At 44.4% G+C, this 253,196-nt stretch overlaps 12 protein-coding genes, 1 long non-coding RNA gene and 1 other non-coding gene across 29 annotated transcripts; 8 read left to right on the plus strand and 6 right to left on the minus strand.

Moving 5' to 3' along the window:
• Positions 1 to 1,990: 1,990 nt before the first annotated feature.
• LOC131664969 (ubiquitin-associated domain-containing protein 1) lies at positions 1,991 to 38,254 on the plus strand. Of its 5 annotated transcripts, none has more exons than XM_058936504.1 (9): positions 1,991 to 2,070; positions 35,464 to 35,627; positions 35,717 to 35,910; positions 35,996 to 36,156; positions 36,231 to 36,442; positions 36,551 to 36,738; positions 36,817 to 37,007; positions 37,095 to 37,233; positions 37,308 to 38,254. In XM_058936504.1, the coding sequence occupies exons 2-9, from the start codon at positions 35,473 to 35,475 to the stop codon at positions 37,451 to 37,453; spliced, it is 1,386 nt and encodes a 461-aa protein (XP_058792487.1). In that variant the 5' UTR covers positions 1,991 to 2,070; positions 35,464 to 35,472; the 3' UTR covers positions 37,454 to 38,254. The 5 variants fall into 5 exon arrangements, with proteins under 5 accessions (XP_058792487.1, XP_058792488.1, XP_058792486.1 ...); XM_058936505.1 differs by lacking the exon at positions 1,991 to 2,070 and adding an exon at positions 35,039 to 35,085; XM_058936503.1 differs by lacking the exon at positions 1,991 to 2,070 and adding an exon at positions 35,051 to 35,167.
• LOC131664970 (uncharacterized) lies at positions 20,232 to 26,261 on the plus strand. 2 transcript variants are annotated; one of them, XM_058936509.1, is made up of 5 exons: positions 20,232 to 20,260; positions 23,950 to 23,963; positions 24,035 to 24,275; positions 24,591 to 24,851; positions 24,941 to 26,261. In XM_058936509.1, the coding sequence occupies exons 3-5, from the start codon at positions 24,060 to 24,062 to the stop codon at positions 25,346 to 25,348; spliced, it is 885 nt and encodes a 294-aa protein (XP_058792492.1). In that variant the 5' UTR covers positions 20,232 to 20,260; positions 23,950 to 23,963; positions 24,035 to 24,059; the 3' UTR covers positions 25,349 to 26,261. The 2 variants fall into 2 exon arrangements, with proteins under 2 accessions (XP_058792492.1, XP_058792491.1); XM_058936508.1 differs by lacking the exon at positions 20,232 to 20,260 and adding an exon at positions 20,471 to 20,952 and having other exon boundaries at positions 23,950 to 24,275.
• Positions 27,145 to 28,420, plus strand: LOC131664972 (uncharacterized). Its single transcript, XM_058936513.1, has 2 exons — positions 27,145 to 27,602; positions 27,930 to 28,420. Exons 1-2 carry the CDS (start codon positions 27,240 to 27,242, stop codon positions 28,254 to 28,256), a joined length of 690 nt encoding a protein of 229 aa, XP_058792496.1. The 5' UTR covers positions 27,145 to 27,239; the 3' UTR covers positions 28,257 to 28,420.
• LOC131664971 (coiled-coil domain-containing protein 28B) lies at positions 33,282 to 34,981 on the minus strand. 3 transcript variants are annotated; one of them, XM_058936511.1, is made up of 5 exons: positions 34,843 to 34,981; positions 34,401 to 34,585; positions 34,110 to 34,329; positions 33,818 to 33,937; positions 33,282 to 33,735 (listed from the first exon to the last, which is right to left on the minus strand). In XM_058936511.1, the coding sequence occupies exons 2-5, from the start codon at positions 34,557 to 34,559 to the stop codon at positions 33,536 to 33,538; spliced, it is 699 nt and encodes a 232-aa protein (XP_058792494.1). In that variant the 5' UTR covers positions 34,560 to 34,585; positions 34,843 to 34,981; the 3' UTR covers positions 33,282 to 33,535. The 3 variants fall into 3 exon arrangements, with proteins under 3 accessions (XP_058792494.1, XP_058792495.1, XP_058792493.1); XM_058936512.1 differs by having other exon boundaries at positions 33,818 to 33,898; positions 34,110 to 34,332; XM_058936510.1 differs by having other exon boundaries at positions 34,110 to 34,332.
• A 171-nt stretch (positions 38,255 to 38,425) lies between the features above and the next one.
• LOC131665042 (uncharacterized) lies at positions 38,426 to 41,633 on the minus strand. Of its 3 annotated transcripts, XR_009301989.1 has the most exons (4): positions 40,891 to 41,633; positions 40,022 to 40,819; positions 39,163 to 39,410; positions 38,426 to 39,090 (listed from the first exon to the last, which is right to left on the minus strand). It is a non-coding gene; the product is annotated as an uncharacterized LOC131665042 (long non-coding RNA). The 3 variants fall into 3 exon arrangements; XR_009301988.1 differs by having other exon boundaries at positions 38,426 to 39,410; XR_009301990.1 differs by having other exon boundaries at positions 38,426 to 39,410; positions 39,986 to 40,819.
• A 104-nt stretch (positions 41,634 to 41,737) lies between these two features.
• Positions 41,738 to 48,118, plus strand: LOC131664958 (YTH domain-containing protein 1). Of its 5 annotated transcripts, none has more exons than XM_058936459.1 (6): positions 41,738 to 42,618; positions 43,034 to 43,548; positions 43,629 to 43,845; positions 43,939 to 44,143; positions 44,219 to 44,480; positions 44,748 to 48,118. In XM_058936459.1, exons 2-6 carry the CDS (start codon positions 43,145 to 43,147, stop codon positions 45,106 to 45,108), a joined length of 1,449 nt encoding a protein of 482 aa, XP_058792442.1. In that variant the 5' UTR covers positions 41,738 to 42,618; positions 43,034 to 43,144; the 3' UTR covers positions 45,109 to 48,118. The 5 variants fall into 5 exon arrangements, with proteins under 5 accessions (XP_058792442.1, XP_058792443.1, XP_058792445.1 ...); XM_058936460.1 differs by having other exon boundaries at positions 41,738 to 42,190; XM_058936462.1 differs by having other exon boundaries at positions 41,738 to 42,006.
• Positions 48,119 to 49,326: 1,208 nt separating this feature from the next.
• Positions 49,327 to 50,673, plus strand: LOC131665005 (carbohydrate sulfotransferase 11-like). Its single transcript, XM_058936573.1, has 5 exons — positions 49,327 to 49,572; positions 49,641 to 49,816; positions 49,880 to 49,999; positions 50,075 to 50,218; positions 50,287 to 50,673. The coding sequence occupies exons 1-5, from the start codon at positions 49,330 to 49,332 to the stop codon at positions 50,663 to 50,665; spliced, it is 1,062 nt and encodes a 353-aa protein (XP_058792556.1). The 5' UTR covers positions 49,327 to 49,329; the 3' UTR covers positions 50,666 to 50,673.
• Positions 50,674 to 50,704: 31 nt separating this feature from the next.
• Positions 50,705 to 53,633, minus strand: LOC131665004 (SUMO-activating enzyme subunit 2). Its single transcript, XM_058936572.1, has 8 exons — positions 53,480 to 53,633; positions 53,104 to 53,258; positions 52,735 to 53,022; positions 52,592 to 52,662; positions 52,293 to 52,511; positions 51,980 to 52,231; positions 51,319 to 51,911; positions 50,705 to 51,239 (listed from the first exon to the last, which is right to left on the minus strand). The coding sequence occupies exons 1-8, from the start codon at positions 53,621 to 53,623 to the stop codon at positions 50,946 to 50,948; spliced, it is 2,016 nt and encodes a 671-aa protein (XP_058792555.1). The 5' UTR covers positions 53,624 to 53,633; the 3' UTR covers positions 50,705 to 50,945.
• Positions 53,634 to 53,915: 282 nt separating this feature from the next.
• Positions 53,916 to 55,747, minus strand: LOC131665040 (phosducin-like protein). Its single transcript, XM_058936637.1, has 3 exons — positions 55,183 to 55,747; positions 54,680 to 55,094; positions 53,916 to 54,605 (listed from the first exon to the last, which is right to left on the minus strand). The coding sequence occupies exons 1-3, from the start codon at positions 55,384 to 55,386 to the stop codon at positions 54,373 to 54,375; spliced, it is 852 nt and encodes a 283-aa protein (XP_058792620.1). The 5' UTR covers positions 55,387 to 55,747; the 3' UTR covers positions 53,916 to 54,372.
• Positions 55,748 to 62,756: 7,009 nt separating this feature from the next.
• Positions 62,757 to 68,336, plus strand: LOC131665182 (purine nucleoside phosphorylase-like). The gene is made up of 6 exons (XM_058936890.1): positions 62,757 to 62,969; positions 65,519 to 65,613; positions 65,695 to 65,873; positions 66,119 to 66,294; positions 66,842 to 67,032; positions 67,111 to 68,336. Exons 1-6 carry the CDS (start codon positions 62,863 to 62,865, stop codon positions 67,332 to 67,334), a joined length of 972 nt encoding a protein of 323 aa, XP_058792873.1. The 5' UTR covers positions 62,757 to 62,862; the 3' UTR covers positions 67,335 to 68,336.
• A 724-nt stretch (positions 68,337 to 69,060) lies between these two features.
• LOC131665183 (uncharacterized) lies at positions 69,061 to 70,421 on the plus strand. Its single transcript, XM_058936891.1, has 2 exons — positions 69,061 to 69,482; positions 69,563 to 70,421. The coding sequence occupies exons 1-2, from the start codon at positions 69,162 to 69,164 to the stop codon at positions 70,151 to 70,153; spliced, it is 912 nt and encodes a 303-aa protein (XP_058792874.1). The 5' UTR covers positions 69,061 to 69,161; the 3' UTR covers positions 70,154 to 70,421.
• A 2,459-nt stretch (positions 70,422 to 72,880) lies between these two features.
• LOC131665181 (beta-1-syntrophin) lies at positions 72,881 to 212,929 on the plus strand. Of its 3 annotated transcripts, none has more exons than XM_058936887.1 (8): positions 72,881 to 73,071; positions 79,484 to 80,102; positions 167,450 to 167,638; positions 195,969 to 196,177; positions 204,021 to 204,220; positions 207,496 to 207,710; positions 207,824 to 208,041; positions 210,020 to 212,929. In XM_058936887.1, the coding sequence occupies exons 2-8, from the start codon at positions 79,505 to 79,507 to the stop codon at positions 210,110 to 210,112; spliced, it is 1,722 nt and encodes a 573-aa protein (XP_058792870.1). In that variant the 5' UTR covers positions 72,881 to 73,071; positions 79,484 to 79,504; the 3' UTR covers positions 210,113 to 212,929. The 3 variants fall into 3 exon arrangements, with proteins under 3 accessions (XP_058792870.1, XP_058792871.1, XP_058792869.1); XM_058936888.1 differs by having other exon boundaries at positions 73,059 to 73,162; XM_058936886.1 differs by lacking the exon at positions 72,881 to 73,071 and adding an exon at positions 73,293 to 73,421.
• Positions 212,930 to 216,206: 3,277 nt separating this feature from the next.
• Positions 216,207 to 233,550, minus strand: LOC131664978 (unconventional myosin-IXb). The gene is made up of 15 exons (XM_058936520.1): positions 233,460 to 233,550; positions 225,079 to 225,423; positions 224,286 to 224,620; positions 222,736 to 222,907; positions 222,121 to 222,293; positions 221,774 to 222,050; positions 221,464 to 221,699; positions 221,210 to 221,399; positions 220,595 to 220,872; positions 220,293 to 220,482; positions 220,024 to 220,195; positions 219,360 to 219,834; positions 218,983 to 219,276; positions 218,816 to 218,915; positions 216,207 to 218,528 (listed from the first exon to the last, which is right to left on the minus strand). The coding sequence occupies exons 1-15, from the start codon at positions 233,548 to 233,550 to the stop codon at positions 218,371 to 218,373; spliced, it is 3,486 nt and encodes a 1,161-aa protein (XP_058792503.1). The 3' UTR covers positions 216,207 to 218,370.
• A 7,630-nt stretch (positions 233,551 to 241,180) lies between these two features.
• Trnag-ccc (transfer RNA glycine (anticodon CCC)) lies at positions 241,181 to 241,251 on the minus strand. Its single transcript has one exon. It is a non-coding gene; the product is annotated as a tRNA-Gly (tRNA).
• Between the last annotated feature and the right edge of the window lie 11,945 nt (positions 241,252 to 253,196).

The following is a 253,196-nucleotide window of genomic DNA, read 5'->3' on the forward strand; positions in this document are numbered from 1 at the left end:
CCCTATGCCTAAATACACATAAAGAAAAAAATGGAGGTCTTGTTGTAATTAGGACAGTATACCCGCATATTGCATCCATCCGCATTCTTTTTCTATGTCTTTTTCTTTTTTTTTCCATTTTTTGCTGTTGTAGGCAGAAAGAGAAAAGGAAGGGGGAGAGAGGGGAGAGACAGCAAAGACTTGGCTACATTCTTTCTAGTGACCCTCGAGACAACTTCCAATAAATGCGAGACAAAAGATGAAAGAAAGAGAGCGAGAAAAAGAGAGTGAGAGCAAGTTTCAACGTGCTACCAAATAGCCACAAACATTTCTTGAATGAGAATGCCAGCAGATCTGAAATCCAAGGTGCTGCTTCCTCTTGCTTTTCTTTTCTTCGCTGCTTCTACTTTATTTTTTGTCATCTTCCCCTAGCTTCGGTGCCGATTGTCGACTTAGGCGACTGCTTCGATGACGATAAGTAACCTTTCAAATTTGCCCAATATCATATTAAAGTATTACGCTTAGTTACATCAGTTATAACAGTGATAATTTGGCTTCCTTGAAGAGGAAGCTTTGTTTTTATAGACGTCATTTTATCAAATTTTAATATTAACTACATGCTCAAATCATAATGCATCGCTGATACCTGTGTGTATATATATACAGTGTCAATATTTTTCTTCATTTTTCATTTTGCAGATCCGATCTCATCATATTGTCGGAATGTAGCTCAGAACTATCCCTGGCACATATCCCCATATGTGTTTATTGGTAAAGATACTTTCAATATACGTTAAATTTCTCATTAATGTGCATTTGTGTGTACGCGCGTGCGTACGCGTATATATATTGGTTGCATGATTTTTAAATATGTGAAAGAAAACGTACGTTTTTTCATAGCCATGGATACTAATTGACTATAGCAGAAATATCCAGAATTCATTGATAACGTTGGCAAATATTTGTCGTGATCCCCTGGCAAATAAATTGACAGTTCTGCTCAAAGAAATACTGTTGTGTTATTGTAGAGTTCCGACAATTGTATCTTCAATGATTTGAGCTCAATTTTAATTATCAAAACACAATTTTTGTTCATTGATTATATTTCTTCTGACAAACAATAATATTATTTTAATATTAAAAAAAAGCATTTTAATTTTCAAGTTAATTAGAAAGAATATATTATATTTTATTAAATTGAAGCGGTAACCTTTTTAATTATTTTAAATAAATTATCTTGAAGATATTAGCACGTTACAGGGTAACTCAGTTTAAATTACTTTTCAAAGAGCGTATAGACTGGAACGGGTGGTTCGGCCAGCCACTCAAAAGTTGGTCGTTGACCACCGCTGCTCTCTCTCTCTCTCTCTCTCTCTCTCTCTCTCTCTCTCTCTCTAAGCTCGTCCACAGCTCATAATTGCGCCTGAGTGCGTTATTGACTGATTCAATAGTAAATTTCGTTTATTTCTCAGCACAATCTTGCGAGTTTTAGGAACACACTCAGCTAAATAACCATCACCACTAAGTTAAGAAGATGTCAACAAGTGTATGAGCAATGAAGGTCGCTACTTACTTATACTAAGCTAGATCTACGACACACACTTACACGCATACACCTGTCCCGGCCTACTCCGATACACGAAAAGCAAAAGGAGATGAGGGGCGGCATCAAAACAATTGCCAATGAAATTAACTCGGGCAGAGAGTTTCCAGTCGTGGTCGAATACGGACGTCTTTGCCCGTGCCACAAATTTGTGTTTTCTCCGATTGTTTCATTGAATTATAATTGATTTACGCGCGTCGCATAGTGTGTTGCTGCAATTATGCAATATAAATTAATGACAAATGCAACTGAGAGTGTTATTTCCGATTACTGTCGGAGTAGAGTAGCGCGGTTTTTCGGTCATTGAACGTTTATGTGAGTAGATAACTTGTATAAAGTTCTATATTCACGACCACGAAGCTGGACTACGGATTTGCAAAAATTGTGTTAGGACGACTGTGCTGAATTGACTGAATGTGCTTATGTTATAACGTACGTTGTGGTTCTTCTTTTGAACAGTATTTGGAGATTTTTATTGAAAAAAGCAGGTAAAGTACAAAAATATATTTTTCGAATTGTGTATTGCCTGTGTGTGCGCGCATGCGCGTATATATATTCGTTGCATGATTTTTAAATACGTAAAAGAAAACGTTTTTTGACAGATGTGGACACTAATTGAGCAGAAATGTATCAGAATTCATTAATAACGTTTACAAATATTTGTCGTGATTCCCTAGCAAATAAATTGACGGTTCTGCCTAAAGAAATACTGTTGTGTTACATTAGAGTTCCGACAATTGTATCTTCAATGCTTTGAGCTCAATTTTAATTATCAAAACACAGCTTTTGTTAATTGATTATAATATTTCTTCTGAAAAACAATATTATTAAAAAAGTATTTTAAGTTTCAAGTTTATTATTATTTACAATGACACTTTCTGTATGCACATACATTGTTTATATCACGCGGCGGGAAGTACTTTCCTAATTCATAAATACACATGAACACAACGTATGTACATTTATATATAGAAATTTTATGATTTGCATTGCCACCATTAGTGACTTGTCCTGGAGTGGTAAAATTCCATGAAGGCTTACTTTTTTTTCAAAACGTTGTTGTTTTGTCAATTTTTATTAGATAGATCTGACACTGATAAAATGTTGTCATTTAATTTCCACTTGAATAATTATAACTACAGTTATTAATAATTGTATTGCCAATACATTTATCAACAGTAGACTGTATTAAATTTACAAGTTCATTGTTTTAAATTTGTCATAAATTGTACATAAATTAAGCAATCAATATTAAATTTATTTGATAAGAAATATGAGAACTCCGTTATTAAATGATTAACCATAAGAATACAATTTTTTATCATTATTCCGGTCTAAAATTGCATTCGAAACAATAATCACCAGACTGCAGCTTTGAGCGCTTGCGGACTAGTGTATTCACCACGGTTATACGTCATGGGGTGTCTATACTATAATGTAGCGGCGCCGCTTTCGGGCGCAGAGCAGCGACGTACTATGTGTGTGTATGTGTGTGTGTGTATGTGTGCACATATATAGAGCAACAGAATCAGAGTTTTCTGTTGCTTGTACTCTTTTCTTTTGTCGGCCGTATGATGGTATTCCAAAAGAAAAACCTAAACGCGATTCTTTAGTTCGACAGTCGACAGTATGTAAATTAAGGGTGACCATGGTGGTCACGATGTCGCGACCTCAGTATTATCTGCCCTTCTGTCTACGACTCTTTCGCTCTTTCACTTTCTTTCTCCCTCATTCCTCCCACCATCTTACCCACCTACTATCTCCCTCTCTTCTGCTTTCGCTTCTTCTCTTTCTCTTACACAAACGACTTTCCGTTCCTACGTAAGACGACTACCTTAGTATCTTTTTTTGCAAAATAAGAGGCTTGCATTACTCGCCATCAATTCTTGCTGTTATGAGTTCCATCAGTGAACGTGATAGCAATAGATAAATTCATTTTTAAAGTAGTGGTAGTATTTTTTTTTGTAAAATTAGATGTATTTCAGAACAAAGTTACAATAGTAAGGTTAGAATGAGTTAAATTGACTTGCTGAGCTCAATCCGCTGTGAAAGTATTTTTTTTGTTGATTATAAATTTGTTATTACCAGACTTATTCAAAACTGCTATAATTTAAAATATAATAGTATAACTTTTTCAAATTCCAATTCTTGCGCAATAAGAAAAAGAATCGTCCATTTCATGTATCTTCAATTCACTTGTTTAGTATTTATTTCTTTTCCAGGCAAGAATGATTTTTTTCTGTTTCAATTCTATTAATTATTAATCTATACTGTAAACAATATTTTTTCCAAAGCATAAAATATTGTATTTTAATCTAATCGTCTAATTATAATCATATGCAACTTCACTGATATAGAACATGCAAAATTCAATCATTGATATAAAACTACAGATATAATTTATTGAAGCCAAATTTTTATATCGATTATGGACTAGTTTGATCATTTATATATTGTAATTTAGTGACAAATAATTTTGTAATACATTAGCTCAAGGTCTGTAGTCATGTTAAGCCTATGCGAGCGCGACTTACTATCGTGTCCTTGACAAAACGCGCTAGCGCAAAAGGAGGAGCTAAACCGCGTCACGTCGGTGCGGATGAAACGGGATCACCCGCACGTGGGAAAGTGCGAGGAACCCTGGGGGGTCTCCCTCACACCAACTCCTCGTTTACTTCTCGCTCGCTTACCTCCTTCCTTCTTTCTTTTTTGCCATTCTTTTTCTTCGTCTATTCTTAGCTTCTTCTCATTTTATTTGTACCTGTCTCGTACCTTTTTAGAAGTGTCTTTCTTCTTCCTTAGTCTTTTGTCTTACAAATTTTTAATAACAAGTTTAGCCATTTATTTACAGCGCATTATAAAAAGTACATCTTAAGAATGATTTTGCCCTAGTAGCATTATTTTGTTTTGAACAATGATAAATGTGTTGTATGAATGGTTTGATTAGCTTTTTTTATTTTAATGGTAAATACTCTATGCCCGTTATGAAAAGGGCTAAAACAGCAAATTCAAGTAAACTATATAAAACTGAAGATAAAAAGTTTTTATGGTTATTTCAATTTCAGATGAATTCCACTATAAAACTTTTAGTAACAATTGCAGACTTTTTTTTAATTACGGGAAATAAGCCTTTGAAACATTTGGAATAGAGGCTTGAAAAAAGCTTTAATGTGCTTATAGAATGAGTTTGAAAAATTGTAAAGAGAATTTGTATATAGTCAGTCTCAGAATACCAAATATGAAAATAGAAAAATAGAATTTTTACCAGAAATCCATCTTAGACTGTTTGTTATTTAATAAATTAGAATAGAAACAGTTTCATTGAATAATTTTGCCTGCAGTCATTGTTAAATCAAGAAAAAATGCGCAAAAAATTATTTGAAAAAATCTGAAAATAAGAAGTAAAATGTCCACATTAAATATTTCAAAGGACTTTATTGCTTTTTATCTTGATGAGTCATAACTTTACTTCATCTTCAAAGAAAGAACAACTTCAAGTTTCGTGTACGTACCCCGTCGGCAGTATTGTACTTTTAAAATGAAAAAATAAATATTGTATCCCCTTATAATAAATGACGGTCGTGGAAACGTAAACCAATTTAAGAACATGTCACGCTGTCAATTCTAGATGGAAATTGTCATTTAAAATTTGTATGGTAATTTGATCGTAACTAATTTCTTGCAAGATATTGCAATTGTATGTGGTTATTGGTCCGTTCACTCAATAACTGAAACTAAAAGAGCTATGAATTTTAAGATTATTTGAAGTTAGCTTCAATAATTTTAATAACAAAATAACCAAGGGTAGTATTCTCAGTGGCGAAGAAAATATAATGTAAACTAATATATATGTGTGTGACGGTTCAGTTCTTTTTTGATTTTATTAATTTCAGTTTATTAACATTAGCGAAAATTTAATCTTCTCTACGTTCTAGATGATTATGTATATTTAAATCTTACATTTGAATATTATTTTTCAAGTCTGCATGATTAAGAACTCGAACAGGAAGTTTTGAATAAACCATAATAATAAAAATAATGTTGATATTTTTATTGGTATTAAAATTAGTTTTATGTGTATTAAAATTATTACCAAGTCATACATTTATTCTACATACAGACAGCACTGTATACAGTTTTTTTCATCGAAATGTCAAAGATATGAGTAGGAGTCTCCCTCCTACGGAAACGTACAATACAACTTTTTTTTTTATTTGTCTCGCTTCATCGGCAAGGCAGTTCCCTCCCGTTAATTAAGTTATGAAAAATTTTCTAATGTCCTGCAATTTACTTATATAATAATATTTTTTCCCTTAACTATCCTAAAATATATTAAATAACAAGTCTAAATAAGTAACTTCTGAGTGAGCGGCTCAAACTTGGGATTAGTATCTACCATAAATATATCACTTTAGAAAAAATCTATAAAATATCTGTTATAGGTGTGATAATTCTTGACTACGATGCACAAGTTAGTTAATTAAAATGCGGAGGCAAGTAGTCCGCATTATTTTATACCAGAAAATTATTAAATCGATTTTTTGATTTGGCTATGTTTGATTATATGTGTCAATCTCAGGACTGCTAGCAAGATCGATATTAATTGTAATATAACATTTTACTTATGAAGCATAGTTAGCTTAAAAATGATATGTAATCTGAGTCATTTTCATTGCGGGAATCCACAGAGGGAAAATAAGTGGTTTGTACTTTTGATAAAATACACTTATTTACATTTAATGTTATGGATTGAATTTCCATACACCCCCACATTTTTTTTCCTTTTTTTAAGGAAAGCCTTCATTTAACCCAATAGTATATAGATAAATTCAGCTTTGAAAGCATAACATTAATTATGTGCAGGAATATTGAGTGTATACAACCTCAAATTTGGATTTAGTCTATCAAAATACATGTAGATAGGTGTGTTGTCTGCATAAGATTGAATGATACGTTGAGAACAATATCCAACTATACCAAAACTTTTTTACGTGGATACGAATATTGTAAGAGTACACTTCAAATATACATGAACAATTGATTTACGAAAACTTTACTTGTTTTCTGATTGAAAATAAATAGTATCTAATTCTTTTGTAAAATGTATTTTGTAGTACCAAGAATAGCTACACCGGCAAAATTGGTATAAAGCGCTGACGTTCAATACAATGAACTGATGTTACAGTCGCCGCGTATTTCAGTTGTTTATACGGGAAACGTTGCAAACATATAATATTAAGGATACAGTAAAATATTTAAAAATGATTCATTATACTAAATACAGTGTTTTCTACAAAAGCCTCGTTTCACCATCCGCGATTGTCGCGAGAATCTAAATTGAATAACGTGTTTAATATTTTTATTTGTCACAAAAATTGTCATAGTCGCATTAAGAAAAATTATTTTTCAAATATTACATCATTCTCTCAAGACAACGGTTTTCAACTTTTATAGATATTTTAGTATGATGTATAACATCGGTTGTATAATTTTACAAAACCCTTGAAGATTTAATTTACGTTAAATATATAACTCTTATTTAAAATTTTGAGACTTTTTAGAAGAAATAGATTCATAAAAGTTGTATTATTTTAAGTACACATCAGTATATTTCTATAATAAATATTAAAATATTGTGTTAATGTATTAATAATTGTAATGAAGCTGTGTAATCATAAATGTATCACTTTATTTGTCGATCTTATTTACTTGTTCAATTTTTTTAAATCTCATAATTCACTTTTTTCAATATCAATTTTACCGTCCGTAAATATCAAACTAAAGTCTGCTGAAAAAATCCCATGCAATGTAAAAAATTATGCAAAAAGAGGGGCGTGCCGCATCTTCATATCTTGATGAAATCTTAAGATTCACTATGATAAAGTCAGCTAAAAATCTGGCGGTGGCGGAGCAATTATAAATTATTACTGATGGTATTTTTTGTTTCTTCTAAAATTTTTATAAATTTTAAAAGGAACAAAAAATACTATCAGTAATAATTAGTAATATAATTGCTTATACAATTTATGAAAATTGTAGAATACAAGAATAAAAAATGGTAAATACGAAAGAATTTCAAAGATGGGAACGAATTCAAAAAACATTTTCTGGTGCAATTGTGAAATATTGACGAATTTTGTTATATTTCATTACATTAAAATGAGTATGTATATGATCTTTTCGATGAAATTTGTAATTACAAATTAAAAAGATACTTTTTTCTGTATTAGTATCGTAAGATGTTTATTAGAACTTGGCTTTACAATAGCAGTTTTTGTAATTGTTATCTTAATAATATGCTTTTTCTTAGTCACATACACATAAACACACATACGTGAAAATTTAGCACTTTTTCGATAATTCAAATCCAGGAATTTCTAATATTTTCCAACGTGAGATTGCTCGTTTGATCGTTACCACCCATACTTTAAAGTAAGCATATATCGCATTTATAAACAAAATATAATGTCGATCCTTAATATATCTAATGATCACTAGGTTGAGAAAATATTGAAGTTCTGATTCACAACCTCATAATTGCAATTTCTTTGGAAAAAAATTAGTTCGTTCTCTTTCTCTTACTATAATCTTACAACTTTTGAAGTCTTTCTAATACCAATTTTATTGTAATGGTCACATTAAGAAATATTATTTAAATACTACATCGTTCTCTTAAGACAACAGTTTTAAAATGTTATGTACATCCTAGTATGATGTACAATATCAGCTCTATAATTTTACAAACCTATTAAAGATTTAGTTTACATTAAACATATAACTATTATTTAAAACTTTATAGAAGAAATTGACTAACAAAGTTGTATTATTAAAACATTTGATCTCTTCTTCAATTTAGTTTCTAGGCTATGATTAAATGCATTGTTTTTTATATTTTGTAAGATATTTATTGGGTTATTATTTATCCAAATTGCATTCCACTCATCGTTGATTTTTTTTATTCGTAAAATCTTATAATCTTCTTTATTGAATTGAATGATTGTTGCTAGAGAAGTTTAATTTGACGGCTAGATCTTCATCTTCTCCAAGTTCTTTGATGATTAATTCTCAGAATACCACAATGGTGATCAAAATATTGTCAGTGTTTGAAATTTGCATGATATTATTAACCCTTGCTCTTTTACTTTTATTTGACTCTATTTTTTCAATTAGTTGAATGTTGTCCATCGGTATAACATATTTAGTATTGCTGTTGTATTAACTCTTAATAGTTTTGTGTATTAGAATTTCTAATGATGCTAGATATCAATATGTGTTAGTAGCGTAGGTATCATGTTTTTAATTCAGATAATGATTATCTGTCACTTATCACAAATTTATTATTCCTTGCATCACAGGGCTTTTCAATATTAATTATATGTATGACTAACGGCTTACATTGATTTTGAGATGTGTAGTTGTTCGATAAATTTCTTGTTAGTAGGTGAGTCTTTCTTATTACTATAACTGTATGCTTGATTGCTTGTGTTGATTTAAATCCTAACTACATAATTTATAGCTAGTTGTTTTCTCCTTAATCAGAGTGGGATCGCGTTGCTTTCCCTTAGTGTACTTATTATTGGGCTTGTTCTGTACACTTTTGCAGTGATTCTCAAACTCGTGTTTAGAATAAACTAACTTTTTTAAATATATTTTATGTTGCTGAGCCATATGCGATACAACCAGTCAGTTCTCCTGGATCTAATTAACTCACAGAATCAGCCGTTTTCCCGTCTTATAACTTTATATGTAGTAATCAAGGTACTTTGATTTGCTCCCCAGTTTTTTGGCTGCCGAAACTTTAAAAATATTAATTCTTTGGACAGATTCAGATTTGAGTTATATAATGTGCAATTTTCAGAATTTACTATCGAATATAATATTTAAAATATTGATTTCCTTAACTATTTTTTTCTGTGATTGCTAATATTTAGTGGTAATTGGTCGCAATTTCTGCTGCAATTTTCAAAAATAATAGCTTTAGTTTTATTTATGAAAATTTAAAATCCTGTTATATTGAATATATTTATAATAATATTATATTTATAATATTATTTTTGTTGTATTAAGATTTTATTCATCTTGATATTTTTATATTTGACAAAAATAGTCTAATCATCAATTAAGGCCGTACATGAAATTGAAGGTCGAATGCATTTTATTTTAGGTTGTTTATTATAATTAAAACTATTACTTAGGAAGTTTTCAATGAAACGATATACATTTCCTGTGAGTTTAAGTTGAATAATAATGTCCAGAACCTTATATCCTTAAATTAATCCTTAAATTAAATCATGTACTTTTTTTATACCGCTGGCAATTGCTTCTACTTCTTTGTTCGTTATTTAGGATTTCACATATGTTTGCTTCCAATACACCTAAACAATCAGTAGGTAAACCTCCTTACTCTGAACCCACTTTGAAGTTATGTGACAATTTTATTTTCTTTTTTCTAAATAGTGGTAGTAATTAAAAATTTTTTCAAGTAATTTACAGTATCAACGAGTGAATGCTATTCGTCTCTAATTTTCTTTATCAAGTTTATCTTTTTTTGGTTTTAATACTGGTTCTACATTTACTTGCTGCCATTTAGTTGAGAATACTTTTTTTGCCAAATCATATTACATATTTTCATAATATATTCGTTTGCTTCATGTGGCAATAATTGTTTTATGAGTATGTTCGGAATATTATCTAGTCCAAGACTTATATTTTTATGCTCACGAAATTCCATAGTTATTATCACTAGAATTCCTTGCAAATATTACAAGAAAAAGATTGGTCAGTTGGATTCATTATTATGTTGTCGGCTTATATACTATTATTAGATACTATTTTTTTACAGTACCTATAATTATCACTTCGAGTTTGGTAATTATTTAATTGATATGAATGTGAATAGATTTAATATATGTATCTATATAAAAATTTGTTTGTCTGATATTTTAAGAATTTAGATTTTCGTATTGTTCATAGATTTATGAAATTTATATGTAAATTTGTGTGGTTTATTTTATTCATTACATTACATAATGTTCATTTCAATTGAGAAGTGATCACTGTCGTATGTGTAATCTAGGACTAATCAGTTAAGGTTTGTTGTTAGATTTACACTACATAAACTGAGATAAATCACACTGGTTTCACCGTCATACAGGTAAACTGAGTTGATGACAGGTCGTTTAGAGATACTGTATCTCTTTTAGTTTATTAACACAACTATTGTTAGACCTTTAGAGGCAGTTTTATAAGATTCCCATGTAGTATAGTGGCTCTTAAAATTATCGACAAGAAGAAAAATTGTAGGGAGTTAGTCTCCCTACGCCTATTTAGGTTTTCCATATTTATACGTTAATTAATGTTCTATATATTTATATTTTTATTATTTATTATTATTTTATACGTTATTGCTTCTATGTAGTATGTATTTAGTTGGTTTTCTTGGATAAACATTTTATTTTTAACCAATATAGCTACATCACCGCTGGCAGCCTAACAATCAGTTCTATTATTTAAAACAGTGACATCCATCATCTGGACTATTTGATTGTTTTTGAGATTTGTTTCATTGTGTACATATTATATCAATAGCGTACTGAGCTATTAGTTAGATTATAATATCACGTCGATTATTTAGTTGAGTTAAAATTACTATTCTTGTTTAGTTAAAGTCAGATTCAGTTAGTATTTCTTGTTGTTATTGTCAGTTCATACATCATTTCTATAAGTTTTTTAGTGTTCTTTTTATTTATGCCAGCGTTGCCACTGGAAAAAAAATTTTTTTTTTGGGTCCTTAAACTTATTGCATTGTATTAAATAGGATAATTTCTAGGTATCCTATGTTTTGAATGTATTTTTATGTTACTAATATTATCACACTGATTACACTTGGAGTGACTCGTAAACATGTCTAAACATTATGAGTCGTAAATCCAAATTGGACTTGTCTTTGATTATGTTTGAATTGATATTTTTCAATATTTTAAAGTATTATTTTGGCAATTTTCAGAACTTTTTAATAAATAGCATGGTTATACGTTTTTAAATATTTAATTTATTTATCTGATTCTTTTTAAGCAAATGATTTTATCGTTGAAAAAATACCAGACCTCTAAAGTTGAGCATGTAACGAAAATTGTTGAAAATCCATGTATTAATTCACATTATATTTTATTAAATGTTGATTAACTATTTGAATGAGATACAACGAAGCTTGTTACATTATCAAATTGATAATTTTTGTAGAGCCACGTAAGTTATATTACTTCCATGGTGGCACTGTCCTTGAAATAGCAACTACATTTTCTGAGTCACGAATTTGCTGAAAATTGGTTGAAAAAGAATCGATATTGTTTTCATATTCAAAAACAGTTGTTCAAACAAGTCTTTCTGGCTTAAAGATGACATCTATTTAATTATAAGGCCTATATCTATAAAAAAGCCACTCGTCAAGATTAAGAAAAATTCATGATCTTTTTCAACTAATAGAACTTAAAAAGTAAATTATATAAATGTTAAACTTATTACTAACTTATATTCTGATCAACATTTTAGACGGGGGTACATGTAAATGATAAAATATAAACTCGTTTTTACACAATCCGACAGAAAAAAAACCAATAAATTAAAAACTATTCAATGAATCGTTTTACAATTTTCAGTATATATTACTTACATTTTAAACAATTGAAAATTATATTTGACTTTAATGGTAGCAAAGCAATTAAATGTTTTATCGCAAAATTTCAGTGATTGATGAAATTTTGTTTGTTGAAAAACGATTGTTGAAATTAACTTAATTTTAAAAGTAATAAGTTTAATCTCTAAGTATTTACTTCATTTGGTTATTTGTAAATTAAAGAATTAATCGATCAAACAGTTTTCATGCAACGTGCCTGCCACAGTTGGAAAAATTTCGATGACCAAGATGGCAGCAAAACGCTGGAAATTACCGAAATTTAAGTGGAAAAAAACATCAAATTGACGCTAATTTTGTTGTGAGGGGATTTTTCAGGTCGCTGATTTCGAGTCCGAAATCGTAGTTGAAGAATTCAAGATGTTGTAGTAAATTGTCAACAGTCAAACCATTGTATCTCACGTTTTTATTATTTTTTAAGTATATCCTATCAAAAGCTCTCTGCATTTTATAAATTTAAGACTGCCTTCTGTATATAAAGTCCGCATTATAAAAGTGAATTTTCTGAGCCATTGATATTAATTGTTTTAAAATCAAGTTTTGATTTACAAAAATATGAAACTATTCTTTCAATCATTATTTCTTCACATTTATTTGGATATAATTATCATCACTAAAAATGTCTTGAAAATGAGTTTATGTAACAAACAAAAAGAAGAAGGAAAAAAATCATACGTAGGATCTTTATCCGTCCTGTAATTTAGTTCGAAAACTGACTCATCAAGTGTCATTAGTACAAATTATAAATTCATTATTTCGCAAGTAATAAGTGAAATAACAGGCTTTTGATTTGTTGAAATTTGCTTTCATTTTCTGCTTTAAGTTTTTTTTTTCTTTTTCTGTGTGCCTGAAACTTTCAGAATTTCAAAAATCTATACTAACAAATAACACTTATAGCTAATTATTGCTAAAAAAATCAATGGGCTGTTAGGAAGAGAATCGCATAATTTACTATAGTGAACAATGTATCCATAAAGGACAAGAATCACAGAATTTACTACAGTGAACAACGCATGCATGTGTTCGTAGGTCATGGACAATCAATAATTAAAATAAAATGTTAGCACATTTCTGGAGAACGGCAACACATTTATTGGAGATTATTTTTGTCAAACAAACAAGTTCAACGTTAATAAGAAAAGTGTATTTCGAAAAAAAGTGATCGGTTCGATAGCTCGTGAGTTTATTGGAACCAGATGTTATGACTTATACGTAGCTCGACTAAAACATATTTGAGGAATTTGAATACAAGCGGAGATCATAAAGAAAATATGAAATCGCAATAATTATTATTTGGGTATATAAATATAACTCATATAAACTCAAAGAAGAATGTGTATGTAACCGATGGCTGGATCTTATGCCGTTATTGCTATTGTATTACCCTTTTCTCAGCATTCAGTAACTAGCTATGATTTAAAAAGTTGTTGCATTGAAAAAACCTAATTATGTATGTTAGAAAAAGCATATAGCGTTCTGATTTTTCAAAAGAGAAAATCCTAGATAATTATTATTTATGTTCGTCTGGGCAATGAAAACTTGTTGATTTTTATAAAAATTACTGGGCAAAGCAATTATATTTAAGAACATGATAGAGGAAATGTGACAGTACTTATTATTTCAATTAGTACGTGTAACGATGACGCGCAGATGATATTTCTCTCCCTTCATTTGCGATTCCAATTTGTGATCTATTAGTAAATGAGCTTCTGCATAGGAGCACATTTTCTCATTTCTATAGCTATTAGCAAAACTTGCTACCCATCGTGCAAAAACTAGTCTTGAAACATATAGTGTCGCGGAGATATCAAGAAAATAAGATCTCATTACATGACACTCGCGTAGCAATAAGCAAGAGTCCTCTTGTTTCACAACAATCTACTTCTGATGGGAACTTTACAAATTAGCCGAGCTTTGCTCATAGCACGCGATGGAGTAAGTACTAATAACTGCTTGTTAATAGTAGTGGAGTAATCATACTTTATTTGCAATGCAGTGATATGTAAATAATTAGTTGAGAGACATTTGGTTGCTGACTTTTAAGAATCTCTAATGCTAACAATGCTTATATTTCGACTTTATGGACTGCAAGGCTTCGTTCGAAGCAGTCAAATAAGCATTCGATAATTATGCACTGTAATGAATAGATATTCGTTAAGGCGCGCACGCAATGGAAAATAGCGAGCGCGAACGTGAGAGAGACCGGCCGAAAATTCGGGAACATCGAAGAGAAGCATGTGTGCGCGCAGTGGTAGGAGGAGAGCTGCACACGACTAAGAACAGAAGTATTGCTTTGATCGGTAAACTAGAGAGCACCGATTTTTCTGGATGTCGGTCGTTGTTTTTAGCCGCTCGTTGCTCTCACCGGGAAGACTGTTTATTGGTGCGCTTTAATTCGTGAGTGTTGATACGGATGACGGTGAGGTGAGTAGTCGATTTGATGTGCGTTCGTGGAGAGCTGGACGCCCGGCGGCGCTGCGAATAATAAGGGTCTCGCCAACCAGGTCGTCGTTCTCCGGACGCCACGAATAGAAGTTCGAACTCGGCAGTTCACCCAGCATCGCCCGACTGCCTTCGCACGCCCTCCAGACCACCTCAGCATTGTTATAGGCAAGAATTATTTGCGTCACAAGCGCGACGAGTTGGTAACCTGCGATTACCGTTGCTCTCTCTCTCTCTCTCTCTCTCTCTCTCTCTCTCTCTCTCTCTCTCTCTCTCTCTCTCTCTCTCTCACTCGCCAACAGGATCATGCGTCATTACGTGCATGAAAACTCCTCGACCAAAAGGTGCGTAAGAGATTGGTCTGTCTAACGCTTTATGCTCGCCCGTTTAACATCTTATTAACCCTTTTCCTCCTTCCTTATTAACTTTCATCCTCATATCTTTTAATGAAAAAATCGTATGAAAAATTTATCAAGCATCATATCTTGTAGATTTTGACCTCCTCTTTTGAATGCCGTTGACAAAATTTACCTAAATTGTAAGCCGGAAACGTTATAGGCCGGTTTTTCGGAAAATTCACAAATTTTTCGCGTTTTTTTTCTAAAAAAAGTATATTTTGAAATGGAAAAACTTTGCACACACCATTGGAAACACTGTTATCGGTGTTATAGATGTCTTTTCTTTCAAATGCCGTTGGATTTTTTCCGAAATTCAAAATGGCGAACACAAAATGGCGTTCGAAAGGACAAATTTTTTGTTTAAACTTGACGAATTTTTTCCTCCAAAACTATCAAGTTTAGTGAAAAATTTCTAAGAACAAAAATGTTTTAAAATTAGTCAAGAAATACTCTCAAATTTTTTCAGATTTTTTTACAGCCAATTTGGAAATTTCGATTTTCCGATTTTCCACGAATTCGAAAATTAACTCGGAAAATTCTGAAAAAAATTGAGAGTACTCCTTGGTAAATTTTAAGACTCTTTTGTTATTATGTATTATTTTATTGTGTCAATAGTTTTTGAGTAAAAAATTAATCAATTTTATTCCTAGTATACATTTTTTTCAAATTGGTTTCACAAAATATTAAAAAATTTCAAGTCTAACAATTATTTTTTTTTGCTACCCTCGCTAAAAGTCGATTTTCCTGATCGCGACGCGATAGGACTTTAGGCGAGAGAGTTAATTTTCGAATTCGTGGAAAATCGAAATTTCCAAATTGGCTGTAAAAAAATCTGAAAAAATTTGAGAGTATTTCTTGACTAATTTTAAGACATTTTTGTTCTTAGAAATTTTTCACTAAACTTGATAGTTTTGGAGAAAAAATTCGTCAAGTTTAAAAAAAAATTTTTCCTTTCAAACGCCATTTTGTGTTCGCCATTTTGAATTTTGGAAAAAATCCAACGGCATTTGAAAGAAAAGACATCTATAACACCGATAACAGTGTTTCCAATAGTGTGTGCAAAGTTTTTCCATTTCAAAATATACTTTTTTTAGAAAAAAAACGCGAAAAATTTGTGAATTTTCCGAAAAACCGGCCTATAACGTTTCCGGCTTACAATTTAGGTAAATTTTGTCAACGGCATTCAAAAGAGGAGGTCAAAATCTACAAGATATGATGCTTGATAAATTTTTCATACGATTTTTTCATTAAAAGATATGAGGATGAAAGTTAAGAAAAAATTTGTGTTATTTGGGAGGAAAAGGGTTAATCCACGCTCGCAGTAGAGAACCTAAACCAATTGTATTAATCTATGAATTTGATTCGTGCTTTTGCGCTCGTTTTCAACCGCGCGAAGCGCACTAACACTGAGCATACTAGGAGTGGATCGAGGCAGCGGTTAACCTCGCATCGAGGGATGAAACATTTTTAACAGTGTTAAATAGATTCTATTTATTTAACCAATCGTAACAAAACATCAGAGACATCGGAGGAACAGAATCGAATTCGACTAAAGTTGCCGCATCGAATTAACAATAAATTGTAACTTTGCTACGTGTATGTTGAATTCGATAGGGTATTTATGAAATAATTATCCGTTAGAATGACAAACTGCAGAGATGAGAAAGCAACGTTGAATTCAAATATATACACATGTTTTAAAATTTTTGAAGCAAGTCACGATAGCATTACTAAAAAATCAATATGTTATCAAATATATAGAAAGATATAACGTACATAATTTTTCTGCAGAAAAGGCATCGTGATAGTGCAAATAAAGCAGGATACTAGTTTGTTTGGCACAATAGAATCTCAATACGAGTGCAATATTATGTGCAAAGTTATCGACCAGCTGTACGCGTAGACTCGATATCTTTCTATATACATTCTCTCTCCATTCCACCTCTGGTTTCCAGTTCTCCTCTATAAACCTCGCAAGAAGAAATATTGAAAGCTACATTTCATATATCGCGTCGTATGTCAATAAATCGTGTGATACCAAAACCAAACAAATTATCGTATTTGGCTGAAGTATAATTGGTTTACCAGTAAAAGAATATCTACAATAGCATGCAATAAAGGTATAACAAGTTATAAGTATATTCAAAAAAAATTACTGTAGTACTTATGTGATGTAGATTATTTAAAAATTCAATTTTATAATTAAAATTGAGCACATTTCAAAAGTTAACGTTCAGAGAAAATTTCAAAATTTATTTTATAATATGAAAGAAATATAAATTGTTCTATCAATAAAAGTCAATTTCTCGTTGCGTAATACTACTTTAAAAATGCTATTGACAACTGTGTTGCCGCGCCGATGGCGATTGCCTGAGAACGGTAGGGGAGGGCTGCCAACAGAAAACGCCCACTAGCTCTACTCACTGTCTATAATGGTATACTGCACTTTATACTTTGGTGAATGTGTATGTTCTGCACCACTACAGAATCCATTGGAACGTACTTTCTAGGTATTTCCTCGAGATTTACACGCAGTTATTCGTCGTCAAGTGGAACGTTGGAAATTTTACATAGTGACAAACTTTTTACACAACAGTACACATAGTGTCAATTAATTCAAGGTAAAAATAAAAAAAAAACATTGAAATAAAATAACATTACGTACATATCAAATTGCTGGTGAAGCTTTTTCGTCATATAGAACGCTACAATCGCGGCAAGAAATTCTTTCGTCAATACCGTATCACTAATAGCGTAGTTTAGCGTGTTAGTGTATGTGTGCACATATAATAATGTACTCTATTCATACTTAAATACCATTCATTTTTATTCATTGACACTTTTGGCCGCCTATCTTGTTAGTTAATACAAGTGATCCGTCACTGCACTTTTTTTCTTTTAAGATGAAAAAGGCGTACATCTTGAGCACGCTATCAAATTTCTCGAGACATTAACATATTATAACGGAGCGAGAAAGCCAAGGTGAAACTCTATACTTTTCTTGAACGCGCCAACTTCTGCTCGCACGTAGACCCTTATCACTTATAATATTGTGACTCATATATACTGCACTGGCGCTTGTGCTCTTGCAAATCCTGAGCATAATCCAGTCCGAAACGCGATCACGTATTGATCTTTGCGCTTTCGAGGTATAAAGGATGAGCCGGATGTCATTTTGCAGTTTCAAACACTATTCGTGATCACCGTATGTTCTATTAGTACTGAAAATGACACCAGTTAGCAATGACATGTACTAAAATTGTTGTTTGCAATTATTAAAACCACTATATGACCTAATTAACCTGCGTTGCGTTCAGAAACTGATTGTAAAGGACAGACAGTGACCCTTCAGTTACAAGAACTAACTTTTTTTTCTTAGTAAAAATCAAGTCACATGTATATTTTCTCAATTGAAACACCTTATCTCATCCAATGTCATACTGCTGCTTTAAGAAAGGTGACACAATTTATTTTGCGGAATATTGCAACAAACGAATTTTCCAATAACCTTTTTCAGAAAGTTATTCTTTTTAACCATTTGATCGAATTTTGGAATATAACAATCTCTAAAGATATTTTATTTCATGATGCACTTTATGAATTTCATAGAATAATTGAAGATTATAGTATTGTTACGATAAACGCAATGCATCACGGTATATTTTTTTGGTATTTAACGATAAAACAATTGCTATTTATCTATTGAGACTTTATATTATATATTTATTTATAAGACTGAAATATCTCAGGAAGATCTGACTTCTTGGTTAAATCTTTCGAAAATCAATGATTATTCTAGCTTAAAAAATTGTATGCCATAGCTATATTTCTTGTATACTTAACATATTTTTTCTTTCTTAGTACTCGAAATATTTTTTCAACCTATTTCACAGTTCTTTTTGAAACATTTTTTTTTACTTGAACGCAGCTCCTGGCTAACATAACATTCTGTCTAATGTACTTTCAAAACCTCAAAAATTTTGTATTTTAATTATAATATATTATTCACATAGGGGGTGAAAGTGGAGATTTAGCAAAGCTAATGTCTGATCAATTTATCGTTGCCTGTCTAATTCGGGGCAGATACTGTTTTGTCCACTATTTACCTTTATGTTAAAATGTTTCGAAGTCGGTAAAACATCTGTCACCAATTATATGCCAATTATATGAATATTTGTTAATAAAAATTAGTCTTTCGCGAACTTTATTGCCAAGGATAAAGGCATTTTACTCGCACGCGTTGTGAAAAATAATTTTTTTTTAATATTATATTTGACTAGTAGAAGGTAAAAAATAAAAAGGCTCCGTGCCAAACAAATTAGAATATAAGAAACTGGAGTAAAAACAATAAAAACCAAGTTTCCGTTTCAATAATTTTTATATGCATCGACGACGCAGTGCTGGTACTTCAGTGTTATCTTGTAATTTCTCAATGTGTCATCACGCAAGATTGAAAATATCGATTTTCCCAACTATTACAGAGTAGTTACAGTTACGTTGCGTAGCAAGCTTAACAAAGCAGGCCACCTTCGGGAAAGACAAATCGAGTGCAACAGCAAGCTGGAATTTTTTAGTGAGCTCATGAAGCATTTAAAATAATTATTTGCAAGGAATAGCAATTAACTGAAAAATTTACTGGAATCGTTACGTAAAAGAAAAAATAAACACCGTTTAAAAAATACGAGTCTCGTTTAAATTTTTCTGACCTTAATGAGAAAAATGATGCCAAATTAAAAGAAACTGCTAATTAGAAATGCATCAGGTACACGAATAAATGGCCCATGAAATACTGTTTACAAGTTTTGATATTTCAAACAACTTTTGCAACTTTTATTATCTTTATTTTCTTTGTATATCAACATATTTACTTTGAATATTCATTCATCATATAGCCAATATTTATAATGTTTTATTTTATTCTCACTTCTTGAGCAAATCTCTTTGTAAAAACTTTGTTATTCTATAACTTGAAAAAAAGACCTAATCCCATTTGGTAAATCATTTGTTGATGCATTATTTATGAATAATATTTTGGAATATACAGGAGGTGGAGAACGAGGAGGAGGAAGAGGAGGAGGAGGAGGAGGAGGAGGAAATCTCATTCTCGGCGCGTTTGCTGGTATCCCCACTATATAATAAAAACTGGTAAGGTGGAGGTGAGGGTGTAGAGGGGCTGTTAGTAGTAGAGGGGGCTTTTGAGACAAGGGACTTGGATCGCAGAGTAGAAGGGAGAGACGGCTTGGGAGTAGGTGGGACCGCGAGTAAGCTGTGAGTCTGAACAACGAATGAGTAACCGTGCGCTCTCCGCAAAAGGCTTATGCGATCTTTCAGTTAGCACGAGATCGGCAAGCCGAATGGTCGAACTGTCTTTTACGCTGGGTATAGCTTTGATTGTCGTTTTAGATATTCTGTTAACGCTATCTCTTTATCTTTATCATGCTCTGATTAATAAAGATGAATCATACTAAGCAATGCATGTATTTGAGGAAATGCTGACTGTCCAATGAATCAAAAATCAGTGAATTGAGTGTCGTTCAAATGTAAAAATGTGGAACAGATTTCTACCAACTATTCTGTACTTATTTCGTAATTCTACCTTGGGCAGTAGTTGGACTACCGATAGTTTCTCAATAAATCATTTATTTATTAAAAAATTATCTCAATCGATAGATGCATTCGAAAAGTGAAATTTAAGCAAATTACTAGTTTTACCGTACTGTTACTTCGACGCTGCCGCTCTGTTTCGGAGGGCTGTGACAACAACAAAGTGAGGAAACAAGAAATGATCTTCGAGCTGTTGCTGGCTGGAGCTTTTAGCTATGCCACGTTAAGGCGGTGTGTGTATATTGTTAAATTATTTCAGATTATTTATATCCAATGCTCAAACTAACCAAGTACTCTTAGAAAATTGAGAAATAAAGGACAAAAGAACAATGAACATATGTTTAACCGGTTTTAAATACATTTTTTTTTTGCATTGACGGATGTTTTTATTTAAAGGAAACTAGGACCGAAGTTAATAGTTATTAATTATACAATGCGCTATCCATTATGTTCATGTTGCGCGTGCTAATAATTTTTATAACTAATTGCTAGGAATGACAAGGGTAAGCTCCGGTGATAAATTTAATGCTTATGCGATCATACAATAATACTTTGGTAAAAATATTGATGATCCGATCCAACAGTTGCATGATTTTATCCATAATATTAAATACGCGTAATCTTCTTGTGCGATGATCATCAATAACGTGCATAAAGCATTTTAAAACATTTCTTTAAGATCGAAGGACAAGAACTGCAAGGTTTTTATAAGCAGTAATCAGGCATTGAAAATATTAGATTGATATGTGTATCGAATTTGCATTATTTTTCAAACCTACCATGAGAAAATTTTTTAATTTTTTAATTTTACATTTTATTGAATGTTGATGAAACTAGAAAGACATTATAGTGTATAACAATACTAGTGTAATAAGTGACGCCAAGTGTCACTTATGGAGTATCGTCCAGTATTCTATGTGACTGCGTGACATAAATTCGCACTTATGCAATTCATATCCGTGACATAAGTAGTTCATAATAACACCGTACCTATAGCCCTCGCTAGCGCTCAGATCATAACCTCATGGTGCTACTTTGAACTATTTAAGTCACGTATAAATGAGCCGTAAGTGTGGATTTCAGGGCAGTGGTCTAAATTAACGAATTGTAACAGTTTTACCAATAATGTGTCGCTTGTAGTACTAGTATCGTTATATATTATTAGTGTTATTGGTGTGTAAAAATGGCACTGTGAGGTTATGGTTTAAGCCCCAGCAAGTATTACGAATTACTAATGTCGTGGATAGACGTTGCACAAGCGCGTATTTAAGCGGCGCATTGTCATAAAAATGTCTGTCGTCTTTGCTTGCAGTGAAATCAATAATTTAGACTGGACTACGTTAGTCCTATGCACGCCAGAGCCATCGTATTTACTTTAGCTTAGTACACTCGAGGCATTTTTACAGTACGTGACACATGCTCATATGCTTGCACACTTAAAAGACAAAAACGCAACAAAAATAAGGTAAACACATTGAAAAGAATACTAGAAAACGAATAGTCTAACTAGTTTTTAAATGTACTATAGCTTAAAAGCTTAAAATTTTGTTGCAAGTCTTATTCGTTACTTCTTTTTCCTACAGCAATACATTTCATGTAACAGCAATTTGAAAATATTTATTCAAACCGGTGTTTCTTCTTATAGTTCGTATCAGACGAAAAATATATTAATGTGCCTACACGATTGATTATACGTGCTATTTGTGACACAGAAAATCTTTATGAACTAGACAGTAATTGATATAATTCCTGTGTTTTTCTTATTTTATTATGCCGTAAAGTGAATAGTTACCTTTGTAAGTATCGGCTTCTAAGGTCATCCTAATTATATTTTGTTGTTATTTTATATTAGGTTTAAATTATATAAATTTGATTCACTGCTGTGAAGAATATTTCAATATTCTGTACCGACCAAAAATTACAGTAATAGTTATTATATAATATAATAGAAAATCGAACCAATTATAGAGTAGTCAATTATCATAAAGTATTAGTTAATTAAAAAATAGATGAAAATAAGTATAATTTTGAACTATTCCAATTTCGCCAAATTTACTATAAACGAGTAACAGTGAAAATTTCGAAATAACAAAATACAGTATAATTCACTTATTGTTAACAACTTATAAAAGTAACCAATCTGACTATTATCTGCCAGTATTTATTATCGTTTACTGTATTTTATTTACCGTGCTATAAAGTAAAATTAAATGCGTAAGCATATAAAATAAAAGATGCAGAAATAGTCGATAAATCGACAAATACATGCATGAGTCAAGTACGCAAATACTTCGGCACGGTACTGTTCAAATTATCACGCTTATCTAATTTTTGTGTAACAGCTTCCCTATCAATTCATTTCTAAGTGCATAATGTTATAGAGCGCTGCTAATTTTTCAATTTCCAAAAGAACTGTGTGGGGCGATTAACGACGACGAGTCGTTAGGGTCATATTGTGGTTAAAATTGAAGAAAATAGACTGAATAAATAATATTTTTATTGTAGTACGACATTGATAAAGCAATAAAATAACATAAGATAAAATAAACAAAGTTCTTCGAACAATTATTCTAAAATATTATCTGTCGTATTATATTACATTGAAGTTCAGTCACAAGCCTGTATACATTATACCAGTTTGTATCACACAACACTGACAGGCCGAGACGCAAATGATGAACGACATCAGGTTCTAGGCATGTGACATCAGCGATTCATATCTACGCGATGCAAATGCACATTGAATACCTGTAGATAACCTTTGCTTCTAAATTTTGATCGTTAATATTATTATTATTATTATTAACTGCAGATAATTTGGATTTGGATTAATTTTTATTATGGTAGTAAGAATAGTAAATAAAATGTATTAACGATAGGCGGCTCCTTTTTGCATTCGTTGGGTTATTTTCTTTTTAAATTCTGATTGCACGATAAATCTTTATACTCTCCAATTCACAATCTATTTCCTCCTTTGCGGAGGAGGACAATTTCTCAGCGCATGCAGCTTGAATTAGTGCGTAGGTGCTAGAGTATGAACTGGCGCACCTACTACAGTATATAAATGTATAGTGCACGTATATCCATCGGAGGATAATTTTTACTATGCCTAATATGATAACTTTAACTTGGTTTCACGACAACAAAGTCAACTCAAATGTTCCATCTACCATGAACGAAGATTTAATATAATTGAAAGACTAATGGCTTATTCAATTGTTTAATTACAGCAACTTCATTGGCGGTACATATAGAAACGTTAACAGGGTTTCTTTTTTTCCTAATCTTTGGCCTCGGCATCTTGTTAAAGTGTAGCAGTACGAGTGCTACACCGTATAATATGAGATCTACGTACCATCTGGAATTAATAGATGTTGAACCCTGGCTCGAGCCATGCGGAACACCTATTGCAGCAGCAGCAGCAGCAGCAGCACTTGGAAAGTTTCCACAGCGACACAGCGTGCATCGAGCTCTTAAACGTGTCAAGACACAGCTCAGAGTCGCTCAAAATCATTTTCGAGCAGATCTAAAAGATATTCATGACATTTATTCAAAAGTAAATATAATCTCTTTTAAATAAACGAATCGCAAGAAATTCCGGATATGCAAATATTTCTTTTGAAAGAGTCTCATGTATCTATCATGATGATAAGTACGACCACCTACTTGCACAGACGAAACATTCGTATCAACTGTCATCTATAGTTTCATAAGACACATGTGCTCAATGTTTTTCTTCAACAAGTCAAATCATTTTTGCATACGTCAGACAGTTTACATGTGCTGATGCTTGCATGGGAAAAAGTCATAGTATACAACTTAACAACTTTCTTTATTATCTATATTTATAATAGCAATTCTTTATATTTAGGTTTATAAAGTTCTCAAGGAGCAGTACCGAATGAGTTGGCTTCCGGATAAACAACTAGAATGGTATCATCGTGAAATTTGGTGTTTGGACAAAAATAAGAAAGCCGAACTCGCATTGCCGAGGTTGCACGACGCACTGCAACGATTTGCCATCACTTTTCATCACCTGCGAATGTTTAGATTAAAGTCAAACATTAACGCAGATTTTACGCTAATTAGACGTAACAATATTGTCGATGGCATGAAAAGTGAAATATTAAGAGTGAGTAAAATAAATTTATTCGTATAACTCTCGCATATTATAGATTCCATGAATTTTACTCACAATTTTGTTACTTTCATTGTTCGAAGATGCTCTGCGAAGTAGAGACTGCGATTCTGAATTTGGGTCTGCAACTACCTACAACTCATAAATCAATACTTGTCACTGAAAGTCCAAGTTGGGCTCGAGAAGGTGATTTAACTCTCATGCTTATTCAAGACTCTGGAGTTTTGCGCCTGTACCAAACTTTTTTGAACGATTGGATGCGCGCACTGCGCAATGCTACTGCAATAGGATCCGGTACTTGTGATCCAACCAAATTACGTCCTCTATCAAGTAGCTTTAAATCCAAAAAACTTCAAAAACTTCAAAAACAGAAGAAACGAAAAAAAATGAAAAAAACAAAGAGTAAATTGCACAACTTGCAAAGAACAAAATTGTTTTCACAGAGCCGAAGACGAATGAGTAATAAACGGAAAATTTTAATTTCGAATTAAATTATATAGATAAATTAAAGTACATATTTACCCTATGTTTGTTAAATACTCGTTACAATCGCGCATGAAAAGTATTATGATTACCAAGAAATTTTTACAATAAGTCACGCAGTATTAAGAATATTTACTTTTTATTTCAATGGCAAGCAGTATTATACAGTGTGTCTTTTTCTGTAGTTTAATCAAAGATGTCATAATTTTAGCGGTTTTAAAAGTGATGTCGCACGACTGGTAAATCAGATCATACATCGAGTAATTTAGTGCTAATTTCAATTCAATTCTTTTATTAAAAGACCTCTAATGTTTTTTTAATAAAACCATGCAATTGAAATTTCATTGTCTTTAACTTTATAGTCGAAACTTTGATTTATAATTCATGTTCATATTTTGACGCACCAATAATATAAATCTTTCAGTGTTGTGCTGTGATATGTAAAAGAATGAAGCAACGTACAAGAAAGTATTTAAGTTAATCTTGAGTTGTCTCCATATAAAAATTGAAAATGTATTAAATAGTGGTGCTCCGCAAATAGAGCGTTTTATTATTGTATTTTTTGTCAACAAAAGAAAGAAAAGTAAAAGAAAAAAAAAAGAAAAAGAAAAAGAAAAAGAAAAAGAAAAAGATAAAGAAAGAAAAATCCAATAAATTAAAAAATAAATCATTTGAAAAATTTACCACGTGATTATTTATTGCTCTTCTTTGAACATTATAATGAGGTGAAATAAGCTCGAGCGTTGTTATAATTGATCCGCGCATGGATCGACGTCATAGTTCTGAACGCCGCTGACCGTTAATGGTCCGATGCTCTCGCACACACCGCGCAAGTAAACTTACATTTGGACGATTCACTTGCTGCTCGAGGCTTTCCCGCACTTGAATCACAAAGTAAACACCAATACTTTGCGTCTGTTGGCGGCGTGCGCGCGTTAGTCCCCCCGGTAATGATACTATTATTACAACTAGACTCAGCTTCGTTTTCATTACGACAAAAGCGCGCAGCGGTTATTCCGTGCCACAATTGGCAATGAGTTTCCATCTTTGTTGAATGCATTTGCAATAATCGCGAGAGAAAGTGCGATCGAAGAATAGGAATAGAAGCCAGCTGAAGCCTGAGGGAAAGAGGAAGGGAGGGGGGAGGGTGAAGACATACCACTGGCTGACTGGGCTGAGCGAAGCATCACGTCATTATGTTAAATCTGGAGATGTATGTATATGCTTTAGTTATAGTCTTGCGCTGCAGCACAACTGTAAAAAGACGCGACTCATGAGGCTGTCTGACGTAGGTGAGTTGTGAATTCCAGCAAAAGTTGGAAAACGAGTCGGTCATTTGAACGAACGAAAAAATAAATAATAAAATCACTCGAATGAAAATTTGATGCTTCATTGTATGTATGAAACTGTTGAGCACCTGAAATGAAACTGATATAATACGTGACGCATTAGAGGAGTACCTGCCGATTGATATCTAGCATTGCCGATAAATTAAATGTTTTCACAAAAGTTTTTCTCATGATAAAACAGAAGTACTCACAATCAATGTCGCTACGGACGTCAAAGCTTTCATTTGCTTGCTAACCAATGAGAATGGGGTGATTCGAAAAAATGTAACATGCCCAAGCAAAACTCCCTTGCTACGAGGACGGCAGTGCGTAACGTGTAAAATAAGAAAGACGAAACCTGGCGAGTTACGTCGAACTTGCGCTTGCCCGCTCGAACGCGCGCGCGTGTGCGTACGCAAGCCGCAATTGTTTACATTATCGAATATATAAAAGTGGAAGCTCTAGAGTTTGACAATCTCAGTTGTACTAGGGTACGCGATCACGCGCTCGCACTTGTGCGCCTCATCAAATTCGACAAAGTGAAAACGACGTTTCAAGTACACGGCGAAATATGGAGCTCGTTTTTTATCTGACCGGTGCAGTTTTAGTAACGTGTGTTGTGGCGGCTGCGGTCCCGGTAAATCTTGCAATGAGCAGGACTGCCGTACCGTATTGGCATGTACCTTGCGGTAGTCTTGAAGATTACGAACAGCTGATTGATACGAGAAACGTCGACGAAGAAATGAGTTCAAGTCTAAAAAATCTAAGGATTCAGCACGAACTCTTGATGAATGATTATCTGAGTAAAGATTATGAATTTCTGTACGAAAGAGTTAGAATTGGTGTACACGAACATCAGTACATACCCAATTGGTTACCCGGCAAAAAGGACGTGCACGTTATTAAACGGTTGAAACACTTTAAGCCACGAATGGTCAGTATCCACTTCTGTTCATTCCACACAATTAACACAACTTCCGCAAGCTAGTTTAGCAGCCGCGTAGTGTTAAAGTTTAATTATACGATCGATTGCTATCTGATTACGATTTTTTAACGTTTACCAAATATAAGTTGTATAAAAAGTGTTTCCTCGCGCTGACGCATGTCGCTATCTCAGCCGAATGAAAAAAACAAATGATAACCAGGCTCGCATAGAATTGACGGTCAAATGCAATAGATAGAAATATAGAACAAATTCCAATAGGCCACGTAACTTTATTGCTGACTAATCAATTAGACTTGACGTATTTTCTACTTTCAGATTATTAATCATCTGCCAAAGTTACATTCGGATCTTCAGAAATTCGCAGTGGCTTTAGAAGAAATGGTCGAAGATGAAACTTGGACGCCAAAGGTTCAAGATGCTTTGAAGACAACACAATCATATTTGAAAATGATGCTTTGTGAAGTAGAAAGTAGTATAATTTTACTACCCGGTATTCAACTGCCAGGGCGCATTGAACGAGGTATCATGAGTGAGACAGAGCGGGAACCCGTTGACGATACTCGGAGACTGGTACGAGATTGGGGAATATTATTGAAATACAAAGACTATTTGCATGCTTGGCGGCACGTCTTTGATTATTGATAAGGCTTATCGCGATTTAGATCAATTGTAAATAATTTCACTAGTATTTATTTATTTATTATCTATCATTTTACTTAAAGTGAAAGTTGGGCTTTATTATTTATGATGAACTATATTTTTTATAATGATTTTTTCCATTGTCAAGATTATACGCAGTATTATGTCATGAGTGCATTGTCATGCAACTGTTCCTATGATTTTAATTATTGTTAGATTTATAAATTTTGTATCTAATTTTGTACGATATTTCGGAATATAAGACTGTTTTGATAAAAAAAAAGTGTTTTTTAATCAACCAAAAAAAAAATACATCTCAAATTCATAGAGAGAGAGAGAGAGAGAGAGAGTGCTAAGAGATAGAGAGTGGCTGTCGTTGAAGTGATTTATATTCAGTTGTTTAGCAATTCAAACTTATTCATTATCCCCTACCTAATAACTATTTAAAATTGAATAGAGCGTTCGAAATAAATTAATCGCACCAACTATTGCAATTTGAAATCTTAATGGCTAGCTATCCCTATCGAAAGGGCTTATTAAAGTTTGAGTAACTACAAATAAGATCTACCAAAAATAATAAAACAATACGATACAATCAATAAAATATCAAAACAATAATGTAGGTATTCTTCGTTATGCTCCGGCAACTCTGTTGGTTTATTTTGCACCTCAAATCTTTTGATAAAACTAAAACATTACCAAAACATAACAAGTGAGCATAATTTTAATATAAGTTGATTTATTTTTCTGTATTATCGTCTTACAATATTAAATATAATAAAATGCTATCGATTGTGACAGAATTTTCTTTTAGGAAACTATCAGTGTTTGCAAAATTTTATTTTAACGTAATATACAACAAATATAAATGGTGTGTGTGTGTGTGTGTGTATGTGTGTAGAAGTTTTTTTATCACGAAGTATGAGCTTAATAAATGCCTGCAATTAAGCTTTTTCAGAATGGGATCTTCAAGTGCGTTATCTCGTGAAGCATTCTGCAGGGGCTTATTGTGCAATGCATTGTGCGTGTTTTGTCACAGAAACATTATTTAGGAAATTTTTAAATACAATCTCGTAAAATATAATCTATAAATATAAAATAAGAATTTCAAGTTGATATTTTAAATATTTCATTTCTATACTTTATTATTTCAAATATTTAGCCACATTTTTCAGTTTTAAAACTAATTTTATGTTATAAAAGTGTATATCATTAGATATAACAATGCTCATTAAAAGTGGTATTGGCATAAAATGATTACAGAAATTTTTTTAAATATCTTATTGGTTAGAAATTTTACTTGTTATTAGATTTATGTATAAAATTATATTTGCACAAGTTTATAACTTATTACGATTAAAAAAAATAATAATAATATCAACACTAGCGTTTCTAATCTTCAAATTGTGCACTCTGCAAATATTTTCATTGGGTAGAGCAAATAAATTATATTTTGTTACAGATGTTGCCTTGTCATTAAATACGACTTATTATTACATTCCTCCGATCAACAATAATATATATAAAAAAATATATCAACAATTTTATTATCAGTTGGCCATTATATAAGTTAAAATTTACAAAGAGGCTTATAAGTTAAAGTGCAAATTTTAAGTTTAACGGAATAAGCAGAAATTTTTGATAATAATAAAGAAAACTCAAAAAATAATTAGAGTAGTAAATAATTTTTAATTAAACTCGAACAACAAATTTGCTATTTCAAATTTTTATCGAAAAATGCAGACTAAAGGAATTCCAACGTTGTGACAGCTAATTAAATATCTTCAGCTCAAATGTTTGTACAATATATTTGTATTTCTGAAAATAATAACATCAAATATCTAATTCTAACTGAATACATTTTTGGCTTTTCTTGGGGTGAAATGAACGCGTATATAGCGTCTGTAGATCTAACAAAGTTATACCAAGTCAATGAGTATGATAGTTTAGCTTTTAAAAAAATTCATATCACTCCGAAAAGAGTCAAAAAATTATTAGGGTAGTAACACTACCCAATTAGTAAGATAATTTAGAATTTTTTAAATATGTTAGCTATCTCTCTTCAACTTCAGCAGTGGAATTTCTTTGTGGATTTCGTTACTACGAAAAATAAATAAAAGTTTCATACAACTAGTGAAAGTTCTTTCAAAATATTTTATACATATACCAATAATAAGTAAGGGCTATATTTGATATAAAAAATGATATAATTAAATCACGAGTCAAACCAATACCCTATAGGGAACAAATAAAGCTTACTACGTTCACGACGTTGGTTTGTACTTTGTGAGTAACGCTAAAAGTAAGAATAAGAGCAGAAGTAAATTTGTTTTTTAATAAAACTGCTTCGAAATGACTTTCTCATTTGATATTAGTGTCAAAATGGTCAGTTATTAGCCCCTTAGTCTTATAAGTTCTTAAGAATTCGAAAAAATAGATTCTGGATGATTTTTCCATATTTCATTTTGATTTAACCTTTTTAAGATCACTAAAAATTTTGAAACTATCATTGTGGACATACAATTTTCCGCTCTTTCTGAATTCGGCGTGAAAAATAGGATATCTTATTTTTTTAAATTCCTTCGACTATAAAACGACTTTGAAAATTGACGCCTAAAACTATTATTTAATACGTTTAATAATAACAATTTTTTTTAAATAATCATCTTTAAATCAGCTAATTATTAATTTTAACAAAAATTAATAATTTCATAAAACGCACCACAAAATGCACCACATTGCAGGAATCTAATTTTAACGAATAATCGAAATCGCTTGAAAATAAAAATTTATTTCATGAATATTTTTATTATTTACAAATGGTCATTTATTAACACATACATAGAATTTAGTATAAGTAAGTTATTTAATCAATTTCCATTTTTCGTTAACATTAGATTTCTGCTGTGTTGTATTCTTTAACATTTCGTACCGAAAAAACGTGTTATTTAATATAATTTATTTAAACTTGATCATATTTTCGATTTGCTAAATAGTATTTTTGTTATTACTATTATCAATTTGTTTGAATTAACATTGGTTTCGCAACAGAAACGATCGACACTGCGCAAGGTCCATGTACGTATGATTAAAATAATAACGAGACTCCCCATCAGTTGCGAGGTCTGGTGTATTCAGTCTGCTACCTTCGTATTATCATCGTCATATCAGTATCATCAAAACGAACAGTAATAATAGTACAGTTACTACTGTCATTACAGTTATTAAGCCAATTCAAGCCTTAAATTGTAACCAGACCTCTAAACAGCGCATTGTCTTTATTACTACGACATAGCAATATTTATTTGAGCAGGATTATACTTTTCAGTAAGTTTTACCGATCATGCAGGCAAATTCACCTCTCTGAGAGCCTCTAGTTGGTAATTTCGATTTTACAAAGCGATCGTTGTTACAGTCAGACGCTACCTTATTGCCATTCGATATCAAAAAACTATTTTATCATTTTATGAGTATGAATAAAAATAAACCAGCTTTCAACGTCAAGTTCGACGATTCAATTTTACACAAAAAACAATGTTCTGCGTGATTTTTATAAGTGTAAGTTATTTAAATATAAAATAATTAAGAAACTTCTGTCCGCCTATCGGCTTGTGCAGATAGGCATAGTCGTCGGCACTCGGCAATGATCGGCTCGGCAGCCGAACTCGAGCCATGTTCTTTTCAGCGACTGCTTATTCCTTGATCGCTTAGAGGTACAGCTTTGAGGTTCCCCTTTACGGCTCTGTATGATACTTCTCTTTATTTCCATACACTATTCACTACATGCATGCAAGGCGAGCCAAAATATGAATTTGTGCTTACTAAATAGGCACACCTGCAAGAAATTTTGTTTTTAGATGGGGCATCATTTTTTTTATTGGCACAAATTTAGCAATACTTTATAATGTTTAAAGCTGATAGAAAATCGGAAAACACTTAAAAAATATATTTTTACGTAACTGATTGTAGTTTCCGCGAAAAACAAATTCAAATGAGTATTCATATTATTTTGTTATTTAGTTCATATCAAGTGTAATGCTGTGCGTTACAAAGGCTTTGCCGGAGAGCGCTGTACTATTTGCAGCACCTCGGGAGAGCCAACCCCATCCCTTACCGCCCCGTAACCAGCCGAATAATTATGCCCTACCTGCGCCCTAACGAAAACATCCTTTTCTTTTCAACTGCTAACAAATGCCCACCCACACTCGAGAAAATGACGCAACAAGTTAATGATTCCGTCGCGATCCGACGGAAGGCGCAAGATGAAAAAAGTAGCCGTCACGAGAGATAAAAGAAAAGGAAGCGCACGACGAAAAAATTGGAGAGCACGCATACACACACACACACGCTCGACCACGCGTTGCCGATAGAAGGAAAAACGCGGAAAAACAATGGGAAAAATGCACCGAGGATACACGCAAATGAAACCACGGGCGCGTTACACACTTGGGTATCATCAAAAACACTCAGAGGAAGCTAGCACACTTGGGGCGACCAAGAAATCGAAGATGAAGCGGCAGCCGGCAATCAGCTGTGCCAGGCTGCAGCACATCATCAACGGTATCCTAAGCGTTTATTATTATAAACTTGGGATGTAAATTAATAAATCGCGATCCCAAAAGCTCGAGACATGAACATGAACTTGACAGCTCAAGACATTTGATAATTTTGGAAAAAAGAAATTCACAGTTTTATTTGAACAATGTTGAATAATTTGTATTTATGTTGAAATTAATCGTAATACTGATATCTAAAAATCTATATTTTGATGAATTGTACAAATAAAATTCTTGTTAGATTAAGCTAACCGAAAAAAAATAGTATGAAAAAAATTTATAAATTACTTGTGATGCACTTTCCATATATAAAGAAAATATATAAAAGTTTTAAAAATATTCCATGGTCATTTAAAATGTAACTTTTCAAAGTAAAGTTACTTTTATTAACAACACTATAGTGTTAACTTAATTAAATTGTAGAAATAATAAGTCAACAAATATAATTCAAATATATTTTATGTATCTTCAATATTCCTATATTAACATAATATTGAGTAATTATAAGTCATATCAATCTTTACATTATTTCAATTTTTTGAATTTAGTATCAGAAAGAATCGACAATAAAACAGTAGAATATAATTGTGATATAAACTATTATAAACACTACAACATTATAAAAAGTCAGTTTCAATGTCAGGTCTTAATTATATACATATACCAAAATAAGTTTAATAGAGAAGTATATTACAAACTGAACTTAAATCTCATCATGAAATTTAATTATTTGCTGTGTAATTTTTCAATGCAGACACTTAATTGTTCAAGTCGTTGAAGTAAATTGCGCATATTTGCATTTGATTGTCTAAATCCGGATTGGTTAGTTCCATGATCTTGACGTTGGCCCATTTCAAAATGAAGTTTGGCAAGTTTCTCTTGCTGCTCTCTTATTTCAGTCATTTGTTCCATACTACAATCTTTACCTGTAGTTTGAAAAATTAGATATGTTAAAACTTACAACTATTGCTGTAATACGAAAATAATTCAGTTGCTTAAAATAATTACCAAATGCTTGTAAGTTGCCACTATGAAAGTCTTCGAGCAATTGCAGGAGTGCTTTCTCCATATGTCTAACATCGGGTACCTCTGTTAAAAATGAATGATGCTTGCAAGGTGCTGTGTTTACTACATTAGAATAGTAAAACAAAAGAAACAAACTTAAAAGAACAAAAATAAAAATACATAACGTGATTAAAATAAATATTAAATAGTGCAATTAAAGTAATAAATTAGTAGGTGCAATGAAACCATATACTTAAAAAAATTATTTAAAAATTTTATACACGATGTGGTATACCTTTGGGCTGTTTGTTAACTCGTGGAGGCTCTGGTCTTGGTGGCTTTACCTTTTCTTTTTCATTGAGATACATTAAACGCGATTGATTACCCGTATAAGAAGAATTAGTTGCTACTCTTCCTGACATAGACCCTTGACTAGTTGTTGCTTGACTGGAAGATCCTTTGCTAATTATTGATGATGCTTGAATACTGTTATCTTTATTTTCCCATACAAGTTGCTGCTAAAAGAACAGTTTGAAACAGGTGGAAATGTTAATTATATTAAAATAATATTAAAATAAATATTTACCAGTGGATGGGAATTGTGATCTCTTTCTTCTTTAGGTTTTCTATGAGGCCTAGCTGGTGTAGATGGTGGTGTTGCTTCACCACCTCTGATCAAAGGTTCCTCATTTTCTTCTTCCTGCACCAATTGTGTCAATTCCCCACAAGTTGAATTTTCATTCATATTGACTGCTTACTCCTTGATCAGCTCTAGAATTTTCAATCAATTGACGATGCAAATGTTTGTTATTTTTTCATTTGTAGGAAAATTTAACCTTAAATATATTTGCTGTATTCCGCGTAAAGGATTTTTATAGTCGACAATAAAGTGTTGTATAAATAGATTCAATTTTAGAATATCTTTCTCATTATATCACTAATAGGAATAAAAAAAGGCCAGTGAAGCTGAAATAGCTATTTTCAAGCCATAATCGATAAAATGTAAACAAATACATCGTCATATCTACCTCGATCAAATTAACTGGTATCTCCCATATTTGTATGTCAAGCCGAGTTTTACAGAATATGTCGGTACATAAGTACAGATGTAGACAATTTATTGTTTCGAACATTCAATGAAAAAATACACGAATTTACATAAACTATACTGTAAACTGTCAACTGGATGCCGGATGCACCAACACATTACACTGATATAAGATGTGATACTCATGACGACACACGACTGCGTTGCTGTCTGATTTTTCGAGGTATATACCACATGCAAACATGATAGAAGCAGCTGTGGCACGAGAATAAATTTAAGTGTTTTCATTCTAGTTAATATAAAAGGTATAATTTTCTACGAAATTCGTCGTATCTACCATTCTCGAATGTTAAAAGACATTTGATTCATTAATCGATAACGCATGATATTTGTGTTATAATGCAATTTAAAATAACCTATAATATTGTTTTTATTCGTCTAAAGTTAAATTTTCTATTACAAGTGCCTTGTAAATAGACCATTTATCCCACAACCAAGAACAAAGATTGTATTTTAAATCGTTTATTTATATCAATAATTAATTGCTCCATCTAACTTGATGACTGATATCTGTTTAGATTAATCTAAGTATTATTTGTAGATTTAATTCATGTTTCCATGGATGAAGGAGCAACTAACAGAGGCCTGGAATAGTAGGAAGAGTTCAAGGAGTTCTAAGAAACACTCCTTAAATGGCTCTTCTGAAGATTCCGGAGGAATGACATCCTCCACTGCTGCTGAAAGCTTTCTCATCAATGTCATCAGGTATTTAATACTTCAATATTTTGTCAACGTCAATAGTCTACTGAGCTCTGTCACATATTGCTTAAACAAATTTATGTTTAAACTGTTAGCTTGGATGGAGGAGTATTATACGTTGCAGTGACAATGGAATATACTATAGAAAAAGTCAAATCTATAGCTATAGAGCATTTTTATGGTCATGACAAAAGTAAAACACCTTCACAATACAGACTAGTCCATGGAACTTTATTAAAGGCACTTACTGATGAAATGAGTTTAAATCAAGAAGAAATTTCTGAGTCAGGTGAGTAATTATTGCATTGCACTTTAACTTTCATACTAAATTGATTTACACTTTGTATAATGAATATGAGGTATTGTATTTTTAGATGAGTTATTATTAGTAGAAATTAGGCCTGCTTCAGAAAAAGAAAATTTAACGAAAGATGTTTTGAAAGGTCCAACAGATGAGGAAATAATGAATGCCACCAGTCATCTGACAATTAAAAATCCTCCAAAGCCAGCAATAGACTCTGAATGTCCAGTAGATGTAAATTTTGATTTTTATGAATCATAATATTATATTGTTATTTGAGATTTAAAATGATTTACTTTTTTATGCAGTACCAGAGTGAAATCAGAAAAATATTAGTTACACTTGTCCAAGCATCAGCGAAAATTCTTATGTTCAGTCCAGATGCTGTGAAATTTTATGAATTTATTCGAGAAAAACTCGAAGCTCAACTGAGACCACCAACAGACCCGAAGGCTGTAAAGTATTTAGTAGAAATGGGGTTCCCAGAAAGTAAAGTATTAAAAGCATTGCGTCTTAGAAAGTAAGTTTTTGAAAAAAATTATTGTGTTGCAGTGCTGGTATTCTCTTACATGTTCAATAAATTATAGTTTTAATTTTTTTATTGCTTCTTATTATGGTCTTTTCAAAGAATGAATACATCAGAAGCATTAGAATGGCTTTTAGAACATCAAGATGATCCTGACGAAGAAGACAATTTAGAACTTCCAGATCTCGATGAAATATTAGCAAAAGAAGCGGGTCCTAGTACGTCAGGTGCGTTAAAAGGTGCAAGAAGAAGTTCTTTTAAAGAGTCTCTCGTAAAGCTCTTTAAAAAAAGTAATTCCATATTGGGCTGCACCTTATCATTAGTCTTTACAGTTGGTGGTGATTTTTTAAAATTTATTTTGTTTACAGATCAGGGGTCAACTAAAAAGGAGCCAAATTTGGTTCACATAGTGAATGTCCTTTTAGATAGCTATAGACAATATCAAAAGTTCAACTTCAAACCTAGCCCAAGCCTAGTAGATTCTCTAGAAGCAATGGGATTTGAAAAAGAAAATATACTGGAAGCCCTCAAAATTACTGGAAACAATCAAGCAAATGCTGTAAGTGTCGTTAGTTTAATAATTATTATTAATTTATGTTGAAAAGTATTAATTTATATTAATTTTTTGCATACATAACTTTTCTAGTGCGCATGGTTATTAGGTGAGAGAAGACCTAGCTTGCAAAATTTGTATGAGGGTATGGATCCAGATGGACCAATTTACAATGCTATAATGAATAACCCACAAATTCAACTCAGTCTCACAAATCCTAAAATGCTATTAGGTACGACTAGCTAACAGTAATAAGCTTTTATTTATTGTATATAAAATGGTACAATTAACAGTTACAATTTTCAGCATATTTATCTATGTTGGAAACACCTTTAGCGACAAACGCGTGGATGAAAGATCCAGAAGTTTCACCAGTTCTCACTCAAATCTTCAAAATTTACCATGCTGAAAAGCATGCAATCCACGTCAATCGTTATGATGATTCTAGCTAGCGTTGCCTAATGACTTATTACTCCAATATGTATCTATTTTTCATATGAAACTAATAAGAGCTTGAGTTAAAGGCTTTCCATTGAGTTAATTGATTATTGTAGTTCTAGTCATGGAAAAAATGACAGAATAGATTACTTGAAATCAATATTAATGAATAATTAGTAGTAACAAATGAAAGTAACCAAGACTTTAATTGCAAAATTATTTTATTCACATTTGATTGACTCTGATTTAATAAACAATGAAAATGAATTTTGTTGTAAATAAAAATGACATAGCTTTACTCAAATTTTAATTATGAGCAGCTTCGGTTTTGCCTGTTACGAAAATTATGTTTTGTACATTAACTAAATAGAACCGCATTGACGGTTTCCAAATTGTATACTTGATTAAACTAGTTTTAAGAAAAGCTGAATTGTTAAAAATTAAGTAAAGTACTTACATTTAAGTGCTGAGTTGATACATATTATTATCAATGTAATTTCTGAAGTAGTCCGATCGTATAAGTTTTCAATTTCGTCAGTGCACAATTGTTATTCCTCAACATGTATAATAATTCAAATTTCGGACATTTACCCAATATTAGGAGCATTTTGTGATCAACTACTATCGGAAGAGTAGTGGTTATAATTCTCACGAAAAGTTATGAATATATTATTTTCTACTGATGTTGTCAATTATTATTTTACCATTAAAATTTCTTCAAATTTTGAGCAACTTAAGTAGTTTTTATTTGTTCAAAAACATGCTTGTAGCCGTCTTTCATTTTTCAACACTGTAGTGGTACCGTTAAAATCTTTTTATAAAATTTTGTTGATTATTTTGTTATCTATATATTTTCCAAAGTTGCTGATTATTTGGTTACTTCTTAAGAATAACTAAATATAATCTTAACTTTATGAAAGGATTCTTTATTGTAATAATTTACTGCAAATGAATGAAGTATTTTTTTATATTTATCGCTTATTTTAAGAAAGTAGAAAAATACAAATGTCTATTAACAAGTAAAATATATAAGTATCTATGCATACATACAATTACATAAAAGCTTAATTCAGCCTTTGAATATTTTTATCTCACAAATTATTCGCAATAGTATTTGGAATAACGTAATTTCCATGATAATTCATTCTCATAATTCTACTAATAATAAGAGCAGCTCGCTCTTTCACCCGTACTTTTACTGTTGCCTTAGTAAGGTGCTTCCGCAGAGTATTGACGTAATAAGATTTTCTTTTATATGTCTTATTGATACGTTTCGATCAATGTCAAAATGAAGGACCACCAAAGAAAAAAAGCGCAGTTTTATCTGCCTTATCTCTAATATTTACGTTTGCGTTGTATTCGCGACCAATTCTGAAAACGTTCTACCACTCTTTAACAACTGAAAATGTTCTTCAAATCTCTGTGAAAGCTTTTCCTTATTTTCAGGATTTTCAACATTTACATCTAGATTGTATTTTTCTAGTAATGTTTTCGTAGGTTCTACATTTCTCATGAGTACAACGTGATACAATGAAAGATTAAATTCAAATAATTTCTTTGCTGCGTCTGCGATATTAACAGCACAATTACTATTCAAATGAAAAAACAATTCAATAATTGCTGTCAGCGTGTTTTTTGTATCCAGGGCCATCTGCAATACATTTTTGTCATCTTAATTTACCAGAAACACGTGCTAGCGTCAAATTGCAGAGAAGTATTATACTTTTGTAATCTTTATTTTCTACAGTTAACATTTATTTTGAACATCGACCTTCGTTGCTTTATTTATTAAATACTTTGATATACCTATATTCCTATAAAAAACTGCACGGTGTAATAATAACGTTGACCCGTAACTGTTAACGATGTTACACACGTCCACGTTCGAAAGTTTTAAAATCTTCTTGACTAGATTAACAATAGGATATGGGTTATCATGTTAAAGTATTATTTGCCATCTTCAATTCGGACCTGAAACAAACAAAAATCGTGTTTACTTTTTAGAAAACATTGTGATAACTCATAAAAATGCAAAAAAACTGAAATTTATAAAATGGAAAACGATTTTTTATAATAAAAAAGTATTTCCAAAGTCAATTTATTCGATCAGTAGCAAATTTTGTATTTATTTGTAATCATTTGCTTTAAAATGGAAAGTAAAATTTTATGTATAACGTTATATGGAAGATTAAAAACTAATTTCATTTTCAGTAGAATTTTTGAATTTTATTTGTCGTGATGTAGCTTGTATTAATACTGATTAATGGATTATGAAAAAAATGTCTTAAACTTAATAGCTATATTATTACAAAAATGTTATCAGCAATATAAAGATATTGCAATATGATAATCATTGAATTAATTTGCCGCCGTTCAAATGATCAAGTGGCTAAAGATCATAGTGCTTATGGCCAGTAGGAAACCATCACGAGAGTGACTTGACTAATACTAAAATGGAAAATGACCTATTCTATAAGCGCCCGCAAAATTAATGTTATAGCATTAATAATACAGACGACACAACATATTAAAAAAGAACATTTAACTTTTAACAAATTCTTTGAGATAAGTTGGAACTTAACATGTTCTTGTTAAATGTCGAGGAACTGAATCTTTTTAAACTTGCGGCTCATTCGCTTGTGATGGCTCATTTATTTGAAGTGGTATATTGATCGCCTGATGTAGTTGTCATAATAGTGACCCCTTTTGAATTGTGGCGCATCGGAGTCCTCAGGTACCCACAGCCATTAAAATGAAACGAAACGAAACGACTCATGATAAATAATTTCTGGTGTAACTTGCTGCTGAACTTGTTGATTTTGAACTTCTGATGAGAATGTTATTAAGTCTGCTATTGTTTTTGAACTATGCTCATGCTGACAATTATTCTGTTGATTTGATTGATTTAATTTCATTGATGATTAATTTTTTTGTTTTATACCAGTCTTGATTAATTGATCAATGTGACGTTTAAAGGTGTATAGCTTCCATTGTGTTTTATTGGCAGAATATATCTTGCTTATACACGCTCTCCCACGCTTAATTGTCGAGCTATTTTTTCATAAACTTGACTTTTTAAGAACTTAGTAGGTTTAATCACGTCTATAATTAAATTCTTAATTGACGATTCAGATATAATTCTGCAGACGACTTCCTATCTTTTAAAAGTATTGCTCAATATCTAAAAAGTATGTCTCGAATTTTTTCTTTCATTGAAGACTGTTCATTTGATATAGCTAAAAGTCGTTTTTTCAGTGTTTGTACATTTCTTTCAACCAATCCATTTGTAGAAGGATGTCCTGGGGCAATCAAGTCTTGAAAAAGACCAATTTCACTGCAGAATATTTTAAATTCATCGATGGTAAAAATCGTTGCATTATCTGAAACCATTACGTCCGTTTCAAGCAAAAACAATTTTAAGTATTTCAATGGTTGAGTTTGATATAAGTACTGAAATGCTGAAACCAATTTTTGCCAATTTCGATTTCGCATCATTATTACAAGAAAATGATGTCTTTGATAAGGCCGTGCATCATTGATATGTATACGCTACCAATTTTCCTCTAGTATGTCCCGCGGATGAAGTGGAGCTTTTGTTGGACTGTTCTTGTAAGGTATGTAAGCTTCGCATACCTGTTTCTTCATCGTTATTGCTTTGTTATCGTCGCGTGTATCGTCGCTTAAGTTCGCTGAAAAATAAAACTTGAACTTGTAAGGTTATGGTGATCACGTTGGGCGCGCTCGCTTGAAATTTCCGTGTGATTTGTCTTTTTTCTTTCTTGTAGTGAAAAAAAAACGATTCTTTACCTCACCACCAATTTGTTATAGCACTAATAATATAGACGACACTATATCAATAAAGAACATTTATTAATATTATCAATATGAAGACGAAAATCAATAATCTGAATGTATAAATGATAATTAAAATAAATAAATATACTATAACTAACACAGTGACTTTTTTATATAAGGTAACATTATAAAATATAACTAAACATATTAGTGAGTTTTACGTATCTGAACGCGCTGGAACGTGCCGGAACGCGCCGGAACGTGTCTAAACGTGTCTGAACGCGTCTGAACACGTCGGAACACGTCTGAATGCGTTTGAATACGTCTGAACACGCATATGAGGTCGTATTTTTATAAATTCCTATAAAACTAGCCTGCACAGAGATATAATAAGTGAACAGTTTTCATGCCTTGGCTTGAACTCTGTCCTACTCGACTCTAGCATCTAGTTAAGCGTCATAACAGCGCATGCGTTAGAGTCGTGCGAGTTAACTACACTATACTATAGCTTAATCTCGGTATTCTCGGGAAACGGCTTTGTCCGCTTTGTTGTAAGAAAATCGTAAAGCCCTAGTGCGAGAGAAATAAAGAGAAAAAATTTTCCATATAGAAAAAGCATAATCAAGCGTCACGGAGATCACCGAGCTGGATCATCATCATCGTCGACGACACCGGTCGACGAAACAAGCATCGAGTAATGGAACCTCATGGCTACTACGACTGCTGTTGATCACTGTAATTGTGCAAGTGCCACGAACTACAGAATAGTGGTGTACGCGCGTTATAATTCCGCAAGGACATAATTCTTCTCGGGTGGCTTGTTCGATATATTATTAAGTAATATATATATCTAGGGAGAACGAGAGAGAGAGAGAGAGAGAGAGATGGACTTAGTTCGTTTCTTGATACAATCACACGAACTTTACTGCGTGTTGTCATGTTTCTCTTTATGTGAGGTGATCAAGTGATAGGACTTTACTCCTTTATCCTCTTCATGGACTTTGCCTATACGTATTATATGTATACCTATACGTGTGCTTTGCCCTTTATTCGCTCTCCTACTTATGCTTCATCGTACACTCTTCAAATGAATTTATAGGACTTGAAAAAATCAGTTCAGATTCTCCCAGACGTCAAGTGATATATATTGTGTGGGATTGTTAAAGCATTAGACTTGACTTGAAAATTTACATGATATATATTGTACACCTATATAGTACACTTTTTGTTGTAATACATTATCAAAAATAATAATGACTCTCAATTGTACTAGGGAGCATTTCATAGAATATATTAACAAAATGGATGTTCAACTTTTGTTTGTAAAAGACAGAAATTTTCAACTCAATAAATCTGTCACAGAACTTTATTATTGCATCCCGAGGTTAGGTTTTTTTAATTTTTGTTTGTGTCATATATTATCATGTAATAACTAATAATTCAAATTCGTATTTTCGTGATAAATGAAGCTTTGCAGGGTATTGTTTAATTAATAAAACATCTACAAAGCTTATTTATTGGTTGTTTATATGACAAAGGGTATGAGATAGCGTACTCCAAGGATTTAAAAAAATAATAATCTAGGTTGAAAAAAAATTGAAAAAAGAAATAGCTTAAGCATAATTATATATTACATTGAAATTCAAGTAAATTACTAAAAACATTTTACTTAAAGATTTATGAATATAATAACAACCACCATGTTGAAACATTTTAATCATATAATAATGATCATCATAATAACATTGTTGGTTCTGTAAGAGAACCCCTAATATGTCAATTTTTCATTTTTCTTTCAGAAAGGGTATACGGTCATTGGTGTGTTACAATCAATTGACAAGCTTTAATAAGGATATCTATCCAGGGTGACATTGTATTTAATTGTAAGCCAATTAGGGAAATTTATAACAATGGACAAAGAAGCCGATGGTGACAATTTAAACGTAGATTGCATTGAGAATGATATTGGGGATGAGTTGAAAATTGGAGCTGATGAAACGTATGACACAAGGAGCGAGGTTTCTTCTAGTAGCTCAGAAACAGAGGATGATGACGAGGATGACGAGGATGATGAGGATGATGATTCCAGCCAAGATGATGATGCCAGTTCACAGTCTTCAAAATCTTCAAATCAAGATACTAAGAGAAATAATAAAAGTACAGGCAAAAGAAGATGCAACAGAGATTCATCATCTTCCAGTCCAGAACCTAAGAGAGCAAAATTGAAAGAATCAAAGACTAAAACACCTAACTCATCTTCCAGTAAAACCTATGACTATACTACGAAATTGAATTATTTATTTAGAGATACAAGGTCTGATTTTTTCATTCTAGATTATCTTTACTTTCTTTATAATTTAAGTAGTGATAAATAATTTCAAATTCTTTCAATAGGTTTTTCATAATTAAATCAAATAATGCAGAAAATGTAACATTGTCAAAAGCAAAAGGTGTCTGGAGTACTCTTCCACAGAATGAAGCAAATCTCAACCAAGCATTCAAAGAGTCTAGAAATGTGTTGTTGATATTTTCTGTTAAAGAATCTGGAAAGTTTGCTGGATTTGCTAGACTTGCAACAGAGTCCAAGAGAGATGGAAATTCGATATCTTGGGTATACACAATAAATAGATATGAATAAATTAACAATTGAGTAATAAATTAATCATTTAAATTTAATAAAAATATTGTAATATATAAACTTCAGGTCTTACCTCCTGGTTTGTCTGCTAAAGCTTTAGGAGGCGTTTTTAAAGTAGACTGGATTTGTAGAAAAGAGTTGCCTTTCACATCAACGCTTCATCTGTATAACCCATGGAATGATGGTAAGCAAGTAAAAATTGGACGTGATGGACAAGAAATCGAACCACGAGTAGCGGAAGAGTTATGCAGACTATTCCCTGAAGATGATGGTAAGATAATCTTCTGAAATATTGTAAAATATTTCAATACTTCTGTTTCATGTTGTTTTCGATTTATGATTACAGGGATAGAGATGACTCCTATTTTACGTAAATCAAAAGAGGCTTCTAAGAATGTGGTGAAGTCTATAAACAGAAATCACCGCGATACCAGATCTGTGATAACATCGAGGTTTATCCGTACGCGAGGTAGAGGACGCCGGTTATTCCTTACATCGAGATCGCGACTGGCATCACTGGCAAGAGGTGGACATTTGCCAAATGATCGTAGAAATTCTAGGGACCATCATCGCTACACTGGCTGGTTCAACCGAGGAGATTATTCAAAGTAACTTGCATTTTTTATATTTATATATACGTGAGATGGAATTGTCGCATTGGATAATGTACGGGATATTGTAGGTATCAATCGATTATCTATAAAAAGAAATTCACACCAACAATAGGAAATATAGAATCAATATTAGTGATAATATTATTTATATTAATTTTATACAAGTGATTGAATTTTTAATTGAGAAAATTACAGAAGAAATTTTTCTGAATGCATTATACCTTCTTGTCGCTTTTCACTACCAAACAATTCTATTTCTAGGGGCTATGGCACAACTTTAGGAGTTGCAGCAGCTGCCGAAGCCTACGTAGCTGATTACATGCGAACAATGCAACATCAACTTCCACCTCTACCCCCATATGTAAGTTCTCTGCCATATGACACCTTACCACCGCCACCACCACCACCACCTCCAAGATACTACGAGGGTCTGCCATTGCCACCGGATTATGGTGCGGCGGCAGTTGCGGCAGCGGCTGCAGTAGGAAGTTTGGAGAAACGCAGTTATGAGCGTAGCGTGGATGAATTCCTTTGGCGTACTTCAAGTAGTGGACGTCACGGACGACATGAACATCGATCTTCGCGTGATCATCATCATCATCGGTACCGTGAGCGCAGATAGATTCGATGTCGTGTGAAGGTTTAATTAATATTTCTTATAGTTTTGGTTCTCGAGGAGTACTAGCTACAATTATCCGAATATTTCTTTTTTGAGCGTTAACTATTCGTCGAGACAATGCTGTGAAATGTGTTCCAGAGAACGTCGAGCGCGACGTACTTCTGTTACGGAGCTTTTTCTTTGTGCATACAAAAATTTTACTTTCCTAGTAAATATACTCGATTTAAATATTCAATTAATTCGCTGTCTTTGTAATTTCTTTAGTGGGTTATTTTTATAGCGACTTATTCTACTCAGATTTGAGTTAAGCTAATAAAAAGCTTATAAATTTTGTTATTCATGTTTCAACTGTATCCTTAAAACCGAATTGAAAATGTTAAAAACATTTTCAATTTAGACTCAGAGATCCAATCAGGTATTTCCGAAGGGTTTTAGTGCGCTGAATCCAAATTTGAGCTCAGAATTACTCCATCACTCTCAGTTTTCAAGATAAACTAATCTAAAAGTGTCAAAAACACGGTTTTTTGCTGTTTTCCAACCTTTGTAATTTTGTAAAGAATTTTTTTTTTTTTTTTGCAAATTTGACGATGGCATCTTCGAGAGCAACTTCAAAACGTAATCCTCATTTTTTCTAACAGAAATATACATTGAAGTGTGATCAATTGGCATTTTTGTAAATGTCATTTAAACACAGAAAAGTTTCGCTTTAAGATAATCTTCGCTGGAAAATAAAATAATATCCCAAGTATCTTGACCAAAGAATCCTGTACCCTGCTAGGCAATAACCTCAGCTTGCTACATTTCAACTACCTGAACCCAAGATCCCTCTACTCTGCAATAATCTCCGACCGCTACATCCCAAGTTTCTGAAATCACTAACCCTGTACCCTGCCAGGTTTACCACTATTATCTTTCAGCGACACTTTCCTCTGCTTAAACGACATTTGCGAAAATGCAAATTATACTTCATATATGGTCCCGGTGTGCCATTACCTGTAAATACTGATTCATCCACATAGTTAATGAGCACCGCACGTGTTGAACGTAATCCTTGACGCGTTTCGCTACTCGATTGCAGCAGATGCACTTTATACACGTTTGCGAGTATTCGAGTTGTGGATTAACGAAAGGTTGTTCTCCGTTTCCATTGGTACCGTTCGCATGCCTCGTTTCTTAACTTGAACAATCTAGATGTGATCTCATACACGGTTAATCTGGCCCGAACGTAAGCAATTGCTAAATACGCCCTCGGGCTACGGACAATCGTCGAATAACTTTGCACGTTGATAGTAGTATTTAGCTGAATTTTAGCTCTCGCCTTCTCGTCGCTATCCAAACTCCATGTCAGTGTTTCGAAATCCATAATTTGGCTGTCAGTCAAATTTGGATGAAGTGCGATTGGATAGTGTCTAGTACTAATCACATACAAAATGCTAAGAGGATGTTCAGCCTGATAGTATGACCGATAATTAGGGTCAACATATTCGTATGTTTGCACGCATTCGCAAATTATTGGCACGGGGAATTCATGCAATAACTCAATGTCGTTAAGATAGTGATTCAGTAGTTGATTCATTACCTGTTTTATGCTAAGTAGATTGAATTCTAGGTACACTTGCTTGAGCCATCTTAAGGCGTTGTATATGACCTCAGAAAGGGGCCTATTCTTTGTGAATACCTGAGTTTAGTTAGGGTAACTATCTGGTGTCTGTAAGACATAGTGCTTATAAACGTATACGTTCAATACGACCGGTGCCTATTAACCGTGTGGATGAATTAGTATCTACAAGTAATGGTACGGTGAGACTATATCTTCGAAACCCTATCTATTGGAATCAAGAACATCAAACGTTACAAACTGAGAGTGATGGAGCAATTCGCATAAAATCTCTTCGGATATACCTTGTTTGGTCTTTGGGTCCGAAATTTTTTCAAATTTTGTCGATCTGTGAAATCTAACACTCGATTCTTTGAAATAAAGAAGTATTATTGGTCTTATTAGTAAAAGAGCTTCGAGCATAATTTTGCCTAAATCTTTATTCCCAATAAACAAATTTAAATGGTAACTTTTCATTTCTTGTAAGCATCGATTTCGAAATATGTGTGTGATATGTAATGAATTTTAGGTAACCTATAATTATTTTCATGCACTTTTCCATTTTGAAATTAAACGCAACTAGATTAGTATTTTTAAAATAACAAGTGGTTTCACTTTGAGTCAGTTTGAAAAGCAATATTAATTTATAATCTTTATTAATATACGTTGAATTGAAGTATAAAGTTATATGAAGTATAAACAGGCCTCAATATGTAATTGCTGTATGACGAAAAACTAATTCCGAATGAAAGAAAAATTATTATTTACTATTTTCATGCTATGAATATTTTTACTTTTTGATGTGAAATTTCTCGTGTACGTTAATAAACTCTTCATATATCGTCTGTACGTAAAGATATGTTGCTTTTTACAATGATTCTGTTCAGTCCTTCATATCTTGTCATAGTTTGACATATGTAAGTCAACCAACCAATGTATTACGAAGATTAACTAGAAACTAAATCAGTTTGCAATTTAGTTGATGTAGATAGTTGATAAACAGCGGCCAGATTTAAGCATAGTTTTTTATGTATATAAAAAGTAAATATCTATATTTCTCTGATCGTTTTTGACGCTTTATCAAAATAGTTTACACCCTATACTTCGTTACAAAAAAATGTACATCTTATGCAACAATGATAAATAGTGAAGTTGAGTAAATATGTGATCCGAAGAACAAGCTACTTTATAAATCAATATGAATATTTTTTTTTAAATACATTTATAACTTATATCTCAGACACATAGTTTGTCACTACAGCAACAGACAAAGAAAACATTTTTTTCTAACTAAAATGTTATGCTGTATACGACTTTTTATACTAAACAATACGTAGCCACCACTTGAAACTTTTGTGAAAAATGATTTTTAAGCAAATAAAGTGGCTTGCAGTGTACTGAAATCCCGAGTTTGTAATTCGCACGTCCTTTGCACGAACGAACAGATAAAACATAAAATTTATTGGTGTACGAACGTGGTTAAGTCCATACAGAAGCCATTGTCTCTTCATTAATTACTCAGAACAATGACCAGTGCATTTGTTTTTCTTGTTCCACGTATACATTTATCCTTGCAGGTCAATCTGCCGTACTGAATACGCTACTATCTAATCTGCCGTACTGAAAAAAGCTGAATACGCTAGTTTGATACGCTAGCATGATAGCATCTGTTATGCATGTCGTCCCGCATTTTGCAGATAGCAAAGCACGAAAAGCTAGATTTCAACATTTTTTAAAGTATCGTGGGCATTTCATATATGTGGAGAATCTATAGAGCTTAGCTTAAGTTTGACTACGTACTATGGTCATTCGCCGCGCTGAACTTTTGCAGAAGCCTAATAAATTATGGTTCCAGTAATGTTCACATACGTTGTCGTAAGTTTCGATGGAGATGACGAAAACTTATTTATTCGCGTCATCTCACAAGGTATTACACATCGTGCTATCATAATAAAGAACATTTGACGTCAATTCTTGTTCCAATTATACCAAGAGGAAAATTATTAGTATTTCGTGAACAAACAGTATATAGATTTGTATGAGTGGATAGCCGGCAAGCATTGTTTACGAATAAACTTGATTTGAATCAATAATTTGTTGAGCTTATGTGAACATCACGTAGAAATGTATGTTTTCACCTCTTTACGATCAGTGATATTAATCCACAGGAAAGTAACACTTCCAAATGAAGATTGATTGCTGGTAAAATTCTTCGTGCATTTCGGTATTGATTTTCACTGAACCATAAACTTTTACATCGGTTTTACCTTCACCACATTATGTTTTCTTCAGTCATTTGTTTGTTTACAAATGCAATGTTACTAACTTTCTCTTAGCCAGGTGCAATGCTAATATTTAAATATTGTCAAGTTACTACGCGTAGGCTTAAGATATTTGAGGATACGATAGTTACACACTTTAAGACTGGCGAGTAAGGACTTTGCGCTCAAACAGAAATTGCCGAACAATATATTAAAGTTCCAAAGCTGTCGCTCGCACGTCCTTAACGCGAAAATAAGGAGCCTGAAAGATAAAGATTTATCGCTCCACGAGCATCCACGCCTACAACATATGTGCGCGTTTCGAGCGGAAGCTGTTGTTTCGTCGTCAGTCCAAGATTTGGAGCTATGTTGCTAAGACCGCAGTACACTTGCTTTTTAATAGCTTTCGTCGCTTGCATCGGCGTTAATTTACTCATCATTCGAATCCAAAGTTCTTACGTGCCCAGCAGCGTTTTAGCTTCTCTGCAAGCCTACAACTCGGATTTGTCGAGAGAGCTGTTCGATACAAGTATTGTTAATGTAGAACGGGACAAAATCACTGCTTTACCATCGCTAAGAGCTGATCGGAATCTTTCGACTCATTCAAAGGTAAATATGCAAATAGTGTATTCGCCTCGAAGCGAACTCTCTTTCAGGATAACGATAAAACGTTGCAGCAAGTTTTGGATATCTGCGCAGAGAACAATTTGAGAACAGCGGTCACGAGGAGAAATTTTTTGTACAGCTCTGAAAATCATGGCTTGTATTGTTGGATCAGGAAAGCCGGCTCGACGAGCTTTACTAAATTATTCACTGATATGAAGCACCGAAGGCGCTCGGGAAATTATTACAGGTAAAATGCCGATCAACGTGCGTCTACTTGTTAAAGAAAACTGTTTTCAGAATTTCATTTTAGAGAAATTCCGTTTCTGTCTCCAAAAATACAACTTTCGTTGAAAAGTCTGATAAAAAATCCGCGAATATTTAAGCTGCTGGTAGTGAGACATCCATTCGAGAGAATAGTTTCCGCATACAGGTATTCTTAATAATTTTACGATTTATAAAGTTACCTAGCTCTAATTAACGGAGGAAAATTTTTTCGACATAATAGAGATCGAATAGAAGACAATAGCAAGTACACAGCTCAGTCCTGGATTCACGTTCCAAAAATATTTCACCTAACGAGACCTGATTTATTTGTCACTGTTGGTATGTTTGACCGATCATTATCGAGAATATTCCACGAAGACAAGAGGTATATTTATCGTCATTCATGATTAGCCTCGTAAATCGTTTGCTGACTGCAAATTTCCTTTCTTGCAGACTAAAATTAGTGCCAACTTTTCAAGAATTCATAACGTGGCTGCTACTGCAGGATTCAACTAAAGATGATCCACATTGGAATCAGTATTTCAGGCACTGTTCACTTTGCTCGGTGCGTTTTGATTATGTTCTCAAGCTGGATAACTACACCAAAAAAGAAGTCGATTATATCTTTGACAAATTACATTTGAATAATCAGTTGAGCTATTTACCAAAGTTAGAACAGTCAAGGAAAGGAATAACAAATTTCGACGTAGCTTGCAATTATTTTAAGAATCTATCTAAGGAAGCAGTTGTCAATTTATATGAAAAATATAGAATCGATTTTGAAATGTTTAATTATGAGTTTAGCAAGTACTTCGAATGCACAGGAGACTAAATAAACATCAACTTCATTTTTTTACAATTTTCATATGTTTCTATTCACAAAATGATATCTCATCAAAGAATGAGTGTGCAAAATATACTTTTCGTATGAAAAAACAGAAACAATGCTGTCGATTTACATTCATTAGATTCATAAATAAGTTTAAGGTTCTAATCTACGTTTGTTTCTATCAGCACGTAACGAAAGAAAAAATTCATTATCCAAATACAAGGAACAAGAAAAAAAAGAGAATTATTAGTTTACAATTAGTTAAACAAAAAAAATTGAAATATTAAATCTGGTTAGTAATCACATGGCCATCGATATTCTCGTCATCGTCGACGATATAGCAGTCGTCATCGTCATCTGTTGGAGCGACCGTTTTGTGTTTGGACGTTACCGACGAGGATGATGACGAGGATGACCCACTAAACGAATTGGAATCCTGTTCTACTATGCATATGTCGTCGTCACTGTCGTTTGAGCTGTGATTTGCTTCGACTCTTGGTTTTTTGGTTAGTGTATCCGATACCATCTCATTGGTCTTACGCTTTCTAGCAATCGGTGAGACTTCCATGGGAGTGGACTGAAAAATCGATATTTTCGACATTAAAATAGTATAGTCTAAATTGTAGAATTTTACAAATTTTAAAAGTAATATTTACTTGTCCATTCGAGGTAGACGGTTTCTCAGCAACATTGTTCTCCTCTGCTTTAGGCTTCAGATCTTCAGCATCAGCAGTGATGACAAACTCGGGTTCGGTACTGTTGGGGGCCGGCTTATCCCGATGAACAACAGTAACTTTGAGCGAATAGTTTTGCAGAAAATCATCGACGCTGAGAATTACTCCATCAACAATTCCAACCTCCTCGAGAACTTTGTCGTTATTCTCCTCAGTCTCTCCTTCCTCACTGCTGATAACTACAATACCTTTGCCATCGATCAAAACGTCTGGAGCAATCATGTTCATGCCGGCTTTCAATACTGTGTCCTCCAATTGTTTCACAGTCATTTTTTTCACGTCGGTAGCGAGGGCAGCTGTTGGCATGCTGGCACACACGTAGCATTTAGGATTCGGTGCGTTGATACACTTTTCCGGTACGAGCAGTTGATTCTTGTGGTTCATTTTGGGACGGAGGTAAACGGACTTGCAGTCTTCCAGTTTGTTCAACAACACACGGAAAGCATGGAGAACAACAACTCCAGCTATTATCGCATTTGTCGTTGCTATGGCTGGAATGATGTTTCCCGCCATTGCTGAAAGAAATAAACGAAACATAAGACACTGTTCTAAATAATTTCTTCTCACACTTTTGAGTACTTACATTTGATCTCGAAGCGTGTCTTCTGTGGAATGCCAAAAATATATGACCTGATGTTGGCGCACGCAGCAACAAAGTCCATGGCAGTTGAGTCATCTTTGTCCCAGACTAAATTATCGGTCGCTGATTTTTGTCGGCAAGCGTAGAATGCTTCGCTTAAATTCTTAATAGACTCCGAGAAAATCGTTGCACATTGCGCTATACTCCACTGCTGCTGATCCCGCAAAGTTGATTCTTCTGTACTGTTCTTGGTAACTAAAGAATTTTTATTAGACTTAAAATTCAATATTATACGTTTAATGTTGAAGTATCTTACCTTCACATGGCAGATTATTCCAGTCTAAAGGAACAGGTGGTCTACGTTTCTTCCATAAGTTATCCATGCTCAAAAGATATCTGATATCTTCATTAAACAACTTAGTAAACAACTTTTCAGGATTATAGCTTGTAGATTGTGCCCATGTTCTAGTCGATACTCGATCAACATTCCCTTGGTTATTAGCCTCAGTTTGCAGAGCATCTTTTCCAGCAGTATCTAAATATTTGTAAAAAATAAATGAAAAATACACATCAAAATACAAGCATATATGAAAATTATTTCAAAGAAAAACATACCTCCAGCGGCTTCAGGATCGGCTGTATCAGGTGAAACATCTTGATCTGGATCTTCTTCTCCAAACAGTTGACTAAAAAGTTAACATAATTATTTTCAAAAAACTGTTTTATATTTTAAAGTTGAATTAAAGTTTGAAACCTACTTAAACAAATGCTTAGCCCAAACTATGCAATGAATAGGCTCGCTTGGTGTATTACGAATGGTACATCCAGGGAATGTCTTTTGTGCTACTTTAGGAGTACACTCATAACATTGAGTGAGTCCTTTCTTAATTAGTTCTACCTGACCATCGTAACCTGCAGTTCCTGATTCAATCAAAGGTATATCTGCTGCTAAGCACATGCGATTAACATGATTCCTTGCAGCCCTATTGTCCAGTGCATTCATAACAAATGTGAACTGCTTAAAGTAGTTGACTCCATATTGTGAACTAAAATAGCAGAAATATTTATATTAATAATAGTAAACGTGTGATTTAATAATCTAGTCATTCTTGTCTTTGTTTACTTACGTTGTAATGCTATCATGGTGATATACTATTTTGACATCTGGATTGAAAGTCAACGCAGTTTCTCGAGCCACAGCAGCTTTTGATTTTCCGACGTGTTGTTTTTGAAATAAAAATTGTCGGTTCAAATTGCTCACGTCAATTGTGTCGAGATCAATCTGAAAAAATCAAACAACACGGTCGAATGATATTACTCACTTAAAATGCTGTTATAAATATTTATTCCATCATTGTCATCGATTTAAGTTATTCAAAAAAAATATTTCAAGTACATAACAAGTGTTTATAAAACTCAATAATTCCAAAACCGCGGTGTTTAGAACAATAAAGTGAGGTTATATTACGATGGTGTTTTCGTTGAAAGGCCGATCCAACTTACTATTTCGATATCAGGAAATCCAGATAATACTAGATTTTTTAAGATCTCACAGCCGATTCCTCCAGCACCGACCACCAGCACTTTACTCTTTAGAATTGCATTTTGTAGATCTTCGTTAAAGACACCTTCCACTGACGCTGCCATTTTCGGCTTTTCGCGCTGACTGGATTGAACTCACTGAACGCTGCGCGGGGTGAACAAGAAGCCGGCTTCTCTAAAGGTACGCGAACGCGTTGGCTATAATGCTATGCCCGTGATCGTGGTGGATTATGAAGCGGCACGAGTCAAGAGAGTGAGGCCAGTTAGCCTGCGATAACTCACAAATATACCATTTTTTTTTACAGACAAATCTATTCGATATTGGTATATATTTGATGATTTTTTTTCAGGAAATGGTTTTTTACTAGAAAACAAGAAAGAAAAATTAATTTTGTCGAAGTAAATGATATATTTTTGTTAGAATCGTGAAATGTTCGGTACACTTTTGAAGATGTTTAATAAATACGTGAATAGTGAATAGAAGTACATATAAAAATTGCACTGGCACTTCAATGTAAATTATCAAAATTTCCAATACTAATAATTCAAATAAGAGTTCCATACTAAAGCATTAAAAACTAATGGAATACATAAAATCATATGAAATTATATACATTTATTATTTTTAAATTATTTCGAAAGCATATTTTTGAATATGTAAGTCATATGAGTTTGTTGTATGTGTGTGTATGTGTATCTGTATGTGTGTATGTATGTGTATGTGTATGTATATATGGGGTATGGTAATAATTCTGTTGTTAAAAAGATAGCAGTTTGACAAAAGTGTACAGTGGTTGTCGATTGCTATTAGTGTAGCAGTCTTCTTCTACATTATATCTGTACTGAAAGATCCTTTAGTCGCTGTCATCAGAATCATCTTGTGAGCTTTGTATGATTGATGGAATACAGGATTTATCACGAAGTATACCGTGTTCAATGAGGAAAATCTCTACATCTGAAGCATAGAAATCATCTCCAAGTTCATTGGAGAGATTAACAAAGTTTTCAATCATATGGCAATTTTTATATGCTAGTAAGGCAGGTACCCCTTCCTCTTTGAAGTGTTTGCTAACACCAACAGCAGATGCTAAAATAAAATACAAATTCATGTAAAAAAATTGGACAAATTTGAGCCACAAAGGTATAGGGCATGCGACTCACCTAGTATTTTACAAAATTTAACAAATGGATATTCCTGAGCAAGAATTGTTAAACAGCCATTCATAGCTTCGCAACTAAGAATATTTTTTTGGTAAATGTGAACAATTATTGTGACAGATTTGTCCTCTTCATCGATGGCTTTTAGAAATTGTTCGGCATCATCCAAGTGGTAAAGGGTGCCAAAGCGTAACTTTTCAGCTTTGGCAAGCATTTCTTGCATTCTCTGTTTCTGATAAGACAAGAGGAATTCATCAGCCATGAATTCAGCAAATTCTGGATCAGTCTTGAGCATCTTTTCTCTTTCTTCGTCTAGAGCGCTACGACAGGACAAACTAAGATGTTTCATAAGCTCCAATCTTGTCCTTTCTGCCTCTGCTCTCTTCTCGGTTTCTAATTGATTAAAACGTTGCCAGTCCTGCAATAGGAAATAACAAAAACATTGATTATTAAGAAAAGTGTTTGAATGAATCCGCACAGAATACATGTGAATAAAAACATAATACCCTGATGACACCCTTAGGACCAGTATTGCTAGAAGTCCCATCCCACTCGGAAAAGTCCATTGACGGTTGCTTATCCGGCATATCCGAAATCTTAGATCCGTTCTCTTCTCTGTCAGAGTCGCCCGAATCGTTCTCATCGTCGCTGGAACTACTGCAGTAATACTGCATCTTTTCGCCTAGAATTTTATCTTCGAGCGTTGCCATGATTATTATTGATCAACTGCTGTAGGTACACGGTAGGCCTTGATGAACGTCAGAATAATGAACTAGGTTAAATTGTTTATAATTGCTGAGTACTGAGTATTTTCTTTTACGACTTCTTCGGAACTTGCGGGTACATCTTGTCGATCGAAGCCATAAAGGGTGTGTATCAGCGAATGATTCCTTGATGTAGATTCAACAGTTTTCGCGCACTTAAATCATTGTTTCATTCACACTTGCACAAAAACTATTTAGAGTCTGAACAATTTAATTGAGTACTTTATTTGTGTTTGTATTGTTGTAGCGCAGCAGAAGCAGAAGATGCGTCGACTAAATATGCATAACACACACAACATGCATACGCAATGAGTTATGAATCATCTTTATCGACTGAGAAAGTTGGGTGTGGATATGTAGATTGTGGTATTTATTGGATTTAATAGGTGGTGGTAGCACTGCGAGCGATTTCCGCGGGATTTCTTTTCGAATGAGAAATGATTTTCTATTTATAGGTATTTGTTTTCCACGTCAACTTTACAAATATTCCTCTATAAGAAAAAATATTTGAAGCTATTTACTATGTGCATTATAATTTATTAAAGATGAAACAAATTGTCATTTGAAATCTTAACTAGCGAATATATTATTCGATAGAGAGGCATTTTTCATTTGATTGTATGTTTCTCACGTTCTTTAAATTTTCAAGGTTGAAATAAGATTAATTTTTCATGGATTATTGCAATTACTGTATCGTAAGCGTTGTAAGATAACACCCGGAAGTTCAGTTTAACAATGCGAAAAGGGGATTGATTGAATTTCGCAATCTTGTTGAGAAATATCTTATAATTTGTAGAATGCTAACTTCTAAAATAGTTAATTTCATCAAATATTGACGTTACATGAAGAAGATAAAATTGCACTGTTGAGATTTAAAAAAATGTATGTCACAGAAATGTTCATAATCGTGACGATCGTTTTTCCGTCGTGTCGATAGCTAATTATTTTACTTTTATAATAACAGTTTTAGCACTGTTATAATTATTAAGTTTTACTACTCCCACTGCATCATTTACTGCGACTTGGTGCTCAAAAATTTTATTTAAAAATAATGAGTTTTAGATTTTAATAATGTTTTTAGCAAAGTTTTATTGATTGGCATTGTAGATAAAAATTGAAAGAAAAAATACCACATATCTATATCTCGTGTTGGAAATATTGATAAGTTAAGCGCGCAAACTTTCCATTCTAAAATAAACTTACGCTTATGCAAACCTGAACTTGTTTAAGAATAAAACGAGCAAGCATCCGAAGCTTTGAGCGATATTAAAAAAAATTTGTAATTTGTCGTTTATAACCGCTAAGATAGCAATCGAGCAAATAATTGTAAACGCGTGTTATGCTGCATTACGTTCAGGAAATGGGATAAGATCGCGTCAAATGAACTTTTCGAAGCAAAGTATAGTTGGTCGCGTCACACGAGAAAGCTCGAGAAGCTCGTTAGTTTCGGTTGCGCGAGACTGGAGAGCGACGAGTCAAAAGGTCGAGCGACTGATAAGTAGAGGATCCCCAGCGGATCTCCCCCGTACGGTCGACGCTTTATTACGCTCTCGCACTTTGATTACTTCTCAACGACTGTCAAACTATTTGCTTGTTGCCTGTATGACGTCTGCTTCTATACGTAGTTTTCTATTCGCCTTTGGTCAACATATATCGCGCAGATGATTGCTTGAGCTTTGAACGCCGGCTTCGTCAGTTTTGACTTGCTGCGTCGACTTTTCTTGCTTCAACTTGCAGTATCATCGAATAATTGCATTTCAACTTCAACTATTTTCATTCGTGCGATTGCGTAGTCAGCTCGGCCAATAACGGCAATAGCTACCTGCCACGAGATCCTTCTATCTTGGCAATATTTGATCGTAGAGCTCAAGGTTTGCCGCATCGTGCGATTAGTTCGCTTCAATGCGAGTCATCGGAGAAAAAGTAAAACTCGCCGCATATTTTTAATGGCTGGCTGCTCGTCAGCGCCAAGCCAAGCGTATAGGTGTGACGCTAAATTGGAAAAACAAGTTGGCTTTGAGCGGACATGACATAAGGCGACAAGTCGCATAAAACCGATACAGTTCTGATCGCAACGCCTTGGAGATTGGCCATTGGGGCCTATTCGATCGCGATCTCTGCGCGGTAGTCAATTCCTTGCTTTCCTTCGTACTTCAGGCAGTCAACACGAGCGAGCTTCCGTCGTTGAAAGTAGTACGTCCACGAACAGATATGATATTACACTAATGTCTAATGTCGATCGTGACCATGATGCGTTACTTTAACTCACAACTAGAACACCACACACTTGGTTAGGTAACCAACGTGTTTTTCGACGTGTTTTTTCATCTTCGCCTCGCTCTTAAAGGTCGACGGTAAAAAAGATAGCCAATTAAGGCGCGAGCGGCGAGCCTCTTCTCATTCGGCGCGCGCGCCATGAATATTCACAAGATAGGCGACCGAGGCGAAAATTAGGGGCTCGACTACTACATTGTTCGACTACTCGCACTACTCGCTCGCGGCTTTTAATTATGACCGAGCGAGTTCAACCAACCGATATCGCGGCGCTTATTTAATCCAATTCGCCCTCTTCAGCCGAATCCTCTCTTGCGGCGCGCTTGTTTATGGCAGATAATCGCTCGGCGAGAGAGAAGCTAGATGATAAGCGACGAGTGCCCTGCGCTGAATTTCAATGCGCTTCAATTTTTCTCTTGCTCGCGGCTCGCCACATTTCACATGGCAAAAGTGGAATGCGATAGCCAATTTACTTCACCCCACTGATAGCAAAGTTCACGCAACTTCTTTGTGTTGTTTTCCATCTCCTCGATGAAAATATCGTCGCTGGCGCGGCAGATTTCGTATTGCGTCGCTCGGAAGTTGTGCGTCACTCGATGAAGAGCGACCGATTCAATAAGCCGGCAGGCGATTGCGCGTTTCAAGTGCAAACACCAGCCAGCCAGCAAGGCTCATTACCGCCAATTGGCATTCCGGCTGAAGAGAGTTCCGAACAGTCTTTTAACCATGCAACAGTGCATTCGCGTGTTTTATTAATCTCAGAGTCCTACCGCTTGCGTCTCTCTTTGTACTCGCTTAGCGAGCGCAGAATAATCTGTATTCGTCCTCACACTTCCTTCAAGTTCGGCTCTCAAGCCTTTCAGTCATCCCAATTATAATGGTTGTCGTGCACACTTTATTCCAGTTTGTTCTTCATTAATCCGCGAGTCTTTGGATGTTTAAGTAATGGTAGACTGAAACGGCAAAGCTACGAAGATGCACGTATTAATCTTAGTCATACGTGTAAAGTCGGATAATTGCCGAATTGATGAAATTCAACAAGAAGTCGTTTTGGCTCCAAGCGCCGCGGGCCAGTACGCGGCATGGGGAGGATGTTTGTAGCGCGGGATAGTACAAGGCCGAGGCAGCGAGCTTCGCGTAGCGTGCAAAAAAATGTTATAATCTTGCCATTCAAGTGATAAACAGTACGGTACTTTTATTGATTTTACAGCACATCGCGCAACGTCACATCCGCGGCCTCGACGCGGCTCCGTGTGTGACGGGGCCGTATCTTTTGGTCCCAGAACGCTCAATCTACGTTACGACGCGGATCTCCTTTCGCGGCTGTGCAGATTATTAGTTTACAGCCTAGCAGATCAGCGGCCAGGATAGGGCATGCCTGGGAGAATCACTCGTTCGCGCTCCTTGCTCGCTCTTCAAAAGCGTTTAGAAGCACCACGGCCGGGAGATGTTGGCGGATGCTCGTGGTGCGGGATGGCATAAGGCCGAGTTGGCCGACACAGCTACACAAATGTATACAATACAACAATGAGTGCTTCAAGTTCATTAGCCTCCTCGCGGCTATACCACCTATTTACCGATCGAGGAGCGCGCTCTGCACCTATATTAACTCCAATACGTCCGCTTAGGCTACCAAGGCAATTTATTACGCATAACTAATGCAACCAATCCTTACGATTCATTAAAAATAATAAGTCAAGATAACATGACCGCCGATCGATTTTAGAAAAAGCAACCCTAGCTTCAAACGGCGCGCCGCGCGCCGCACGGCACATGGCAATTGTTCCCACCAGGAGCGTAAGCGTAGCGTCGAGTCTCCCCATTTGCCAGCTGCGATTCTAGGTCAATGTCGTCTATACGCTGTGGATCCACTTTCACTGGACTAGCTGTATAGTCCGCGATTGTGGAGTAGCAGCTAGCAGGGGCTCGACTGCGTCGACGATAACAGTGTGGATTTTTCGGCAGCGCGCTCGCCACAAGTCGCTGCGTGCAGTCGCGTATCCGTTCGAATCGCTAGTGTGCCTCGCGCGCCAGAGTGTGTGCACGGGCTAGCGGCTATGGGGGACTCTGGCAACGTCACTGCGGCGCTCGATGAAATCGATGTCAAGTGTGTTTGCAAAGGATGCTTCGAAAAGTAAGCACTGGCGTTTCATCGTTTCATTTTTCACTGCGCGCTCTTCTCGTCGGTCGCTTCGCCCGACTCACCTGACCCGCGAGCGGTTTCGCAGCAGTGGCTGGCATCGATCGATCGTTCATTCGAGCGCTCTCAACCACGCCAATAGCGCCAATAGCGCCAATAGCGCTCGAGCCTAGCGGAAGAAAACGCCATTCGCTGCAAACGGGAAAAAAACAATTTGAAGAACTTACGCAAATGGCGAGTATTTGAGAAATACTTGACCGATTACGATGCGGCATTGCCGAACGAGGATAAGGAAAAGCGAAAGTGCGATAGACGGATAAAACAAATCGGTAGCTTGCGAAGAGACAAGATTTCATGACGTCACAAAAACTAAATGGTATCAATTGCTATGACTGTTGAATTCGCCTGACCGGGATTCGCTGGATAATTGCTGATAATTTTGTCGCGTGGAAAAAACCAAAAAAAAATTATATTGCACACTGGCCTACTGCAATAGGTTGTATAATTATCATTAGAATGTCATGTTATCCGTTTGCAAGTGATCTTTCGCTTTGTTCGTTAACTATATAAGTAACATCGATGACAATATTGTTCTTAAAATCGCCGCACGAATGACATTGATAATTTAAAATCAGGTAGTTAGTTGAAAGCAGCATCGAACAGTGAATTTCGTAATCAGCTCCGCCTCTGGTGCCGTTATCAGATAAGTCGTTCGAGCCTCTAGTCCGAACCACGTGACCGTAAATCACCCACGGCTTGTGACAATGAGAAAGGTTAAAAAGAACATTGTTCGCCACTTGTTCGCTGGTATCCATCGTGCAGTAGGAAAATTCTTTTCCCCACGCAAGCGTAAAAAAAGAGCAAACTTTTCGCGAGCGATAAACGTGGAGATTCTCTCTGTTTTTATGACAACGTCAACACAATCGGTACTTTTAACGCGTGGATATCTCGGCGTATACTTACAAACACTTTACCGTTGAAAGCAGCCGAGATAGTGGCGTTCTGCTGTGACTTTTCTTTTAGTTGCCCCTCTCCCATGTATAAGTATGAGAGCAATTATTCTTCCGTTCTATCGCTTTCCACGCGTATGCCTCCACGAACGTCGGATTGTCTATATTTTCAAGTGACCTCGCACGAACATTTTATTGTTCTGTTTTTGTGCGTACATTTTGCTCTAAATTGTCCTCCTGCTTTCGTCACTCTTTTTGGCTTTTTTTATAAACGCGCCAGCAAATTTTCTTTTCTTGTTTGACCCAGTTGCAAGAAAAGACAGTGGCTAAACAAGACTATGACGGTTCTTAAGAAATTGTTAGTTTCAAATAGGCAATTATTGTTTGATCATAGCTTTGTGTGATTAATGCTTTATTTTATTATGTAAGGTCAGATTATATATACATATATACTGGCTGCGAGATGTCTTCCATCTGATAAAATAACAAGGCACTGAATTTCAGATAGTGCACGCCGATTGAGTTATTAAAAGCCGCAAGATCGACCAACGAGCTCTATTGTCGCATTAATAAATAATACAATTAAATGTTATTTAAAGATAATAGTTCACTCAGTTCAGATACGTTCGTGTATTGATAAAGTTTGATTTTTTTCATCAATGTCATTATTTGCTGTATTTTTTTGCCAAAAATATGCAGTCATGCGTTTGAGTCGATACACGTGATTTGATAGTGGTAAATCGATACTTAGAATTGTCCTTACTTACAGATCGGCTTTGCGGGAAAACCAAACTATATACTTTTTCAACAAACGATCAAGTGACAATATTTTGAAAAGGCGACAATTCTATAAAAATAACAATAAATCGTTGGAACGAATCGGTCAGATCATCTCAGACATGTACATAAAATTATAAAATAACTTGACGTCGAGTAACAAAGTTTTAATTTCAATATTTGAATGTTCATTTTGTTTTTGTGCATCCATTTACAAACTTGCTATCACGAAATTGAATAATAATTTATTTGTTATGTTATAGTGAAAGCCAAGCTAATCATAGAACTATTTATAGACGCGTGGCGCTTCCATTATAAAAAAAATAAAATAAACTTCAATTTCGAGAAACAATGTAAGCTTGGAAATATCGTTATTTATTATTATTACATGAATAGCTATTAAAGTACGCCTGATCATCTTTCACAAATATAGTTAGTATCATCGTTTATTTTATTAAAAATATATGGTATAAACTGTTTGTTCTACAAAGACGATTTTTGGACGCCGACAGTCCTCAAAAGTTACCAAATGGAAGATAATGTAGATACGATGACGCGTTTCAATGATATTGATTTTGCGTAAGCGTGCCGATTATTTTCGTTACTTTTGACGCAACCAATGGTAACAATGAACTTGCTTGAAAAATGCATGCAGTTTTGTGTAACAATTTGAGGTCGTTGAATCATTTAAGAAACCGTCACCGTTATCGTTAATCGTTCTTTTCAGACGATCAATGGCTTTCGCTGCAACGTAATAAGCGAAATATTTTACCACGAGCAAGATACAATGGTCAAACGAATGGTCCATTGCGCAATTATATCGACGCCGAAGAGAAACGATAATTGATTGAATAAAGTAATTGAAAAAAAAAATGATCAGTTTCTTAATGCGTTTCTTTATGACGTTTCTTAATGGCAATGAAGCCCGAAAAACAAATTGAGTAATAAGAAAACCGCGCACGCGCCACGAAATATGCACATCTACCGTGCGTTTCGCGTGTCGTCGGCGCACTAACACCAACAAGAAACTGGAAAAGTTGAGGATTGAGAGAGAAAGAGAGAATCGCAGCATCCGTCTTATCGCGTGACGAGCCTCGTAAGCCAAGGGGGTGCTCCCCCCTCCCCCAGCCACTTATAAAACTCGAAGCGTTCAGTCAGCTATAAAACCGGCGGTCAGACGGCATCGCCATACAGACGCCGAAGGCTTATCAGTCGCTCGAGACGTTCGCTGCAGCAGTTGTCAATTTTCCCTCGCGCTCTTGGCCAAATAAAGTGTTGAAGATGCCCATGGTCGAGAGCAAGAACGAACATCCGAAACACATCAAGAGACCCAGCGAGAATGATTTCTTGCACACTCAGGTCAAACACGCGCCACAGAGTCAGCCGCAGTAAGTTGCTTTTCAAACATGCGATCGTGATTTTTGAAAGTGCGAAGGTTTAAGTACGGCAGTGATTTATGAAACTTGATGACCATTAGCTCGGTGAGCAATCGGCTCCGTTTTATCTTGGTTAATATTGATTTCACGCGTTCTTTGGATCATCATTTTTTCGGGCTGTGTTGTTTAACGATCGATTGACATTCGATCGGGAAGTTATTCTTATCGCTCTGGCCGACTCAATTGCTAATAGCCAGAGCAGCTGTGCGACTAGTCGCTTATCTCTCGAATGGTAGAAAGAAAAACGTCATTCTTGAAATTGACCCGGAACCAGGCAAAATACCAGGCAAAAAACAAAGATGAAAAAACGAAAAATGTTGATCGCATTCAGATCCAAGTGTCACAATCGCGGACAAGATTTCGTCAGATATGCAATACAGTCTTCGTGAAATGACCGGTGCGCTCCCACCCGCTAACAGGTCATCAAATTAACTTATCGCTTGTTATGCATTCGACGGCGGGCTTACAAATGATATTCTATGCCGCTTGTCGAAGATATCGGCACGTGAGTCGATTCTACCACGCGATCGGAATACGCATCGGCCGAGTGTCTTGAACTCGTCGCAAACAGCTGTCGGCTCGCGCGCTTCTAACTCTGCTGAACTTGCGATAAAGTTGACGGCGTGTGCTCAGGACGCTGCGTATTTGCATTCCTTTTGCCTTATTATACTGTCGGGCGTCGAGCGATGAAACATTTCCATGCTCGTGCAAGGTCCTGTCATTGCAACGAACCAGTTGTCGACAGCCCAACCTGCTGGACCGTTTGCGTCGAATTCAAGGATTCAAATGACGGTACAATCGCAAAACACCTTTAAGACCTCAGCGAGTACATTGCACGTGTGATTCGTGAATAAGCAAGCGGTCGTGTGGTCTAGGTTGCATCAGCGGACCGGTCGCAGACTAATTACTTTCCCTAGCTCGCTCTCGATGCCTGATAAATATTCAGGATTAGCCTTGTTCATGTAAAAATGAATGTACTTGTGGTTGGAATCAAGTGACGTAATTAGTTCAGACACTAATTTTACGATTGGAGCAACGTTTCATTTTCCATTATGTAAACTGTCGTCTTCCTTTCGTCGGTTTGCCTTTTTTGCTTTTATAGGAAACGAGAAAGCGGCGTTTCCATACGTGGCGGTCCTAAGATTTGCTTTACGTTAAGATATTTTCCGTAAGAGTGCAAGTTTATCCTCGTGTGAGATTGGGGCTACTCCCTCGCTTGTAAAACTTTTTCAATCGTAGTTCTTCAAACAAGATCGATTCTATCCGTAAAGGAGTATATTCGATTATCTTGAGTCACTATTTATCGACGCGTCGATGAATAGTGCAAGTTTAGCTCCACGCGATTACCATTGCTCACCGATAAAGTAAAGTAAAGAACGATAAGAGGAATGCAGGTTGCGTTTTAAGCTTCGAACGAGGAACGCAGAATCGCAGAATCGCAGAGGCTCCCTTTACACTGCAGCGCCAAGTCAATAAATTAGACGTTGCTAATAGAGAAACTACGCACGCGCGTAGCCGCCGATCACCGATTAAGCTAATTGTCATCGTGCCACGTTGCGTGCGATTTAATTTTAAAATGTGCACAGCCACAATTTATACTGATTATACAACCCCCTTGCTCTCGCGCATACTCGAGCGAATTACCGTGACGACTGCTCATGCTAATCATAGCCGATTCGGCTCTTGTACTTGATGTAATTACGTTGCACTGCGAACCTTGACATTTGAATCACACGGCTCAATGTGTTCTCAATTGGAAAGTTATACACACGCGTATTCGCTCGGTGTTACGTGTCAAAGGCTGTCTCCATACTCAGCTCTGTCCCTTTGGACCTTCGTGAGAATTATGCTGATTATTCCAATTAGTCTCTGCGACGCGGAGCTCCATTGATTTGCGCTCTTTGATCCGTCGCTCGTGGCTATCAATATCGTTGCGGCATTCGCGTGCCCTCCTCTCCTCCCCTCCCCCCTGCCCCGCGAACAGCGAGGATACAGTTCACTGAAAATTGCTCGTTTTACCTGCCGTGTTAATGCCGCTTACGGCTGGAAAGCGACGGTTGAGAAAATACGAGGATGCAGAATGTACGGCAGGGCGTCGGTTCGCATTTATCACGTCTACATCATGCGTAAGTTAACATTGGCGCGCGCTCAAGTCTGCCCCCGCATACGGCTCTGCTGGTGGCTTCTATTCGGATACTTTCGCGAGATAATTTAATCGTTCCGCGACAAGCGAGCGAGATAAGTTCTGTGCACCGTTATCTCGGGAAAATTTGCTCCGCGGCTTAAAAACTTACTTTAATCGCGTAATCGCGCGATACGGACTTTATCGTCTCTGCAATTTTTGAGTTGTTCACTCGATTGAGCATCCAATGGATCGATCGACGATGCCTTGTCCTATATTCTACTTCTGCCATTTGTCGATTAACTAATCTTGAGCCTATATTAATTAAATTTTCGCCTGCTTTTGCTTTATTATTTTTCCTTTGTTCCGCGTCTTACAGATTCAGCTACGAAGCTCTTCAGGAAAGTGCTCAATATTTACTCGATCGCACCACCATCCGACCAAGGATCGGAATTATTTGCGGTTCTGGATTGGGTAAGTTCAACTCGCTGATTTCAAATTCAAATGCAATCGCTGAATACTGACGCGCGCGTGGTTTTTTTGAACTTTCCGTAGGTCCGATCGTCGACACCTTAACTCAAAAACAAGTTTTCCCTTATGAAGAAATTCCACATTTTCCAAGCTCCACTGTCAAGGGCCACGTCGGCCAAATGGTCTTTGGTTACCTTCAAGGTGTACCGGTTATGTGTATGCAGGGACGGTTCCACTATTACGAAGGATATCCGCTTTGGAAGGTTTGTTTCACTGCTTTTCTTTGGCTAATTACACGGCGGTTATAGCTCTTGGTATGCTCCAATTTTATATTTTATGCGTGCTACAAGACGAAATCGACATTCAACAGATCAACCTTTAAAAGAAGCGCTGATAACATTATAATAGAATATTCAGTTGTTTAATAATACACAGCAATAACACAAAACACATAGTGGTTTGTTATAGATGGACGTTTTACCGGACAAATTGATGTTTATGTTTTCAGTGCGCGATGCCAGTGAGGGTGATGAAGTTGGTTGGTGCGACTCACCTGATAGTGACGAACGCCGCCGGAGGCATCAATCCCAATTTCAAAGTCGGTGATATTATGCTCATGAAGGACCACGTCAACATGATGGGCTTCGCCGGTAACAGTCCTCTTCAAGGACCCAACGACGACAGGTCAATTTTTTAATCACTTTTCAACGATCAGTGCCCGTCTGGAATGTGATTTATGATTATAGCAGTGGTTAACGAGAACCAGTTGGACGATTGTTATCGTACCTAACAGATAAAAAGTGAATTATTGCGCGACGATAACATACCGTTCTCCTTCTCAATTCATTTGATGAACTATTTGCACGGGGAATCGAGCTGAAAAATGAAGAGAAACGAATTGATTGGCGTATTTACCCAAGGAACTCTCGGTACAGCTGAGAGAGAAAGAAAGACTATTCGTATGTTCGTCTTTTATTTTCGTCGGCTTCTCGTTGATTTACGCGTCGAGAGAAATCAGTTTAATTTTTTTTTCAAACAATGGCGACTGTTTGATTGGATTTATCAGATGCATCACTGAACTTAACATTCTTTTGAGAAAGAAAATGAACAAAATGTTTCGTATCTTCATTCATTTTCGATTTAATGTCCTTTTAATTGACACATATTTTCCACTCGCATGTAACAGCTACTCATCAATGAATCAATTAAAAATCTATCAATTGCATTTCAGATTTGGACCAAGATTCCCACCCATGAATCAAGCTTACGATAAGCAACTCTTGGCGATAGCCGACAAAGTCGTAGCCGAAATGGGCATTCAAAATATCGTACGCAGAGGAGTATACACGTGTATTGGCGGTCCTAATTACGAGACCGTTGCTGAATTCAAGATTCTCCAGATTCTTGGCATCGACGCCGTCGGTTAGTGTTCGTCATTTCCAGACAAAAATCAAGAATAACATGATAGAAGCGACATTCCAATAATTTTACTTTTTGCAGGCATGTCCACGGTCCACGAAGTCATCACGGCTCGCCACTGCAACATGAAAGTGTTCGCGTTTAGTTTAATCACAAACATGGCCACGTCCAATTATGAAGATCACACCGAGGCCGACCATAAGGAAGTTATGGAGATAGGCAAACGCATGGAAGGTCTTCTCAAAGAATTTGTTTCCAGAATGATCGCGCACATCAAGGATACTTTTGACGATGTAGCCAAATAACTGAACGATACAGCATAAAGGAGAATGAAACAATGACAACTATGTATATTCATCGATATCAAAAGAATAGGCTCTGCTGTATTTATTTTTCGAGATAGCTAATACTTCATCCAGTGCGTGATTGTCCTTCTCGTTCTAAAATTTCTTAGAATGATAATCGTTCAATGTAGATTTTGCGACTATTCATTAGCGTTGACTGACAAAGAGTTTTAAGCACGTGGAATATTAAATGTCTTTTAAACACGATTACTGACGTATTCTCCGTAAATAGTTCAAGTATTGCAAGAAGATTGGACGAGAGGACACTAAGTTCTCATTTCGCACACTCTGGAATCATTGTAGAAAACCTTAGTTTTACATGATGCATCGCTTAGTTTTAAGAATTATATATTTGTACGTAAATTTCGTAATTTTAATTTAACCATTTCAGTAAAATAACATCATTTTATAATAAAAATTGACTTATTTGATTTGAATAAGCATCCTTGATAATTACTGAGTTATCTCTTAGATTTCATGTTAAACGCAAGACATAATAATGTTTTTCTCCTGTGTCTTACAATACGTATAATCCTTTGGTGAAATTAATGATAAATGAAAAAAATAGTAGCTTGAAGTTAATAAGCAGTTAAGTTTGGTTGAACAACATGTTAACAAGTTTTTCCAATAACTTAATTCGTTTATTTGATTAAGTTAGATTTACTGTTTGTAGATACTCCCTCTAAATACGATAAATCTATCGTTTTGGAAAACGGTAAATTATTATATGATAATTATTTTTGGTTTTTAATTGATTTCGATAAAATCAAAAGACGAAAACTTTTAAATAAAAAATAATCATTGAATATCGTGTCTCATAGATCAGTACTTCTGTCTATGTTCGATAATCTGTGTGAAGTATAATTAGCAAAAACTTCCAAAAAGCTAAAAAACAAGTATATCAAATTAAAATTTGATTTGTAAACACTTAGAAATAAACAAAGTTCTTGATTGTATCAATATAGTGAATATCATTGAAAACAATGAAGAAAACCAGTTATTTCTACAAACTTCACTAGCTTTATAAAAATACTGACAATTGGATACTCCTCATAATTGCTTATGACGCAAAAGTTTAATTGTTTTACATTATCTAGATTACAGCAAATTTCGTAAGTAGATCGACAATGGAATGAATCGATATTATACTGATCGTTATGAAAATAATCTCCGGTTGAAACTCGTTAGGATTAAGATCTTTGAAAGCTGCTATGCCTACAAGGGTTTGAAATATTTATAAAGAATGTCATAAATCGTTGGGGAACTTTAGTGCATGTGTTATTGTTTTATAAAAGATGAATAAAATAAAGAAAAAAATGGGCAGGTGAATTGCCATTTTTAATGAGCAATGTATTCTTAAAATTTTTATAGCCGGTAAAATTTTTTCATCGATTTCTATAATTATCGATGGAATGTATGACTCGTAATAGCAATATGTACCTATTACGCGCACTAGCACTGGTAAATGAATTGAGCCAGACTTGAATATCTTTGGTAATATCCGGTGTACGAGCAGTGAGTTGAGTGACGTTTACTTGTTCACTTGAAATTAGAAAATTACCGAATGAGATTAATTGATAATCCGAGTAAGATGTTGGGACGACACTAAGCTCATTGAAAGATCTTAGATGAACGTTGATCCGATTGCAAAGGCTTGGGCTATCATTAAATCGGAAAGCAAATACCGGTTCCGAAATATTACAGAGGGATAGGTCAGTCAGTTAATCTCCCGGATCGACATACACAAGTCAACAGCCCTCAAATCGTCGCGTAATCAAAGCTGTTAATATGACCAACTGTTATAACTGTGCTTTTTATATGGTTAGTCTGAGCGAGAAACTACGAATGGTCAACGAGGGCTTCGATGAAGACTGTTTTCTGCAGGACGACATCGATCGGCTGATGATCGCGTTAGATAATCACGGACACGCAAGCAACATCGCGCACGTACTGCATCAGGATATCCAAGGCGCATCGGCTGTGCGTCTCATTCCATTGTTGCAGTGCGCCGTGAGAAGCGTGGTAAAGCTGCAAGGGGACATTCTGGCTTGCTTCGAGAACTGGCTGCCCGATAGCATGGAGGACGTTTTTGAGAATCTGTGCGACCAAGTAAGTGAGGCTTTTGCAGATTCGCCCGAAGAATGATTCGGCCGATGTTTCTCGTTCGTGTAATCCGCCATTCTCCTCAGAGAAAAGACGACACCAAGACTAGCTTGGTGTTCCTTCGAATCGGATGGCAGGATATCTTCTCGCGGGCGACGCTGAAGGAAATGGATACGCGTCTGCGTCGACTCGACGCCGATTGGCCGGTCTTCAAGATCAGCAAGAGAGCAAAGAAACTAACGGTGCCTGAGAAAGTCAGATGGATGCTGCCGCCGATAACGTACAAGTCGTTGGTTATGCCGCGCTCGCCACTGTTGCAATTGTCGTTGAACAGACTGCTGCCTCCACGCTCGCCGCTCGACAGACCATCGCTGACGCCCGCTACAGAAGAATCGCCACGGGCGAGAATCGCCGAGCCACCGCCACCTCAATCGCCGGATCCACTGACAGCGAAGGAAGCGTCGCCGAGAGTGGCCACGAGCGAAGACAGCGACAAGCGGTCGTCGCCGGCTCGATTCCAGCCGACGCAGTTTGCCAAACCGCCGAATGCCAGGCAATCGACCACCGAGACGAGACTTGGTCGATCGAGCGTTGGCAGTTACGGCTACAAGGGAACCGGTAGCCTGTATTTTTATCGACAAATTTATTGTCAAAACTTGGCATACAACGTCGCTTGACAACCTTGCTGCAACTACTCAAAGACCAAATAGTTCGGAGAAATAAGAGTGATCGGCCGATTCGTACATTCGCACTGCGAGCAAATTGCTGATGCAGTTGTATACGAATAATCTGATCTCATTTAATTCAGTTTTATGTTTGATGATAGACAGTGCCTTTTCAGTGAGTTGTATAAATGGTTATGTGTATAAGAATGTCATTTTAAGAATAATTCTCACGAATAAAACAAGCAACAAGTTGTTCTGTTGCCTCGCATTATTTTTAAAAGTTGTAGAGAAAAACAGTTGTTTCTCTTCTAGTACTTACAAAACATTCCGACGCGAGACATCAAATTTCTTGGATAAAGCTTTTTCAAGCGCAAATAAAGAAAAGTCAAAGTTCGCAGGGAAAAATGAAAGAAGAAGCAGCGCGTTAACAACGCTGGAAGCGGAGTAAAAGGATTTAAGAGGGAAACCATTGTCGCGAAGGGAAGTGCCGATAGGAATATAATTGAGGGCCAAGGACTTGCGTGTTTCTCTCTCTATCTCCCAATTGATTCGTTACTCGTGGATTCGAGGCGCGTAGTGGGAGATCTCAAGAGAGGAAGGGAACCCCCTAACGTTTCAGCGACGTTATTATGTGGCACATAACACAATGGGTTGACGTGAAGAGTAAGAGGAGAGAGAGAGAGAGAGAGAGAGAGAGAGAGAGAGAGAGAGAGAGAGAAAGAGAGAGGGAGAGACAGAACTTTCTGCTGCTTGTAATGAAGTAATTATAAATAATAAGGTGAATAGAAAGACTTTCGGAGGTAGTCCGAAAATTCTGATTTAAAGTGCATCTATGTAAAATATTCACGTTAAAATTTCGAGTATCAATGTTTATTTTAGTAAAATTTGTTTTTTTCGAATGCATTTTTTTTTTATTGAGATATACAGAAAGGTTATATGACTTATAATAGTTCTAAGAGTTGAGGATTAATCAAATTTATGTATATTTGTAGCTATTTGTTATAACTTAAACTTACATGTGCTTATCTTTTCAAAATTAATGATAGAGTGAAAGCTAATTTATTATTAGACTACTGGAAAATAGCTTTTCGTTCAATTTTTTTTTGTCGATAAATATGTTTTCGAAGAAGATTCAGTTTTTGACAAGATTGAATTAGTTATGCATAACTTCAAAACTGTAAGTCTCGATAGTGTATTTGTTCAAAATATTATATTTGATTTTCTAACGTGGGTGGGACTGAAAAAATATTTTCAAGACCTACGGCACCGGAACATTTCATGTTAAGATTTTTTAACTTATTCACTAGTTGAGAGTCATTCCCACCGGAAAAAATAACTGGAGCAATGGAAGGAAAAGCTTATCTTGTTGTTCATAAATGTTCCACGAATGCAAGTGTCCATACGTCTCTGTACGGCTGGTAAGGGACTACCGACTTTCCAAGGCAGATGTGACAACTGATGCACGCGTAACTCGTATATAGAAATCGGTACTTGTACTGACATACAAGCGTGAAGGAGCTCTACGGACTGACTTTGAAGCAACGGGCACGATGTCTTTTTGCCGTTCGGAGTCGAACGAGGGAGTCAATAGTCTCGTAACTTGGATTTACAGTTTGCAGAGCTGCGCACGGTATTCGCGAAACATTTAAAAAGAAGATCAGGAACGTAAAAGAACAACGGAAAAGTGTGGAAAATAGAGAGAACGGAGCGAGAAGCGTCGCTGGCAGATAATCAGGATAAGCAACGGCAGCGCGGGGCTGAGGCAATCAGGCGAGAAAATTTGCAAAAGGTTCGTCCTCCTCCGTCTTTCATAGCGCACTCACGGGCACTTTGCTTCGTTACTCTCTCGTCGCTAATGCATCGCCGACGTCTGTCCTCTCTGTCCTCGCTCCTGATCTCGTTGTCTTGTCTCGCCCGTCCTCTTTCCGGCATTATTGCGCCAACGAGATTACGGTGAACGATTTTCACGCGACTTTCCTGCCGACGAGACCTTAAATTTTGTTCGTGGAGAACGAAAAATCAAGTCCAAGAAATGTGCTTCGTAAATTGGATGGACGTACGGTATTCGTAACGCTGATTTCTTACAAATACTGGTCCTTCGATTAGTCGCGAGGGTAAGAGAGCTCGGTGCTACGTTTGATCGTTTTTTTCATTTTTGATGCTATAATTTAATTTCACAAGATGCAACTTGTATTTTGCATTTGTCGATAAATATCATTCTTTAAAGGGTCGCTGCGCTCCGGATCTTAACACAATTTATTTTTGAACAGTGGACAACTTTCATTTTTCAACATTACGTTAGATCGTACTATTTTTTCGAGGTACGTGTGCACAGACACATTCCATATTGCTATTGTAAAAACATTTCGAGATAATGTAATTTTAGTTAACCTATCGATCGATGCTCAATTATCGAAAATCATTAATTATATATCTCGAATAACGTACACTTACCTTCAGAGGCCAATGCCTGCAGTTCGGTCCACGAGACAGAGATGTCGCAGCGAACACCACAACAAAAATCTAGGACACCCGGTATACACATTCTCTCTCTCCTTCACCCACACATCCGCGTCGTTCATCTACTTCTCTCTCTCTCTCTCTCTCTCTCTATCTGTCTCTCTCTCTCTCTCTCTCTCTCTCTGTCTGTCTCTCTCTCTCGAGCGCGCGCATCGCCGGTTCGCGAGCAGCTGAACTTCGGTGAGCGCAAAAGAGTCACCTGTCAGTATCGGGCCGCGCGCGGCTACCGGCAGTCGTGTGTTCGCGAGTGCGTCGTAAGAGTTTCCGTTGCGTTGTTGATTCTGCGACTCGAAACAGTGCATTCAAACCAACGTGCTTATGCTCGTCGTCGATAACACACATCCTTGTATACATTCGTTTACATAAACAGAAGAGGCAGCTCTCTCGATTCAATGGCAAGCGATTGAGAGGTGAGAGTCCAAAAAAGAAAAATGTGTCATCGATATAAGTTGGTGATGGCCGAAGGGCTTTGCTGCAGTGTGGCTGGCCCATAGTGCATACGTGTGTATATATGAATATATATATATACATATACATATATATATAGTGTGTTGTACATTCTCTCGCACACGAGAGAGCGTGTGCGAGAGAGAGAGAGAGAGAGAGAGAAAGAAAGAGAGAGAAAGAAAAAAGAAGAAAGCGTCTAGCGCAGCGCGGAGTAGCAATACGTGTGTCGGTGTGTAGGTGTGCGCGAGTGAGAGAGAGAGAGAGAGAGAAAGAGCGAAACGGAAGTCATATGCCCGTACACACGCGCAAAACGGTAAATCACGATCTTTCCTCCTTGTATTGTGTATATATAATGTATGCATGCGGCGGCATAGCATTCTTCTTTAGCTGTGATATTTATATATGCGCACTTGGTTGTTTTCATTTGCTGCTGAATTGTTTTCTTTTCTTGTCGCTTGTAATATATAGCTACGTGCTCTTGCTCGCCGACTTTGGCCGATGTAAATCAAAATTGTTTTCCAAAAGAGATGATTTCCTTTGGCGTTGCGCAGATGGCAAATTCTCAATTTACTGCGTATTAATCACTCGGAAATAGAACAGATTGCATTTCTTCAGCGTGACAGGCCTAAAACGGCGGATTAAGCCATGCGGTCCGCACGCGACGCGTGCCATTGCCAGGTACATGCTGCTGCGTCGAGATAATTGCAGCAGCTCGTTGAGAGTAAACCGTATCATGAGGTTTCCAGGATATAGTCGGGCGACATTTTGCGGGCTGCTTTCGCTCAATTAAAAATTCAAATGGAAAGATCGACGTTTCTGGTTTTCCATCGTTTATGATTAAAAAGTGCGCGCAGTGCTTTGTTTCCCCGTATACGGTGCATCAAATACCTCCTGACAGAGCGGCTTCAAATTTTATAAACCACCATATCTCATATTAAATTTCTTTTCAAAGTAAAATCAAGCGAGCTGCTGCTGCGTGTCCGAGCAAAAACGCAATTCTCTCTCTCTCTCTCTGACTCGACTTTTCGAAGACTAGTGAGCTTTCGAGCTTACCAGTCTTTTAAGCTGGAGAATGTTATATTTTTCGACAGAGAGAGAGAGAGAGAGGGAGAGAAAATATGTCTTTTTAGACTATTATACGTTTCCACTTAAAAAAAAATTTACAGCGAATGTAAAGCTCGCGAGATTATCGTTTGCTCTGTATGCTAATGTTTCGGCGCGGAGCTCTAACGAAATTCTTCTGCGATATCGTTCGAAAAAAACATAACCCATGGCTCCATGAGGAACGACGCGAAAATCCCGAAGACCCTTATACGTCAAACACACTCCCACGCAGGTACATACACCTATCCAGAGGGAGTGGAAGCAGGGACTTAAATCAGCGATCGCTTCATATATAGTGATTTTTTCGGTGACCGGTTTGGTGTGTAAATATACAGAAAATGTGCTGCGCGTGGGATGCGACAGGAGGGCGATTCTTTTTTTTTGTTTTTTTTTTGTCGAGGAAAGTTGAAGCGCCTATCTACTTTGTCAATGTCGATTGGCGATAATCCACGCAAGTTGGTTATTAATCGCACTGCAGTGCGTGCGTTTGGAGACTGTGCAGCAGTTGGGAGCGAATGTCGGTCGAGAGCTGTAGAACGTCGGAATGCGAAAGCGAAAAAAAGCTTTTGGTGTCGAGTAATTGGCGCGCGGGAAAAATTGTCTCATAAATTGGTCACTTATGCCTAGGCCCGTTTCGTTTATTCTTTTGTTATTACCCGCTATTTCTTATTGTCTGGGAAAATTGCGTAATTATTCGTCGACATTACTGCATCAATCACCGAAAATGGTTTCCTTATTGAGAGGATTTTTCGTGATTAACATAATTTGAGAGACGAAAAGAATTGTGAAAAAGTAAAGTTTTTGATAATTTGCGATTAACAGTGAAGCTATTCTAATAGAATTCTCGTTAAATAATCGATCAATTAAACGATTCTGGAAGATTGGAGACTGTGAAAAGGTCATTACCAAAGATTTGTAGACAACTTTGATAAAGTGAAAAAAATGTGCATTAATATTCTTGCGGAATTTGAAGCACCATGCGTGCTATGTCTAAAATTCTCGTTTCACAGATTTATTGATATCGCGCTGATTGGATAAAAACAATTAAACATTTGTTCGCGAATTGGCACACCGTAATAATACTCGTGGAATGGATAGGCGAGCTGCACAATCAACTAATCTGTAAGAGAAAATCTGTACACAGCAACAAATGGCTTTTAAATGGCCGTCACACGTACACGTCAAACTCCAGCGGGAGTATTTGTCCGCATAAAGCGCTCGGAATTATACCGACAAAACTCGTTCTCGCTCTTGCGTCACCCTTCGAAATTATAAACACACGCTTAATCAAGATCTCCAAGCCAACATTGCTGCTTGTCAATAGCGCGTGTACGTGAGCCAAGCTCGTGAAAACCCACACATGCGCGAAATTCTTGCTGCCCTCCCTCTCTTTATTTGCGCGAGCGGCGCGCCTGCCGTTTTATTTCATAAAGCCAATTACGAGAGAGAGAGAGAGAGAGAGAGAGAGAGAGAGAGAGAGAGTTGTTTGCACTCGCCAGTTTCGATTATTTGTCCTCATTAGGCGAGCAGCGCGTAATTTCGTGAACGCCTACGCTCGAAATTGATAAAAGTGAGCTTTGTTTGGTCTGCTTTCCGTGGAAAGAGAGAGAGAGAGAGAGAGAGAGAGAGAGAGAGAGAGAGAGGGAGAGTAGCCCACGTCGCATTGGTTTTTACGTTTAATCGGATCCCCCTTTGCAAACTTGAAAATTGTTTCACGCGACTGCGCTGCGCGCGAGTTTCGCATCGAGTGCGCGCACTCGACAGTCCCGGTGGATGGCGGATCCAATAAAAGCCTACTTCTGAATATAAGCCAGTATTGCGCAGATTATGCAGATTGCTCGCTTTATTCGCTGAAATTGCCGAATTATACAGATGTTTACATAAGCGTGCCTTGCTTCTTTTCAGCCAATTGGGTAACGCGACGAAAGTTCAGTTTGCATTTCGTCGGTTAAACAAACTGACCAACTTGGCAAAACGATGAGCCTAGAAGCAAACTTGCCAGTGATTTTCGGAGTTGCCAGTGAGCCGCAGTCGACCTACGTGAAAAAATATATTGTTCGGGCCGGAGGCGCGCAGTTATTACAAGCGATGATGAAAATCACCGGAGAATAATAAAGTCGCGTGAATCATTGGCAACGGGCCGTACCGACTTTCATAAATCCAGCGGCCAAATTCGTGCATCACCGTATCCACGTTCGTCGTTTTGTCAGTCCGAAGCGGCTAACTCGTGAAATTTTCATTGCCTCGTCGTCCTTGCTACTGCAGCTCGCTTCTGTCGACCGTCCCCTGTGACTGTTGCACGATCGTTAGAGCTCCGTTTCAACCTACTTTCTGTCTTTCTTCTTTCAAGCAGCTTAATCTCGAGCACTACATCGGCAATGTCCATTTTCGTCGCTGTTGCGATAAACATTATTTTGCGCGTCAGACCGTCAACGTCGACCGTCAATGTGCGCGCGAACCAAAGTAGACAGGAGCGCTGGTCACTGTGCCGAGCATGAGCGAGGCGTCGAAAAGGGTCTTTTCTGCAATGATCATCGTAGACGGCCGTGACGTACGAGCAAGTACAAAAGCACAATGAAAGCCTGGGAAAATAACGAGGGACCAAGCTCGTCCAATCGCGAGCGGAAATATCCGGGAAATAGCATGACCATGGGCAGCTGCCAGGGATTAATTAACGACGCGGAAACGCAACATTGCAAGTAATAGCGGGGCGCCGTGCTCGCGTACACGTCGAACGTTGATCTTGTAGGCGAGCGAGCCCGAATGCCGCCGTTGCCAGGCTAAACGGCAAACGAAACAGCAGCCCGCCGGCGTTTTTCGGCGACTCCTCTCTATGAATCGCCAGAGATTCTCGATACGACAGGCTGCCTCGGGCCGCAACGAGTAGGCTCGAAAGCAACCATTTCCCAGAGATTATCGCGCAAACAACTGTGCGCCCCCGACTCTTTTCGCGAGAGAACGCGCAGGCTTCTGATTGAAAGAGCTTCCGAGCGCCCCCTTTTTTCATTTTTTCCATCGCGACGCCGAGTGCTGCTCTGGGCTTTGCCGGCAAATTGAAACTTAATTAAAAATATCTTTACTCAGGACTTTGAAGTGCTTTAAAATGCAATAACTGCAAGGCATTTCTTTTCCCGAGGCCAGTCCCAGAGGGACCAATTTAATTGGTTTTCGCGACCGGGCTACAGACGGAGATGCGAGCGAGCAGAGAGGCCCGATTCGGACCGATTTCAATCGGACCTGTCGTCTCTAATCTTGCCTATTCCGTTCGACTCTCGGACAAGCGTAGACGTCGCTGCCGTGAGGTCGAGCATTGAATTTCGCGCGCGTTAAAGTAGCAATGCGTGGCCTGGCCTGGCGTCCATTCGTTTTTCGTGCAATTTCACGGGCCGATTCGCGCGCCTGCGCTCCCCGCTTTTTTCGGCCTCCCCAAATTTATGTGCGAGCAGCCTCTAATTCAGCGCGCCGCGACCAAGTCTCGTCAGCTCTGTCTCTCCTTTTTTAATTGTCGTCGTAATTGATTGCGGGACGTGACCTCTCTGCCCGCTAGATAAACTCAAAATTCGATATATGCATGAAATATTCATTATCGCTGTCGACTCAATTATCTGTATAAACGCGGCCTGCTCGTCATTCGGCTGGCTTCCTGCCTACTATTCGACTGCTAAATGAGTTACGCTTGCAACGATCATTGATCGTGTTATCCGTATCAATGCCGAACTCGACCAATCTGTTTCGCTGCGCCGAGCGACGAACAATGACGAACGATGCAGGAAAAGGAACGACGAGAACGTGGCTTTGTATCTTGGAATCGCAGGTGTACGTACGACGTTGTAGCGCCCGTCGCATCTCAGTCCACTTAATTAGATGCGAAAATAGTTCGTATCGACTCCCACTTGAAGGCACTCGACTGAGTCCGTAGCGGTAACATTATAGTCCGCGATGACAGCTGAATCGAGGATGGCCTCGTCGTTCTCAAGTATAAGTGGGGAGTATTGCCGACAAAAAGCGAAGCGAGCGCACGTCATTGCGAGATCAGCGCGCCCGGCCGTTGCGACATCGGCGTATCGTGTGCGGCGGCCGCGAGAAACTCGGAGGCGATGCAGCGCTCGGGAATAATGGCGCGCGCTACTTGCGGTCTCACCGTCTAACCAGTCACCTGCGCCTTTCTGCGCGACGCGCTCGACAAGAGGGGATCGGCAGTCGGGGGTCGGGAATCGCTAATCACGCCGACGTTCCGCTGGAAATGCCATGCATCTCGCTCGAGAGTCGTGAGTCCGCTTCGACTGTGCGCGGTTGTCTTGGATCGTTCGCCTATTCGCGCCGTTGCACTGGCTAAAAATAGACGCGCCACGACCTCAGCGGCGATCCTGCTGTTGTTGCCTCTCTGCTCGCGAGACAGGCCGCGAATCTCCGGCCGCCGGTCGTTGACGATCGAACAAAGCTCGTCGACCGCGTAAATGACACCCGAGCCGCGCAAACGTACAGGCGACCAAGTGGTCCGTTGAAAGCAACGAAACGTGTCCAAATCGCCTTTGATGTACATCTCTGTCGGGTGAAATCTGCAGCACACGATGCGGCGCGCGGCGGTTCGATCAAGTTTCGCTCTTGCCCACGTTCATCCGTCTCTTTCTCTTCCGAACGGCCGCCTATTTATAGATTTCGACAGCGAGAGATGATGGAGCAAGCAGTCGGCGACGTGGATCGTTGGTTCTCGTGGACACGGTAAACGTTTCGATCGGTGGATTGGTGGTCGGTTAATGGGTCGCTGCTCCTTGCAAATCTGCAAACGCGCATTGTCATCCAACTAGTTCAATTGCTTACGGCAGCTGCAAACGAGTACACGGGCATGGCTATCGAATGAAATGCTTGGGCACGTAGCCACGGGTAGACCGGCTTTAGGTAACAATATATCAACAAGTCGTGGACGCCGCTGGCAGTGCGTATGCGTGCGCTCTTGTTGGCTCAACGTGCCTTTAACGGAATCGCAGATGCAATCGTAGTCCAGGTCGATTCAGGATCGGATTGTACCTTCGAACGCGACGAGAAATTGAGAAATTGAACTTTTTACGTTCCGCAAGCTGGCCGTTAGCTGTACGGGGTTAACCGTTGACGAGCAACGAGCGCACAACGAGGAAAGCGATCTGTCGAGTGTTTGATCTTTAGCGTAGCAGTAGCCAATTCGCGTGGTCAATAATTATTGTTAAGCACAAAATCGACGCAGCGAAATCGCGGCACTGACTGACGAGTATTTGTGCTTTGGTATGTCGACAGCGCGCCTGCGAAGAAATCGAAATGGTGGAGCTGAGCGCCGGCAGCAGCGGCCAAAACAGTCAACAGCAGCACCAGTCGCAGCACCAGCCAGCGGTCAATCCGTTGAGCATGATGACGGGCGCGACGTCGTCGTCCTCGACGTCCTCGGCGGCAACAGGCAGCTCCACGTCGTCGGTTTCGAGTAGAACTGGTCTCCTGGAAACGCAGGTCCGCGGGCAGTGGTACCGCGTGCTCGTCTCCTTGGAAGACGACTATTTGAGCATTTCGCTCGACGAGAGTTGCGAGGCGGCTGGCAATGGCCTCAATGGCAACGTCAACAACAACAATATAGACAGTCTGGGCGATCCCGACGTGCCGGACTCGGTGGCTAATCAGAAGAGGACCGTGCGAGTTGTCAAGAGCGACAATAATGGATTGGGCATCTCTATCAAAGGCGGCAAAGAGAACAAGATGCCCATTTTGATATCGAAAATCTTCAAAGGAATGGCTGCCGATGCTACGGAGCAATTATACGTTGGAGACGCTATTCTCGCCGTTAACGGTGAAGATTTGAGGGAAGCGACGCACGATGAAGCGGTTAAGGCGCTCAAGAGGGCTGGCAAAGTCGTCGAACTTGAAGGTTAGTGAGTCGCTGTTTTATAAGTGAGCCACAGTATTTACCTCTATTTAAGCAATCCTGTACAAATTTACGCTACAAAGATTTTATTGTACAATGCTCGCTTCTGAATCATTTTCAAATGTCACAAAATAGAGTTTGGCAATTGCATCGCGAGTAGCTACATTTTCAATAACACTGAAGCAGTGGTGCTTCCTTTTCTTTGCCACAAAGTGCTGTAATACAAGCTCCAAAGCGCCATCTTCGTTAGGATTAATCAAACACCTGGACAATTAGCCAGGGACACGAGACGTGGCGTCAAACGTCACGTAAGCCGAGCCCTGCAGAGCGGAATAAGAAGTAGCAGAGAGAGAGAGAGAGAGAGAGAGAGAGAGAGAGAGAGAGAGAGAGAGAGTCGAGTGCAAAGCAGTGGGACATTAACGGGGCTCTCTGCCCTCTGTCAGGCCAATTAGCCTTAAGTACGGCATGCATTTTCCAACGGCTCGTCACATCAGAAAACGTAATAAAGAAGAAACATAGGCAGAAAGTAAGCTTTTAGTCGGATTAATATAGCGCGACAGTCTCGCGGAAACTTTGTGTCGAAAACTTTGCTCGACGCCCCGAGGATTTGCAGTCAGGTAGAGGGACGGACAAGCTTCTTATTCTTGGCTTGTTAACGGTTTACAAATGTTTTCTTTCTTTTTCGCGCTGTTTTCAATTCCACCAATTTACATTTGGCAGTTTATGAATTTATTACAACATGCGCTCGCTCGACAAGAGAGTTCAATCAGAGCTGGATTACGGATCGATTTGACGGTTAATTGCCGAATCGTGTATACGAAGAGGACGACTTTTAATTTGAAAACGACACCTCGCGTGCACCGAGCTGCGAGGTATTAATGTATTTATAATTGGCGAGCGTTATTTTGTAATTTACAGATGTAAAATAGATTCGACCGTTGATTGCAATTAACGTTCGGCTATTGGGATTTGGTTTATTATTAGGGTTGTTAGCAAAGAAGTAAAGTTTCATATGCTGTTAAAAGTTATAACGTTGTCAGAGCTTTTCAAAACGTCCGAGCCCTGTCGCGAGCTTGTCGACTTGGTAAACGGTGAACAGCAGCGATCAGGCCCGAGCGTACACTCGCGTCACCTGTCGACGAGCAGTAAAAGCAGTGTACAGCTAAAAAAGAGCGACACTAACCGACGCGTGGAATCGCACGGGCCGTCGTTTCACGCGCCACAGGCATTCGATTAGGCTCTGCGAGAGCTTCCGAACAAACGTCATATCTCGGCGTATGAATACATTACAAGCGCTGAGGCTTTCTCACGCTGATGTGTCGTCTCGCTGCGCCGTCGCGAGTTTAGTTTGGCTGCGAGATGTTGAGATATTTTATTAGCCGACAGGACGAAAGATTCTCGAGCTCGGTCATGTGGGCGATGCGACAGCCCGCGAGTATCTGAGCCATGGGACTTTAGCGAAGATCGATTAATCTTTCGTATATCTTTAATTTCCATTCATTTAGTGATGATATATTTGATTTGCTCGGAAATGGCTGTTGATCGAATATTCATTTGCTGAACGAACCAGTGGATCACTGATTTTCAATGCGATCGACGTCCAACGTGGCCTTCGCTTGCCTTGTAGTTGCAACAACAAACGGCGATATTGTTATCGTAAAGTTGATAAACAGATGAAAAGGCTTGACGTCCGCTCGTAATGCTGTACAATAGAATTTATTAAGAGCAATAATTGATTTGGAGTGCGCGAAACGAGGAACGCGCTCGGCGGCTCGAGAAAGTCGATTGCCTTTCTTCGGGGGCTGAGCTGGTGGCGTAAAATAGATGCCTCGGAAAGAACAAAGGCATTACTCACGACCGACTTTTCATCGCGCGCTTTTTCTCATGTAATTATTTTTACATCGCGGCGAGTAAATGTTCCAAGCGCGCGCGAACGGAGATAAAAGGCTAAAGTTAGAGGAGGGAAAGCCGTAGGTGAACTTGTGTAAAATTTGAACTTGTAAAGATTTGACTAATGTGCCGAGGGCACACAGTTAGCTGGAGAACTGTGCTAACTTTGCCGTTTTATCATCTCGACTCGTTCTCCCTCCCTCTCCTTCTCAACTTGCAAGCGCGTTGATATTCATGCTTGACGTTCAGATTTCTGAGCTCTACGTGATTGTACATGCCGGGTGCCTTGACTCCGAACACTTTATGGATGACAGTCGGCTTTTCGCCAGCTATAACAATTTCTCGAGACGGCATATTCAAAGTTGTCGTTTGCGAGATGTTTATCGTTTTTCCCACTAGGCCCTCGGAACATTAACCTACGCGCAAATACAACACTAGCGTCGGATCGGATATGTCATCACGTATTTCTTCTTATCTAGACGGACGGGTTAAGCGGAAAAACGCACCTTTTTTCGTTGTTCCGCGTCGTTTGCGCACTGTATCTTTGAGGAAGCCGATGTTCGGAAGAAGGACTGGCCATTGTGGATTAGACGATTAGCGCGGCGCGCACGAGCGACGAGCTTCGGTTTGTCGATCGATGGCGGAATTATCGGGTTGAGCGATCGCGTGACTTTTGGCATGCGCATGCCAGCGGCGCCGGCCAATCTCCACGGCGCGATCTTTTCTCTCCGAAGGAATCCGAATGAAATATCGCGTGCCCGTGATTACGGATCTGTCGAGGTGGCGCGAGCGCAGGCCTCGCGTCGACATCTACTCTTTTTCCTCTTTCTCGCGGAACCCACGTCGTACGCGACTGCTTTCTACTTCTTTACGATTATTTCTGTTGCGCACGAGACGTACTGGACTACACTGGACACTGCCCCGCGCGAACCGGGGCTACTGCGACACTTGGGGTCGGATGTACGTTGGGAAACAACTTGCTCGGAGTTGCTTTTAATGGAATGACGCGAGTCACGCAGTCGAGCGCCGTCCGTCGTTGCTTTGGCAATTTTTTCTTTCGCGTACGACGTACCGGAGGCGCCAACGTTATTTTGTAATTGAACGACAACGGAAAGAAACGACACGGAAGAACACGCGTTTAGAAATGATCGAGGGCCCCCGCTGACGACAATCCGGGGCAGCAACGCATTTGCGCGCTTTCGAGCGATCCTGCAAAAACTTTTCACGGTAAAGCAGCGCGGTTGCGTTGAAAGCCACCGGTAGCAAGTCCATCTCGGCGGCCAATCCGAAGAAGACGGTGAAACAATTTAATGGTGTCATTCGTGATGCGCATTCGTGATGGCACACGGCAGTTCGAAGGCACATATTACTCACAAAGTTACGCACTTCGATTAGAAGATTAACCGCCGAAGAAGGCTGGATTGCCCAACTGCGTACAAGGGTATAAGGCGGAGCTCGAGCTGGACCACCTGTCATCGATGGCCAAAGTTGTTTAGCAGTCAAGCCTTTTTCAGAGAATTGTCCTGCGATCGGATAACCGCGCGGTGAAATCGGCAAATGAAAAAGCAGGAAGAACGTTAGGGAAGGCGCGTGCGTTCTATCGTGCGCGGCGATTTGCAGGGAGGCGCCGATCGCATAACGCGCACCCTCCCTGAATCACTGTGATGGATAACAACGTAGCTAGGTGTTATGCGCCCAAGAATCAATCAAGACATACGAGCTGCAACCGTTCAAAATGCCACTCGCCGATGATTCAAAGGTTCGCCTTTCGATGACGATTGCAGCTTCATTCGATAATGACCCGCGCAATGGCGGAGCACGTGCACGCGGGATGTTATTCGCGTTATTGGTGCAAGCCCGCGTGGAAAGACGGCGAGGAGGAGCCGCAACGAATAATCCAAAGCAAGGTCAATAATCCAGTTTGCGCGAAAGATGTACGTGCTCTCGCGAATGCAGATCGGTACGAAGCTCTCTCCCGGCCGTCGCTCTGTTCGCGCGCGCGAAATTAAGCAGCTCTCCGCCAGTGTCAATAATCCTGATTACCTCGTGCGAATGTTTCAGCGCATCGCGTACTTTCACCCTCCCGAACTCCAATTGGCTTCTTTTGCGAAGACGGAAAGTTGGCTGGTGGCGGCGACCGGCGCATGCCGCACTCTTTCGCGGACAAACCAAGTTGTGCCTTACTGCCACGATGACAAGCCGATGAAATCAACTTGGCGGCTAAGTCGCCAATAATAATAATCTCCTCGTTCCGTCATTCAGTCGGCAGATCTCGAAGGCGAGTTTGCGGATTCCGCAGCTAGCATTGTGCGATTTGCGTCCACCTATACGTTGTCGGATTCTCCGTCGCTCGCAAAGAAAAGCAGCGAAGGGTCAAGTTTGCTGCCGCGGAACAACTCGAATGATTCCTCGACGACACGTACGCGAGGCACGGAACAACGCGGAACAATCGGACGTGGCTCGCGTGGAGTGCGCCATCCGGTCCGCGGAATCCCAAGACTCGGCGAGTCTGATTAGCAATACGGCGAGCGAGAGAAGCGTCTCCGCAGACACTTGCGTGCTGTGCACCGTGGCGCAAAGCAGCGATGACGCTCGACAGGTCTTTGTTCGGGAACCCGCGGAAAATGGCACGTGCCAATTCGAATCACGGCCCTTCCCGGAATCCAGCGCGCGCTCGGTCGCTCGGCCGCCCGACCGCTCTGCCTCGATCGTCGATGCACGCAACGCTCTCGTGCGAACTATCGCTCAATCTTATGCAATTCCGGCGAGCACTCACGCCCAATGCGGAGCGCGCGATAACGGCCGGATCGTTATCTCGACGCGTGCACTCTGTCCGTGCGCCACAGACTTCGGCAATTTTTCGCATTTCCACGCGCACACCCATGCCAATCTTTTTTTCGAGAATTGCAAATGCAACTGCAGCTCGGACGCGGTTTACCGCGATTGCAAGCTGAGCAATGACGCTACGATGCGACGTGGCCAAGCTCCCTTGATTGAATATCGCTCGATATTCCGAAATTCCGACGGCAACAGTTTGGTAGGCAGCTGTTGCGCGATGCTGTACCAACCATTAATAGGCTTCCCACTTACAGCTTACATTTGCTTCCAGCGAGAGCGAAAGGAGCGCGCGACCAACCTCTTTCTCTCTGGCAGCTAATCATTTGCCTGTGTCTTGATTGCTCGAGCTTACAAACCTTCCAGTGTTTGGCCTCTGCCTCCCGTTGTTTCCTCGCGGTTCGATTCAATCACGTACGGTCAACAGTGATTTTTGAAGCTTTAATAACTTGCCGCGCGTGTATAACGCGTACCGGATCGCGAGCTTTTACATCGCTAACGAGACCTCAAATTTTGCAAATATTCTGTCGAACGCGAGGGCGCACGCACAGTCCCTTCGAAGTACGCAGGCCGTACGTTCGGCTGATTTCGATGGTGATGCTGATCATTCGTTCAGACAATATGCAATGCTGCATTACTGGTAAGCTCAGCCGGAATTCGCAGCTCAACGAACCGTCGAGTAAAACCGGAGGAAAAGCTGAAAAGCATGTGGATTTTGCATAGAAGAGCGCAAAGCGAAACAAGAGAGACGTTGTCGCAATGCTAAGAGGATGACAAGATGTGGTGCGTTTCTCGTGACGAGCCAACTCCTCGAGAGCTCGCGCTCATTGCGGTTAACGACAAATTGTTTAATTGCTTGCGACGCATGGAAGATGTACACGTGGCAGTTCACAAGTTGGAGTGCAACGTTACTGTTGCCGCTGCTACAACTACAGAGATAATCGGAGAGAGAGACTTGGCGCTGTCTGTACTTGCAACTTGGAAAATTGCGTTGATTGCGCGTCTTTGTTGTGCAATAAGATAGACCGCAAAAGACAAAATATTGACGTGCGCAAAATGCCAGCCACGTCAGCTCATTGAAATGATCGTGCTGACAGGTGTAACAGTCGGCAAAGCAAACGATAACCGGTGCAGCGATCAGTAATTACGTTTGGCAATAGCGTGCGGGCCTTTTGACGACAGTTTACGTGCGAAGATGCGATCGCTTTATGTGTTCGCCTTGACACGCTGCAATTATACAAACGCGAAGCTCATAAAGGTACGTTGACCGTACGCTTGAAATGTCTATTGCAGAGTCTCCGATATTTCTCTGTCGCGTAAGTTCCATTCGAGAAATAAATCGCAAGTGTCTTTCCAGGGGCGTCTAGTCATTTGTCGTCGTTTGCTCGATAACAACGAGAGAGAGAGAGAGAGAGAGAGAGAGAGCGGCCTTAATTCTATGCTGCTGGCCGACCGAGCATTGACTCCTACCACTTGATGGATCGGCGCTGTGGCTTGTGCTTTTGCCTTCTCTCTTCGCTTTCTCTCTTCGCTTTCTCCCTTCTCTTCTGTTACCTTGTTTTTCTTTCTTGACTGGTTATTTCTGACTTGGCTTTTTTCTTGCATCAAGTATGCTTTTTTTAACTCGCCAATTGTTAAAACTCTTAATATGAAGCTTTCCAGTATGATAAAGACTTTGAATAACAGAAATTATAATTAAATCGTGAATAATTATTGCAAAAAAGGATTTGTAAAATTAATTTAGCTTTTGTAAAGTTAAAAGCGGTTGCCATTGAGATGCAATTTCAAAGTAGAAATTTTCCATTATATATATTTCCGTGGATAGATTGGCGGTCGTTTAATAAATTTCGGTGTAATTGGTTTTTATGGGAAATTCCCGGAATTTTCATTCCACTGATTTACGTTTGACAGAACTTGGCATGACAGCTCAGATTTTTTACCAACGAAAGTAGTAGTGAGCACAATAAATAACTTAGTTTGAATGTAAAGTAAAAACTAAATGTTGTAGTAGCATTGCAAGCTCCCGAGAATCTCTAACCGTCCATCAACTCGTGACTGGTTGAAAAGCGTTTGCATGAGCGTAATTTTTCCTGAAGTAATGACAAAGCATTGCTTCCACGAAAAGCTGTCAAGAAAAGCAGAGAAAAAGAAACACTCGCAATAAATGACGGTAAATCGCGAGGTGCGCGCGCGCGCGCGCGAGACTGTATGCAGGCCGAACGAGCGCGCTGGTGAAATCACGGAAGCGCGACAAAGAGAAAAAGCAAGGAGCGAATTCTCCAAGCGCGAGCGGTGGCGGCGGCAGGAAGGAAGCGAGAGAGCGAGGGCTCTATTCATTTTTTATCTGCGACGGAAACAAAGAGCAGCTCATCTCGAGCTTCGCACCTCTCGATTATTATTATTCCTGGCTCGCGCCTTCTCGTTGATATTTCTCGTACGAAATCCGAAATGACGCGAGCTTTCAATTTTTATCGCGACTTGTGCGAGCTTTTCTCTCGCTCTCGCGCCCTCCCTTCTCTCTCTCTCTCTCTCTCTCTCTCTCTCTCTCTCTCTCTCTCTCTCTCTCTCTCTCTCTCTCTCTTTTGTCGCTGAGTTCTCTTGCTGTGCGTTTAAATGACGGAAGCTCAGGCGTGAACTTTCGCACGCACGCTTGTTACTGTATTTTTTCTCCTTTTTCGACGTTTTCGTGTGACACGTACATGCGGAGCTTGTAGACAGCTTATTCTTCTGGCAATGCTTTGGCATGCTTTCTGTGCTTTCTGTACGATAACGAGAGTTGAGAATAATGGATGGATTAAAATGCTCGGGTGGTTATGAAATTGCAATAAAAATAAGCCGACTTTCGAAACGAAAAATATAGCAAGCAGACTAGGAATAACTGACAATAGTGCTCGTAGGTGGAGAGCTCTCGGCTAAATTTCAAACGAACGTTCCGTTGGCTTACTCGCGATCTATTTAACCGTAAGCTGACGTCCTGAAAGAACGGAATTTTTGTTGAATTACTCGCCGGCAAAGGGGAAGCAATTAATTAGATTGAAAGAGCCAGCTCGGTTGTTCGCAACATTTTGCCGTCTTCAATGCTCGCAAGCATAATAGCCAGAGCAAGAATTGCTGCTTCGGCGTGTATGGAGGCGGCCGGAGCAGAGGAAAAACAAGCCCGCGCGCTCACACCAGAAATGAAATCTTTTCTGCGCTACGCTCTTTGCAAGCTTTTAATTAACAAACGTCACGTGCCTTCTCCCACTCGCATGCTAATTGCCATTTTGCCGAAACAAAGCGGTCCGTGTCTTGGTGTAGCCATACGCACAATTAGTTGTCCTCGAAACGAGACAGTCGCCCGCTTTCGATGGCGAGTCGACGCGTCGACTGCCAATGTATATTTGACAGGACGTTGACGATACGCGCGAATGCATAGGTCGTATAAATCGTACGAATATTGCCGTTGCCCTTGAATTAAAGTCTGGCCGAGTCGAGCACCAGTCAACGAAGCTCCCGTTGAAAGTCGGTCGATAAAGGTGCGCGATACGTGCGAATGGCGAACATCGCAAGCGATAATGGCGTAAGCACGAGAACGTAATTAGCTGTGGGCTGCATTGTTCGAGTCAATTTCCGCTTCCGGATAGAGCCGACTGCAATGCCGACTGCGGTTTCCGGGGGCGCAGTCAAAGGCAGGGCGCGCCAATCAATCGGATCGCTCGCGCGCGAGCCGCCAGTTCGTCGACGCGGAAAAGAGCGGAAAAGACGCGCGCGCCTCTCGTGCCAGATCTCCTATCGCGCGGCCCGCCAGGCTTATCTTCGCTCATTACTGTTGTCGTCTTGCCGTCGCTGGCCTGTCGGTGTATTTGGCGATCGTGCAACCATTAGCTTCACCGTTTCTTCGACGGCGTAAAATATGTAACTCGCACTTCGACTGCTGGCCCCTTCGCTTATTATTCAGAGCGAATCCAGACTACTACTGTCGAACAATATGAGGAATGCTCTTTTGGACGTCTCCATTTTTCACTCTCGTGCGCAATGTCAATAGGCTACGGCAACTATCGCGTCGGTGCACGTACGCAAAAAAATGGCCATTCTACAAAAGGCCAGCGAGCAAAGGCACGAAAAGCTGCCGGCAGCATCGATGTACTAATTACCTCGTGGGATGCCCAAATGGACGCGGGACAGGCAGAGAATTCCTCGCGTGGCCATTTTCAAGCTTGTAATTTGAGATGGTGCGCGGCGGCATATCTCCGATTCCCGGCAGACTCTCGCCCACTCCCTTTTCGTCTTTTGGCCCGAAATAGGAGCGCGAGGTAGCTAGCTTTTCCGGACAAAATGCGACGTTGACCAGGTCGCTCTTTATACCCTTTTTACGCTCGGCCCACTCCTTTCTTCGTCCTTCTCTCTCCGGAGACTCGAGTCCCGTTTCGTTGCGCTTCTTGCTCGCTACTCGATGATCTCCTTCGTATGTTTTCCAGTTTTATGCGTCTGCTTTCGTGCCGCGCGGGTACGCGGCGCTTTTTGCGCATTTCATTTTTTTAATGCGGCCCCGGCTGCTCGGCGTTCGATCAAATCATCGGAGACTCTCCGCGTACTCTCGCTTGACTTTACTCCGAAGTCAACGCTACATTGACGTCGCGCAAACACAATGCCGTGAACGCCTGACGCCGATTTCCGGTCATACTCCGGAGCCTTATTGTGGCGTGATCGGCGTGATCTCGCTTTGGAAAGTAGAAAACAGCGATCGGCGACTGAGACAAAAGAAAGGCACTCGGAAAAAATGGAAGAAAGCCTCGTGCAATACAGAATCGCACTTTGGGAAAATGAAAGCGCACAACTGAAAACTGCAACCCGGGTCAGAAGATTGGTTAATCGATGTGAAAAGCCCCTCCGAAGCGTTCCTACCGTTAGCACGTTACTCCATAGCTTTGCGTGTCGAGGCGTCAATAAGATTCTCACTGGACAATTAAAGCGGCTGGACGTTGTAGTTGGAATCAATTGCTTCTTTACGCTTTCGTTGAGATCATTAATTATTTGGCCTTTGACGTTCATTAAAATGGATTTATCGGTTTATCGATTGCCTCGCCGAGCCTTTTTTGGTAGAACCTTTCCGAGCTGTTGAATAGTTCATTAACCATTTCGAGTTATAGGTTATTACATGTTCATTTTCAATGAACTTCAAAGCGGTTTATTGACTTTTGAATTGCAGCGGCGCTGTGCAACTTGGATTGCTGGATTGCTTTTCATAGGACGCTGCGCACGAGGATTTTCGGGAATACCAATTAGAACGTCAGAGTTGGAAGTAGGTGAAATTTCGGTAATACTGGAGCAAATGTCAGTGAAAACATGATGCGCGCGCCACGTGCCATCGTCGCATTAATAATTAATCTATGCACATGATATTTTCATGCCCCGTGGAATCTCCGTTATGTCGATAGTCACTTGAACGCGTCAATAATGTGTCGGAACATAATCGGCTTGGATAGTATATCAATCAGGTAGACGCCGAGTATAATATCTGACGTGCAACATCTGCCAGTTAATTTCAGTGTCAATCAGTTTGCTTTCATCGTGAACAATGATGAATTAGGAAGAAAAGGAGGGAAGGGTAAGCAAGCTGAACACGGCAAAAATCCGATTGATCGCTCGCACACCAAACGCAGCCGCTGCTCAGTTTTCAATCAGCTCCCATAAATTCATTGCCAACCCGCTGCACCCCCGTCGCCCGCGGCCTTCCTCGACTATTGAGCATCGAGCGCGAGCGAGCGAATTTACAACGGCGGCTCCACTCGTCTGTGTGTTTTCGTGGTGCTTTGCGCGTTTCTGTTCCGAGCGGCCCTTCGGCGGCCTTCGAGGCTCTCTCCGAAGCCGCCTGGCAGTCGGCTCTGGCGTTTTGTCTGTCGCTTCTCTAGATTTTTAAGTATCGACCGAGGGATTCTGCTCGCCGCTCTAATTGGATGATGATCTGCGGCTATTGGAGCTTTCATTTTCGCGTTGCGCGCCGCAGCTTGCAATGCACGGCGGATCATCGTCTTTTCGGCTTTCCAACTGCCTTTCTGCCGCATGCTACGAGAGCGCTTGCATTCTTTCGCAACTTGCTATTCAAGTAACTCCATTGAAGTGTTACGTGAGTGCGCAAGTAAGAATAAAGATTTAAACTGACGCTATTTACTTTTTTTATGTTGCAGGTGAGTCAGGAATTGCGACCAATGCTAAAGTTGACGTAAAACAACTTGATCTCATATCTCTAAGTACAGTCGTATTTTCTTCGTTTGATGGCTCAAATTTCATTTGAATCGTCAAGTCAAAAGCCGAAACGACGAACGAGTCCACGCGAGCTACAGCAAAATACAGCGGAAGCGAGTGCCGTGTTCTTCATCGCTTAGCTAATGGAAGCAAATTCGTCAAAAAAGAAAGCGTTCGGTGAAAAATGAGACTCTCGCCTAGAAGCTGAAACTGAAAAATGATCGTACTCCGGTAATGACAAAAACTGATTGAACAGAGGCACGAGAAAAAGAAATTTTCCCCACATCTTGCATGCCGCACTCGCTCAGATTCCCAATCTCCGTGGAAAAGAAACCTCAATGAAATCTTGCTGAGAAATAGCATTTTCACCGCGCGACACTCAATCTCATCTTGCTCGTTCTCGCTCCTCCGTCGGTACTCTGGAAAAGAGAAAAAGGAAAGGAATCCCCACAATTTTGGATTATGAAATAGATAAAATATTCAAATCACGGCGGCGGCGGCGGCGGCGGCGGCGGCGGCGGCGGCGGCGGCGGCGACGGCAGATTCGACGTTTTTCCTTGAGCACGAGAGGAGGCGGAAGAGCGATGTACAGGCGGGACACGCATAATGTGGGTGTAGACGCTACCTGTTCCCGGCAGAATCTCTCCTCACACACACACAATGCCATTGTCCTGCAGGCCGCGTGCGCGTGCACGCGCGCGCGTGTGTGTGCAGCAAGGCGCTCATGAGTTATCGCTCCCCTTCGCAGACTGCTGTTGCTAGCGCGCCTCCACCTTTTCGCCTACACCCTCATAAATTCACAACACACTTCATACAAGCTTCCTTTCTCGCGGCCGAGAGGGCCCGCGGATAATGTTTCGTTACGAGAGCGCCGCGCCTTTGTATCGCCACGAGCTCTTCCCCGCCGATCTATCCAATGCTTTTCCAGCCTGCCTATTAATTGCACGAGCGTGAGTTTGCGCCTCGCGTGTGCCAACTCGAGCTTCTTTAGGATCTGACTGACAATGCAACGGCAGCCGTGTTATCGTCTTTCTGCCTGGGATTCGTATCGATCACAATCGATACGTGCTGCGAATTTTCGTCAACCTGTGAACCTGAGCCTCTGTCCGAGGTGCGCATTGTGGGCACGACTTGAATCGATTGGCCGTAACGCACGTTGACAATACGCTTGGCCGATCATTTGTATGGATGCTCGGCCTTGTCTAATTTTACATCGGAGAGCAAGTAACGGCGGTGATATCGTGACGCCCGAATCAGCCGAAGCAGAGAGCGTTCAAATATTCGTTGCTGCCCTCGAGAAAATGCAGCCGATGTTGAAGCGAAAGCGAAGCCTCCAGAAAGAATCTCGCCGCTCGCCCTCGAAAGGTCGTTTTGTTGTTTTTTATTGTCGGCGGGGAGAGGAGCTTCCGATGGCCCGATGGCCCGCAACTTTTCCGCGCGATTGCAAATTAATGACTCGACGAGTGCGTGCCTGCGCGCGACAAAGGGGCCAATTGGATTTACATTTGCAAACACCTGCGCGCGTCGTTACATCTAATTTTCCCCGGCCGTGCCTCTTTTTTACATCGCCACGGCATCGCAAACTGATTTTTACGACGACCTCTCATTTATTGCCTCGGGATAAATTTTAAAAGGGCTTTCGAGCACTGGAACAGCGGACCAGTTTTTTCGCAGCAACCTTTCAGGATTTACGAGATCTATCTATCTACCGTTTCGCAGAGTGATTGTTGTGAAACGACTGTTATTTAATTAATTTAAAACGTTACCATGCGCGAATGAAAAGTCTGCTGCGGCGATGGATGGATCTGCGCTATCCGTACGCTATCCGCGTAGGCGCTGTCCAGTCCAGCCAATCCTCAAAAATTCCATCTTAGCTCGGCATAAACGAAGGAGGCAAGTTGCTCGGTATCCTCCAAAAAAATTAATCGTTAGAGAGGCGCGCTCGCTCGCTAAAAATTCAAGGCGTTCTCTCTGTCTTCTCGCCACATCATCGCCTTATATAAATTCATATTCCTCGCGTCGACAACAAGGCCTTCGCGCAAGAGCGGAAGCAGCAGCCCTAGAGAGGCATTCGCCCGGAGCTTGAGTTAATCGTAACACTTGACGCTTGCCTGCGTAAATTGTAATCTTTACGATCGCGGCTGCATTTCCAAAGTGCAATTTTTGCTGTTTGCTGCTTATCACGCTCGCTTATGACAAGGAGATAACCTAATCTCGCGAGTGTTGAAGCTGATTTTTCCTGATTTTTTTCCACTGAAACGCTTGCGAGGGTGCGTTACAAAGCGAGTTCTGAACGATTTTTCTGGATCAATTAATGCTGATTTTTCTGGTGTGGTGGTTGCCGTGGTTGCCGGGGTCGAGACGCTTTATGGGATGAACTTTTACGGGGAAAAGTTACGGTTATTTATAATGGCCTTGCAGGTATAAATTCAACTTGTTTCAATTTTTAAAGGTTTTTATTGGATTCCGCGTTTTCATTCGTAGCGAGTTCGCTGCTGGCTATGAAAGTGATCTATAGCTCAGCTATTCATATGACAATAACGCTGTGATTATAAATGCTTGGCCATCATAAGCTAGACCTTACCTCGGGACGCATGTTAAGAATAGCAATTCTGAGAAGCAATATTTTATAACGCATAATTTGGTATCAAGTATGCGACTCAATGCCAATTCGATATCGTATACCGTGAGTGGCATAACAATGATGGCATTTGATCATAGGCACTCGTTTTCATTTCTCTTTCAGTGTCATCTGAAGCTCGGTGCAATTTTTTTTCTACCTTTTTGAAAAATGCATTACATTCTCCTCGCGAAGAAGTAGCTTGAAAATCAGCATGCACTGAACGTTCGGATAGAAAAAAAGGCTTCATGGACCTTTTCCTCGCGGCTACACACGTCCGTTCTATCTAGCGTATGTAGTGGCCGCGCAGAAATACAATTGGCAGGAAGCCAGTTTTGCTGGCGCGAGCCTTAAAACGTGAAAGATGCTCCGCCGATTGAATTTCTCTCGCGGGTGAGGGCCTCCTATCGCCCAGCGATTGATTGATTATAAATGGAGGGATATATCCGCGAACTTGCTTCCAACCGGATAGAGATGTCCTCTCTCGGGAGCGGAGCTGCACACGATTGGAGTGGCCTCTTTTATAGGCTTCTACCGTGTAAGTCATAAATGTAGCTCTCTCTCTCTCTCTCTCTCGCCGAAAAAAGTTTTTTACGATTTTCCAATGGACTTGTTCTTCTTCTCTTTCGATATTTCTTTTGCTGTGGACGACTTTTCGCCTGATAATTTGACGTTTCGGAGTCTGTTTTTACGCTGAGCGAAGCTCGAATGGCCGACGAATTGAAATTTGAGGATACTGCAGAAATGTTGTTGCAATTAAGGTCCTTGGAGTTGGCTTCGAAAGTCGCATTTTGCTGAGAGCCGTCGACGAAAAAAATCCCTTGGTCCAGTCGAAACCGGCTAGTCGCCATTCCGCCATTGCAAGACTTGTCTCTGAAAAAAGAGTAAGGAATGCCAATCTGGTCGATCGGTGGAGTATCAGCCAGTATAATCTTGGAATGGAGCGGCAATCTCAGGAGTGGAGCGTGAAAGTGGTGAATGCGTCAAAGGCGTCGCGGGCAAGGAAGTTTCGGCGGCGTCGAGTTGCTAACGAAGCTAGTTTGGCTAGCGGAGCCCAAGCCAAGTATAGTTGAGACGAGGAGGCCGTTACGCTGGCAGCTGCGTGCACGCGCGCGTGTATTGCTAGGGAGGAGCAAAGTGCGATTATGAGACGCAGAGGCGCGTGCGAGGTCGTGGAGGCTCGGGCTAACTGCGTCCATTAGGCCATTTATCGCGCTGCCGGCCGAGTGCAGTTTACTCGTTACATAGGAGTCGGGCGTAAAGTTGGCTCGCAGCGGTGGCTGGCGGGAGCGTTGAGATGACGGGATAATCGCATTTATTATACGCGCCGGGCTTTTGTTTGCAACTGCGGAATCGCCATGTCGCGTACGTTTGCTCGCCTCGCTTTCGTCGCTCAATGCTCGAATTCTCAATGCTCGCGGACAGCCAGCAGATGCGAGGATTTTTGTGAATGTTGCGCTGCTCGCTGGCAGCGTAATGGGGGCGGCGAGCTAACGAGCGCGCCGGCGATTCAATCGCTAATGCGCGCTCGTTCACTTCGCTCGCTGCTGCAGCCTCGGCTCGGTGCAGCTGCTCGAAAGATGATTCGAGCCTCCGGCCGACCTTCTCGCTGTAGCTTGCACGACGACGACGACGACGACGACGACGACGACGACGACGACTGTGCCGGCGCTTCCGCCGAGGAAATTTAGAACGGAATTTCGCAGAAAATTGATGTAATGGCCACTGATTTGAGGGATTTGTCGCTTGAAAGAGTCGGCTCTCCCTCTCGGTGAAGGAGCGAGCTTTTCCCTCGCTCTTCGCTCGCTGCGCTTGCTTGGCTTCGCTTTTTTTCAGTTTCATTGGTTTATTGGCTGCGCAGCCAGCCAGTCTCCAATTGAATCGCGCCAATCGCTTGCAATTCCGTCGGCTGACATTTGCATCGAGCTTTGCGCGGCTTTGCGCAGCTTTGTGCATCTAGGCGCAAGTGCAACTAACGCCAAGCAACTCTGGTCCGTCGCGGCACAAGGCGAGCAACAAAAGTCGCAGTCAGGAACGAGCGGCCATTAACTCGTCGCCGAGAAAAGCCACGCTCTTTCTCCTAGCTTCGCTAATTAGCCAAGCGAGCGACGTTTTCCACCAGATTTGGCCCTTTCAGGCGAGCCAACCGCGCGATCATTCTCGATCGCCTTTAATTCGAGCGACGCTGCCGCCGGCGGCTTGCATAGACTTACGAGCGCACCGAACTTGGCACGAGTCAACATGCGAGCTTCGAGCTAGTACGTGGACTTTGTTACAACTTCTGCGATGGATCATGCGTAGCAAACTGTTCTGTCCATGTTTATCTTGCGTGCAATTGCAACTGCTGGACGTCTGGCTGCGACAAATGACGTTCATGAGATCAAACCGATGAATTTGAATTGAGTCGTTTACTGCCACTTGGTATTTCCTCGTCTCAATGTTTGAGCACGGAATGAGTTTGATGGGCGCACGAACAGCGAAAAAACCACACAGACAGCAGAACATTACGTCGCTCGCTCGGACAAAAAGATAATCTGCCGTCGATGAAGAAACCCGACCCGTCGACCCGTCGACCCGTCGATCCACCGATGCATCTCGCGCGCCCGCACGGAGCCAACAAAGAAGACGGCCCTCCGCTTCAGCCGTCTCGCGCGAGTTCATTGTGCCGAAGCGCACAAAGAGGCCCAACCTCGCGTCGGACAGGCGGCAATGTCGGGAATAGTTTCATCCGGGCGGCGAGTTGCGCTGAGCCGGCGAGGTCTTGGGAGAAGCAGCCACGGCAGCGGCGCTGCGCTGGATGTGTGCGTGATTTGTGTGCCGTCGTCCCCACGGCGCGGTGCTTTTGCACCGGCTCCGATTGTTCGCCATGTAGGCCGGCGATTGTGCGCTCTCGCGCCGCGCCGATTCACTTTCCAATTTGTCATTCATGCGTTGCCACCTCTTGCTCTTTTGTTTGCCTTGCTCGTTGCCAATCGGCCAATCGGTTGTCGAGCAAGTGCGCACGAATAATGCCGTACGCTTTTACCTTCGATCCGTTCGGTTAACCCCGCGTTCTTAGCCGTACTCGCCATCGGTTGAACGCCGAGCCACTGATGGCTGGATAAAGAACGAAGTAACGAAGAACAGCCTGCACGTTGCAAAAGCCTGTCTGGCTCGGTCTGGCCATTGGAAAAGCTGATCGCGCACGAGAAGAAAGAGCAAAAAGTAAGGCGGGAACAGCCACATTTCGGAGCTGCTACCAGCAGCACACTAGCAGTCGACCGGCTAGACGCATAATTTTCAATCCGTCCGCGCGTTCCGCTTGCCAAAGAGCACTGGCGGCTAGCAGACGCGCGCGTTGTTTAAACAGCAATTACGCGACTTTAGGTACGTACGCGTAGACTCTGGAGAATGCACGGGCCCCTCCACACGCTGGAGGCTGCACACGCGGGTGCAACGGCTCTCTTTTTTTGCTTTTGCGCTCGCGCGTATAACCACTTGCTTTTAGAGAGCGAGAGGGCGAGAGCGCGCGTTTAGTTTTTCTCTTCCGAGCTGCCAGCGCGACTGTTGAAAGAGAGCGAGAATGGATCGCGTGGAAGAAAACAGCCGGGTTTTTGCTCGTTGTTTCGCCTCCTGTGCGTCGTTTTTTGCGCTCTCGCCTTTTGCCGCGAATGTGGGTTAGGCACGCGGAATAAGGATCGTCCAGACATTGCGCAGGATTGAATTTTTGCGCGAGACTGCAGCTTTTCTCCTCGAGCGAAAGATCGTCGATGGCGTCGCGCGGACCGAAACTCGAAAACAAAGTTAAAACTTGTTACTCTCCGAGGGAAGCATCGGCTCGGCCCCGCTAAACGAACAAAGTCCAGCTGTTGGACGAGCGTCGAAGAGTAGACCCGTAGCAGGAGGAAAGAGGGAAAGAGGGAAAGAGGGAAAGAAGACGAGCAGCTTAGCGGCCGAAGAGCTACGGTTCGCGAATTAGTCGCGCGCACACCCATCCGTCTATCGTCTTAATGGGCCAAGTTCCGTCCCAGAGACTTTTTCTTTGTCCTCTTCCGTGCGGGCTCGCCGCCCAGCTTTCTATCTCATTGCCCGACTCGGCCGCGAGACGTATCGCACTCTGCGAGCGAACCTTGGCCGTTTTGCGGCACGCTGCTGAATCGATGTCGATCGTAGGCTTCTCGACGGCGACGCGACCGTTGCTAGCCATTTGACGATTCAAGCGCTCGGCTACGTGTGTACCTACACGCACGCACGAGCGCACGAACAAGAAACCGCACGCTTCGCCGTATCCGAGGCTGTCGGGATGGAGCATGGGTAGAAAAACGGCTCGACTCGTCTAGCCACGAATAAGATCTTGCTGTTACGAACGAGACAAGGTTTAGCGTGCGAGCGTGAAAAATGCACCTCGTCACGCGCACAGTCGGCGCCCGCAAGTAGGCAATCTCCAACTTACTCGCTCGCTGTGCCTCCAAACTTTCGCATTATTTATTATTTCGTCGTTATTTGCCCGAAATTGCTGTTGTTGTTCGACGCGAGCTTCTTTATTTCGTAGCTATTGTCACACAGTGGCTCGAAAATTCATTTCACCACCAGGATATCGATGCTTGCGTCTAATTGTACAAACGCGTCGTGACGTAGTCGCTGTTGAACCTGAATGCCGTTGGATATGGTGTCCCAGCGACGGAGGCCGATTCGTATCGTTCGTTTTTTTTTTCTCGCGTTTTCTATGATAAAATATGATAAAGAAGAGCAGCGAGCATCGTAACGCTTATTGCACTCGTTTGCTCGATGATAGAGCTGGTGACGGCGAGAGCCAACGTGTGGCCGCGTGCAATTGGACGCTCGTCGAACGAACTTTCCAATTTCGTCTAATGTATCTCGCGGTTGTATACGTCGGCCAGGTTCCTTAATATGTGATTCTTGCCTTTCGTCGGTTGGGCCATTGAGCCCTGCATCATTCGGAATGATCGGGCAAATTACCATTCGTTTACAGTGATTCGCTGTAAGTGGCAGTCCGAGAACCTAACGAATGAACTGGGAAACGAGTGAATCACGCGGCAACCTGCAAAGTCTTAATTGTAGCGCTCGAGATAACAAACATAAATTAACAAGCAAACGCAATGCACAGCGGTAGTGCAAGCCCAAGTCAAGTCGGGCAGACAGAGAGCGCATAAATCATTAGCATTCATCCGGTGTGTGTGCGGCCCGCGAGCAAACTCTCAACTACGGCGTCGATGCGCGCAAACTCCTTATCGCAGCGCGAGGGGGCAGAAAAAAGTTGGAGTCATATAATGCATCTCAGTTAGTAGCGAATTTATCGCGGCATGTTGACTTGCTGGCATGAGTTTTTCAGCTATATTAATGCACTCCAACGAGGATTCCGCGCACGGCAGTTGACTCGGCGTTGTTGTACACCGCCAGGCGCAATTCGTTCTTGTCGCGCCCTTGTCGCGCCCTTAACGCGCTCAAAATGACTCTCACAAAAGAATTTTTGTCGAGATATTTTTTGGAATTGCCTCGCCTTGTCAGCCGCGCAGTTTAGAATTGTCGGCGCATTGTGAAAGAAAGAGGCTAGCGGGTTTGTCGTGTATAGGAGAGAGCGAGCGACATTAATTATTTTCGTGATGAATGGCGGCGCAAGGATGAGTTGTGCAAGAAATTCCGCGAGTGATATATTTCTTGATGTGGTGTATTTATCTTTTCGTTGAAGACCGACTTTATTCCAGCGAAGTACAAATGCAATTGTGTTTACGACGTTAATTAGTGTAGCTCGCTGAATGATTAACTCGTTGAATCGTAACGAGGAAGCCGCACACAGTTCGAAGTCTTTTTGGAAGTGTACTTATTTGCGAAGCGAAGGGCGACTCGTAGTAGCGGACCTGGTGGATCTGCGGCCATCTGGGAGGGAAAAAAGAACACGAAGCCGCGAGCTAGGAAAGCCGCGAGAGCATAAGAGCAAGAGGCAGCCCTCCGAAATCGCGCCTCGTCCTCGTGCCCGTATTTTTTCCCGCGGCTCGTTAAACTCGCCGCAGGCTGAATATCTAACGAGCTTGGCTTGCCACTTCTCTCCCCCTGCCCCAGCTCGCGATAATTATTACGCGATCGCGCTTATTTATATGCTCCCTCGCGCGGATGATTTAAGGAGTCGCCCTCGCTAAAAACTTTCCCTCTGCCTCTTGCTTTCCTCCTTTTTTCGCTCAACTTTTTGAGAACTCGCAATTAGATGTAATTAATTCGCTGCCAACTTTCGGCCGCTTTATTATAGCGAATTTGTCTTCGTTTTGAATTCGGCTAAAACGCAAATTTGTTATCGCCTGGAGCCTGTTGCCTCTGCTTAACTTGCGAACAATTGCGGCTTTGGCTAAAAGTTTCTTGAATGGGCCGCGCGATGGTTATTTTTCAATGGGTACGTGGCGTGGCAGAGCTTACGCGTTGCGATGCCCTTTTTCCGGCAGGCCCAACAGGCGAGAGCTGCGCCAGCGCGATAATGTTGATTTAGCTGCTTGTTCACGTGTTTGCCAGATGCATTGAATAGATAAACTTGCGCTTTTTCGAGAGGCAAACTTTTTGTATCCGCTACGCGTTGTTCCGCGTATCTTCGGGCTTTTATCGTCGAGTTACTATTTATGAAAAGTTTGCTCCAGGCGCCATTATTTAGTTGGCTCGTCCAGTGAATTGACGTATTCGTAACAAGATTTGATTATTGCGGGAGTCTGCGCGATCGTGCGGTCACGTCGAACAATTCAATGTTTTGCAGAGATTACGACTGTTGTTATTGACTATTGCGAAATAATGTAAATCGTTGGAAGCCGATTTGGAAAGGTCGCGCGAGGAAGTCGATAGACACAAATTTGCCGTTACGAGCTTGAATGTGGTTGCGCTCGCGACATCCGCAAAAGAAATAAGTAGCAATAGATAAACGCGGAATATTGATCGAGTGAAGCGCAATGAAGAGGAGCAGAGAAAATAAAGACTGAAAAGACCTTTCCGCGGGCGGAGCTTTCAGCGAGAGAGCAATTCTCGCAAGTCCGGCGTTACTTTTCATTTGCGCTTGCAGCGCTCATAAGGAGCTTTGCCGTGAATTCGATTCCCGCGGAGCTGCTTCAATAAATCCCCGCGCCCACTTCTCGTAGATAAGAGCAAAAAAAAGAGAAATAATCACATTAGCGAAGGAGCTAGGACCAAGAATTTACGGTGTCTCTTTGCTAAGCTTGGCCGGCTAAGAGTCTGAAATATTCGCCGCTGTCGCCGTCTGATGGTGATGAATTGAAACTATACAGCAGCTGTAGACTGTGTGCACAGGATAATACTTTGAGGGATGGACGGACGAGGGTGTCTTTGGTATTGTAGCTGTGTGTCGCCTGAGTGAGAGAGTGAAAAGTTGAGTACGAGTTAATATTTGCCAGCAGAGCGGGCTGCACGTAATGAAAATTGTTTGAAACTGCATGTCTCTGCCTCTTTTGTAAAATGTACTTTGACTTTGGGCGCGCGCTAACGAAATTCCATGTTAACGAGGAAATCCCGGCAATGCGCCGAGAGAGCATATTTGATTTAGTATTCCTGGGGATTTTGCGTGTAATTGAGGTCAGTGCGAAAACTTGGCTACGGCAATTTTTTTCTCCCGAAGCGCGTGATACATTTTCGTTTGCCGAACAATTAGCTGGACAGTCGAGTAACAAACTTGCAGCTCAACGCGACTTTTCACTTTTGACTGTTGACTTTTGATCACCAGATGTGTTCGCTGCTGCTTATTTTCTGGAATCGCAAAAAAGGAGAAGACAGAGCTTTTTTGCCTTTGGACGAAAACTTATTCCAGCAGCGTAAGCTTGCGGATGAGCAGCAACAGCTCTTTTTTATCAATTAAATTTTCGACCCGTTTCCTCTTTCCATCGACGGTCTGCGCCTTCCAATCGATTCCCGATTGTATTGCGGTTCATCAGCTGCGCGAGCACAAAAGCTCTCAAGTCGAGCGTGTCTCGCTCAGTCGAGTTAGTCTCTTATTCGTGGGGAAGTGCATCCATCGAAGAAAAGTCCGACGCGGTGCTTTTAGCGAGCAAAAAACACGGCGCAAAGTTCGGCTAATTGTCGCCAATGGCCGAATTGACTTGTTCTAAGCCTGAGCAGTTTGCCGAGCTGACTGTGCGCGCGGCATGCCTAATTCGCCTGTAAAACCTCGCTTCGTTGTTTCTTTTTTCAAGATTCGCGAGTCGCCAAACGAATTCTCGTCGCGCCCGAGTTCAGCTTGACTTGTACTACTTGCTCGCAGCTCTTCCTTTTTTTCTTCTTTTCTACTGTTCTCGAAGGTGCTTCGGGCACTTTCTCTAATTATTCGGCTGTGGACTGTTGAATGAAACAGTGCATGGTTGCTATGGTTCGGAGTCTCGCGAGGCTCGAACGCGATCAGTTGATAAGACAGAAATGAAAGTATTTTTGGATAAATAAGCAAACGAAGATTGCATTGACGTTGCTCATCGACAAGGATAACTAATAATAAACTACATAGCCCTCTGGCCAGCTGCGACTTGGATCGGTGTCTCAAACGAACGGTGTCAGCAGATTATTTCAACGCGAGATCCAGTAAACCGACTGGCAAAGGGAGCACGCGGGAGAGCAGCAGCCAAGAGAAAGGCAAGCAAGGGCCACTGCGCTCGGCCCCCCAGAGGCAAACAGTTTCGTTAGTCGTTATCACGGCGGTAGCGGGCAATAATCATTTCCGGCGAACGAGATAATCCTCGAGCTCGTCGTCGCCGGCAACAATCGCGCTTTGTATCATTAACGTACTGGCACATCTCGAGATTCGCGCGCGCTCAAAGAGCCAGTCGGAACCCGATTATCCAGGCGGAAAAGCGCGAAGACTGTGCGCGGGCCTTCCCGGGTGCAGAGTCAGAGCAGCTGGGGGGTAGAAAGGTCGTTGCTCGATCGGAGCTGACAGGCGATCCTCTGTCCACATCGCGGGGCTTGGCGATGATCCCTTACTGCGAGCCCCGCGGTGACACACGCCACCGACTCGACGCAGTTGGACTTGGATCGCGCGCGCTCCAGTTGCAGGTGACGGCAGCGATTATCAATGCACGCGCGTAAATGTACAGCGAGCTGTGCGATATTTGCACGGTGCTCGGTGCAGCGCGCGCATTTAATACAGAGAGCTGCAATCAATGATTCATGAGGCTGAGCGCGGCTGACGCAAGGCCATCATGCGCAAAACGATGCAGCTAGGCAGAGCCTTAATTTGCTCAGCGGAGGGCGCGAGTAAGAGGAGCGTGCAGAAGCCATCGGAAGAAAAATCCAAGCGCGCCAGCTAACTGCTGCGCGTCGACTCGTTAAGCGTGCTCGTCGACAATGGTCTATGCATATCCGGAGCCAGTAATGGGCTTGCGCGCGTGCAGCTGCCTCCGAATTTTCGGCAGGCGCGCACGGAGCGTGTCTCTCGAGAGCTGTGCCGTTGCCGCCAGCAGCAGCTATAATTGCGGCTTCTTGTCGATCCTTTGCTGCACGTGTGCGTTTCCTTGCCTTCCCTGCGGATGCCACTGCTATTAAGAATCTCTCTGGCGTCTGAGACGTTCGACGTTAGCTGTTTGTTCGAGCGTGGGGAACTAGCGCGCGAGTGGCGAGAGGCGAGAGGCGAGAGGCTGCTGCTTCATTATTTAGTTGGAGAGACAAGTGATTTCAACCGCCGGGTTGGGGGTTGGGGGGATGAGGCAGAGCAGCGGAATCGGCAGAATGCCTTTTATCGCGGCTTGTTGCTTCAGCGATCAAAGGCGAACGTTTGATTTGTGGAAAATAGACGCGACTCGAAAACGGAAACTATTGCAAGATTCATAGGGGTTTGATGTGACAGGCCAGTGCTTTCGGGGATTACCTTAGCTTGTGATTTTTCGCTGACGGGCCAATAGCCGCTCGACAATTCGATTCGCGGTTTTTTAACGGCAAGGAAAACCAGTTGTTTTTCCACTTTCAAGGCTCGTGCGGGACACGCGAATAGGGTGCGCCGGCTTCTAGGCTCCGATAGGCTCGGCTCGGTGCGACCGTGATGAATCGGCAAGTGTGGCACGCCAAGTGCTCCTTACTCGTACTTGCGGAAGTGTGAAATTGCTGCGAAAATAGAGACGGAGAACAAGGCCGTAACGCTGACTACAAAGCGAGTTTCCAACCCGATTACGCCCTCCTCGTTGACGTTATTCCGACATCGAGATTCGCTCACGCGACGACCAAACGAAAGCAGTCAGCACCTGGTGCGGCCGATTCACAAGTGGCGCCCGGTGACGCGCGCCGCATTCTTTCATACGAGAGCCGACGATGGGGCTCGGCCTTTTTCTCCATTTCGTCGAGGAGAGATATCGAGTTGGTTCGTGTAAACGCGAGCGCCGAGGCTTTTCACAGCCGCACGGCTTTGGAATTGATGCCTTTCAGCGACAGGCATTCTTTCGCGCGGAAATATTTTTGCGTCGTCGGCCCGGCGAGCGAGCCTCGGTTCGTTATTTTTCTCGCTGTTTGCCAGCCTCGAGTTAGGCCCGCCAGCGCCGCTAGCAAATTTGCGCGTGTGCGCTCTATTGGTTTTACATCGTAATTGCAAATTAGCCTCGCTAATGAAGTGTAAATCGATTTGGGGCGCGATGTCAACAAGATTCGGCACGCAAATTGACGAGCCGATAAATAAGAAGGGGCAAGCTACCGATGGGCAAATCGCAACGCGCAAAACAGTCTGGTGGGCCGCGCACGAAGGAGAGCACGGAAAAGTAGGAGGAAGATTGGAAAGTCGAAGGTGTTGGCAGTGTATACGGAACGCATTGCAGGCGCGCACGCGCGAATATAGTAATGGGTAACGGGGAAGCAGTGAGGGGTAGCGGATCTCGATAGGGCGACCAAATATTGAAACTCGAAATTGTATGTGCGAGAGGATTGGCCGGGGAAACGCGGAGAGCGGGAAAAAGCGAGCAGCTCGAGCGACTCGGCTCGAGCCAGGCAAAGCGGACTCGGGCACTGGAGGCGGGCGTTAATTGAAGTCTGCGGCTGTACGCAGCCGCCTATTAACGCTCCTGAAGTGTATTCCTGCCACCGCCAGGTCTCATTACATACTTACAATGCAGCTCTTTTCTCCCGGCTTCCTCGGTGGACGGTCACGTCAATACGCCGGTTTCTCCGTTTCCTCGCGATCGTTCAAGATCGTTCAAGATCGTACCCCGCCGCTCGGTGCAGACGGTGCAGACCATTTTGTAGCCGTGAAAATATCAACACAGATCTGACGCGAGCCTCCCGCGCTGAAAGAGCCTGACGGGGGGGGGGCGTTGATTGAAACGAGCAATTAGCTCGAGCCTGCTCCGACGCACGCTAATCAGGCCCAGAAACAGAGATGCACTTTACTTCTCTCTGCCTCTCTGCCTCTCTACCTCTCTGCCTTCGCTTATTCCTAAGCGTCTTTCCGCGAGGCGCGAATATGCTTTGATGAAAAGATCGACTCCCCTCTTGGTTTATTTGCGCAGTATGACTCTTGAAAGTCAGTTGCTGAATTTACTCGACGACTCCTCCTCCCTGGATGCGCTTATAATGAATGTACGTGAGCTGCTCGCCATATGTTTACCGTCGTCCTTTAGATATTGCGCTCGACTGTTTGTGGCAGAGAAGTGCACTTGTTCTTGCTGCTGCTGAATGAATCTTATTCCAGAGAAGTCGCCCAACGAAAGCAGGTTTCGCGTTCCGCGAAAACTGCTCTCGATCCTTTCTCCATCTCGTCAATGGATTTTATCTTATTTTTGCTGCTTTGGGAAAATGCCAACGGAAAATGACGCGCAGCTCAATCCGCGCTCTGACAGCCCTCGGTGACTCAATCCAGCAAAATAATTAACAGCGAGCCTATGCACAGCCAGACTTTAGACATTCGCAAAATTGCAAGTGGCTGTAAGCACCAACTTCTCGTAACAGATAAAGTAGTTTTCCGAAGCAATTTAAGTTTGTTACCCCTCCGCGAGTAAATTTCCCTCCGCCCCCAGTCCCCCTTCCTATTTTTGCCATTCTGTTTTAGTTGGCTGCCGTTGACGACAACTAACTTAAACATTTGCGCAGTCACCTTCTAACCGAGTTATTTTTTAGCCATCCGCCGTCTCCCCGGTTCTTCTCCTCCCTTCTATGTTTGTTATTCGATGTCGAACGTGTGCCTGAGCCCAACGTCATTCGCTGTGACAACGCTCGCTGTGAAAATTCGGTCAAGCGATCTTCACGGACATACGCGCCACAGCCAACGCTCCTGTCACGTAATTTGTACACCAATCGACATCTGCTAAGATACTCCACTGAAAATTCCATCTTTCACGCTGACGAAAAACAACCGAACGCCGCTCGTTCGCACATACGTACAACAGTTATCAACAAGGCCGTTACATACTCGTCAAGCATATAATCGTGCCCCGTTCAAACTTGGATCATCGTCGCCGCAGTGCAAAGTAACAAGCCGCCCGACAAGTTGTAAGGGTCCTAATTGAAACGGTCGTGGCGTCTCGTGTCGACAAGTCGAGTGGATCTGCCAAACGGAAGGAGTTCGAGTAAGGAAGGAAGGAAGGAGGACACGTGCAAGCTCGCGGCCCAAACGGGATGCAGATCGAAGCGTGTTCCACTTCCGCGTGATTTCCCAGTAGCGCCGCTGCCGCCGCCGACGCCGCCGCCACCGCTGCTGCTGCTGTCCCAGGCATCGAGGGAATCAAGACGTAGGCAAAGTTCGATGCACGCGCACACACACACACGCATGCAGTTTTGAGACGAGCTGCCTCCAACACGTAATTAATTTTCAGAAGTCGCACCGACGATTACGGCGAGGGAGAAAGCTTCCAAGTAATATCGAGTAATATCGAAGGTCTTCGCGCAAATAAGCTGCTCGTCTTTGATACCAGTCTTATTGCTTCCTTGGAAGTTTTCACGTGCACGTCCTGTCATCGAATTTTTCGATGACGCTTGTGCCGGTTTTTAGGTACGTCGCTGCTCACTACGATTCCATTTCTATTCCGCAGTTATCGCTTGCAAGTTTTGCGTACATATTGAAAAGTTGACCAACTCGGGATGCAATTGTTGTTTTGTAGGGGCAGACTGAAATTTGCTTTTTCGCAAAAAGCAAAAAGATATAAGCTATCGTTTCAAATAGAACTTGAAGGAAAAAGGATACGTTATCTTGGGAGCATCTCCTGTGCGTACGCGTGTGTTATTACATTCCACAGGTGCAAGCTCGTGATTATCTTGTCTCGCGACTGATTGCGCACGGAGAGCTTCAATTTGATTTCACCAAGCTCGCTGCTAATTGAAATGACTACTCATGAAATTCGCTGTCGAATGTAATGAGATTGGAATTAATTGGAAAGTGCATTGTCCTCCAATCTCCTCAGATATCTTCAAATGCCAAATGGTGCCAAGTACAGAAATAATTTTAATACGGAAGAAAAAGTTGCGAATCGTTGGCGATTTCCATAAAAACAGAGTCTCGCGGCAGCGGGGTCGGGGCTGCATATTTGTTTAGCCCATAGAGAGGGAGAGAGCGAAGATGTACGATGCAATCGTAGCTAGTGCCAAGTCCCGATGGCTGATAAAAGCAAGCCGTATCAGTTTTTATCGGACGCATCAACCGGGGGCCGACGCGTGCCATAAAAATCCGTATCGATAGTTTCCCCCCGCACCCTCCTCTCTCTCTCTCTCTCTCTCTCTCTCTCTCTCTCTCTCCTCTACCAGCACTGATTCAACCCGTAGATCAATTTTTCTCGCGCCAACGTTCATCGTTCCGGGAGATATTCAATAATTATATATAGACATACGCGAGAGCGCTAACTATAAAAGAATAATATTAAACTTGAGTTTTTTTCTTTTTTACAACGTCTTCTAATAGGAAGCTATCATCCATATCGTAAAAGAGAGAGAGAAAGAGAGACAGAACTGCATTCGCCCATTAAAAACGTTATTCGATTTCGGGTTTCTCGAGGAGTGAGAGGAGAAAGTGTGGTACATCTCTATATCCTCGAGTCCTCGGATATCGAAAGCTCTCTCCCGGAGGAGACACTCGCATAATATCTTCTCCTTCCATGGTGGCGCTGGCAAATCCCGATGCCGAAGAATCGCGCTGACTCGCACGGTATTTATAACCACGGTTTCAAATAAAAAGGAATTGCCCGCAAAATGCTTCCGATCTCCCGATAGGGACTTATACGACGCGGCTAGGCTACCGTGCTGACAGACCGAAAGTTTTCTCTCTCCGCGACGTGTTAGAATGTAGAGCTTGATAAGTGCTTGCTCATTGTTGTTTAGTGGGCTGCTCAGTGTTCTTTACTACCACCGAAACTCGATCTTTTTAGATCCTTCAGGTTTTGTCGGATTTGCTTTATGGACTCGTTGTCTTCCGTGTTAGAGTTGCTGATTCCTGATAACGATGCTTGATTAAATAAATCGCTCGTTGAAAATTATGCGCTAACGAAGATGTCGATGCGACGCGTGGCTAATAATAATTATTCAATTTACTAAAGCCAATGAAATGATGGGCTCGTGACTTTTGAGGTTACTTCAGCTGTGATACATTTGGAAACTATATTTACTCGTTTGAAATAAGTGTCGATACTACCATTAGAAGAGTTCGGCTGCTTCCTCTTGAACCAAGAGCTTAACGAAAGTTGTTGGTGTAGAATTACGTTATAGAGAGAAGAATCCAAACATACATTGGTGGCGTAAAGAATCATGGAAATCCCAAGGTACAGAAGCGTATTCTTGAAGCGCGCCGAAGTTTGCAGCCGACCGGTCGACTGATCGCAGCAGCAGCAGCAGCAGCACCGACACTGCTGCACGAAGGAAAGCCGAGTCGCACGCGCGGCTGTTAAAGGGCTTTATCAAAAAGCGATCTGGTAGCCTCTTCTCTTCGGGGCGTTTAAATCTGAATTAACCGGGGCGCCTTGGTCTAATCCATAAGCGCGGCGTTCTCTCTCGCTCCTTCATCGCTCCACAGTGGCTTAAGCTTTTTTCAATGAAATTTTACGCGGCAATCGGGGCAAAAGTCAGCTGGCCGGCGCTTTCGTGCGCTCGACCGTAGCACCGGCGCGTGTAAGTAAATGAGACGAGCGTAAGCGACCTTCTCGGGAAATGCCACCGCTATTAGCTTTCGCACTCGACGGGGAGAGAGGGAGAGAGTTTTGCCAGGATTAGGGGAATAGCACGGTTGATGGTTATTCTCTTTGCGGGATTCGCGGGATTATCGTCCGAGTTTTACCAGCTGAAACTTGATGACGATTTTCTTCCTCGCGAACATTCTCGATGCACCAGCATTCACTCGCGAGGTCGTTCCGCGGATTGAACGTGCCTTTTTTAATTAATCTAAAATTAGCCGCGGCAGCTATCCATTTATGCAGCCCTCGGCGCTCGTTGCTTTTAATTCGTAATGTGCTTCCTCCCCCTGACGCCCGTAGATGAAATATCGCGTAATAACTGCGCCGAATTAATGACTGGCGCGCGCGAACGCCATACTGCCGCTGGCGACGCTGGTCTTGGTGCGTCCAAATGCAAGATCACGCTGTTTGCCATCTCGATCTGCTTCCGATTTGGCGTTTGTGGAGCCGAGGCGGCGAGGCGTCTTTAAAACCAATCAGCAGCTAACTAGACATGCTGGCACATATCTGTACAGGCATCGGATAATTGGGCTGCAAGTACTTGGGAGAGAGAGAGAGAGAGAGAGAGAACGCGCGCGAAGGAAAAGTCGGGTAAACGCGCTACGGCTCTTGAACATATACTCCAGTCCTAGTTCCGAGAGGTCGTTCCAAGCACGCACACACGTTCGAGAAAACTCTAGATCAACACTCGCGCAATTAAAGGCCAAGCCCCGACAAGGAGGCCTGACGCTGCGCTGGCTTCTGCTCTCGCCGAAAGAAAAATTGGATTTGTCAAACAATCCTCGTCCGAGATAAGATACTATCTCGTACTTCCATCAAAGCCCCCGAGTCTTTTCAACTCTTTGAGCTCGTCCGGGAGGTTATTAGTTTGCGCTTATCTAACGTCAATAGACGTTCTTTCAATTGCTCGTTCGCTTCTGGCTTGTATTTTAATATTCCATTTCTGCGGGCGGGTTTGTCTGCCCCCTGCTGCTGATTGAACTCTTGCTTGCGAGCGCGCACCGAGCAACAGCAACACCGCCCGTTTCCTCCTTTCGATTTTAGCCCTGCGAACGAGCCGATCGCTGCTCCTCCTCGCCGCACTGACCTCATCTGGCTTTTGAATTACCGCGGCTGCTAGGCTGAAATTTATCGACTAATATCCCTGGGAAGAAGACGCAGAAGACGGGGGATCGACGCAAGCTCCGGAATGTTATTCCACTTGCGCGAACCAGAGGTCAATCTTGCCGAGACCTCGTAAAACGATGATCTATTCGGCTGCCAGGCAGAATTCGGGCACTTTGTCTACAGCTCCGAGGGCGCTGCCGACCTCTGACTTTCGTTTTTTCGGGAATTATTGAGAGGCGACGGCGGAATATATATTTTTACTTTTTCTCTATTTCCATGGGCGCACGTGTGAAAACAAGTTTTTTCTTTTTTGCATGAATATCTTGCTCGCCGTACGAAGCTTTTTGAAGGCGTACGCCGCTGTAGGAAGAAACCTGATAGTCTCTTATGACTTTTTTCTGTATATATATTAGCTTATGAAATTTCGCACGCATAATATCCGTTTGAATTTTCGCTCGTAGCTCGTCAATTACCTTGAAGCGCTATCGAAAGGCAATATCGTTCGTGCCACTACTTTTATCGGTACATCGGCCGCGGCAAAGTGCAACAATGTCATACGGAGAATTTTCGTAGATTCGTTATAAAAAATCAATGTCGAAAAATCTTTTTATATTTTTCGGTAGCTATATAGAACTCGCGAAAAATCTATTGCACGTCACGCACTTACGGAAAAAGCACTCTCGGAAATAAGAGACTTGGGAAGACGCATTAATTAAATGCACAATAAGCGAGGAAAGAAATGAGGTGGCTTTCTTTTTCATAAGTCTCTGCCGCTAGAGATTTCGCAGCCTCTATGAATTTAAAAATAAAGGATTCCTACACGTCAGTCGTCGTATCACGCGAGATTTTAAAGGACGTGCCCTTATTGAATTCCCTTCCATCTCTTTCTAAGTCCCTGCCACTCTCTCGCTCTCTCGTCGTCGAGAGTAGCAATATGCCAATGCTGCGTATGTAAAAGCTGGAAAGAGAAGTTGAATATGTCACGGGTCGTTAAGGTGGAGGGAGGCGGGTGGTTTCATAGAAGCAATGAAAACGCCTCATACTCGCTTCATTTCCAAACGAGACTTCCGAGAAAGAGCCTCCTTTTCAAGTACGTCGCACAGTTTGACTCTTGACTTATGTCCTGACAGCTTATTTCGTCCTTGAAAAAAACTTCCACGCCGCGTTCTTGATCGTGCGAGTTTTTCGTTTCGTTTTTTGCTCTACGTGTCAAAGGAATAAAGAACATTATTTCGCGGCACAGTCGTCAGGAAAGAATTGGATATTTCGTAATTTTGTCGGAAAAAAGTTTCTTTCAGAGGCAGCTCAATGGAGTAACCAGCGTATCGGGGAATAAATGAACTAGAGCGCAGAAAATTACGAGCCGCAAAATAGAGAGAAGCAGCTCATTCGTTTAATACAATAATTGGCCGCAGATGAGAAGCGATCTCAAACTTGAGTGAGAGAGAGAGAGAGAGAGAGAGAGAGAGAGAGACAGAGCTTTTCATCATCTCCCTTGGCGAATCGAATCTGCAATTAAAAAGTTTGCTGGTAACTAATTTCAATTTAATCGTCGTTGGGGCAGCCTTAAAAAAAAGAAAACTTTCCATCGCCGATCGTAAAACATTGGTAGCTTTTGGTTTTCCTTAGCATTGCAAAGTGGGGAGGGCCTGCAGATTGTAAAAAAGTAGCGTCAAGCGAACAAACACAAGGCCTTTGCGAGAAACTTCATATTCTAACCAGCTTGAAATTCATGCTGGCAATCGATGAGCTGGCGTCAAGTTAATTCTGAATTCACGACGATGAATTAGAGTGTTCCGCTGAAAATTTGAATTTCCCTCTCTTCTCTTTATTTCTCTGCATAATTCGAATTAAAAAAGTTGGCTCTTGTAGCAATTTGCATGTTCGCGTCATCCAACAATTGAAATTTGCTCGGTCCAGTGATACGATGGGGGGGGGGGGGGGGCGAGATCCAAAATGCAATTACGCTCGAGCGAAGATGAAATTGTTTGAGACTGCGCACGGGAAAATGCAGTCGATCGCAGAACGATAAGGGAGGGAATAATTTTACTTGAGAGAAGGAGAAAGGGGGAAAAACAGAGGGAAAGCGGTTGAGGATAGAGAGAAAATGGAGCTCTATAACTGTACACAGATAAGCGTCTGGGCTTTTGCAGACGCTTAAAAGATTACCGGTAACGAGGACGAAGGTAGATCCGCGCGCGCAGTAAGCGAGAGGAAGGGAGAAGGAGCGTGGACGTCCCCGAAGACGGTCTTAACAGTTTAGAACTCTGCCCATCTCGCAGCACGCCCTATCCCGGCGAGATCATAAAGGTCTTAGCGCTTCGGAAGATTATTGCTGCCGACGGTAGCTGACTTGTCTGAGGCTTGCACCTTGTCGCACTCGCACACATACCTTGCGATGCAATTAAATTTCGCTTGCCACTCTATAACAATATTACGTGTGGGATACGGATGATGGGACGTGGACGTTATTGGATCGCCTGAGTAGTGGTGATTTGCTGACCTACAACTTTTTCTCGTCTCCTGCGTTGTCTCGAAAGCTTCTTGTCGATTAGCAACGTCGCAAAGGTTCATCCGATAAAGGAAAAACTTTTCGCGGTTGAAAGGAGAAATGGGTATCCCACCTCTGCCACCAATTCAATATTCGTTCCCCGGTTGACGCATTACCGAGCAAGTCGACTTGCAACTCGAGGATGAACGGAAAATGGCGAGGAATTCCAGGCTCGGCAGCACCGCACAGCTTTGCCGCATCGCTCAACCGACTGACCAGTAGTGCGCGCACGAGGGCCACGAGGTCAGTCACACGAGCGGCAGCGGCAGCGGCAGCGGCAGCGGCAGTCGGCGCAGCGCCGAAAATTTATTCGCGCATCCGACAGCGAAAGAGTGAGTTACGGAAGAGCGTTGCATGCACCCGCGCGCGAACGTGTGCTTTGAAGGCTTTAAGTAAATAACGAGGCAGCGAACGTCGCGAGCGCTCGATCGATACTCGTCGATAGTGCGCCGTAGCTTGTTACCGCTTGTTGGAATGAGCAATCGACTCTCTGTCTTTCTGCCTGTCTGCCTGGCTGTCCGTCTGTCTCTCTCCCTCTCAGTCGCTCTCCCCGGTAGGTTATAAATTCCCTTTGTTCGCGCAACGACGAAATAAAAAACTCCGCACGCCGCTTGCTCCGCGCATTTATTAATCCGCCGACGAGCCGTGCCAAAGTGGGTTCGACGCGAAAGTTTGCCGCTTGGCGCTCAAATTGAATCGCTCCTGGGATGCGATATCTATTTTACTGAGTCATCGGCTTTGCGCGAACCTTCATTACGCATTGAGGACGATAACGAAGAATCCATTCAGGAATGCATTATCATTTGCGGCTTTGTAACGTTTGTAATGCGAGCAGTGTATAACAATAAAAAAAGAATCATCCGACGAATACGAAGCGCGTAAAGCAAGCGGCTCTGATTTACTAACAGCATCGACGCGTGACGCGTAACATTTTCAGCGGCATTGTTTTCTTCTTTGCTTTTTTCTGCCTCGTCATTTTTTTCTCGCAGTGCGCAGTCCCTCTATCGGGTTTGGTTTGTTTGCATCCAACTGCATCACCGTCCGAAAAAATAAAAAAACGTGTGTGGCCTCAGCCAGAAAAAAGAGAGTGCTTTATTCGAGTTACGACGTAGTTGGGGTGGGCGGAAAACTGCGAGCAGCAGAGCAGCGTTGTACGGGAGAAACGTTGATTGTTTGTCTTTGATTTGTTCGGATTGACAAGTATTAATTGAGGGATCCGACTGGAAGTACAAAGGAATTCGATGAGGCCGCCGACGACGAACCAACGATAAGCATCCTCATTTGTGGCCTGGAAGATGAAAGACCAGCATCCACAATCAGAGACAGATCACTTGTCATCTCTTGTGAACAGGCACAAGCAGCAGCAATGCCAAGTTTGTTAATTAGGTGCTGCTGCCGGTGCGTGCATAGACTGCCTTGTAGTTTTCTCGAGGGCTGGATGCCTCTCGGGAGGCTGCAAGTGTTCCCCCGTCGCGCTGCGCCGTCGCTATATACGAATTGGTCGGCATTTTAATCGGTGGCGAGTGATTTAAGGCCGCGCCGAGGCTACTGCCAGTGTTTTTCAAAGCAGCCTCGCACCCTCTCGAGGGTCATTTGGCTTGTTTGTATTGGGAACGGGCCATTCGTGCCTCGTTAATAGAGATTGATATGCTTCGCTGTTCGCCTGATTGTTTGCCTCGTATCGCTGCATCGTCAAATGCGTTGCGAGCAATCGCAAACTACTCTCGGATAATGGAGCTTAGCTTGGATTACGAAGTTATTTGACTTTGTCTCGTGTCTACGTACGCACAGCGAATGCAGACGTTCGAGCCTCATAGAGTTCGCGTCGCAGCGAGTTCCGCTTTTCCGTTTCAGGTCAGTTGCACAACAGAGCATTCACACGAGCAACGAACGTTGCACGCGCTAGGCATCAGAGTATCAACATGGACGTATCGCAACGGGGGACAAGAGGTATGGAATAAAGCGCTCGAAGTCGGCTAGCAAAAGAAGGAAAGGAAGAGAGGAAGGATGCCGGGAGATGCCCCGCGGCGCTGTATGCCATGTATCAGACAGGATATTGCAACCGGATTACGCACTAGTCGCCGTTCACTGCAGATCGAGTTTATGTACTCTCCGTCCGCGGTTTGGACAGTTGAAACAGACACAGTTGAGAATGTTAAATTCATTGGTTAAAGAGAGCAACGAGCGATCGGAACTCGTTACCGAGAGAACAAAAAGAAGAGGAAATAGTTGCCCTCTCTCGCACACTTGATTAACGAGTGCGGCGAATGGAAGCCATCTCTCTTTTGCTTCTTTTCGTTCTCCGTGCAATTTCTTAATTAAGATGGACTAGCGCTCGGAATAATTAAACTTCTTGCACGTCGCCTCGCAGCTATGCACACAGTGTCGCATCGAATTTACTCGGTTAAATGGCTACTCGGTTAAACGGCTAATCGCCGATCAGACAAATCCAAGGCTCGGTTTTTCAGCCAGCAGCCAGAGGTCACTTGAATCGAGTGGTGCGCAGTCGCGCTGCTCGCTGCTGCTAACCGAACGCAATCGAGCCGCTGCAGTTCCGCGTAAGAGAGCAGTGGCAGCGTCAGCTGACCAAGGCAGAAACGAGTTTATCATCTCGGAGCGAGCAATTAGGCTATTAAGCGCTGCCGCGGCATCGGAATCATCGACGGTCGGCCCCTCGAGAGACGGTCCGCGAGCGGGCGAAGGACCGCGCCTGCAGCTCCTCGGCGTACAGCCGCTCGCCGCCGAGGCGAAAATCCTCGACCTCGAGGAGGGAGCGCAAAATCAACTTTGCCGGAGCTGGCGCGTTCGTGACTGGCCTCGAAAGTAGACGCGCGTCGATCCGACCGAGCGGAAGCGCTGCCGATACATCACGCTCCCGCAGCCAGTCAACGGGACCGAACGATTTTGTAGACATCGGCTAATAGAGCACAGTTAATGTGGAGCGAGCAGGCGCGCCGTGGCGTTTCGCGAGCCCGATTGACACCAGCGCGGAGACGCTGGTGTCAATTCATCTTGCCTAATAATTCGCGGCCGGCTCTTAATCGATGGTAGCTTTCGCCTCGCTCTCCTTCTTCTCTATGATGGCTCATCGATGCGTCAGGATTGAGATGTCATTCGGTTCACGTTGCCATTACTTGAATATTAGGCTAATAGTCATTTGCTCGAGTGATTATCATTGAGAAAACAAGGCCTGTGGCATCTTGCATTTAATATTTCTCGTATTTCATTTGCCACTCGTGCGCAGACAGCTCACTCTACAATCGAATGCCGAAGGCACAGCAAAGTCAAGCCATTTTCTACGGGCACGTGCTGAGTAGTGAGTTGTGCTCGCTTTTCCTTTTTCTCGTTAGGCCCGTCATCACAAATTCAGAGCTTAATGTAGCTCGTAAATACGTAATCAGGGAGAAAGCAGCGGCAGCGCAGCCGTTGAGTACAACGGACTATCCATCCCCGCTGGTCTCCGGCATTACACGGCGTTACAAAGGCCTTGTTTGTTTGTTTGCCCTTTGAGCCGTGAAAGCGTCGTCGTCATCGTCGTCGTCGTCGTCGTCGTCGTCGTCGTCGTCGTCGTCGTCGTCGTCGTTGTCGCTGCACACGCGTAAAGTGTTAATATCGCCGAGGGTGCGCACAGTGTATACAGGCCTCACGACGGCGCCGACGACGACGACGACGACGACGACCAGAAGTGTAAGCGACTCGTCTATTTTTTAGAGGCACGCGCGTTAGCCCTTGAAAGACGCATTGTGCGCGCGCTCTGAAAAGCAGCTACAAAGTTGGGGCTCGCGCGATAGATGAAAATTTTGGCCGCGCGGCGGCGGCAGCGTCGACGCTTCTGTGAAGCGAATAGCGTGATGTCAATTATGCTAATGCGAGGAGGCGAGCAATGAGAGAGGCAAACGACAGTTGGTTTAGCGATTGTCGAATGTCTTTTTGACTAGATCCATAGCGATAGAGCCAAATAGCATTTCACAAAAATAGAGCGAGATTGGCCATTGAATGTTTCGTATAGGCCCTTTGAAATTGCTCGCGAATGCGAGGGGCGAGCAATTCGTCTATGCTCAGTGGCACACGCACGTGACGCGGAAGCAGAAAGAAGGTCGCTTTCTCTCGCTGCTAATTGGTCGAAAATTCATCGTCGCGTTCGCCTGTACAGCGATAAAAATAAGATAAACGAGGCGGGAAGCTTTGTTAAGGCGGAAAAAGTGCTCTGCCAACATCTGCCGAAAAAAGAGAGAGGTCACTCGCGCTAATGAGCTAAAGATAATGATGCCACGCTCCATTTGTCTCAATCGCATTTCGATCTGTACAAATCGATTCTCGCAGCCATCATTTCCCATTATTTCTGCGAGTGCAACTCTATCGATTTGACACGTGCGGCCCGCAGTCTCGCGTAGACTTACCGAAGGCGCCTCGCTTTAAATATCTCGCCGTCGGACAAGGCGCCCAAATATACATGCGTGTCTTTTTCTTCGTTCGAGATACTAGCTATTCGCGGCAGAGCGAGCTATGCGAATTCACGTCGAGTTTTGTTCTCCGTGCATCCGCCATACGTGCCGTTGGCTCGACAACAGTTGAGCAGCTGGCTTGCTCATCGAATGAAATTCATTCGTTTAGTCGTTCATTTTGTGGATTTTCTCGATTTTCTCGAGTTTGTCGAGGAAAGCCATTACTCCGCTGATTAAAAGGTAAAATTCGATTGATCGGCAAAGAAAGACGGGTGTGTTGCTCATCGCCAGCGCGCAAAAAAATATCAATCAATTTAATATAGCTCTCTCAATTTTAATTAAGATAAGAAAAGCCGTCGCTCGACAGGCGCGCAAGGCGAAAGAAGGGAAAAAGCAATCGATCGGCGACATAGCGCCGAGTCGCTGCGCTCCTCTGGGAAATTCTTGGCATTCGCATTAGAGAAAGGGAGAGAGAGAGAGAGAGAGAGAGAGAGAGAGAGAGAGAGCGCGCGCAAGCAGCAGAGAAAAGCTGCTACTCGTGTGTTGAGAGAAAAGAGAAGCTCGCCGAGTCATGTAGGCTTAATTGGCCTCCCAACTCCAGTTAGGAATTACTGCGTCAAGTTTGTCTTTCTTCCCTTCGACAAATTTTTGCCGGCTGCCGGACCGGCTCTCCCCGAATCGTTTCCGGACCGCTCTCGCGTCGCGCTCGCCAGTTTTGTCCTCTTTTCTTTGAGTCTGTTGCGACACAGCACCGAGTCTCTCGTGGGATTGCCAAGCATACAATTAAAAGGCAAGTGCGTTTGCGAGTAACACAGGCATTAAAATTATGTCCATGGCCTTTTACAAGACGCCATTCGCGAGCGTGCGCGCAAAGCAATCCAAAGCCCGAGTAGGAAATTACAAAGCTTTCATCTAATCAAGACAGCACTCGCGAGGTGATTATTCTAAAATAAGAGAGACTCCCGCAGCAGCACACCGCCAGAGTGCATTAATTGGATAATCCTTGATGCCTTTGCCATATACCCGCTCCAATGTCCCTCTGCTCCCTTGACAATATGCATACTTTGCTCGCACTTATAGTCAAGTTTGCCAAGGACACGGTCTGCTAAATAAATTATTATTCGATCCGAGTTTAACAGTTTAGCGCACTGACAAGAGTGAGATTGTTCAATCAGCATCGCGTGACAGACGAAAAAAAGAGCAAACTTTCTCAATTATGATCGCCGCATGGCATAGAATTTCTATTTCCATCGAGAGCTTTTTTTACTGGGATTCACGAGGTGGCGGAGATTCTCAGCTAAAGTAGCTTTCGCGCGAGAATAATAGGATCTCTCTTTCTCGCCAGCACTAAATTTTGCCGGGGCTTTCTAGCTTTGGATCCAAGGAATCGCATTCGCTTTTTAAAATGGGATTTCATCTTTCGAATTTTCGTCTGCTGCAAAGAAACCAGAGAAGAACAAAGCCAATCGGTGAAATTTGAATTCTCTCTCGAAAAAAAATTCTTTCAGGATCACCTATCATTTGGCGAATCGCGTCCAATTCCGACTTTGACTATCGAACGTGCAAACTTTATGTTACCTCGTCAAACCATATTGACTTAAAATCCCGTTTGTCATTTCAAACTGCCAATTCCAGCAAAGTAAATCTTCTTCAAAGCATCGTTACAAGAAAATCGCCGCGGTCAGTAGAGTTCGTTACAGCTTTTTTCAGCAAGATCGATCGATCACAAAACGAAAGCCCCATTAGTCAAGCTCACCAGCGCTAAGTCCGTAAGAAGCTTGCAACAGCAGTAGTCTGCGGATCCTCTACCAATAACCGCACTAATTTCACCTACCTGATAATTGGTATAAGTAGATCGCTGAACAGCGCCGATATCTCGCTCAACTTGCTCAATAAAATAAGGAAAACTGAAGGCACGTCGCGTACCTATTCATTTGTTATCTAACGTGCCCAGCTAAACTTCATTTTTTTCTTGTCGTTCGCTACCAACTTTTGTGAAATGTTGTATCGGGAATCTTCTCCTTCTTTTTCTCGGGCAAACTTTACCTACACACTCCACCGCCGCATATCGGGCAAATTTTTTATTGAAGCTAACCGCTCTCACTCACTTCACTGGGAAGATTTACTTTGGGATGAGACCTGGGTGGTGTTCTCAAAAAATTTAGCCTCTGGCACACACTCTCTCTCTCTCTCTGTCATTTTTGATAAATCATTAAAAAATTATGTTATGGGCGGAGCAAATCGAATTTCCACGTCTATTTTGTTTTTACACTTGCTCATAGGGATTTTTCGGTCTAGCTTATTTGAATTTTGAAATTGAGGATAATGTTTTTGAATTTAAGTTGTTGCAGATTCTTTGATAGTAATTTTCGAGAAAAATGAATTAATCATTTTTATTAGCGAATTAATGAAACATTTTTTCATTGACCATTTGATTGGAGAAAGTCATTTGGCAAAACATTTTCGACAAATGCGGTTTTTTATCATTTGTCAATTCGTTAGCTTCATTTTAAATATATGTTGGTCTTAAATAATTGATGCTTACAAAAGAATAAAGTAATGAAAATAACGTGAATATAAAAAATTATATATCGTTATAGTACTTCATAATTTTACGTTATTTTTTTATTTAAGGTCAAATATACATATATTATTTATTTAATTTGTCACATACTAATAACATTAATTTCGATCTTGTGATTTCATGTCTCAAAATAGAAACTGAATTGATGATGTTTTTACTGGGTCAATAAAATTTATTCATAACTCTGTGGTCTGATAAAAAAGAATTAAAACAAGTTTTAGGCCAAAAAACCTCTTTTTAACGGCTCCTAACATATTTTTCTGTCCATCGGTCGAGAACCTCTATGTGCAATATGACGCGAGAAATGGAATATGTGTGACATACCAGAAATTCTTCAATATTAACGCGTTACTTTTTGATCTAACGCCATTACAATAACGAGTTACTTTTTTTCTGTCGCGTACAATTTTATTTAATAAAACTTATAGAAAATAGCAAGTAAAAATTCTTTTTTATTTTAATTAAAAAAATACATTTATGAATCTTTTTTTCATTCATGGTTTTGTAAAAATGATCCGTACGAGATCTTTCCCGTTTAATTATATCATATAGAAATTTATTACTTATTAACAACTTTATACGTAAGTGTTGACATACATACATACATAGTATACACATTTAAAAAAATGATATTTTAATTTGAAATATGTTTCTATAATAATTTTCAGAAAAAGTTTTTATCGTGAAAACAAAACTATTTCTGTATGAGGACGTAAAATAGTCCTCTTGACTTATTGAATATTACACATACATTATGCAGCTTGCAAATGCTTCTCAATGAGCTATTACAGATTTTTTTTCCATGAATTTTCGATCTATGTATTCATTCACAATGAGATTCACGAGATGTATGTGAAAGCTCATCGTCGTTCAAAAATTCATAATCTTTTTAACCTCTCAATCTCTGAAACTACTTTTGCATAATAAAGTTTTGCTTGAAAATAAAACTATGAAGAGCGAAACGTATTTTCCCTCTGTTTTTCAAGAATCCTGCTTTCGTACCTGTTCAGCACTGAAACCGAATTTACCCGCTGGAAGAAATATTGCATTCTCACGAGATCCTCCTTGTCTCCCAGTGTAAAAGTGACGTGACAATCTGGTAACTGCATACTTCTCTATCGACAATAGCAGAGAAGATACTGTGCCCTTGCTCTCTAGCTGGAAGGGCAACGTACTTTGCGCAAAGGCCATCGAGGAGTTCGAGCGCGTCAGAGTCGCGAGCGAGTTTCGGATCGATGAACTGGGACGAGGATATTACCATCGGCCTGCTCTACTCGGGATATCCGTAATCGAAAAGGGATCACCGCGAAGAAGCTTCTCGTTCCAAAAATATCCTCTCTCTTTGTCTGTTTTATCTGGCCTTGATAGTATAACAAGATACGTCACGTGCTCGCATCCCCTTCCTTCTTCTCATCTTTATACAGTCGATTCATTAGGCGTGTGCGACTTATTCATTGCCATTATAAACTGCTCACCCTCGTACTTCATCAACGATCAAGTATCTATCTATTCACGCGTTGGTCACTTTTTTTCTTATATATGAAGCTTACTCATTGGTATTCGGAGGACAGAAGGCCGGAGGGAATCGACGCCGACCACTTAACGCTCAAATTGTCTTTTCTCGTGAGCGGTACACGAAGCGCTAAATCAACTTGATATCGAAAGCACGTGCCTGCTTGAAAGATTTACTCGTATCGATGAAGAAGCCTCTTCGCCCTGCTTTTTACAACCTCTCCGTTGAACTATGTACATATAGAGAAGAAACGAGCGAGATAGCTACCGAAAAAACTGTTTCTATTCGAGGCTTCGTGATTTTCTTCTTATTTTTTTTTTTTTTTTTTTGCGTCGAATTTATGGATTGATTCTATCCGAAAAATGGGATGCGAGGTACTGCCTTTTTTGTCGATGGATCTTTATAGGAGAAAGTGATAATAATCATTGAAGGTTGAAGCGTTTTTTTTGTGCTTTTCAATTATTCGATTTTGCTTTTCGCTATGTTGTGCTTGCAAGAAACGTGTGTATTATTTGCATAGTTCAATAATATTTACTTTGTATGTAATTTTCAATATTAGCAATTTAATTGACAAGATGCAGCGGGGTTCTTACCTGACAAAACTGATAAAAATAAAAACGGTTCATAAAGCATCCGTAAAAGGTTCGCCGACTGTGAAAAGAATTATCCAATAGCAATCTCGGCAATGGCCAAAACTAAGAACAAACAACTGCAATTGATGTAGAACATCGTAAAGCCCAGCGACAGAAAAAATCTTGCTAGCACATCGAACTTTGGTGATAAACAAAAGTTGTCTCTGACGGGCAGCGGCGGCTAAATTATTTTAAACTGACGTTAAAACAGTCATCGGCGATATGCTGCCGCCTGGCCGTAAAACTCCTTATCGGAGCGCGCTGTGAATTCCACTGGGACAGTATGGTCCTCTGGCTGCACTTGGCCCAAATGAAAGGTAATATCTGCGAGTGTGCGCGCCGTCTACGGACATACCATCGGGGGAGTGGAGAGTTGTCCAGATAAATCACTCGATTCGGTCTATCTGCCTTGTTGTCTTCTTTTGGCGCGCGCGGCAATAAATAATTCGGAAGACTTATCTGCTCGATGCTATTAATGAGCAAGTAAAAGGGTGTGCTTGGAACGAGCGTCATTGAGAAATTTTTGCACGGCGGCCGCGAATCAATAGAGCTCGCGCAGTTACACGCTCGTGAGCTTGTTTCGTAAACTGACACAATAGTAAGAAAGCCATTGCGCGACGCAGGCTGACAGATTTATCGTTTTCTGCAAAGACAGAGAGATTCGGTTTATATAGCTAGATGGTGCAGCCGCGAGATAGAACGCCGCGTGAAGCGCATAAATAAACAACAAAGGCGTGTCCCGCGCTGTCGCCGGAATTTTTCGCACTTTCCTTCCCACTCCTCGAAGGAGAGCAAGAAGGCCCGGCATGCGAGTGAGAGAGAGATTTGCCGAGAGTGAGTTTTGTACGCTTCTGCCCTCTTTTATTCTTCTCTTACTCTTTGTCGCTTTTGTCTTAATTGCAATGCAAGTTTTTCTTTGTTGCGCTCGCTCGACATTCTCTCTCTCTCTCGCCCGTTTCTACGCTTGAAATTTATCTGATTTTCAAAGTTTTGCCTCGGACTGAGAACGAGGCCTTATTTATTTACACGGAGTGCCGACTAAGTTTATTGAATTTTTTTCCTTACTGAATAGGACTGCAGTGCGTCCTACGAAAGTCACTGTTGTCCAGTGCGAACTTGGAATCGTTCCAACTAGTTGTAAATATCGGCCGTTAAAAATCTATAATTGACGAAAGTGTACCCCGTGTCGGTAAATTTTCTCGACAAAAAATCCAGTGGTCTATCGTCGACGATGAATTGCGATTGCGCGATACAGTGGTTGAGCAGAAGACAGAGAGCACGACTTACCGGATGATACAGTTACTGCAGGCCAAAGATCCCTTGTTGAAAGTTCTGGCTAGACGATTCAAGATCAGCCGCTGGCTGAATCTTGTACCGAGTGGCTTTGAAGACTTGGTCACGTTCATAACTATTTTTTTGACGAATGATTTTAAAATAAAATAAATAATTGTAAAGACCATTCGCGTATAACAGCGAGTCAAATGATTTGTTTGAGCAGAATGCAAAATGGCACTTGCTGACTACAAGCATTTATTACGGGTATTTCGATCATCGAGACGATCGACGATAAAATGAAACGTAACAGCTGTAGGCTTGCGAGCTGTGAGTTTCAACTTGACGGCTCTTTTTTAAAAAATAACAGTCAACCAAGCATCTCTGAAATGCACCGAGAAGCTTAGGCTAAACAAGCTCGAAATAATTGTCCTCGGAGCAAACAGACAAGCCCGCGCCTCGCTCCTTCAGAACTGCACTCGACGCCTGATCATTAACCTCTCTGTCGTGGCCGAAAGCGGTATAATTTGATCGATGCCCCCGTTGGCCTACTTTCCCCAGGCAGCGCGTCCATTTTCCCGGGGGCTTCGGCCTCCTCTTCGCTCCGGCTCGCCCGCCTGCAATATACGTCGCTGCTGCTCCTCGTTTGTCAGCTGGAATTTTTCTTGCTTCGAGGCTTCCCCATCAGCTGTGCGCTGCGTATCTCGAGCCAGAAATTGCTATCGGTTTCGACGAGAGAACGCGATGATTGAAAAGGCTCGGCTGCAAGATCCGCGAGTACTGATGAACGGGACGATAGGTTCGCTTGATGGGAATGGAGGATCGCGTCGTGTTTACATATCTCAAGAGTTAGCCACTGGCCGTCTGTTCCGCAAATTGGGCTAGAACGGTTTTTGTAACGACGCACTTGGCATTTTTATTTTGTTGATCGATCAACATCGCTTTTCGAAGAGAGCTCAGTTTATTTGCTTTTTTAGTCACTTTTCTCAAGTTGGTCATTACACACGCTAACTGACAGCGGTCCTTTCTCAATTTCTTCGCATTTGATCCTCGTATTTGACCCTCGTATTTGGGCGGCCGTGAAAGCGAAGAATGACATGTCGCCTCGTCACTCTCTCTCTCTCTCTCTCTCTCTCCTTTTATCACAGTTGACATTTTCGGTAACTTCAATAACTCGGAGCAAGGAAAATCAAATCCCGTTATCTTTGTAAGCGGCGCTGCCGTTTTTGGGACGATGATCGAAGCCCACATGCGAGGCCATCCCCACGCCAGTTGAGCTCAGGCAAGCCGCTGATCGAGGCGGAAAGTCCAGTGTAAGGATAGCCTCAATTAATTCAGCGTCCACTTATCGCAAAAACGCGCGAAGCGCCTTATCAATAACAGTTGGCGATAAGAAAGCGCTGAAAGTCCGCGCGGGCGAGGATAAAAAGCAAGCTGTGACAGACTCGGTTGAGCGCGGGGCCGAGAGAAACGATTCCACAGGATTTCACGCTGACGAAGCCTCTCTTCCGGATTTCTTTCCCGCATCCCGTGCAAAAACCGTATGGCCTCCCTTATCTTCGTGCCTTCCCCTACTGCCGCCGATTTTTATCCCGGGTTGCTTGATTTATGCGCTGGCCTTCGACGATGCTTTTATTTCTGGCAGTCGCTAGGCTACGAGAGAGAGAGAGAGAGAGAGAGGCTGCGCCGTGTGCTTGGCGCGTTCATGTTATGGTTGCGACTTTATTGCTCGACCAAAACGCCATCGTAACCACTGTGCGTGGATGTATATTGAGACACGTTGCCAGACACTCGAATACCGTTCGAATCGAGGAAATAGACTTTTGATGTGATACTAACAAATGGCTGTGTTCTCGCGATAAATGTTTGTTACTTTTGCCGGATTAATTAATCGATCGATCTTCAGGTCATATTTTCTGTAATATCGTAAAGAGTGCCCGCCCAGAATAGCATTCAGTGCGATCATATTTGCAAGCGGAGAAGGATGTCGAGCGCCGCGTATATCAGGCGAAATTCAAATCACACGAAGTTGAATTTGTCACGTTGGGGGCTCCGTAAAGCATTGCCGATGATGCAGTTGATCGGAATCAGAGAGCACGCGATTCGAGCTCCAAGACAATCCATGCGACCGGCGAAAAATTAGCGCACACGTCATGGTCTAACGAGGAAATAGCGTTGCGTCGAGTTTTATGAGACGGGCATTCGCGCGACGGCAGACGGCAATGATAAGGCCAATAAAACGGCTAATAAAACGGCTCGTTAACGGAAAGGAGCCGCCTGTCCAAACTTGCACGAAAGCCCGTCCGCGTCCGGTTGTGGTCGACTCTAATACAAGCGAGCTCTGTTCCCCGACGTCGGACAATTGTCGTTGGCTTCGCCTGGAGCAATCGCGCGCAAGCGCCCCTCCCGGCAGATCCTCAATGACAGCTGGCCTCGCTCTGGCGTTCGACTATCGATACCAACGTCCAGAGCACCAGGCCACGAGGGCACCAGAGCACCAAAGGACTCTCAACATCGTCTGGCAGTGTGGCAGTGTGCGCGTGGCTTGCACTACAGTGCCAAAAAACCGGCTCGGATGCTGTTTAGCGCCATCCACTCGCCTGTAATACACGCAATATTCATGCAAAGCTCGAGAGCCATTGTTCCGTCTGCTGGCGCTACTGCCAACCTTATTACGCTTGCCCATTGTTATTGCTCAGTCGCTTTCTCTCTCGTCCTTGCTTTGCCGCTGCCCGCCAACGCAGTATTTTTGCCCGTCGACGCGCGCGCGTGCTCTCTCTCTCTCTCTCTCTCTCTCTCTCTCTCTCTCTCTCTCTCTCTCTCTCTCCGCTTCCGCTGCAGCTCCACCTTTCCACTCGTCGATTTTGCGATTTGACCACCGACCGCTTGTTCCAGCGCAATCGCTCGTCGTTGTTTGGCAATGAGGCGTTGTCGGCGAGAAGGCCTGGCGGCTCGCTCGTCGCTAGCTTATCAAGCCCGCGCGCGCTCGCCAATTTATGCTCGCGAGCGCCAATCGAGCCTCCACTTGAAATAATTGCCGCGATTGATTGGGGGGGGGGGGGGGGGGGGGGGGCTCGGAGCGCGCCGCGCCAATCCGCGCTGATTAGGCATCGCTCTCCGGTCTGCTAGTCCGCTTGCGCCTAGGCGCGCTAAACTGATCAATGGGACAGCCTCCTGCGTGCTGTGCGCTGCACAACTGCGCGCGGCCGAATTGCTTTCAGCCGAGTGCGCTCGAGACACGCTCGTCGCTCGCTGCGAGGACACGTCGACGCGGGCGGAGCTCCACTTTGGCGCGCTGCTGCCTCGTCTGCTCTGCATTATTTTCCGAGGACAATTGCACTGGCTGGCTGCTAGTTAGGCGAGGAGCACCGTCAAGTTTGCACTTTCGAAGCGCAAATTTCCGGCGACGAATAAAAACAGCGGCGATGAACATTTCATTATTTCGACGCACTGCGTCCTCCGCACCGTAGCGCGCTCGCGGGACTTGCATTATTCCGCAGCGAATTGCCAGCTTGAATATTTCAATGGAAAGTTTTGATCAAAGAGCAGCACAGCGCTAGTTTAAAGAGACCAGAACGTGCGCGCTCTCTCTCTCTCTCTCTCTCTCTCGTTCGCATTTAATTTAGCGGAATCCTTGGAGCTTCTCTTTGCTGGGCAATCGGCCAATATTAATTCTTCCCGCTGCCTTTTTCCTCTTTAATTAAAATTGCGCAAGCTGACGAAAATTCACACCGGGCGTAAGAGGATTTTCAGCGGGGAAAATCCTGGCGTCTCGCGAATCAACGACTGCGTGCGTCCCGCTGCTGCTTGTCTGCTACGACCGTTTTCGTTTTTTTCGCGCGCACGTGTATATCTCTCCGTTCGCCGGCTCTCGTGCCGAGGAATTAAATGTTTCCGACAACATTCTTCCTTGATGTCCTTCCGCCTCTGCATTTTTAGTTGATTTAGATACGCGCTCGCACGCCAGAGCTTTTTTCCTCCTCCTTTTTCGCTCGGCAATATGCATGAGGGCTTTAACTCACTGTTGCAATTGCGGATAAAGTTTTGGGCGTCGCTGCAGCTTTTCAAAGATGCATTTGCAGCACGATGCACTTCGTTAGTTTGCAAGCGCAACGTGTTGCTCGATTAGAGGAGGCGCATTTGAGCAACGTGTCACGTTCGTCAAACCTCATGCAAGTATTTATTCATAAGATTGGGCAAAACGGCCAAATCAAGCGAGAGTATTGCCATGAATTTCTGTTGGAAATCCAAATGGCATGAAAAACATGTGTACTTTGAGCTTCCGCGCGGCGAAAATCCAACCAGTTTTCGCCATAAACTTGCTGTGCTCAAACAAGGATCCGGAGGCAGGCAACATCTGCATATTGTGTTCTGTTTAGCATATAACGTCTCGTTCTCACTCGCACACTCGGCAATATTACACACGAGTTGGCTGGGGAATATTTGCCAGCCCAATGCAGGTGGCAAAGGGTTGTTCGTTCGGCTGGCAAAGCAAAGCAAAGCAGCGCGCGCGCTTTTGCTGTCGAGGCGGGCGTGCGAGACAGAAAAGACGTTTGCTGAAAATAGAAGAGCCGCCGAGGAAAGGCAGGAAAAAAAGTTTCGCGCACTCGCTGCTTCCATTTCCTTTCCATTTGTATCGATGGCTTCTTCTACGCGCGCGCACATCTTCGCGAGCGCCAGAGAAACACACTCGCAGAAATTACGGCTCGCGCCGCCGACTGAAAGCAAGAAAATTGGCCGAGTTTGCGCGCTTTTATTGCCAAGATGGGAGAGGCTCGTCGATCGCTTCGCCTCCTTTTCCCCTTTTCCCCTTTTCCCCTTTTCACCTTTTTCCCTTTTCATTTGTCCTTCTTCTTTCGACTTTGTTTTTCGTCTCGGCTCGGCTCTTTGATGTGCTTTTAATGGAGTTGCGAATATCTTTGTACGGAAAGTGTGTCAAAGTTGGAGGGCGCCTTCATTGCCAGACAAATCGGAGAATTCGCCAGTTCCTTTCTTTCGGAAATTCTTCCAGACAATTCCGATGGTCTTTTGGCTCGTGTGAATAGTGCTGCTCCCATTCTAAGGACAGCATGCTAGTTGTACAATGTTTGCTGGACTGACTCGATGCAAATTTGCTAAAAGTAGGAGCCTTTCTGTCGTTATTTTCCAGCAAAAGACCAATTGCTCGGCAAAAGTCAACGATTTAAGTGTGTTCCTCGATCCTAAACAGCATGTTCCGTAAAGCAATGACGCATTTGTGCTCGGCTCGCACGAAACCAGCGCTAGCCGCCGACGCAGTTTTCGAAATTCCAAATTCAATGTTTGAAAAATACTCGACGTTTCCAGCGCCAGTAAATTCCTACGCAAAATATTCACTTGCGTTATTTACTTTCTGACAAGCGCAATCCATTCGCGCAAAAAAGTCGATGACCCAAACGAGATTCGAAAATAAAATTGCGTTTACACGCATCGCCCGCGTTGAAAAAAGTGTGCGGCTGAACAAAGAGAGAGAGAGAGAGAGTGAGTGGGGGGGGGCAGAGAGGGAGGGGGCACGCTATCTATTCGTGCGGCTGCTTCGCGCAATACTCGTTATTAACTCGTCGTTAGTTCGATGAAAAAAGTTTTCTCAGCGCAGTTGCGCGCGCTGGAGGCAGTTGCTCCGCGAGCGAGCATTTTTATTTCAGCCGGCGGAAATTGGCGTGGATGTTTCGCCGGCGGGCGTGCCGCGCCGCCGCGAAATTTAATTGCAAACGTCGGGCCGTTTCACCGCGACCGTCGCTGCTCGCAAACGTCCAAATCGCTTTGGCTGTCTGTCAAGCGAGGGGCGAAAGACGGCTTGTGTTCCGCGCTGATTTGGCAGAGTTCGACGACTCGGGCGCAACGGTGTCGGACGAGAGTACCCAAGTATACGAAGCGACTCGCTGGTGGTCGGTATCGTTAAAAGCCGCGCGAGAGGCAAAAATGAAGCGGCGTTGCTTCGGAAAGCAGCGCTCGCTATGACTGGCGCGGCGAGTCGGTGGTGCGCAATGAAAGCTGTTGAAAAGCGCCGACGGGCCCGCAAAGCACTCGAACGCGACGAGCGCATTGCACTAACGGAAAGTTCGCAAGAAAGAAACGAATGGATGATAAATGAGCGGTTCCGGGTGGTCGCCAATTTTTGCACTAGGCCTGAGATCCTTAGGAAAATAAAGAATAAAGAGAAGCGATAATTAACGACCCGGGTCGCTACAATTTGGGGAATGCTCATTTCCATTGTGGCGGGCGGCGCGTGAAAGGGCGTCGCCGAGAAAAACAACAACAAGCGAGATTCCTGGAATAGCCGGGCTCGCGGTCGCGTCGCGTTTTTGCACATCGATCGTCCCGTGTGTGGCGAGCTCGGAGCCATGCCCGGCGTAACTCACCAATTGGGCTTTCGATTTCCGAGGCGCTTTTGCGCTTTGCTCTTTGCTCCTTTTCTCCCGCTAGGAAAACTTTGGCAGATCGCCCGCTGACGATAATCGCTCGAAAAAGAGCCTCGGGCCCGCTCGCACACACGTTCAATCTCCGTTTTTATTTTCGCCTCGAAACCCCTAGGAACTGACCGCCACCACTGTTTCTCGCCAATTGATAGATTCTCTCCCGAATGGCTATAATTTCGTTTCACGACCGCTCGCCTCGCAAGTTTTTGCTCCAAGAGTATCGGTGCCAGCGAACTCGATAAGCTCCCACCTCATTACGCCTGCCAACGCTTGAAAAACGCGCGAACTCAATGAAACAGATCCAGCTGCCGTCGTTCTCGAGAAAAACAGGCGAGTCTGCTAACTAAACCGGCTATGAGGCTTCTCGGGTGGCGGCAGCGGCGGCGACTACCGCGCAGCTTCCGTCGGCGGGCGACGCCGGCGGAGCGGAAAGCAAACTGGATTACGCGGAGAAATTACACTCGATAAGATAGGAATCATCCGCAACTAATTCGGCGCAATCCACGCGCGAATAACCCCTTAATTTCCACCATAAATCAGCGGCTCATGCGCGCTCGCTCTCTTCCACCTTTGCTCATTGTTAGTCAGCGCCGCGCCGGTCCCACAGCCCTTGAAGAAATCGTAATATTTCCCGATCCCAAGTTCCAGGCGAAAACTTGCCAAGCTATATCTGTAGAAGGCGAACTTTAGCAAACGAGGACTCGCTGCGAAAACCATTGTACACTTGTTCGGCTATTGTCCCATTGTTCGGCTTACACTTGCTGGAGACAAGAGGGAGTTTCGATGCTCGCGCGGTCTACGAGCTGGCAGCAGGCCGATAACCCATAGCAGCAGCTATCCGATCAGCCGTGAATCAAAGGAGCTGTGCTGTGGAGGCGTCGACGATCGAGACTCGCCAGTGTGCAACGTCCACGGAATAAAGACTCGAAACGGCCGAGTTCAGTGGCAAGCTGTTGGAATCGCCACGCGTGACTGTCAAGCAATTAGGCCTCTCGGTTACGGTCTACGCAAGCGGTCAAGTCGGATCGATCATCCGTGCGATCCGTGCGCGGGGGTTAGACGCTCGGGACGGAGAGGAAAAGAGAGGCGAGCGATAAAGTGGATGCCGGTGAACGAAACGCGCGCTGGGGGCAAAAACAAGCGGAATCACGCTCTCGTGTCCGGCGATCTTGTCGTGCTCGATTAACGACCTAATCGGCTTGACGAATTCGGGCGCGTCGCGCAGCGCGAGGGGTTGCGGAAGAACCGGCACCGGCTGCCCCACCCGACGCTAATGGACACTGACCACTCCGCGCGCGGGATCGAATCTCGCTGTCCGTGTGTTCGCCTCTCCTTTCATTTGCTCTCTTGCTCTCTCTCTCTCTCTCTCTCTCTCTCTCTCTCTCACTCTTGTGTTTTTCCCACAAAAACGTTGACGCAGCTCGCCCTCGCTCTTCGTTTCATAGGCTAATTGCCTCGATGCTGCGCGCTTTCAGCGACTCTTGGTGAGATTAGCCCCAACTTGATGTCGCATGTGATTGCAACTTCGCTCCTAGTCGGTTAGACCTTCCGGACTGTCGCCCAATTAACTTTCGATGCACGCGTCCACTCGACTAGATGTCGACTCGCGCCCTATCGAAAGTGCGTTTTCCTACCTTGTAATAGCATCATCGATCCAAGCTACCACCAACCGTTCAGTCAACAACGGCTCTCGGCCTCATTTTTTCTTCAGCTTAGATCTAGGAATGAAGTTGCGAGTCGCCACTGCTGCTACAACTACACTACAGGCACTGCCGAAAACAAGAGTTCGCCGGAAAAACGTCCAAACGTCCTCGGGACAAACGAAATCCACGCAGCTTAAGTAGACGTGCAGAATCGGCCGTCGCAGGGAGGCCGAACGAGGGTTGAGGGGCGTGGAGGCGGATCGAGGTGGATGGCGCAGTGTCAGTCATAGCACGTGCTGCTGCACTACTCGCGTCGTGTCTACGTGATGTCGTCGGAAAGAGCTATCTGCTGTCGACTCGGCGCTCTCTCGCGTCACGAGGCGCGACGCCGCCTGACAGTGAACTACAACGACAGCGAGGAGGAGCTGCTGCCGCTACTGGATAAGGCGCAGCATCCTCTCTGCTTTACCGTTCAATTTATTTTAATTTTAGTTTCAGATGATTATTGTGCTAAAGTAAATTCTACCGGAGGCTACTGTTTGAAGCTGAGCTTGCAGTTAGTGCTAAGCAAAAAGACCTACAAAACAAACAGAACGAAAGCTAGACCAATCGTTCGTTATCAGTGAAAACGTTTCAAAAGTATTGTTGATATGGACATGGGAAGTCGACATCGATACAAGATCATTGGCCAAGAGAGACATCTATTGCGAGGAGCGCTCAACTTTATCGATAATACTAGACGAACGATATCCAAGAAAACACGTACGGCAATCATCTAACAAAGGCGTAAAGGCGTTGACATTAGTCGCCGTGAAAATCATAAAAGAAGCATCATTGGCGGAATTGCCCTGTTAAATATGTATCCATCAATGAAGGCGATAGGAAAACAACTAGCTGCGGATGGTGAGACGTAAAAAAATATTGCCCCGGCAAGATGAGCCGCGTAAAACGTCGAGTATCGGCGCCGTGCGAGATCCATAAAAATGTTAAAGTCCTGATGTCAGGTAGAGTAAGGACGAAGCAGCACTGTGAAAGCACGACGGGTAACGTGGATGCGGCACGAGTCACGGTGCTCGGTGAAGGTCGACTAACTTGGCTTGCGGCGCCTCGTCGTTATCCGGGCATTACTACTGGAAATCTGTTTACTTGGTTCTTTTCGGAGCTGCGATTGCACGTGCGCTCGTTGTTTTTCTTCTCGCAGCCTGCTCGTTCGTTGGCGATTCTGCTTACTCGCGCTCGAAAACTTTGTTAGGCCGTGACGTGAAAAATTCAGCCTCGAGACTCTTTTTTAAACGGACGTCGGCTGCTGTCCGCTCGCAAGTTAAAGGGCGCGAGCTCGCCTCGCTTCTTGTTCCCTCTCTCGGGGCTGTCGTTCCTGTCTAGCAAGGCGTCATCTCACAGCCCCGCAGCAATCAAGTGCCCATAATTATCTGCGACGCTCTCGAATGCCCTACTCGCTCTGAGAGCGGCGCGCGAGCAAAGTCGAACGGCTGCACTGGTATGTAAATGATCGATACCAGATACCAGCGGGGCTGAACCACTCGAGCACGGGGGCAGGCCAGAACGAGGAAAATGAAATGAGCGAGTCGGAGGAGGCCGCGAGAAATGTGTTGTCTGCTAGCAGGCGGCGAGGAGCTGATTGCAGCAGAGAGGGGCGCGCGATAAAGCAGGACGATGAGGCTCGGTGGCGCGCTGAAAAACCAAACAAAGGAAGGATATATCCACGGTAAGATAACGCGCAAAGGTAATTTCTGGCTGGTTTTGCGGTGGGCGGCGGCTGGCGCCGTTCTTCAGCGAGCAACAAAGGCCAAAGCTGAGCCAGCTTGATTGTTTGCCGGAGCACTAACCGTCCGCCGTAATTATCAGCTTTTAATTTTTTTTGCATCCGCTACTTGCGCGCACTCTAATTTGAAATCAGATTAGTCGCTGCGCGCGAGAGGCAAAGCTTCCCATCGGCTGCTAATCCATTTTCGCCTTAATCCTATTCGCCGCGCTCCTCCTCGACCTTCCCGGCCTTCTCGCCGCGGCCTTTGTCTGCCGGGCTGCAAGCAGCAGGCCAAGTGTCTGCAGTCCTGCGAAAAATGCAATTTTTCCCTCGATAACAGCTCACGGCATTCATTACCACTTCTGCAAGCAACGATGTCGCTCTTGACGCTTGCCAAGCTTGCGAAATCTAGGCTGCAATGTCTTCTAGGAGGAGAATCTCCCGGCAATTTTCATCGGACGCAACGCCAAACGCGCTGCGGCAATTTTCTCTCCTTCGGACTCCTCCTCGTAAGTTTTTACTCGGGCGGCCAGCAGCAGTACTAACTTCCGACTCTCCCGTCCAATGGCTGCGCATTTCTCAAAGACAGCGTAGTCAGTTATTTCTGCTGAAAAAACGCACGAACAAAATGAATCTTCGTCAGAGCTCCTTCGTGCCGGGGAAGCCAGGCAGCCCGGGGAAATTGCCAGTCATAAATATTCGATGCTCATCAATGCCGCGAACAAACTTGACGTCGCGCAAAGTTTCGACTAATAAGGCTCGAAAAATCGGGTCAATTGCGTCGCTCGGCGAACTTACGGCAAGCAGATTATTTTGCTCTTCCTCTTCGCCGCGTGAACCTCGCAAAGTGAAAGGCACTTGTCCGAAACAAGGGAAAATTGGAAAATTGGATAGGCCCACAGTCAATTGAACGCCACAACGTTGCCTCTTGCTCGCTACGCTTCTAGAAAAAAAGAAGAGCCGTTTGCGAAAAGAATCCAACGAGCGACGAGCAGGCGAGCAATTAACCAGGTTACTCTCGCTGCTGTCTCTTGGTTTCTAATCGGACAGCGCTTTTTGGCTCGCCAAGTTCGCTGCCGCTGCCGCTGACGCGGACGCTGACGCTGACAAGGACGGCGCGCGTAATTGTTTTAATAAAGTCCGCGGCGCCAAGCAGGCCGTGCGCTAGTTTTCCATTCGCTCCTCTCACTCTGATTGCGTGTGCATTGTTGTTGTTGTTTACCTCGGCAAACTGTTGGTAAACTCGCGATAAACTTATCTTTTGTCTTGCCTTCGCCAAACATTCATCAGTGGACAATTGTGACGTCTACTAAACGTCTCGTTATTTTTGTAGCTTCTACTTGCGCACACGATTAATTGCTTTCTTTGTGGCAGCTCGGCAATTATCGATACAAAGGGACTGCCGCGGCCAATATCGATTGTGAGCCTCACTCGGGCGCGAAGCTCGAGGTTAATTGCTTGGAAAGCGTCGCCCTGCGACTATGAGCTTTTTTCCGCAGCCGTTTATCGTAATCACATGTTTAGCAGTAATCCTTGTCTCATTGCGCTATTTCTGCGAACGTTGCAGCGTCACTTGATTTTCGAGTAAATGCCAAAGGAATCGAAGGAATGGAAATGAATTGTCAGCGCTCGCCGACGCTGAATCTACGTCCAAGTCCGAGGACTGGCCGACACCAAGAGGTTTTATCGTTTTCCAATGCGGTCTCGGTGATAGCGACTTATTTGTTCATGAAACGGACGCCGTGAATACTTCGAAGGTTGATCTTGTATCGGAAACGAATAGCGATTATTAGACATTTGCCTATCAGTCTTTGGCCCTGCTCCTCATTCAAGACTCGCGTGTGCAATGGAATTGGGTCTGTGTCTAAGAAGAAGAAAGGAAATAAGCATAATCCCCTCGGAAAGAAACCTGAGCAAGCCCACTTGGCAGTCAGCACACGAGCAGAAATCTCGTAGCTTCGGGTGGGAATGTGGGCGTCGAATTTTCAAGAGAGCGCGCGGGAGAGTGAACTCCCCGAGGCTTTGCGAGCTCCGGGCGCAACGAGATTTCAGAATCAAAGGCATCGCGGCAAAGGCAATTTGGCGCCCGCGGGGAAGAGTAGCCTCTCCAGTGGAAGGGCTCCCAGCGAGAGAGGAGAGGCGAGTGCGGATCGTTTAGCGCCGAGCGCCAAGATGCCAACGGGCTCGGCCGCTTCAACGGTAGCTTCTGCGACGGCAGTGCTGCCGGCACCGATGCTAGCGAGAAAAGCAATTTTTCCTGCGTGTCATGCGCCGACAATTAACCGAGGCTTCGTTCCCGGGACCGATGCACAATAGGCGAGCGCGCCAGCACGCCTCGCGGCAATTAATCTGCGCGCGCTCGATGCGCCAGCCGCAAAACCGCGCTGCGTCTATCCGGCAGGTTAATTCGGAGCGACACGGCAGCTCCGCTCGCCGCTCGCCGCTCGCCGCTCGCCGAAAAACCAAGTCGGGCTTACAGCCAGGTGCACTGCTGCAGCATCGGCTAGTCGATCAGGCTCGGCGTGTCTCTCGTCAGCTAAGCGCTAATCTTTCTTCCGGTAGCGCCGAAACTTCTTGCACGTGCACCTCGAGCTTGTAATTGGCAAGCATGAATATGCTAACTCGCCGCGGCGGCGGCGGCGGCGGCGGCGGCGGCGGCGGTGGCGGCGACATGCTGCATATGCTTAGCGCAAACAAGCTCCGAAGCCGTTGGCAGCAATAACGAAGGGGGCAAAAATTCGATACTATGTAGTACTACGTAGTACTATGTAGGCAGTATTCGCGGGCTGTGTGGCTGCTGAGTTTAATTAGCAGTCCGCGAGAGTATCCTTCCGCTAATTAGAATCGCTATCGCGCCCCGGAGGAAGCTTTGTTATTTCCCCGTTTGCCCCTTATTACGTTGGCTATATCAGAGACAGGGGGCTTTTTTCCTTTTCCCTTTTCACTCCCTCTCTCGCTTTCCTATCGACGCTCATCATTACGAGGCTTTGGCCTTTTTCAATTGCGCGCCACACCGGCCCGAATTATCACTTTCGACATTTCTAGATCCTCCTTACTTTCGCTTCCCGGAATAAAAATAGTAGCAGCAGCTGGTCAAATATAATATTTGCCTCGTCGTTTGCTCAAAGAAGAACGAAGACGAAACAGCAGGCCAGCAAAAGATCATTGAATGCATTTTAATTGAAAGTAGTGTCTTGCCTTAATTATCCGGCTACTCAGCGAGCAGCCAGTTTTGCCGCGAGCAAACCTCATTTTTCAGCAACTTTTTCCTCGCTGTATTCATTGCCGTAATGACATTTCTGTCTGGCTCGCAACGGAGAGGACAGATGAAAATGTCCTTAAGAGCCGACTACTCGATCTCGAGAGATGTAGCGCCAACCACTGGCTTGTCGTCCTTTTTCCAATCTGACACGACTTTTCAAATACTCCACGCTTTTTCCATCTCGGCCCGCAGTCGGCCCGCAGTCGGCCCGTAGCCGAGCCTAGGCCAACCGTCTCGACGACCCCGAAGCGATGGGGCCGAATTCGATGTGCCAAGCTTCCGAGCGAATACGTATTTGCCGCTCGATCTACGCTCATTCTACGACCGTTTCGCGTGCGTCTTTCGACTGATGTCATTCAAATTTTTCTCGGAACAGCAGGGAGAAAGCAGCAGGGCCTGCGATTCCGTGGGCAGAATTCAAGCGATCGCTTTTGGCCTTCTGGTCGGCGAAATAAATAAAGGGGTAGCGAGCTCGCGAGAGATAACAGCAAACGCCATTCGTCTGGGCTGCCGCTCATAATTCACTTCCCGGCCGTTGCGCTCTCTCGCTACGCGATGTGCAGTTGCGGAGCTCTCGACAACGATCGATACGCCTCTTTCTTTTTTACTCCGCTCTCGCTTGTCGGCTTGCCGTCGTCTGCCTGACGAATTACAATGGAGCGATTGTTTGTGCACGAAACTCGAGCACGAGACAATAGCTCAATTAAAGCCGATCAGCTTTGTAAGAAAGGATGCCACTCGCCAAGAGTAAAGCCCCGTTCGACGGATTTAATTACCGGCTCGATTAAACGGTCAATCACGACCTTAAAACCCTGGGGATCGCCCTCACTCGATAATTTTTTTACCCGCCATAACCCCATGTATATATACACGAAAGCACGCATATAGTTATAGGCGCCGCAGCAAAAACTTTCTTATTCGAAGGGTCGAAGAGAATTGGAAATAGGACGAACTGCGAGGATGACTGTCCAAGCTGTCTAAACGTTAGTTTATCTGTAAACGCGTAGTGCGCTTCCGAGGATGAAAGATTAAGGCGTTACGCATCGAGGAAAAGTACAAATTGAATAAAGCATCGACATAGTTCGGTTACGAGCGAACTGAGAAAAGAAACGGAACAGGCGCGGGATGATCGAGGGAAGGAGCATCGTCGGGCGCAATATTTCAACGATTCAGGGCTCGAAAATGGAGAAGGGCCACAAAAGGAAGGAAGAAAAGTAATTACTCGCACTTTCCGTAGGCCGCGCGCTCGCGACGCATTTCCAATAGCAGGCGCGCGCGCGGAAGTGCACGCCATTCAAGAATTAACGAGCTCGCTCGCTTGCTCTCGTGAAAAGCGACGGGCAAAGAAAGCAGAGCGAGGGAGAGAATTGAAGATGCCGATGCGCTGCGGGGCTACGCACACACGAGAATCTACGTACGCCTCGGCTCGACACCTTTGCCGGTTGGGTTCCTTGCTCCCCTTCAATGTCGACGAGCTGCACTTAGCTGTCGGCCATGTCTAGCGCTCTTGCCGTTCTGCCGCTGCTTATTTCGCTAGTTTTCATTCGGCCATTTCGAATAACACGCGATATTTTCTGATGCTCGCGCGAATTCTCGAGAAACAGCAGTAGCACCGCTCCAGTTTGCCCGTGGCGAAACGAGTGAAGGATAAGACGAGAGAAGCGACTAGCTCGCGAGAGGCACACGCGTGCGCCGACGAAGAGCGAAACCCAGAGACGCTCGCGACGGAAAAAAAGAGAAACTCGACGCCCTTCCAAATTTCACCGTGACAATAGACGCCAACTGCAGCTGTAACAGCATAAACATCGGCAATTATTTAGCGTATAAGCCTTACAAGCACGATCGTCCCACAGAACCCACTTCGCGTACGGATATACGCATGTCATGAAACATGCAATGGGATCGCTTCAACCTTCGGCTGCTCTCTCTCTCTCTCTCTCTCTCTCTCTCCTCTCTCTTCAAAGTAGCTTTTACGAGACGACGTCAGGCACGTTGTTGCTCTAATGCGAGCTCCAGACGTTTTCGATCTATCGTTGTATTGCTCGCTTTCAATGCCGACGCATGATGCTGCTCGCTATCGAGTCCAATAGTCGAGTTTCTCTTAAGAAATTATATTATTGGATTGTCGCGAATCTCAATTGTTACTGGCCGTTGGAATTTTTACATAGCGTTAATTAAACTTCGATCTTGAGCACAAACGAAAAAAAACAACACGCTTTTGATGTACAAACAAGCCAATGCGGGGCGGATCGATCACCTAAAATCGAACCAATGATCGCGGAGGCGTGAGGTGCATCGCAGGATCCGATAACCGACATCCGACCAGGCCAGGAGCAGTCCTCCCTTTGAGACTCTCTTCGGCATATTCTCGTTGGTCCGTCACTTGGTCAAGGCTAGACAATTCGCGCGGTCGGCGTAGCTTTACGGCTGTTCCGTACCATCATCCGAATGCCGATGTAGATTAGCTCTTGTCCGCTTGATATTAGATTGCTGCTCTGCATTGTGCGCGCGCGCGACCGTCGCCAAGTCATTTCCCAAGTCGCCTGTTTCGCTCTCATTAGCTTGCTCGCGGCAATTACGCAACTTGTCTCGCGCTTCCCGCATCTCCCATCAAGTTTCCAATTCTTCGCTTCTTCGCCGATTCTCGGCTGTGACGTCGGTGTGCGATGCTCTAATTATTCGGTGGATGTGGTCAAGCGTGAACCTCATCGCTATTCATTGTTCGATAACGAGGTATCGCTCGGACCGAAATTGGTCGGATGTGCTTGGGAGCTATCTTGATTGGACATTCAGCAACGTGATTTTTGTAAAGATGTTCGTGGCCGAAAAGGGCGTTAGTTGACCACATTCTCTTGATTGAGCACTATGAACGTACTGCGAAATTTCCATCACAATGCGGTTGAGATAGCTCGTCACAATATGCCTCCTCATTTTCTTGATCGTGCTATATCCCTGTGCGTGAAATTCCCGTGGAGAATCAGCAGTTTCCTCGGTCCCGCTAGTTCCCACGAGTACGCGCGTGGACTCCCCCGCGCCTTTCTGCGACGATCGTCAAGTTCGCCTGAGCGCGACTTTTGACTTGCCACTGCGCGCGATGACCTATTAAGCCTTCGAAAAAAGAAAAAAGGGGGAGGACGAAGATGAAGACGAGGAGAAGCGAGCTCGAATTAAATATGCCTTTGTGTTTGCTTTTGTGCTCGGCATGAAAAATTCAAAGCAAAAAACAGGAGGGAATAAAAAAAGGGGGCGCGCGAATGAAGGCCAAAGCTAAAAGCTACTGGATCTGTTGCCCCGCGCAGCGGCGAAAGTCAAAGGCACAAAAGCCTCTTGGCCAGATGCACCTCCCGAAAAACCACTGTACACATACAGTTTTTCTTCGCCTTTGATCTTGCACCCCCTCCCCCAAGGGGCTTTTGTTTTCTAACCGAGCCCCGCCAGCCTCGCCAAGTTTCTAAACACACGGGACTGACGAGCAAGCGAGCAGCAGGACTTTGAGCCGATGGCAAAACCAAGCGAGTCTCCCTCGACTGATTTTATTAGCTTGGCCCGCGGAGCTACGACGATTGCGCCTCGCTCGCAGATGGAAAAAGGCTAATCTATGTACTTTTGGCCTCCCTCTCGACGATTGCTCTTGACGTCTCGATGTGAAAAACGAACTTGTTACGCTCTTTGCTTGCCTTTCATCTCGACCAAGCCTTGTCGGCCTTGTTCTTGCTTGTCCTTTGTTTCGCCGTGAACATTGACTCGACGCTCGCGAATAATTGTTGCGAACGGTTGCTTGCACGCGGCCAACTCGGGAACCGGCATAATGAGCTATTGCAGTGACTCGCGCGGGGAGAGCTCTTCATTTATCCGTAGCAATCCTGGATATTGCAGAATCAACCTGCAGTCGGGACTCCCTTTGTAGCTCGCCTCGACTAATGCTAGTATTTCAACGCCGACTCGCGCGCGCGTAACACCGAAAATCCATTGTAAAGGCATCAGTTGCAAAAACACATCGATAAACAAACGCGGAGAGAGAGAGAGAGAGAGAACAATTAAAGTGCATCGGAGCCACGCGTGGAGACCGATCAATTGCCACGCAAATAGGCAACAACCAATTATACGGGGCAACAAATTCGACCAAACAAATTTTACGCGAAAAGCACGCCCGTTTTTAACGATCAACCTCCGCGCAGGCCAGAAAAACACACAAAAAAACACAACAACGCAACGAGAAAAGGGAGAACGAGCGCTGCCTGTAACGAGCGCGCGCCGACTAATAGACAGGCCAAACGTCACGTGTGTGCCGAGGGCGGGCTATTGATTTATCGGCACGTACACTCGAGCCTACTTCCGTCATCGTACACGTGACGCTGCTGCTGCTGCTGCTACTGCTGCTGCTGCTGCTGCTGCTACTGTTGAGGCTGGGCTGCCGAGAGATTTTGACAATGATTTTCGACTCTCTCGCACTGTTGATTGCAGTCAGTCCTCCGTGTGTTTATTCAAATGGAAATTAGCGACGAGTGATGCGGCTTCTTTCCAACGATACATTCGCGCTGATAGTGCGTATAACGCTCCTTTGTGTACACACACTTTGACGGCTTATTGAGAGCCACTCGACAGAAGTGTATCGAATCGAGCGCCAATAATAACACACAAGCTTCGCTGCGTCCTGTTCCAAGCCCTCTTTGATCTTCTTCTTCTTTCAGTGGTGAATGTGACGAAGAGTGAGCTCTCGTTGGTGTCGCGTCACCTTTGTCGGCTTAATTATTCATCTCTTCTACTACTGTCTGTATTACTGCATCAGGAAACACGGCGTCGAAAGATAATTTTTTTAAAAGAACCGAGAGTGGCTAGTTTACTTACAGCTTTAATGAGGATGTTGTTTACAAGACAACCTATACTGCGACAGCCATTTGTGAAACTGGGAAATGATGCGAATAGTCCAACAAGACAACAAGACTGCAGTGTAGCCGAAAAAAGAAATTGCTAGCCCTAAAAAGTGATTTGCATGTGAAATGGCTGCATAAAAATTCTTTAATTTTCAATTCCACTTGAAAATTCAACAGCTCGATTATATGAGCCCATAGCTACATATTGCCGCGCTGCAGCGGCTGCGAAAGAGGTAGTTCACATGTAATTACAGTCGTAGAAAATTGCGCAGTTAATAATCAACATAATAATGAGCCGTTAATAGAAATTAGCGTTGCGCGAACGGCCAAGTGGAGTAAGCCGCGGAATAGTCGGACGAAGGTGTGTGTGCAGAGGCACCTATGGCGCTACCCTACATTTCCTCTCGCCGCCGTCTCTCGCTATTTTTAGACTCTTTGTGGAATGTTTGATTGATGAAAGCTACAGTCTATCCGCGACCGGTCATTTATCCCGCGTACCAGCTCTTTTATTTTATTTCTTTATTCCAAAATGTCAATAGTCGTTCGAAACTTTGATTGCTATTGAAAATGCAAACTGAATTTGATTTCTATTCCATGCATTCTCTTTTTCTTTTCTTTTTTTCTTTGCTCTGCCGATTATTTCTCCTTCGTTCCTCAAACAAGAGGCAGATAATTGCTTTCGGCGGTTCATTAAAGCGCGAAATTTATCGCCTCCGCAGTACATGAATATCACAGGCAGATAATTTCTATTAAAATCGTGACACGCAATCGACTCTCGGCATATTGCTCTGGTTCTTTTGTCGGGTAGCGCCGGCGCGTCTCACTTATTCACGAGCGCGGACGAAGAGAACTAGAACGGAATGAATTTTTTATGCTCAGATGCAGTATATATGTCTCGTGTGATGTAGGCATTCTTGCGCCGCGACGATTTTGCGCCTTTGCACTTGTTCGTGTATCGTCTGACAAAAGAATTTCATTATGTCTAACAGTAGTAGTGCTTTTTTCGAAATCGATGCATTTTCGAAAAGAGGACTTGAATTCTGATCTAAAACTTCATACGACACATTGTGTATCTATTTGTTCAAAATTCGCTCATCCTTTGAGTTTCCAGGTATTTCATTGTTTCAAAATCGCATGACAAGCATTTTATTGTTTAATAATATATCGAAATTAAAATCTATAGTTTTTGAAAGCATTACATATCCATTCAATTGGCACAAAGCGTACCTAGATGAAGTAATTATTGACGTACGGCAAATAGACCTGTTTTTGGTGAGATAACTTTGCGTGCGTTGCTGCCATTGTCTGCCGTACATTATTTATTTATTTGATTATTCAAGGCTTTTTCAACTGTACTACGGCTTTGCAAGGCAAAGTCAGGAGTTAAGAAAAATTCCAAATCGTTTATTTTATAGCGTAACGTACTTTTTATATCAGGCTATTCCATTAACTTTTTGTGGTATAAAGAAGTTAGTGCTAGCGCTAATTAGAGATTCCGATCTAACACTTCATCGTGGTTTGAAGTCAGTCCATTGTATCCAATCGCCGATTTCCTCTAGATCAAAGATCCAATTAGTGACAGTTTTGAAATTATTGAACTGACTTATCGCCCAAGAAAAGTCGCCCTCGCGAAACTCAAGCCACGAGCAGCGCATCGTCGAGAGATGCGTGGGCCCAACAATTTGGAGCGTGTACCTTTAATGTAGCATGTCAGTTGACCACTGATTCGTGGTTAGAGTCTGAAACTGCCGGTCCTCCGCTAGCCCCAGTTGCCCCAGTTGCCCCAGTTGCCCCCGTTGCCCCAGTTGCCCCAGTTTCCTCGGTTACAGCATAGTCCAGCCAGTCAAAGATACAAAGTCCAATTAGACTTGGCTTGGAATTCTGAGCTTGACAATTCTGAGACGATCGCTCGGTCTGCTGCGGGTAGGCCAGGGAAGCAAGACAGCGCGGAGCGGAGTAAGACAACGAGGCAGCAGACGATGCTCGGAGGTCACACATGCAGCGCGGGCGCGTTGAATAATGTAGCGAGCGCGACGCGGAGCACTGCTCCAGCCGAGATTCGTCGAGAAAAGAAGAAATCCAAATCGCGTTTATCATCCGCCGGCAATCTTAATTCGGGGGCGTGCCCCGTGACAAATAGCTTTTAATTTCTAGAGGCCTGTTTACTCGGCGCCTCTCGGCAAATTAATTGCCTCGGGCGTGCTCGCCGACGCTATCTTATCGCCGCCCGGCCACTTAAACCCGCCGTCAGATCTAAACAGCCGATTATGAGCGCGGACGAGCGTGTGAGCTTCTTCCGGCTCGCCGAGAGCTTCTCGCGCGCTCTAGGATTCAATGCCGGCGCCGAAGCCCCGCCGAGCGGCACGCGAACCGCGCTTTCGCCCCGGCTCGCTCGTCTGGCTACCGCTGCGCGTCGAATGCGCCGATCGGCCTTGCACTGATATCTCTGCCGACTGGCGCAAGCGAACGTTCGCGGTGCCGCTGCACTCGCTGCTCATCGATCCAGCCGAACCTGTTCGTTCATCCGCAATCCTGCGAGCGCCACGAGACGTCGTCCCAAGCGCCGGCTCGATCCGTCCCCTCGATTATCGACACCTATCGACCTATCGCTTGTTTCTCTTTTCTGTTTTCTGGCTCTACCGCCCGATACTTCTCCGACACCAGTCCGCCTCCGGGTTAACGGCTTGACAGTGTGTTCACCTTGACTCTGCCTCTGCAATGAACGCTCGTGTCAGTGTACATTAGAAGCAGCCGGGCCTACGCTACTTTCCGAATCGGGCTATAAAACATGTTCCACTTCTTGCTCTTTCGAATATGCTCACTCGCGCGTGCATCGGCGTTGCGCCGGTCCGTTATTACAAGCAAGCAAACCAGCAACATTGCGTGCTACTGGTCTCTCGTTGCATCTGTTAGGACTAGGCGTTTTCTTTCTTGAAAGGGCACAAGCATCCCTCCGCTCCCGCCCCGCCGTCAGCATCCCAGGGGGGTGAGCAGCTAGGCGCAAAAGAATCTGCTCCTTGGGACCAAAGAATCGTTTGGCCAAATTTCCGGCTGCATCGGTCTACTGGAGAGGTAATTTTTTGCGGACGCCGCGTCGTAATGTTGATCGATCACGCTCGCCGTGATTTTCAACGTTTACCGAACGATCAGAGCTACGCGCGCAAAGACTTTCATTCGTTGCCCAAGCTGCGTCGATTTAATCTAAGAATATTGCTGCAGTGCGCGTTACGCCGCGGCCAGTTGAGACTTTGTTTTCTATGCTAATGAACGTTAAACAAGTGTTGCAAGGAGCTCGGGCTGCGGACCGTATTCGGCTCGATATGCTGCATTAGCGGCTGCTTTGAAGTTCATCGGGAGCCGGATCTTCCTCGATTGCATCGACGTTAGACGAATAGTTGGATTACATTCTGGCGTTTACACAACTCGATTAAATATAGCGGTTCTATTGTGCGCATAGCTATTTGAGATCAAGTCGATACATGTTTAGCGCGCGTCGGTACAATAGCCCGTCAACGGCAGGCTGCCGCAGCGCCAGGCGGCAACAATGGCTTACAGTTAATTTTTTGGTTTATCGGGTGCAGCAGCTTAATTATCCAAGCGCGCCGACTCGGCGCGTTGTTAATTTCGATTGCATGCGAAAAGTTTGCCGTGCGCGCTCGTGCGGCCACACCATAACTATCCATAGCTGATAATTAATTTATTAATTACAAGCTGCTAACTTGTTTTTAGTTTGGTCTTATCGGAATCCAATGTTACAGCTGCGAGCAATGTAGCATTCGTCTGCGTATGAATATTGCACGACGTTTGCTTATCTGCGCTTAGAGCAAAATTACTTTCGCAGCAGTAGATGTTTATCTAATGGAATCTGCTTACGAACCGAGATCAGAACAGTTCATTTGACAAATAAATTGAAAAATGCTGATTTGTAGCCACAGCATTGCCAAAGTTGGGCACTAAATTATCAGCGAAATCCGCTTTGCGGCCGGCCGGAGCTGAAAGCCTTCGTAAATTGGCTGCAAAGTCGTGCGAAATAAAAGAGTAGGTTGGTCTAGTTGTTAAGAATGCGTTGTGCGCGCGGAGGACCGGGCATCCGGAAAGGCTCTTGTCGTCGAGTGAGCTGACCTCGTAATTATTGCGAAGTAGGTCGAGAGACGTGCGCGCGCGCATCTCCATCGAGTCGACAGTGGCAGAGGTAGAGCTCTTAAAGAATTGCGCATCGATCGAAGCCAGCCCTCCAACCGGAACTCTCCGCGAGTGTTGGAAAAGGTCGCACTCGAGCACTCGAGAGGACGGGGGAGGATACATTGGGTGCTTGAATAGGCACGTTGTTGCCGCCGCTGAATCCGGTTGCCCACTGACTGTTCAATTATTCGCGATTCTCGCTCGCTCGCTCGCAGTGAGCAAAGTAAGGAATTCTCTCGACGAGAATGCAAATGCTAATTGGCAATCTGGACTGAGCATTCGATAGGCTTTGACATTTGGAAGCACCGCGAAGGCCTTGATTATCCGGCGCCTGCGACGCATCGTTGACTGCCGCGGTAAAACTCGACGAGCTCGGTATCGATAGGCGAGTGCACGCACCTCCAGTACGCAGATATCCGGAAGATTAATCCCGCCGTCTCGCCGCCCTCTTCGCGAAAAAGACTCGGTAGGGTCGTAAAGTTTGCTCGACGAATTTAACGGGCAATCGTAAACGTAAGGCAACGCCAAATTTCGTTTCTCGCGCTCGCGGAGAGCGACATTAACGAGCGCGCTCGTCGTAGCGCGCCCCGAGAGCCTTAAGAATGTGCGTGATAAACCCGCCAATTTCGCGCGAATGAACTCGAGAGAGCTGTACGGAAAGCGTGCGGCGGCGCGAGGGTTGGACGGTTAGCACGCTCGTTAGCTGCGCGCGCGAGTGAGAGTTTCGCTGCGTGCACAACCCCCACCGCCGTTCCATTTTTGCCGAGTGGCTGTACGCCCAAGTGCGTGTGCGTGCGCGTGTGCGCGCGGCTTGCAATGAGCTGTGGCTGCTTGAATCGGTTGCTCGCCAACGCGCAAATTCACTTGGATGCCAGCGGAACGCTCGAGAGTCGGACATTGATCAGTCGACCAGCCTTCGTGTCTAAAAAACGAAATCCTCGACTTGGGAATGAATCGCCGTCGTGACTGTGCTTTGGCTTGCGCTTAAAACGCAGGCGTTCGATAAATAATAAAATAACGACGTAGCCCGCGTAATGTAGTTTGTTTCGTCCGGGAAACATACGATTTACACGTGAAACGAAAGCAGCCGTATAATAAGCTATTAAAATTCATGCTCGGCGACGGCGCTTGGATTCGTCGAAAAGCGCTTCCATAATAAAGTAAACATGAATAATCTATCGCTCAATAGGGCAACGCGAACGAGCGTGCCGCCGCGGCGATTTAACTCTGCGGTCTCATTTTCAATCATCGCTCGAAAAGCCTCGCACATGCATTGTACTAATAAACGCCGCCGCGCTGCTATTTGTACAAAAGCACGGGGAATTGAAACCGAAACGTGCAATTCCATTCGACGGGCGCTTCACACCGAAAATGTACGCCAAATTCTCGACAATCTCGTCGTCGCTGTTACGCTGCACCGAGCGCTTTGTTTTACTCGAATCGTGCCTTATCCTCCGTGCGTGGTTACTTGCTTTTTTTATTATTTTACTTAAAAACGCCATAACAAAATAAACAGCCGACCATCGGTTTGCTGCTCTGCACTGCGTGGCTTGTAATTCTGCGTTATTGCGATCATCCACGGACAGTCTTACTTTCTTCCCTCCCGTTCGTTTGCTCTCGGCAATCTTTGCCTTCTTCTTCTGCTTCGTTTTCATTTGCGTTTTTAATCAATCTTGCTAATCACTATCGGAGCTCAGATTTCAAATCTTATGATTTTCCTTTACGAGGGATAGAAAAACAAAAGGAATGACGACGACAGTTAATGCTTTATGCGTCTTTCATCAATCATCTAGTAAGTTGGTGATTGTTAAGAGAGAAAAAAAATCGTAATGGTAAAAGTTTCGAAAAAGTTTGCACTTTGAGTACTCCAGTAACACTCGATTCTTGAATCAATAAATACTAATGAGAGCTTTCACGGTGAAAGATGTTCGTTGAAGCACGCGTAACGATCGCGAATCTCCATCACAGTCGAACAAGTAGAAAAGCCAGCAAGTAGCAACAAAGGCGGGCGGGGGGGGCCTAAGGGGGTGGCTCTAAGGATTTGGGTCTTGATTATTATCAATTAACGTTAAAGAGTCTAATATCTCGAGAGCGCAAACTCTCTCGCAGAGCAAAGTGAACTCTGACGCGGTTAGACTAGTCTAAACGCCTAACGAGAGGCCAACATTTGTCTAGTCCGTTAATGGAAGGCGGCAGGGAGATGTAATTATGAATTAAGCCGTTTTATGCGTGCAACACACTCGAGCTGTCGTACAGACATTTTAATGGATTAAGCTGGTGCGCACTGTTAGTCGTTCGTGGGAGGGCATTTCCTTGCGTTCTTCCTGCGGAGAAACCTATTAAATGAAACTGCGGTGCGAGCCTTTACGGCTTGGTGCATTTCGAGCAGCGCCAATGCCACTCGACGGCCACTCGACGGATCCGCGAGATAAAGAGAAAAAAAGGCAAAAAGGCAAAAAGGCAAAAAGGCTCGTCTTTTTGTCTTAGCTTCGTGATTATTATAATTCTTAGTCCACGCAAGGTAAAAGTTGGGCTCGGATTAGCGCGCTAGTGGGAGAAAGGCTTAAGGAATTTCCGCTCCCGCGATCTTTAGTTTTTATAGACTTTGGGCTCCCGCTCACGGACAAAAACAACTTCGCCATCTTCATTTTTTCCCTTTCTCTTTTCATTCTCTTTTTTTTTATTTCATTTTCCACTTTTTCTTTTCATTCTTTCTTTCCTCTCTTTTTGCAGCCTCCCTTGTTTTCGTATTTTCGCTCGCGTGCGAGCTCACGTACGACTACGCTAACTACCCTCCAACTCTATCGCCCAACTACTTTCTTAGCTCGCCTCGCTCGACCAACTTTTTCTCTATTGTATTTCGCTCTCGCGCGCCGGCGTTACTTTACGATTTCCCATGCAGTTTCGGAATGAAAGCAGCACGGAGAGAAAAAAGAGCGCAGCGGGACAAAAGTTGACGCCTCTCTGTTTTACAAATTCACTGGAGGTCAGGGCTGTGCGAGCGATAACGGATCTGGCTTATTGACTTTGCGCCGCGACGGGGAGAGAATATCTGGGATTCAACAAAGATCGCATAACGCACGCACGCACGCCAAAAGCAACAAGCCAATTTCTGAGAAAGGTGCGCTCGAATAGCCAGCCGTGAGCTGGACTGGATGTGCACTAGCCCTTCACAATTGCGCATCGTACGAGGCACACAGGAGGCCAGAGCGGTGCTGGTACCCACTCGAATGCAAATGTGCCACGGGCGGCTCTCCGCGCAGACGAGCCTCGAGAGCAGCCGACGACGTCTCGCCGAAGTTTCATCCAAGTTCAGTAGCCAGGGGCTGGCAAACATCATCGAACCGACGGTAGCGCCAGTGCGAGTCTCGCTTTTATTGAGTTTCGACGTTCGTTTGGAGTGTTTAAGTATGGCAAACTAGCACTGCAATGGTTACAATGTGAGCTTAGACGAGAGCCACTCGGCATCGTTGAACCTCGCATCGACTCCAATCAGCCTCTGCTTTCGTTCACCAAGACCAACATTTTTATGAAGAACGATACACGAAGATGCTTGTAAAAGCGCATCATTGCTTCTCTGGCTATGAGCGAATCAAAACAACCAGTCATGCCTAAACGAAAGCCAGAGCAGGTCGTAATACGAGGCTTACCGTAGTCAGTCAAGCCTATTTCCATTCTTGGCTCGATGAGCTCGTCCTCGATAATAATGGGCCTCACGAACAGCCTGTGCATGTATACAACCGCAGTACTGCCAGCCTCGACTGTATACCGGTTAATGCCGGCTAATTTGCTCGGATAAGGCGGATACTGCGGATACTGCCTTCCTCCACAAAGCTTACGGGGGAGAGAACTGCTTTGCCTTTTCTCCCCTTTCTCATCGATTCTATTGCCACCACTCACTCCATTGCATCATTTTCGCTGATTCAGGTGAACGATCCTGTATCTCTTCTCTTTTACTCTTCTTCATCGCTCCTTTCGAAACTTGGTTGTGGATCATCGGTTTATTTCATTTTTGTCTTCGACGAGCTTTGCATAGTGCAGTGTAGCGCGTATTTCGATCATGACAACTGTTAGCGAATGGTGTCACGGACAGGTGGACAGTCTTTCACAAGTTATCTTCAGTAGATATGCCATATTCTTTCTAACGGATGACGTAATGATAAATAGATCGTGGGACAGATGCATTAGTCCCACTACAAATTATCTATAGATTGCGCGGTCCCACTATCATTTACGTATAGACGGTGTCTTCATACACACCGCAATGTTTAGGGGAGCTGGCGGATGACGTAATGGTAAATTATATAGCGATGACTATAATGTGTAACAGACGGATGGATCAGCCCTGCTATCAATTATATATATATATATATATATATATATATATATATATATATATATATATATATATATATATATATATATATATATATATATATTGATAAGTCTCATTATCAAATACGTATAATAATAATACGATGATGATGGTGTGCTTATAGAGTGAGCATCGCAGATGGGTCCCTATAAAGCTAGCTGTAATATCGTCGGTGCGTTGGAGACGGCGGTAGAGAGAGAGAGAGAGAGAGAGAAAGAGAGAGAGAGTTTTTCTAGCAGCGATTCGCAATCGGTTGGCCTCAGCGACGAGTCGAAGTGCTACGGAATCCATTGATATCTAAGTGTCTTATCTTCGTCTGTCCTCTTTTTATCTGCTCCAAATGGATTTCCGCACTTGCATTCCAAGAGCGCGACGATCACTGACCGGTTTTAAGACACATTCAAAATCTACATGCATGTCAAACGTAACGTTTTCTCCTCCTTTGAAATGTTTTCATCTAAGAACATTATATTCAGGTAGTTAATCGCACATATGCATTTGTTTTCGAGCTCTTAAGCTTTTGCTCAACTTGAAAGTAGTGTAGGCAACGATCGCAATCACTCTATACATAATTTATAGCGGAGTTAATGTTTTCATCCTACAATTAATTTATCATTACGTCATCCGTCAACTCCCATCATAACATGACGCCATCCGCGTGTGCTTATAGTAACACGGCGTCATCCGCCAGAATGAACATAGCATGTCTACTGTCTTCATCATCAAGCAAAATGATTGTATATTATTATATTATGAGATAAATTGATAGACAGGATAATTTTGTGAATATTCATAAATAAAGAATATCAAAGGAAATGTTGGATAACGCCCCGTAACGACTCAACGGTCGAGTTTATCACTCGATAGCCATTCTTTTGACGATGAAAATGTCTCCGGCTATCCGCTGTTTAGCTTAATTTTACACCGTCGGCTCGTCGGCGCTGGCGAAGTGCTGGCAAACAAACGCGAGATATCTTTTTGCCTCTGCACGTGCGAAGAAAAAGTTGATCGAGCTCGCGCGGAAATTCATGCCGGCCAGCCATAAATAACTCGTTTTAATATCGCGGCTTTGACTTACTTTTGCTTGCCGGCTCGCGGAGAGATAAGCCTGGCAACGATGCAGCTGGACATAATCCATTTAGAGTCGGAGAGAGAAAGCCGCCAGGCCTAATTCCTTATCAGCGGGAGCCTTATCGTTGGCTCGGAGGTCCTTCACGCGAGCCTCTCATTTTCGCCGCCTTCTAATGTTACTCATGGCGCTATCAGTGGCTTGTTTTTTCCTCGCTTCTGAAAACCGACGCTGCACGTTGTTTTGTCTGCATAATTATTGCCGGAGCTTGAACGCGCCCTGTAAATGCGCCGTAATCGCGACGCTACGCCTCCACACTTTTCGCGACGCCGTTCTTTTACTATCGCGAGCGAGGCGGCTGTATCGTGCACCCACTCCGAGTGCAATAATGAGCTGTTTGTTGCAGCCACCGCACGCTTCCATTATCTTAATTAATATTGACTCTTTCGCATGAGGCGACACGTAGTCTTTATGTGCCACTGCACTGCTGCACTGCTAAAACCAAGTAATACGATTCCAGTCAGCTTCTCTTGCTTTTACTTTTCAATCGGGCTAAAAGGCTTTTAAACTCGTTTGGCTTGGCTCGCCGGTAGATTTTGCAATTTCATGCGAGAAGCAGATGCTTTAGTCAGTGCTCGTTAATCCGTGCCATCTGATTTCTCCTATTCTTTTAGATTATATTCTACTACCTGAAAGTAGCGCGCGCGAGTAGCAGATCGCGACTGGCGTGCGCGCGCAAGAATGGAGGCAAAACGGTACATTTTTGGCTCGAGAACAACGACGCCCGTCGTGAGAATGCATAGAACCGCGAGAGCGCGGGACTCCCGATAAAACACGAGTGCTAGCAGAGGCGCACTCTTGTGCAAGGGATTCCTGCGCGCGACTATGCGACGAATATTTCCACAGTACGCGCTGCGAGTCGCGAGTCGTCCACTCACGCGTAATTTCATTGCGGTGCGTTGTTGCGTGGGTGCGTTGGTGCGTTGGTAAGTTGGTGCGTTGGTGCATTGCTGCGTTTGTCCTACTGACAAAGTTACTTGTTTCGCCAACTCGTAACGAGCTCCAAACCAACAGCTGCGGCGGCTTTTTTTACTTCAAATTGTCATCGTTTGGGATTTCGCTGCTACTGCGCGGTGTACGGCCAACTACTTTTGTTGGAGCAACATCGTTGTTTTTAAACCTGACGTTACTTGCGCGCAGTTTGTAAGCGACACAGAGGGGATGCAGCGAATTTTTGTGCATAGTTGATACTGATACTTGGTGCGAGCTCATTTCGGCTTTCGCAATCGTTCAGACGTATTTTTTCGGTTGGTGTTACGGAAACAACAATCAGTGCAGAACGAAACATCCGAGCACGTATTTGTCTCGCGATCGAAGCCTATCAGTTTGCACGAGACACTCAATCTCTGAAGGAATTCAGCATCTCGAGTTATACGCGTTATACGTGTACTCTAAAGTTACGGTGACGCGCTCGCGCGACATGTTCGCTCTCTCCGATTCGCGCATACGTAATGCGGGAATATCTCTCGATATATTTGAGCGAGTGGACCGGAAAATTTTTTGCCGGATGCACGAAATGGACGGAAGGGCCTCGCGTTTTCGAGCAATTTGACCGGCGACACAAGTAATTAGGTCGGCCAACAGCGGCTGTCGAATTTTCCATATTTTTGAGAAACAATCGACGGCTAGCTGGCCGGCCCGCCGAGTTCATTAAATTGAAATTAAGGTGGCGAGCATGCAAATCGAATCGCTCGCTCGTGAGCGCGTGTCGAAGAAAATGAGCATGTAAATGAGTTGTATAATGGAGGCCGTGCCCGTGGCTCCTTTGTCGGAGCCGAGGAAAGCCAAAGGAGAAAGTTGGAAATTCGGGATGACGAGCGCACGATGAGCGCGCGACGAGCGCTTGCCGTCGGACTAACATTTACCGAATTTGTAATTTTTGCAGTGGCGCGGCGAGGGCGCGGCGAGGGCGCATCGTGTGTACAGAGATTAAGCGGAATTGCGCCTGCGAGCGCGCTCGCGATCCTCGTGGCTCTGTGTGCACCTGTGGCACATCGGGATAGACTCGACTTAATAACAGAACCACTCCGCAGCGCTCGCTCCGTTTTAGAGAGCAGGCAATATGCCGAGCGGGACGCCACGCGCCAAGACCAACAAGACCAACCAAGACACGGCACGCGCTCTGCCTCCTTTATTATGTATAGGCCTACCAAAGTAGCTGCTTATTGCAGTGCCGCTCTCGGCCTTTCTTATGTATCGCGCCACACGAAGCACGTTTGTTTGGAGCGAGCGAGCGAGCGAGCGAATTTTCGATGCGAGACACACCAGAATGGATTTCGCATTCTCGCGGCAAATACCTTTGTTAATATAGGATGTCGGCAATAGAGGCCAGGCGAACGCTATTGCGGCAATACCGACCAAATTCCTATTCGAATCTTCTCATTGTCTTCGGGATCAGTATCTCGGCGCAAGTAAGGGCGAGCGACATCTCGCAAAGTACCAACAGCCGTGAAGCTGTGAAGGACTTTGAAAAAGTCGGGCTTAATTAAAACGAGGCAAGGCAGCGAAATCGTCAAAAGCATCGGGAGTCACGACCGACGACGAATCCACCTTTTTCCTTGAACGTCCTTATCGCTTTTCGAACATCGTTTCTTTTGCGGGGCTCTAATTGCGCCTCGCAACTTCCTTACATTCGCGCCAATTCTCGCGTACAATTTGTAATCAAGCGGACCAGATATAAAAGGCTCTCGAGATAGAAAGGACGTGACCCCTTTTCACTTTTCGCCAAGCGTCAGCGCGATATGAACCAATTAAAGGGGCGACCAGCACCAACGCCAGCGTGGCGGGCTGCGTGGAGGGTCCGCGCGCGCAAAAAGGCGCCTCATGGATGGAGCAAAACCACCATGATTGACGCTCAACTTTGTTTCAATTCGGGTTGGACGATGCACTTCCGGCGAGCAAATCGTTTTCGCGGCGATTCACGATATCAATTGCCGATGAATTTCAAGTACAGCTCAGTGCGTGCGATTGAACATTACGCGATGCAATGAATGAATTTATTAGAGACATTTTTATTCTCTGAATTGACAATAACGACATTGACGCGCGATTGCTGCAAGAGGAGAGTATTTCTCGAACAAGGGCCGAGTACAAAGTTAAACCTTTGAAAACAGAATTTTTTCATCGAAAAATCAATAGTCCAAGAAAGAGATTGGAGCCAGTTAAGAAGCAAGTCGCGAGTCGTGGTAGCGACTCACGAAAGCCCGAAGCGAAATCTCCCTGCTACAACGCGACCGGCGGAAGGAAAGGTGCACGTAACGTTCTTACTCGTCGGCAGCAGACGGAGCCTCGAGAAGTCACGTAGCCGGCTGAAATAAAGAAGCCTCTCTTTCCCTCGGCGCGGCTGCGAAAAAAAGCGCCGCTCACCCGCCAACGCAAAAGCTGGAAAGCCGGAAAGCCGGAAGATTAACAAAGACGCGTGCGCGCGATGATGAAATTAACGGCCTGCTCGCCGCTATCGCAACTTTATTAATACTCACCGAGGCGCGGCATAAATAATCAGTGCACTCCGGGCGGCGCGATGCTGCGGCGCGGCGGCGTGGCGGCGCGTTCGTTAAAACGCGGCCACGGCAAACCAATGTCTATCAATTGTATCCCCGGCGGATAAATACTCCGTCATTAGGCTTTCCCTCACCTATAGCCTCATTATCGCCTGCATTGTCGTCGATCCGGGTATCACCCGACAGCGCCTCCCCGCGCTCAAATTGTCGCTGCACCGTAGTCCTGTCCCCTTCGCTTTCTTTGCCCTTTCCCCTTGGCCGTCCCTCGGTCCCTCGATCCCTCGTCGCGACGCAGGCGTGTACGACGGGGTAGTCGCTGCAGGTGAGGCTGTGTAGCTGGTCCGCTGTTGCATACTTTTGTCTTCTCGCGGGGTGAGCCGCACAAAAGCACGTGTAGCGCAGTATACGTAGAGCAGGTGCCGCGCGATGAATCATCCTTCGGCCGAACGTTTTTCTTTCATCGCGCGTCGTCGATGATTACATTTTCACGAACAATCGGAAAGATATATTTCCATCGAGCAAGGAACAAAGACAATAATGTCGAATCTCATTAACAGCAGCGCGTGCACGTTAAGCATGCGCATCAAATGGACATTTCAATTACGGCAGACAAGATGCAGCTTGATGAAAATTGAAAGGACGGAAGAGAGGAAAAAAAGACGGAAATTAATGAGCGAAAGCGTTAACGCGGAATTTAGCGCGGAAAATTGCTTTCGGCGACACTCGCTCTCAGGGCACGAAATTACATTATTCCTCAACTCGGTCTGGCGCTTTGCTCTGATAAAAATAGCAATTTTCCGCGTACGCGTTGCTCCCTCCTCTCTCAAAGGCTCATCGCGCTCGCTCGCGTACGCGTACGCATGGCTTTTCGATGCTGTCCTTCTTCTCCTTTTTTTGGTACACGTCGTCGTCGCGCGTCTCTATTTTGCATATCTTCACTGCCCAGGAAAGATGGATAATACGGCTTATGGATATTTTTTTCCGGCGCCACGGGGCAAAACTGTATTGTCGGCGAGCGAACGCCTGCTTCGTCGGTTATTTTTATGATTTTGATATATGCGCGCGTGAGCCTGCGATGCATGGACCGAACACCCAGATTAGAAGTAATGGATCTGCGGCTTTGTTATTTCTGCAGCGAGCGCGTGGCTGTTTCTATTGCTCACTGCGCGCCCAACAGAGATAACGACCTTGGCTTTTTTCACTATTTATCGAACAATTATCACGCTACGATTATTGCTGGTATTGGTACGACTCTTTTGATACATCGACGACATCTACAATATATGTCATATGTTTCACGATTAGAAACACTGCTTTCCTACAATTTGCCGCGTTAACGATATCCTCGTTCCGTCTACTTAGAAGAGCATACGTAGGTTTCGCTTTGGATGCCTAAAATTGACACGTTCGCAAAGCACTTTGCCAAACGCTGTGAAGGGAAGATAAGTTTTTTGTAGCTCGCATCCCGAAAGTCTGCTGGAGGTGAGGCCCTGAAAATCTACACGCGTGTCTCATCAGTTGGCTGTACGCGAGCAGCTCCTCGGCTAAAGACGTTCGATCGAACTTTGGGCGAACAACTCGTGTCGACAGGGAAACGAAGCGAGCGAGAGCGCAGTAGTTCAGTCTTCCAAGTTTGGCCGTATCGAGCTTGTGAGAGGATCATTGGAAAATTTGCCTCGTTTCTCCCAGCCCATCCTCTCTTCCCCTCTCTTTCCACGCTAATCCTATCGAGATGCGGTACTTTACTTACAGCCATATTACTTTTCCTGCCCCCCTGCCGCAACACTACGCTCGTAGGCGCAGATGAAAGGAAGGGTAGTTAGGTTGTAAATTTTGCTTCTCGGAAATTTTGCTTCGTTTGCAAAGCACTTTTATCATTTTTTAAATTTAGCGTTCCGCCAACGAATCGTTGGCCTTTCAAAAAGAATAAAAGCTCCTATCGTTGTGGGTCTCTTCCAGAAGCTCTCGAAGCTTGCGGGCTGGCGTCATCGCGTCACGAAAACCAGAAGCAATAAAGTCTCTCAAACTCTTCTTCTGCCACAAATCTCAGCGTTCTCGTGGCAGTCTCGCGGGTCTACGACCGAAAAATACGACGGCACACTAGCAAATTGAGACAAACGCGCGCACGCAACCAACGTGCGTTCGTTCTACTTACCAAACCGAATTAACCCCCCGCAGAGGCGATTTTTCATCGTTGAGATTTGTCGGGGATATCCTCGTTTTTTTTTCGGAGACTTTCTATCTGTCCCTCTTCTTTTATTTGCTAGTGCACGAGGGCTTTTTCCATTTGGCTTTCTATCTGGGAAATTGATTTTGAGGGTTAACTTGCATGGTGTAATTGATTGGTTCCGGTGATCCGATTTTTGCTTTTCGGCAATAGTTTTCTTGTAGCTTTATTCCGATCGAATTCAGTCAGAATACTCAGTATCAAAAGTACACATTGTTCAGAAAAAACTGTTAATCACACCGGTGTTGATGTCCCACAAGAGTTCATATGGCATCTTATGAACGCAACAATTATTTATTCTAGTACTTTCATCTTGCAACTCCCTTAAAAATGGAAGTGATCAAGATGAAAGTCACACTTTGTGGATTCTCATTTGAATATGTGTATGTAATAATTACTCTACTCGCGTTAATTTAATATTGAACAACAAGCTGCTGGCTATCAGCATGGCACTGTTAAAGGCAGCGTAAATTTATTACATAAGCGCGCGAGAGCCCAAAAGAGACAGGGTCTGAGGCCGCGTATTCTCATCTCAAGCCAGTCAGCGCTGACACCGCAATCCGTAGCCTCGCGACGGTCTCTGCCGAAATGTCCATTCACGGTCTCGGATTCTGAACAATCAATGCAGCCTGGGCGAAGCTCAATTGTGAGCAACTTTGTTGCATGCGTATGCCAACAAGTGTATTCGTCTAATTGTAAGTGTGATAATTCCCTGATATAGTGCGATTGATACATTTTCCAAGCTTAGCTTTTGTGGCTTTTTCCCTACTTACGAATGGGGGTTTTTTCTAATAAATTCTTTCTAATAGTTCGAGCCTCTTTTTTTTGTCAATGTCACTGAATAAAGTATATAAATTTTGGTTTCCGGAATACTCAAAATTCTACATAATTTTATCCAATCTCTACATTATTTAAAAACTCGTGTATTATCATTTATTTAAGCAATGACATCAAAAATAAACTTTCAAGAATGAACACAAGGAAACAATGTAGGCATGTTATACTAAATAGTTTGTACTAGGAATTTTCAAAGGTATTTCTATTTCTAAAATATTAATATTCTTTTAAAAGTTATTTTACGCAAATAGCAGAATAGCTTTTCTTGTGACGGATAATGCTGACATATTGTTAATTTGACGCAGATATTATTCAATAAAAGTATCGATTAACTTACATTATTTATGGACTATTTATCATTTTCTCGACAATTTCGCTCTTAAAATTATTTCTTTCGCTAATTCATTTGTATTCCATAATACCGATCAATAAAAAGGATTATCAATTATTTGAAATCTCACGAAATATAAATTTCATTTGAATTGGCTTTTGAATTACAAATGCTTTATGAAACGTTTGTAATCATCAAAATGCACAAGACAACATCCAAATTCCTCTTTCAGCGTCGTAAACTCGACACCTCGAGAAAACTAGCCGTAGCACATTGGGAAACTCGCTTACGCGGCAGTTGCGTGTGTCCCAGTCGTAAAATAGAAGCGCGAGAATTCAAATGGATGCTTGATCCTGTTCAGCCCTCAGGCGACGAGAGCTAAGCGAGTTCACGGTCAGCACCCGGCCGAACACTCGAACGCTTTTAGCCCTGTTTACCTTTCCTTCTCACCGCCACTGCCTCGCCTTTCTCACCGGTTTTTACAACTTTAAATATAAAAAAGAAAAAAAGAAAAACGTTTTTACAACTGAATTTGGCTTTGCAGCTCTTTTCCATGGGATTTACTTTAACTTTTACGAAACGGATTTCATGGAATATCAGACAATAATGGAAGCCTTTCTATTCTTGTTTCAGGTTGGTGAAGTATTGACGTACACGGTTTTACCGCATCTATTCGGTCGATGTAAGCTCGTTAAAATTAAAAGGGATTCAGCCGTAAGTGTATTGATCTTCAATTTTTTCCGTTTTGTCTTCTCCTCTTATCCGTTCAACCTAGATGAGATTAAATATTTTATGGCACTTGATGCGATTCGGGAATACAATTTGGCCGTCCCATCGAAAAATGATGATTCCAATAATTGTAACAAAAGACATTGTGGATCTTTAAGTACGAAAAAGATTCGAAATCGTATTTCCCAACCAGGAATAGCGTTCCTTTATGCACGATGTTATTTCGAATCGGGGTTTTCAATAATGCCGCTCCGGACGGCTACCGAAAATATTGAAAATGCACGCGACACGCAATCAATAAAATAAGTTTCGCAAGAGAAAGATCGTTGACTGCAATGCCCATGTGAGCGGCTAAAAATACTGGAAAGCATGCAATTGGTGGGCAGCTGTCCGGCATCCAAACGAAAGGCAGACTGCTTTAATATTCATTGTCATGGACGCGCTGCGACGTGGAAAGTCAATCGACGCTCGCATAAAAATCTGATCGCCGTGTCGGTATATGAGCGCGGAAGAAAAAATGGCACAGCTACAACGGCAACAACAACAAGAAGAACAACGGCGATAAGCCTGATACGGCGGGTTTCGCGTGGGAAAGCGTGCGCAAGTATGAAAAGGCGAAAGTTCTGGAGAGCAAGCAGCATGCAGCAGCACGATGTGGCGTGCGCGCTCGGCGCGTACGTACTTTGATTGATAGTCCAAAGAAAACAAAAGGAGCAGCTGAAGCTGGCTGCATCGGAGAGAGAGGGAGTGGCTGGGGGAGGAAAGTGGAAAGGCGAGAAACAATGTGCTGCACAGGAGCAGGAGAGGATGTGGCGGCGCAGCTAATAAAGCTGATTTACGGGCGTGGCGAGCCAGCCCGATGGAGAATTTAATAAAAGCGCGTCGTCATTTGCCTTCGCGAAATTACGCCGGTGAATTATTTCGAATGGGCCTCTCGCCGGCCGTCATTATTCCGCGAGCGCGCGCTCTGTTGCCTTGTGCGCTCGATGCTTTATTTATCGGATCGTCCATCGACGCCGCCGAGCGGATGAACCGTCAATCGAATTATAATGTGGTCGAATAAAGGAGCAGCTCGATGAATGAAAGCGCACGTCGCAGCCAGTGACTGCACTTTTCGTTCGAAGCAGCCTTGCTAATATTTCCAGGATGAGCTGCTCCAATGGAACGGTGCCGAAACAACTAACGAGTACTCGAAGCAAACTTCTAGTATGCATATCGAGGCGTTCGGCCCCGATTCTCACCAAGATTAAATATTGCAAAGGAGCGTCCCGCGATCGTTCTCGACAACGGCCGAGTGCATTCTGCAGCGAGGGCCGGACGAGGGACGGCGAGGGGGCCATTAGACGACCTGTATCTTGCGTCTCTCTGGCTCTCCGGCGCGCGCCGCGCCGCCGCGGAGAGCGACTAAGCCGGATGAAGGAGGACGCGCGGCCCGCTAAAAAAGCACAAAGGAGAGCTGCGGTGACGTAAGTGCCGCGTGATTTATTTAAGAAGCGGAGCTAAGTGGTCGCCACTGAATAGGCGGCGCGGGCCATTCTCTCCGCCTTAAGCCCAATGGGTAGCTGGCCATCTCGGGCGCGGCCAGATACAGTAGTCGAGCTCGAGATTCGCTCGGGCATCGCGCGACGAAAGTGCGCAGAAGCCCGGCTAGAGATGTTCGGGGCCGGGGTGCGCTCGCAAAATACCGGGCCAGTTTCGCCGGTTTCTCGTCGCAGCCCGCTCGGCGATTCCAGATTTGGCGTCGAATGGCCGAGCCGAGCACGTCCGCAACGCCAGGGATTTACCGCGCGGCGCCCGAGAACATCGACATCCGCGAGCTCGGCTCCAATTACTTGGCCGCCGATCGCGTTCGATGCATTCTCGATGCGCTCGCCCATTTTTATACGTATTTCCGTTCGCGCGCAAGACAATCCGCGCAACCCATTGCGGCTAAGTGCTCGCTCTGGCAAATGTTGCTGTGTGCGATTGCGTCGAGCGAGCGCAGAAAAATAAAACGACCGGCAAGTTCTGCTTGCGGAATCGATAGATTTGATCTTGGGGGAAACGTTGGGTATTGGATTAGCGTCCGAACTACAAACTACACGACTAATAGAGGGCTCGCTCAGGGCTGTAAAAAGAGATACTTGGAACGCGCTGCGCGCGCGCGCATGCGCCCAGGCCGGCCGTAAATCCATTAATTCGGGCGCAGTTAGCGGGCAACAGCGTCACGTCCAAGTGCCTCGCCGTCCATTTAAACACAGGTGCGAGAGTCGCAAGCCCCGACGGGCCAATCGCACCTGCAAATCTATTAGCGCGCGCACCCACTGCGCAAACGTACGATCCGCACAGCATAGCTCCCTTGCAGCTCGCTCGAGAACCCCGCCTCGCTGCGACTCGCTGTCTTGCCCTTGATGCGATGCACCACTAACCATCGGTAATCCGAGATCGCTGTCTGTTCTAATGTGGCTTCTAGATATGGCCTTTTCGTCGGCAGCTGCTTCCGTGCAATTTGACGAGCTCGAAAGACACTTAATCATCTCGCGAAAAGAGCCGAGCTTGGCGACCGAGGAAAAAGCGAGTCGGCCTGGACGAACAATCGCGATCTGCTCTATTTCCTTTTGGGAGAATTCAATCGAATGCAAGAGCTACGAGATAGCCGTGCGGAAGGAGAGGGGGGAGGGCCGCAAGATAGCTCAGAACAGTAGTAAAGCTAAAGGGACTTTGAAAGGTTTTGCGCTTGCAGGTCACGCGGCAGCGCATCATTTACCATGGGTTTCATACCAGCAATAACTCGGCGCTAGTGCAGATATAGCCGGCCGTGCGCGCACGCGTCCTTGATGAAGGGCTACTTGTCTAGAGCTGTGTACACAGCGCGATGGCCGAAGATAGCTCGAAAAATACAAATATGCCTGGAGCTGCAGTCTCGGTCCAACTTTCGAGAAACGGAGGCAAGTGTGCGTCCGACTGGTGTTGCGCGCGCGGGCTTCTTGACGGATTTTCAGGCAAGTTGCGTGCGTTTGCGTGCGCGTGCGATCAACGGCAACTCGTCGGCGAACTTTCAGGATGAGCGAGCTGCCGCGAGTCTGTCAGCCCTTTGAAAATCGCTCTGCGCTAACTCGGCGCCGACGACGATGCTCGCTCAGCCTCGCCGCAGCCGCGAGTAGACGAGGGGAGGGCGGAGGCGACAGCGCGGTCGAACGAGAAGAAAGGAGGCAGCGCCGGCGCCCTGTCCACGGAGCGGCTCTCAGAGGCGTCGTCCTTTGGATTTCCAGCCGGCAAGTTTGGACTTGACGGCTGCCTTCGGGATTCTTTTGCCGCGGCCTGGCTTGAAACACGTCGCCTGCAAATCGCGAGCGCGAGAGTCTTTCGCGCGACTGCTCTCCTGGAAATCACTGTCTCGTGGCGCGGATGTGTCTCCGAAGCGAGACAGAACGTACGAGAAAGTCGGAAAGAGAGGGAGCGAGGTGTCACAATGGAAGGGCTCGTTTTATTGCCCCCGTCTCGAGTGCATAGCCACACGCTTCACCCTTCTTCTTTTGCCCATCCTAGTCGCGCTTGACGATGTGTTTTGTGCAGCTTCCAAATGCGTTCTCCCCCTCACGCTTGCAATCTCGCTACTTCCTTTTGTGACGCGAGAGTTTCAGCCACGGGATGTGCTGCCTGATGATGCCGTCGCTTTCATTTGGACACTGCTGTTGTCATTGTCGTTCATTTGCAATTCGAACGAATCGCTCGGTGCACTTGGTCAAAATTCGATTCTATTCACTCGCCGGTGAATTATCTCAAGTCTAAAGCAAGACGCCTAAGAACAATATCCGTTAATATTATTTGCAAGTGAACAGTGATGCAACATTACAAAGATATCGTCGAACGGTCCTCGCTGGAAAACGCACTAGCGAGTAAGCTCTCTAAACGAATTTCCAATAATTTAATTGAAAGTTTTCCTAACTAATTGTGAGGCCTCCTACTCTCTCGGTCGAACGAAGCGAGTAATTCTCTCTCGCTCGAACATTGAGTATTCCAATGAAATTGGCATCCGGTATACTCGTGGCGCGCGCACAATGAATTTTAAATCGATTCTAAAGCTCAGTTTGAAAAGCTACTAATACGAGGAATTGCAGCCAAAGTGAAATAAAAAAAGAGGGAACTGGTCGTGCGCGCGAGTGCAACGCTAACAGCAATTGCAGAAAATCGGATTGCCGAGACAAAAAAGAGAGCGAGCTCGCATCAACTGGAGCATCAGAAATTCGATTCCCTTGCTCGCTCGCACGGAAGCAAAAGGAGAAAAGCGTCGTCGACGCCGTCGTCGTCGTCGTCGTCGTCTTGGCGTCCATGCATGCCGCTTGCCGCGCATTACGCGCCATAAATTATACATGTGGCTACACTGCCGCACGCCTTCCTATCTCTCGCTCTCTCTCTGTCTCTCTCTCTCTTTTCTCGACGTACTCTCTTTGCCGCGCGGAGAGCAAAAAGAAAGCTAAAAGCCAACTCGCGCTTCCAATTTCTTTTTCTCTCTCTTTCTCTCTATCCTTCGATTTGCCGAGGCGAATGCGACTCCTATACTCGTATAATGCAAGTGTCCTTAGAAGCGTTTAGCTAGATGAGAATTTCTCATTTTCATGGTAAAAAGAAATATGCTTGTCTCCGTTTGTGAAATAAAATACATCAGTTTTAATGTCCCAGACTTTCTCAACGATCGCTCAATCATCCTCCTCCGCGTGACAAGAAAAAATACTGTTTACAAAAGTTGTCACGGTCCGCGCAAGGATACGATTATTTTCGGCCGGACGTTTCTTCGCGGCAAAAGTCGACTTGCAGCAGCAGATAGAAATATAGAAAAAACATAAGTGTTTTTTCGTCGAGACGGAAATGGCGAATGAAAATATGCAACTGAATGTCTCGACAGGCACGTCCATGCGCGTGGCAATTGTCGAGGCTTCGCCCATCCGTTCCGCGTCGAGCAGATTTGCCGCAAGTTGATTAACGAACGGTACGCTCGGTGCCGAAACGGAAACGACTGACTGACTCGACGAAAGAGCAGTCGCATCCGAGTGGTAAGATGCTTAAGTACAGTGCCAAAGCGAGCAAGCTTCGCTCGATATTGCTTCGCTTTGGCATTGATCCCAGAGGGTGTGTGAGCGACATACACAGAGGCGCCGTATACCGAGACTGCTGTGCCTTTATCTAAACGAGCGGTGCTGTTCGATTTGAAGCCAGCCGCAAGCATGCACGTCGCGCGGCAACGTTTCAGCCCGCCGCCGCCGATCGAATTCCTACGCGACGGGAATTTCGTAATAAGCGTCGGCGTTTCGCCTTTCCGCCGTGCGATCTTACGATAATTGTGGCTGGTACGCGCGTCGCGCAATGCCCATAAACAGTGCTTGGCTCCGCGTCGCTATTGCGTATGCGATTCGTTCGTGACGCGCGCAACTTGGGTGCCGCTCGGAAGCGTTCGCGAAGCGCCACGCAAACTTATCGTCGATAATCGGCTATAATCGAGGATAAACGGGGGTAAACGAGAAGGAGCGCGTGCGCTTGCCGTGTACGCGCGTCTCGAATGAGTTGCCGGCGTTTCAATGCGCGTCTTGTCTCTACAAACAGGCGGCCGAGCAGCGGATGGGAGAAGAAGAAGAGCGAGAGCATCGTCGGAGATAATCTCCGTGATTGCCCGTAGTCGCAGCAAACAATTCCGCGAGCGCAAACATCATCCTCCGGCCTGTGCCTGCCTCTCTGCGCGGAATGAGAAAAAAAGGAGGCACGCGGAAATATCAAGCGAATAGGCCAGAAGAGCAAAAAACCATCTCGGAAATGTGTTTGCATACAAATGGACGCGGCGGTAGATTCTCCAGAGGGAGAGAGAGAGAGAGAGAGAGGGAGAGGGAGAGAGAGCGCGCGTTCCCCGTAAAGAGGACAGATCGAGAGAGGAAATTGTCCCTCGTAGCCTCGTGCGAGCCCCCGGACGGGGGTCAAGCGTCGGCTTTTTGTCCGCGCGCTCGCTCGCGAATTTCCGTGCCATTCCGATACGGACGCCCGATCCTTCCTGTTCCCTCTGCGGCACCTGCGCGACAGCGAAAGTGTCCCGCTATGCTCCGGAAATTAGAAATGGCTTTCGTCCAAGTTTTCTCTTTGCAGCTTTCAATGTGATCGGCCAGTGGCGCGGCTACGGCCCAATTGTCTCGTCAACAGTCAAGGGCATGGCGTGTAGCGATCGATGCTTCCCGTTCGAATAAGAATAACGATAGCTGCCAAGCGCTGTGCTTCGAGATCCAATCGCTGCCAATGATTGGCCCGCGTCAGTCGGCGCAGTCGGCGTGCGGACGATTGCATTTCCGAAAACGCTTGAAAACAAATCTACCGACGGATCGCGCTGTACGATGAAAACCGATGAAAACCGATGAAAACCGATGAAAACAGATGAAAACCGAGACCGAGGGCCAATCAATTGATATACGATCGAACCGTAACAGAGCGTCGCGCGCATGAACGTACGAACGAAAAATGAAAATCAGTGGCTATGTTTTACCGAAGAGCGCCCAAAAGCGGGAATACGCGCACACGGGCAAGCGATAAAATTATCTCGATCGTGAAATGTCGGGGCGTAACAAACGCGCGCGCAGCCTAGCGCGAATTGGCGCGAAGTGGCGCGAAGTGGCGCGAAGCGACGGGACGAAAAGACCTTGCTCGCCTTCGTTACGGCACCGCGTGCCGAATTAGCAGATTCGGATTGGGTTTTTGGCGCGGTCGGCAGCCAATCGAAGGGACCGACGGCGCGGCCGAGGGAGGAGGCCAACTTGAAATTTTAACGCCAAAGTCGGCCGGGGCTTTTGCCAGCGTGTTCGGCGGCCGAACACGTACGGAGGACCGGACTACACAGCAGCCGGCAGCGGGTCTTGGGTCGGCGGCGCTGCTGTGCGCGACGTACGATTCAATTGCCGGCAAATCGTAGGACAAATGGGGCTGCGCGCGGAATTATTAATGCTCCGGGCGCAGCGGCGCGGATGAATGGCGGGGGCGAAGGCCGGCGCGAATGTTTACTCGCGGATGATTTCTGTCGGGGCTTTATTGTGTTTGCCGCGCGTCAAAAGTTGTCGAGCCGCGCGGCCGCGGTGCTGTAACGCGTTTAAGCCGGACGTCACTTTCGACGCGTCGCCGCCAAAGTTTTTGACGTGCTCGCGGCCAGCGGCAGACTGCCTCGCCCGCCGCCGCGAGCGCGCATCCAGTTTCGCGCGACGTCTGCTAATTGTCACGCGCCCAGGACTCGGCTGGCAACTTTCAAAAATTAACTTCCGACGGCTCGGCTGCCCGGGCCCATCGACGAGACAATGCTCCGTTGGCCTATCCTTCGAATATTCGCCTCGCCGTGCTCTCTTTCTCGTCGCGGAGTCCTCGAATAACCGAATAACTCGCCCGAGCAGCAAGATTCCGCGAATGCTCTCGGCTGTCTTTATTCGTTCAGAAATTTGCCTGCTCGCCGAGTCGTCTTCTCCTCCTGCCTGCCCCCTCGAAGAAACTTGCTCCCTCGGAGAATTTCTCTGGATACTGATATCTCGAAGGGGCCGGACGGCGCAAGGACATAGGACAGAGCTATTTGGCCAACAAAGACAAATTTCTGCAGCAAACTCCGAGGACAACTCTGCAAATGAGGAATTTGCAGAGAAGTCGCAGTTGATTTCTCAGATCGTCAGCTCGAGGCCTAAATCGGGCATACGTCATTCGGGCTAAACGCGAATCAGCGCAGTCAGTATCAGCCGCTGCCGGCGCTCGGATACCACGGACATTATCGACATTGTCCTCGGCCCGTGGACCTTCGTCAGCGGTCGTCCAATCAGAGGCGTCCTTCAAGACTTGCAAATCGAGCAGACGAGTGGCGGAGGCAATCAATCGGGTGTTTTGGTTAAGACGCGGCTGGCTGGCGCCGGTATCGATATTATGCTAGACTTGCTGCTCGACGCCTCGTGTACACCGAGCACTGCCGGCCGCGCGTATAAACCGGATCACGGGGGCGTGCGCAGACCGAGAGGGACACCTTATCGTTTGTTGCTTCAGCGCCTTCAAATAACAGGCATTTCGAAGGACGCGCCACGGCGCGCCGTCAATCTAAATAAATCGATGCGCCTTGTTTTACAAGCCAGCGTGCGGCCACTCCCGGCGTCTAATCTGCGCGTCGATAATACGCCGCGCGTGCACGCGCCGATCGATCGATTTCAATTGTAATTACAAACGCAGCATGCCCGCGTCCTCTAATGCCGCCCCTGCAGGGCCTGGGCTGCGGCGATAACCTGCATTGTAACGCGATTATCGCGTGCTTCGATGCGCGATGCCGACGGAATTTTCGGCGAAAAAATCGGAAAGCGGCGCAACTATCTGCCTGCGCGAGAGGGAGCGAGGCCCAGAAAGAGCAACAAGCGGACTCGTTAAAGCTCGACGACGACGACGACGACGACAACGACGACGAGCTTCCGGCAGTCGTTACCGGCGCGAGTCCTCATTTTCTCTCCATCTCTGCCCCTTGTCGATTGCCACGAGCCCGATGATCTTGAGGTACGCTTTTCAGTCTCCTCTCGCCATCTCGTTAATCCACCATATTTTCTCACCTCCCGCTGCTTTTTTCGACTTCTTTGTCGCGTACTGCAATCTTGCAATTTGGCACGCGCCAACGTCGCAACGACCAAATTCATTGAAAATGGGTCGAGTGTTGAACGGAACCCGTCCGCGGATATAGCCCCCCCGAGTTTCATCTTTACAGTCGCGCTGGCCCTCTGGGCCGACACGGCGCGACTCCTGCCGTTGGCCGTCCGAGCCAGCCCCACTCGATATTTCGCCATAGTTTGATGGGCCTGTGCGCGCGGCGCGGCATATAAAAAATCGGCGCCGAGCCGCCGTAAAAGCGCGGAGGTAATAGTCGATCGATCGATCGCCCCGCGTACGCACTTGATTTGCACGCGCGCGAGGAACGGAGCGTTTACGAGCTATAGCGTCGAGGTTTAATTTGACGAGGAAGAAGCCGGGGAAGGGAAGGAAGAGTGGAGAGAAGAAAACAACGGCTGTGAATTGAAATTGCCGGGCTCGCGTGTCCCTTTTTTGCCGTCTCTGCATCGGCCATAAGTTTGCGAGCTTGTCGCTTGGTCGCTCGCGAGCTCTAGCCTGGGAATATTGCATTCCTTCGGGGAGAAAGCCTTACAGTCTGTTCGCTCTTGCGCGTAGCCGCGCGCGTGCATAGGTGCGCGCGCGTTCGCGTCGCAATAAAAACCAAGAGCAGCGAAATTGGATTTTAAAAGATGCTCCGTTCTGCTCTTTTCTTGCAGTGAAGTACTTGAGGGAGGTGACGCCTTACTTCCGCAAGGCTTCGATTATCCAGGAGGTCGGTTGGGAGCTGCAGCGCGGCTTCCTGAGCGCGACGCCTCCGCCACCCAAGTCGCCGCCTCGGGCGGACACGCGCTATCTACCGCTGCAGCTGTGTCGGCTCACCAGGGCACATGCCTCCTCCGATCCCGGTAAGTATTGCACCCGCAGTAGGTCGCGAGACAACAGAGCCTCGGTTGCTCGATCGAACCGTTTTGCCGAAACGGCGCCAAAGGGAAGGCGTGAAAATAGGAAAACGCGCAGGACGCAGCGAGGAGAGAGACAGAGGAGATGGAACGGCCAGGCAAGGCTTCCGTCGGGACGACCGAAAGGCCGTTCTCAGCTGCCTTCTGCTGGGGCCTCCGTTGGCATAGAGCGATCGATGGAAATGAGCTCGCCGACTGGTCGCACGGCCCGCGACACCCGTGCCGCGACACATCTCGGTGCCCTCGCAAAATAAGTGCAAAATAAGTAGAGAAAGCAGCTGCCTCTTGAGAGTCTCCTCGAAATGCACTCGCGGCCGCAGCCGCCGGATCCAGGAACGGGTTTCGTAAGCGCCGAGGCAATCGAAGACGTGCCGTATCGCGCGCTCGCATCTGTACGCGAGTGCTGGCGCCGGGACTAGGCGCGAGCCGATTTATGCACCGGAGAATGCAATTTGTGCACTTTATTCAGCGTAATTTGAAGCACTCGCGCGAAAGAAAGTTTGGGAGTTTGCGCGCTCGACTTTGCAAAAACTTGCGCGCCCTGTCACGTCGTCGCATCGCTTGGTTTTTGCGCCCCTCCCCGGTGGCGCCGACCAGCCTCGACAACAGAGACGCCCGACGGCCAGCTGCTCTCTGACAAGTTAATTACTGTCAGTTAATTGCGTCTACGGCACGGCAAACGCTGATCGATGACGGACCTGCCGGAATCTTCCTTTCCGTTGCTCCGAGCCTGCCGCGACAAAAAGTTTGATTAGACGCTACGTGCAACTCTCGGTCTCGGGAGTAATACGCTTGTTGCGTGCGGCCGATATATGTGTTTGGGCCTTTCGCGTGGTCCCGGTTGGCAGGAGCGCGCGGCGCGACGAGCCGTGCGGGCCAAAACTTGAATTAGTCGCGCGCCGGACGTCGACGCGCGGTCAGCGCTAATTTCCAACTCGCACGGCGCTTCCGCTGGTTTTTCGCCCGCCGCTCCGCCCCTCCGCAACTCGTCTCCGACTAAATCTAAGTCGCACCGGTGCGCCCGTTAACTGTGCGGCCGACGCGAGCGCGACAACGAGGACACGACGATGCGCGCCAATCTGACTGCAATCGAATTCTCCGTTCATCTGGAATTCGGCTGTCGGACTAAAAAGCTGCTGGCGCAGAGCCTTGTGCGCCCGCGCCCGCGCGCGCACAGTTCGGTCATCGCAGCTTCTGTTCGTCGCGCGTAATTGCATTGGCCCACCGCGGAAGATTCCATTATCGTTATATTAACGACGCGTAACTGGCGGCCGTGCCGACGTACGAGGTGCGCGTCGTGGTGGTGGTCGTCGCGAGCTTCCATTATAATTTGTCGAGCGAGCCACCAAGTACGAGTTGAAAATCGAACGCGTGCCCCCGCAATCTGCCGCGAGTGCATAATCGCGTTCGAGTTTGCGACCGAATTTGGTCGGGTTCGCGCGCGGCCCGAGGCGAGCCAGCTGCCGCTGCTAGTCGCAAGTGGCTCGCCGCTAGTCGAGTCACGCGGCGCCGACCCATCGACAGTTTAGGACACGAGGCAGCAGAGCAGCAGATGCTCCGCCGCGGAAATCGAGCGGGCATTGGTGGTTTCGACCGGATGCTACGGGCAAACTTGATTCGCACGAGCGCTGCAAAGTCCGCTTCTTGCTGTTTTTCCGAATTGCTGTCGCTTAGCTTCCAATGGCAATTCACATTCGACCGAAATCGGTCTGGCTGAATTGGACCGCATTGGAGCTCGGACGCAATCGAGTCACACATTGCTCGTCCACGCGCAGAGACTTTGGTTGAACAATGCTGCCATCGTCGCGGTACGAAAACATAAGCTAATAATGGTCCGAAGGCGTGTGCTATGTGTACATAAAAGCACGCGCGCGCACGTATACGAGCTGGCCGTAATGTTGATGGTTACAAGGGGGATAGTCATACTGAGCGCGCTGCTGCCAAGAGGGATCCTAATGTTGGGCCATTGTCCGAGAGAGAGCGGCAGCTCGCTCGTCAACCCCTCGCCGAAATCTGGTAAGAGAGGCAGAGAGAGAGAGAGAGAGAGAGAGAGAGAGAGAGAGAGAGCGAACTGGCCTTGGCGATCGATCCGCGGTCGTCGGGATTAACCACTTTCGACCTGTATGAATTCAGCCGCTAATGAAGGCTCTCGCTTATGGTTCGGCGTGTCCTCTGGAAATGTGGAAAGGCGCAGTGGGTCGATAAGCCAATATATCGGATTTTAAAAGGCAGTCGAGTCGTTGTATTTGAAGCATTGTAAGGTGTGCGCGCTGCTGCCGGCGGCGGGAAAAACCAATTCGGCAGCCGTGACCATAAAACTCGACTCGTAGAGAGAGAGAGAGTGGGAGAGGGAGGCCATTTCTAAAAGTTAAATAAGGATCGGAGGCAGCGATAAGGGCACGACGAATAAAAGTATTTCATTGGCAGTTTCTCCGGTGCCGGTGCTGCTGGCAAAATGGGCGGGAAACGGAAAATGGAGGCAGAGAGACGGATGCATTTTTGCAGGCTCGCCGGAGGAGGAAATACAGTCGCGGATTAGGGTCGCGCAGACGCAGATTGAAATCTAGTCATATACCATTGGAATATCGCTGTTCCGCAGTGGCGCCAGCAGCGGCGCGCATCGTATTCTCGCGGTCGTGTTTACACTGGCCGCTATGGATATTAGGATTCGATTGGTCCGCCGGGAAATCGGCATTCAATTGTTCAATATCGGCCGGGACTGTGATATAAACCCTAGGCGCGACTCGATCGGGGATTTGAATGTCGCGTCGCATCCGTCTCTTTCGCCACGAGACAAAAGGCAGCCGCGCCGCGTACACCGCGTGCTTCGCGACCCTTTCCCCGTCAATTTTACCATTCGCCTTCATCTCCACGCTAAACACGCGTTACTTATCGACAATTTGTCGGCGGCTCGGTGTCGATAGGCGCCTGCGGACGCCCGTAATGCCGGTAATTACGGTCAGTCAGCCTCGGCTATTACTACTCCATACATGCAGGCTGTCGCTCGGGCCGTCGAGGCTAATCATCCGCTCACAGGCGTCACAGGTGTCGGATCACCGGAAATGGTCGTCAATCCGAAATCGAATCCCAGTGGCACGCTCCTCTCGTCGACTTTTATTCGCGGCGAGCGCCCAGAGGCCAGCAAACGACGAAATAGTCACGTCAAACTGCACTGCTGCAGCGCAGTAACAGCAGCGCCAGCACTCGCGCCTAAGGAGACAAAAGGAGCAGAAGACAAAGAGCAAGAATAAAGATCCACTTACTCGGGCCGAGGGCAGGGGGATGTCTCCTCGTATGCCCGTACCCTCGTACTTTCTCGTTTAAATCTCGTTCGCGGGGCGGAGGGGCAGGCCGGCTGAGCGCGCCTTGCGTCACTCCCCGCCTGGCGTCATACGGCTCTAATGCGCCCAGAAATGCGCCCAGGCGGCTTTCCGGGCGTGCAGCGCGCCTAATCTCCAAAAATGCTCTCCCCGCTTGATCCCGATATTATGAGCCGCGCTTGCCAAAGTAGTCCAAGTAATCAGCCTCGCAGGCAAATCTCGGGCCGAGAGAGACAAAGGGAGATAAAACAAACCTTTGCGCAGCGCTCGCACTCTCTTCTTTCTCACCCGGCTGCGATCGTCCAGAGAACGAGCAGAAGTCTGGTAACGAGAAGTGTTTTCAGATGTTCAATAGTAATAACATGATAATCTATCGAAAGAAATCTCATCTGGATATTTCTATTCTAAAGTACGATCATTCAGAAACTACAAGTAAGAGAACGCACCTCAATATAATTACCAACAGCGCACCAGATTACGAATGGCGATTCGATCAGCGAAGTTTTACCAGTTGACAAGGGAAGATGCCTCCCTCCAACGTCTCGGACACGAATACAGCCCTCGCTACGTCGTCGCCTGTGAGATTAACGGTGGGCAGTAGTTGCCGCGGTGTTAGAGGCAGCTGGGGCTGCAGGTCGCCCTGTCCTTAGCTCCCTTGAACCGGCGGCGTCGCTGGTGTACAAAAGGTTGCACGCACGACGGCATACAACCGTACGCAGATGTGGGTATCACCACAGTTATACTGAGTTGCGACACGGATTATCGCGACAGATTAAACCGTTTGCGTCGAGTTTTCCTTCGATATTGCGGTCGCGCCGGTCATTTTTGTCTCAGGGGAAAGGGGGAAATGCCCTACTCTTTGGGTCCCCCATCGGTGCCCCAATCAGCGTTCGGGAATGCAACGTGTCATCGAACCCACGCGACCTCGACTTACACTATACACGGTCACTTAGCTACCCGAGGTTGCGGCGAGTACCCTCCTTTTATTGCACACCGCGACACTATCTTGGACCACTGGGAGTTCCCGAAGGCCACGAAACACAAAACAAGATAATCGGATGCAACGCTCTCCTATTTCCTCTCACTTTTCACTTTTCACGGACGGACATTCCTGCTCATGCGAAGCATGCGCAGCGCGGATGCCGCAAACAAGAAGAAAACGTTGCTGCTCCATTCGTCTCGAGAGACTTGATGGCCTTCCATCGCGCGAGCGCATGCCGCGCGGCGTTTCGCGCAGCGCAACGGCAACATCAAATTATGCAAGGCGGCGCGCCGCACGCGCGCGAGAGCGTTTAGCATCGAATACGGGAGCGCGGCAGTATCGCCAGGCGTATTTATGCGGCGCGATGTCGCGACTCCAACGACGAGTGTCTCGCGCGGTGGCGCTGTTTGCGGGACATTCGTATTCATGGGAAACCGGCTGCACAGCTGCCCTCGCGAGCTCCGCTTGTGTTGCTACGGCAAGGAAAATTGCCGCTCTGTTAGCTGACGTTGCTCAGTCGGATAGGCTCGCTCGCTCGCTCGGATTCGAATTCTCGCATCCGTCTATGCAATCCAAGACGGTAAGCGAGCATTGAAACAGTCGCTATGCGGAGATTAAACAACTGATAATCGGAAGCGAAACAGTGGCCAGCCATAAAGCAAAGTTGTCGGTGAGTCAGATAAGTGATTCCACCAAAGGGCGTATTTTTATTGAGCCGCGGGAGCTCGTGCACGAAGGCCCTCGGAGAAGCATTCTCGGTGGGCGCGGGCAGCATTTGAAATATTTACGACTTCCGAGTGTCCGCCACGCGAACAAAGTCAGGGTAAAAGATAACGAGGTGTGCGCTAACGCGCAGTGATTTGCGCGCATCCCACCCGAATGAAACGTAAGCGGCCGTGCGTGTAACGGCGCGATCTCGTTGTTTATCGAACAAACAGCCAATTGGCATCGTCGACTGGCCAGCAAAAGAGCGAGCTGGAAAGAAAGGAAGAAGGTCCGGCCGAGTGGGAGCTAGGTGGCGAGCGATGAAGCTGATGGGTCGCCGAGCGGAACGCCTATTTGCATGACAGTTGGCTGGCAGGCGCAACTTGGCCGAACGAAGGCGTAGCCCGCGAGCTTTCGTTATCCGCTGGCCCTCTTACGCCGCCGAAGACTTTTCAGGAAGCGTTCGGACCGAGAGCCACTCGGGGGGCGTATCGATTTGATCACGCTCGACGCGTGCGCCCTGTACATGGTTTGACTTGTTTGCAAATCGCCGAGCAGTAGAATAGCCTTCGTTTACGAGAAAACGAGACGTTACTCGTCAGTGCGGCTGCGAATAAGGCTCTAACCCCGAAAACGCGAAAACGCGAAAACGCCAGCTGAAATTGTTGCGCGCTGCATGAAAATGCTCGTGTTCTTGGCAATTGTGAAGAAACGCTGCGACGACGAGCAAGCTCGCGCTGGATTTTCAACAAAGGCCCGTTATTTATTAGAGCTGCTTGCACAATAGAAAGCGGCTTTTAATGATGCTATTCTCGTGATTTATAATACAGCCAAGCTCGAGGAAAAAGTGTTTGCTCTGCGGCCCTCCGCGGAATTAGACACAATAACGCTGCAAGCAAAACAAGCGAAAGAAAGCAAATACACTATGGGACACTTTCAAGCACGCTTATCGTTGCGTATCTCGCAGTGAGTGAAAATGACAAATGACGCGCAAGCGTGAAAAATAAGAAGAGCAGAGACACGCCAACAAGTAAAGTCGCGAGGACCGGGATGGAAAAAAATGGGCGAAGAAAGTGGAGGCGCGCAATTGACACAGCATTCTGGTGAAAAAGTCTTTCGTTCCGGAGATGCCAAGCTGCTAGTATTGCTGATTGCTTTGATATCGCGAGTTATTGTCGGGGCGCGCGAGCGCGCATCCATCAATTTCACGAGGGAGCCGAGAGCGGATTTTTCCCCGCTCTGTATCGCGCGCCGCCCTATATACAAGCTGCCATCCCTCTCTCCGACGAATATTTGTTAGACGTCACGCCCGCCTCTCTGGATTTGCAGATTTTTTGCCTGTTATAGCGGAAAACCGACCTCTTCTTTTGGCGCACTCAAGCCAGGCGAATATTTACTAAAATGTTCCCGACCAGCAAGTGCGACCGCGCGACTTCAGTCAGCCAGAGCAATTCACGATTCGCATCGTCTCTTTCATGTCTGCTTTATCGCGCCCACGTCGATCGACGTCGATCGACTTGTTTGTACTCACTCCCGAATAATCTTGGACGACTCGTGCAAGTAGTACAGCCGAGTTTTCGTCAGACATCGAGCCAGCAATTTAGCCAGCAATTCAGCCAGCAATTTAGCCAGCACTTTAGCCAGCTCGGCTAAACTAATCGCACTCGGAAAAGAGAAGAATCCTCCGAGCGAATTTTTCAATCCGGTCGTGGCAGCAATTTTTCGCATTTCTTCGGACAAAGAAGAGAAAAGGGGAGCGCTTTGAGCAAGCGACAGAAAAATAAAAAAATCGTCCAAGATCTCGAGAGCGCACATGAATAACGTCCACTCTCTCTCTCTCTCTCTCTCTCTCTCTCTCTCTCTCTCTCTCTCTCTCTCTCTCTCTCTGCCGCCGCCGCCAAATAAGAGTATTTCACTCTCCGGAGCTCCCACAGCGGTGGCTTCCTAATTCTCAAGGCTCGATGAAAGAGAGTAAGGGCTCTCGACCAAAGCATCGAGTACCTATACCCGCCGGAGAGTAAGCTCCGGCTGCTGCATTTTCCAGAGATCCGATTTCCAAGCGCAGCGAAATTCTCGCACTTGTCAAAGGAATCGCCGATTGTGTTTGGTTTCCCTGCTACCTACGTGTGCTTTCACTTTTTCGAATCTCCTGCCGAATAAACGCCTTGGCTTTTATTTGTTTGTTTAGGACGCCGACGACCGTCGCGCTGCTAACAGCGACTTTTGGCTTTTCTTCAATTCACAGTGCAGCAAACTACTCTTTTACGTCCGACCTTAATATGCCATTCAACGAGCATTGCCAGCCGCAGACTCTCGCGTAAAGTTGTACGATCCTTAGCTCGGTGCTCGCGCGAGCAGAAAATCTGAAAAACCCGACTAAAAATAAAGCTTATCCAGTGCACGCAAGTTATTTATTCGACAACGAACGGCGCGCGAAGCATGCGAGCGAAAATTGTCGAAAATCATTCGGGCCGAGCGCTCAGCATCCACTTACGTGTCTAACACGATGCGAGTAAAAAGCGCAGAAAGAGGAACAAAACGAGCGATTAGTTAGAAAAGCACTTGTTCCGGCCTACGACGACTATGAAACTCAGCATACACAGATATCGCAAAGAGTGAATGCACAATGGCAAGCGCTATAGCTAGCGGCACGTGCGAGCGTACGGTACTTTAGAATGGCCAGCAATTACGAATGCTAAAAGCTTTTTAAAAGGTTGCCCGTTTAAAAAAAAACCAGTCGGCCCGCTGGCTGTTGCTAGCTACCGCGAGGAGCTGACAACATTTCGCGCCTTCTCTCGGAAATCCATCACGCTCTGCCGGTCAAACTTCGAATGGGCGCGCGATTCAGGTGTAGCTTGTCAATGGGCTGTGCGCGCGGCTACAATCAACGTGCGGCGCCAGCGCGGAGCTTATTGAATTCTCGAGCGATCCCGGACGCGAGCCTAATTAACGATTGACTCGGCTGCTAATCACAACTCGACGCGAGCAGCGGCATTTTTCTTGCCGCAACCAAGGAAAAGGCCTTGCTCTGGACGCTCCGAGTCGTTAGCGTCAATTGCGCCATTGTCGCGCCGCGGAGACTATTCTTTCAATGCTTTCAATGACAATCAATTGGCTAGGGCCACGCGCCATCTCCCCTTGCGAGTGCGCGATTGTTAAGGATCTACGCGCGAAAGCCGCCGAGGTCTTTCAAAGAGCGCTACTCCATTGATATTAACGTGTCCGTTTCGCGCGAGCGCACCAGTAAAAACCTGACACATCTTTCGACGGCTCTAATTGCACGTTGCCAATTATTTGCCTAAAGGACAGGCTGCACTCGTGGCGCTGATTGGAATTGTCTCTGCCGAGTGAAACGCTCGTTGACTGCAGCGTTGAACGCAGACTCCGAAAAAGCGAGAAAGAGAAGTGGCATCGCTGATCCATGAAAGAATCGCTAGAGAATTGGACCCATACGGGATTTGGCCAAATGACCGATAATGGTAAATCCTGCAGCTTAAACTTTGTGTAATCGCCGTCCGAAAACTAAGCTTTCTGCGATTCACCGTCGCCATTATTGTGGAGAGCGGCTATGCCAAGCTCGTAAGCCGGCCGTCCGTAAAGAATTAAGCGGCGCGGCGCGGCGCGTACGGCGAAAAACGCTAAGACGCAGCAATAGCAGCCGACTCTGCCTTTATCCCTTGCGCGCCGATCAATGCGCCGTTGTTTTTTCCTCCTTGGCTACGTCGTAACTGCCTGGCAATCCGATTAGCCTCGTTTTCGCAATTGCCCGTTACAAGAGAGCCTATAACCGAACCAAATCGCTTTTTAAAAGTTCGCCCCCGTCGTTAGCCTTCTCTATTCTCTCGTTCTCTATTGAGAAAATCAGTGCTTTTCATTGAAAGCTCTACTTTGATCAACAAACAAACGGTTGATCACAGAACCAGTGTGCTAGTCCACGCCCATTCCAATTTATCGACGAGTTTAACATCGTCTCTTTCGTTTTTCTTTATCTTGCTGTTACGCTCCTTGCAGTTTTATTTTCTCGTCGAGCTGATTGATCCTCGTCTTGGCGAGAAGCGCATCGCACGCACATCGCTGCGTACTTTCCGAGCGATTTCTTCGCCGACCATTTGTCAGTGAGGTCCTCGCGCAGGCTTGGCGATGCGTTTAATCGAGCACTCGTTATAAACGCCTATGGCAAAGATATTTATATGCTCGGCTTTGTACGTTTGATAGCCGACGGCCCATATTTTCCGAATGGACGTGTATAAATTTGCTTTGCGCGCGGATGCTAAAGCATGGCCCCCGCCATTTTCGATCAAGTCTCTAATAAACCGCGAGCCATGCTGCTTCGCCGCCCTGAAAACTGTTTGTCCGAAAGCAAAAACGACTCGTTATTCGCGCTCCGCAAGTAATCGCGTTGGCGTCTTTTTCTGCCGAGGAGGAGGGAGCAAGGCAATTTATCTTGCCGGCCGGATATGGAGTTGTTGTTTAATGTCCTTCTCTCCGAGACGGCCAGGAGCTCGTTTACCGCGTTTACCGCGCCGAAAACGACCCCCCGATACACATGACCTCTCCCCCTTCTTTTCTTTCTTCCGAGCAGACATTTTCTCCATTAAACGAGTCGGCTCAACGTTACTCTCTCTCTCTCTCACTCTCTCTCGGCTAAATCATAAATTATCTACCGTCGAGTCAGAACTTGACGCTCCTTCTTTAAAAATGCTGTTTTTTGAGGATTTATGTTGTTTGCCTTCGAGGGATACTTTCGTTTATTTTCCAACTGGCAATACTGTCTTTATCAATCAGAATCATCTTCTTTATGATGCGAATGTACATCTTTCTCCCCTTCATTCTTCAATTTTATTCTACCGAGGCTAATGCTGCACGGTAGTATGTAAATTCTATTCTCTTTAGACAAGTTTTAAGTTGCAGTTAGTACCTGCAGCTTTTAATAAGGAGAAAAGCTAAACGAATTAAGGAACGTGTTCAGGATCGAGGGAAAAACTTTTAATGATAACCGCGTCAAGTATTTTTCCCAGCGAGATATCTCTGATAAAAAATCGTGAAATTAAAAGTTCTCACATTCGCGGGATAAACTTTTTTAACAATGAAAGCGCGCGCAGGACAAAAGAAAGTAACCTGTCGCATAAAAGGGAGATCGAATGAAGGATCGTCAAAAGATTTCAGCCCGTGACAATAACGGCCGAATTTGATCGATCGACCTTCTGCAGACGTCAGATGTATTACCTTAATTATCAAACGATGTTTCGTCATTCGTTCTCTGACAACTAGTCGACATGTGCGTTTCCGTCACTTATAAAAAGTTCTTTAGCTCAACTCAACCCCACGGTAGAGTAAAAACTTTTACGCGACATCTGCTTGACGTTGTTATAAAACAATTAAGAAAGTGCAATGGTCGTTATATCAGTCTGGAGAGCGAAATGGGGAAAAAGAACTTTCGAAGCTCGATCGATTTGGCTCTGACCAGTTGACCCTTGTTACCAAAGTTTTGACCTCGTGTGCTTAACTCTTGTTATACCTAAATTAGACAACATTTCGCAATCTTTTATGAATCATTCACGCGCGTGCTCTTATATCTTTGTAAACAGTCCAAATGCCTTATTTGCTTATGTTCTTTTTCTTTCTTCCAGGTAAGTAAGCATAGCTCACTACCAGTCAGTATAGTCTAAGATATTTTGTTAGCTTTTCATTCTCGCGAAAATCGTCGACAAGACGTATCCACCTCTTGAATCAAGGATGCAAAATGGAGATGAGGCGGTGAGAGTAATCGCGAAGATTTGGAGGGGAGGGGGGCGAGACTTCTCTTATTGTCAGTGGGAGAAATGACCAGGCTACAAAAGCGATCCATCATCGTCCTCGTCAAAGTGTACCCGTGTTACTCTCTTCTTCTCTCTCTCTCTCTCTCTCTCTCTCAGTTCGTGCCTTGGTCAAGCTGTTGCTGCGATACGTGTTCTGAGAACCAGAACAGTCCTATCCTCATTTCCGTTTGCTCGCTCCTTGTTAGTTTCCCAAGAGGCTTTGTATTTTGCTTAGATTTCGAATTTCGTCTGTTGACGAAACCTTGTTGTCCGAATCTATAGAGGTTTATTGTCGTCTAGTAAGAGTGATCGGTCAATTGCTTGTTGCTCAAATGGAATATACAGTCGAATAGATTCTTTCTGACATCATGATATAGAACTAAAAATTGTGAGTGTGTGCAAACAAAACATTTTTTCAAATGACTTTCTGAACACTAAAGAAATGCTTAACTACAAGTCCGTCACATTTGCACAAATGAAATGCCGCACAAAGAAAATTAGTAACCCACTGATTTCTTTTCCATGGAATAATCAAGTCTTGTAAGTTACGCCCCACGCATGTTAACCTAGAATCACATCACGAGTAATGGCGTATAACTCGCACGTATGCTCCTCGAGTTGACCGCTGCCTAATCTGGCATCTATTCCATCAATTCAACTGATTACTTTAATTTGAAGAAGTTTTCTGATCCTTTTTTTCTAATATCGTTAAAGAATATTTCAAACAATCGTCGTTTATACCTCTTGAAGGAGACAAAAGATGTTAAATACGTAATTTGAGAGCTTGACGCGTCTCGCACATTACTCAGATCAGCAGTCGTACAATATAAATTGAACCGTTGTATCCGCAATTTAGAAATGAATGAAAATTGAAGCTGAGTATTTTCGAAAATTGAGTAAGTTAAAGCACGCATTAAAACCAGTAAGAGTTGGTTCTGGATGTATCGTCAGAAAGAAAGGGCGCGTGACTAATTCAGAAACAAGCAATTAGCCCACATAGTCAAAAGAAAAAAAGCGAGAAGCAAGCTAGCAAAAAGTAGATCAGCGGCGGCAGCAGCAGCAGGCGTAGCGTGTGTGCCTAACGCGTGCATTCGCATGGTAGACAGAACTCGGCATGCGCGCCTATGCGATTATGTGTCTCGCGCGCTCGCGATGCTCAATTATTTCCGAGTGGAACGAAACTTCATAATGCGCCCGCGGCGCCGCGAGCAATTAACCGACGATTCGATCCGCCGACGGATTTTCTCCATTATAGCTCTACCCTACTGCTCATCTGTACTATTTACCACGATATTCCACGCGCGAACCATGGCTTTCCTATTCACGGTTATTCGCTCAATTCGCGAGTGGTAAAGAGCAGAGTGCTTGGTTATTTTTTTCTTTTTTTTTCTACTTGTTTTCAGTGATTAAATTATTGGATTTTAATAAAATATATGACGTGCAAGTCAGTTTCCTGCTTGCTAAATTAATGTCGGAATTCAGACGTATTTTCTCGTTTAATTGGGAATACCTATAATGATTAACAGTTCATAAAGTATTTGCTTCCAAACTAATTAGAGCAGAAAGTAAGTAAAGTTCAAAGGCAGAAGTCATTGCAAACGCTGGCTGAAAAATAAAATTGGAAAGTGGAAGTGAGTGACAAATGATGGGCTTTTTTACTGCAAGACGTCGATGTTAAACGTAGTAGTAGCTAGCTCACCAGCAAATCCACATAATCGTGGTTATTGTGTGGCTAGCGTGAGTTTATTACAAGAGGTTTTCCAGGTAAAGCTGCCATTGACTTTGTAATAAAAGCGTCAGCTGGCAGTAGTAAGGTCTGTCTTTGGTCAGACGCTAACAAGTCAATATCAGTTTGGAAGTTTCATCTGGTGGTGGTAAATGTCGATCAATTAAAAGCTCACAGTAAAATTTTAATTATCGAAAATACAAAAGTATTCCAATATCTGGCGAGTTTGGGAATAAATTCGACTTGAAAATAGTTCGGCGAGGCAGTGGTGCCTAGCTCGCTGCCGGAAAAAAGCGAAGAAAAAGTGAAGTTCGCTGGCGCGAAACGAAATGGGCAAAGTGGTATTCAGTGCGCGGGAGAAGCGATTTACGCGCGCAAATCGAAGTGGGATACTTTAACCTGCGAGCTCCGAAATTCCCTGGAGAGGGAGAGCGCCGCGCGCGGGGAATGCGAAACTCCAGTGCCGCGCCGATACACGACGCGGCGGAAGTTGCGTTGGTCCCCGTTAATAGGCAACAATATATAGGGCCTCCCTCCCTCCCTCTCGTCGAGTAATTGCGTAAACCTTTGTTAATATACGAACGCGGATATTATGCATTCATGAGAATTTAATTGTGTTGCCAGGGCACAAAGCTTTGTGTGCTCGGTGTGCGTGCGCGAGGATCGCTGTGCCCACCTGCTGCGCGGCGCCGCGTCCATGAGAGCATATCACTTTGTTTCGGAAATAAGCAAAAATCGTTGACTTAATGAGGCAGCCCGCGTTAATTGCAACTCGTTTGGCTTCCCTCCTGTCTGCGCGCCCGCCTGTGCATGTGTTTGCTTTCTCTCTCGGTTAAGCAAGCCAGATTGCTTTTCCATTGTCATTAACGTTGTTCGCGCCAATCTCTTTTTTCCACTGTCAACGCGCCAACACCTCTCTTTTCCCGTCCATTGCACTCGTATCTATAAGCTATCCATTCGTGACAATTTTCATTTTCACCAGCCTCGCTGAGAATCATTACAGTTGTTCCAGGCATCCTCGGTTACGTCCACTTATCTGCCAACAGATTTTTAGTTTCGTCATTTGCGACCAAACTCTGGCGAACTCCTTTTCCGGAGTTGCCTCGTACAGCACAGCTCGTTTAATGCAATTTCGCGCCACTTTTTTCGTCGCCCTCTCGAAACTTGAAAATCCATTCAACGTCCCTACGGCGAATAATAATCTTGGCGCACACCAGCAGTGGCAGCAGCAGCTTGTGCACGCCTTCGATACTAGATATACGCTTTAGGTTTGCTGGCTAAACACGGCCCCGAACACGGCCGCGTCATTAGTGGTCGGCGCAAACGAGTTGCTCTTTTGCGTGCAGTTGCACGACGACAAGGAGCGAAAGAGCCCCTCGTGTGCGTATGTGTGTCCTTTGACGCAAGAGTTTTGGCACCTCCAGGAGAGAAACTGATTGCGGGATTTATGACGACGACGACGACGACGACGACGATGAAAGCACCATTAGAGTAACCAACCTGACGCCTCAGTACGGACAGAGTACAAATTCTGCGGCCAGTTTGTCGTCCGGACGCTGTTCTCTAGATTATGTTTCCCCTCTTCTTTCACGATAACGATCTTGCCACCCCTTCCCTCCCCCCAACCCTGGCTCCGAGCTTCCAAATAAGTTGCGCGCGACGCGAGGAAATTGGCGTTGATGAATCGACTGAAAGTCCATTATTCGATCCAACGAAAGACAAAGCAAGCCGTTGCGCGCAGCTCTCGTTGGATAAAGGAAAAACCAAGTTGCTCTCCTGTGAGACGCATAATCCTGTGAACGAGGCAAAGTTTCAATGGGACAGTTAGCTAAAAAACGTCGTTGGTGCAAACAGTCTCGATAATTAGTTTCCGCCGATGCCCCTTAAATCCCGTCGGGCCGGACCGGTTGTTTTTCTCTAAACAAACACCGTCGCTCGTTTACAAACTTTTCGGCGAGGAGCTAGCCGCTTGCTTTGTCTTACCGCCGAGCCTCAGTCACTTAGAGCGAGAGCAAAAAAGCCAAAGCTTTTTCTTCCTCGTCGCCGAGATCCTCGCGCTCGTTAATTAATCCATCGGACACCGATATCTAGGTCGAACTAATGCGCTCGATTCAGCGCCTGGATTTCCGTAGCGCACCGCAAAAGAAGCCCGGATGAGCCAGCCGTTCGCTTTTTTCTTTGAGGCGAAACGCATCGTAATTTTTGCATACGGGTCGCAAAAAACTTTTATGATTCTTTTCCGCGATGGCGAGGAGACAGTCTTGGCAAAGAAGACGAGCGACAGAGAACATTTCAAAAGTCAATTTCTCTTTTACCTTTTTTTTCTTGTTTCAACGAATCCTTGCAAACTTTTTTCCCGTGCAGTGACAAGTTCGGTCGAAAGCGAATTAATTTGGAAATGTCACAAGAAAACACCAAGTACAAAAAACTCTTGTCAATATTGTGAGGCAAGTGAGAGAGAGAGAAAGAAAACTTTGAACTCTACTGTCGAGAGATGGATGAGTTGTGTATCATCGGTGCTGCAACAGGATGTAAGGGATAATGCAAAAAATGAGCGCGCTATATGGACAAAGCACTTTACTCTCTCTCTCTCATGTGTGTTTATTTTCTGCCGGTTATTACACTCGTTTGCTCACTTTTTCCTTCGTTATTTATTACTTTTTTTTCATTCGCTGGGTTAACTAAGTCATCTGATTTACTACCTTTTATGTAAACTAACTCTGTTTTACAATCGATTCTATAAACAATAATTTTAATTAAGTCAATATACGCAGTGAGTGAATTTACTCGCATATTTCTACTTGAATTGAAAAGAATTGAAAATCTTTATCCAAGTGGCAGCCTTTGATTTGATTCGATCTACTTGTAGAACAAGTATTTTTTCCTAATAATTTGATTTCCTCAGTGGTTGTAACGAGGAAGTAAGGCAAGACTACCACCGCAACGTAACAACAGACGGTGCACAAGTAAAAGCTACAGGAGCAACAGTCTTGGCACGGCAGCCGCAAAAACAGGAAGGCAGGTCGCGAGAACGCAGGGGCTTGAAAAAATAAACTTGCCGGTACGCGCGTGCTGCGCCTGCGCGCATAGTGATGTAAATAGCGGGGGAAGGGGGGGGGGGGGGGAGGCGAGCTGGAATTTGCATCACAATCGCCGACAGAAATAATTACGGCAGAAGCGAGGCCGCCGCCGCGCCCGGATGCAAATTCAGCTCGAAGAAAATGACGCCGCGCAGCTCGCAGCGCGTGTTTGCACAGAGATGAAAAGCTCTCGCTGCTTTTTTACTTCCTTTTCAAATAACAGTCTGCGCGTACTCGACTCGCTCTTATTTTCGGCCGAAACTGAAATGTAGGTCGTCGCCACGTTAATTTCGCTGAAACTTCCACCTTTTTCATTCGATTGCTTGTATCGAATGCCTCTCGCCAGATGCGAGACAAACTTATCGAGTAACGAGCTGAAAGAAAGCTTGGGGGGAAATGCGCGGGCTCCTCGATTAAATTCCATCGCTGTAGAAAGAAGAAGAATTTTTTTGTTCGCGGAAAGTACGCTCGCGCAGCTCACGGTCTGCGAAGGCGTGCAAAACACGCTTAAATAAACGTCGCGCAAGAAGAATCTCGCTCTCTCTTTCTCTCTTTCTCTCTCTCTCTCTCTTTGTCTACTTCGTGAACTCAATTCCGTGCAAAGGGCGGCTTCGTGTTTTTGAATTCTCAGGCGAAAATTCGAATAGCAGAGAGAGCGTGAGAGAGAGAGAGGAAAGTAGAACACGAGAGGGCGTTGAGGATTTCCTCTTTTAATTACTACCGCCTTGCACGGCGAAATTCGACACTATCGCGAGCGAAAGAGAAGAAAAAAACACGCATTTAGCCGTATGCTAATACAAATGCGACGCTTGTTGACCGATTCGCTCGTAACTCCCTGTCTCCCTCTCTCTCTCTCTCTCTCTCTCGACGTGTCGTTTGAATTTCCGCGCGAATGAATATCGAGCCGCTACTTCTTATCCGAAGCTCGCTTTTTTTTCGCTCTGCCTCCCTCTCTCTTTTGTTCCGATTCGCGTCGTCTCTGCATTTTCAAATGGTACACGGGCGTACAGAGTGCGCACGAGCTTGCGACGTGAACGTTAAAGGGGCGAGCATTTTTCCGCAAATCTTTTCCATTCACTGATATGATCTTGCGCCCGCGCCACTCGAAAGAGCACGCGAGAAATGAGTAAGACACTCGAACGTGTTTTTTCCAGAGTCATGGACAAATATGACGCGACGTATTCACGGAAAAGTAGATGCGTCTCTGAATACAGCTGAAGTTTGGTGTAGTCGCCGTGAAGAGTTGCGAATGAGTAGATACTTGGCTGGATTATATATATATATATATATATATATATATATATATATATATATATATATATATAATAGCGCCTCCTGTGAGTCCAAATAGATAAATACGCATGAAAGCCAAGCAAACATGAGAAAGGACAATAAGCCTATGTAAATCGAAGGCGAATTAGCCGAAGAAACACTCCGGCGCGTGTGCAGCCGCAGCTAAAGCAAGCTCTCGCACTCCGACACTCCGCAGCAAGGCAAAAGTCAAACAATCAAGCGGAGCACACATATACAGATGGGGCGCTTTGCGCAGAGCAGAAAAATAACTGGCGTGCGCTCAACGTTGATCGCCGGAGGGACCAGACGGATGGAAGATGTCCTCGCGCAAATGTTTCTAATCGAGTCGATAACAAGTGGAACGCGTCGCTCAGACAGTTCGCAGCCCGAGAGTCCGTGTGAAAAGGCATCCAGCGAAGAGGAAGAAGCTGTCGAGACCGAGCAGTGCGAAGACACAAGCAAAAGCTGCGAAGTGTTTAGACGCAAGGCGCAACGATAACTCCAGAGAAATATGAGCAGCTTGGCATTTTCGTCTTGGAAGTGGGCCAAATCGTAGGAGCGCTTACGGCAGCAGCAATAAATTCAACATCGGCTCTCGGCTATATAATTGTGTAGCTGGCTTGTCTGGCTGCATTAAAAAAAAAAAAAACACACACACACAAGTCGATTGCTCGTACGCTCGTTTTGTCTGGCGCTGCGAGCTGGAGAGGCAGGCAGGCAGCGAGCTCGACGGGGAGAATATGCAATTGGTTTTTCGGAAGGTGAGTCGGCAGAAACAGTCTGCGCCGATTCATGCATATTCAATCGACGGCGATACATCGTGCCTGCCTGCCAAGCACGAAATCTACGCTTACACGCCGCATATCTCGAATATGCATTACCGAAGCTCGACCTTCCGCTCGCTAAATATGCCTTATCGACGCTTCGGTTACTGCCATTCTTTCCGATCGATAGCTTCCTTCCATCGCATCTCCGAATGTACGCGCAATCTGTACGCGCAAGAGGTGTCCGACTGCGAAGCAGAGTAGATGCGAATCAGTTGGACGTGCACGCGCGCGAGTTGTCCTGCTCAGGCTCGTGACGAGCTCCGCTGTCGGACGCGAATAGAAGAGAGCCGTGATTGTGAAGCCTGCAGTCCTTTTGTCCTGGACAAATATTTGTTGCCAGCGGACAGCAAGCTCGCCGGCTGCATTTGACAAATAAGCCGACGCGCCGAGCCCACACCACTTACTTCTCTCGAAGTCGTATTGTTCGCGCCAATCTTTGCCCTTCCCTCTTGGATCCTCGTCGGATTAACAAACAACCATTCTTCTCGAGTCTCCTTTTATCGCGATGTCGATTTGCCGCCTGCCGAGTTTGCTACCCCGCGGAAAACGTTCGTCGATTTTTCGGCCCGAAAACGCAAGCACTTCTGGCGCAAGATCAGTTGGTAACTCCGCCTGGAATTGCATTCTCGCACGCGTCTACGTTCTCGCAGTCTTTGCGGCTGAGTTGTACGCCGCTTCGCCAAGTTTTACAAATATCGATTTAGGACGAGCGATGAGAAATGCACACGATGCAAGCGAGTGAAATTTGCAATTGGTAATATCTGATAATGTGAGAAATGCTGGCTAGATGAGATAAGCGGGTCCGCCACGACACTTGCATATTTCTCTTGGCATGAAAATGAGCAACACGCTAGCCCACCGGGCTGACGAGTTAGCATTTTGATACGTATTCAAATGACGTTTGCTGGAATAGAGAGGAAAGCAATAAACGAAAAAGCGTCAAAGCAAAAGCCATCGTCGAGAAGTCATCGCGTTCGGGCTTTGATTGGCGCGCTGCGGAGAGAAAAGACAGGGAGTGGGCTTTCTTCGCGGGATTAGCATAACCGCTATCCTTTGGCGCCGGCGGATCAGCTTTGGCCATTTAAATTAATCCGTCCGCAGACTCGAACGCAAAGTTGCGCGGCGCGCCTCATAAGCAGAAGCTACTATGCTGCTCGGCAATCGATCAGAGCGGCGAACTATCAAAAGCCTTCGGAGGCAGCAGCGCGACCGAGTAGAGATGGGTTTTCCCCGGTGTGCCGCCTCGTAAAAACTTTTCCCTTTAACCGCTCGACCGAGAGATTTTCACGCAAGTCGACTGCCAGCATGGCCAAAGTGTGTATAAACTTTATGTAATAAACAAACTTTCTTCATTCCCGATGATGCTCAATATAATTATCCGCGTGCTGACATGGACAACACAAACAGAAACGTCGCTATGTCCTGTGAAATCTGTTTTTTTAGGCTGCCCTTGTTCTTGCTCTTGCCGGAGTATTATTAGGAACGTTGCTCTTTCAATTCCAAGAGTGCTTGATGCATTTCCAGCCAAAGGAAAAGGAGAGAGCTTATTTTTCTTCTTTCAACATTCGCTTACGTTTGCTTGTCTTCTTTCCTGGCCCTTTTTTACCAACAACATTTCCACTCGAGCGCCCTGCAATATTTATCCGTGCAAACGAAATCACATTACACTTTCATTTCGATGTGCATCTTTGCATTTATTTCAGTTAGCAAGCAAGCCATTCCGGTAACGTCATAAATAATCGGAACGATCGAAAAATCCATCATGATTCTTGGGGTGTGATTTAAAAAATCTATGCGTATTATCGGTGATTTACAATGGCATGCTCGCAAACGTGAAAACATGGCCGCGGTCGTAAAAAAAAGCTTCTCCCTGTTTGCGGCTGGTAATTCCATGGAAAATCGTAACTTTTGGCAACACACGCGCACACAAAACGTCGTATTCACACCTCGGAAGAAAAATCCTCGAGGTTTCCGCGAATCGCATCTACGTACGTATGCGCGCCTGTGTGTGTGCATGTGTGTGTACGGCACTCGAGGAAGAGACTTTAAAGTTTGATGGCCCATTAGACGACGGCGAAGGCGCTCTTGGCTCTCTTTCTCTCTCTCTCTCTCTCCCTGCAGCTCGCGCGTCCTCGTATTTTTCACGCTCCATTAACAATCGCAAGCTCCTTTTTCTTTAGCTTCGCACCATCGATTTTGCCATTTTGCCTGCACTAGAAATTGACACGTTCCTGTCTACAAGTACTCTTTACACTTGCAATCTTTTTGCCCATCTTTTCGTTCGTCTCCGCTCTCTGTCCTCGTCGTTTATCGCGGTTCGAAGAGAGAAAAAACAAGACAGTGAAAATTCCTGCTCGAGCCCATGATTCCACGTTAATTCTCTTTGCATCTGTCGCGCAAGCTCGTAAAAAGGAGCAGCGGCAGGCTGCAGCGCGAGCAAATAAATTTTTGAAGCTCCACAGCACTAAAGAGAGCGCGGAAGTAGCAAAGACGCACTGTCTTGATCCATAGCTGGCGAACGTCACGCTCCGACTATTCTCTACGAGATTCCGTTTTTACGCGTTTTTTCTTTACTTGTATGACGAGCGCCAATGTAAATGTATTTATTCTTGCGGATATTTTACTTCTTGCGACGCGTAACGAAGCGCATACGCTCGTGCTTCGAGCAAAAAATACGCTATTTTCAGTGACACTCCTGCTTTTGCAATCAGTCATTGGATTTACTTTAAGAATTTTTCCTGCTCTGTGCCTTCTTCTCAGCCATTTCAAACTTCTGCTCGAGTCAATTTGTTTGCTAACTCATCATGCCGTCGATAGATGAGGGACAAGTATAACTTGCTCAATTGTCAATTGGATTGGCTGCTGCCATATAATCGGAAAAAACTATTGCACATCGTTTTATTGTCCGAACTGTAATATGAAATTTTTGTACCAAATTTTACGTTTTAGTTAATTTATTAAGAGGTTCTTATGATCCAATTCTATTCCATATAATTATTTCAATGAATAAATTGAATCAGTAGATCGCGAGTCGAAAAATCAATAAATATCAAAGTAAGTTATTCTAGAAAAAAATAAATAAATAAATAAAAATGTACAGTATTTCGTTCTTTAAATCTCCTAATTTTACTTAGTTTGATCTGCCGATGATCAAAGTTATTTTGAACGCTATCAGGGCAGTAAGCACGCAATAACTTTGGGACTTATCGAAATCAGTTTTCCGGTTATAGAGAAGAAAAGACGAAAGTCTCCGACTCGCTTTTTTGCTCATGAGGAAAGTAAACCTCAACAGTTGGAATACTAAGATTTCGCAAGGACAGGCGTTAGCTTGGCATAGGTAACTTTAATAAAAGAAATTCCTCAGGAATTAAGCTGAGTTTATTTGCTCATTTCAGTGCCTAGCCGCGCTGCAGACAGGCCAGAGAAAAGGTTGGCTCTCTGTAGCCGGCGCGGCATATTTATACAAATTTTGCAGGCAAATTTACACTTAAAAGTCTGTTTCACGCTATTTACACCAATTGCGCAAACTTTAAATTAGGTTTTTACTAGTTGTTTATATGATAATTTCAAAATTATTTCTTTTAAAAAATGTATACAATTATTTATAGATGATTTTTAGAATGTACTTTAAATCCTGTTATTTGTAAGAAGAGATTATAAAGCAAAGTTTTATTATCAAAAATGTATTTGTTAAGATAATGGTAGATAAAGGTACACAACGTTGCTTGATCGCCGTCTTAGCGTGGATTAACTTGTTAGGAGACGCAGCTCCTACATCCAAAGTTTGCCTTTTTCAATAAGAGAGGGTTGACCTTCATCAATTGTCAACACCACGGTACCTGCTGGACATACATGTTTATGTGTATATTCAACGCATATCCACAACAAATCCTTCACCCAATTCTTCCAACTACGCAAATATCCTAAACTTGTCTTTGTGAAGCAGCACTTTCCTAATGGAAATACATTGCTTTCAATATTTGTCGGGTTCATTCAAGCACGGTTCGTTGTGCCTTGCCACATAATTGATAGAAGTAAAATGGCGCACTTAGTCAAGCTGCCGGGTGACCTCCAACCACCCGACTCCCAACCCCCAACCCCCGGTCCTCGAGCCCGTCCCCGCCTCAAACAATTAATAAACTCAATCAAGCTGGCGTCAGTCTCAGGGTTGAGGCAAATATACGCATATACAATCGCCTGAATAATCGATCCATAATTCGCAAGCCTTTAAAATCCAATCAAGCGAACTCAACACGATCATAAATAACCGTATAACCGGAAACGTTCTTGCGGCTATTAATTTCGTGGCAAATCAACGCCGACCTCCTCCCCCTTTAAGCCTTAAGCGCTATTCTCTCTCTCTCTCTCTCTCTCTCTCTCTTTCTCGCACGCGCGCGTATCATAAACGAGAAAAACTTATCCTCCTTTTTTCTATTTTACTTCTTCTTTTCTCTTCTTCCCTTGGGAAACACACCGATATAACTTGCTTCTCGCTGACAGTCATCTCGCTTGGGACTTCAGTTGTCCTGCTGCTGCATGCAGTCGTCGACGACTCAATTGATTTAACGTTCCTTATATTCCACTCTACCTTTTTGTTCGTACCTTTCTCGCTTTCCGTAAGCGATGAATTGATTTGTGTGTGTTCGGGCGTTTTTGTCTCTAATCAGATAATTTTTTGTACTTTTCTTATTCGTAATAACTCAGAATTCTATCTGGTACATTTGTTTGTAATCTCGCTTGAAATCGGTCAAAGTTAAATTGCGAGGTTTTGGCAGAGCAAAGGCAAAAATTTCGCGCACGTTAAAGTTCGAAAGAAAGTGCAGTTGCAAAGCAAGTTTCGAATTTGATAAAATTACCCGCGTAATTTTCCCAGAGAGTTCGAGGAAAAGACTTCCTCTTTTAAAAACGCGACAACCCAAACTTTTAAAAAATTCATACTTTTTTAATTTCATCAGGAACTACTTGGAATCGTAGAACGCAGTTGTCATTTGAACGACAAGCTCTGCCAGCTTCTGTCAATATACCAATTCCATATTTGATTGAACTTATTATACCGCTGAACTAGCAAATATAGGCAGAATGGAAATTCATTATCGCTCTTGTAAATAGCTCAGAGTCGATGCAGCGTCAACTGCAATTCAGTTGACGCGCTGAAGAAGGACAGCGCCTAACAAATATTGACGCGTATATAGAAAGCGCGCGATTTGAATGGTTGCCATAGACGCGATTAAGCGGAGACAGATACGAAACGTAGCAGACCAAATGAAAAGCTCTGTAGCGCTCGCAGATAAGGCCGGACAAGTGCTAACTAGCAGATTTAACCAATCAACGAATTTATGCTCTCCCTCTCTCGGTTTAACACTGGCAGTCTGCTCTCGCAAAGTCAGCTCGCGTAATGAATGGGCTCGCGCGCGCATAATCCTTTTGACAGGGCGCACATGGGCCAGGGGGCAGCAGCGTGAATTTACGAGGTGTACCAGTGCAAGCCAACTGCTTCTGCGGATGTATAAAAATCTAAGTCCGTTCCCTCGAATTTCCAATTGAACGCGACGCGCTGACAGTGGCCGCTTCTTTCGCTCTCTTCTAAAAGCAGCTTAGGTCTGAAAGCCCCTTGACACGAATTCGCGCGCGACCCTTAATTTCTCTCGCCTTTTTGCCGCGGAGGCGGAAAGAAGCGGAGCGAGGGCGGCTTCTAGGACGAGCATTTTTCTCGTTAAAAATCTGAGGCAGATTCGCCGGGGCTGCTTAAATATTCATGCTAAGCACGCGCGCGAGCGGCCCGCCTTAAATTTTCATTTTGATGGGGATTTTCTAGCCCAAAGCACCCGCGACGAAAGCGTGCGTCTGCACGTGCCACCGCGTGGCTCTTCAGTTACATGCCTGCAGGCCGGTTCTTTTTCTCGCGCGGCGGCCGCTCACTCGAGCAATAGGTATTAAGTCAAATTGGCACTATGAATAATCATTTTGCCTCTCGTATACGCTCCCAACTGAATCTCATTTGCGAACGTGCCGCTAGTTCGCTCTGAGCGCCGGCTTATTTTGCGGAATTCACTTCGGGGACTGAGAAAGTGGCCGTGGAAAGGAGCTAGGCGCGCCAACCGATCTTGCCGATTTTGCCGATCTCGAGAATGACACGCGAAGAAAAGTGCCTATCGCGAGCGCGCAACTCGCAATTAGCTTAGAGAAACCGAGGCAAAAGGGAAAATCCAGTACGCGTGGACACGCAAAAGCCGCTCAAGTGTCGGGCGTTCGTTAGGATTCGAGAGGGAGAGGACGCGGTGTATCGGATTTCCGGTGACGAGGACGCCGCCGCACAGATCTGGCGGGAGTTGTGAATTTTTCGGCGGCCAATTCGGAGTTAGCCGGCTCGTCGGCTCTTTTGCAGGACTTCCCGCTGGCTGCACGGCCTGCGCGCGTTTCATTCCGAGCACCCCTCGAGAGAGAATTTCGAAAGAGATTTTTGGCCCCGAAAGCCGACGCGCGGAATCGCTGGGATCGAGCCGTGCCGGTTTTCCCGGCAGTTTTTCGCGTCCGCTGCAGCCGCTTGAAAAAATAGCTCGCGAAAGGGCAGCTCGCTCGCAATGCGAAATGCCGCGGCGAAAACCATAGCTCTAATCCACTCTGCCAATCGAACTCGGTGATCCGCCAGCAGATTTTGTCCTTTCGCCTTCGCCTGCAAATCCCGAGAATGCCCTCTGCGGATTTCCCCCCGTGTTCGCGCGAATCCTCGGGGTAAACACGAAAGGAGCAGGGGCTAGTTGCAAAGCCTTTTCAGAGAGACGTGCCACCGGTAAAACCTCTTGAACTTAATTCCGACGCCGAAAAGCCGAAAACTGACCGGGGCTGCGGATCAACGGGAAGAAAGTAGAAAGCGTCGAGTCGGAATAATATTGGAATAATATTGGAATAATATTGGAATAATATTTGATGAGCTTGTGATCGATCGACGATCAAACCCGTTGACAACAGTCATGCAAATGAGACTGGAGCGGCAGACCGGGTCCGCTTGCGATATCAAGAATATCGCTCGTACGTCCCTTCGCATTGACAATTTCCTAGATGAGGCGATGCGGCGCGAGCAGCGCCCGGCGAACGTGCGAAAGGCAAAGTAAAGCCATCGGATTTGTCCGTGGGACCATGGGATTGCAACTTTTAATATCCGCCCTCGGGAAAGTCTCTAACGAAGTTGCCGGAGGAAAAGCCAAATTTATACATATTGCCTGTTCCGCTGGTGTTCTGGCGCTCTGCAATCTGGCCACTGCAAACAAGCTGATATTAAAAGCGAGGCGAAGCACTCGATAATATCGTTTTCCGGCTTTAATTAAGCAGCGAGCGAGCATTCCGTGTATTCAAGGCAATTCTTTCTTCGAGCGCCACGCGCACACTCGTGTTTCTACGAATCGTGTGTCGCGTCGTCCAATTTTATCCAGCACTCCGCGCGCGCGCGCAACGCTATTTTATTAACCTTCGCCTCAGCCAAATTTTTAGAGTGCTGGTTGGGATGCCCCTGCCGTTCGTGCTTAATTATATCTATTGGCTTGACGCGAGCCATGCAAATTTGCCTTTCATTTCCGTTGATTTCGTCCCCGTTAATGTACACTTTGCGGCGCCACTCCTCACTTACACCGCCCGCGCCGTCGCAAATTCATTTTTTTCATTCCGTAACCAATTATTTTCATTTGCAAAGTGGCACGTCTCTCTTTCGCACTGCGAGCCGCAATTCCATTTCTAGCGGCTCTTTTATACCTAATTATAGAAGCTGCTCCGAAGGTTTCGTTCGAAATGTGCGCGTAACTTGACGATTGGCAAGCGTGTAGCCTTCGGCAGCCTTGTGCGCGCTCGCAGCGCATTCACGGTTTTCATCGGCCGTATTCGCCGCAGTTCGCCGCAGTTCGCGGCAACGCCTGGAAAAAAACTACTGCGTCGATCTGCCGCACCGGAAGAGCGCTCGCAAAGAGGAGCAAGTTCCCAACGTAGCGGCAGCATGCCAGCGCTCGCTCGTCGCCATTATTGCGTTAATTAGCAGCCAACTTTGCCGCGCTCGTTGCCAATTATGTGAACGCGCTGCCCTTTGATTATTGACTAATACTTCACACGGAAGCTGCTCTCTAACGAGTTAATTAAATCTCAGACGACGGCGATCTCACGATACGCGTCTCATTTTTCCTGCTGCGAGCTTGTTCCTCGCTAATCTCGCCATTTTGGAATCGAGCCGAAGGAGCTTACTCACGCCTCGACGACTCGGATCGAGAGAGAGGATCGGTCCTATCTTTGCCGCGCGACTTTTCTCAATTTTCCGCCCAAGACTCTTCTCCTCTTGCGAGCCTTTTACAAGGGATTATACTTGATTGGGCTCGCCGGAACTTTGAATATTCCAATTTTGCAAACGTCATTGAGTTTACTCGTTCACTTCACTCGCGGAAAGCGTGAGCTTTAATCGCACAGGTCGCATTTTTAGCGAAGATATCAAAGTCCTTTCGAAACAAATTGAAAGCAACCTGAACACAGCATGAGAGGTAGGCCAAGGAAAATGAGATATTGAAAATGAAAATATTCAGTAGTTCACGCTGCAAATAACAAGCAGTCGGCAATTCATTATTATTCACTGTTTGTCTCGCGAAAAAGCAATACGCATTAAGGCCGCGTCACGTGCACTTATGAAAAATGAGTTTTTAAGCGGGACGAGAGCAACGACGGTGATGACGACAACGACGACGACGACGACGACGACGACGACGACTCGAAATCACCGTTGCCCTGTATGTTAAGAGTAAAACGCAGCGCCGAAATGGAATTTTCGATGGCATACCCGTTTATTCCGCTCGGACAGCTTTGCCCGGAAAAGGCTGACGCGCGAAACAAGGATGATTATCGCGAGGCCAATTAACGATGAGATGCCATCGGCAAAGCGATAATAAGCAATCCAGGCGAAAACTCAGCGAGTCTCAAGCTCAAATCGATTAGAAAATGCAATTTGCATTACGCTCACCAACCCGCGCGGTGATAGTTGATATCGGTTACTTTTGCGCCGCCTGCAGCCGCAACTTTGCCTGTCTAACCAACTGAAAAGCCTCTCGTTATTCGACTAGATCGAATTAGCCAAGCGACATTTCCCACCAACTCTATAACTATTCTAATGCTGTAGCTCCAACTGCTCTTTTCAATTCGCACTAATTCTTCAATCGAAAATCGAACATCGAAAATTTAGTACCCGTTGTTCTCTTATATTTTCCGTTTTTAATATTGACCTACGTTTGGACGTTGTCATGGACTGGGAAAACCGCGCAGGCTCCACTTTGTTGAAACATAGAAAACGCAGTACGCCTCCAAAGTACATTACTAGAGAGTAGAAAAACTAGTTCAAAGCCGACGAACAACGGAACAATCGATCCCAACCAGATGGAAGTCAATCAATGCCGCGCTCTTTTTTTCCCCGACCAGCGATTCATGTAAATTCCCAACGATCGTTCTTCCTCTGTCTCTCCCGCACAATATGCGCGGAAGGGAGAAAATGAGCGAGGCAAGTTTCAAGTGCACGCGAGGCACGTCAAGCTCAACTTTGAAATTGAGTTGTCATCCTCTTCGAGGCAAGTTATACTCGCTCTCTCTGCCTTTCTCCCCCCCCCCCTCTCTCTCTCTCTCTCTCTATCGAGTAATGAGCCCGAACAACTTTTTCGTTCTTTTTTCTTAATAGCTATCGAAAAATTTTTAATCGACATCGCAAGCCATAATAATAGGATAACGCAGTCACTTTGCCCGAAAAGTTGAATTAAAACAGTTTCTCGGAGGTCGGGAGAAACCAAATGACCTTATCAAAAGCACGACGCTACTTTTTGCGTTGTACGTCGGAAACTGTGTGCTACAGCCGCGCGAGAGAGAGTGTGCCATTGACAAATGGCGCTTAATCGATTTGCCTGTCGCGGACACAAGTGCAAATCCGATTTTTGCGTCCGGCTTGAATACGCTTTCTCTCTCGCGCGCGCGAGCACGAGGATTATTTATTAATGAATTGTTTCATTCGGCATGGGTTATCGTCTTTTTTTTTTTTTTTTTTTTTTTAACTTGCTCGTTCGACGCGCGAGGCAGGACTCTTTAATGCGAGAATTTATGAGGTGGACTGTGCTTTGTCCGTGGATTTTGGCTGAACGTCGAGCGCGATCATTTGATGAAAGGAAAATATATGATTTCCCTCAAATATTTCGTTCTTTATTCATTGAATTTTCGCGTTGCGACGAGTGTTGCTTAATATTAAATTTTGTTGTTGTTTTGTTCGTGTTTATTGCGTGTTGCCCGGCAGAAACTAGTTGTAAACGTAGCTAGACTATTATTGCCGTTTTCGGGTTAAGCTAAAATGTAGTATTAATATGGAAAGCGAGTTTTGCAAATGAAAATTTGAATCTACCAAAGGGAATGACTACGATAAAATGACATGTACCGACAATGATGTCAATGATTTAGAGAAAAATGAAACAGTGGTGTCGCGATAAATCTAAATGAATGCAATAATATGATAGTAGGATAAGTTGAACGGTCGAATGGTTGCAGAGGGTCGCATACTGGAGCTACACTCGCCGGACGGCGTGCACGAGTGCTGGCTGAGGGCGATGGACGCAGCGGAGGCCAAGGCCTGGTTCAATGCACTGCACTCGGCACTGGCGGCACTCACCCTCAAGGCGCTCAGGCTCGCCTCGGCACTGTCAGACCCGTCACATCTGCAACACATCGGTTGGCTCGCCAGGAAACACTGTTCACAGGTCAGTCTTGTTCTCCGTCGTTCCGTGTTGCGGTAGGTCGCGCGGATCGCCAGATTCAGGCTATTGATATTTTCGCCTGCGACAAAGCCGGTTGCAGCGAAACGACAACGACGGTCCGTTTGACGAGAGCCGATTGAACGGCACACGGCAATATCAGCATTTTAGCATCGGCACTGACCAGGCCATTCATCGCGTTGACAGCCGCGCGCAGTCGACGCGCCACGCTTGCCCGAAGGCCGTCGAGGCTTCATCGAAATGGCGTCGCCAATTATTATTCAGCGATTCCGATGGCAATCGTACAAACTGTCAGCGATGAGCAACAACTTCATTATCAATTTGACCGATTTGACATTAGGCGCCGCGAGAGAAGTGTTCGTTTACAGAGATATACAGAAAACAAGAATTGCATTTGGTCTGCCTCGGCGAGATGAAATTGAATTGCGAGTTCGCGCCGAAGCGTCAGCGAATTGTCAAGTACGAAAAGACGTCTGTTCATTAGTTCCGACAGACAGCTGTCTCCGCCGGCCCGAGGAATGTTAATTGAAACGGAGCCCGCGCTTCGAACAAATGCTATAACACATCTGGTCAAACAGCAGCTCGCGACGGCGAGTAATTCAGATGAGTATTTCCTTAGCAGCGAGTCGCACAGCCAAGGAGCTCTCGGTCCTTCATTTGAAAATTAAATTTTTCGCCCGTCGTCTGTTTAGCTTTCGCCGCTACTCATCGCCATTATTACATCGCCAAGAGATCAAAGAAGAGATGATCGTTAATTAAATGGCTTCTCGCTTGCATCAGCTAATTATCGGGTTGCGTGGTCCGAATACGGCTGGACACTCACGGGACTCCGTCCTCAAGGCTTTCCTCGTAAATGCCAGTCAATCGTGTGGCCTCTACGCGCTCGTCTGTCTATTGATAAAGGAGCGTGTGTGCGCATGACAATCGATTTTCTTGGCTGTGTCGTGCATCCTGCGGAGAGCTGTGCGCCGGCCTGACTGCATCCCGAGACCTACCACTGACAACACTGCTTGACAATTTCATCGCGAATTGATCGCGACGAAGCGATCGAAGCGGGAAGACGGCATCTTAGCCCAACTTTGCAGCTGCAACTTTGCGCTTTCGTCGATAAGCAATAAGCAATCTCATATTGCATCGCAGCTCGCGAAGCTTGTCGAAAATCTAAAAATGAATAATTGCTCAGTCTCCGCACTCCGTTGCCGAGAAAGCTCCATTCGTTAGGGCCAGTTGTAGCCGAGGGAGGCTATTTGGGCGGTCGGCGCCAGCTGGCTCGCAATAACACCCGAAAGAGTCCGTCTGTGTAATGTGTATCAATGATCCTGACTAATTCTTCGGGTATATTAGCCGGACATACGTGAAATACGAATGGCCGAGGAGAAATATTGGCCAAATTTTGGTAATTGATGACGTTCGCCAAGAAATCGCTATCGTCCGAGTCCGGGGTTAAGAAAGCCGATTTGAAAAGTAGCCTGATCACCGTGGGTTGGGTTTGTTATTATTAATATAATATTCAATGCATTCGCCTCGTTGGAGCTGACGGGAATCGTGTATCTCATGGGAAAGTACGTTATCGGCAAACCGCGAAAAAGAATCGATATTTACGAGCCAATCTGAATAACTTGAATAACTAATTCGAGCTGCACGCAGCTTCTCTAGATTTGCATAGGCTCTTTCGCTGAACAGTTTGTTCGGCGTCGTCAATAAATACGCACACCTTCTCCGTGCCCTCTCCAGACCAATTCCAGCTGCTAGTGGACGGACTCGTGTGCAGTAATCAGGTATTTCCTTGGGGTACACTCGAAATGCCTTTTCTTCGGGCGAGCGCCAATAAAAAGGCCGTAAAGTCGCCTGGCTGGTCTGACGAGTTTCCGTTTGTACTGCCACGGGCTCACTGAGTTATTGCTGATTGTTGCTGACTGGCGGCCAGAGATTAATGCCCAACTGTTTTCATGCTCAGCAACTTGCATTGGGATGATTATGGCGGCTCAGGTTTTATTGCTAATTATTCTGGCGTTGCACGCTGCCCCAATCATATAGTCTCGAACATTGGCACCAGCAACCTATTTTTCAGCGACGCGATATGTTTCAAGGAAAATTAAACGTGTCTGCTTGACTTTGACGTTCGCTAAACAAGATATCTTTTTAACTTGCAACTTAAAACTGTAGACCTATTTACAAAAATGTACATCTATCTAAAACAGCAAAATCAAGATTTCCATTGATCGTCAAAGTATTTTTCGAATGATAAATAACGCGCTCGATCTAATACATTTGTGGATTTGTAAATTAAAAAAGTTGGTGCGATCGTAGTTCACTTATCGATCGGTTCATCTGCAGAATTCAATTAAAATCAGCAAACACTAAAAATAGTCGTCCGAAGTCGAATACTAAATAAAAATTCTAGGAGAACAGTCGGCTTTCCAAGTGACTTGCTTATGCCAAAAAGATGAGGATTACTCTAGATTGCTATTGGAAATTTGATTATGATTGATCGTGGTGGTACGTTCTTTATTTACGTAATCGCGGCAAATATTTCGAGGAAAAGGCTCGTTCCCCGTGAAAAGGGGCCGAGGTTAAAATGCTCTAATAGCGGGATTTAGCGAGTGGCTGAGAAGCCAAAAGCTCAAAAGCAGAGAGAGAGATTGGTGAAGGGAGGGGAAGAACGACAGCCCGAATGGAAAGCTGGGAAGCAGAATTACCGGAGAATTACGGGAGGGGGTTAAGACGAAGTTTTTGAGAGATATTCGGCAGCTCCGTCGGCGCGGAATCAGGGCAAACAGCGAAAGATTCAGCAGCAGCCGATTCGCGTGTCAACAGCGCGCCCAAGGCGTTTGACTCGAATCACGGAAAGTTAGAGTTTCGACGAATAAATAGCTAACGAGCCGAACGAGCCGAAAGTTTGCTTTTTCGCGCTTTGCGCGCCGAAATTTTTTGCGCGCCTTTTATGTTTTCATTTGCCCCCGACGACGACTTTTCGAGCTACTTGCTCACAATGGAACACTCGGCACTGTTTCGCCTTACACTGTTTGGCCGCGCTCGACATTCAATTGTTTGCCGGACTTGTTTCGCCAGCGACGAGAATTCGCTCTGTTCGCAAGGGCTGAAAATAGCATAGACGTGCTCATAATGGTGAGTTGGGTTCATAACGTTCGTTCAGTGCGAAAGTTGGAGGTGAAAGTGCGTCTGTTGATTGGGTAAGATGTGACAGAGAGATAGGTGAGGACGAGGCGTCGCACACTTTGGAGTGGTTAATTTTTCAGCTGGCAAAGGGCACCGGCCTAGAGTGAGACAGGCTGCGAAAGGAAGGCGTTCGCTTAAAAAAATACGAATACGGCTTGGAAAAATTGCAAAAAGGAAAGTGGCGCCGGGACCCCGAGAGACTGGCACGTGTGCGGCAAGTCGCTCCGGCGAAAAGGTATTCTCGTTGGAAATGTCTCGGCAGCGCGCAGACGGCTAAGTTATTCAAGGTGCAAACAGCGAACGCTCGAAGGTGCAGAGCCAAGAGCGGAAGATCTTATGGGTAAAGTATCGAGCGTCGGATGTAGGGCGAGAGAAGAGGGAGAGGAGCGCGAGTGCGTGGGGAGGTGCACGCGTAGCCAGACAGCCGAAAGAAAATCTCGTTGCGGGGCTAGTTACTCGGTCGCTCGCGCGGAACGTCGAGCCCCTAATGGGAAGTACATTAAGAGCTGTTCAAGTCCCTTCTTCCGTACTCGTTTGACGAAACTTAAGCCCGCTCGTGCATCGGAGATCAGTTTCAAGTTTGCCTCGAAACTCTGCAGCAAGGCTTGCATCGCGCGACATCCTTGTCATTTCGGCAAGGATCGAGTGACGCTCGACGCGAGATTTGTTTGCCTCGAATAAACACAGCAAAGTTCAGATTATCGTGTATTCCAGCGCGAGCGGGTCGCGACGTCGCGTACTTGGCTAACTTCGACTTGGCTCCATTGCCGAGCAGGAGTTTCTCTTTGATCCCTCGCGGCAAGACGGACGCCAGTGTACTTTCCTCGCTCCGTAATAAAATTCCGGGCCGCATTTCGTGTCACGCGACTCCATTGGTCAATTTTCAAGGCGCATTCCCAAAATTAACAATGCACGTGGCCTTTCCTCAAACTCAGCCTCAGCGGAGAACGCGAAACGAAAATCATTAGTGGCCTAGAATTACACGCGTAAATCCCTCTCCTTCGTCCCGTACACAGGCTAGAGCGCCCCTAGTAAAATCATCGTAAGCTTTTCCCCCAGCGCTATATCCTCTGCAGCAATATTCTCTATTACCGTGGTGGCCGTCGAGTAATCTAAGCGGGTTCGCCATTACTGTAATTGAATGCTCCTGGGATCAAATATCGGCGGCCTCACGCGCGCACCATAATGTTGATGAAGCAAAGTCAAAGAGAGAGACAGAGAGAGAGAGAGAGAGAGAGAGAGAGAGAGAGAGAGGCGCAGCAGCAGCGCGTGCATTAATCATGGCGTTATCGGACAGGCGAACGAGCGCAGCCTGCTGCCACGTTCCATCGCCTGCGAAATTGAAGGCCCGCAAGCCAAGACGCCAACTCCTTCGGCTCATTAGTCCGCGTCACTTGTGCTTTTCGTCTTCTGCCTCAAACTTACCTCTCGCTTATGGGACCGACGATTATCACGCTACTATCTGTCGATCAATTGATTTTTATCCATCTCGGCACGTCGCCTGCTTACCAACCGAGAGCTACGGGCTCTATCAACGCTCCATTACAATTATTTTTGGCACCTCGCCCATCGCCCATCCGAGCCATCATTAATTCTCGACAAATTGACGTACGAACAATTGAAAAATTTGAGATTCGGTAAGCAAACATCTTGTGCAAATGATCGGAAAGCACTCGCCTCGGGCAAACATGTCCGTTAGGCAGTGCAGGCGAAAAAACAATGGATTGCCCGCTACTAAGCTTAATTAGTGGGCTCTCTCGAACGAGGGGGTGGGGGCGCGTTGGGCGCGCTTATCAAACGTCGAGAGTCTGCTGGCGAGAGTGTTATGAGCCTCGGTACACTTAATACCCAGAACGCTCGGGATAGTGCATCAGCAATGCTAAGCAAACCGGTGGCGGCTCTTCTCTCTGCCGTCGGCCGAGTGTGTTTGCGCATCGCTCGAGCGTTAAGAGGATCGCCGCCATCGCCGCCCGCGCTCAGACGCAGCACAGCGAGACCGCCAAGTTCCAGGCCGATCTCCCTTCGATTGGCCGCTGTAATTAATTTTAACGCTCCGGCCCGTTTGTCTTCGGCCAGAGGCAAGCTCCTAATTGGCCCCGGCGCCTTCCTGTCGGCAAGCGAAAAACCCATCCGCGGATCGCAATAATTGCCCTTGGACCTCTGATTAAAGCCGGGGCTCAGATGAGCAACGTGCACCGGAAAGCTGTTTGCTCGAGGCGCGATGTGCTCGAGTCCTGCATCGCGGAAACGCGAGCTGCGAGGCGTGTGTGTACACCCAAGTCGACTCTCTGCCAGAGAGGAGCTTGTTTGAACTACTAGGCCGACTTGCCGCTTCGTAGGAGAAGCTCACAGACGCGAGGCGCTATCGCGACAAATTAAAGTGCCAGCCAAGTGTTGTCGCATAGCTTTTCAGAAATGCCGGCGCGTCTTTCGCTTTGACTAAGTAAGACGCTCGATCTCGGGGCTTCTCGTCTTCCTCGGATTCAACAAGGAATATTCGCTCGTATCCGCTTGCCGCGGTGAATTCTTCGGAAAGCACTCGCCTGTTCCAAGCACATCGACGTATCACGGCTAATGTTCCCACTCGCTCGTGCCAAGGGAAAGAAATCTGTAAAACCCGTCTGTCTGTCTGTCTGTCTGTCTCGTGAGTTTTGCCGGAGAGGAGAGGCTGCAAGTTTGTTGCGCGTACTTTGCCCGCTGAATAAAACGCAAGCGTGAGGGATGGTGCATTGTGGTGCATTGTCCGTGGCTGGGGGCTCATGCGATTTCGCGGTTGCGGAAGTACGTGAACATGATGTGGTTAGCTAATGGCGTTTCCATTTCTCGCCCAGAACCGACGGGCAGAGCCCCTGGAGCCAGCCAGCAGCACGAGGCGACAAGCAAGCCGAGCACGATAGCGGCCGCCGCAACGTCCAGCTAGCCACCCAATGCCCCCAAATGCATCTATCGCGCTTGCTCAAGCATCTCTCCGAATCTCCGAATCTCTCCAAATTAATATCGAGACCGATCCTGCGAGCCTTTTCTTTCCCCGAACGGTGCTCCCCGTTCGCTTGCTTGCTCTTGCATTGGCTGAAGCTTGGTCGGCTCGCTTGATGCACAGTGAGTACAAAACCACCAAAGAATTTCATGTATTTGCTAACTGCAAAACAAATCGAGCGGAAACAAATGAAACGGTCGCTAATCAAGGTAAAACGGTAACGCTGCATTGCAAAGGTCCACGGCCGCTCTCTGCAACTTGAACTTTTCTCCCCCCTTTTTAATAATCCTCGAATTATACTTTGTCTTAATTCGCGTTTACCGCTGAAACGATAAAAGCTGTGGCGTGCTTTTACTGCGTATATACATTTTTCCTCTTTTATTTTTACACGGAGAGCCTTCAAGACGGGTTTATTCGCCTCGCCACCGAGACGGAAATGAAAAGCTTGTATTTTTCAGACGAGGCTACGTAATTACAGCTTGAAGACGTTGAAAGTGGAGTACTTAGTAGGAGTTACTTTCTTTTCAAATGGACAGCTGGTTGTAACGCTTGAACGCAATTTTTTCTTCTTCGTCTTACTTTCTTATTTACAGTCTTACTTCGTGGATGTTGACGTGGCTGTTGACGTCGAGCAAAGAACTTTTTTCTTGCTCTAATTAGAAGACATTTGTATCAGACTAGATTTTATGAATTTGTTTTGACTAAGGAATTCATTATATCCAAAGCATCCAAGACCAGCAAAAATACATACGGCCAACAAAATTATTTCAACTACGAGCGATCTTCCGGAAATGCGCGACGTACCCGTCGGACATTCAATTAACGACTCGGCTTAGACAAGCTATCCGTCATACCTGCAATGCAACAAACTTTTTCCTATGAAAGGGTAGGTTTGCAATAATATGAGCGTTACCGTAAGATGAAAATAATAAAAAGAGTAACGTTAGGCATAGACAACTGAAGTAGTCCTTTTAAATTGCAAACTATAGGAATGAAGCATGCTCAGATCACTTAACTCGAATTTTATTAATAATTTTTTATTATACTATATGTTCTGTTTAATAAACACAACTTGTTACTACTTGTCTAACTTAAAGACTAAAAATTACTAATCGCAGTCGAAAGTTAGGAAACTAAGTGGATGATATAAAAATCACGCTACACGTTTTCCCGCACTCTCTCTCTCTCTCTCTCTCACACACACACACAGACACAGACGCACTCATACGTTTACAATAACTCGCTCGCACGTTCTTATCGCCTTACGACGCGTTCAGCCTAGCTGGTTTTTCCTTTACATTTACATATATACGACATCATTTATTATCCCAAGATGTTCCGAGCTATGAGACGACGAAAAGTTGAGCGGCCGATGCACAAATGTTCTCCGGGCTTGTGTGCACAGACTTTAGGTTCGGTAATAAACCCTTTGTCGATGCGCCGGAGCTGACTGCTCGACAGCTGCGGGTTTCTACCATATTTTCCTTTATTTGTGCGCGGCGATATTGATATTGATAATTGAGTGTCGCGGATGTTTGAAAGGTCGTGAAAAATCTTGTTGTTTATACGAAAAGGCTCGTTTATGTTGCTGCGACGATGCATCGTCTGTCCGGAAGAATGCGACGAAAGAAGCGTGAAAGCAGCTGACCTTGAAATTAACATCTGTTGCAGAACGGGCGAGCAAGCAGCGAGAGCAGCGAGGACGGCGCGGGCAGCAGCGCAAGCACGTCTCAAGGCTACGGATGCGCCGGCGGTTGGCGAAGCGTCTTTGGCGTCATTTCCGGCCGGGAACTGAGGCTCTACGAGTGCGCGCCGTGGAGCCCCGAGGCCTGGGCTTCGCCGAGCATCACCTGCCCGCTCATCGCTACGAGGTTTGTCGCCCGGACTATGCCATTGATATTGACACCGCTCGCGATCCATCACGCGCGCAACGCAGATCATCGCCGCAGTGACGGGCGGCAACCGAAAAGCAAAGCATCCATCAGCCAATAAATTGGGTCGGCACGCGAAACGGAGCGTTAAAACTGATCGCCAGCAAATGCACCGGAAGCTCGGCCATCAATCATGGCGGTGGCGCGCGTGTCGTTAACCCCTCGCTCGGTCGCGGCTTGGCCGTCGACGGCGCTGTCGCCCTTATTTGCGCGCCGCGCGTCTCTCTCGTCCCGAACGGAATGAACGGACGGCGTTCGGCCGTCTTGGACTCGAGCCCGCAAAAGCCACGCGCCAGCGTGAGACTCGATTACTTGTTGCGCGTTAAAAAGCCAGGCCCCTCGGCCCCTCGCTTATTCCGCGCGCGAGAGACAAAGAAGAGGACACTCTCAAGTCGGAGGCAGGAGGGGACGGCGGCAGGCAATAGAGCCGGTTAATTAATAGCGAGTGATTAATCGCGCGGTGCGCCTGCAAGCGGCAAACCCTCGTCAAACGAGCGCTGCGCTTCGCTACGTGATCTGCAAATACGGGCATATCATGTATAATGCGCAGTCACGTCTCCTCGCCCTCTCTCTGGCTCGCGCTATCTGCGCCGCGTTGCGTATCGTTACGAAGGCTTCGCTTTACAATGGAGCCCAAGCGAAGCCTCGATGCAGCCCTGGACTCCGAAAACGTTCGATAACGCGAAACCGTGGCTCCGGCTGTGATTTTCACAACGGAACGACGGCGGCGCGGCTAAAGCTCGATCTTAACTCGAACGACTGGTCGAGGAGACGTTCGGACGTTGGATGACGAACGACAGCACGAGCGGATGGACAGCGCCGAGCGCTTGTGCACGAGCGCGCATATCGCGGCGGTCTGGCCAATTACGTATCCCATTCCCGGCCAAGCTTGGAAACTCCTGACGAGCGCTAGCAGCAGTCTTGCGTACAGCAAACTTGGCCGGGCCAAACGCGCGCGCGCGCGCGCGCGGACTGCGAGCTCGAGTCTATGCAAATGGTTCAATCGGAGCGCGAGATGGGATATCGAGAGTCCCGCAAGTTTACTCGATTAATGAACGACTCGAATAACTTTTTCTTTTGTCGGCATTCGCGTACGTACCGCGCTATACGTAGTTCGCACGCGCGTTTGAGTTTCCCAACCCACGTGGACGATGGTTTCCACCGACGGTGGCGGACAAGTTCTCCGTTGGTCCAACTTTCAGCGGATTATTATTTCTCATTTGTCTTGGAGGAGTCTAGTGGCTGCCGACACTCATTTGCTGCACCTAGAAAATCCGCGCGAGCAATGGCCCTTCCAAAGCTCGATCGCAATTAGCTGGCGTGCAAGACTCCGAAATCCCGGCTAATCCATAAACACAGCCAGAGAGAAAAGGTCGAAAAGCGGGTTGCACTCCCCACAGTAAGTTCCATCCGGCTCACCGCCTCTCTTCCGTTGTGTTCTTCGCAAGTACTGAGGGCCAGAGGCAGCTTGCCAATTGCAACGCGGACGTTTGTTGGGCGCCAATCAAAGCGAGTCTGGCGCAAAACACGCGGCAGCCTCTCCCTTTCCATGTTATCCGTCCGTCGATGTTGCTGCTCGGTGCAGGACATTTGCTCCGGTGCAGTTGGATTAATTTGTACTGAGACAAGCTACGGATTATCTCGTGGTGCCTTTCTCTTGCTGCCGTTCGCCTCCTGACTTCCGAACTTGCGCTTGCTCCCTCCGTTCGGCCCGCGATGCTTCTTCTCCAATTCCTCATTTGCAGCTGCAGACTCGCTCCTCGTTCTAACTTGTTCAACTCTTGCATTATTTTTTTTTCTGCTGTTCTTTCTTCAATTCGACCGCGTTTATTTTATTCGCGTTGCTTTTATCTTTGAATGAGTCGTGAAAACACGATAAAACTGGTTTTATTGGATGATATAATTTCGACTTCCGAAATCTTCCGACAGCCCAGCTAGAGTCACCGAACAGTTCATGTAAGATGAATTTTAAAAATGAAAAACCGTTTTTGTCTAGATCGAGTTATCGTGCAAATGTTTTCTAATTTTTGATCAAGTTGGGTGAATGCCCTCGTACTTGCGATTTATGCTCACTCATAAATCTCGCAACAAACTGCTTCGGACCTCTTTTACGAAAATAATGGTCTTCTTTCTACATCGCAAACACTATTTAATCTCCGTAGAAAGCGCATAAAAGGCAAGATTACCTCTAATGAATCAATATTATGAATAAAAAGCAACAGTAAAACATTTTGATCGTGTCAGCAAATGGAAAGAAAGGAGCGCTCTATCCGCTGGACAGCGATGAAGCGCCTCCCGAGTGGATATAGCGCGCAAAGAGAAGACGGATATCGACAGCAGCGCTGATTTCGCAAACGCGCGCAGTCTATATTTCACGTATTTCACGAGGACTCGCCATTTATTCAGTGCCTCGATGCTCCTTTTTTGTTTTGTCAAGCCTCGCGCTTGTCGATTGCCTGCAAACGGCGTAAATATTCCATGTATCGCCGAGAGTTGCTCGCAGTTGCCGTCGTTGATTGATTGTTACCTTATCGATATCGCAACGATATATCGCGCCGATTTATCGACGCAAAAAGCTTGCACGACTGCTGCAGATAACTAATGCCAGGGACTAATTGTTAATCTTCATTTGGTCAATGCCTATTGACTGCTTCGCTTCGTTACTTTTGCTTTGTTCTCGCAATGATTGATCCGAAAAGAAGAATGAGCCTCGCGGAATAGATCGACCATTGTTGTCATTGTTCAAGATCAATGAGGAACAAGATAAATAACGAGATACTATCCAAGTAGCTCATCTTTTACCGAAATGGCGCCGCTACGGAATACTTTATAACAAAGCGTAGGACGCTCCCGCTTTCCCATAACGTCACACAGCACGACGCAATGATCCATCGACCCAAGCTGCATTGCTGTTGCTTTCTCGAAAGACCCCCCCCCCCCCCACCTCCGAAAATCGGCGAGCTTGGCCTAGCCGAAGGTCCATTTTTTCTACCGCGATCTGACGCGGAACGCGACTTATTCTCCTCCGAATCCTTTGGACATCGACGAGCGTTCGATCGCCAACTAAGAGCAAGGCTCGTTCCGATTTCGGCTCGACAGCTGCGGCTGCATTTCCGAACTGGCTTGGAAAGGTTCATCGATTGGCCGTCGGCTTCCGTTGCCAATATCACGACGTTATAAATAAAAAAAAGTAAAAAGGGATCGCTCCTCTACAGGCTAGTGTCGGTACCGGCCAAGCAGAGCGAGGCAGCGTCATCTGGCAACGGCGCGGCAAGTTACGCATCAACGTTTGCCGTGAGAGTCGGCACACCCGAGGGCGTCGTCACGCATAGCTTTCAAACGGAGACGAGGCGAGATCTGGCTGCCTGGGCAAGGGCTATCGTGCAAGGATGCCACGCAGCTGCGCACTCGCTCAGGGAGTACACCGTTCGTAAGTATCGCCTCCTGCGATTGCGCGGTCGCGTAACATTCCTCGCTCGGTGCACTGAAAGATGCCGGGCCAAACGACACAATCTCTCGAATCTCTCGTTACTTGCACTGCAGGCTGCTTGTGGCAAGGCAAGCCCTGCCAGTTGGTAGTGCACCACGAGGAAGGCTTTGCGCTGTACGCCGCCGGCGCGAGGGCAGTCGCGGGCAGCGGGCTCAGTCCGGGCTCGCTACCAGCGCCGCTCTGGCATAGGCCTTTCGACAAGCTACGGATGTCGGCTGACGACGGTGCCAGGTTGCTGTGGCTCGACTTCGTTGGCGATGACACGGAGATCGTAAGTTCATCGTAGACCTTTATCTCTTTTACGCCGTATACAGTCGTACCGAATGTACGTCAAAAGTTGTAGCCCAAGGAATATTCATTCGTGTACGAAAATTAAGTGATGATAATTTTAGCGATTTCGATAAATTCGAAAATAACCGTTTCTCCGTCATCCATCGATATGAAAGCTTTCGATTTTGCTAACCAAGTGAATTATGGATTCTTATGGACGCTTAAAAATTTATTCCCACGAGCAATATTCCAGGCTTCCGGGCGCTTGCGCAAGAAGGCGTCTAATTAAAAGGCCAATACATTTTCACGTGCACTGCTCATTGATACCCGATTCGTTTTGGCTTTGATCACTCGCGGAGTACTTTTGCGTATCGTTCGCCCGTTAAAAAGAGAACAAAGGCGAGGCAAACGCGTCCGCTGAAGAACAGGCTGGTGAGTGCGTTTCATGGGCCGGCAAAAAAGTCAACACGTTAATCGTACAGCGATGCGTCATCGTCGAAAGCTTTGATCAATTCGAATGGCATGTAGCGTTTACGCGGATACGAAAGCGCAACCCGTAAAACGCCTCTATTCTGTCAACATGCGCACTCGCGCTTGGCCGATACGCGAGGCGCAAACAGAAGCCCTCTATTAGGTTACGCCTGAGCGAATGATAATCTTCTAATGCTTCCAATGATCCGATCGTCGGAAGCGCCGGTGAGCTCTGTCGCTGCCTACCGCCTCCTCGGTTCGCGCTCCTATTTCTGCGCGTCTCGGCCAAATGGAAAATTCGACGCTTTGACGGGCCCTGGATTTTGCTTATCCGTCGCCGCGCCGCCAACGCCTGGCAAAAAGGATTCTTCCCGCAGATTCTAGACTTAGCGGTGGTTTTCTTACAACGAAAAAATAAATTGCTGTGACTAGACTGGATGAAATACATTGCCGATAACGTGAAAAAAATTTTTTTTTCCACTGCATCATGTTTATCTTTAATGTCGTTCAAATCCAAGTGGAAATCTCTCAAACAAATATTATCAATCGCAATCTCGTCTGACCATATCCAGTTTGTACCACTAAGTTATCAAGCGCTAAATAAAAACGTATTTTTTTATCTCGCGCTTCATTGAAACAAAAAAAAATATAATCCGTGCGAGCTTCCCACCACGGTCGTCGATCCTGCGTAGCGAAAAGCGTAAAGTTCGTTGACACATGCAGAAAGGATAGAATGAGTAGGGAGGAGAGAGAGAGAGAGAGAGAGAGAGAGAGAGAGAGAGAGAGAGAGAGAGATCCGGCATACGCGCGTAATTTTTTCCCATCGGCGTCATCGGCGCATCCCCTCGAGGCGTTGACGCTCGCAATCAAAGGGAAACTGCGCGCACGCGTGTAAAGCGAAATTTATTTTCCTTCCGAATAATACGTCTCGACGTTTTTCCACTTGGTCACATTTTGAGGCAAGCGAATCGCGTTAAAAAAGAAAAGACCGAAAGCGAGAGGAACGTGCGAATTCCTGTCGTGTACTTTTGTTCCGGAAAGCGTATTGCAAGGCGTATGGTATTTGAATGCTGAAACTGTTGGTGATGAATGTTCGTTAAGTAATGAAAAATTCTGTGAATTTTAATAGTATAACGTGCGAGAAGTAAATTTTATTTATTAAAACTTTTCAACATTTTAAAATCGCGTAAACGTGTAAAAATGTATTCTGCTGTGAATATAAATTTTATGATAGACGAGTATGGCTGAAGTACTGTGAGAATTCGTAGAGAAGAAAACAGCGCAGCGTTCGCTAAATTTGTAATTGGTCCATTAAAGTAGTTTCTTGCGCTATTGCATTTGACTTAACGAGTCAGCCGTCGTTATAAATTATAAAGCACCATCCATCATCGTAATGTACGCAAAAGTTGAAATGGTTTTGGAAAACAATGTTTACTCGAAATTGAAATGTATCGAGTGTTGTAGAAAAAAATGTGGGCGTCGAATGACATTGATATTGTTTGTTGCAGGAGTTGGACTTGGAAAGCTGCCCGAAGCCAATAGTATTCGTGCTTCACAACTTTTTGTCGGCCAAGATCCATCGGCTCGGTCTGAGTACATAGGGCTACGAGGGGGCCCCACAGGAGGTCCCCGATTTGCCACCTCACACCACGCGCTCCGTCACCAGTGTCTTTCTGCACTGACCGATGACTCGAGCGAGAGATGTCTATACGACATTGTGTACAAAATAACGCTGAACCCCTTTTTTCAACAGCAAGTGCAAATGATTAAGAATCAAGAAGAGGATCAGGGAGAGAATGAGGGAGAAAAACGAAAAAAAAAAAAAAAAAACGAATAATTTTATTTTTTTATTAATTTATGCATACGTTAGTTTTATCAAATAGGATTCAAATGCTCATTCCATTAGTACTATCGTCATTGTTATCACGATACTCTTAGCAAATCACTGAATTCAGTTTTGATCTTAGTTATAAGTTTGTATATCAAATTGGCATGGTGCAGAATTGTATAGACTCGAAGCAGCTGTTGAAGAGCCGAGGACTGTACGACAATAGCACCAAAAGCAAGCAAAAATGCAATACGTGTAAAAAAATAACGGCAACTTTTGTATATTCGCCATACAGTTTCTAATACGAATAATAGCAACACTTATAACTCAGATAGCTAATAAGAGTTGTCGGGGCGAACCTAATTCTGAAACGAGTATCCTCGTCTCGTAGATCGTACGGCAGAGTAAATCGTATTTGGAGCAGCAACAAGTGTCTTCGGTTCGATTAGCCATCGCTTATTTTAATAACATCGCGTGCGAGAGAGAAAACTTTTGGGTACAAAGTTTTTCAATAGTTGCGCGCGGAGGACGAACAAAAACAGTAAGAGGGAGAAAAAAGTATTACGCTCAGGGGGTTAATTGCTGCAATATTTGTAAGTGCTGCAAAAGTTCGGATGTTGGAAAGGCTGCTTTTCATAATTAACGGGCGCTTTCTACTTTGGAGGATTGCAAAAAGTTTTGCAAACAAGAAAAGCAGGAAAACCCAAGCATTGTTCTACTTTCTCAATTGACACATTTCTTTGATTAAACTTTATTAATTTCATAGAACGATGCAAAAGCTCAATTTTTTTGTTCTCTGGCTCATTTGTTTTTCCTTCTCGGTCGTATACTCGATTAGTTTTGATTCAATTCAATTCGAAACTTGTCTCTCGTGCAACTCTTTTCAGGAGAACATTAATTCACTTTTGAGGCATTGCACGGGAACGTTCAAGTGATTGCGTTCCGGTGTTTAAATATCTGACCAGCAGTGAAGTAGAAAAAATCTTATTGAAAAATCGATAGTTGGCTAAATTTGCCGAATGACGATAGTAAAGTAGTGCGGCCGTAACTGTCGGCGTAAAAGGCGAACAGAGGTGCGAAATAAAATCGATGGCGCGACGAACAAAAGAAGGAAAAGAGTCCTTGCGGCGCAAAGACAACTCGCAAAAATTGCTGAAAAGACGCGCGACACGTAAAAAAGAGAAAGACACCGCGCGACAATATTACGTGTCATAGTGGCCTCGTAAAGCGTTGTTCGCAATTAAAAATTTACGGCCTCCGCTCACTCCAAACAAATTCATATCTCCCTGCGCTCTCGCAATAATTAACGAGGAGCTGTCTTACTAAGTGGGCATACCAACGCAAGAAAACAGAAAGAATGTATAGGTGCATGAATATGAAGTTTCAGCCAAACGATTTTTATCGGTCGAGAGATTAACAATAATAATTATGCGACAAGTCCACGACTATATTCCACTTTGTTTACGACTTAGCTGTTGTAAGATGTTTCGCTCTGAGCTCGTGTACATAAACGTTTGCAACTGAAAGGATACAAGTTGCTTCTGAAGGTTTCTAGAAATATCGGTCGACTGTGTAAATTACGAGCTTCTCAATTTCACATAGACATTTTCATTCTTATATCCAATCAACTTTGCATATCCGAGGACAAACAGGAGGACAACACGCAGGTACTATTCACTACTAGATAGTATTAATGTAAATAGCGACATTTCGACAACAAATAAATGAATAATAAATAAATAAGTAAATAAATAAATTATGAAAATGACACACATCTCGTAACAAGTAAGAAAGTAAACTCTAGTAGGTACATTAAGATAAACCAATTTTTCAAGTGTTATCGAGGAACGTATCAAAATTAAATGATAAAACAATACGAAACATACGTTGATAAAAGTTTTTTATGTACTTTACGAATGTTTGTTGTTGATGTTTAAACCACGATTCATTTTATTAATCAAAAAGGAAGGACAAGAAGAGGACGTCAAGTAGTAGAACAGGAAAACACCTGTTATTGATTGTCAACACGAATTTATTTCTAGGTCATTTATTTCTGGCGATACTTCCAACCTTTTTATAAGATGTAACATACAATAAATATCTAAACTACTCCGCCCTCCTACGAAGAAGAAAGAAAAAGAACGAAATATCATCGAGAAATTCTCATAACCCATATCAACTCATATCATCATCGTCGTGATCGTAATCGAGAGCGACACGCGCATGTCCAGTAAAAAAACTACAAGTAAAAGTGTCTCGCTGTTTCGTAAATATGAAGCGAGGCTAAACGAAGTATGAGTGCGAATCATTGTATTTTTCTAATGATTTTGGCCTTTTGCGAGATAAGAGACAAAAGAAAATCATACACGACGTTCAAACGATTATACATATTATAAATAAGTAGCAGAAAATTAAATAACGAGAATGAGAAAGAAGACATAACGCGTGAGTGACACTAATAAGTAACGACTGTGTAGACGAAAGCCAGAAGTATAAATATGAATATATAAATAAATATATATGTATACATTGGAGGGTTCTTGAATTTCATTTTGCTAGATTATGAGAGTTAATGTATCTAAAAGTTACCAAATAAACACATGGTTAGAAAATTAAAAACATTCTCTTTAATTTATTTACAATCTGTACTTTTATTCGATACTATCTAGTTCTATTTAAAGTATTAGTAATTCCTCTCGCAGAAGTAACCATTCTATTAGTAGTCTTTAATAATTATTGATTTTTATTTTATTTTTTTTTTAGGATAATTGTGGACGAGGTGAAAAAATAATCAGACACAATTCAAAGAAACGATTACACATATATAACTACAACATATTTAACAATGCTTTCGCCAACTTTCAATTTATTTCTCAATAAAATGTATTAATTTGAAAAACGAGTCAATAACAGCCAATTAACAATAGCTGACAAGATGACAAACTTTTAAAAGATTTAATTACTTTTTTTTTTGTAAAAGTGCAACGAGGAAACGAAGAGTAGCTTTTCTTCTGAACAACAAGACAACGGCATTTTTGAAAATCCAATATGCATAATAATTCACAGATAAGAATCTACAAACACATATTGGGTAAACAAGAAACATACGTCGACTCGTCAAAAAAAAGTCGTAGTTCCAAATAAATCGATCAAATGCAACTCCGCATAGGTACAATATCCATCCGTTCGGCTATCGTGGACGAATGACGAATGCACTCGACAAAAGTCGCACGTTTCGCGATAACTTGTGCCCGTCCGCTAGCGACTTTTGTCATTTTTATCGCGAGAGTGGTCGTCGCGCTCACACTGCAAGCGAAACTTTGCTTATCTGGATGCTCTGGACTGGCAATCGAATCTCGCGCGCACTTTGATAAGTTTGGGAAGTATGAAGCTTTCGCTCTCGCATATACATATATACACGCGCGCACATGCGCGCGTACACACACACACACACACGCACACCCACACACACACACACATCTATATATATCGGAATGGGCCAACTTTGAAGAGTAATGGAGAACGGCCGCCGCTTTATTTTTCCGACGGGTTTAGCCTTGGACTTCTTCTCTTTCGTTTTTTTGTTTTCTCAAGGATAAGCGAGACGAAGAAGCTCTCGCGCGTATAGGCAAAGTTTGCGCCATCAAACTCCTAGCGTATATATATTTGCAGGCTCAAGACGGTTTCTCGAGTGGACGGACTTTCTCGACTTATTAGTTTTTCCCATGGGCACTTTTCTCAAAACTCTATCTGGCAAGAGTACATTACTTTTTCATCAACCTTAGATAATTGTGCGACGCACTTCCGCAACGATTCAATAACAACGCTGGAATCCTAGCGCCATTGTGAAAATGCCTGTGACCGATTGACAATGGATAAACTCGTAAACGCACAGTATGCCATTGGATCCGAAAACCATGGTGGCCGCCATTCGGAAAGCAATTCACTTTTGAATTTCTGTCGACAGAGCCGATGTGGACAAACGATCTCTTTATTCCACGAAACGAATGGATTATGTTTGCGGTCTGGCGTGAGCCATCAAAACAATCGATCGAAAAAAGTCGAATACACGCCATTGAATTACACGAGACTTCGCGAAGAGGCTTATAGATCGCAGTCACAGATTTTATTAGCACGTGGCGAGCAAACGATTGCCATTGCGCAGTGGATCACTGTGGCCGAATCGACATATTAGTGTGCAAATAGTCGATCCGTTTTATAAATAATTAGCAAAACGTCTCACGACGATGTGAAGCGAACAGTAGTGTGAATAATAGAGCACAACAGAGCATGCCGTTGCTGTTCCGTGATAGTCGGAGAAGAGCTTGCTTTTACCTTGTCCTTGTGTCATTCAGTCCACGAAATAAAACATAGAGATGTATTTGTAATAATGTAGAACGGGGAAAATGACAAACGAAAATACACACCCACAGATACGGTGGGTATAAATTACAAATATTGAAAAAGGGGAGGATGGATCGGAGGAAGGGCCGTCGTGACTCGTATAAAAGTTAGCTGGCTTTGATAAAATTCAGTTGGAAAGATAAGAGATGATTATTCGCTGTTACAATGTGATGGAGCCACACGAGAAATCGATATATTCATGAAATTTGATCGCTTGAGCAGCAGCGGCGAAATAACTTCATCCCACTGAAAGGTCGGTAGACTTAACGGTCCTTCTGTCGAGGCTTTAATGGCTGAACTGCGAGGATCGTAAAAGTACAGGTATGGCTGGTCGCGTAAAAAGAAGAGAAAAATCCGCCTGGCGACAAAGGTCCAGCGCAGGTGGGCCGCTTGAACTCTCGACCATCGCAGCCTTTGCAATAATTATTACAATCCGAAGAATGTGCGCGCGAGGGCTTTCTCATTGTTTGCGCGCGACAAACGAGCAGCACGATAAATTGCAATTACCGCTCGCGCGAAACGAAAGCAATGGAATTGAACTTATTTACGAGGCGCCGTCAATTCCGCGAGGATTAATGCGTCATTATATAGTGCTCGATTTTTTCTTCTTACTCGGCGTTGCAGCGTAACTCGACAATAATGCTCGGACATTATTACTTGGACGTGCATTATTGAATTTATGCTCGGCAGAATTTGCGCTGGCCGGCTAAATGAAAAATGAATAATTCGACAATGACAGACTGAAAATAAAAGGTAATTAACGATCTCGGCGCCGTTATTTGCCCGGGCGCACTGTGAATTTTCATTTGTCGGGGTTACCGGTACGTGTGCGCACACCTCGATTGCTTCGTCCGCGTTAGTTGCCGATTACCGGCGATCAGCAGTAACGAACGGTTATGCTCAGGCTTGTTCATTGGTCGGCCGTGTTGCTGCGGAACGTCCGCTTGCGAAGAAAGCGATTCCGCAATCGTCTCGTTAAAGCGATTCTTGAAAGCCGACTCGCAACAGCATCAAAGTCCACTTGGGCTTTCATAGTCGGCCGCTCATGAATTCCAATAGGCTAAACTCGGCCGAGAGCGCGCGAGCTTTTTGCTACCGCGCCGCTGCAAAGCTCACGCGGAACGGATGCCCGGCTATATGCCTCTATTCGAAGAAGAGGTCGTGTGTGTGCAGCGCGCCGAGAGAGCCAATGAAAGTTTTAAACGATCGACGCACAGTTTGACATTCGCATTCGTGTAGCACTTGGAGCGGCTGCGCGTGAAACGTGCACGTGTGCCGAGCTTTTCCGCGCGTCTCGCATTTGTCTTCCGCGCGCGCCACAACGAAATATCGAATGCAAGCGAGACACACAAGTAATAAATGTCCGCGGCGTGGCAAGCACTTCGGAATATCTTTCGCGCTTCAATTTTGACGCGTCCTCTCTTCTCCCTTTCCTTTTGCGCTGGTTTTGCCTCGTTGAAAGGCCAGTTCCAGGTTCCGCGGCAGGCTTTTTGGAAAAACGCGGACGGCCGAGCGCATCGGCGCCGACGCCAGTGACTCTCTCGGTCTCTCGCGATCGCGCGACAGACCTTCAATTTCTTGATAATCCTCGGGGCAACAGCAGCGGCGGCAGCCCCCGCGCGAATCCCTATTCCAGCAAGCGTCCTTTTGTCTGTGCGATGTCGGGTACGAAGGGAGAGACGAACTACCGGCGCAGCGAGCATTTCAATCGAATGGCGCGTTCCTTAGCTTTCGGCGCGCGTCTCGATCTAGCAGGCCACCCGCGCGCTCGCTCTTTCCCTTTTCGCCTTTTATTCCGGCGACGTAGCCTCTTTACCGATGTAAATTGAAAATGTTTCAACCGCGAGCGAATATAACGCCAACATTCCGCATTCCGTCGACTCCCTCCCTCTTCCTCGGCAGCGCAATCGCGACGATTTTATCACCCGTGACTTTTCTTCTTCGTCTGCCTTCCCAAACTCGCACTGCTGCTACTGCCGCTGTTGCCGCTGCTGCCGCTGCTACCGCTACCTTTTACGTCTCGCTGGCTTGGATTCTCGCCCGCGCGATTCCACGGATATTTCAAATTACAAACGAATAGTTCACTACGCTTGGTTTATCTGCAGTGTCAGTAAAAGTCCAAGAATCGAGGGAGCAATTAACTATGTTTTAGAATTGCATTGGCTCAGAGGAAGTGTGTTGGATTAGTAATTGAAAAAAAGCGAGGTGCTGCAGGGTTTTCGGTGATCGCTGAGCGCGGAAAAATCAGAAATGCATCTTCTTTGTTGTTTGCTTGCCGGACGAAAGCGGAGTGCTGCTAAGGTTAGGCGCGCTGCCTACTCGAAATGCCACTCGAGTCGTAGAGAGACGAGACGCCGAAAGGCTTGCCGATGTAAAAGGCCAGAAAGAACAAGGGAAAGGAAGGCGGTAGAAGGAGGGCGAAGAGCCCCGGGCTAATTCAAAGTTTTACGCCGGGCGTAGCCCTTGCGCGTGCGAATATTCTTGAAGCCGCGAGCCAGAGATAAGAGGAGTACGGCATTTAGTGCCCCGAGATTTTTCTCCATTCGCGAGCTGGGCTATTCGTGCGAGTTTACAGATCGCGCCTGCTTTCCTCTTCGGGAAAGTTAGATAGCGACTCGGCAGCCAGCTCTTTTCAAATCATTCGAGCGACAGGAATCAGTTGACTGTGCGTTCAGCACGCAGCACTAAGTGTAGTCTTTATTTGAAACAGAGACATTGGCGTTGGATAGTACGCCACACGGCTACGCAGAGCGAATAAACCGGATACGATCATAGCCTGGAATTATGTACAAGAGGGTAGCAGCGCCGAGGCTAATGCCGGCAGCACTGGCAGCGGCAGTAGTCGATCAATTGTAACAACAAGCTCGTCGCGCGGCAGATTAGGCGCCAAGCGCTGCATTGCACAGATATAACTTATACCTTATAATATCATTTATATTTTATATATGTATATACGTATACAGAAATTATATGTATGTATATCCCCATGTGGATTTCGCGTCGTTTCCTTTTTCATCTTCTTCTTCCTTAACGAATCGGAATTGGCACTAAGAATTCAATGTGAAACGCTCGCTTACGTGTGAATACTGATGTTTCGATACTTAAAATTACTTTGCTTTGCTTTCTTCCGTTAAAAGGGCTTCGGGAGAGCGTCCATTTTCTTTTCTTCCGGCAAAGTGCGTGGCACGAAATCGACTGTGCGCTGTGCGTTGATGTTGCATCAAGTACACTGCCGTGTATAATATAAGACTACGTAACGAGCACTAACAGGACGCTAACTGATCATCTCGTAAGACTAACAAGTAAAATGGAAGACAACGACACCATATATCTTTTATGATGACGCTTCGCGGGCAGAAAGCCACGCGAGACTATGGCAATATTAACGGCAGCGCGCGCTGGCGCAAACTTGGGCGTCGAGGGGGTGCCCTTTGTCTCGACGGCCTCGACGACCAAGCTGCGTTCGACGATACAAACTAGCGCTATTTATTTCGATCTTTGGTAAGTTGCCTTCTGTGCACTGGGTGGCGGGGGGAGAGGGGGTGGGCGAGGTTTTACCAACGATGGAAACGAGATTCGGCGCCGCGATATGCAGAAACGAACTAACGAATAGTGGATCGTTAGAATTTAGACGTTGATGTTGCATGGCTTCAATTCCATGAACTGATAAGGCACGTGAAGTGTGGTGCCGTTGTGCTCGACTAGCAGATGACCACGGCGTTGAGAGGCTCCGATTACCAAGACTGTCTCGCCTTTGAGCAGCACAACTTCGCCCTCGCCCTCTTCTGAAAATGAAAAGTGCGACCGCCGTGAAATATCCATTGATTTCAAAGTACTCAGAGCTACTGCGAGTTCCACGAGCCCACGAGCCCACGAGCCCACTGTTTATTCGTATTATTTGCACTGAAAGCGAAGCAATGACACGTGTTTGCGATACACTCCAATCAATTGAACGGTACGAGCAACTAGATTAATCAAACTGCCTCCAATCGGGATAATTGTATTTACTCAATATATATTCAATGAACGAATTGCCGTCGATGGCGATTGTAGGCTATTACTATTGGCTTACCGGGGAATGGAGTTTTCATCACTCTCGTCTGCGGGTAGCCCAATTTTGTATTTCCCGTGACGGTGTAGGACCTGCTCGGTGGGAGCGGCGGTGGTCGTTCCTAAAACCAAATTCCAAGGTGAGCGCCGACGCCAGCGTGCACGGCAAACGGACGAAAAATTACACACGAGATCGAGCCCGAAAAGCGTGCAGGTCTGCTGAATCATCTTGGGGTCGGCGCACTTTTCCGAGGGATCCGGCGGCGGTGTGCCCGCGATCGGTTGAGGCCTCGGCCTCGCGCTACTCCCATTGCTCGCGACGCTCCTCTGCAGCGTACCCAGCGATCCGATCGGCGCATTCGCCGGCGACGGTTGCTGCACGCTCGTCGTCAGTTGCTTCGGGCTCAGGCTCGATCTCACGAGACTGCGCTTCGAGCGGCGCAGCGTCCATCTTCGTCGTATTCGCCAGCCCCGCCAGCTCGCCTGCGCACGTCGTATCAAGTTCTTTCAAGGCTGTCGCCGCGATTGCGCGCTCGCCCCCAGCAGAGCGATCCCCTGTATGTCACCTGTATGTCGGTAGCCGCGCGGCTCCTTATGTCCGACCTCAAATTCTCGAGCTGCTGCCTGATGCCCTCGCTCAAGAAAATGTGCCTCTTGCCCAGCGCCCAACTGGTGCTCGCGTTGAAGCTGCTCTTGAGCTGCTGGGCGTTCTGCAGAATGAGCTTCGTGTCCTCGATCGCCTGCTCCTCGCTGCGCCTCAGCTGCTTGAACGGCGCGATCAGCCTGTACCTCGAGTTGAAGGCTTTGAAGCGCATGCGGTGAGGGTAACCGCCCGCCATGAGGTTCACTGTTTCCAAGACTTGCAGAGAGCGAATTTGACGCATGGCCACGTTGCGGTCGAACTGCATCGGCGTCTCGGTGGCGTTGCTGCGCACGCAGCGCACGAAATGCGGACGCGCGTGGACCAGAGTGCGAAGAAGATTGTCCAGGCGAGTGTGAAAATCCTGAGTCAAAGTCGAGATTGGCTCGTCTCCGTTCAACCTGTGACAATCAGAACGACGATAATTGCATCGCCAAGTGAATTCAATGAAACTCGTGTCGCGATGGAACTCAGCCCACGGAAATATGCGTTTCATCTTTCGAGGTGCGGCACATATCCATCGACCGTGAAACATTTCTCGAGAGCGCGCCTGAAATTCGCAGCTCGGCGACACTTGATATAACACTTACAAGTCGGTATGAGAAGTAGGAGAGATGCGAAAACTGACGCCCCTCGGCACTGTGTCACTCGCGTAAAGTGCCTTCAGCTCGCTACCAAAGAGATGAGTTGCGAAGCCAAAGTTGCACGTGTGTTTGTAGAAAACTGCCACTAGGTCATCCGGCACTACATCTTTATTCGTGTCTGAAGAAAGAGAGAAACAGAGAAACAGAGAGAGAGAGAGAGAGAGATTTTTAAAGCGTCGTCTCGATTGTGTTTTTGCTTGTAGCCCGCATCTTACCAAGAAAGTCGGAAGCGTCGTAGACTACACGACCTGCGAAGTGTTGTATTCCAAACGAACGACAATCCATCATTCTCGTCTCGAATAATCGTGGATTATGCTTGTGCTGAACTTTGACCTTTGACGCGTAATTCTCAGCTGTACCTCTGATCGAACACTCGACATCCAACATACTCAACAAACCCGTTCGCTAAAGAGTGCAAGGAACATCAATCGCAATCGAAGGAACGGAGTGACGAAGAGAGAGAGAGAGAGAGAGAGAGAGAGAGAGAGAGAGAGAACGGAAGGTGAGATTGGCGTACCAGCGAGGAGATGAGGTCGATGCAAGGCACGTTATCGACGTAATCGACTTCGACGTCGCACCTGATGCCCTCGTCGCGGCAGCTCTCGATCGAGCTCTTGAATATGTGGGTGTTGTAGAAGTGCTGCATCGTCTCGGCGCACAGATTGATGCACAGGTGCTCCAGTTGCGACGGCTTGGGATCCTCGAAGCCGAACATATCGAGGATCCCGATGAAACCGTCCGTCGCGTGACGGACTGCGTTGTTCAGCGCTGTCATGCTGCGCGAGCCGGTGCCACCTATGCAATATTGCTTTTCTCTTTTACGTTGCTCCAATCAAGTCGTACGTCAATTGGCGTTCATCGAGGAAAATTGAAATGGTTAACTTTCGGTGAAAAAGTCCTTTCGAATGAAAAGGCTCAGTCGAATTCCGAAGGTAATTGGACTCGCTTAAAATGCAATTGAGAAGTAACGAAATCTATTGGTTTGTACTTGAGTTGCTTTGCAATTACTACCTTTCTACTGTTCAGCACGCGAATAAGAGAATAAGATCCAACTCCAGTATGGATCAATACAGCAATTGAATTGTTCTCGGAAGAATTGTCAAAGATTAGTTAACTCAAAAGTGAGAAGTACCTGCGCCACTGCCAATCGTCGAGGCATGCTGGCTGGCAACCTCAGCTTGATTGTGCACTGATTCGTTAGAGTCCGACGACAGTGTGCCGAGTGTTGAGCCAAGCCTCTTCAAACTGTTCGCTCGTCTGACGATCGTGGCCACAGTTCGACAATACAACGCTTTTGCCAGCGAATCTCTCGTCATATTCGACTGTCGGCGAATAAATCATCTTATTTCCAACTGACAGCTGAGATTTACTTGCAAAAGTACTGACCATGTTGGCATCGCAGACAGATCTCACGAGCTGACCTCTAGCATTGTGCGTCCTCGAGGTGAGACCCCGCAGTAATGCAGACTTTGTGACACCGAGCAGCGCCGCAACAGAAGCGAGCTCATTATCACCGTTGACACTCACTTCAACGGTCAGGCCGTCGGCAAAGTTGACATTGCCGAGAATCAGTACAGCTGCCAGCACGCGTACTACATCGAGAAATGGGATACCCAGGACACCTGCGATTCGCAAAACGCACATCGCCGTCAAGTGCACATCTGCCGCAAGATGGAAAAATTGAAAAAAGCTGTACCTAAGCAAGCCTTCCAGGCTTGAAACCTCATCGCATCCTCCGCCTCGTCCTGCCTCGTATCCCCGTACTGCAGGTACTTCAAGTTCTTCACGTTGTATCCTTCGAGATTCAGCCTTACTCTCTCCTCGTGCGACAGACCGGCGAGCATCTGATAAAAAATGTGATAATTTTTCTCATTTGGTAATGGTCGAATGACTCTCGTCTGGTCCAAAAAATAACAGTGGATTTTGGTTCTGTACAACGCGCCGTCCGTCACTTGTACCTCGATAAAGTGACCCTGATTTGGACAAATAGAAAAAATTCAGTCATTGCTTTCATTGTCGCTCTTGAAAATATTCTTTACTTACGATTCTCGAGCTCTCCGAGTTGGTGGCAGTTTTAGCAGAGCCAAGCGACCGTAGCACAGTGAACGCCGCGGCAAGGTGTTTGAAGGCATCGGTTTCAGGCCCACCACCGGCGACGTCGAATAACTGACGCAGTAGTAACATTGACGCGTATGTCTTGCCGCTACCGCTCGTCCCTGTTTCAATTAAAACATCGTATGAAATGCATCCGAAATATTTGCTTTTCTGCATCGTTAATAAAACGATGCACGAGATTGCGCTTTAGTAAGTAGTCGGATAAATTATTCATGCATTTGTGTGCTCCATAACGTGCATCGTAAGGGATTGATTGTCAGCAAAATAATATTGATATCCGTTAAATTGTTTAAACTGAGAATGGCGCTGCTTCATTCCCGGAAATATAATTTCCGCAGTAAATATTGGAATTCTATTTTATTGATCCTGCACGGGAAATGGAATTCAACGGCAAAAAATTTTATTGGATTTTTCCTATCGTACTTTCATCAAAATTAAATAGCTTTAAAAAATGACAGTTTTTCAAAGCTCAAAATACAATTCTATAATATAATTCTCGAAGCAGAAAAATAACAATAAAAGTGTAGTCGCGATGAGACTCACCAGAAAGTATAATAGCCTGGGGATATCCAGTCTCGGATTGTTGCCTCACCGCCTCCTGTACAACCCTATTAAGATGAGACGTAAGCGGCATAGCCCTCGTGCTGGTCAAGGTAAGCGGGTTTCCCACATTCGTGTAGGGGTTCAGGCATACCAATATCGAACCAACGTTCGTCTGTAAAAACATAGAAAAAATTACATTACTTATCCGTGCCATTCACACGAGAGTGAATCACGATAAAGTTGCACGCGCGACACCTGAGGCACGTAACAGGTGTATGTGTCTGTGTGTGTGTGTATGCACGCGCGGGTGCGCACCAGTGTACGTGTGTTCTCAAATTCTCGTCCGTGGATCGTTGAAGCGACTCCGCCTCGTTTCGAAAGAGAGAGAGAGAGAGAGAGAGAGAGAGAGAGAGAGAGAGAGAGAGAGAGAATAAAACGAAGAGTATTATTTTCACGGGACAGGCTCCATTGTATATCTTTACGAGCTCTTGCAAGATCAAAGACCAGCTTGCCGTTTTACGCTGTAAACAAGCTCCAAGTGAAAGCCACCTTCGAATAAAAGAACGAGATATGAAAGGGAAATCGTCTAAGGTATATAAAATAGCGGATTTGTTTAGAAAATTTTGTTTTGCATCTAAGCAAGCAGGTAATAGTTTGCATTAACGCGCGTTATGGCTCCTCTTGAGATGCTGACGCTATCTTGCCTCCCCCCCCCCCCCCCCCACCCGATTCTCTAGTTGGATCCTGCTTGGGGCTTGTCCTGTGCGATGAAATCTTTAGTTGTTTGAAAAAAGCTATGTAAAAAACGATCTTTTCGAAAATCTCACTAACGAGCAGTCAACATTAAATGCCAATAATTTTCGAAAAATTTTAAATACATCTGCAAGTTTCAACATAGCGAATCATTCAGCATGGAAGCCCCCAGCATGTCGTATATCTCCCGCACACAGAGAGCGCAGAAAAGCACAGCACACCGGTTCAGCCCACGGAGCATCGCTTTGCTCCGATTGCATTCCACTGTGGGAGGAGAAAAAGGATGAGCAGGAAGGCAGAGAAGAGAGAAAACGAGCGAGAACGCGATGCTATGGGACGCGAGCGCGCGCGGTCACCAAAAAGATGAAGCCGGCCGGACAAGAGAGATGCATGGAAAGTAAACAGTGTGCCGAGGAGAATGGGTTTCACCGCCGGGTCAGATGAATAGATAGCTTATTTTTTGCCATGGGATATCGATTATTTACCTTTGGAGGATATATTTTAAAAGCTATTTTGATGGAAGGATTCGGTGATAGTTTTTAGATGAAAATTTTCATGTTAATATGAATTGACAATTTGGACTTTATAATTATTTAGATTGCACAGCAAAGCAGTCAGGCAATAAAGGCAATAACCAACTGCTGGAAGGCCTGTAATAAAAATAGTCGAACTCTAAAAATACCAACTTGTAAAGCGGCTCTCTTTTTGACTCTATAGAGAAATATTAGGACCGCGGATATAAAGCTTCGATTGACGTGCAATATCTCTCCAAATGAAAATAATTGCCAACAACTCACGTGATACTGATTGGTGCAAAATCGAGCTTGCAAGCACTTGAGCACAGCATCTTCCGTAAACGGTCCAGGCAAGTGAATCAAGTCCTCCAAAGTGGTAGTATTGACAGTGCCGGGAATCGGTGGCAAAGGTGCAGCTTTAGCCAGCATCGTTGGTATTCCATTTCTTAGCTGTTGACTGTGCTGCTGCTGCTGCTGCTGCTGTTGCTGCTGCTGCTGCTGTGACTGTTTCTTAATGTCGGCGATGACAGCCGGTTGTCGCACGCTACCCAGTGCCGTTACGCACGAGACTATGTTGTCGTCGGGTAGACTACGGTGACGTTTCGCTGGCTCCAGATCTGCGTGACAAAATGACATTTTTCTATTATAAAGGTTGTGGCAATCTTGGATTCTTGAGCTGATTTATCGATGAAAGCAGCACTCCGTAATCTATCACGTTTGTTTTGTCGTAGAAAATGTCACGAGAAAAAAAAAGAATGCTGCCGGATCAGTGATCGTTTGGCTCAAGGCGCTTATCTCGCCAAGCTAATCTAACGACTAAATAAATTATGCATGAGCTTATCGTATCGAATATGTTTTCTTATAAATGACGGATAAAAAGATAAATGTGTTGCAGGCGGAATCCCCACACAGTATTGTCATAGGGCTTGTTCGAGCTACGGATATATTAGCTTATAAAACTAATATATTGGAATAAAAGTAAGAAGCTAGCAACAGTTAACAGTACTTAATTCTCATTCGTATAAGTGTACTAAATGACTTGTCATCTGCCTAAGCTTCTTTCCAGTGGACTCACCAGCCATGAGGTGACTACTGGACCCATTAATCGCGCTGTTAGCTACAGGATGTTGCTGTTGATGCACAAGAGCCGAGGCAGTGAGAGTGTGCGCAGCCGCTGAAGAAGAAGCCGTGGAAGATGCGTGCTGTGGTGGCAGAGTGGTGCGCGGAGGGACGGCAGGTGCCGTCGGCGATTTCTCGTATTTCACGTTACTGTTGCCAGCACTTGGCGCTGGCGATGACGATGACGACTGCTGTTGCGGCTGTTGGCCGACGTGCAACCTATTGCGTAGCGTCACCAGCTCGGTGCTCAGGCTGCGAAGACGCTGCTGCAGATGTACCGCCTCGTTCGACGACGACGCATCTGCAACGAATACACTCGTCAGTCACGAATTGCAGTCTAATCAATGCAGTGTATCAAATAATAGACTTTTAACAACTGATCTCAATCGAACAAAAGAAACTCATTTGGAAATGACAATCTCCGCCAGCGGAAGTGAGAGAGAAGAAAAAACAGAGAGAACCTAGCTGGCCGAGTAAATAAATGAAAATTTATACGAGCCGTAGAAAAAGCTTTTTCTCTCTCTCTCTCTCTCTCTCTCTCTCTCTCTCTCTCTCTCTCTCTCTCTCTCTCTCTCTCTCTCTCTCTCTCTCTCTCTCTCTCTCTGTCAGTCTTTCTCCGTCAGTCCTTGTAGTAAGAGCCGTTTTCAAGGATCTCTCTCTCTCTCTCTCTCTAGGCTTCTCCCTCTTTCTTTGAGGATTGTATCTCGGATTAACGGGATCCAAAAGACGCCAAACAGCACAGTGCATCGGTTGGCTCGCTCGCTCACGCTTGGGATTGATGAAAAAAGAGCCGAGTCAGAGTTTCGAATTGCAAAATCCTTCGAGATTAGCCGGAGGGAAAACTCTTGCGGACTCGGACGAATTTACGAGGAGGGCTTTTTCTCCGTTCATCTACTTATGCGAGCAATGTTCGTTTCGTTTCTCGCACTAATGAATATTGCGCTTTATCTGATTGGAGTGCAGCCTGATCTTGTTGTAGGCAAGGAAAAGCGTATAATGGCAAATGAGCTGCGAGTTTGACGTGCTAAGCAATCATATCGAAACCTTTTAAATGACGCACAGAGCCCTAATAAAAATTACCGTTTGTCTGCTTCACTTGAACGAAGGGAAAACTTTGTTCAATGGATAGACTGACGGAAAGGCAAGACAAGCGATTACGTATCCGCATCCCGATAAACAATGCCGACCCAGACAACTACACTTTCGTTCTTTGAAACATCCATAAACATGGGCATCTCATCTATACACATGCAGATATCACACTCAATATGCAGCTCACAACCGCGAGTGTCGGCGCTAGCATTATAATTGAACGTAAATCTGGGCTATTCGAGTGGCGAGATTACTTAGGTTCTGTATACACGCGCGTGATGGCATCGCGCAGATACAGCCTCGATATAGAGTCTCGAAAGGCCTCGAGGGCGTTTCCCACGATTTCCGTAGCTAGCACGTGCCTCAAGCCGCTGATTAGAAACAATAGTCGCACGCTTGTGTGCTTTCTTGTGATAAAAACATACTCGTACTCTCTATTTCGCTCAAGATGTCGAAGCCTATTTGGATCGCTGCGAAAAAGAAAAAAAGGAGAGAGAAGAGAAGAGGAGAAAAGCAGAAGGGGAAGAGAGAATAAAGAAAAAAAGGAAGGAAGAGGAAAGAGAGAGATACACTAGATCGCGTGTTGAGCGACTTTCCAGAAAATTGGCTTGCCGTCGCTTATCCGTAGCGGGCAGCCCGATAATAAAATTCCACCCTGAAATCAGATCGTTTTACTGCTTGACATTCGTACAACAGTTGATTACATTGTCCATTATTCGCGGCGTCGGTCGCACAACCTTCCTGAGCCTTATTGACGAGTTCAGTGCCAATTGAGTTGTGCGAGTAGCGTCTTCGAAGTTGCGCGATTACGGATGGCGAATTTCAAAGAAATACCTGAAAAACAAGACTAGACTGCACTCACGGAAGCACATCAAAACAATACACACGAGCGATAATCATCGGACATAAGAAAACAGAAGGCTCGGTAGTAGTAGTAGTAGCAGCAGCAGCAGCAGCAGCAGCAGCAGCAGCCAGCAATCATACGCGCAAGAATGTTGCTGTCGCTAACGCTGAACAGGTTCTCTTGTAGGGGGCTGCTGCAAGTCTCACACGCGGGTGGCTGGGGCAGGTAGACCAAACTGGTTTTTTACCTCTCCGTGTGCAGGCGTCCGCCTGTGCGTGTGTTTGTAGTCTTGCGCACGCGCGCACACCTACATCGGCAGCAGTTTCTCTTTTGTTCGTTCCGTTGCCGAGAGTGAGAAATTATTTTGGAGAGGCAGCCACTGTAAGGATGCCGCCGATCAGGTGCATTTGTCATCGCTTAAGTGTTGCCGTTTTCTTTATGGCAATTAACAGACTTTCGAGGAAATTAAATAATATCGCCACGGACGTGTACGTACTGTGAGATTAGCTCCAATAAGTAACTGATTGATTCGTCAATTTCTGAAAAATTGACGCGACAAGCAGAATTTATCTTCTAAAAAATCAATTTCGATTTGTGTGAAAGCTCCATCCATCGTTCAAATGTGCAGTGCACTAAACCAGAGCTATTCAATTTTTTATGGATGACATTGATTGGAATCGTAGTATTTCGAAAATTACACTAGAAAATGATCAATTTATCGAATTGACTGAAATGCTATGTTTGACAATGTAATATTCGGTAGCTTAAAAAGTGAGAAAGCGTAAAGCGCGCATATTAATGTGGATCGCTGGAAAAGCGAGCTTATGCGAAAATAAAAATGTAGTTGGCCGATAGCCTGGTAAATCCGGCAATACGCTCGATCTGAAAGCTAACGAGTGAGGTCTCGCCGTGGCGTACGTATACACGTCGAAACAACAATCGTCGAGAAAGCGAGCTGGTCTATAGGCTTAGCAGCGTGCAAAGTACACTCGAGTTCAATGATCTCCTGGTCGGCGCCGTTCGCTTCGATACATACTTAAGCCTATATCGATTGGGATGAAGCAATCGCGTGGCTGCAGCTGAGCTCTCGACACCTGTAAAGTCGCGCGCGCGCGCGCGCGCGAAAAACAGGTGTTGGCGTTGCGAATTTCCGTGTGCTCAGCGATGTGATCCTTAAGCGAAGAGCCCGACGGCGAGCACGGCGGCTCGTGTGCGACGGAACAATCGGCAGGATGTGGTTCTTCTCACGGCAATCGTTTAATCGTTCGAGTGCCGCGAGGACACGCGATCATAGCGTGTAAAACACAAAAGGGACGACCTTAGGGGCGATCCCTTATCTTGCATTCGTTCCCCTTTCTTCGTCTGTGGCTCGAGGTTCGTTTTCTTTCGCTCGGCATTCCGACGTTCGGCAAGCTAGCCGAGAGCCGTGAAATCGCGCGCCAACCGATCGCCGTTAGTGGCATCTTCGATGTATATAATCTCTTGGCTCGGCGTACGTATCAACATAAGACGCTAATCTGGATATTACGAATTCATTAGCCGTTGCGAGGAAGCCAAGTCGACCCACGCTTCGGGCTCAATAATCTGGCAATATTAATGAAGCCGAAACACGCCAGGCGTACACAGACGCACGCAGCTCGATAAATCAAAGCTCAGACGCTAATATCCTCGGCGGAGTTTTATTAATAATAACCGAGACGCAAAGATAATTAACGAATGGCAAGCAGTCCCGTGGCTTCTACGCGTCGAACGGTCGCCTCTGACGATTCGCAGAAAGCACGCCCTGCTACACGCGTCTGTCGTATAATTACTCCTCGGAAGTGATTCACGCGCGGCAATTCAAAAGTAGAGCTCGCGCTCGCCTAAATTCTCTCTGGCTACAGGCGCCCGTGTGCGCAAACGGAGGGATCTGCATTACGAGCGCATGAATATGCTAATCCGTTGAGACGCCGTTCGCTCCCTGTAATTTTTCTTCGATAGGCTTCGCCGAGAAGGATGCTTAGCCGTGTGGCTAAGACGCACAGCTGCTCTACAGACGCCGCAATTGCTAAGTTTGCGTGCTTTGTCCAAACCAGCGACGACCTTGCAAATTCCAAATCTTTAAGTAGCCGGAACATTAGTCCATCGCTGCGGCAAAATTCGAAACGGACATCGAAATAAGGAGAGCAGCGCGCATGGGAGGAAATAGCCTGGAAAAAAAGTGGCGAGTTTCGGGCAATTTAATCTAAATTCCATATTCCTCTCTTTCATATTCTTTCGCCTATTCCCCGAGAGCTGTTGCGCGCGAGTCCCGTTTTCTCGTATTCGTCGTCGTCCTCCTCGCTACGCGCACATACAAGAGCAACAGTACTGCACATGCGGCTCGTAAGTTGCGGTCTAGACGAAAAATTCACAATTTCCCTTGGTCGCATGCTGTACCACATGCGCAACATGCCAGATCGTTCGAACAAGCCAGTGGACTCGCCGAAGGAATCGCCAAAGGCCAATAATCAATTGGCGAGCGTCAATATTTTAAAAGTTCGTCAATACTTCTAGAATAAAAGTGAGCAAGATTCAATATCTCATCGACTACAATAATCTGAAAATCCGTCTATTGGTTAAGAGCTGTTTCGCTTCTACGTCTCGAAGAAGAAGGCCATTGCCCCGTTGCACACTACGTATATAGAAATTCGACGGCTATGTGTGTGTGTATGTGTGTGAGTACTCGTGTACCCGCTCACCTCCGTAGAGAGAAAGAGAGAGAGAGAGAGAGAGAGATGCTGCCAGCAAGCTCGTCGTACATAAGTTAGCCCCTTTCACGCTCAGGACTTGTGCATTGTTGTTGACGTCTGGCCCGCGTTGCCGCTTGTCTCTAGCTTTACGCCAATTTTCAGCGACGACGTAGCAATGCTCATTTTTGGCAAGGAATAACTTGACGATGGACGGCTAATCAGTTTTTCGAAGGAAAAGGCACCAGTTTTCAATAGAATCGACAAGCCATTACGCGAGCACCAAAAAGATCGAGCAGGCACAGCATGGCAGCACAGCAACGCCGAGGAATCTCTCTGTCCCTGACCGCACGCGTCGAGTGCCTGAGAATGGCCGCGGCTCTCTCGTATACCTGGGCAAGATGTATGCGCGCGGCGCCGAGTAGTTCTGTTTTCTACGGGGGGCCGCTTTTTTTATCATTCTCGATCCTATCGAATTCGATCGCTGCGTAGAAATAGCCGCGCGGTCGGGCTGTAATTTGGAGTGCGTCAGCCGCCTGTAACGCTACTGTCATTCTTCGGAGCAGCTAGATGCGGCATTTACAGATCGTCGATCTGCTTTGACTTGTCAACGCTGCACATTTGGCACGCTTGCGATTGATTAAGCAACTGCTAGTTAAAAAAAGGCTGCTAAAAAACAAAGTACGCAAAGTTAAATAAAGCTGCTTTATACGCCTCAAGCTGACTAAACCGTCTCGCGAGCTTTTACTTTATAGCCCGTGCTATTGCCTCGTTTGGTACGTCTGCAGCGGCAGCAGATCTTTCTCTGATAATTATATAATGTTCAACGACAACATCGGGAAAGAAGAAAAGCATTGGATGTTTTACATTCGACGCCCATCCAAACATTTTTTCAACGATGTTTTCTTTCCTTTAGTCCCATTCACATGAATTTTTAATTGAATTACCCTCGCAAGCGAACCTTTAAACTTATGCAGCTTTGCCACAAATTTACCTAACTGTTCTTGCTTAAATTAAGTTGCAATAATTCGTCAAGTTTTCATTTGTTAATCCAAGTATGGATGGATTCCACGGATGATTAATTCGTCAACGTAGAATACAAATCATAATAACGAAGTCGCGTAGCGAATATTATTCGCAGTAATGCCAGAGTAATAAAGCGCGAGTGGTTATTGAATTTTAATACACGGACGTTTATCGTCGCGCGTAAATCTATAACGTAAATCAAATATATTTATCGTCGAATTTAATAAAAAAGAGGCCGAGGCTTTCCCAGTATCAATAACTCGGGGCAGTTGATCGCCCGAATCAAATGGCGCCTCATCAAAGAACTTTGCGCCGCGTAATAACAGCCTTGTGAAAGTGTTTACTCGACTTGGACGCCGCTGGACCTGAGAAAAGTATCTAAAACTCGAGCTTGCGCTCCTCAAAGTTGTTCTCGCGATGCTTTACAAGATTCTCGATTTTAGCGCCACGAGGCGATAAAGCTCAAAGCACTTCGATAAATCGACTACGTGCTCCGGGTAGATTAAATATTTTAAGGCCTATAGACTGTTTTTTCTTGCCCGTAAAAAAGAAGTAGCAATTATTTTCTATTTCCACCCCAACACCCTCCCGTTCGTTGTACGGAGTTTCGACAGTCGCGAGATTTATGTAACAACAAGTTTTCATTCGACTGCGCGTCTCGTGGACCGATTTCCAAGAGGTTTTTAAGCCAAAACAAAGAAAGAGCGAAAGAAAGATTTAAGGAAGCAAATCAAGTGTGACTTGTTCTTAATCGTGCAGAGAGACAGAAGGAAAAGCCATCGAAGCACTTGTCGAATTAGAAGATTATCCGAAGCATGATTGACCGAAGTGGATCAGCAGTACGCGTCGACCGGAGCGAGAGATGAACGGCTGCGAGCGACGCTTATCTATGAAACATTTGATGGATGGTCAAGGCGCGCAGAAATTGATTAGGCAGAGCAAAGTGGCACACCAACTGGCTGTTCCATATAATGCCGGATGGCAGGCCGGTGCTGTTGATCGGCGCCGAAAAATCCTCGCAAAAACGGCAAAAAGGCGGCGTGCCTCGATATCTTCGGAGAAGATAAATCGGCAAAACAGTTTTTCCAACGAGTCATCAATCACGCGACAAAGGACGCGGCTTTAGACTCGTTTTGCGCGCGCGGAATTCATCCCAGCCGCAATAGCTCGGCTTGCCTTCTACGCGAGAGGGCGCGCACCTTTTGTGGGCGAATAACTTTGAACGCCGATCCCAAGGATTCCGCCAAATTTGCTGGCTGCCTCGCGTATAATTCGATTTTGCGCGCCCGCGCGTCTGCGCGAGCTAGCGAGGCGTCCTGCTTTGCGTGCCCTGCATCTCGCGAGTTTAGTATGCAATTTTAGCGCGCATCCTTTTTGGATCTGTTTACCTGCCGAGATTGATTGGTTTGCGCGCGGGCGCATCGTCTTGCCTATCACTATTTTGGCTTTCCATGCGATCTCATAGCCAACGAATATTATGAATTTAAAGTAGATAAAGCAGTTTGTAGTTGAAAAAAAGAATGCTGCCGGAATAGCTGTCCAATGAAAAATCAGTAGCACGCTTGACGCGTCTACGCAAAAACATTTAAAACTCTAGTACTGGTTTTTTTATTTTTCGCGTATGCAGAAACGCAGAAACAACAAGAATTGAAAAATAACCTCCTTTCATCTACTTTTTTACAATTCCCCGTACCTGCTCTCTCTCTCTCTCTCTCTCTCTCTCTCTCTCTCTCTCTCTCTCTCTTTCTGTCTAGCAGCGTTCCTATACATTTAGCATGAAATGAAACTTTCTACAACAAAAAACCGTAAGCCTGTATTCCATCAGCAAGGATCTAGAAAAAAGGCGAAGATACAGAGGAGTTGAAAAGCAAACGTAGACTGTGTGTGGAAAGGAAAAACAAGAGCGAAACAAGCAAGCCTGGAGTAAGAGGTAACGATGCACAGAAATACGGAAGGTAAAAGGCTTAACGACGATTTCACGGATCGATTTCAGCGGCAAAGTATAATATCCCTCGCCCTACTGTTTTTCACGTTACTGCTCTTCTGCGCGTCGCTTTTTTTCAGAGCTCGCCAGTTTTGCTTCTGGAAAAGCCAACGGCATTACGTGCAGGATTTGTTTGCTCGGTTCATTCGAGGTCGAGATAAGGATCTGCGCGTACGTACCGATTTGTCGATCTCTGCCTTACCCACTCGGTGTCTTATTTTTTTGTGAATATTGCTCCATACGGTACTCGTTGGAGCATAACTTGGTCGCAATAGCGCAAAAACTCGCATCTCGCTGCATTCCTCGTACGGGCGAAACGCAGCGCGTATGCACTTGCCTCGCGGACGCGCGTCACCTGCTCGAAAAGCCATCACACTTGCAGCCTCGGTCGATCAACAGAACTATAAATAATCGCACTCAGCGAGATCCGTCTGGCATGAAGAAGAAAAAGAGGAAGAGAAATAAGAAGAAGAAGAAGCAGAAGCAGAAGAAGAAGAAGGAGAAGAAGAGGAGGAAGAGGGAGGACGAAAAGGAAACCTCCTTCGAATTCCAACGATGCCTCGAAAGGAGCCGCGCTCTCTCTCTCTCTCTCTCTCTCTCTCTCTGCTGGGCAGGTAGTAAAACCTGCCTGACGGCCAGAGAAAGAAGAGTACAGTCGGCGAGTCTGGACAGGTTAGGCGTACCTTGCAGCTTCTTCTCGGTCTCCCAGAACTTTTGCAGCTCGGTGAAGTACTTGTCCAAGATGAAGACCTTGGAGAGGCCCAAGGTGGCCATATCTCCGAGCTGCTCTCGATCTTCAGCGCTGATCGCACTCGCGCATGGTTCTCGCAACTCCTGCGCTTCGACTGCTACAGCTCACTCGCATAATCGACTACGGCACGTGTATGTTCGATAGCCCTCGTTGTCGAGCGCGAGAGGCAGCGAGAGAGGCGCGAGGGGCACGCTAGACCGCACTCAACTGGGCGTCATTGTCGGGCCCGGCGGCGAGCGGGGCCTCGCGTCCGTATGCGTGCGTGTGTCCCTCGATGGCGGCGCGGAGGGAGGGGGGGGGCGACGGCGCGGGGGAGGGAGACATTCTCAGCGGATGCTGCACGAAAATTCTCTCTCTCCGTCCTCGTTGCACCCTACCTGCGCGCGCTAGCTCTTTAAACTCCTCTCTGGCGACAACTAGCTATTTACCGTATATGTGCAAAGTGCACGTTACTCCACTTGCTTTCCTCAGGCTTGCCGCTATCAAGTTTTTCTCCCGGTTCACATTCACTTCTCATTCAAATGCCTCGCTAAAGTCTGATCTTCGCGCGTGTGTTTTGTCCTGGTTTATCTGTTTATCTCTCGACTACCTACTTCTCACCAATTATTATTAATATTGACAGTTTGAAAAATGTAGCAACGATGAGGAGTAGGAAGGAGAAATGTTTAAACAATGCCTCGGGAAGCACTTGAGAACGGAATGAGTCCGCCCTGAAGATCAGCGCCTCCAACAAAAGACCTTTTCCCTTCCCGAAATCTTGGAGAATTAGCATGGAAAGATCCGGTACGCGATGCAGGTATACAAAAGCGGCCTGACCTTTTTCGAGTAAGAAAGATGCTTCTGCAAGGCGCCACGTGTAAAGGCTGCTGCGTGCGATTGTCATTGACGAGCGCTGCATCCAACGTGGCCTGGTCTACATGCATCAGTTATATAAACCATACTCGGTCCTTCCATTTGTCCATTAAGCCAAGGCGGCGGAGAAAGCCTTTGAGGCTCCCCTCTCCGTCCACGTTTTCCCATTATCCCTCAGGATTTTTCCTCCGCGGACTGTCTTTGAATTTTTAAGGCGGGCTCTCTGTCTCGGTATCTTTATGTAGAAGGATTTCAATTTTGTCTTCATCGCTCGCGGACGTTTTCCCAAGCACACTCGAGGCTCGCAGGCCAAGTTATTTCTAGAAAGAAGGAAGAATTGGGAAGACGATTTGACGTCAGGCGTCTAATAAGCTTCAACAAACGAGAAACTCGCCAAGCTTTCTCTGGCAAGTGTGAAAATAGAAGCGACATCGTTGCGTAATTGGCGTAAACAAACCGCGAAATATGCCAGACAAGAGTTGTTGGAGAATCGCTAGTGCACTCGCGCGAGTTCGACCTTTCTCCGTGGGCGGCTCTACTCTGTATGCCAGAGGGAAAAATAGAAAGATGAGAGAGAAGAACCGGTTCTCTCTCTCTCTCTCTCTCGCTCTCTTGCTTAATGCGGAAAGGCCCTGAGGGCATACAGGCCGACGCTCTCTCGCTCGCGTGTGTTGTATGTACCTGTGCGCCGTAATTCGAAACTCTAAACGCCTGTGGGATATTCTCCCTCCTTGCTTTGCCGCAGATGCGAGCGAGACTACATTTTTTGGAGGTACTCGGTTAGGTGAAGGTGTAATGGGATCATTTTTTTTTGTCCTCGTTCTTGATGGCAATGGGAAGGTCAGTGGATTCGAAAGTGTTATATTTTGATATTCGAGGGCAATTCGAGGCATAATAACTTTCTTAATTGGAAGATTCCGTATCAAATAAGGAATATTGGCGCGCTGATAACAGTAAAACGTCTTTTCTACCCGGCAAGAAATGCTACGACAAGAGATGCGGGTAAGGCAGCGAGTTACTTTCGGTGCAACGGTAGCTCTATCTGTAAGGAGAACGGCCAAGCCGCTAACCTGTGTTACCTGTTGAAGAACTCTGGGACTTGAGGCCCTACAAAGATTACCCACGCGCTTCTATCCAACTTTATTATCGGCCGTCGAGAAGGTCGTTCGCGTCGTCGATTTGTCGTATTTACATTTTGTCTAAACTACGATTATTTGAAAATCGTCCTCTTTTCGTGTGCATCTATTGATTCTACGCTCAGATTGTTTCTTTAATATCGAAAAAGACGAAATTTCGTACGCAATTTTCTCGAACGATTAATAGTTACCGAGACTATCTTCGTAAAGAAAAATAAGAAAAATTTGGTGGAGAAGATACAAGCGAAAAAACGAATATATGATCAGGAATAAGTTTGTACAATACCGCCAGGTGGAACACAACCAAAATATTTACGGTCAATGCGATAAATTGGACAGTTGCACAAGTTTCGTATAATAGTTGCTCGCAATAAAATGTTGCAGTAAAACGCTGACTTGATTAGATGTGACTACACTGTCTGAAAAATAAGATTCGAAGAAATAGCGCAAAGCGAGCGCAACTGGCCTGTCTCTTAAATAAGCCAAATCAGCCAGCCCGAATGCACGTAGCCGTGGCTTTGGTGATTCGCCTTGAAATTCGGCCGAATCTCGAGAAGCCATCGCACGACACGGACAGAGAGAAGACGAAGGAGAAAAGAAAGGTAAAAATGTGGGTCTTGTTATTCGGATTGGAGAACTCGTTTGGACGCGCATAAAGCGCAGTTGACATGTCAGTGACTGATGGATCCCTTATTTCGTAGGCGGCCAAAGGGGGAGAGAGAAAGGCGAGCTTTCCATTGGGTAGAGCGGCCGAACGATCGAAAGAAGCATCGCGAACGAATGCGCGCGCGGGATCTAACCAACTTCCAAATCGTAATATAAATCAGCGGCTGCGCGTCTCCCGCACGTGTGTAATATTCTCTCTCGAGCGCATAAATCGCGCGTAAGAGGAATCGCATCCGGATTCCAGGAACGAGAAGGCGGGGGGAGAGAAGGTATCTATGTATGCTCGCGATCTTTTTCGCCGGGGAAGAGAGATGCTGCGCACCGCGGCCCTTTTCCGCAGAGAGAGAGAGAGAGAGAGAAAGAGAGAGAGAGAGAGAGAGAGAGAGGGAGAGAGAGGCACTTGTTGCTGCTGCGAGCGCGCGACCTGATCGGCTACTGATTCTGTATGCTGCGTGTTTTGCAAGCTCGTTGGTATGCGTATGCTGCGAGTCTTGAGTTTTCGATCGAGCCACTGTGTATGCCTTCTTTTACCAAGTCTCGGCTTTTCTATCTCTCCGACCTTTCTTTTTCTCTTTCTCTTCTGTTGGGACTGGCGTGTAGGCATTGCAACTCTCCGCTTTGAATTGTCGATACTAGATGGATGGCAGCCTACTTGCGCCAGCGCCATCGGAACAATCTATTCAATCTATTGATTCTTTCGAGCCGGTCGCTGTTCTTGTCGCGCGAACGAGCGTTTGCTGGGACGCTCGGTGAAGGGCCTCCCACGCCCTTCGGAAACCCTCAGAGCCCCTTTCTCCCCCAAAGAGGAGAGCACGCAAAGTCAAACAGAGGTTGTCTGCGTTGTTCTGGGAAAAGAAAGCTTGGCACAAGTATTGGTCGCGTTGACGTAGGCGCACACATCGCCTGGGCATTAAGGGCCACTGCATGCTTCCTCGCTCTCTCTCTCTCTCTCTCTCTCTCTTCGGTGCGGATATAAATCACACGAGCACTAACACGTTAGTGTTAGCGTCTCTTTCTTCGATTTATTTCGCACCGCCGCGAAGCTCGTTACAGTCTATAAATACCGTTTTAGCTGGTTGCGCGAGATGGGCATTAAAGCTTTTACAAGGCCAAATTTATGTACTACGGAAATGCTACCGGCACAGTATTATGCCTCCTTAGAAAAGGGTATTATTGTTGCGATAGTAAATAGGTGTGCGGCTTGACGGACGCTGGCGCTGTAGTTGGGCTTGTTCTGGCCTGTGCTACTGCTGCACTACTGCGGCAGCTGATTGGGGATTTGCGCTAGGCGCTCGGGCGCTCTGCTGGAGTCCGAGGCAGCACTCTAACGGGTCGGGTATTTTAGGTTTCCGTGCTGATTTACGGCTGATCAGCAAGTGCATCATTGTTTTTGGTCTGGGGCTTAAGAGACTCTCGACTCGACGCAAACTGTTTTTAAGCTGAGTATTGTCGCGAACACTGCACCAGCCGTTTTTCATCCCCAAGTAAAATAGCCGCGAGCTTGCTCACGATACGGCGGGAAGAAGCCGGCGCGACATTGCACGATGCAGTCATCCTCGAATTGAGTGGCAAGTCGCGCGTGCGAGCAAATCCGCGGTGGCGGCTCCGCGCTCGGGTCCGCGACCGGATAATTAAAGCGTCGCGTGGCGCGCCGAGCGACAAAAGAGACCAAAGCGACCAAAGCGACCAAAGCGACCAAAGCCAGCGAGCCGCGGCACTCGCGGGCTCTGGGACAGCGCCGCATAATAAATAAGCAACGAGAAAAACAAGAGCGAAAGGGCGGAAGTGAATTTCAGACGGGTAGTGCGAGCAAATGACACGGCACGCGTCAAAGCTGCGGATCCAAATGAGTACGACGAGGCAGTCTTGTTTGACGCTTGCACCGGCCTCTGGCAATTAGGACGCGACAAAAACCACTGCCCTGGGCCTTTCGTGCGTTTTATTTATCGCGAGATTTCGCAGTGACTGATCGTTTTGTTGCTTCGCGGCAAGCCAGCTTTTGATTTACGATGTGGAAAATGCTTTTCTGCTCTTTTCCGTTGTGCGCGCTCAATCTTCTTGCATAAATGTACAGAGACGCGATGCAACGAAAGTAAATAAAGGAGCCCTAGATCGATAATTCATTATCGCCCTCGTCAAACTTGATTATCGCAAGTTCTTCCATAAAAGCTCTCTCAATAAGACTCGTAAACGCCTAAGCACGCTTCTCCGACTAGAAAATCATTAGAGCTCTTTCTCTCGCGCAAGCGACATTTAATTAAATTCCCGACGTTCTCAACTACTTTGCCTCCCCTTTTTCTTTCTATTTTCCGCTGCCGCCGCTCGCCTGCTTCTTTTTTATCGCCTCTCGACACACACGCGTGGCTGCGCGCTAATTGACGGATTATTCAAATGGCGCGTGACGCTTTTCTCTCTGATCGATCGCGGCAACTTTAACTTCGGAATGCCTTTGCGTATCACTTCCTACTTTGCCTTTTTGCCTCTGTGCTTCGTCGCGTTTTCTTCGCCCGACTTGGCGCAATAAGGATGCGATCTTCTTCTTCTTCGTTTTCTTCTTCTTCTTCTTCTTCTTCTCAGCCTTCTCGTTTTTTATCCTTCTTGCTTGTTTGCGCGCTGGAATGAAGTTCTTTTTCCTGTAGAAGGAATCTCATTTGCTTGATTGAATTTGAATTTTTATTGGGTTAGAGCAATTAAAGCTCTGACAGTGAATGGTTATCATTTTTTAAGTATTTCCTTTTATTTGTAGAGTTAACATTTACTTAGTGTTAACTTGAGATCTACATTAATATTAATCATCTCGGAATGCTCATTACGAACAAACTATTAATAATCGTAAAAGTAGGTTACATCATATTCCCGTTCCCTCCATTTAAAAGCTACATTTCAATTTGAAAAACCGAATAATGTCTCTATTAAAAAGCTAATCTGTCGGTCACGTTAAAAGAGAGAGAGAGAGAGAGAGAGAGAGAGAGAGAGAGAGAGAGAGAGAGAGAGAATCCGGGCTTCACCCCCCTACAACGAACCCCCGTTGCTCGCTGTGACACCTCTCGCACGCATAATATCCATTAAAAGCTTGCGCTGAACGATCGTCGCTCTCTCGCGCGGGGTTATACAGAAGGGCGTTCGCGCGCGCACGAGCACATAAAAATTGCAAGGCCATGCAAATTTATGCAAAGCGGCATAACCGTACCGTGTTTTCTATCGATGCACGACTGTAGTTCGTATATATATATATATATATATATATATATATATATATATATATATATATATATATATATATATAAATCTAGTTTTTAGCGCGCGCGTGTCGCTTCTGAGGGATGGTTTTTCTTTGTAAATAATTAGATAAAAAAGAAACTATTTTGACATTGTGTAACGAGAAAAAAGAAATTAAAGGGGGTGAGTAGTAGAGCAAAAAAAGTTGCGTGCGTGCATCGAAATTATTTCGCGAATATCAATGACGAGGCCGGCCTGCATCCCCTGCAATTGAAATTCAAACGATATTCCGAATTCGCGTGTGCAGAACAATACATATGCATTCGCGGTGGATTTACACCGACACGTCCCTTTTTATTTCCGCTCGAATCCATTGTGGTTTTGACGCTGAAATTATACATAATGTGGAGGGGGATGGGGATGTTATATTTTTAAAGCATTCTTTTGCATTGTCTCGCGCTTGTTAAATTTCCCGTTTTTCTCGGAATAACAGTATACTGAGCTGCTATAGGTGTATGTGTGTCTGTATTTTTTATCCACTGTTTTATTAACTTTTCGATGCGAAAAATCATTTACATAATGATTTACGAGAATTTTTTTCAATTTGTTGCATGCATTGTAAATGATACGTTTTCATAGGTAGCGGACAGTTTTTTTTTAAAACTACATGTATGCGATCTCGACGCGTGTCTGTTAAAATTTCTTGGAATTCGACGTTCGAATAAAACAAATTTGTTCAACAAACGTCTGAAAACTTTCAAATCAAATAACCTGTAACGATATCAACAGATAATCTAACTCATACGAAAACTGTGATTTATTAACCCGACGAATGCGTGCAATTCGAAAAAGTATTATATTTGTTTTTTAATTAACTCTTGAAACTTGAAATATATGGAAACTAACTTTTACAGACTTCAATTTCGATGCGTGCTTTGATTTTCCAGTCTTTTTGAATCAATTTTTCCATCGACAATACAAATGAAAAACTATACTTTAAATAACAGCGAAACCTACGAATATGACGTAGAAAGAATTAAACAATCAATGATCGTCAAGTTACGCAATAGAAAAAATGCGACGATTGTCCGTTAATAAAGCTCGTTAATCGGCATAACTGCATACTGCAACCTCACGCGCCAAGCGCACAAACATTCATACACGCAGACAGAGTACACGTAGAGGAACAGTCGTCGGTCGAGAGGGATAACCCAGTAGCGCGTGGAGCAACGGCTATATAATTATCAGGCCGCGTAATTGTTAATTATTGCGCCATTGTTGCGTCCAGCTATGAGTAATTGATGCAGTGCCAAACTCGCGTGGAACGCACGCAAAAGAGAGAGTCAGAGAAGATCGATGTGGCGGAAGAAGCAGGCAGCGGAAAAGTCATAGGCGATCCTCGATTAATGTTTTCAGCGTGGCATGCAGATGATGACGACTTGATTGCTGCATGGGCTATAACGATTCCATGACTTTTGGCAAATTATATTGACAACGTATCTTTAAAGGCTTTCTTCTTGTTTTTCAATTTCTCGAGTATTGAATTGAAACAGAGCGATAGAGCAATTGATTTTTCTAAATATTTGAAAAAATTTACTACAGCACTATATGGTTAAACATTAATTCCCACAGCAAAGCTTCGATTGGTCGAGTTTAACATAATCTGAAAATTAGTCTGGCGCCATTATCGCTCGATATCGCGCCAATCGTAACCGAAGCAAACGACAAAGCGCATCAGTGGAAACTTCGTTTATGACTGGCAATAGATGTGCAAAAAACTTGCACCGCCCGGGAATCGAACCCGGGTCGCAAGAATGGGAATCTTGCATGATACCACTACACCAGCGGTGCTATCGCGCACGTAGTCGAGGCTTGCGCGGTACAAGTGCGGAGCATCGCTAAAATCGATTGCGCTCCTACTGTATCCGTCGACACTTTTATGTCCGCCGACCGGCGGGAACATTTGAATGCGCGCGCGTCTAGATCTGCAAGCGCCACGACATACTTACTTGCTCTTTTGCTTTCGCGAGACGTTTGTCTTCGGCTCGGTCGCTAAATCTCTTGCTTCGTTCTACAACTTATGCTACATCTAATCATTATTGTATTAGTATAAAAAAAGTCCATAGTGTTTCTGTCTTTTTATCAAATATTATAGCTAAACTTCACATCTGCCGGTTGATTTTTAAGATAAATTATAACGGCAATAATTTGAGATACTCGTTCTCTTAGTTCATTCAAGTTTAGTCTGTTCCATTTCTCTATTGAATGAACAAGCTTATCCTTTTATAAATCTTATCTAATGGGTAATTTTTCCTACTCGTTGTTCCTATCAGACTTGAAAATCTTGTAATTGCGTCGAAAAATAAAAACGCTATCATTGTCCGGGCGGTTGACAATTATGTTGCTGAAATTTGTACGACTCCTCGGTCGACATAAATTGTAAGTTGTTAAAGTCTTCTGATTGTGCGCTCAGTGCCAAAAAGCCTATCTCCAGCAGCGCTTATATCCCTCAGCTCGTCGACTGGTATCCCTTAAAAAAAAAAAAAAGAAAAAAAGAAGGAACAAACTCCCGAGCGGAAAAATCGCGCGTGAACGTAAATTTCGCAGCCTTAAAAAAATGCATATATATAACGCGGACAGCGTAACGCGAGCGCGGTTTAATTACCACGCGCGCTTTGTATCGATGTGCGTCTGGATGGCGAAGGCGAGGGCCAGGCTGCCAGGCACAAAGAATTTTCCGCTCGCAGCGCTTTACGGCCTTCCTCTCTTTCCAGTCGTAAAGAGAAAAACACAAGCCGCACCGCTAGCGGGAGGACGCGGCCGTTCGATAATGACACTTTGATGCACGTTTATGCATTTTCGCCAAGTTTATGCATTCGCGCTCGCTCACATACGCCAGCCTTGTTTGTTTTTATCGCGGCCGCGCGCGTATTCCCCTTACAATTAGTTATAGTTGACTTTTGTGCTCGATCTCTCTAGCTGCGTCCTTGTTTCTCGCCTCGCGTACGACTGTGGCTGCCACGATGACATTTTACTTTGGAGCCTGTTGCCCGTCGTCGCTGCTCCAATGGCCTCCTCGCTAATTTTTCCTACTTTCCACAAAAGAACAATTGCGAGTCCTCCGGAGCAAACGTCGGTTCGTGTGATAAATCCACCAATTAGAATAAATCATCTCACGTGCACCATTAGAAAACGTGCGATTTATTTGGCACGGCGGTGCTCGCATGCTCGCGCGAGAGATATCCCAATAAAGTCGCATCGGCAAGCTCACTCGACTTCCTCTGAAATCTCGCGCGCGCAATAGATAATACGCGGCGCGCAACGAAACACAAAACAAATAAACAGGCTTGGCAGCTTGTAAGGCAGAGAGCGTAGGAAAGGCGGGGGAGGCGGCGCGCGTCTGGCATAATTGCACAAGTAACGAGGGTGAAACAGGCGCCCCAAGGGCGCGCGTGCGCTCGTCTGTCTACCGCAATCAGCATAGAGACATAGAGGCCATCGGTATTGCCGCGCGCTCCCTTCCCGATTACGATGATGAAGACGCGACGGATGACACCTCGCCGGCGCAGCGTGTACTAGATGCGACGATGACTCTCCGGCTTATTCGTCCGCCGCTGCTGAGATTGCGCCTAAAGCTTTTTCTAACAAACCATTGCTTTTTATGGATTGACGCGCTCGCGAGCGTCAAAGGGCTCTTTTACGGATGATTCGGGCTTTCGAAGAGCTTTCATGATTGGTTCTTGGTATCTACCGCTGCTGCTGTAACTGTGCCGTGGATATTGCTTTTGTAGAGATCGATTGGCCTCTGATCATCGACAATCAACTCGGTCTGCTTCCGAAGTTTTATTTTTGCTTCTTTCGACTAAACCTCTTGACGTCATAACGCCACTCGCAAGATTCTGCATTGTTATAAACAATAATCCACGAATCCCAGTGCAAAACTTGAAAGGGAACATTAAGCGATTCTATATAATCGCACTCGTGAGACGAAAAACTCCAATCATTCTTTGCGCGAAGCTTTCGTTCCCCTTGAAAAATAAACTAAAATAAGAAAAAAAGAAAAAAAGCCCCGCAGTAAAAAAAGTCTGAGCCTGAGATACGACGACGCGAGAGAGAGAGAGAGAATGCGAAACAATCCTTTGGAAAAAGTGCAGGACAACTCTTCGCGGTGGCACTGAAAAATCGTCGTCTCTCTGGTGCTAAAAGCGTAATACGAACTGCCAGCGCGATAAAAAACTTTGTTTTTTCCCGAGGTGCTATCGCTGCACGGGAATCTGTTTAGATAGGTATCCGCCGAGACACATCCAAAAAAGCAAAAGCAGCAGCGAAAGTTTAGGTTATTACGCGAGGCAATGTTTACGAGTGGCACATTAGCACCAGGCTATGCGTCAGAGAAAAGTCGTGGGGTCCGAGGCATTGGCTGTTATTACGATAAACACGTAAGGGCATTCCGTGCGCCTATGCAGCCTCGGAGAGAGAAAGAGAGAATTATTATGTGTCGGCCAGTGAGATATCGTTTAATGGCACTTACATGAGCGCGGGCGGCTTCGAGGAAAAGACCGCAAGTCGATCTCTCCGACAGCCTCGCAATTTCTGTATCGTGCCGTGTTCGTAATTCCTTTTGCATTATCGTCATTTTCGCGATTGAATTTTTCGGCGGAAAATCATCCCACCAATGAGCAAACAGAAAACAAAAGAACTGCGCAAACTCACCGGAAACGCACTTGGAAGCTTTAGCAGCAATGCGGCGCAACAGCCACGCCTGAAGTTCGAGTCGCTCCTTGTACCTGCAGAATAGTTCAGGTTTGATTCGGTGCCTCTGCAAGAACTCGTCGCACTTGCGAAATGCGGTAAGGGCTTTCTCCACCGCAACCTCGTCCATGTCCTCTTCATCTTCATTCTCTTGGTAACTGTCAGATGTTGTCGATGACTCCGTGTCATCCTCGGTCTCGTCTTCGTACTCGTAATCATCGTCGTAATCATCGGGCTCGTCATCCTCGTAATATTCCTCCTCGTCTTCGCATTTCGAGTCACTCTCTTCCTCGTCGTAGGTGTCTTCGCTTTCGCTCTCGGCCTGATGGGACTTGGATGTTGCTGCTGTTGCTGCTGCTGCTGATTTTGACCGATAGTGCTTATTCTTTTGGTCGTTGATCTGCGATAAATACAAGGGCCTTCAATTAGCTCAAATCGTTGCGTTGTATTCGCGACGAAACTGTTTCAACGCAAGTGTTTTTGTTATAACCGGTGCGTTTCATCACTGCAAAAATAATTCTCAATGTAAGAACCATTGCTTCTTGTAGGTCTACGCAACTTGAGATAAAAACGACGATTTATTGAAATTGATCTAAAAATATTTTTAAAATATGTACTGTTTCCTCGTTTCAAGAAATTACTGTTCTTATTTTTAGAAAAAAAAATGTCATCTTCAATGAAATGAGGCAGTTTTGTTTGTCTATATTAAAAGGGATTTTCTAATCAAGATGAGAAATGTTTAATATTCAATTTCTGAAAATCTTGTTTTTTCTTTTGTCGTGAAACATCGTAAAATTTTTATTAATTGTAAAATTAATTAAATGTAATTTCGCAGTTACAAATAAAAAGTCGAATCCAACAATTATTTCATAGTTGTTGTCGGAGTTGAAATTTGAATATTTGTGTGAGAGAAAGTTAGAAGATGATTTTGATACTTTAATTTTTGTTAATTGATTGTGATTGATAAATTGAGATCTGATGAGGTTGGATATCTGCCAACTAAACATACGTGTGTAACCTAATATGAGTGTTTGATTTATTTTTACAACGGGTTGGCTCTCAAAATTGGAATTAATTTTACTTAATAAATGGAGAGTGCTACATATAATACATATAAAAAGTCGAATATTATTATGTATGGTACAATCCGCGTTTTATAATATCATTCGAATTGAAAAAATTGTCGGAAAATCAATTGGAAAATCTTACCACCTGCTTGTCGTAACGTTCAGTTATAGTAATGACAGGTACGTTTGCTGGCTGCTCTGTAGTAGTCTGCTTCTTGGAGAAGAATTTGAATCTAACAACGGGTTTAGCGATGCGCTTCATATAATATACAGTGTCGACCGAGCTGCTTCACTGCGGCTTTGGTCCATCGATTTTCCTCCAAAATTATCATCAGCTATTTGCTCGGCGTTACATCGAAAGTTCATCTGAAAGATGATTGAAGATTAATTATTTGAATCTTATGGTCATAAAGCCATAAATATCTATAAAAATTTGAGCGATACGATAATAGTTTCAATGGCATCTTAGTTGAAAAAAAAATAGTCGAAGACTTAAAAAGCTCAGTTTACGAAACAACGATAGGATCAGATTTCAATATGAGACTACAGATGGGAAAATTATAAAAGATTGGAGCGTTTGAAACACCTAATAATTATCGTCCTCAAAAACTCGATCCTTTTCAATTCGATAGCCGATAACTTGCAATAAAGTACGTCAACCGCATCCTTTTCACGTGTAGCATTGATTCATTATCCCATGAAAGCTCAAGAATTGCGTCACGAATCCGTCCCCTCCACTTTAAAAAACGAAAAAAGAAAAGAAAAAAGAAACGAAGAAACAGACGAGTACGATTCTGGACACGAGGCGCGCTAGAGATTGCTTGGGCAAGTGGACGCCTCGCTCGGCAAATTGCACCTATCCGTGAATTAACGAGAGAGAGAGAGAGAGAGAGAGAGAGAGAGAGAGAGAGAGAGAGAGAGAGAGAGAGAGAGAGAGAGAGAGAGAGAGAGAGAGAGCGCGCGCGAAAGAATCCACACGCGCAGTCAGCCTTGCTGTACGTACTGCCACGCGTTAATTAACTGTGATACTATGCGTTGCGTAAGATTTTTCTGCACCCGTCGAAGATTCATAATCACATTACGAAAGCCAAGCACGTAGAATGCGCGGACGGCACTCTAGCCGTGAAGGGGTGCTGACAAAAAAAAAAAAGAGTAACGAAAGGCAATTCCGGTGTACGCAGTGAATCATCGTGCCCGGGTTATATCCCTTGCAATATCATATGCTACTCGCGCGTGAAGGGAAAAGCGCGTTCGCAATTGCGACTGGCCGATCGACCGGAGCGAATAAATAATTTTTGCCCTCTTTCACTTTTCTCTCTTTTTTTGTGTTCGGCATTATCCGTGTGCTACACATATAACGGATATTGCCGCGTGACGGCCTTTTTCGCACATGACGAATAGCTTACGCACGAGTGACTTTTAGTTTTCGGCCATTCGGCAGATGATTCCGAGTGAATTTCAATTGGATTTCGGCTTTGGACTGATGTTCATGTTAATCTTGTGGTTTTCAACTCAGCAGAAGCTTTGCTTCGATCTTCGATGTCGTGTTTCTACCGGGTAAGTAAGCTTTTACTGAAATATATAGAACAATTGGAAGTTGGCTCATCCTCAAGTAGGTATTTGTCAAACAATTCTATCGGCTAAGCAAACTACCATCTTTCGACAAGCTCGTAAACCACAGCTTAACTAGGCACTGTTGAATAAACTAGTTTATTGCCGCAATCAGGATTGGGAAAAAAGGCGCTGGCGATGACGAACGCATCGGCAGGCTGCGGCAGTCGGGATGAACAAGTTGGCGCTACATGCGAAGGGTGCAACGAGCAATTCATAATACATATTCGAGCGTGGCTCCGACTGAATTATGCGCCAGCTTAATCGTTCATCATCATAACTGCCAGACGTCAAGCTGGTCTTTTTGCTCCGATTGCGCGTGGTCGTTCTTTCCGAGGGCGCGATTTTACAATTTTCACGAGATGGCCACTTCTTCGCGCGTATTCCCGAGATGAAAAAAGCTTGTAACTCTAATTCGACATGTTATCGAGTATTGCGACTTTAGATATCGAATCGAGATTCACGAAATGCACTGGCGTCAAGAAAATATGTTGGCGCTGTATGTCCCCATAAAAAATACATACTTTTTACGACTGCCACCCGTTCGTTCGAAACGAGGAAGACGTAATGCGAAGGTAAGTTGCAATCAGGTCAAGTTGGATGGCAAACGATCGTAAAATAACGCATTTTCTGTACATCTTATGGTCTATATGAGTGACCGGCAGATGCACTTGAAAGAGGTGCTAAAGCAAATAAGTGATAGGAATATAATGAAATGAAACGATCGTCGCATTTCTCGCGATCGAATCCATTGCCTTTGGTCAAAGTGCAAACGGAGAATAAGGAACGGGAGTACAATAAGTTAAAGTCGATCGGCCGGCGCGCAGTAATAAACGAGCGTGTCTCGTGCAAAATAACTTGGCTCGTTCACGCGAGCCTCGCGCGTGAATCAATGCACGGGAGCGTACGTCTTTTCGTATGTGCAGCGGCGATGCAAGACTCCCAACGAAGCGAGCATCGGTTACTAGTTACTGCAAACGCGGCGAAAGAAAGCCGAAGCTTCGAAGTGTAATTGGCGCACTTCGTCAAGAGCATCTAACTATGCGTACGCGCGAGCCGCGCGTATCAATGCGAGACCAATAATTTTTAGCCAGGCAAAAAAATCACAGTGATTTCGGCGCGGCGCACGCCTCGTCGGCAACAGCCTGTGATTAGAGAGCGAGAGCCTGAGAGCCGCCCACTACTGCAGTACTCTGCTGCGCGAGTGGATGAGCATATTATTTCTTATATCTTATTATTCTTATATCTTATCCTCGTCTTATTTCTTCTTCTTCTTCTTCTTCGTCGCAAACCTTCCGTCGCCCGCCGCCACGGTACGATCGTTATCGTTGGCTTTAATTGATTTCGGATTGTCGCTTATCTTTCTTTCGGGGAACGCCGAACGTTCCTCTTTCTCTTTCGCGGCAGTTGCCTCCATATTTGCGCATGCAACGAATTTCTAAGAATACTCTACAGTGAATTTTCGAATAGAGTGTAATGCAACGTGGTGCGATCATTAAACGAATAATCGGCTATAGGAAATAGGTCCGAGACGTGTACGAAACAAGCTCGCAGGATGTAGGCACTGAAAACCTAAATTTTTTAGCAAGATTATACAGAGTGGCGCGTGGGAACGTATCGACTCGTGTATACGCGGCTCTTAAACTCTTCACCTCTTGTGCTCTCCGTGTTCTCTGTGTGTACGTCTTTCTTTCTCTGGCGAGCTTGTTCTCCCGCCAGCGAGAGAAACAAAAGCAAACCCGTCTTGATCTTTCCTTCTCTCTCTCTCTCTCTCTCTCTCTCTCTCTCTCTCTCTCTCGCTTGCGCCATCGGGGGATCAGTTTGGAACACTATCATTTGCTTAATCCCTTTCGGGGTTTTCGGAAATTTGCGGATGTACGGAGTAAATGGTTTCTTATTCAACCCCGTGCGCGTGTGTGCACGCTCGTAGAAAGAGTACAAGCTATCACGGCATCAGCTCGTTTGCTTTCAGGCTGGCTTGCTTAGCTTTCCTCGGTGTATACGCGTCGCTTTTTTTTTTCTCTCGTGCGTCTTTTCACAAACTTTCCAGATTCAAATCGGCTTCTTCTTCTTCTTCACTGATTCTCTTTTCTTCCTCGTTAATGGAACCAACATTGCCATCCGAATTTTATAATCAATGCAACTTCCGAAACAAAGTCGCGAGCTTAAGTTTCTTCTCTCCAATTATAACGGTATAAGAATTTTAAAAGAAAGCTTTTAAGCATCCTCGTAAAAACGAAGCTTTACAGTTTCCGCGTCATTAAAACTTCGCTTTACGCGTTAGGAATAATAAGGACTATGGACATAGTATTCGGAACAACAAAATTGCGCATTATGGTCGATGTGAATTTCCAATGTGTGTTTTATAAGGGCATTCGTAAAAAAGGCATTGGGGCAACTTGATTATTCGGTTCGGAAACTGCGCATGACTTGTTTTTTTTTTTTTTTCGAAAATATTCAAGCTGAACGGTTACGGGCACGTGCCAGCCGAGATAAAAGCGGCGAAAAAGAGCAAGCGATGCGAGGCCTTTTTTTATGGGCCATAAAGCCTTTTCAGCGATCGATTTTCGAAATGACGAAAGAGAAGAGCTAGCCATCGAGATCTGCCGACGAACGGATGGTGCAAGTTTGGCAAAGGATTAATTTGCAAGAGAATGATGGGTGAGACAAGGCTTACGCGCAATTAAATATGTACGATGCTGCAGCATAGGGATAGGGGTGGCGGCTGAGATATAATCGAAGACGGTATTATCGACAATTCGTTAAGCAGCCGGCTGAACGGCTGAATAAGCCAATCGTCGAAACTTGCTCGCGCCCGTTTGCAAGTTGAGCAGCCGCCGCGCCGATATCCCCCGACATCCCCGTGGAGTTCTCGTTAATTGATTCACCGTCGGTTGGAATATTCATCCTCTTTCGGTCCTCCACATCGGCTTAACGAATCCAGCACAGGGTATAAATATATTAGGTTTCGAGGAGTTTTCAGTTTTCACTGATATAGCCTAGATTTTGCTTTTATCTGCTCAACGAGCGGACTTTTTCTTGTCTTTTTTCAAACGACCAACGTCGGAAGTAGTTTCGTCGAGTGGACGCTCTGCTGCTCCGCCGAGGACGAAGAGGAAGGGAAAAAAAGTTTAATTAAAATTCCGCCCCGGGAACTCAAGTGCTTCCCCCCGGAAAAATTAGGGGCTTTTGCTTCCCTGTTTACTCGCGGTTTAAGTGTACGTAAATAAATGAAAATTTGTCAAGCTTCGGAGCAGAACCGTTTACCTCCCCATCCGAGCTCGTCGTCCCCAAGCCCAACTTACTCGCGAAGCGGCTATATCATTGAAATTCTCGAGTGGAAAAGAATATATATAAAGAATACGCGGGGCTCACCCAACAGCCAACAGCCTAAATCTGATTTTCGTCCAGACAATCTGTTTACGGTATTAACGTATCCACGATGATCGTCATTTCATTCTACTACATCATTGCCCCAAAAAGGCATTCAAAGCGTCCAACGTTGATTGTTTGCATTGTTGGATTTCGCATTGTCGGAAAAATGTTTGCTTTCATTGAAAAGTTTTCAATGTATTACGTTGTAGTGGGTTCGCTACAACGTAAAATACGCTGAAAGTAAAATATGCGAAACAAATAAAGAGAGAGAATAGTGGAAAGCGAATTCGCACGCAGGCGGTAAAATAGAAAAAAGGAAACCACGATGGCGGTGGCGCACAAATTGGCCGATTGCTACGCAGAGAGGGGAGGAGAGGAGGGCCAAACGAATTTCCCCGTCAGCGGATTAAAGCGCGAGAGTGAATTTGTTTTGGAGCAGCCGAGCGTCGCGGCTAAATAATAAACTGGCGCTAACCGGATCCAGTTCGATCCGACAATTTGCTTTGTGCGCACGCGCGACCAGGCGTCCAGTTTTTTGCAAGAAAAACACAAGCTCGCGAAGAAACAGGAAACAAAAAGATGACGGCGAAGCTCGCGGGTGAAAGCTTTATGTCGCCGTAAACGCCGCGCGCGAGATTGTTTCAGCTAATCAAAGCGTGAACAGGCCCTTGGCGAAACATAAAGATAAAGGCGCGAGTCATCGCGTAGCCAACTGGATCGAGTGGAAGCAAAAACTTGGGAACGGGTACGAAGCCGGAACGAGATAAAAAGGAACACAGCCGGTCTTAATTAACGAGCCGCCACGTTGCATGTCCCTCATATTTGCATTCGCACGTATGAGTGTCTGACCCCTGAACCTGCTCCGCGAGACCTCGAGGGCCTCGCCAGCATCTTTCTTCCCGCGTGCAGCGGCACTGTGTAATTAGGTGGGGGAACAAGCAGAACGAGCGCCCGAGCAACTCTTTTTTCTCGGTTCCCACACGCGCGCATCAGCGCAAAGCATCGTGGATAGATCGCTTGCAGATCTCGCTGTTCTCAAGCTCTGCGCTGCCGCTGGCTCCAGCCGATCAACTTTGACTCGAGAGCGAAACTTGCGTGCAGCTGCTGTTCATCCGGCAAATGAAGATTAACGAGTCGACGAGTTCTCGTGCTCTATGCGATCTATCTGTGTGTGCTGCTGCACCGACAAATCCTGATTATGCTTCCAATACTCCTTCGATCTGCTATCTGCTGCTGCTGCATTCGAGCCTCGCCTTTGCTTCGGAAAAGTGAGCCTTTCGAAAGCCAAGCGTACATCGTAGCCTTCAAAATCCAAGTTATTTTATCGCGTTGACGGCTTCCGATTTGAGAACAAGGAGCCGCGATATCAGCACGAAACCGATTGCGTAGCACCTTCGCAACATAAATCGGCATTTTTCTCGTATTAACGTTGCACTCGAGGCGGGAAGAAGGCCCCCCGCGCGAGATCACAATTATAGATAATCATCGAATGACGAGTAAATCAGATGAGTATATCGGACGAAGCTCGTAAAATTACAGACTTGGAAAAAAAGACAGCGTAGTAGTGTGATGCGCGCCAAAGTCTAATCCCGAGGACGAATGAGAATGGAAGCAATTACCCAGGCGACCTCGCGTGGCAAATTTGAAACTGGATTTACAGGCACGCGAAAAACAAAAGGGATCGAGCTATCTAAATGATAACACCGCGAAAGCGCCGTTGCGCCCAATTCCGGCGTGCGCCTGTTGTCCAACTGACGGGCGCATCTCCATTTTGCTTTTACGCTCTTTTCGCGAACACGCAACGCGATAAAAGTGCAGAATTTTCCAAGCAAATTTTCGCGCCACAGCTTGCATTGGTTTTCAACGCGCGCAAAGCTTCCAGCTGGAAATCCCAACTAAATATTGATGAGCTAGTCTACGTAGATGCGGGTGGAGCGACGAGATACGCATACGCTATTTACCATTAATTATATATGCCGAGATGAGGAACTGCGAAAGGCACTTAACCGTAGAAAACTCGTTGCTCGTTGGCTCTGACGAATGAATTAACTAATGGAAAGACCGCGCGATCGGTCGAGCTCCCTTTGATCGCCTGCAAGCACATTCGCACGTTCGCGAGCCAAGTGTTTTTATCTTGCATCGCCGGCATATCGAGGCGACGAGGTGTGCTGGACTTTTTGCACGAATCGGTCGTCTGTTGGCGCCGCCTAGCGAGAACGTCGCATCGAAAGGCCGCTCGAAAAATCAAGCTCGCCGCAACGCGCCAATCCATCCCTTTCACGGCAGCGCGCCGTGCAAATTCATCAGCCAAGCACAAATAAACAAGAGCGCGCATCGGTAATTGATGAAGCGAGCGAGTGCATAAAAGCTCGCGCACGCATGTACACAGCCACTGCAACAGGCGAGTTGTTGCCAGTAGCAGATCTCATTAGGCACCCGAGCTCGGAGACCGAAGCGGAGAGCGGAGAGCGGAGAGCGGAGAGCCCAGAGAGAAGGCCAATTCATTTCTTACGACAGGACAGAATTCGTGTCGCGCATACTCCCGTCGTCGTCAAAGGCGTAATCAAGCGCGCGGATATACGCTGCGCCCACAGTGTGTACGTACGCTCGAATTATTTCAACGGCTATCGCCGCCGCCGCACAACCGCCCCGTCGCCGAATCATATTGACCGCAGCGTCCGTCGTGTTGTTGTAACTTACCCGTACGTACGTGCTCAACTCGACGTTTTCACGCGTTCACAACTACGAAATTGGCCGTGTCCGTGAAGCTTCTTTGCAAACGATCCTACTTTCATCAAGAATCTTTGGGAAATATCCTCGGACGTTATTAAAAAAACCCGGAGGATTAGCCGAGGGAAAAGGAGTGATGAAAAAAACAAATTTTTTTTTTAATAAAAATGCGCAAGCTATATTGCGCTGCAGCCTTTGCCTTCGAGCAGAGAAAAAGGCAGCTGGAAAAACAAAGCGGAGAGTCGTCCACACGCTGCGCCC

Source organism: Phymastichus coffea, unplaced genomic scaffold (genome assembly GCF_024137745.1).
Source record: "Phymastichus coffea isolate CEN01 unplaced genomic scaffold, Cenicafe_Pcof_1.1 PCOF00047, whole genome shotgun sequence".
Taxonomy (NCBI): Eukaryota; Metazoa; Arthropoda; class Insecta; order Hymenoptera; family Eulophidae; genus Phymastichus; species Phymastichus coffea.

Excerpts from the sequence above, each read along its gene's own strand:
- LOC131664970 (XM_058936508.1), top strand. The coding sequence starts at position 20,898 with ATGATCTTCGAGCTGTTGCTGGCTGGAGCTTTTAGCTATGCCACGTTA. Across the intron at positions 24,276-24,590 it reads TTCATGACATTTATTCAAAA|GTTTATAAAGTTCTCAAGGA; the intron begins GTAAATATAATC and ends CTTTATATTTAG. Across the intron at positions 24,852-24,940 it reads TGAAAAGTGAAATATTAAGA|ATGCTCTGCGAAGTAGAGAC; the intron begins GTGAGTAAAATA and ends CATTGTTCGAAG.
- LOC131664972 (XM_058936513.1), top strand. The coding sequence starts at position 27,240 with ATGGAGCTCGTTTTTTATCTGACCGGTGCAGTTTTAGTAACGTGTGTT. Across the intron at positions 27,603-27,929 it reads AACACTTTAAGCCACGAATG|ATTATTAATCATCTGCCAAA; the intron begins GTCAGTATCCAC and ends TTCTACTTTCAG.
- LOC131664971 (XM_058936510.1), bottom strand. The coding sequence starts at position 34,559 with ATGAATGAAAATTCAACTTGTGGGGAATTGACACAATTGGTGCAGGAA. Across the intron at positions 33,938-34,109 it reads AGTTAACAAACAGCCCAAAG|TAAACACAGCACCTTGCAAG; the intron begins GTATACCACATC and ends ATTCTAATGTAG. Across the intron at positions 33,736-33,817 it reads TGGCAACTTACAAGCATTTG|GTAAAGATTGTAGTATGGAA; the intron begins GTAATTATTTTA and ends TTCAAACTACAG.
- LOC131664969 (XM_058936504.1), top strand. The coding sequence starts at position 35,473 with ATGTTTCCATGGATGAAGGAGCAACTAACAGAGGCCTGGAATAGTAGG. Across the intron at positions 35,911-35,995 it reads AGAAGAAATTTCTGAGTCAG|ATGAGTTATTATTAGTAGAA; the intron begins GTGAGTAATTAT and ends TTGTATTTTTAG. Across the intron at positions 37,234-37,307 it reads AAATCCTAAAATGCTATTAG|CATATTTATCTATGTTGGAA; the intron begins GTACGACTAGCT and ends TACAATTTTCAG.
- LOC131664958 (XM_058936459.1), top strand. The coding sequence starts at position 43,145 with ATGGACAAAGAAGCCGATGGTGACAATTTAAACGTAGATTGCATTGAG. Across the intron at positions 43,549-43,628 it reads TATTTATTTAGAGATACAAG|GTTTTTCATAATTAAATCAA; the intron begins GTCTGATTTTTT and ends TTCTTTCAATAG. Across the intron at positions 44,144-44,218 it reads ACTATTCCCTGAAGATGATG|GGATAGAGATGACTCCTATT; the intron begins GTAAGATAATCT and ends TTATGATTACAG.
- LOC131665005 (XM_058936573.1), top strand. The coding sequence starts at position 49,330 with ATGTTGCTAAGACCGCAGTACACTTGCTTTTTAATAGCTTTCGTCGCT. Across the intron at positions 49,817-49,879 it reads CGCTCGGGAAATTATTACAG|AGAAATTCCGTTTCTGTCTC; the intron begins GTAAAATGCCGA and ends ATTTCATTTTAG. Across the intron at positions 50,000-50,074 it reads AGAATAGTTTCCGCATACAG|AGATCGAATAGAAGACAATA; the intron begins GTATTCTTAATA and ends TCGACATAATAG.
- LOC131665004 (XM_058936572.1), bottom strand. The coding sequence starts at position 53,623 with ATGGCAGCGTCAGTGGAAGGTGTCTTTAACGAAGATCTACAAAATGCA. Across the intron at positions 53,023-53,103 it reads CACCATGATAGCATTACAAC|TTCACAATATGGAGTCAACT; the intron begins GTAAGTAAACAA and ends CTGCTATTTTAG. Across the intron at positions 52,232-52,292 it reads GAATAATCTGCCATGTGAAG|TTACCAAGAACAGTACAGAA; the intron begins GTAAGATACTTC and ends AAAATTCTTTAG.
- LOC131665040 (XM_058936637.1), bottom strand. The coding sequence starts at position 55,386 with ATGGCAACGCTCGAAGATAAAATTCTAGGCGAAAAGATGCAGTATTAC. Across the intron at positions 55,095-55,182 it reads GTCCTAAGGGTGTCATCAGG|GACTGGCAACGTTTTAATCA; the intron begins GTATTATGTTTT and ends TTCCTATTGCAG. Across the intron at positions 54,606-54,679 it reads TAAATTTTGTAAAATACTAG|CATCTGCTGTTGGTGTTAGC; the intron begins GTGAGTCGCATG and ends ATTTTATTTTAG.
- LOC131665182 (XM_058936890.1), top strand. The coding sequence starts at position 62,863 with ATGCCCATGGTCGAGAGCAAGAACGAACATCCGAAACACATCAAGAGA. Across the intron at positions 65,614-65,694 it reads TATTTGCGGTTCTGGATTGG|GTCCGATCGTCGACACCTTA; the intron begins GTAAGTTCAACT and ends AACTTTCCGTAG. Across the intron at positions 67,033-67,110 it reads TCTTGGCATCGACGCCGTCG|GCATGTCCACGGTCCACGAA; the intron begins GTTAGTGTTCGT and ends TACTTTTTGCAG.
- LOC131665183 (XM_058936891.1), top strand. The coding sequence starts at position 69,162 with ATGACCAACTGTTATAACTGTGCTTTTTATATGGTTAGTCTGAGCGAG. Across the intron at positions 69,483-69,562 it reads TTGAGAATCTGTGCGACCAA|AGAAAAGACGACACCAAGAC; the intron begins GTAAGTGAGGCT and ends CATTCTCCTCAG.
- LOC131665181 (XM_058936886.1), top strand. The coding sequence starts at position 73,398 with ATGCCCGTACACACGCGCAAAACG. Across the intron at positions 167,639-195,968 it reads ACATGCCTCCTCCGATCCCG|AGGGTCGCATACTGGAGCTA; the intron begins GTAAGTATTGCA and ends GAATGGTTGCAG. Across the intron at positions 208,042-210,019 it reads TTGGCGATGACACGGAGATC|GAGTTGGACTTGGAAAGCTG; the intron begins GTAAGTTCATCG and ends TGTTTGTTGCAG.
- LOC131664978 (XM_058936520.1), bottom strand. The coding sequence starts at position 233,550 with ATGGCCACCTTGGGCCTCTCCAAGGTCTTCATCTTGGACAAGTACTTC. Across the intron at positions 222,294-222,735 it reads CCAGGCTATTATACTTTCTG|GGACGAGCGGTAGCGGCAAG; the intron begins GTGAGTCTCATC and ends TAATTGAAACAG. Across the intron at positions 221,700-221,773 it reads AGCCTGGAAGGCTTGCTTAG|GTGTCCTGGGTATCCCATTT; the intron begins GTACAGCTTTTT and ends TGCGAATCGCAG.